Here is a 287,273-nt window from a genome sequence, read left to right on the forward strand (position 1 = left end):
TTTTTATTTAGGGGAAAGAATTTTCTAAATTTACTCATACATTGTAATTGTACTAGTACTAATTAAGTAATAGGAAATTAGCGTAAGATGTCGTAAACACTGTATCAGAAGTTTGACCTGTCCCTCATCTACTGGCCGTCCTAACAGGAACTGCTGATGGCGTATGCCCGACGGATTCGGTAGTGCCTTCGCTTTCACGGACATGTCCGTTTCTTTCGTTACTGCCGGCCGTTTCATCATTTTTAATGCTTTGCCCTTCCAATCAACCGTCCTAACGCTGCCACGTCATTAGAATTTGGTCATGTTTCACTGTGGATTGACAATCTACGTCTTTGCATGTCATTTTCATAAACTTTTTCCAACCGAATAAACTTCGAATTACGACAAAAAGCAACTTTTTCCAAAGTCAAAAGTTTTGTTGGAAGAAAATAAGTCAAAAGTTTTTAATTTTTTTTATATACTAATGATCTTTTACAAAAGTACTGTGATGGAGGAAGAAATGTGTATATAATGACTTTGCCTACATAAGAATTATATAAAATTTTTATCAAATGAAACTCTAAATGTAATAATTTAAGGATAAATATTTCATTTGATTCATTCTTATTGTGGAATTTTACTATCTTCTAGATTATACCGCTGATAAATTTTAAGTTTCAAGCTTTGATTAAAATAAACAATTGTTATTATATTGAAATTATAGTCATAGCCCATCTAATGGATTGACTTTGAATTAATTTTCATGATTTTGACCTTTCCCAATTGTTGAGAGAGATCAAGTTGGATGAATTATTAAATTTATTTGCAAGCTGCATTTACTATCTTTGTTAATATATTATAGACTGATGAGTTTTAAGTTTTGACTAAGCTTAAGAACTTTTCATCGCCGGCGTGATTGAAACTGTGGACATAGCCCATCTAATGAATTGATTTCGAATTACTTTTCATGATTTTGACCTTTCCCATTGTTGAGAAGTAAAGTTGGTTGAACTAAATTTAATGGCATCTTGCATGAAATCATCTCAACAAATCATTCAAATTTATCGCCCGATCTTTTCTATTAAATTCTTTTCCTTTTTTTTTGTACAATGGTATCATTTGATTTATTGACAGCATATAAGATTTATACATTGATAGTGTATCAAATATATACTCTTAAACAAACAATTTATATTTGATGCACTGTCAATGTATAGATTCTATATACTGTTAGTGAATAAGATGATATTATATAATTAATAAAATGAATTAGATGATGTTACCTCATTATTAGTAATTTTTAAAAAAATATATTAATTTTTATATATTTATTTAAATGATTGATATTTGATCATTAATGAGATGGTAGCATCTGATTTATTGATAGTGTATAAAATCTATACACTGACAATGTATCAAATATATACTCTTAAATAAAAGATTTATATTTGATGTACTATAGTGTATAGATTCTATACACTGTCAATGCATAGGATGATACCATATCATTAATAAAGTGAATCAGATGATATTATCTCATTAATGAGTAAGTTTTTTTAAAAATATTAATTTTTATATATTTATTTTAAGGATTGATATTTGCTAATTAATGATGTGGTATCATCTGATTTATTAATAGTGTATAGAATCTATATATTGACAGTGTATCAAATATATACTCCTAAACAAATTGATGATATAAGCTAACATTTGATATCTTAAAAAAAAAAAGATTTAAATTTTACTAGCAATCAACTTTACTTTTTTTTGGTTTTTGTTTGTGCCAAACTTTTCTATTAAAGGTAAAACCCTAAAATCAGTAAGAAAAAGAAAGAGAGCAATTAAGATAAAGGCTGAAAATGGTCCCCAATGTTTGGGCGCCGACACTTAAGTCAAAGATTGACAAAAGAAAAAAATAAGAAAGAGAATAGAGAACATAGAGAAGTATGAGAATATTAGATAGATCGAATGGTTCCTAGATGTCTTTATTTATAATTGAGGGTGAGGGGTAGGCTGTTCGAGGTCAGTCTTGTGCTTATGGGTGACATTAAAGATCGAGTTGACCAAGACATTGATTATTTGCTCAAAAAGTGACAAGTCAACATCGAGGAGGGCTCACTGGGTAGATTGGTGAAAAGGCTGAGCTGATATGGCATTGTGACTTCAAGTAGGTTTGACATGTTAGGTCAACCCAAAAGTCTAAAATGTCCTTGGCTGTCTATTGGTAGCTTTTAATGGGGGAAGATAACCAAAATGTCCTTTGAACCTAAAAATGCCCATAATATTTTATTTTCCCATCAAGCAGTTTGAGTATCAGACAAATGAACATTGGTTTAGCCAATCTGATATGTGTTTGGCAATGCCTAGCTTAAATTTCTTAAGCATGGGTTTTAATAATTTATCTTGTTGATTTGACCTTAAGTTATCGAGGTAGGTGATTGCGAGTGCTAATGTGAAGGAAGGCCGGATCAAGCAGGTGTGTTATATACGTGCTTGATGTTGTGTATAGCCGTAATTCATTGATATGCTATTATGATGGCTAACGCTAGACTTGTGTAAATTCTTGGTTTGAACATTTTGTTTATCTTTTACATTATAGCATGGTTGATCTAGTCGATATGATTGGTTTTGTTAAGGTGATTGATGTGTCTTTTATATAGATTGATTTGATGTTAGAAAGTAAATCCATATTTAATGAAGAGAGAGAAAAATTGGCTATTAAATGAATTTAAGTTGATAATGTGAAAAATCATCCTTGATTATCATTTTTGCCATGTGTCACAATTTGAAGAGTCCATCTGATCTTTGCTTTGGCTATATAAAAGGCCTTTTTGTGGCTTTTACCTTACTTTATGGCCTTTTTGCTCTCGTGCCACCTAATTTTATTGATCTCATAGCTTTTTTCCAATTTTTTTCTATTGATCTTATATTTTTCAACCTCCTCGATATGCATTTTAACCTTTTCTAATTATGTATTCTAGTTATAGTGTATTTGAAGTTTTAAGGTGGAAATAAGGAGAAGTTAACTCAACCATCAAGGTTTTTTAGATGATGAGATCTCTTTTATCATTGTAGCAAGAGACTCCAACCAAAGAGTAACTTTTAGTTGAACCCGATGTTTGCTGAGGACCAAAGACAACTTGAAAAGAATACTTATACCAGAGGAGAGTGAATGTATCATTACATGGATGAGCTTCTTGTTGTAATAGATTTTTCCCTTGAAAATCTTTCAGCCCCAGCATTAGGGGTCAGTCCGACTTCTCTGGCTGACCTTCTTTCCTCATTTTTTTCCCCTTTTTTAACCTCAAAATTTTGCTTATCCTTTTTTTGATGTCCCTTTAAGTCAAACTTATGGTCCAACCCTAGTCTGCATCATAAGCCTAATGAGTTTGCTATCTTTCATTTTTTTCCCTCTAATATGTGGTTATACCTACTCTTGTTTAGGTGCAGGCCTCTACTGTCTCTTTGGAGAGTAAGTCATCATATGATGAGACTTTCAAAGGTGAGCAGGTTGTAGATAAGTAGGCAAAAAATGTCTAACTAAGCTGAAGAGGAAATGAAAAGAGAAAATGAAGAAGAGGTCCTCTTAAATGGTTGTGTGTATGACCTTATCTTTTTCTATACCTCTTACGACTTAGGGATAACCCCAAAAAATGTGATGCAAAGCTTAAAGGGCTGGGTCAATTTTGAAGAGTACCATAACATGTGTCTAGTGCATAATTCCCTTACTTTAAGGTCAATATTCCTAAAGAGGGGTACAACATAATAACATTGACCACTAATAACTGAGTTACTACTCTTCTGGACATCTATAAGATTTGGATGTATTAGGACTCTATAATGGCTGATGTGAGGTTTTCTTTGTATTTTTTTATTGTTGAACTTTTTTTTTTTTTATGATTTAACTATCATTTAGTTCGTTTCAAATTCTTTTTAGTATATAGTATGATTCATTATTCTTTGTAGAAAACTAGGTTTAGATCCCACAGATCCCTTATTTAGATAATTTTTTGTAGTCAATAAGCATTCACATGATAAGAGTTGGTTTTACATCACAACTCAGCCTTTCAAAAAAAGTTTTACAAACTATCCAAGCTCAATAAAGAATTGAAAATTACTCTTTTTTTTATATTCAAAAAGATAAATAATTGATCGAGTATATTTGAATACGTCTAGATTAGTCCTCTCAAGATTAGCTAGCTCGATGCTAAGGATAAAATAATGGACTTTTTAATGAGGGGGAGTTAGTTATGGATGGTAATGAGTTGACCTCTTATTTTGTTATAAAAGAGGTTAAATATTACAATAAATTCGAGGTAACCTTACACAATGTTTATTTTGTAAGAAATTTTTTTTAACACTTACCTTATTTTTTGTACAGATATCCTTCTAGATGGGAAACTTTGAGTTCACTCACTTTTTATATGCCCCTAAATCCAAAAAGAGAGGTAAAGCTCCCATTCAGCTTCACGCCTCCTTAAAGGGTAAAAATAATCAATTATCCCCCTTCTCAGCCTCCTTTTAGCTTGATCGCACCTTGAAAGAGGTAAAAACAAATAGCTTAGAGAGAAAATGCTTTAAAAAATAAAAGATTAAGGTTTATCCTGCTAGACTAAGCACTTAATTATAGCCAACCTCAGAACAAGTGGCAATAAATACAGAGTTTAACTCCGTAAAAAATGTCTTTAAAAAAGGTGGTCAGAAAGATTACTAAGGTGATCCTTAGTAAAAGATGTCAGTGTTATCTTTGAGCTCGATTCACTCTTATATTCTTTATATTCTTGGTTTTTCTTATTTTTTTAAGTCTGAGCTCGATTGTTATTTTATGTAGCTTCTAAACAACTCTCCTCTACTGTCTCTTAAACCCTAGGATAAGGTTTGCACCTATTGGGCCTTTATGCATTATTATAAGATCGAGTAAGATTTGAATGATTATTCTTGAGAGCTTATCGGTCTTTAAAAGCTTATAACAAAACCAAGGCCTCTTTAACTAAAGTGAAAAAAGATAAAAAAGAGCTTAGTAAGAAAGTGGAAGACTTAGCTACTAGCTAAAAAATATGTCCATGTAGAAGGCCATAGCTGAGTCACTTTAACAGCAAGCTAACCTTAAGCTTAATGAGGCTTTGGCCAAGGTGGCAAGGATAAAGTCAAAGTTGAAAGATAATGAAAAGGCTAGGTAATAGGCGATTGATGATTTCTTAGCATCCACAGAGTTTTCTGACATGTATATTGAATTTACTTGAAGCTAGGTTTTTGGTGCCTTCAACTTGGCAAAGGAAGAGGTTCAATTTCATTTTACTAACTTAAACATCGACTTATCTAATGTCTGCCTTGATAACATCAAGTCGTGGTCAGCCCTTGCTCCAATTGAAGCTAATGAGGATGAAGAAAATATTGAGCTTAAGGTTGACATTAATGCTAATCTTGAGGCTAGGGTTGAAGAGCAAGTAGGGGAAGTTGAGGAAGGAAAATAGGCTTAGGATAGCTTTTCTTGGTTTTTTTTTTTTTCTTTTGATAATTTTTGCTTCATTTTTTGCAATTTTTGTATAAGTCTCAAATTTGCCAAATGTAAACAACATTCTTGAAGAATTGAATGAATGATAGTATTTTGTACACAAGTTTTAGTTCGGGATTTTCTTTCTTTCATTTCCTTTGCTATTTGTCTCTTTAAAATTAACAATTTAAATCAGCCTTAATAGTATTTTTTACTCAATACTTCACATTTAGGATGAAAGTAATAAAATAATTTTTAAATTAACTTAAGAATTTTAATTAACAATTAGCTTAATATGGTATTATAATCGAAGTTCTTTCTTAAGTTATAAATTTGCTTCTCAATATCAGCCTTGTGACATTGTTAGATAATTTCTTAATGAGTATTAGTCAAGCTACTCTTTTTTAACCCAAACTAAGTAGAAGATATCATATTTCATTTTTTTTTCATTTACTCAATTATTCATGATGTAAAATTTTTGCAAGTATGAAGTCGAACATTGACAAGCTTCAGACTTTGTAAATAATTTTAACCACACATAAATTTTGAACATGCTTGGAGCTTTATTTGACTTAGGAATGGAATGATACAAATAATTACAAATGTGTACTCGGCCTTGTAGCTTTCACTGGTAGTATACCTTAACGTTATCCGTATTCCATTTTCTCAAAATGGGATTTTCATTCATATCTTATACCTTGTAGGTTGTCGTAGACAACTTCTTTAACTACGTAAAAGCCCTCCCAGTTTGAAGGTAACTTTCCTTCTTGATCATGAATTTCTAAGGCTTTTACCTTTGTAAGCACTAGGTCATCCTATTTTTTATATTTTCATCGAACCCTCTTGTTGTAGAAATTAGATACTTTTTGTTGATAGGTTGTTATTCTAATCAAGGCTATGTCTTTTTACTCTTCTGTCAAATACATATTACCTTAAAGGGTTTCTTTGTTTCTTTTTTCAGATCCAAACTTGACTAAATACTAGGGAAACCAATCTCTATAGTACTACAACCTTTATTTCAAAAGCTAAGTTAAAAGGGGTTTCTCCTATAGGAACTTTTTAGTTGTCTTAAAGGCCTAAAATACACCAGATAGCTCGTCAATCCACTTTCCCTTAGCTTCATCTAATCTTTTTTTAAGGGCTTTGAGTATTGTCTTATAAACCACCTCGATTTGGCCTTTCAACTGAGGATGTGCAACTAAGATGAATCTTATATTAATGTTAAGATTAAAGCACCATTATTTGAACCTTGGATTGTCAAACTATTTTTTGTTTTCTGTTATTATGGACTGAAGTAGACTAAATCTGTAAACTATATTCTTTCAAACAAACTTTTGACTTAAGTTTTGATTGTGGTAGCTAAAACCTCAGCTTTAAGCCAACTAATTAATTTATCAACTGCTAACGACATAAATTTCTTTTTTCCTGTGGCCAAAGTGAAAGGATCGAAGACGTCCATCACTTACTACATAAAGGCTAAATACTAACTGTGAGAACAAGCTTGATTGATGAGAAATGTTGTACATGTGCCAATCTCTAGCATTTATTATATTTCTTTAACAAATCAATTACATCTTTTTTAATGGTCAACTAATAGTTATCTTTTTTTGAGTACCTTGTAAACTAATGGTCGAGGTCTGAGGTGATTACCTTCTAATCCTTCATGAATTTCTTTTAAAACATAGTTTACTTTCTTTTCATCTATATATTCGAGGTAAGGCAAACTAAAAAACCTTTTGTATAATATGCCATTGGTCCATGTGTACCGCGAAGCTTTTCTTACTAAGGCTTTAGCTCGAACCTTATAACTTGATAGTTCACTTATTGTTAAGTAGGCTCTGATTGGTGTCATCCATGATTCTTCTCTTTGATTTGGCTGACATGTTTTTCATCAATGTTTTTTTTCTACTAGTTCTTCTAAAAGAACATGAGCTAAGCTATTGGTCATTATCCCTGATGCCAATTTAGACAATGAATCAACCAAGGTATTTTTTTACATCGGTATTTTTTTTATCTCAACTTTTGAGAAAACAACCAACTATGCCAATGTTTTATCCAAGTATTGCTTTATTCATTCTTCCCAGACTTTGAACTCTCTATTTATTTGGTCGATGACTAGTTGAGAGTTGCTATACACTATGATATTTTTTACATTCAGCTCAATAGTTAGTCTTAGGTCGATGATTAGTGCCTCATATTCGATCTCATTATTCAAGACTTTGAATTCAAACTTTAAACGTATTGAAACTATAGATTTTTTGGGCTGATCAAAATTAGGCCAACTTCATTTTTCTTATTAGTAGCCAACATATCCACAAAGAGTTCCCCATTTCTTCTTATCTTATTTCCTTGGCCTCTTTGACCTGTTCATTAATTTAGGTTGAAGTGTATTCAACGACAAAGTCTGCCAAAATCTATGATTTTAAAGCTTACTTGAAAAGTATATTCAGGTCATACTCACTAAGTTTTACTGTCTACTTGATCAACTTGCCTGACAATTTTAGTTTTTACAGTATTTGCCTAAATGGTTAGTTGGTAAAGACATTGTTTGTATGAACTTGAAACTATGGCATGAGCTTTCTGGCCTATGTCATAATGATATAAGCTAACTTTTCTATCCTAGAGTAATTCATGTCAGACCCTGTAAGAACTTTACTTACAAAATATATGAGCATTAATCTTTTTTCTTCTTCTCTGACCAATGCGAAGCTAATATCTTGGTCGATTGTAGCTAGATACAAGTATAGTATCTCATTAGGTCTTGACTTAGATAAAATATGTGGAAAGAACAAAAATTATTTAAACTCTTTGAAAGTTTTTTAAAATTGATGTGTCCATCTAACATCTGAAATATTCATTAGGATTTTAAAAATAAAAGGCATTGATCTATCGATCTGGACATAAATCTGTTCAGAGAAGCAATTTTGTCTTTTAATATCCATAACTGAGGTTGATGCTTTCATGTCAAGAAAAACTTGAACTTTTTCAACGTTTGCCTTTATCCCCTATTTATTGATAATATAGTCGAGAAATTTTCTTAACGTGACTCCAAAAACACATTTACTTGGACTAAGCCTTATATTATATTTTATGAGAGTACTAAAAGTCTTCTTTAAATCTTTCAAGTGTTCAGCCAAGCTCTTACTTTTCACAATCATGTCATTTATATATACTTTTACATTTCGATTAATCTGATCATTGATGACTTTGTTGACTAATCTTTTAAAGGTCGCCCTAACATTTTTTAGTCTGAAGGGTATTATCTTATAGTAATATAGTCTTTTCTTACTGATGAAGGTTATTTTTTCTTCATCTTCTTTCAATATTTTTATTTGATTATAGGTAGAATATGCATCCATGAAACTGAACAGGCTGTGTTCGCCACTGTCGTCCACTAATCGATCTATACTGGATAAAAAAACTATATTTTAATTAAGCTTTATTGAGGTTGGTAAAGTTTACATACATTTTTTATTTTTCACTTTGCCTTTTTACCATTACAATGTTGGCAATCCAGTCAGGGTAATATGCTTCCCTAATGAAACCTACCTTTAGCAGTTTCCTGACATGTTTCTCTATTACTTTTTACCTCTTGAAGGCCAAGGTTTTCTTCTTTTACCAAATTGGTTTCATCTTCAAATCTGCGTAATGGATAGACCATCACTTTATGATATATCCTCGATATGTTAAATAGAGTCCATGTAAATAGCTCGATATTATTTTTTAAAAGCTGGATTAATTACTTTTTATGATCAAACTTTACCCCAATTTGTATGCATTTTTCAGGGTTATTCTTTCAAAATGGACAAAAATAAGGTCTTCTGTCGATTTTGATCAGTTATCATTAGCCTTAGATCTTTGATCGATTATCTCTTTTTGCTCTATTACATTGGGACTATTTCATATGAAAAAGATAAATCCCAACATGGCAATTAGTTGATTTGTTAATGGGATTACAAATTCTAGAAAAGTAGAATTGAACAAAATATAACTATAATATTTTTTTAACTAACTTAAAAGCTCGATTATGTTAGCATATATGTATGCTAGTTGTTTAGCTCGACTTTTATAGATTTCATAAAAAAATTATCAAAATTTGTAACATGTACAAGTGTGGAGCTTAAGAGCTTAGGAGTGAAGCTTAAGAGCTCACTTTTATTTTTGTTTTTGGTTTCATGTTATTCTTACCAAGATTGTCTTGTTTTGTTTTTTCAACTTCACTGACCTTCACCCCTATTACTTCAGTTTTCTCTTATTCCTCAACTTTGGCCAAATTATTAATTTACTTTCTAGTCCTACCATTCATAGTTGTCACAAAATATTATCATGCTGACCTTTTTAACCTTATTTGGTGTAAAAAAATTGATCTTTAGATAAAAAGCTGAGCTAATCATTCTCATAACAGATTGACTAGATTAGCCTAGTATTATGTTGTATATTAAGGGGACATCCACCATCATAAATTCAATGACTAAGATGATGGTTCTCAGTTCTATGCCCAGTGAGATTGATAGTTTGATAGTTTTTTTTACAAGCATTTGTTCATTTTCAAAACCAATCAGTATGGTGGTGAATGGTTTTAATGTTTTCTCATTGATGCCCATATTCAGCATAGTAGTATAATATAGAACATTAGTTGAGCTCCCGCTATTAAATATAATTCTTCTTTCCATATAGTTATCCACAAAAATAGTGATTACGATAGTATCATCATGTGAGAATTGAATTCTTTTCATATATTTTGACATAAAGAAGATTGGTTCATTTTTTTTAACTCTTTTCTTTCTTAGCCAAAGATCTTATGGCCATAACCATTCCTTGGTCAAGCCTTCTCTTAGCTCAAGTGGAGGTTCCTGTAGTTATTACATTAATAATGTATGCAATGGGCCTGTTGTTTATAGGTCAACCTTCATTTTCCTGTTCATTTATTTGATTTGTATCTCCTCAGTTCTCTTTTTTTCTACTTTTTTGGTTCCAACATGTCCTTTCTTTTTTATTTTTTTTTCTAAAATCTAGTCCACCTTAGCCCTACATAGTTTAGTCCATGAACCTATCTAACTGACCTCTTCTGATCAAGTTTTTTATTTCATTTTTTAAGTTATTGTAATCTTTTGTATTATAATTGATGTCTCTATAAAAAGTACATCTCTTTGTATAATCTTTTCAAATATTCTGCCTTAGTGGCTTTGGCCATCTGAGCTCAGGGTTCCTTTTAATATGTATCAAAATCCTCTCTCTTGAGGTATTCAGTGTAGTATAGTCTTTTTGTTTGCTCGAGCTTCTGGCCTTAAGGTGCCTTTATCGTCTCCCTCTTGAGGAAAGATTGTAAAAAAAATTTTTTTTAACCAAAAAACAGAGATAAACCCCTCATACCTCGACCATGAAAAAAGGGGATGAGCCTTTCTCAACCTAGCTATTTTTTATTGTAGTTTCGATATTGATATATTTTTTCACAATAGGCTGTGTGGTGCTCTTACCATCTCTTTCTTAGGGAAGGATCATAGATTTTTTTTTTTGTGGCTAAAGAAAGGAGATGAGTCTCTCTCACCTTGATTATTTTTTATTATAGCTTCGGCGTTGGTATAATTTTCATAACAAGTAGCACATTGGCCAATGTTTTTGGTAGTTTTAGAGAAAGGGTGAGCTTTAAGTGATATTCCCTATTATTGAGTCCAGTGGTTAGGACAGCAACTATAATAGTTTGCTCTAAATCTTTCACTTATGGGGCTTTAGGATTAAAACCCATGACGTAGTCTTTCAAAAACTCGTTTCTACCTTAGTAGATAGACATTAAGCTCAGTATAATTTTCTTCGTTCTTCTACTACTGACAAAACTAGACAGGAATGAATCGCTAAACTCTTTGAACATTGTAATGGACCTCGACTTCAAACTACAATATTAGGACTGAGCAACCCTTTTGAATGTTGTATCCGTTAAAAGAGGTTATCTCATATTTAATAAATTTTTAATATCATGTAGTCTTATATTTAAGTTAGATATTTCTACTTAATACCAATTAATTTTAAGTTGAATGTTGAACATGGTATCAGAGCCAGGATTTTTTTTTCATTGCTTAACATGGTATTAGAGTCAAGATTTTCTTTCTATTATTATTTCCTAATTTGTCACGTGAAAGGCTTCTTTCATATTCGTCTACACGTGATAAGCGCTTGTTAAAGTGGGTTATCCTATATCTAATAAATTTTTAATTTTTTGTAGTCTTATATTTAGGTTGGGTCCCTTCACTTACTGTTAATTGATTTTAAGTTGGATCATTGACATGGTCACCTCCACATGATATGGGCCTATTAAAGTGGGTTATCCAATATCTAATAAATTTTTAATATCCTATAATCTTATATTTAAGTTGAGCCCATCCACTTACTGTCAATTGATTTTAAGTTGAATGCTTAACAATGGCTAGACCTTTGTACATCAAAACTTTATTTGTATCTTACATCATCATGTTAGTTCAGTAAAACTCTAAATGATTAAAAGGGTTAATTGTACTATCATATGTTTCTAAGATCAGCATCTTAAACCTTTTTAGGGGCATGGTCCGATCAATCTCCTCAGTAAAAAGGTAATATCTCTAAGAATTTCAGCTTATTCTAAAAAATAATGGCCATTCCTTTTAACTATTTTTCATAGCCCGTATCCAAGCTTTGAGGTCCTTGTTCGGCTAAGGTTCTAGGGTAATTTGTTTGGATTTTGAGGTGGTGACTTGTGTAAAAGTGTTGTTGTGGTAATGATTGACTAGGGTGATATGCTGCTTATCTTCTTTTAAAGCCGACGAGGCTTCAATGTCTTCGTAGCTTTGTAATTTTTCTATGTTAAGGTCTTTTGGGGTATTTAGATTAGGTGCTTTAGATGTTTATGAATGGGTTTGGCTTTGGACCATTTCCTTTAAAGATAGTAATTATTGATTGAAAGTAAGGAATTGCTCCATTATAGGGCTTACTAGTGCAAGTCAATCTGTAGACTGACTGTTTTGGGTTTCGATCCCAGTTACAGTGACTGGTTCCTCAGCCACTCTCTTTCTTGGCAACATGATATTTTAGCTCGATGAAAGAAAGAAATTCTCCTACTTGGCACGCTAAATATTTGTGTTGAACTCTTCTGCTATGGGTAAAACCCTGCAATCAATAAAAAAGAAAAATAATACGATTGAAACAAAGGTTAAGAGTGGTTTCAACATTTGTGTTTCAACACTCAAGTTAAAGATTAGCAAAATAGGAAAATAGGAATGAGAATAAAAAGGTAGAGAAGCATAAAAGCATTCGATAGATTGAATGGTACTTGAATATCCTTATTTATAGTTGAAGGATCAGGGGTTTTGGGCAACCTAAGCTGCTCGAGGTCAGTCCTGTGGTCAAAGATGACTTGGAAGACCAAACTGATCAAGACACTAATTGTTCGCTTAGAAGGTGACAAGTCAACATTGAGGGTGGCCTTTTTAGCATATCGGTGAAGTAACCAAGCTGATGTGGCACTGTGATCTCAAGTCAGTATGAGATGTTAGGTCTGCACAAAGTCTAAAACACCCTAACTATCTATTGGCATCTTTTAATGAAGAAATATAACCAAAATACCCTTTAATCTTAAAAATGCCCCTAACAATTTTAAATGTATCATCATCACTTGGACTATAATTTATTGTAATAGACGACCATCAAGTGAATTTTTAAATCATTTTATTGTTTTGCTAGAAAATCAATGTTGTGGAATTTACATTTTATTATTTCATCTTATGCGATATAATTTTGTTTCCTTATATTCTTTTGAGTATATGTGAATACTTCTATTGAGTTTGGGTTACAAGACTGGAGATAATTTTTTTTTTTCTAACAAGTTAAGTTCAAGTTTTGTAACATTCTACTTAGGAAATTGCGAGTCTTATAAAACTTTTGAATATTTTATATATAATAGTTATTTATATATTTTAAGGTTTTATTTTAATTTTTTTAATTTTTAATCTACTCTTTTTTTGGCCAATAAATTTTAATTCATTTTCAATTCCCTAACTCTTACGTACTTAACTCACCTGAGGAAGATATTACGCAACTAAATCCTTTCAAATCTATATCCTCTGAAAATTTAATCAATATATATGCTATATAAGTTAATACTTATTTGGAAAGTTTTATTTGAATTTTTTAGTTTTAAAATAATATAATAGTTATTATATTATATTATTATATATAATAATATAAATAATAGTTATTTATACATTTTGAAGTTTTATTTGATTTTTTAAAATTTCAAATTCACTCTTAATCTTTTAAATTTTATCTATTTAATTTATTTAAGGAAGATATTATACGTCTAAATCTTCTCAGACTCGTAATCTCTAAAAATTTAATTGAATCAGACTTAAATAATTCATTTATTTTTTTAAACTGAATTTAAATATAAAAAAAATAAAATTAATTTTAACTTAAGTCTCAAGATTTTTAATTGAGCCTAGCTCGAATTTATATTATATTAATTAGTTTTGGCCGATTACCCTATCTTATTGATGATTCCCATACTTAGATATGCTTTTATCGTTTTCGCTTACATGTAATCACTAAGAACAAATTTTCAGCGCTTTTGCAAATTCGATGTTAATTTTACTTGTTGTCCAGATTAGTGTAGTCAAATTTCATTTATCGTCGCAGTTGCAAATAACCTACAAATGAATCCGGCGTCCAAACTTCATTATCATTTGGTTAATTATAAATCAGTAATTACTGCCAAGTGACAAACCGAGGACGTATCCCATTTTAATGTCATTCAATCAACCAATCACATCCAAGATTTTGACTAAAAATCATTTTCGCCCAAAAGTGGAGCCCTTCCACTGATGTGATCCAAGCATGAATAAACATTCTTGACGCAATGAAAGCGAAATCATGCACATATGGTGGCGGAATCTTTCGGGGAGGTGAGTAAGTGGAGCCGGCCTGGAAATGACGTGGATTCCATTGTAATAATATAAAATATAAAAAATTAATTTACAAAATTAATCTCTTAGCAAGGAGGGGGAGTTTATATACATGTATATAGACATTTGAGGCAGTCTTATAAATATTGATTATTAAAATTAAAATTTTAATATTTTATGAATAAATAATACAATTGTTGATAAAAAAAAATTTATTAATCAAGATTAGATTTAATTTATGGGAAAAACTACGATAGTAAAATTTTAATGTATTAAGCCGATATAAAAGAATATTTCTTGGAATTATTGGGAAAATATATTAGACTAAAAAAACTTTAAATAACCATAATTATATTACCAAAATATAATAAAAAATTAATTAAAGAAACTAGTGAAATGATATTGTGGTCCTTTTTTTTTTTTTTTTCCTGGTATACTTTTTTGGGTTAGCTGATTTGTAAGTGCCAGAAATATGTGAATTATAATGTTTAGTGTAAGGTTAAAGCCTTGTCCAAAGCCTTTTCTTGCAACTGAGCTTTCAGTTTGATGATTTCTACGCAAATCATTGGTCACCTCCTTGTCTTTCTGCCGTTCCACTGATAAAAGTTTGAGATTTTGCTGTTATGTGCCTATGTTTTGACATTTCTTTCTATTTTCCCAATGCTTTTTCAGCTTTTCTCCTCTTATCTCTGAAAAAAAAAACATATTCATGTTCATCCGTCACTTCCTTTCTACTACTAGCATAATTTAGTCACGTGGATTTCACATATAAATATATTTTTTAATAATATCACATGCAAATTTCAAAAAGAAAACGATAGAATAATAATTTAATGTGAGTTTCAAAAATCTTGAAACTTAATTCAATTAATTTAAATAATTATCGTTAAAAAATAACATTCAGACATTCAATAAGTTTGAGTTCAAATATTAATATATGTATTTTTTTTTTAATTTTCAGATTATAACTTTTTTTATATATAAAAAAATTTTTCAATTTTGCAAGTATGCATGGTAAAATTTCTCACTACTATTTGATGATCAATATTATGTGTTTACATTCTATATAAATTCAAAGGATTTTCAATAGAAAAGAAAAGAAAAAAACTTGTAGTTCCAAAATGTTGACTTCTAGTGCTGCAAATGAGGGTGCAGAATCATAAAAACATGCATGTGGCTGGTCCGTAGAAGTTACTAAACAATTAACTAAATGATCAGCTAGCCATCCATTTTATACAATCATCAATTAAGTTAATGACGCTGTTTACCTTCATACTTCAAAATTTTTCATTAATCATAAATCATAAACCCCTTTGAAACTTGTCATTGGTGATTTACCAACTAATGTTCTTGTTTGCTATTGCCAACCAAAAAAAAAAAAAAAATACAGAGCAAAAACAGAGCTTTTCTACCTTTTATAATTGATCTAGATAAAAGCCCCAAGCTTTGATGTTACAATCCACCCTTGTTTTCCTGGTATGGCCATTCATGATGTAACTAAAGTAGGTGATTACTGCACCTAAGTGGAAGACATGGGAAAAAGACATTCTAATATTTGTAGGAGAGATTGTTTGACAATAATCATAAAATTGGAGGGCATCTAGGCAAAAAAGTTCATAAGAGTACAGCTAGACAGTGATTAAGACCCTGGGTAGAGGGTGTATAAAACCAAACCAACCTTGGGATCAGCTGTCCATCCTAGTCGATAAGCCCTTGATTAAAACTTTAATTACTCAATTAACTTCCTACCTTTAGTGTCTCTTGTTCCAGCTCTTTTCCTCACTCAAACCCCTTTTTTAAACCAAACATCAGACACCCTTCACACAAACCTGACACCCCCAAAGTCCTTAATCTTGTAGCTAGCCATGGCCATGGCGATAGACAACGCATTCGAGGTCGACTTTTCTAGCTACAGCTCCATCACAACCACTACCACCACCACTACAGACGATGACCCTGCCTGTACCTGGAACGACTGGGGTTCCCCTGTTGTTGATTGGGACTCGTTATCAAGCGAGCGTGATGAGTTCCAAGACCTCATTGAGTCCATGATGGATGATGGAACAGAGTTAGAGCTAGCTCGAGTAGGCCATGAAACGAGTAACTCTGTCTCAACTGATACGATGGTTGCCCACCAAGAAACGAACGGTGAGGATTTCAAGGGATTGCGGTTGGTTCACCTGTTGATGGCCGCCGCCGAGGCATTAACAGGGGCTAACAAGAGCCGAGAACTGGCTCGGGTGATATTGGTTCGGCTCAAGGAGTTGGTGTCCCCCAATGATGGAACCAACATGGAAAGGTTGGCGGCATATTTTACCGAAGCCTTACAGGGTTTACTGGAAGGCTCCGGGGGTGGCCATGGGAAGCATTTGATAACCAGTGGGCCTCAGCATCACCGTAATGAGCACCATCAAACGGACATGCTTGCAGCTTTTCAGCTGTTGCAAGACATGTCTCCTTATGTTAAATTTGGTCATTTTACGGCCAATCAAGCAATCCTGGAAGCTGTGACTCATGACAGGAGGATCCACATAGTGGACTTTGACATTATGGAGGGGATCCAATGGGCGTCTTTGATGCAAGCCTTGGCGTCTAGGAAGGACGGACCACCAACCCCACATCTTAGAATCACGGCTTTATCAAGAGGCGGCAGTGGCCGGTCATCAATTGGGACCATTCAAGAGACTGGTCGACGATTAGTCGCTTTTGCAGCCTCCATTGGGCAGCCCTTTTCTTTCCATCAGTGTAGGCTGGACTCTGATGAAACGTTTAGACCGTCAGCTGTGAAGTTAGTTAGAGGAGAGGCCTTAGTGATCAATTGTATGTTGCAATTGCCTCACTTTAGCTATCGAGCACCTGATTCAGTCGCTTCACTTTTATCTGGCGCCAAGACCCTGAACCCAAGATTGGTAACCCTGGTGGAAGAAGAAATCGGACCCATTGGAGATGGGGGCTTCGTGGGGCGGTTCATGGACTCATTGCACCATTACTCTGCCGTGTACGACTCTCTAGAAGCCGGATTTCCTATGCAGAGCCGGGCTCGGGCCTTGGTTGAAAGAGTATTTCTAGGGCCTCAAATAGCCGGATCATTGGCCAGGATATACCGAACCCAGGGAGAGGAAGAGAGTTGTCCTTGGTCAAAATGGTTAGCTGCAGTGGGATTCAAGCCTGTTAACATCAGCTTTGCTAATCATTGTCAAGCAAAGCTTCTGCTGGGCTTATTCAATGATGGTTACAGAGTCGAGGAGTTGGCCAATAACAGGCTTATCTTAGGTTGGAAATCCAGGCGTTTGCTTTCAGCTTCTCTTTGGACTTCTCCGGACACAGAGTTGTAAAAAGTAAAAAGTTAAAAAATCAGTCTTTTCTTTCACTGCACATTGTTTATCATCCCCTGGCATCCATACGTGGCTAATTTTTGAACCTTTTCAAGAAAATCTTAGACCAAACTGCTCGATACACCTAGTTAGTCAAATCCCAAATTTGTTGATTTGGTTTTACGCTAATTCGGCTGTCTGTAAGAACTTGAGTTTGTTTATTATCTTCCTTGTTGTGTGCGTTACATTTGATTTGAAAATAATTGGGACCGCCGTACGTATCATTGTTGGCTATCTCTTCCTCGTTTGAGGTTTTCTTTTTCATTTTCTGTCGGTGTCATTAATTTTTTTTCTTTTCTTCTTCAAATTTTTATTTTCACTGGCTGTTGCTTTCACTTCCTTTTTGCTCCACAGCGACAGCCTAACGACTTCAAAAAAATAAAATAAAATCTGCTCTGGTGTAAAAAAAAAAAAAAATTAATCTCTTTCAACTCTTCTCCTGCAGGTACTACTCACAGGACATATAGAGATCTCCATCAAATTCCCGGCTTTACTTTTTATAGGATTAGAAATGCCAAATGCGATTGTAGACCATTAGGCTGAAATTGCACAATCTGTTGGATGTTGCATTTCAAAAAATAAAAAATAAAAAAGGGGTACCCAAGCAACTTGGTCATGGATGATCAGACTTGTACACATGATCTTGATCTTGTCTCACTCCCCATAGTTTCAACACAACAATACTACTATAATTTGAACCATTAGAGATTATCAAGATTGTTTAATATTGTCTTCATCTAAGTATGAGAAATGCAATGGCATTGATCTGAAAAATCAAACAATCGGTGGTTGATTGTCTCAACACAACCTCAAACCATTGGACAATTAGTGGATATAGAATGAAACATTTTAGTTGGAACTTGGAACTGGATCAAACATGAAGATCAGAGAGATCTTATAATTTTTGGAGGTTGTTGGCATCGCCCTCTCTCAACATGCGTAAGCCAGCCTTTTGATTTAAAGGAGTATCAGAGTCGTTCAAGAAGATTCCTCAGGATGTGCCTTTCACAGCCAACTTAATCTTTGGATCTTTGTTATACTTAAAGACACAAGACACGAATTATTCCTTTGTCAAATTTGAAGACAGATTTTTGGAACGAGAGCTATATCTGTTGACAGACTATTGGAAAGAGAGCTAAATTTGTTCCAACCTTATACCATTCTATTTATTTAACACACTGCAAAATCTCATGCATCACCAGAAAAAGATCCTTCTTGGGAAAAATGATTTTTTTTAAAAATCAATCTGAGTTCGATCTTATGGCAAATACTTTTGAAATTAAAATTTTAAACACAGCAAATCAATGCAAGAAAATGCATCCGTTAGATCAATTAAGGAAAAAAATTAAGCCTAACAACACTGTTTTATATAAATTGTACACATATCTTCACGTATAATTAATCTTGCCTCATGCATTGTCAGTCCACCATCAGCATTTTTGAAAAAAATACTATTATATATAACCTTAAATTAAGAAATATTACGCTATTGTTTATTATTATTATTTAGATTATTTTATGTTTTCAGTTTGATCATGAATTAAGCAAAGTTTGCACTGCTAATTATTAACAAAGCTTTACAATTAATGACTTGTACATATATGATGATGCAATTGCGACAAGTTGATGCTTTTAAAAATGGAGAGACAGTCAAGACCTTCGGCCCAAGCATGATGTAATTGAAGGCAGCAGTTTCCCTATCAGGTAATTGAAGGCATAGCTTTAATTTTATTAGGTATATCTAATTTTTAATCATGTTTGGGAGCTATATATATTTTAGGGGATCATATTCAAACAGAAATTAAATTTACATATACATATCTCCCCTTACACACACACACAAATAGCAACGTGCATAAGCTTTCATAAATTGACATGATAATTTTTATTGAAAAGATATTTTATATATGGACCTTGAAATTTTTAAAGTCGAAATTGAATTTCAAGAGGACTACTTATAGCAAATATTGTCAAAGTTTTTATATTGTTGTATCAATTTGCCATTATTTTTTAAAACTGATTTCAGTAATTAAAAAAATCATCATTCACATGATTTATTGATAAAATATTAAACTTTTAATTTGAATTATTAGTATTTTTTAATTAAAATAAAAAGACTAAAATATAAAGATAAAGATGCCACAATTTAAAATGAGAGGGATGACAAAGAGACCTGGCAAGTGGCAAAGGAACCACAAAGATTAATTCTTTTTTTAAAGATATGTTTAGGAATATTCACGAGTCACACTCTAGCAGTCATTCTCTTGTAAAAATGATAATAATAATAATATATCCATTAGCATAAACAGTTGCTTCCATGAAAATATGAACAACATAAAAATTGTCCTTTGAACCTTAAGTGTTTCAAAACTTATGATTATAAAAATTAATAAAAAAAAAATACTAAATGTTGAATGGGAGTTGTTGGATTATATTTAAACTTTATTTTGCTATTTGACCAAATATAACACGAGAAAAGAGTTGTCATGTATGGGCCAAGGCCCACAATTTCTTTTCAGTACTTAAGGCCCGAATTTTTCATTTTTGAGACTTCTAGATATGGGCCAAGTAGACTTTCAGTCCGGGTTTCAAGTCGTAGAGGTGTAATGTGTTTCTTTGGGTCTTCATTAGCATCAATCCTCATAGCCCGATTATGGTTGGTGATGAAATCAAAGTGATATTATCTCGTTAATTATCATTTAAAAAAATTTTAGATTTCACAAATAAAATTAATAAAGTAATTTATATGCTTAGAATATATTAATAAAAACTAAATAAAAAATATATCATTCTTTTAATTCCGTTACAAAACTAAAAACTTTATTGTTAATATATAAAAACAACTCAAACTCAAATTGCATGTCGCTATAATTGAGAAATAAATAAACCTTAGTAGGGGATGAATTACTTATTTAATTTTATTTGTGAAATTTAAAAATTTTATTATAGTATATAAGTTACTTTCATAAAAATATATATATGTGAAGATCTTTCCATCAATTGTTGACTTCTCAATATAAAAGATAAAGTTTAAGGCTTAAATCTCCTTGAATTTCTATGTATGTGCCAAAACACTGAAGAAGTAAGGTCTATGATTCGGTGTATCAATAACCCCAATAGATAGTCTAAGATTTAGGTTTAGTCAGGAAAATGTAACGGAGATATATATATATATATATATATTTGTAAGATCTTTATTCACATTTTTCACAAGCTGAAAGCTTGTAATGAATATAAAAGCTGTATGTAATCCAAGAAATGTTTGATTTTAACACGAATCCTTATGAAATGCCAAGATTTTAGCTTCTAAGATTTGAAGTTTTCTATTTTGGAATTAATAGTACAGTAACCTCACTTCCCTGCAGCTCATTGCAGCATTTATCGCGTAACATATTAATGATAATTAAAGTAAAAATAACATTATAATAAAAGGAGTCCATATATGTTCTCACATTAAACAGTTAAGTTGAAAGTTCAAAAGATATATTTAGAATTTTGTCAGCTTATTAACATGCACAATCTATATTAGTTGTTAACTAAATATTTAAAATACAAAAAAAGATGTGAAGCATTTGACCGTACCTCTTGCCAGGGTTGAAATATCCGTTATACTAAGTTTTGTATTTGCACCTAAGCAATTAAAAGGAGAAATAGTTATTCAATTGCTTAAACATATGACAAGAAAAATGTTTTAATATTTCAATCCTTCAGAGTCCAATGATAGAGCTTTGAGAAACTTTATTGCCCTTCTGTAAAGTTCCTGCTGGTTATAAATTATTAAAAGAATGGGCTACTATATAACTCATGCAAAAGTGCATCACTCTCATACTTATTTCAACCCAAATTTTAATCCTAAACAACCCATGATTAACTATATGACCTTTCTCTATTGCACCTGTTTTATGGCCATCTTCTTGCTAAGATGCAAGACAATATTTCTACATGCAAACTCACAACATTCAAATACCCAAAAGGTAGGTGACTGAAAAGAGATAATCTTTCAGTATATAAGGCCTATTACATTTGCATGTTTTCCTCTTTTACCATTAAGACCTATCTAATCAGAATCCATTCTAAATTTTACTTCTTTTCTCGTTGGATTACACAGAATGCATAGACCCAATCCCTCATGCTACCTCTTTCCTCCTCCTTTTAACAATTTTCCTTTAGAAAAGTCAAAACAAAAGGTTCATTTGACTGGTGTATAAGTGTATACGTATTTGAACCAGGATTTAATAAGCTGTATAAGTGCATACACATGTTTAATTTTCAAACATAGGGCGTGGGCGTTTATTCTGTTAACAACTTTAACAATACTTTCATAATTACAAACCTTAGGCGGGCAAAGGGGCAGAAAAATCTACAACCACAAAATTAAGGCCGACAATATAAATTATAGGTTCAAATGATTTGCAGCTAATTGAAAAGAATGCTTCTAGCTCAAGGACAGAACTCCTAGTCTTAAAATACTAAAAAAAGAGTAAAGAGATATTTAACTTTTATCAGCAAATATTATCATCCCATAGTCAACCTTTGAACGGATATCTCGGCCCACACATTAAGCAACTTGCCTCGGTTTAACAAAGTCACATGGTTAAGAAATGGTTGTCACACTTCATAACAGCATGGTCAAGAAAATGCAAGTTTCCTTCAGTACAAAAATGGATGTAGAATCATACCAAGGCATTAAAAGCAAGAAAATCTCCTTCTTTTATCTGGAACGTGTCTCGTAAGCACTCCAACCTTGCCAGCAATTTTCTGAAAGGAAACCCAAGTTTATTGACATGTAGGCATAGAAAAATAACTTATAACTTCATTACTGTAAAAACATCGTACCTATAGATCACCAGTGCCTATAAGTGCAAAAGGTAAGATTAGCTAAGCTGCTATAGGTGTATTTGTTCCTGTGACTCCACAACATTTGAAGCAGGAACTAATCCCCTTTGTTCTAATCCAAAGCGATTATGTATTTGAACCTAAATTTGAACGAATCAAACAAAAATCCCTTAATTGATCGATCAAACAAATAATTTGAAGCAGGAACTAATCAATCTGATCTAATAACTAACATTTCAAGTTGTATCTGATGAACAACCCACTACAATTTTTGTTTGATTAGATCCCCCAGTTGTTCGATCTAAAAACAATCAAGCTAATTGTTCGATCAACAAATAATCCCTTCAAAAGAACAACAAAAAAAATCAGAAAACTACCAAAGCAAACTTTTTTTTTTCTTCCGTAAATATCAGGAACTAAAAACACTTGAAAAGTTAAGACTAACCTTTTTTGGTTTGGTCTTAAATAGAAACCATTGCCGTTACTATTTGTCCATTGGCGACTTTTTTTCTTTGTTCTCCCTCTCTCAACCTCTCCCTTTCACGCTGCCTTTCCAATTGGTCCTTCAGCACCCATTGCAGATTCCGTCTACGTCGATCGGTAGTTCCTTCCCTCATACGTCGCCTCCCCCTCTTTCTTATCCTTCCCCATTCCTCTTCTCTTTCTTTTTTTTTTTTTAAGCTTTTGCTTTAGTTTTGATTTTTTTTTTCAAGAAGTAATAAGACTCCAAAAGCTTCTATGTCTAGAAGCTCTAATTCACGTCGAAAACATTTATATTTTTTTAATTTAACAGCTGAAAAAGTTAAATCTAAAAGCCCAAAAATGTCAAAGGAAAGAACCAATAAATGAATGACACGTGGAGAAAAGACAAACTAATGAACGGTCTTCGGCTTGAGACACTTTTAATGTGTACTTATAGATTTTTTTTTTCATTGACTTGAGTAAAATGGCACGTCTTGCTTCCATTTAAAAAAAAATATCAGTCAATTATCATGTAAGTAAATTTGAAAATCTTGATGAACAGTATCAATTAAAGACAACTTTCATTTTTGGTTATAGATGTTTTTAAATTTGTAAGAAAAAAAAAATTAAGATATCTCAATTTGTAGGACTCATAATTACGTGGTTGAAATGTTTAATATACTTTTTACACCCATAATCAAAATTTATTATATAATGATTACACGTATAATCATTGCACCTATAATAATTACACATAATCAAAATTTATTGAATAATGAAATAATAATTATTCTTAAATTTTTACGTGATGTTTGAATAAATATTAATAAAAAATTAAATATATATGTAATTTTTATTTAAAGAATTAAAATTAATAAAAAAATAAAAAAAATTCTAATAATTATTATTTGGATAGAAAGTAAAAAAAAATGATTTATTATAATAATTTTTTTAATTATAACATTTCATTACTTGTAATTTTAGAGCATTCTTAGATCATAATATGTTTGTTATATTATCTGACTTCATAATTATTACTATATCAATGATTTTTAATCAAGTAAAATAGAAAGATATTTTACAAGTATACATTAATAAATTTTGAGTTAATCTAACTTCTCATAAACTTAAAAAATATATCTATTTATATTCAACCATTCATCAAAATCAAATCACTAAAAAATTATAAAAAATTTTATATTAAAAGATATATATGAAACTTACTTAAAAAAAAGAGATGATTTTGAAAAAATTATAAAATGATTGTAATCTGTTTAAGTTTTTTTTATTAAGTTTTTTGTATTAATAAAAAGATAGACATGATAATCTTTTTATAAAAAAAATTCAATTTTTATTTCCTTAGGTTTTTTTTCAAATTGAGATATTAAAAATATTAAATTTATAAAAAAAATCAAAGGATATTTAGTTTTCACTTTTTTTTTCTTTAAATTAAATATTTATTCAAATAAGAGAACTGAGTTTTGTTTTTTTATTTTTCTTTACTTTATTTTTTTTTTATTCATTTTCTCTCAATTCAAATATATTGTTAATCTAGTGATTAATTACGTTTGAGAAGACATCAAAAGCTTGATTTCAAACTAAATTTTTTTTTATTTATATTAAGATTTTATCCTCCTAATATAACAAAAAAATAATAATTGAAAATCAATAAATGTGGATCACGTGGTAGAGAATTTATTTTTCTTTTGAGTACCTTGAAAGATTACAAAAAATGTATTTTTTTTTATAAATTTATTAGATTTCAAATAAATAAACCTAATTAAATCAATATGAAAAAAATTATGTGGACGAAGCTTAAAAATTTTAATTGATATTCGTTTTAGGGGAATAAAGCCACGAGGAACGCGCAGGGAATCACACGATTAGTGTTCCACCGTCAAACACACCAAATTTGATCTTTGATCTGACGGTCAAAACTTATTCAAAGTGGCATGAACCACACCAACCCTAGATTTTCTTACTTTTCTCTTCGCATATTCAATTCTTTCGCAAAATTCATTCAAGCTCTTTCATCTGACTCCGAACTTCCTAAAGGAAAAAGGGTCAATTATTCCTGATGCAGGTTCAATGTACCTGGACACAGTTCGAAATGCTTAGACCTCTTTGCTTCAAATCCCCAGCAACACTCTTTACTTCCTCAAAGCATTTTCGAAAGGGTATTGATTCTTCTTTCTTCTGGACTAATAGGAGAATCAAAAAGTACTCATCTTTCATGGCCACCGTTTCCACCCAGAAAGACCATGTTTCTACCCAGGACGGGACTCACCAAATCACCCAGCAGCCCTTGCAGGTAAGCAATAAAGACCATTTTTTTTTTTTGGTGATTGCATTTTTTTTTCTTTCGTGATTCGGTCATTTGGGTAATGCCCTTTTTATCACAAGGTTGCATTGTGTTTTCTGATGGGTTTGGTTTGGCTTTATAAAGGGGTTAGCTTTTTTCAGTTCTTTTATAATTCATTTCACTCTGATCTTAATTTCGACCCAAGTTTGTTCCTTTACGAGCTTTTTCTATTTATTGGGCATTTTCTTATTTGAATTTATATATTGTTTTGTATGTAGAGAATATCGAAATCTCTTGTTTTTAACCTTCTAAATTTCTAGAACTGAGGAGATTATGAGATTTTCTATGACTTCCAGGAAATAATGAGTAATAGTGTAAAAAATTGAAGCACCATCATGTTGTTCTTCCGATCTCACATGGAAATGGTAGTAAAAAATCGGTGTCATGATAAATTTCTGAAACTAGTAGAAAATGAGATTGTTGTTGCCATGCCTTTTTTATTTTGACACCTGTTCTTAATTTGATCAATATGCAGCTGTCTTATCCTGGCTTGAGTCTATCATCATTTTGATTTGGAGATTCAAGAATTTATTGAGCGTTTGTGTGATGTTATGCACATGGCTACTTATGTTTCTCTAAATATTGATCTGCTCAAGCAACATTATATTCTTTGGTTAAACAGTTTGTAGCATAAAGTAATGGTCCTCTCCTTGAATACCAGATTTAGTTTAAGACTTGAGCATCATTTCCTTGCCATGTTGAAAAACCAAGTCATATCTGGCTTTTTATATACTGTCAGGTTGCAAAGCGATTGGAGAAGTTCAAAACTACAATTTTTACTGAGATGAGTACACTTGCTATCAAGCATGGAGCAATAAACCTTGGCCAAGGCTTCCCCAATTTTGATGGTCCAGATTTTGTAAAAGAAGCAGCAATTCAAGCCATTAAAGATGGGAAAAACCAATATGCCCGAGGATATGGAGTTCCAGACTTTAACAATGCCATAGCTGCTCGTTTCAAGAAGGATACTGGACTTGTGATTGATCCTGAGAAGGAAGTTACAGTTACCTCTGGGTGCACTGAAGCCATTGCTGCAACAATGTTAGGCTTAATTAATCCAGGTGATGAGGTGGTCCTCTTTGCTCCATTTTATGATTCTTATGAAGCGACACTATCTATGGCTGGTGCCAAGATAAAATGCATCACATTGCGGCCTCCTGAATTTGTTGTTCCCATTGACGAGCTTAAGTCCATTATCTCAAAGAATACTCGTGCCATTCTTATAAACACTCCACATAATCCCACTGGGAAGATGTTTACGCGCGAGGAACTTAATAGCATTGCATCGCTGTGCATTGAAAATGATGTATTGGTTTTTACTGATGAAGTTTATGATAAATTGGCTTTTGAAATGGATCACATTTCAATGGCATCCCTTCCTGGAATGTATGAGCGAACAGTAACTATGAATTCCTTGGGGAAGACATTCTCCCTAACAGGGTGGAAAATTGGGTGGGCAATTGCTCCACCAAACTTGACTTGGGGAGTGCGGCAAGCGCACTCATTCCTTACTTTTGCTACTTCCACTCCAATGCAGTGGGCTGCTACAGTGGCTCTCAGAGCCCCAGATTCCTACTATGTTGAGCTAAAGAGAGATTATTTGGCAAAGAAGGCAATTTTAATAGAGGGGTTGAAGGATGTTGGTTTTAAGGTATTCCCATCAAGTGGAACATACTTTGTTGTGGTAGATCACACCCCTTTTGGTCTTGAGAATGACATTGCTTTTTGTGAGTATCTGATCAAGGAAGTTGGAGTTGTGGCAATTCCTACTAGTGTATTTTACTTGAACCCAGAAGATGGAAAGAAATTGGTGAGATTTACCTTCTGCAAGGATGAAGAAACTTTGAGATCTGCAGTTGAAAGAATGAAGGAGAAGCTGAAGAAAAAGTGATTAAAAGGAATGGAACTCGGTTTTGGTTTATTTTTTGGCCAAGGTATGTCACCGGATTTGGATTAGTTACACATTGAGGGAAGTTGTTATCCTTCAAAGCAATCTAGATATAGGTTGAATATTCAAAGCAAACCTGTCACTTTTATTTGAATAATAGAATCCCCTGAGGTGTTAACTGAGTGAACTATGAGAAATGCATGACAAACGATGAATGAGTAAGCACTAGGTTGTGCTTAACTACTTTTAAAGTTATAATGAATCGAAATGCTGCTGATACCTTCAATAACAGTTGTATCTCATCTTTATTCAAGTATTTTTCCTTAATGTCCAAACATATGTCAAGAACTAAACACTTATTTGGCTAAGCATAATAAAAATAAATATATAAAAGAAATCTATTGAAGCTCAAGAAAATCAAACCCAGCAAAAAGGTAAAATTCTCCTTCCTAATCATTGGTTTGTAGATCAGGGGGTTCCACTTTCGATGCAACCCCATCCAATAAGCCGCCATTGCTTGTTGATTCGTCTGCTGAGTGCAGCCTTATCCACTGTGCTTGTGCAAACTGGACAGCTCAACTGCAATGTGGCCAAACTGTTGCCTATGGCAACGACTCTGTGCCCAGTTGACATGGATCCAATGTACAATCTTAACATCTCTCCTTTCACCAACCTGGACACCCTTTTGTTGCTCCTGAATGCTCACAAGCCTACACAAGAGGGAGAACTTCACAACTAGTCTCCTCCGCATACATCAGGCATCGATCCAAGCACTCATGACCCCCCAAATTATCACCTCGAGCCAGGGTTGGATCCGTGGTAGTGCCTACCCCATTGACACCTCCTGGCACAGCAAACTCCAGCTTGTTTAGCTCAGCATACGATGAAACCACCCTCGAAATTATCGACCTGCATCTTAAGTCGCCATTATCATCTTAACTTAAGATCCCAGGGCGGATCTCAATTATTTGATTCACCTTCAGAACACCCTTAAGCATGCTTCCTTCTGCAACAACCGGCTTTTAGTTCATAAATACCTGCTCCTAACTTGTTGACATCAAAACAGTGCACTATACTCATCTTCGGCTCTGAGACCAAATCCCTTAGGATTTTATTCACAATATACTCACAAACCACATCTATATTGCAGTTGAGCTGTGCAGAAATGGGGACAATTGGTGCATCCTCAGCTCTAGTTCCCTTAATAAACTGTCAAATTGCATTGTATTGCTCCACAGCCTTATCTTTCTTAAAGGAGTACAGATGTTAATGGATCGGGCCTAATTCAGTTGACATTTTGACAACTCAAGTCTCAAATTTGGTTTATCCATTCATTTATTTTAAAATATATTTTAAAATTAAAATTAAACAAAAAATTTATTAATAAAAAATTCCTGAGTTAAGCCTTGATTAAGATCCAACTCAATCCGGCAGGCTCACCAGCCTGGCGAGTTGACCTGGACATATTTGTAGAGTCACGTTAGTTCTAAACTAATATTTGTAGAGCTTGATTTTTTTTAAAATATTGTCTCTATTTTTGAAAGCAAGAAATTAAAAAAAATGGATATAAAAATAAAATTGAAAGTTCAAACTAACGCATTTAAAAAAATTTAAATATTTTTAACATTCATAAATACTAGTAACAAAATGCATAATTTTATAAGATAATTAAATGGAATGTGTTATGGTAAAACTTTTATTTATTACTTTCTGATTTTAATTATATATTTTTTTTCAAATAAAGCATCACTTTTTAATCTGCATCTAGGAATCCTTAATTTATCTAGGCCTAGGAATTCCTGATTCCTATACGATGTATCACATCACAACAAAACCTATATAACCCCCCCCCCTCCCCACCTCTCTTTGCATCCATTATAGACTTCAACAGAAAAAGAAAAAGAAAAAAATCCTAAGAAATTCTACAATGGCTAAAGATGATCAGCCGCTTGAGGTTCTAAACATGCTAGACTTGGCAAAAACCCAACTATACCACTTCACAGCGGTGATAATTTCCGGTATGGGATTTTTCAGCGATGCTCACGATCTTTTCTGCATATCTCAGGTCACCAAGCTCATTGGCCGTATTTATTACCACGTTGACGGCTCACCAAAGCCTGGAACATTACCGCCTAACGTAGCCGCTGCTGTTAATGGGGTTGCCCTTTGCGGAACCCTGGCTGGACAACTGTTCTTCCGGTGGCTAGGTGATAAGTTAGGAAGGAAACGAGTTTATGGCATTAACCTTTGGCTCATCATGATTTGTTCCATTGCCTCAGGCCTTTCTTTTGGTAGTTCTCCAAAGGCTGTGATGGGAACTCTGTGCTTTTTCAGGTTTTGGCTTGGTTTGGGTATTGGAGGGGACTATCTACAATAATGGCTGAGTACTCCAATAAGAAAACTCGTGGGGCTTTTATTGCTGCAGTGTTTGCAATGCAAGGATTCGGGATTCTTGCTGGGGGAGCCGTGGCTATAGTTACTGCATCAATCTTCCGAGCAATTTATAAAGCTCCGGCTTACTCAGTAGATCCGTTTGGTTCAACTGTGCCCCATGCTGACCATGTATGGAGGATTATTCTCATGTTTGGTGCTTGGCCAGCTGCTTTATAATGGCTGAGTACTCCAATAAGAAAACTCGTGGGGCTTTTATTGCTGCAGTGTTTGCAATGCAAGGATTCCGAATTCTTGCTGGGGGAGCCGTGGCTATAGTTACTGCATCAATCTTCCGAGCAATTTATAAAGCTCCGGCTTACTCAGTAGATCCGTTTGGTTCAACTGTGCCCCATGCTGACCATGTATGGAAGATTATTCTCATGTTTGGTGCTTGGCCAGCTGCTTTGACATATTATTGGCGGACGAAGATGCCAGAGACACCTCGTTACACTGCTTTAGTTGCCAAAGATGAAAAGAAAGCTCTTGGAGACATGTCAAAGGTTCTGAACATAGAAATACAGGCAGAGAAGGACATAGCTGAGAAAAGGGTTATTCAAAAACGAAACTTTTTCGGTTTATTTTCGAAAGAATTTCTTAGCCAACATGGATTGCACTTGTTGGTGACAGCAATTACTTTGGTTTTGTTAGATATTGCTTGTTATAGCTAGAATCTGTTTCAAAAGGATATCTTTAGTGCTGTAGGTTGGCTTCCAGCAGCTCAAACCATGAGTGCACTGGACGAGCTATTCAAGATTGCTAGAGCTCAAACACTGATAGCACTTTGCGGCACAGTTCCTGGAAATTAGTTCACAGTGCTCCTTATTGATTACATTGGACGTTTCACAATTCAATTGATTGGGTTTCTCTTCATGACTGTCTTCATGTTTGCACTGGCCATTCCTTATCATCACTGGACTCTGAAAGAAAACAACATTGGTTTTGTTGTAATGTACGGACTGACATTCTTTTTAGCCAATTTTGGGCCTAATACTACCACTTTTGTAGTGCCAGTGGAGATCTTTCCAGCCAGGTTCCGATCCACTTGCCATGGTATTTCTGCTGCTGCAGGGAAGGCTGGTGCCACAATTGGAGCTTTTGGCTTCTTGTATGCATCACAGAATCAGGATAAATCTAAGGTTGATCCAGGCTATCCGGCTGGAATTGGAAGGAGAAATTCTCTCTTAGTGTTAGGTGTGATTAATGTTCTTGGATTATTCTTAACATTCTTAGTGCCAGAGCCAAAGGGAAGATCATTAGAGGAGATTTCAGGGGAGAATGAAGAAGGTAATAAAGAACAATCCTTGGCTGGAGCTCAATCTAGGATTTAGTTTCTTTCATCTTTCTGCTTTTATTTTCATTTTTTAAGCTAAGCAATTGCTACTGTAAAGGGTTGCAAGATAATCATTTTCTTTCGTGGCTTCATTATACTTATTTAAAAGATTCTTTTCCAATATCCATTTCCAATTTTAGACAGCTTCTATTTAATTTGTTTCTAAAATTGCCGTTAGGATGTGCTTGTGACCAAATTGACGGATACAAAGCATTGAATTTCAGGTGCTTTTTAAATCACTGTTCATAATATTCTTCAGGTTTTCTGGCTAAAAATTGTGAGTTTTGCGTTGAGAAATTACAGCATAAAATCCAACAGTCTAGTACAAAGTACAAACATCGAGTTTATGGCATTAATAAGAGTAGGAAATAGTAAGAGCATGAGATTGGGACATCACTTAGCAGATAATAATGAAACTAATGTCATGATTCAATATCTAGAAGGTCTTAGCTAATTTTGCTGCCACCAATTCTTTTGGTAGTTGTAATTGTTCCAAGAGCCTAGAATTGAGTTCAATACTTCAACCTTCATCGGTAATGGAGGATTTCTGAGAAGAGGGAGGCGGACAGATTATTGTATAACCGAGTCATCGGATCAATAATATTTTTGGGTTTGGTTTTTCTAGTCACAAACAATCAGTAATCAACATCCTCTCAGTAAAGCTCACCAGCAAATGAAGCAATCTGTTGATTTAGAGCTGAAACTGGACAGGACCTCTTGATCTTGATAACCATATTGGCTCACCATAGTATTACTATAATCAGCATGCTGAAACTGATTTTACTGCTCCTGAGCTGACTCATTCTTTTCTGCTAGAAATGAATAATGAGCAATGACAAGTTGCACTATAGAACTCAACAACAAACATGGTATTGGCTATACCAAGCCAGAACACAGATACTCCATTTGGCATTGAAAGCTGCGGGCTGCAACAAATATGGTTGACTATTCGTTGGAGAAAATTAAATTGAAGGCAGGTACATATTTAAAGCCGTCTAGTCACTGTCCGCACGTGTTCAGAATGAAGTATGGGCATGCTGGTAGCATGTATCATCATCAATACAGTATTACAGAGCAAGTAACCAAACATTATTTATGTTGCCTGTCTTGTTTTTACAGATATCTGAAAAAATGGGGGAAGTAAGCATGTGAAAACTAAAAATGGGTCCAACTTGTTATTTGAGACAGAGCATGTTGAAGGAGTTGAGTGATACACTGACTTCCAAACTTCCTGTGAATGTGATAATTTTTTATTAAAAAAAAGAAACAAGCACGATTTGTTATTAGAATGCTGAATTATTAATTTTAGTGACCAAGGTTCAAATTCTAATTATCTTTAACATTAAAAGAAAAAACAAGATGTGATCTGATTGGATTACCTTACTAATCTATGGTAAATAACACATTTACCGAATCAAACGGCATATTTTTCCATAATATCTAAGTTAAAGGCAAGCTTTTGCGTTAATAGGGCAAAGCTTTCATAAAAAATCAAATAAAATTGCCAAGAGTAAGTGCTTGGTTAGCTATGTGAAAATTACAGCAACTGGCAATTTGGTAGTAATCACTAAAATTTGCTCTTATTTTCCTTTCTGGATTGCATTGATCTTTCTAATGGAATTGGAACATTGATTTTGCTATTCCAATTGGTCACTTGTTTTCATACCTTATCACCAAAACAGTATGCTTCAGGATCTAATTCTGAAATTTCTTTTCTTTTGGAATAAGCAAATTTTAGATATAGGTATTGACTTTGATAATCTTGGACATATTATTACTAATGTTTTAATAAATAAATTTTCCATCTTTTTTTTATATAAAAATTTCATAAAATAAAAAATTTTAAAAATATTATAAGAATTAGGGAATCGATCTACGAAAATTCGTCTCATGAAAAGAATAAAGGTTAATATTTGATACACTGTTAATGTGATATCTAGTTCGTGAAATATTAAATTTCAAGAGAAAAAATGATTTTCGGAAGTGTGAATTCCTAGCAATGAATGATTCTTCTTGACATAGGAATATTTAGATTCTTATGTTTGATTCGAAAGAAACTCAAATTACTTAATAAAGTATTTTTAGTATAATGTCATTCATTACATAATAAGATAATGTTTTTGACCAAAATAATATAAAGTCAAATATAATCAAAGACTATATTTTTGTTATTAAAAAAATAAAAAATAAAATATATCAAAGACTATGTTATTCTTATATAAAATGCATTCTTTATATCAAATACTACATTTAAATGACCCTAAACTCAATGTATACATATAAATGAAATAATTTCATTTAACTAAATAATATTGTTTTGTTAAAGACAACATTTCTTATATTATAGACGTAATCTTTGACTTGAAAATATATAAATGTAATGTTTAATCAAAAATTACGATTATAAATTAACAAAGATAATCTTTGATATAAAGACAATATTTTTCTCTTTGAAAAAACGTCATCTTTAAACCGAGAAAAAAATCACAAAAATTACGTTTATAATCCTAAAAATATAATCTTTGATTTGAAAATATACAAATATAATGTTTAATCAAAAATTATGTTTAGAAACATACAAACGTAATCTTTGATCAAAAGATGATGTTTTTTTTTAAAGAAACAACGCCTTTGAAATGAAAAAAAATTTTTTTCAAAGATTACGTTTATAATCCTAGAAATACAATCTATGCTTTATTTATAAATTTCATAGAATCATTGGAAACCTAAAATTGATTTTAAAAGCAACAAAAAATAAAACCTTAAACCCCAAAATCATACATAGGCTGAAGATTCTTGCCACGTTCATAGCAGTCGTTGCCGCCATCATTGCCGTCGTCTTTACTGCCATCTTTCCCGTCGCCATCATTTGAGATAACTAATGCATCTCCTTTAATTATGTCTTTTTTATGGCTTTTTTTTTTCTTTCATACTTGTTATTGATTTTAACATTAATTGTACTTAATTAAAAGAAATTAGAAACTTGAATATATAATTAAATTAAATAAATTAAAATTCTAATGAGAATAGTAAAAGATCCAAAACCTATTTAGAGTAAGCTTAGGTTAACAACTCCTCTATTTAAAAAAGTTTGGCCACCACTTTCCTTTCAATCTCATATGTTAGGAAAAACATAAAAAACTAAAAAGGCAATCAATATTGCTCCTAACATAGTAATTGGCAAGTTGTTGAAAATACATGTCGAAAGGTAAATATATACATTTAATAGATCGAATCTAAAATATATCCAACAAAAAACAAAAATCAACAATAAAACATTTTGTGGATCAAAGACAAAAAGTAATATCAAAAATATATATAATAGATCAACAATTTTTCATTTAAAATCTAAACGCGATTTAAAAAAATAAAATAAAAAAACATTTGAATCAAACAAATAATATAAAACAGATCATACAAAATAAAGAGTGGATTAACCGTTTACCAATAGAGAGAAAATAAAATCATGAGGTTGAAGTTATTGTTGGGTAAAATAAAAAAAGAAAGCTTTAACTAAAGTTCTGTGATATTGTTTGAAAAGAAAAAAATGATCTTTATTATTTAAAAAAATAGTTTTTGTTATTTAACAAAAATGATATTTTTTATATAAAAAATGCAATTTTTGTATTCTTAAATACTACATTTCTAACATAAAAAAGGTGATCTTAGTTATTTAAAAAAGTATTTTATTGTTATTTAATAAAAATGACGTGTCATATATTAGAAATATAGTTTTTGTATTCTTAAAAATTATGTTTATGACAAAAGAAATGTGATTTTTGTTATTTAAAGAAGTTTTTTGTTATTTATTAAAAACTACATTTTTTTTATGTTAAAAGTGTGATCTTTGTATTCTTAAATATTATGTTTATAACATAAAAAACATTATCTTTATTATTTAAAAAAGTGTTTTTTGTAGTTTATTAAAAATTAAGTTTCTTATGTCAGAATGGTCTTGTATTTTTAAAGATTACTTTTTTGACATAAGAAACATGGTCTTTGTTATTTAAAAAAGTATTTTGTTATTTAATAAAAACTATGTTTTTTTATTTTAAAGATGGTTTTTGTTTTCTTCAAAGATTACGTTTCTAAATAAAAAACATAATTAAAAGTTTCTAAAATATATTGATTTTCAAAGGTAAAATAGAACAAAAAATTTTATTATTGAGGTCAAATGTTGGACAAAAATAATTTTTCTTTTTGAAGGTAAATTTCTGATTTTGAATCATTTAAATACTGTTGAGAATATAAAATTATCATCATAAATTAAATACACGTGGACCGAATCTTAGAAATCACATTTTCGAGAGAAAATGTCAAAATTATTTGAACCAAATATTTTTTAATATATAAATTTTATATACTATCAATAAATTAAATAATATTTTTTTTATTTATTAATAAAATAATATTATTTAATTTATTAATAATATATAAAATCTATAATACATCAAATACAAAATCTATATTATCCAAATAAAGCAAAAAAATAAAATAATTCAATATATTTCAAACCTTTTCGAGTTGTACGCTTTAGTGGCGATTATTTCCTTACAATTTTGACAGTGAACCCAATATGAAATTTATGGATCAGTTGCAATTCAAACTCAGAGTCCAAAATATTTTATTTAAAAGATTTACTATGAATTTTGGGATGAGTCAAAAGGCAAAAGTACATATTTGATGATAAAAAATAAAAAAAAAGAACTTGCAGCCGTTTCCGGCCTATGAAAAGTACAGATATTGACAAAAACGGTTGCACACATTACTTATATAATTTCTTTATTTTTTTTATAATATATTACTTATATATATAGGGAAGAACGTTAGATCGACTTGGTCTTGAAAATTTAAAAATCAAACTAATGTCATTTTAAATTTCAAAAAATTTAAAGTGATTAATTAATATAATGGAATTAAAGTGATTTAGTAAATTGACTGTCTAATGGCTATATGCTGATATTTCCTTTTTTATGCATTAAGTCTAAGTAATTTAGCATTCAATTATTTGAGTATTTAATTGAATAATTAATACATATTTTTTCAAAGAGCATAATTCAATTTAAAAAAAATATATTATAATTAATTTAAATCTCCATCTACTACTATCTCCTGAGACAAATTCAACATTCTACAAAAACAAAATTCAATATCAAACCAAAAATTTGCCCTAAAAAAAAAAATTAATGTCACGAATTATTTATAAATTATAGTAAAATATTTAATGTGATATTTAAATTTTAAAAATAATTAATTTGATATATAAATTATAAATTTATTAACTAATGTTATACTTAAAGATTATCCATGAATCACGATTCTGTTTGTTTTACGAAAAATGATTTATGAAAAATGATTTTCGTATTTTCATATGTTTGTTTGACTGAAAATTGGATGGTTAATAAAAAATGATTTACTGATCAATGAAAAATAAAATTATTTTTTTGAAAATTATATTATGGATTTCAAAAAGGAAAAATATTTTTCCAAAAAAAAATATCTATGAGTATAACAATTTAGTGATATTTTTGAGTATAATTTTACTTATAAATAATATTATATCACAATATATTAATAAATAATATAATAATAAATATTAGTAATTTAATTAATAAACATTATAATAATATATGAATAAATAATATATTATTAATAAATAATATACTATTAATATAACATATTAATAATATTATTTAAAAAAACTGATTTTTAACACAATTGAACAATATAAAATATTTTTCATTAACTCATCCAAATAACATAAAATTTCTTTCAATTCAAAAAAAATAAATATTTTTCAAAAATCATTTTTTGAAAGTCATTTTTTGCGAAACAAATGAAGTCATGTGTTGTCATTTAAAGCAAATGATATTAATGATAAGTATCATGTTAATTAATAAATTTATAATTTAAATTTCACATTAAAATTTGTAAAATTTAAATACTAAATTAAATATTTCACAAAAAAAAGTAAAATAACATGTGTGGTCCATAGAGCTTTAAGCCAAAATTTATTTTGGTTTTTAATATTTGAAAAGTTCTAATTAGATTTTTAATTGTCTAAAATTATTATATTTTAGTTATTTAGTTTACAAAATTGTCTAAATTAACGATAAATATCAACTAACACCATATGGATAATATCAACTGACATCTCACGTAATAAAAAAAAGACTAAAATAAAGTTTTGTTCAAAGTTTAACGACCAATGATGTTATTATCTTGAAATTTTTTATAATTTAGATATATTTTATAAAATATTAAATTTAAAATAATATTTTTATAAATTTATTGTAATATAACTTATTAATTAAATATTTTTAAAAAGTAGATATTAAAAAATTAAAATTAAATGAAAAATTTTTAAATCCTTTGTAGAAAAATTCCATATCATTTTAAAAATGAAAAATTATTTTCTATTAAAAATGTAATTTTACACAAAATCTTAATATCAAATTATTTTGTACTAACAAATTTATTTTTTATTAAAAATAATAAATATCCTTTTATTTTTTCTTTTTCAAATATATTTTATAAAAAGTGAGGGATCAACTTACACAAATGTAAAACTAAAATAATTTTATATTTTTTAATCATTGGTTTTAATAGAACTAATGGACAAGAGGGATAAGTGAAAAATAAAAATTTAATCTCGTCTTTTGGATCTATTAAAATTAAGAGTGAAAAAATATGTAAAATTTTTTGTTATAAGTTGATCTCTTCTCTTTATAAAATATTTTTTATAAAGAAGAAAAAAGGAAAGATAAAAGAAAAATAAAATAGTTGAAGAACAAAATTTTTATTTTTAAGTTTCAAATATTTTTATATTTCAAATATATTTTATAAAATACTAAAATTTAAAATAAATTTTATTTTTTATTATGATATGATTTTTCAGTAAAATTATATTTTTAATAGAAATAGATTTTTTAAAAAATAAATTAAGTTAAAAATTTTAAAATTTTTTTTATATATTTTAAAAACTTAAGTAAAATTTTCTATATTAGGTATAAAATATTAAATAAAAATCTATATGGTTTTAAAAAATTAAACAAAAATTTTCATATCATTTTAAAAAATAAATTTATTAATCCATTCAAAAATCTAATTTCTATCAAAATATCTATTTTGAATCTCATTTCTACTAAACAATTTATATTTAGAGAAAAAAAATTATTTTAGTAACCCGATTTCTTTTTCTTACTGGATCGGCAACAGTAATGGTCATTCAAGTTATCTATTTTTTTTTATAAATATGAATTTTTAATAAATAATATATTCAAAATATAATTTTTAAATAGAAAATTTATTAATAGATTAATAAATCAATTCTTTAAAATGATAATGAAATTTTTATTTAACATTTTAAAATGATATGAATTTTTTTATTAAAATGTTTTAATCGATATAGAAATTTTTACTTAATTTTTTAAAATGATATGAAATTTTTTCAAAAGAATTTAAAAATTTTAACTTAATTTTATATTTTTAAAATTCTATTTTTATTAAAACAAAAAATATTTAACTAATAAATTATATTACAATAAAAATATATAAAAATATTATTTAAAACTTAATATTTATAAAATATATTTAAAATATAAAAAAATTCAAGACAATAACATCATTAGTATCTAAAATTTGTGTGAAATTTTATTTTGTTCACTCTACCTAGCGGGTAGTTGATCCCATAATTATGAAATATAAAATTTAATTTATTATTATTTATTTTATTTGTTACATGAGATGTTAATTGATATTATTTATATAATGTCAGTTGAAATTTGTTATCAATTTAGATAATAAAATACATGAAAAAAAATTAAAATATGATAATTTTAAATAATTAAAAATTCAATTAAAAATTTTTTAAAAAGTAAAATTCAAAATAAAATTTAACTTAAAATTTAAAAATCAAGTGTGCTGTTAACTTTTCACTAAAATTGAAAAGTTATTCGCGGGATTAAAAAAACCTTTTGATCAATCTTTCTTTTTGCCAATTGAATAATTACTCCGAATAAAATTCCCATATCCTATCATCCCTACCCTCCAAGTGACACGCCATCAAATCTCAACCGTTGAAAACGTGAATCATCCATTATTAATCAGTTAACGGTGATGAGACTATGGAGTTGTATAATTTTTGGAGGATGTGATACAGGTAAGCTTTTCTCAATTTGAAATGTAAAATTTTTATAAAAAGTGATGATGGCACGTGCCGGCCTGCCTACCACAGTAAAGCAAAAAGAAGACCGAATCTAGATCCGACGACCATATCCTTCCGTCAAGACCGGGACCTCTCTAATCCAATCCAACGGCTATTAACCCACCAATCATCTCAACCATCGAATCTCCATCCAACGGCTTAAGTTGAGCCAACCCTTCCCTATTACAACATAAATGCATATCAAGGGTTCCGGTCCAAATCTCCAGATTCACTATTTCTAGCAAACCGAACAAAAGGGGAGAAAAAAGAAACCCGAAAAAATTTTGAATAGAAAACCTCTCTGTTTCTTGGATAGTGCTAACGTGCGCGGTTTTAGAAAAGGCGCTGGTTTAACGTGCGCCGTCTGAGATGTTGCCGGCCGCATCAAGAACGACGGTTGTGATAAGAATCTCACGGTACAGGAAAGGTCAGTGGTGGTGAAAGTTAGTTAATTCAGACGGTTGCCGTATTTTTGGGGTGGGACCCAACCGGAAATAGAAGTTAAAAAAGAAAAAAGAAACAAGAAAAGAAATGGAGGGCCAAAAGAGCCAGGCGAAGCTAACACGAACACAGTCGTCGTTGCTTCGTTCATCACCGACCGTCCGATCGTCCATTCACAGTATGTCTTCCATTACCGAAGGTGCTTTTATCAAAGACCAAGAAGAAAAAGACGACTACCAACATCGAGAATCGTTACTAAAAGACGAGAAGAAAAAGAAGCCGCCACCAAAGATGTCATGTTCGATGTCACCGAGGAATATTTCGATCCGGTTCAAACCGGTTTTCGCCATGGTCTCAATCTCTTTCTTCACTTTTTTCTCTTTCATCTTCTTCTTTTGCTATTATCTTAAAAGAGAGGGAATTCCCACATCGGAAAACCTCTTATTAGCCTTAATCTTCGTTGCTATAACCCTCTTTTTCGCTTCGAAACACAAAGCTTTAATCAACCAAGGCATTGTTTGTTTCAAAGAAAGACTCCACCTTTCAAAACCCAATTCGAAGCCTGTCCAATGGTTCATTGGAGAAACCCAATGTAACAAAAACAACAACAACAAAGAAAAAGAAAGGCTTCATCTGGTTGTAAGAGAAGGGGTGGAGTTTTATAGCAATGGTGACTTCTATGAAGGTGAATTTCATAAGGGAAAATGTAATGGGAGTGGGGTTTATAACTATTTTGTGAATGGGAGATATGAAGGGGATTGGGTTGAAGGGAGATATGATGGGTGTGGGGTGGAGAGTTGGAGTAGAGGGAGTAGATATAGAGGGCAGTATAGACAGGGCTTAAGGCACGGATTTGGGGTTTATAGGTTTTATACAGGGGATTCTTATGCTGGTGAATGGTGTAATGGGCAAAGTCATGGTGTTGGTGTTCAGACTTGTGCTGATGGGAGTTGCTATGTTGGGGAATTCAAATCTGGGGTTAAACATGGGCTTGGCTACTACCATTTCAGGTATGAAAATAAACTCTTTGGTTTTTCCCACTTTTGGGACGATGAAGTTTGAGTGAAAAGGTGGGCTTTTTAATTTAGCTTTTGTGGATTGAATTTCTGTAATTCATGTTACAGTTTTCTTTTAAACTTTTACCACAAAATAGTCATGATTGGTTTTTAAAGAAAATGGTATTGTTGTCTTATGGGATTTTTATTCAGACCTTTGCTCTGTTTCCATAGGTGTATTGAGTTTTTGTTGAGCTTATGGAATTTTTATGTTATTTCTCTGTTTGTATTTTGGATTTCTTGATGCCAGAATAACCAGAAAATACTAATTATGAAAAAGCAATCCGTGGCTTTTATTTTGTTATCTTCAAATTTTGGATGAAGGGAGATTTACTATGGGGATTGTTGAGCTTCTGCTCTAATATTTTGCAGTTTTTTTTCGTTAAATAGAATTTTGCCTTTTCTACTTTAAGAAATATGATGAGTTTAGTATATCCGGCTCAATTATGTTGCATTTTACTTTTTGAGTTGCTTTCCAAAATTCAATTGTTTTTTTTATTCAATAAGAAAGAAGAATTGATTTGCATTTAAGTCTTCGCCCAGAAATGTTGTTGATGCTGACGTGTTGATTGGTTGTGGATCCTGACTTTGGATTCCTTTTATGAATGTTTAATATAGCATTTGCCTTTGTAATGAATTTGTTTCTTTACTAGGGTTAGTTTAGTTTGATTTTTCTGGTTTTAGGTAAACCATTTCTATTCTATTGAAGAGACCTAGTCATGATCTTTATAAATTTGATATTGGTGTTGTAGAAACGGAGATAAATATGCTGGTGAGTATTTTGGAGACAAAATGCATGGATTTGGCGTTTATCACTTTGCTAATGGTCACTGTTATGAGGGATCTTGGCATGAAGGTCGAAAGCAAGGGTATGGCATGTATACTTTCCGGAGTGGTGAAACGAGATGTGGTGAGTGGGATTCCGGCACCCTTAAAACCCCTCTACCCCAACTAACTGATGCAGTCCTTAGAGCAGTTCAGGTATTTTACTTGATGTTGATGGCTTCTTTAATGTGTTTACCTTGTTTGTTAATTGGCCAAATACTGGTGTTATGTTCATTAATTTTTTATGATATTTTTTGGGTCTGCAGGCTGCTAGAAAAACAGCAGCAAATGCTATTAGCCTTTGCCGGGTGGATGAACAAGTGAACAACGCAGTTCTTGCTGCAAATAGGGCGGCAACTGCTGCTAGGGTAGCCGCAATCAGAGCTGTTCAGAACCGGATGGATGGCAAATTTTGTGATACAGATGTCTGAGAGATTAGCTTTGCTTCAAAATGTAAAATTTTTTAACTAATTTTATCTATTTGGAGAGGTCACCCTGGTGAGCAAAAGCTCATTGGAGGTTGAGAGATTGTGTTTGAGGTTTCATTGATCACAAATGTAACTTGTACATAGCTCTTTTATATCAATGGAAGACGTGTTTTCAGCAGGTTTATATCTTTTTCCTTGACATATCCATCCTTTTCTATATAAGCTTTTTTGTGGGTCTGATTGAACTTGCTTCATTAATCTGTTTTCCCCTGCAATTACAAGGTCATTGGTTTGATCCCATCCTGTCTCTCGTATTATTGTAATGATCAATAACAACAAGCCATCAACAATTTGAATGTCTTTTTCTGCTAATTTTGAATATCATCTCTCCGTTCCATTAGTTGATCCAAATCCATCTTGGATATCCTTTAAGTTATCCCTGGAAATTGATTCCTTTTCAATCCAGAGATAGCGACAAAGGGATTTGATGTCATACCTTTTATAGTTTATGTTTATAAATGCCAGATATTCAGGCATTTGCTATAACCCTGTTTGTAGAATGAACATAAGTGCCATGTCATGGGATGTCAAAGGAGATGGGGAAGATCTGGGCGCCATAACGCTTTGGCAAAGGCTATGAACACATTTCCAAAACTTGCTTCCAAAACAATAATATCAAACACAAACAGGGGTAAACTCTAAATTCTTAAACAAAATTAGGCCTCCCTGTTCTGTTCCCAAAATGACAAATCTTGAGTCCTTATACTAATGACTAAAACTGTATTGATCAAACAATATGACACTCTACCCTCGATGCTGATATATTTCATTAAACTAATGATAAGAATCCATGTGACTTCACCCTCCAACTAGTATAATGTTGGGATAGACATTATTCTATCTCATTCATACCAGCACATGGAAGTGGTGTGGTGGGGTTCTTGTTTTAGTGAAAATAAAATAAAAACTGCAACTTTTCATGCATGCTGGCTGGATCCACAAACCACAATCTCTGTTCTATTAAAATTTGAAAGCGTACAAAAGAAATAACTCGTTCTTTTTTTTATTCGAATTTTCAAATCCATTGCAGATTCTTTTTCTTGCTTCTCTCAAACTTTGGTTGTTACCTAGATAAATTCAACCCTCCTTTCTCTAGCTGAAACTTCCAACTACTCCACATGCATTTTCACAAAGTAAAAAAGGGTTACACCCCAAAAAGTATAAAAGTTTTTTTGGGGTTATGTGGTGAGATGGTTTCTGCTTTGTTTTGACCTTTTCAAGATTATCTCAGCCACTAGACTGATCAAAGCCTTTCTCTCCAGCATGCTACTGAGTCTGAGCTTCTCTAACGGGTAATAATATTTCATTTTGCGGTCAAGAGAAAGAGAGAGAAGGAGATAGGATTACAATAAGATATTCTTGTTTGTGTATATATGTCGTGTAGCATGTCCTTACCATAATAAAATTCCATTTCAGAAATAATTGTTGATTGATTTTTTCTTCTAATAATAGCAGGTTTTCTTCATTTTGTTGTCTTTGGAGGGTACAATTTCTGACCATTGTTTTATTCTCCCATATCAAACTTTGATCTGGTCAAATTTCTTGGAGCTGATCCGCAGTTAATGTTTTTGTTACAAGCTAAGCTGCAGCCTGCAATGTAGGGCATTCTTCCCCTTATACGATCACTTTGCAAAGTACTTTAAAGATATTCCTACTATTGAGAAAATTGATATTTCTTCATGGGAAAAAATTTTTAATTGTACTTTTTCTTTTTTTTAGCATGTTTGACAGAATGCTGTCCCTGTTCTGTTTCTGCTCTTACTAATGTAAGGCCCTTGGCTTTTGAGGTAATGGAAAAGACCCTTCAAATAAGAATTGATGTTGGCCAAACAAAATGAAAGTTGAAGCTCCCCGCAGCAAGCAATTTTTTTTTAAACTTAAATCCAATATAAATTCCCTGATCCTGAAATGAAGAAGTCTACCCTTAGCTTGAACTTTTAACAAAAAAAATGAAAGTTGAAGCTCAATGAAAAAAGTCCAACTCCTTGTCTAGATTTACAATCAAAAAGAAAAACAGTGACCAAATTGTGTGACAATGGAAGATAATTTGCCATGTCCAACTTGCCAGTACACCAAAATCCAAAGATGCTTTCAGATTTTTCACTCAAAAGTAGGACTGGAATATTATTTAGCTTGACATGTGTCTGTATTTTAGAGGCTACAAAATGAACGGGGAACCCCCAAAACAAATATCTAATTATAGCAGCAAAGCTTCCTGCAAGTAGCATTGTGACACAACATGATAACCATATAGGAAAATACAAAAGAACACCAAACCTACTTTACTTTTGTGTCTCTAACATGAAATTGTATGGGCCATTTGGCATTTCTATTTATAAAACTTCAAAACACAGAAAAAAAAAGTCAATGGTAGAATAACCAAATTCTGCTTCTCTATCTTCTTTTGCTTGCAATTTAATCAATCATGATTAATAAGAATTGAACCTTTACAAGCCAGCTGGTAATATGTGTTCCTGAATTAGCTAAGCTAGGTACCAGAATACAGAATCTAGAACTACCCCATGAATTATAACGTCAAGTTTACTCTTTATGAGAACAGTGATATAGTAGTAGGTTTTATTTTCCTGGAAAAACTTGCCTTTTTCTAGAAAAAAATTGGGTACTAACCTCTCTAGCAAGAGGCGAATTCACCTTGGCATCCATGGATATCCTAAAATATTGGAAACTAAAAAAAAAATTAAAAAATCTTTTTGGATATTTATAAATTTTCCTGTAATATCTTTTTAATCAACAAAATTGTTAAATATGTTAACAATTTTTATATATATTATAATTGAATACTCTGAAAAAAAAATCCTGAATATGGCAATAACTCTAGTCAGAAATGCCTTTTGGTAGCAATTAATTGAATCCAGTACAGGGAAAGTACTGATTTCTTTTGATTTCAGTGATTTAATGCAAGCAAAGTTGGCAAAAGTCCGAATGAAACTATGAAAAAAGTAAGAAAAAACAGAAATGATGTCTTGATCAAGCTAAAACCTAATATGGAAGCTAAGCACTTGAAAGAGTTACTGCTTCATTGAAGTGCTTTTGTAGATATTCTTCTCTAAAAGTTCAAAAGAAGAGCAAATATAGAGAGTAGAGAAGAAAACAATTGGTTATATTTCAAGCAAATTCTAGCTAAAAGCCTTTGCAAAAGATGGGGCCTATGATTTTTTTTTTTTCTTTCAACTGATACATGCAGTAATCTTTTACAAGGCCTCTAACTTGACATTACCTGTTATAGTTATACAATCATCTTTGATCCAACAGCTTATGTTCCCTTTGTTTTAAGGAGGATTTTTAGCCCTGAATAATTAGCCACGCATTAGCCACGCCAAACCTTCGTGTAAGTGCCATTTTCTAAAGTTGCTTTAAAGCAAAAAAAAAATAAAAATCCTATAGAGTTTATATTTATACACTGTTAGTAAATCAGATAATGTCATTTTATTAATGAATAAATATTAATTTTTAAAATACATATATAAAATTTAATATTTTTTAAAAAATTTATTAATTAATAAGATAATATCATCTAATTCATTTTATTAATAAAATAATATCATTCAATTCACTAATAGTATATAAAATTCATATATTATACACTGATATAAATGATGTACCAAATATAAATTCATATAATATATATATAATCTGACCAAGTTTTTGAAATATGCAGGCGGTTCCATAGAGGCACCTTAATTTGACTTTGTTTCATGTCCAACCCTTTTTTTTTTTTTTTTTTCTGGCAATGTGGTTGGGCATTTAAATGATACAATTGAAAAAAGAAAAGAGTTCTTTGAATCCTTAGAAAGTCCAATTTTGATAGTGAAATTCTTTAAGCAGTGATGTTGACAAAGCTATCTTCTGCCTCTCTTTCTTTGGGCTAAGCCAGTAATTACAGAACCTGTGAATTGGTTTAGTCACCAAATCCAGTCTTTTTTATTGACTTTTTTAAAGACAAAAATTGGCACTAAATAACGTGAAGTTTGTTGATGAGGTGATCGGTCAGAAATGACTCTCCCTGCAGCTATTTTCCTCCAGCTTATATCTTATTCAAGTGTAAGAAATTGCTTATGGTTTACAACTTTACATCAGAAAGTATCTTCCCTTTCATTTTCATAGCAGTGCTAATGCAAAAATTTACATAATATAAAATAATAGTAATTTTTTTTTTTTTACTTAAGATATCTTCAAATTTTATTTGAATTTAATTTTTTTCAAAGGATTTTAAAAAATACCTTTTTTTTACATAATTTGATGCATTTAAAATTTAACTTTCAAAATGCTCCCTACTGAACTTTACTTTTTTTAGTAAAAAAATTCGAAATTAGATAAATTATTCAATCTTTCAAATCATGATAAAATATATTGTAATTGACAGCTTAAGATAAATGATTATAAATTGTGCATTCGATATAACTTTAATAAACAGCTACCGACAACATTTGAACTTTAATTTTTTTTATTTAAAAAGATAAATTTTAATCAATTAAATTAATCATTTGTTGATTACCAAACTTTAATTAAAAAAAAAAATCTGTCCTTAGCTTATCAATCAGACTAACTTTGTGACTAATATTTGACTTTGTTGCATATAGGTAAAACTCTCACAAGCATTATATAACTATTTCGAGTTAGAAGGAACCTAGAATATTATTGATGGTGAGTATTCGAAATAAATAAAATTGATTTATTAAAAAACAATTATAAGTTAAATTCTGAGCGAGAATGATTTTTTGTTATCAATTATTGTTTGATATGATCTTTTCTCATTTCTATACATAAACTTAAAAAATCTATTATTAAATTATATTAATAGATTTATTTACAGATCAACCTATTTATTTAATTGATTGGGCAAACTCGACTCAAATTAAGTTTTGGATAAAAACTTTTGAGCTCGAGTTCAATTTAAAATATTAAATTTTTATTAAAAATATTTCTTAATTTAATTTTAATTTTAATATAAATATTAAATTATTAAAATTGATGACTTTTTGAACCCAATGAGCCCTTGGCAACACCTCTTAAGAAAGTTGATTGAGCCGTTTGATCCAATCCTATATTCATGAATAATTTTATATGTTAGTATTTAATTAATTAAAGCTTTTTTTAAGATGCTACAGAAAATTTGAAGTTGGCGTTAAAGTCATTTTGGACCAACCTACTATTTTCACCTTCATAAGATTTGCATTAATTGTGTAGGTGTGGCCTTCGTTTGTACCATCGGATATTTTTATTCTTTAATTTCTCTTTCAATAAATTTTCTTTGGCTTCTTGATTTCTTGAGGGCCACGAGCCAAAAAAGTCATTTCGGATTATTTAGAACAACCGTATGATTGTTTTAAATATCAAACCCTAGACTTTCAATTTTTTTTATTGCGTCTGTGATGACTGATGATGACTCAAACAATATTTATGCTTGTATTTAAATGGTTGGAAGAAAAGAATTATTATCATAGAGTTTTATTATTAGAGAGTTTAATGATAAAATAACAGCAAGGTGACGACGTGGTAAAAATATTTTTCACCCACTATGCAAATGGAACATTAAACAAATAATAATTTAAGAAATTAAAGCGAGAGTAAAGTAAACATGGTTGAAATAACAACCTAAAAAAAATTAAAAATAAAAAAATGTAGTGATTAAACCTAATTTAGTCCTTTAGAAATTTATTGTTTACTAAAAGAACAATTGAAATAGTAATAAAAAAAAAAAATCATTGTGAAAATTCAAGGAGGGGTGAATTGTATTCTTGCTTAAAGGGTTCGGGAACCTCCCTCAATGAATAAAATGAGCTACTTAACATTAATTCTTTGGACCCACCTGCATGCTTACCATTATTACTCCCACCTTTGTTTATGAACTGTGAAATCAGCTTCATCATCTCTAATTTTTTTTTTCCCCTTCTCTCTCTCTCTTGCTCTCTTTGTGTTGGATCACATGGAAGTTGGATCTTCTTTTCATCTAATTTATTTTTAAGCTTTTTAAACTATATATACAATGCCAACTACATGTATAAATTACAGTTATGAAAGGATTTATAAGGCATATATTTTGCAAGCCTGGAAGGGAGTGAACAATGGTCATGGCAATATCTTTCCTTTATAAGAAATAAAATGAATTATTTCTTGGAATCATAAATACTTTGAACACACTCACGAGGATTAATTAATCCAGTTGCTAATGGAAGAAATTTTTTTAATTTGGATGTGATTTTTGTGAAAAATATTTTTAAATCACCTCTCAGTGTCCAGTTTGACATTGACAGAATTGGTGCTTCTCCTGGTAATGAGAATTGAGTGACATTTTATGCATTCAATATGATTTGTATGTTATGTAATTCTGTCAAATAAGATAGCCTCCTGTTGGCTAGTTCATCATTACAATTGATGCAGATTCTCTTCGTTATGACTAATGAACGCCTGACTTTGATATAATTTTTGTGAAAGAATTCACTTGTGCAAAGATCAAACAGATTTTATGCTCGGCTAACTTTAGAAAATCTCAAATTCTGAGAATAATTCGACTTTATCATGCATCCATTTACGTAAATCAAAGGCTTAGAGTCCATAGACACTTCATTTGCAACACTGAAATCCTTTTAATTTTTCCAGCAGTTGAATCAGGGTCGAACCATTTCAGTATTCTTTAGCCTTAACGTGACATGTCCACAGTTCAGGCACTGGCTCGGCCTGACTCGGGCCAGGTGGGCTTGGCCCGATTTAAGTTGGGTCTTGAACAAAGTTTTTTAATATGGTCGTTGCTGTAAATATTAAATTATCATTAAAAACATTTTTATTTAATTTTAATTCAAACATATATATTTGAAAATATTAAAATTTTTATTATTATTATTTTTTGTTTTTTAACTCTTGGCTCGACGGACCTGGACAAGATCTTTAAAAAGGTTAACAAAAAAAAAAATTAATATTTTTGTGTTTCTATTAAATGTCTTGATGAAGATTTTAAAAAATTACAAGTCATTTAGAAAAAAATTGAGAACTGGATTTCTCCGGATTTTTGTTTTTGGCTTGGAATATGTTTCTGGTAAGGAAAATGGTACAAGGGAGTAACACCATCACAGACAAATTCAGAGAGGCTTGGCTTGATAGCAGAGTACCGAAATAGAACCCTTCTGTATATGCTATGTTCTTGAATATTGTCTACAATGGTGAAAGCCAACCTTTTCATCAGGATAAAATTAAAATACACATGGCACTTGTGGATCGTATCACTACGTTCTATTATTATATGCAGCCATTCAAAAACTTTTGAACACCCTAACTGTTTCTATAGGTTTGTCCAAAGGAATGGGAAAAAGACAAGAAAATGTGTTGAAAAATAAAGGAAATATATAACTGCTATCACGTGCTACTTACAGCAAGGTTCTTTAGATCTTCTCTAAGACATTTTCTTTTTAATATTGTTGGCTGCTTCAGCTCCAAACTGTCCACCATGTTGCTTGATGGAATCCTCTGAAATCTAAATTCATTTTATTAGTCTAAGGAAAAAAAAAATCAAGCTTGACATTGACCAAAAGTATAACATTTAGCTTACTTCTGAAAGCAGCAAGGCAGATGCTCTATCCAGAAGCTCTTCCACAAATTTCCCAGCATCTGCAGAAGGAATTGATGGCCGCACTCCATTGACTGATTTCTCCTTAACATTTTGCACATTATCAGATGGCTTAACAGCTTTTGCTACATAAAGAGTTGACAAAATTGAATCCTTCATCACTCAATGATCAACGGCAGAGCTGGACACTCAACTTTCATGCAAATATTATAGTTCTTCTCAATCTCCCGTAATAATTTTTTTTTCATTTCCTAGATGAAAATGACAACCAGTTTTAGCCCTAACAAGAAACAGATCCTAATGGGAGATTGGCTTCACTACTTTTCTACAACTTACATTAAATCACCACCGTGATCAAAAGAAAATAAAAATTTTCTCACCTTAAGCAACTTTCAACAAAGTCCATTCTTTTGCTTGATGCAGATTTGTCATATTTATCATAATCTTAAAGTTTATGCAAGCAGGTCCTATATCTCCCTTACTAGGTTTCAGGGCATTGTAAGTTGACAGCTATTAAATTTTGGATCTTTGTGCCCAAGTTGCCCTATGCGTACCAACACATTCCGGTGGTTATTCCTTTTGCCTACCAAACTGCTAGTCTATAAGAACAAAAGGTAGGCTAATCCATTTAACCTAAAAGTGGCATCAGTCTTGAGATCAAATAGAAATAAGGAAACATTGAACAAGATTTCAAGCATGTCAAATTCTGAACATAATGGTAACTAATTCAATGAAACGAAGCAACAGATAAACTGACTTTTACTTTTCCTAAAAGGTTACAATACGAACAAAATTGAAGAATTTGTAACTTGGGCAAGAAAGTGAGAATCTTACAGTAGAGAATCATATGGCAAATGACAATTTGTTTAGATAAATTACCTGTAACTGCTGCAGAATTACTACCCACATTAACATGATTTCCAGTAGAATCTTGTGAAGAAGCTGCTTTTCAGGAAGATCTGGTGGAACTATGGAACCCAATGGAACAAAAGCAGCTAGATCGGGGGGCTGATCTTTCCCCAGAGTAGGGTTAGCCTACCAATAATAAACTGATATTTAGCTAATTTGGCCAATCATTACAGGTGAAACGAGACACATTAGGAAAAATTAAAATCACCTCCAGATAAACGTAAGATGGATCTCTCCCAATTGATATAAGAAACTTGTCAAGACCGTGGGCATTAAGAGCTGGGAATAAATCAATTAGGAGTTAGGCCCAAACAGGCACCAGAACAAAAAAATTTAGAAACCAAGGTATATAGAGTGATATTGACTAAGTTTCCTCATTGATTTCCAGTTATGTAAAGCCACAGCCTAGTAAATCAGTCCCCTTTTTCTACCACAGGGGTTCAAGGCCTCGATAACTAAATTGCATACACCATGACAGTTATAGCATCCACACTTGTAACAAATTCACTGACATAAATGGACAAAAAAGGAAGCATGAAGAATATAATTGATAGTTCAGCTATTAAAAGTAATCTGCTCAAATAATTAGAGTAAATTCAGTAGAACACTAAACAAGCAGGTAAAGACTCTTATACTAAATACATACACTTACTCATAATACAATCTCGGAAAATTTTGCTACAAACAAGTTTAAACTAATATATACACGTACCTGAAGTATCTCACTCAATGCCTCTTCTGGAGCCATTCTCAGACCACCATTTCCTAAACCAAGCCTCCAAGATAAAACTGCACAGCTTTGAAGCCACACAAAACTCTCATTAACATCTGAAAATTACTTCAAATTTCAAATATTGACACTAAGATGTGAGAATACTAAACTATTTCCATGCATTATATGAAAAGATTAGGAAAACTCAAGTGTGGCAGAGGGTAAGTACCTTTCAAATCTACTTTTATATCTGCAAGAGCAGAGACAATATAGTACCTTTGTTTTTTGTCCTGCATGAATAACCATTTGCAATCACTCAGAAAATCAGAAAACAATGCCAAGATTCATTCAGCACAGATGTCCCAGTAACAGTACAGAATCTTATATTATATCTTCAAGAACAAATTTTGCTCAGTGCACCTCTATTCCAAACATATTTTGCCTGAATGAGAAGAAAAATCTAGTTTTAAAATCCACGAAATACACGTGTATCTGTGCAAAAGGGATTCATGAGTTAAGTTTAGCTCTCTTCTTTTACCACAGCTTCAACCATCAAAACAACAGGATGTTCATAGTGGGAAAATTCTATTTGAAGCTCCTGGAAGATCCCAATGTACATATCAGTCACTAAAGAAAAGGGTACAAAAGAAGCATAGCAACCATAACTTAAAGCAAGGCTATGACTATGATTATGTACTTCATTGATGCTATCAGTCTCATTTTCTTTCAGTAGGTCATAGAATCGATATAAATTCATTAAATTCAACCATAATCAGATACAAACAGAGAAATAGTGCGGAACCAAAACCATAGATTATAATTCACAATATTTTCATCCATTCACGGTGCAAATATCTATAAAAGTTCATAATTTTAACACCAAAAAGAACATATTTTAGCAACCTAATCTGGGGTTCAACCCTCTACTAGCACTATTCTTAGCATGAAAAAATCGAACTTAAAGCAAAAGAATGAAAACCCAAACCAATATTGAAGTGTAAATAATGAATCATTGCCTAAAAATTAAATGGGTATTGAAAAGTAGATAACAAAATACTACATAAAAATCAAAACTAAAAATTTTCCAAAATTAAATAAAAAAAGAAAAACCTTCAAACGAGCAAGGAGCTGTTCCTTCGAATAATCCATTGTATTGGTCAGTTTCTGTGCCAAAGCTGAATTGAAGGATAAAATCAAACAAATACAAATGGGCAATGGCTTTTTTACATGCAATGTGTAATGCGGTGAGTTTGATTGGGCTTCAACTCATCTAAGTGAAACTCAGGTAATATTGGGCTTAAATGGGCTAACTTGGTCTTTGGTGATTAATTGGGTCCATAAAAAGTAGAATAAGCTATTGATTAGGAGTAGCCATTGCTTGGTGCTCTGAAATCTGAATCACATTTTTCCTTCCTAGTCGGGGCTGCTCCTAAAGTCACATGATGTGTTGTGAATTTCCAACACAGAAAATTGTCCTGTAGGAATTTTCATGTGCTTAACTTCAACAGCAACTTCATCCCCTCAGTAGGGCCAAAAATCCATGAAGTGTAGACCCCAACATCCCATATTCAATGGGGTCCCTTCTCAATAAACAAAGAGAGACGAAAGTGAGCAGCATCGCCCATAGAAGATCAAAACTATGAACCTGAAGGGGACCAAATACAATGTAGAAGAAAGAATTGTGAATGGGACCCTATGCCTTCCATTCCACAAGAAGACAGCACATGTGCAATCTTGGCTTCAGACACTTGATCAGGTTCAAATATTTGGCCAAAAGTAATTATTCCATGACTGACCTATCCATCTTTTTTGTTTAGGAATTAGATTTAACATATCATTTGATTGCATCTTATCACAAATTAAGAACCAAGAAAGCAGTTTTTATTTTCAAATTTGGGAGTCATCAGACAGGAAATTACAGTGTAAAAGGCAATGTTCTATAGGAAAATCGAGGACTTCGTGTTTTTCAGCTTCTAGCATCTGCTCATTTGGGCAATGGATGGTGGACAAAGAGGCTATCATCATGCTTGAAAATTGTCAATTGCTAATAAACTTACCATTTCTATATATACGAGATTAAGTGCTTTTGGACAACCAGAAGTTTGTGACCATTTACAGATTCTGTGTTTTTCCTGTCTGCTGACTGATGAAAGATTGCCAGTTTTCTTCATGCAAAACCTAGATACTTGAAAAAGCTGCATGTCACATATCAACATCTAAATCTACTGTAAATTTAGATATTTTGGTCCATTAATGGAAATCACTATGGTTCTTTATGGCAGATAGTGTAAACTGTGAATTTTTTAATAAGAACAGCAACTACATATGGTTTCAAGTTTCAACAATCTCTACAATTTGTTCCCAGTGACACGGACATTTTTGACAATAAACAAAATAAACCGGGGGCTTCCCCATACTTTCCAAAGGCCTGTTAAAATAAATGGCATAGGAATACTGATGAAAACCCTAACATTTAACAATAAACATAGAAAAGATTAATTTTTTTCTTTTTTTTTGCCACTTATTTGTTCCATTACAAAGGTAAGTTGATCATTGATAATATTGAATATGACACACTTAATTTTTATAATTGATACATAAATTGAATATGTAGAAACCCCCACTTGAGATGCCAAAAAAATATTTTCATCTCCATGTGGATTTCTTCTCCTAACTCAAAATAAGCTAAAATATGAATTTGGTCACTGTCAGTAACATCTTTAAGCAACAATTGAAGATCATCTATGAATAGGATTGGACAAAAAGAATGGTGCAATAGGCCTTGACTTTGCTTTTGTTTTGAATTTGTTTTTGCCTTAGCAAAAACTCCATAGACGAATATCACCTTCCTCATAAAAATCATCAATCATTATCGGTGGATCAAATGGGGCTACATTGAACATCTGATCGAAATACTTGGGAGATTGCAGGCTGTCAAAGGAGTACCATGATTCCATCATAGAAATAGGCTCGTCGTTAGCCACAAGAGATTGTACCAGTGACACATTATCATCAACTTGATAAGAGGGTGAGGAGGACATTGATGGGGAAGAGACTGATGATGATGAGGATGTGGAGGGAGGAGGTGGAGATATTGGTGGGGTGGTGGCATTGTCAACAAAGCTATTTGCAGCTGCTGCAGCCACTCTTTGTATTGACTTAGGAGACATAATGGTATCAGGAATGTAATGTGAGGATGTAAGTGGGAAGTTGAGATTTGCTGAGGAACCTTTGAGGCATAAAAGTGCAGCATCATAGGCTCTAGCAGCTGCTTCTGCCGTAGAATAAGACCCTAACCAAATTCTTGTTTTCTGATTTGGAGCCCTAATCTCTGACACCCAAGAGCCCCAGCTCCTCATTCTTACACCCTTGTATTTCTTCTTTTCGCAGGATGATGATGATGTTGGAGATGTTGATGATGATATCTTTCGCTTTGATTGCACTGATTGGATCTTGTGCTCGGTCTTCACCATTGGCAAGGGGCTATCAAGAAAGATCAAACAGTACAATGAAAAGCAGTCTTCAGTTATCAATCAACACTTTGATGACAAAATTGCAGGCAGAGGACTCAATCAATGCTTTTACCGGGCCTGTCTGTACGTGTTGAAGGATTAATGCTTTGACGAGCAAAGGATCAATGCTTTTGGTTTCTTGTTCTTCTAAAAGTGATAAAAGGAATAAGGTAAAGAGCTGAATGTAGGAAGAAAGAAGGTTGTTTGCTACCTATAGACGAGAGAACTTGAGTTTTTAAAGTTGGAAGATCCCTTGGTCAATCAGTATGTTTCCACATATGAACATGAAAATGGCTGACAGATATTTCAGCTTTATATAAATGGAAAATTAAACATTACTTTCCTGCTCCATGGTAAAACCCCAGTTCCCTATGGCTGGTACAATAAATATTTTCTACCAAACATGTGGAGGAAATGTCATTTTGCAAAACATCTCACTCAACCTAGTTGTTGATTAGAGGTGGGAAGATCAAAGGAAGCATGCAGAAATAGTTTACGCATTAACAAATTACAGCTAGAAAGCATTTTTGAATAATTCAATATGACTTCATCAATGTAGACAAGTTATTTTCTTAGACTTCCTGCAGAAAGAATTAACAGCCAGTGGGAGATCGACATTATAACATGCCATGATTTGAAAGGTGTTAGAAGTGAATGATTCAACATAATATTAGTCTGATTTTTTTTTTTCATCTTCAAAGAGGTCTACAATTAATTGCTAAATCCCTGGCTATAGCTGCTGTAACTTTTAATGGAAATGGAAGTTGAATTGGATCTTATTGCACTCAGGAACCCAACAAATGCCCTAATCAAAGACTAGCAAAGAGATCTTAATAAATATTTAAGTTAAATGGCTGTTTCCTTGACTTAACTAGAAAGTCACCCCCCACCCAAGTTGACACCCAGCAAATACACCATAAAAAAAGCTGGACCAAGGGCAAACCAGAAAACTTTTCTACCTGGGTTTTTAGTAATCATGATTTACTGTTCATGTCATAACTATTTATGGCTAATCATATTTTGTAAAAGTTGATTTTTTAGAGCAAAAAACCTTTGTTTATATTGATATAGTAATGTGAGATTAGAGAGAAAGGAAGAGAGAGTAACATAGGATTCTTCAGAGGCAACTTCCAAGGATCTGCATGCTTATTTTAATGAGCTTTTTGGGGTGGGCTGTGAATGTGATGCATAAAATTTCAAATGAAAAACAATAAACAATGGTTATTAAGTGTTAACACAACACTCAAGAGACACGCAGTCCAAGTAACTAGGCCATTGCCAATACAGAAAAACAAAACAAAAAAGAAGAGAAAAAAAACAGCTGTTGCTGCTCTGTCTCGCAGCTCTAAAACCGCGTCTTTTGGCCCTCTTGCAAAACTGCAAAACCCTCACTCTGACTAATAAATTAAAAAAGCCTTAAGAGACATACATCTCTCAACCGTTTCATGGCATTTTAGTTTGCTGCTTACGCCTGCATGACTTGGCTTTCTTCCCAAGTTTCTCACTCCTGCTACTCACTGAACTTTTTTTTTTTTTGGAGAAATTCTAGGGGATTCTCTTATGGTACGGCAAAACCAAAACAACTACTAATGGCTACCATGGTGCACATGCATTGAAGTTTGAAACAAGGCCTTTCTGGGATACAAATTACCCTTTCTAAAGTTGGGGCCATGGACCAAAAATACGCATATAGTTTAATAGTTTCACACTTGGGGAAGGATGGGATGAGCCAAATTTTTGTGTAGCATATATTGATTTGCTGCGGAGTTTGTTTTTGTCAACTTTTCAGCACATTGTTTGTTGCCATTGTCAGGCAAATGGGCAAATGATGCCTGGCAACGTGCAAAGATTTTACAAGAGAGTATACAAAGTTCCGATTAAAGGGTCGCAAAAAGCATGCCTTTCGACAGAAGATAAGAATACTGTTTGTATTTCGTAATGATAATGGCAAATAATATGGAAATGAATAAGCATTCTGTTCAACAGTAACACTCCATATGGTCATGACTACTAGTTTCTAATCTGCATATGCATTAAATTTCATAAAGAAAAGGGGCATGGCAGACAGACAAGAAGGGAGAGAGATTAGTATTTAATACACAGAAATGCTCTTTCCAACGATGTAATTCGAGTGAAAAAGAATAGTGTCGTCAATCCGTACCAATCCTGCTTCTTTGCAGTCTCCACCCTCCTTCCTTCACACAATAATAAAGTCATGAAATCAATTAAGAAGGCATCTCTTTCTTAAAATTAGAAAGTATTGTCCTAAATTAATTGAAAATTATTATGCTATATGTATTCAATCAGGTGCTGCTCTTGGCACTCGATTCGCGATGAGTAACATGCATTTTAAGAATAATTTCCCTTCACATGTTCAGGCCATCCTTTGTTCATTTCTTTATTGAAATTTGTCAGAAATTTAGGAATGAAACAGGGGCTTAGTTTCTTGGAAATGAGAAGGAAATTTCATTTTCTATATTAACCTTAGCAGCTAAGCCGGATGCATTGCATTTTGCAGCAGCAGCAGTAACAACAACAAGAAGACTGTGGTTCAATTCTAGCCTATGGCCTAAAGACAGCATCCAAGTTGAAACTGGAAAATTTTTGTTTACTGATATTAATGTTTTGGGCAGTGTTGTACCAAATGAGCTGTTTCAATTCTGAAAATACTTGAAACTGGATCGTTGAATTTTTGGATACTTGAAACTGCACATGTAAACATAAATATCTTAGAAAAGAGATGTTCCATATCTTTGGTATGGTATCTCATTTTCTGTTGATAGATAGGATTTTCAATCTTTTTTTTTTTTATGATTTATGGTTTTCTTTGTGCAATCTTTCAAATCAAATTCCCTCTCATTGCAGTTCCAATTGTTTTCATGTGCCAATCACATCCACTTCCAGTATTTTTGTAATGTAAATGGCAGCAGAAGAAGGGCAAAAAAAAAAAAAACAATTTTGTCTAGGGCAATTCAGCAGTGCAAGAAACTCTTCTGCATCAGATATAGAAAGGCAGATCTGCAAATTTGTCTTAAAGCTTTAAGTTCTCTATCTTATGGACTCACATTCAGGTCCCTACCTGATGTAATTAAACAGCAATGCCTTAAGTGATGATTCATGCTTCTCCTCCTCTCAAGTCTCATCAAATATTCTATCTACGAGCAAAATTATCTTTACAAAATCTATTCTCTCTTTGATTGCTGAACTGGCATTCACATTACCGTACCCCATAACCTTTCCGTACGGGTGTGCAGCGGAAAGTGACAATGAAATAATGAAATCTTCTGCGTTAAAAAGGACTTGATCCTCAGACAACTGGAAGTAGGACCAAGATATTTTTGTCGTAAGGGGAATTCAGAGTTCGACCAAAGTCACTTTCTATGAATATTGAAATGGGAGTGAACTCGGCATTTAGCTTATCTGATTCATGCAACTATTCTTAAGAGATGATTTTAATAAGTTCAACACTTCGAAACTGTTTCTTTATCCTCAAACTATGGCTTCTTTTAAAAAAAAAAGGAGGGGGGAGGGGAGTGATGAGGTTAAGGGTGAGGATAGGCAAGGTGCTAAGATGGTTTTCAAAGGTTGAAGTATATTGGATGATAGAGAGGCAAGATCCATGTGGCTTAAGGCCTTGGAAAGTATCGAATTCTAATCCTCCCCCTCTCTCTATTTTTTATAAGAGGATGGAGAAACTTCCTAGAAAAAAAAGGTTTCATTATCAAATCTACAACAACCACCATATCCAGAGTAATGGCTCACGTAATGGTTATTCTAGATAAATTGTTTTTTGGGGTTGCGTCATTAATAAACAATGGCAGGGAGTTGTTGACATGAAAGCTGGAGAAAACCCCCTTCATGGGATTGTAGATATTTTTGTTTAAGAGGCATTTGAAAACATGCAGTTCAACGACTTCTTTCTAATTTGTTTCATAGATATGGGCAAATTATAGAGGAAAAATGGAAAATGTTACTAGACTCAATACAGCTGCATCCCATTGATAGAGCAAGTTCTTGAATTGCCCCCGTTTTTACACGGAACTCTGTTTCATTGGTTATTAACTATTATTTTAATAAATAAATTGATCAAACCTTTTACTGAACTACAATCTAGCTTGTAAGATATCAGCTTGATGATGATTATCGCTTTAGCTGTCTCATTAGTAAGGTGAAGTATAGTTTTAGCTGGAGCACACTGATCCAGTAGCTCTGACTAGCGTTGATATTTGTAGTTTTACAGCTTGAAGTATAATGATTAGTTCATGTTACAGCTTGAAATTGCTGCATATAGAATGAGAAAAGACGTTTTTTATTTGTTTGTTTGTTTTAGTATAATGATTATTCTTTGCAATTGCTGCATTTAGTTGTTATTCAAGAAAATTTTGTGCTATATATAATTATTAGATGTTGAAGATAATCCTGAATTTATACTATTAATCATTTCTAAGAATTGGTGACAGAAGGCTAGTCACCTTATAAACTGCTTACTAGGATTTGGCAAATTCAGAGTTCGAAATTCGATCTACACTCGTTAGAGGGGCCAAAACTATACTCCTACAAAAAACCAGCTTCAAGATGACTCGAACTCAAAATGATCCAATTACAAAGACTCGCAGCCATTGACACTAGCACTCTAGTTCGGTGCAAGGAAATGATTTATCTACTTGCTCTGTTTTACTAATGATGAATATGACCTTTGATTTTGTGGGCGTGCAATCCTGCAATTTATCATCTTTGCAGTCAAAACTGAATGCTGTGAAATGCAATTTTCTTGAATTAAGATTTAACTACTGTCCTAGAGTATGCTTCAACCTGGCCTAACTGTGTGATAACGGTTCGTTTTGTTCTGTGGATTTTACAACTTGCTTTATATTGGTAAGATTCTAGCAAGCAAGTCCATATTATGGAAATGAAACCACGAGTTTATGCAAAGTACACAGCAACAAGCAAAATGAGATATTGTTACTTGCAAAAGTAATATGTTAAAAAAATGCAAAATAGCAGCAAGTAGAAGATGATTGATCATACCATGACACACTGCAACCATGTTGAATTCTTGCAAATGGTAACTGTATACTGTTAATCAACCGTTGAAGGCATCTAATGAGACTCTGCCTTAAAGGAACTCAGAGAACTTATTGCTACTTAATAGTAAGAAATATGATGATCAGTTGGCAATTTGTCAAACATCATTATGGTCATGCAACAGGATGGGAGTGTCAATAACTTGCTTGAAAACAGGCCACCATGGATTGGAATCATTTGTCAGTGTCAGTAGAGAGCGGCCCATGTAAATCTCTTATCAGCCCTTTCACAATTAGCTGCCAAATCAGAAAGGTATCTAACATCTCAGATTAATTAGCTTCAGAATGATTGGCAGTATAAACTTGATAACTTTTAATAGTAACTGCCATCACTTATCATCTCTGTATCCATAACTTATTTTGTACCTTAGCCTTCCTCCAGTTATGCCTACCATTCGTTCCCAATGACAGGTAAACCCCCGGAACGACTGCCACTTACCTAACAGTAAAATGCCTATTCCTCATGATAAAACAAGGACCAGCCTACTTACCGTTGAGTGATAGTTTCCCCCAGCTAGACTAGGTAAAAAGTTGTCAATTAAAATTGATGAAAGCAATAACTTCATGAAGGTTTAACACTTAACGCCTCCCAGTTAGACTGGGTTAAAAATGGAAGTTTCTTATATAAAACGATAGCATGGCAACCTAAATAAAAATGACCACCTATCGAACACGAAATTGGATTAAATGCAAACCATTTTAAGCATCAATGCAAATGACATGGGATTATCAATTATAACCAATCAAGAGTATTTGCCGAGAATGAAAATGACAGATAGACGATCTTACTTATTAACACTTTTCTTCTGCCCATTAACACTTTTTCTCCATGCTGGTGATGGTGTGTATGTCGCTAGTTGACTACAGAAAAAGCATTTGAAGTAGCAGCAAAGAATACCATTGATCACATGGTATGGAATATAAGAATAAAGGCTTTCATACTGTTAATATTGTTGGATTTACATGCCAATCCAAAATTAGTTAGGATTCAGTGCCACATTTCTACTGCTGTTAACGAAGATAAACATTGCTATCACTTTTCAAAATCTCCAGTCCTTCTAAATTACCAAAATCACAGAATCCCCTAACAAGTTCATTCTAACAACCAGGCCACAAATATATTTTTGTACAAGCTTTCATTAACAGGTAGGAATCATTAACAAATAGATTGATCACTCTGCATTTCGTTAAAACCTGGGTTCTATTAATTCTATTACAGAAAGATGGCAGTTGCCGGATTCAGCGGAAAACTTCACTTAATCAGACTTCTTGAAAAAATGTAAAACCACAATCATTCTGTAAATCTCGTAATGCTTCCTTCAATTATTTGCAAATTACAATAAAAGATGATCATGTAACACCATAACTTCATTTGGGCATATCATGAAAGCAAAATAACCATCAATTGCAAAAGAAATCATGTAATAGTCTACCGTACGTCAACAGATGCGCATAGAATTGATTCCAATACAAACAATCAACTTTCTCAATTGCTTAAAAACAACACTATAGCTGCAAACCATCAATAATAAATTGATACAACCGTGAATATGAACTAAAAATTACCCTTTACCTCATATGTCAAATTCCTTCTAGCCAGTGCCTATTTTCAGCAATTCTTTTCTTAATAAGATCCGGATCAACCATGGGTGGCAACCTAAGGTCAAATCCTATCACAAACCCCTACACACAAAAAAATCTCCCCATCATCAACACCTTTGAAAAATTCCACATTAGCAATAACTGAATGCAAAACACAGATGTGAGAAACTAGCTCACACTTGGGGAGGTTGTGAGAGTCAAAGTGGCAAGGGAGTTTTACTTGTTTACAACAACAATGGGAAAGTTAGCAGTAAATTACATGTTCTTCCAACATAAAATCTCCTTCACAGTTTTTGTCCCTTGTTTTTTCTCTACAAATCTTTAGTACATAATTCTGTTCTGATGTAAGAAAATTGTTGGGAATAGTTTTAGATTATAGCAGCAATTGTTATTGTTGATTGCATTTATACATAAAATAAATGATGGATAGATCTCGATGACAAAGTTTTTTTTTTCCTAATGAGATTTTTTTTGGAAAATATAAGACTTTTTTTTTTTTAAGTATAAAGAATATTTTAGAGAGAGGAGAAGATAAACTAGGAGGATTTATACGGGATACATATTGTCACGGGTCGAGATTTAAGCTCGAAATCCGCGCGGCTTCGAGATCCGGGTATTCACTCATTTGGTGTCTCAGATCAGCCTACTTGCCACGGTTCACATCTTTGTGAGGTATTGTCCATTCTGACCCCCTTGGCCTCACGATTTTGTCTTACAAAAGACGCCTTTGATTGTGAATCTCCAACTTGATTTTTTATATTCTTTAACCTTAAGGAAGATGAGGAAGAAGAACTCTATTTCCTTTTTATTTCACGATAGCTAGGTTTTCTTTCATCTAATACTTCAACCCTTTTTTCTTTTATTAAATAATGTCTTAATAAACTGATGGATTTTAGTATTAATTTAGCCCAATTATTACTTGGGCTGAAGTATTACATTCTCCTCTCCTTATAAGAAGTTTCGTTCTCGAAACTTGATTTACATTCACATCCATTCCTCTAGTTTTGCAATCATATCTCTTACCGTATGATTGTTTCATAGAACTTTGAAAAAAGTAATCATCTTGCCTCAAAACTTGTTCTTTCTAATCAACCATTCGAAAAAAAATATTTCAATATGTTAAAACTCATAGCATCTTAAATTTCTAAATACTCATATCCAATCACATAGCTTTTACTAAGATATTCTCTTAACATAGATTCATCATATACACTAAACATTAGAGGTGACAATATTCTTTATTTTAAACTTTTTTTTTTCACTTTTCCAAGAACTTCAAATGTATTTACAATGCAAACTTAACCTTTCTTATTTTATAATCCTTGTAATGAGTACAAATGATTGACCACTTGAAGCAATAGATCATATCTCCAAATTCTGGTATAATTCTTGTGCTTACTTTAAACCATTACTTAATCAACCAAAATTTATCAGCCATTTGTTTCATAAATTCAAGAAATAAAAGTTTTTCTTTTTTGTCCTTATGCTAATAAGTCTAAAACTTAGATCTGCTTCCATACAAAACCTCAAAATAATGAATCATTGAATGTTTATCTTATGACTATCGTTATAAAATATTTCTCTTCAAGTCATGACATAAGCATTTTTTAAAAGAATGTCAATCAATAATAAAGCCTCAAAAATGAAGGGAACATAAAATATTCTTATCCAAAATCCATTAGTCCTTATTTATTAAAGATTCATCACTTTCTCAACTAATAATAGCACAACAATTTAGAACTTAAAATTAAATCAGGCTTTCACTGCGCACTCTGATATTTCTTTCCAATAAAATTCAAACAAATTAACTTTCATAACATTGTTTTGTAACAAGAAAAGCATGTGTCCACAAAATTCCTTGTAATATGCTTCACACTACGTGTTCATAACCATAACAACCTTGAATAACAATATCAACAAATCATTTTGTCACCAAAAAGATATCACATAGTACTTTAAATTTTCTTTTTTTTTTCCATCGACAACATAAAATTTTCTATCAATTAACCACTAGAATACATATGACATGAATGCAATAGATCATATCCATTAATTTATACCATATAAATTCAAACATAAATCTTTGGTTACCTAAGTTGTCTCCAATTTTGAATATTGTTCTTTCTAATATACCAGTTATCATATAACAATTGATTCTTCATAATCCCCACAAACATCATAATGTCTCAAATTCTCTTTTTACCAAATATATTGCTATCATCTTCACATCAAAGTTAAAAACTATGCATCATAATCCATAAAAAAAAATTTTTTTTATAAAGTTTGAGCCAATAAGAACTTCAAACACTTGAATTCACACCAAAAGTATAATTATGAATAATAGCCAAATGCATCACATTATTTCAGAAGTTTTATCAAACTTCTCTAAAATTGAATAGATGCTTAGCATCACCAAGTACACAAAATCATCACTTATAAGATTTCAACCAATCTTTTACTCTTGTAAAATTCAAACAATCATTTGCACTTGTAAGATTTCAAACAATCATTCTTAACCAAAACATATATATATTTTTCTGTTAATAGATTACTCCTTTAAAACCAACTTCTTTACTAAATCATTTGGATAACCATAATTTTAATTTCTTGCTAAGTATACAACCTTATACCAAAATAGGCCATGTTCTCCATAAATATAAAATTCGAAGGAATCCAATAGTATACTTCAATTAAAAACTATAACCACAAATTAATCATTTTAGCCATTAAAAATATTAGTACACCTCAAATAGGAATTTAATGATCAAACTTTAAATTAACTATACAAACATCTAACTCACATGATCAAACCTTAAATACTTTCTTAATAAAAATGTAGAACCAAATCAAGTGAACATCCTTCTTTACGTATATTAAACTATTTACCACAATTATCACATTTTGGACTAAATCCATCAAGACAAATTCTCAAACATTATAATCTATAAATAATTGCATCAAAATTTCAACATATCAATTCATTCCAACTCCAATATTCTATACTTTTAATTCCAACAATGTACGCCAATATTTCAATTTCAATCCATGATCAAGGATTCACTTAACACTTATCAAATAATTTTAAAATCTCTTTAAGTCAAAAGTCTTTTCTCAAACCCATAGGATCTCCAATGACCAAATTGTTCTTTTAAATAATCCTTTAACTTATAAAATATATCTCATTATAAGTGGTGTCAAAATCTCTTCAACTTATAAAATCGCACTATATCAAAGTAATTACACTTTCTCTTAACTATAAGATCCAAAAGTAATATATAAATATCAACAAAATAACTACACCAAGAATCCATTGAATCATTGATTCCTCAAAATTTATTGAAATTTTAACTACTCCAAAATTCATCGAATCATTTACTTGTACTCACCACTATAGTCTATGGATCAAAGTTATGTCTTTAAAAAATTATCATATTATCCAGAGGTCATCATCTAATTCTTAAAAATCTTCACATAATATATAGATTGTAACCATACTCATAGAATATCTTTTTCAATCCAAGGATCATAAACTATATTCTTTGAAAATCACCGTTAATCTACTTATCATAAATTAACTTCTTAAAAAAATCTCCAAAGATTATAATCATAGTTCTTAGAAAATCTTTAAAATCATATTATAAGCTCTTTAACATCTCACATAGTTTAAGGATTATAACCTAAACTCTTAGAAAATCTCTAAGGAACATAACTTAAGCTTTTAAAGAAAATCTCAACACAATTTACAAATCATAATCTACCTCTTAAAATTTTTCAAAGATCGTAACTTAAGCTTTGATACCACTTTTGTCATGCCCCCAGATTAAGACGTAACACAGCCATATTACCTTGAAGTAAAATCTTAAAGCAATACGAAGCCTAATCCATAACCATTGAACAACTCTCAAATATAAAAGGTTTTCTTTAAGTATGATAGCTAGATAACAAGTTTCCAAAGGTTCAAAGTCGAGTATTACAATTAAAATAAACAATACTTCATAAAATCCCATATTTCTAAATAGTTCTTCAATGCTTGATTCTTCTAACTTTTCTCAAGCTAATCATACTTATCATTCATAACATCAGTATACGTAAAGAAGGATGTTCACTTGATTTGGTTCTACATTTTTATTAAGAAAGTATTTAAGGTTTGATCATGCGAGTTGGATGTTTGTATAGTTAATTTAAAGTTTGTTCATTAAATTCCTATTTGAGGTGTACTGATATTTTTAATGGCTAAAGTGATTAATTTATGGTTATAGTTTTTAATTGAAGTATACTATTGGATTTCTTCGAATTTTATATTTATGGAGAACATGGCCTATTGTGGTATAAGGTTGTGTACTTAGCAAGAAATTAAAATTGTGGTTATCCAAATGATTTAGTAAAGGAGTTGATTTTAAAGGAGTAATCGATTTATAGAAAAAAATATATATGTTTTGGTTAAGAATGATTGTTTGAAATCTTACAAGTGCAAATAATTGTTTGAATTTTACAAGGGTAAAAGATTGGTTGAAATCTTATAAGTAATGATTTTGTGTAGTTGGTGATGCTGAGCATCTATTCAATTTCGGAGAAGTTTGATAGAACTTTTGAAATAATGTGATGCATTTGGCTATTGTTCATAATTATACTTTTGGTGTGAATTCAAGTGTTTGGAGTTCTTATTGGTTCAAACTTTATAAAAGAATTTTTTTTTTATGGATTATGATGCATAGTTTTTAACTTTGACGTGAAGATGATAGCAATATATTTGGTAAAAAGAGAATTTGAGACATTATGATATTTGTGGGGATTATGAAGAATCAATTGTTATAAGATAATTGGTATATTAGAAAGAACAATATTCGAAATTGGAGACAACTTAGGTAACCAAAGATTTATGTTTGAATTTATATGGTATAAATTTATGGATATAATCTATTGCATTCATGTCATATGTATTATAGTGGTTAATTGATAGCAAATTTTATGTTTTCGATGGAAAAGAAAAGAAAATTTAAAGTACTATGTGATATCTTTTTGGTGACAAAATGATTTGTTGATATTGTTATTCAAGGTTGTTATGTTTATGAACACATAGTGTGAAGCATATTACAAGGAATTTTGTGGACACATGCTTTTCTTGTTACAAAACAATGTTATGAAAGTTAATTTGTTTAAATTTTATTGGAAAAAAATATCAGAGTGCACAGTGGAAGCTTGATTTAATTTTAAGTTCTAAATTGTTGTGCTATTATTAGTTGAGAAAGTGATGAATCTTTAATAAATAAAGACTAATGGATTTTAGATAAGAATATTTTATGTTCCCTTCATTTTTGAGGCTTTATTATTGATTGACATTCTTTTAAAAAATGCTTATGTCATGACTTTAAGAGAAATATTTTATAACGATAGTCATAAGATAAACATTCAATGATTTATTATTTTGAGGTTTTGTATGGAAGCAAATCTAAGTTTTAGACTTATTGGCATAAGGAAAAAGAAGAAAAACTTTTATTTCTTGAATTTATGAAACAAATGGTTGATAAATTTTGGTTGATTAAGTAATGGTTTAAAGTAAACACAAGAATTATACCAGAATTTGAAGATATGATCTATTGCTTCAAGCGATCAATCATTTGTACTCATTATGGGGATTATAGAGTAAGAAAAGTTAAGTTTACATTGTAAAGACATTTGAAGTTCTTGAAAAAGTGAAAAAAAAAGTTTAAAATAAAGAATATTGTCACCTCTAATGTTTAGTATATATGATGAATCTATGTTAAGAGAATATCTTAGTAAAAGCTATGTGATTGGATATGAGTATTTAGAAATTTAAGATGATATGAGTTTTAACATATTGAAATATTTTTTTTCTAATGGTTGATTAGAAAGAACAAGTTTTGAGGCAAGATGATTACTTTTTTTTCAAAGTTCAATGAAACAATCATACGGTAAGAGATATGATTACAAAACTAGAGGAATGAGATGTGGATGTAAATCAAGTTTCGAGGATGAAACTTCTTATAAGGAGGAGATAATGTAATACTTCAACCCAAATAATAATTGGGGTAGACTAATACTAAAGCCCATCAGTTTTTTAAGACATTACTTATTAAAAGAAAAATAGCTGAAGTATTAGATGAAAGAAAACCTAATTATCGTGAAATAAAAAGGAAATAAAGTTATTCTTCCTCATCTTTCTTAGGGTTAAAGAATATGAAAAATCAAGTTGAAGATTCACAACAGAGGCTACAATCAAGTTAATCCCTTAAAGGTGAGTACATGCCCTTTTTTTATTTAAAAAGAAATATCAAGTTGATTAGTATTATTTGGAGTTGAAGTTTTGAGAGCAAAACCAAGAAAAATCATGAAATCTTTCATTAATCTTCATGATCTATTTGGGTAAATTACTGGGCTTTGTTTATTTCATATTCTTAAGATTTATTGATGATTATTGAATGGAGTTTGAAGGTTGAAAGTAAGGATTTTAGTTTTTAAAGATTGAAGGAGAAATTTTATTTTTGGATGAGATGTTGTGATCTGTAATAATGAATTAAAATAGAATTTTGTATTAATGGATAGATTATTGCTGTGATTATTATATATAATTGGAAAGTATGTTGAATCTAGTTTCTAACAAAATAAACGAAAGTCAAATCTGAGTTTTCTATAAAGAGTTTTCTAATTTTAACTTAAGGATATACAGGCTGTAAGACAACAGCATCAGGGTTGAATTACGAAATTCTTCTTAATTTGTATACAAGGATTTACATATTAAGCCATATATGTTTGGAAAGCTTATTGAGTCTACTTTCCAATGAAACAAGCGGAATTGAATTTGGAGTTTCCTGTGAATAAATATATAATTTTTATTAGAAGGTATATAGGTTGTTTGGTGGCAATATATGATGTGGATTTCAAAAATTGTTATAATTAATCTACAAGGAATTACGAGGTGTGCCATATATGGTTAGAAAGCTTATCAAGTCTAGTTTCTAACACATCAGAGAGATCATAATTCTGATTTGGATATGTTGAGATATGACTGTTTTAATGAAAAGAGGTCAAGCTGCCAGTGTTAATTAGTTAAGTTAACCCTTTGTGTAACTTAGTTGATTTTTGTATAAATGGTCTCAAAAAGGGTTGATTAAATTCTGATTTGTTGAAATGATCTTGGATAGGTCATTAATTATTTTGGGAGAAAAACTAAGTGGTGGAATCGAATGGAGGTAAGTAGAATCTCACACACTTTGCTTGTTTTCAAATCTATGTATATATATGTTTCTAAATGAATGAATGTTTTGTTTTTTTATTTTCGATATATGAAAATGGGATCAAACATTTGATTATTTTGTGTTTTCGCTATGTGAATGATGGATCATGCTTATGAATGAAATGATAAAATAATTTATATTTAAAGAATGATTTTATGATGGCTACATTTTTATATCCCTGAGAAGTGGGATCATCGACACCAGAACTAGTTCTACGACCCTGGCTGACGGGTAATAGTAGTTAGCAAAGACATGATCATACGACCCTAGCTAATGGGTAATAGTAGTTAGCGTAAACCCTGGCTAACGGGTTATAATAGTTAGCAATAATCATGAGAATGAAATTATCGATACGATCAATGTCACAGGTTATAACAGTGAGCGTAGCTAACGATAAATGAATGATAATGATGATTTATGATGATTTTAATGATTGATCCATGATTTGGTTTGATTATGATATTTGAATGATAGCATATTTTACAATAATTTATAAAGTGACATATTTTGACATTGATTTATGAATTTATGAAATATTTGACAAAATGATGATCTTGAAATATTTTGATATTATGATTTGATGAATGTTTTGAATGATTTATATGATGTGTAAGAAAACGATACTTGATCTAGTAAGGTATGTGAGCCTATACTTACTGAGCTGTGGTTTGCTCATTCTCTTTTTACTTTTTTTTATAGATGACTAAGTGATAAGTTTGGTTAGTCTTGTGTGAAGCTAAAAGATAAAATGAATAAGATTACTTAATTGTCGGAGAATATGTTGACCAATGAGATCTTAAGAGATAGTTTTGTATTTTATATGATTTGTATTTGGATATATAAAGATGTATTATCAGTTGGATTAAAGATATAGATTTTATTTGGTAGATTATTTTATTGAAGAATTTTAGAATGTTTAAGAAAGAAGGCTTCGTATTACTTTGAGATTTTTTTCAAGGTAATACGACCGTATTACATCTTGATATCGAGACGTGACAAATGGGTCGAGACTTAAGCTCCGAACCCGCGCGGCTTTAGGACTCGAGCATTCACCCTTTCGACGTCCCAGATCAGTCTGACTGCTATGATTCACACCCTTGTGAGGTATTGTCTAGCCCAATTATTATTTAAGTTAGGGTATTACACATACATTCAAAATACTAAAAAAACACACTATCACATGAGGGCTAACAAATATGAAAAATGCTTATTTTTGAAATTATGTTAAACTTTAAATGAACATTCAATCTAAAATTAATGACATAATTATTGTATTATGTGTTTAAGATGTTTTTAATTTAATTTAATTCAATTTAATTAATATGAAACTTTCATTTTATCAAATATACTTTTCAATTTCATTTTTATCAAATTTTAATATTAAAATAATGAATATAATCACGATTCAATAAGTTAGAATCACTTTTTTTTATTAATTTTTAATTTTTGCAAGAGAATTGAAAAAAAAAAATTTTTTTTTACATAAATCTTATTCTCAAAATTGTTTTTTCCCATGATGAATCGAGATTTTCTATTATTTTTTATCAGAATTGTATTTTTGAAGTGTTCAAGTAGATGAAATGGTCGTTAAACCAAGTATTTGCCCTATCGAGAAAGCTCCATTTAGCCTTCGATATGGCTACCATTTTGTAAAGTCTAAGAAAATTTTAATCTTATTACTCATTTCATGACCATATTATAAACAAAAATAAATAAATAAAATAGATTAAAATTTTATCCTCTATTAAAATTTTTATTATAGTTTTACTAATTATTATAATCTATTTTTAAGAGATCTAGCTCCTCTCTTTTTTTAATATTAAATAAAAAATTATGTTAATAATCAAATTAAAAAACACATAAACATAAAAAAATTATTAAAATTTTTCATTTTTCGTAATAAAAAAAATCATAAATCTTATTCGTCTGACCATCAATAAAACTTTATATTTAATATTAAAAAAAAGAGTGAAATCCCTTTTTAAAATAATCATAAATCTTATTCATCTTACAAAAAAAAAAAACAATGAATCAAAGGCGAAATTGCTAAAGTTTAAGAAAAAGAAAACGCAGCGCGTGGGCGTGGACTTCAACATTGCACTTCTATTCCCACTGGGATTCCTCAGCTTGAACATGATTGGATGATCACGAAATCTCTTGCGCCAACCAAAGACTTTTCTCCATTAACTCAAAACACCAAAACCCCACTCTCAGTTCGTACTGCGTAGCTTCCACCGCTCGACAACTACAAGTAACTAGCTACCAAACCAACCCAACAACTGTAATAATAAAGTAAAAAATAAAAACCCAGAGAAAAGAAAAGAAGAGAAACGAAGCGAAAGGAGACTTTTTTTTTTTTGGGTTTTTGGGCACTCTACCAATGAGCAAAGGCATGTCTTTTTTCAGTTGTGATCGTGCGGCGTTATTGTTGCCAATAATCTTGGTGCTATGTTTAACGAGTAGGAGTAATATTTTGCCGGTAGCTGAAGCTATATGGTTAACGATTCCAAGTTCAGGAACCAAGTGTGTTTCCGAGGAGATCCAAAACAACGTTGTCGTTTTAGCTGAGTACTATGTCATCGATGAAAACAACCCTGATCACATCCCCACCATCTCTGCCCGGGTAATTCTTTTCCTTTCCTTTTCCTTTTCCTTTTCCTTTTCCCTTTTTAACCTTTTTATTACTAATAACTAGGCAAAAATCTCCATCTGTTTTTTTTTTTTTTTAAAAAACTTGGGTTGTGAACTTTTGATGCTTTTATTTGAGATATTTGTTAGTAAAGGCTTTTTTTAGTTTGAGTTTGTCTAGAATCTAGATTGCACCCTTCTGCAAGTGTCAACGATGTTTAGAACCTGAATTTAGGGGGTAAGGCGCGATAGCCAAGAGAAAACCTTGCTTAATCTTCTTTTTTTCTATGGATGGCAATTTTTCTGGCCAAGAATTGGAATTTAACATCTGATACTTGAGGAGGGTTTCATGGACTTTTGTAAATATGGTTGAAATTAAAAAAACAAGAAAGGAAAAGAAATTAAGTTTGTTATTTAGAATTATGTTTAAAGTGCATCGTAGAGATGTCTTGTGTGATTTGAGATAATGAAGTAGTTGAGCTGCTTATTGTTTGGTCAAAGCGGATTATGACTGCTAAGTAATTAGGATGCTTAAGATCATTTATAGAATTTTATTAGGGATGCGAACTTTTTCCTGGGTTGTGAAGGAGGGATAGTGATTTTGGTTTTATTTTTTCTATTTTTCATCTTGATTAGGACCTTTTAAATATTTACATTTCCTTTTTAGTCTGTTGAAGTTTCATATGAATATTGACAGAATAGGTTCTTTTCTTCTGTTCAAAGGATAGATATTTTATTATCATTTATGCTGCATTGAAGTCATAGCTCATGTACACACAGGCACACAAACTTTGCATTCCGATAAAGAATTCCCTAATGAGAACAAACAACCTCAAGGGAAGTGTTAGGTCACCAATCATCTGAAATTTTACCTCTGATGCAAGATTTTATACTTTTAAACTTCATTGTCACTTCTCTTTCTCCCTTCACCCCTCTTTTCCATCTGTTATTGTTCTTAATCTGCTGAAAAAAATACGATTTCTGCTTTATGGAAAATTCTTGAGGGGAAGAAATGGAAATTTTTTGTGGTATAGCTTTCTGTGAAGAATCCCTTAGAGGAATGGAAAAATACAGCTAATTGGTATAACATTGAGGTTACTCACTTGTGCATTTTATACTTCTTTGTGTTAGACAATTATTTTTAGCTCATCCTAATCCAAACTAGTTGAGATCAACTAGATGAAAATTTCTTCCTACTGTCATCCCTGTATGTTGAAATTATTGAGTTTGGAATGAACTACAAGCAGTATGATATCTTTCAATAAGTTTTAAGGACTTTTCAAGAAAAGTGGCTTGTTATTGTTTTGTTGCTTACTTGTCCCTCTTGTTGGCTTGAAAATAGTCAAGTAGTATAGTTGTTTTAAGTCTGTGGGACTGTTAAATATCTGACCCTGATATTTAATGGCTTCATTGAAGTGTAATAATTACTAGTGTGATAAAATAGCAGCTGTGTCAGATGTTTGGTCTCGCTCCATAGAAGTTTTTTTGAATTTGCTATGAGAAAGAATGTATGGCAAAGAATGAATGGGATGATCTGGAGAATATTACTCAACATGGTAGAGAAAGATTAAAGAATGAAGGTTCTTTGTTTTATAAGTTGTGTTTTTGAAATAAGGTTGTGGAAGAACATATATAGTGGTGGAGAGTAGAAATTGTTCCCGATGCACAGAAGCCTTGATCACATAGGTAGAGAAACATGGCGCAGTTCTCCTGGTTAACCTTTTTCTTAATGGTTTTGGGAAAAATAAGAAGACAACTATGCTTTGCCTTGAGATCAGTGATTTTATATCTTTGGCCATTTATCATGAAAACTCACTCCATCCATCAGTAGTTTTAAACTATAAAAGGTGATGCACATATGAAATATGCAATTTGTACTCAACTTACAGGCGTTATGTCTCATCCTTTAGGTAACATCTCCTTTTGGGAACAATCTTCACCATAATGAGAATGCAACTAATGGTCAGTTTGCATTTACAACTGGTGAGTCAGGTAACTATCTAGCTTGTTTCTGGAAGGATGGCAGTCATCAGCAAGAAGCTGAACTAACATTGGGGCTTGACTGGAAAATTGGAATTGCTGCCAAGGATTGGGAATCGGTTGCAAAGAAGGAGAAGATAGAGGTAAGATCCTTGATGCATCCTCTCTCCTGAAGTTTCAAATCTGACTTGGTTTCCATACCCATCAAATTTCTTATGCATTATTGTATTGCTTTTTATAGGGTGTTGAACTTGTTCTCAGGAGACTTCAAGGAACAGTGGAAGCCATCCATGGTAACCTAAACTATCTCAAGGACAGGTACACATCTCTTCTTAGGTAGATCTTGGAAAGAGGTTTTCCACCACGAAATACTTGAGATTTCATGACCATATTCCTTGAGTTCTTCTTATATTTTAGTTCCCATCTTCAATGTCCTTCAACTTGCCTGCTTTTATTGGAAAATGTTAAAAATAAAAAGTAAAAGGAAGCAGAACATGAGTTTACCATCAAAATGACTAACAAAGTAAGTAGAAAATTTGACTCAAGTCTTAAGATCTTGAAGTATTCAATGATTTTAGTAAAGAAATCATTGCTTCTGCAGTGATAGAAGCAAAAACAAGTAGAGGTGTTCTTTGACTTAGCTGCTAAGATGATTCATTTGGGAAAATAAATGAGGTGTCTGTTTTCCTTGAACTTTGTCCTTTCCTATTCTTGTTCAGGGTCTTAAGATGCATGTTTCTGAACATTAGCAATTACCTTTGAGAACGAATTTTGATTATATTTAGAGGAGTGGAATTCTATGTATACTCTTTACAGTAGTTGATTGAAAAATCCGGTTTGATTGTAACTAGAACTTGTAATGACGTTTGTCCTTCTTTCCTGGATATCTACAGGGAAGCAGAGATGAGGGAAGTCAGTGAAAGAACAAATGCAAGAGTGGCATGGTTCAGCATCATGTCCCTTGGTGTCTGCATAACGGTTTCAGTTGTGCAGCTATGGTACTTGAAGCGCTACTTCCTAAAGAAGAAGCTCATCTAGATTATAAACTTGAGTGATTTTGTCACACAATGTTGTCAAAGTTTCATGAACAAGAAAAACACTAAATTTCTGTTGTACCATAGAGAATTTCTTTCATTTCTTGCTGATTTGGGAATGAAGACGGGTGGTGTAGAGGAAGATCTTTTTATCCACAAAATTTGAATGCAATAGTGAGAAAAAAATTGGAAGAGAAAGTGAATTTGATGGTTCTGGGGGCTGGGAGCATAAATGCATAACCGTGCATCCATGTTTAAAACAGTGATTGCCACCACTGATATAGCTCTATCTCCCCGCTCGGATACAGTTATACAGAGTATTGCCAATTCTTGTTCAACACCCATATGAAAGATTTATAATAAGACTCCTCTAAAATCATCATTTAACCCGAAAATGGAAAGCAATAATAATGGTTTCAGGCTTTCAAGTTTCAACCAGAAGAAAATTACCGCTCAAATTAAAAGAAAAGAAAATCGTAACGGTATTAAAACCTACGGGCCCAAAGGCAAAAAGCCGAAAACAGAAGCTATAAAACCCCCCTGTTGTCACTGCTGGCTGGTGTGCTTTGCAAAATGCTATCCAAAGGAATTGGAGCAATTGCAGCAAGATCTTTGTCCATGGCTCACACTCCCAGGCATAAACCCAGATGGGTTTTCACTCCTCTTTTATTTTCTTCTTCAGCATCCAAAGGAAGAAAGCTGGTTCTCTACTCAAAGCCTGGTTGCTGTTTATGCGATGCCCTCAAAGAAAAACTCCACGCCGCCTTCTCACTGTCCGGCCCAGACTCCCTCCACGACGTCGTTTTACAGGTAAATCCCCACCTCACATTCTCAATCTCTACTTATATAAAGATTGAAACTCGGAAAATTTTGATTGTTGGGTTCTTCTGGTAGCTGAGGGATATTACCAGCAATCCTGAGTGGGAGAAGGCATACCAATATAAGATACCCGTTTTAGCCAAAGTACTGGCTGATGGCACTGAGGTTAGCTTTTTCCTTTCTTTTTTTTTTTTTTTGGTTTTGTCTGTTTTAAAACCTATATTAGTGCCTGGAAACTTCTATTATTGATATTTTCGTGATGAATGTTAGAATCCTAGTTTAAGAATTCAAAATGATTTATTTCTTAATAGAACATTGCAAAGTTGATTCTTTTTTGTTGTGAATTGTGTTAAAGCAAACTCATTTGGGATGAGGGTCACTGAAAGTGAGATATGAAATTTGGGATTAGGGAGACAGTGAACTTACGAGTACTTGCAGATGCAAGCTGCTGTGACAATAGGAAGATGTGGTCTGGATTTATTTTTAATGAGGTTGTTTAAACAACTGGGGAATACTATAGTGACGCCTTAGTAGAAGCTAGATGCATATCCCCAAATACTTTATTTAGAAGTAAACCATTATAAGCATAGGTTCTTAAAAGGAAAGCTCATTGTAAAACTGCTGATTTATTGTAAACTACTTGAGTGAAGTAGCTAGGGAAGCTTTGTCCTTGATGAATATTTGGATGAGGCTTTCAAATCTTTGACCAATAAAAACACAACTATGTGAAATTTTATTCTAGCTTTTGCTTTTTGGTGGACTTTTCTCATTATTGTTGTTTTCATGGTAGCTTGATTTCGATTCTGAACTTGCACTGAAGTTGGCAATCTTGTTGTTCAGAGATGTGCTCTTCAGTTGTAGTAATATGGAGCAGTAGTAGTTATTTCATTCTTAATAGTTGAGCTGCAAAGGCTCAAATTCTTTATTATAAGAGTAGCAGCTTAACTGTCACAATTTTCAACAATGTCCATGAGATTTTGCCATGCATACTATACTAGGGTTTCAAAGAGCGTATGTGTAGCGGCATTGCGACTGCTATTTTGCGGTTTCGGTAGCCTCCGCCACCGTTACATACCCGAAATTGGGTTGTGAACGGAATTCACAATCACAACGACTGCGTTCCGTTCACAACCCAATTTGAAAGACAAAGATAGCGTGGATGGAACTTGGAAGAGGTTAGAAGATAGATGAAGAATGGGATATGCTTGTCGATATTTAGAGAAAGAGTTGGGGAAAATTTTGGACGTGGGTTTCTACATTGCCTTTCTAGTTATCAAAGTTTAGGGGAAATTTTGGGGGAGAGGGGTGCTGCACTGAGGGGGACGCACAGGTTGAGTGGGGTGGGGTGGGGTGGGTGCGTGGGTTTTTATTTATTTGATTTTATAATTAATTTTATTAAAACATAAGTTTAAAAATTTGTAATTTTTGAAACTATATATATATATATATATAGATTTTAGATGAAAATTTTTAATAAATTTTTTTGTATAAGTTAGATAAAAAATAATTATAATTAAATATTATAATTTGATTTTGTTATTTATTAATTTATGATTTTGTATTTGAAATTTAATAAGTTTTTTGTTATTTTGGTATTTATATTGTTGTAAATTCTTTTGTTATTAGATTAATTCTTATTAATTTATAACTATAGTTGATGAAATTTGAAATTATTATATTTTTAAGTTTATAATTTCATTAAATATGGATGTTTGGTATTTAACATATTATGTTTAGTTAATATTTTGATTTGTCTAGAATTAATTTTGAATATAAACTTGGCTCAAGTAAAAATTTTGTTGCTAAATCAAATATAAATGTTTTATTATAATCTAAATAAAATTATGAATTAATTTTTTTAGAAAATAAAAAACATAGATGTCATAAACTGTTTTAAAAAAAAACATTAAACAAGAATTTTTATAATTATAATTATTATATTTTATAACAAATTGTGCAAAATAAAAAAAAATTCACAACCGCGATGACCGCGATAACCGTAATGATCTCTGTTATATCCGAAAATGCGATAAACACGACGCGACAAAAAACGTGACCGCGACCGCTATTTAAATCCCTGAGTATACATAAGATCTATGCTAGGAAAATTACTGCCTGCAATAGTACAAGGTATAAGTAGGTTTTTGCCTAATAAGCTCTGTAACTTTGTGAATAATCTACAACATTTATGGTAAAAGTTATGATAAAATAATATGCTGATTCTTTATTTCAAGACATGCAACTGATTGTCAAACTTAATGGATTAATAACTGTAGGACTCCACCATTTTCTTAGCACCACAAAGTCTCATTAAGTTATACATGATGTACCAGATAGAATATCCTCTATCGGTAAGAGTTCCTGTTGAACAACTGTTGCACCCCTGCGAACTATAAGGTTCTAAAACTGTTGCAAGGGTTGTCTTTATGTCATCTGGAATACTATTTCATCATCTATCACTGTATTCCCGTTGATAATTAGCTAATTAAGGTGATTGTGTCTTAAAAATAGCTCACCCACAAAGTTTGCTATTCTTGCTTGTGTGTGGTATCTCCTTGCAACACTGACTCAAGTCTCCTTGATCTATATGCCATCAGAATTTAAATGGATTTAGCTAACAACAGCCAAAGGAAGTGTTTTAGCACCAGTGGTTGCATCCTATATTATTGCAATATCGCCATAAACATGCATAAACTCAGTTCTAACTGTATTTGTCTACGTCTGTGTATATTTATTAGCATTATCCTGTGTCACATGGAAATGAAGTGCCTTAAGTTGAATACCATGGTTTGTGTGGTAACATATCCTTACAGAGACACCTTTGGCAAAGAATGTGATCTCATCTTGTAGATGTCATTAGCTTAGTAGAACTTTGGTTTCTGTTATTCTGAGATCTTTTTCTTACATGCAGCTTGTGAAACTATGAACCAAAAAGCTACAAAAGAAAATAATAGTGCAAGCGGCTAAAGCAAGAGTGTAAAAAAAAGGTCTCTTGAAATGGCTCTTTCTTTAGATCCCTGTATTACCTAAATTCAGCTACATGGCCTAGTTCTTTCGAGAGATATCTTGCATTCATCTAGAATCTAGATCCTTATGACGGTTTAAATGTTTAAATTAAAAGCTGGTAGCTTAATCAAAATGACTTTTGCTTATGATCTAGATTATGTCCAAGGTGACAGAAATCTTTTTGATAAGCTTGTTGTTGATTATGCAATAGAAAGATTCCGTAAGTCTCTATATATAAAATGGATTTTTAACATAATGAAAAGGTATATATGGCAGAATTGAAATATTGAATATGACCCCAATTAAAATGATGAAAAAGGATATGTATTTTATATACAGAACAATGATCATTGGATATATGCATCTATTATCTTTATTAAAAAACGTTTCTAGATTTCAATCATAGCTACAATTATAGGTAAACTCTATAACATAAATTGTTCTGCGGCTATGGGTGTTTGATTTTTCATTTTATTTGGATATATCATCCAATCAAATCGGTTGAATAATTGTTCATATTAAAATGATTCGGAATTCATGAGTAGGTCAATGATGCTTGAACATATACTTGTTTTGAGAGCCTACTATTTTCTTTTGGTATTTATGGATTGATCAAACTCGAAAGATGGTTAGGTTATGGAATTAGCCATTAATTCTCATGTTTCAAATTTCATTGCATAAAACGCTTATGCTGCTCCAATAGCATTATAGAAGTGTGATGCAATAAAGTTTAAGGATGAAAAATATATTTAGATAACTATGTACAAATGCTTCTTAAATACAATCTTCATTTTCATACATAATTCAGTCATTTTTGCTATATATTTCAGTGAATAAAGTTAAGTTAGTTGATTGAACCTAATTGGATTACAGCTGTAAATTGAAATTGGGTAGGAGTTTGGTGGCAAAGGTATAACTTATTTACACAATGATTAAGTGATATTGCATCTTTGGACCTAAACCCTAAACCCTAAAACTTTGTATTTTGTAAAACGGATCTTGTTCTATCATCAATAAGAGGTTTCTCTATAATGTATATGAATTAAAGTCTGAGGAAGGGGACATGTAATTGACCTGGAAGTAATGGAGGAGGATTTCATCACATAGTTTAAGCTCCTGGAATATTGGGCTTTGGGCTTTTCTGTTTGCTTCTAGTTAAGGACCACCAAATTTGGAATTTTCTATTGGTCCAGGTCATTTCAAGGTAAGCTGATCGTTTAGTCATAAAGGATGAGCATCAATTAGGCTTTGTTCAGTTAGTGGAATGCATTAGTTTACATTCACAGGATGAAATGAACAACCACTTGTTCTTAAAACAGTGTCTCTAAGAGGTGAGATTGTATAATTGCTAGGGTGGAGTCTGTAGAACTAGAAAATTAAGGTTTAGGTAGACTTACTAGTTCATCTTAGGTAGAGAGCAATCTCTATCATTAGTACAAAAAATTACAAGACACAAACTATTATTACTTTAGTATTTTCTTAAAAATCTATTGTAGTCTGAAAACTTGCAAAGAACTTCTTTGTAAGTGTTAGGTTCATGTTTGAAATTCAATTTATATTGTTTACCATTATTTAGTGCTCTAGCCTGTTTTTAGGGTTTTTTGTTGAATGTTTGAAGGAATAAGCTTATATAACGACTCACTCCTCAGTGAAAACTTGCTGGTAATCCCCAAGGACTGTTCTTAAAAGTATTTAAAACTAATCTGATTTCTACACTCTTCATAGAATACTTTAACAGAAATGATATTAACGTAGACTGTCTGGATACTCCAACCAGGGAATTTTTGTTTTTGATTGACATAGAATTTGGATGAGGTTGTTAATAGTGATAAATTTTAAACCTGATTTGTTCATTCCCTCTTCTATGTGGTGGATTTGTTCCACTACTACTGGTTTTTATGGTGAGCAAGACCCTTGGTTGGCATTCTGGTGTTTTTCCCCCCAAATCTAATCTATATTAATTTAGTAAAATAATGGAGTAACTCCTCTTCACACACAGATGGCACGGATTCATAGAGATGCAGATTTCCTTTTGCATTAACAAAGCATCACGACTTTCAATCATGTTCATCCTGTGCACATACATGTGCTAAAAGTTCATGGAGATGCAGGTTCCTTTTTGCATCACAACTTTTCAATGCTTATAATCTTTTTCATCTGGTATCCTGCCCTTTTCATGGCTTTAGTTCAGTCAAAAGTTTCTGATTATGTTGTTACCTTTGAGTAGATGGCAGAATCATGTTGACCATCAAATTATAATGCTACTTTATCTGAAATTAATTAGGATACAAATGTAGTATAACAATTGAGATTCCCAAAATCTTTGTTATAGACAGATACATTGAGATATATCAACAATATTTGAAGATACTTTGAGTAAGATAATATAAAAATATTACTACAAATATATATTTTGTTGACAAATACAGGTATAATAAGGATATTCAAACTAGATCATCGTTCTCTAGCTACCCTTGCACTATTCTTTACAAATCTGGGATTAAAATGTTCAATTTATATGGATCAAGGCTGAAGAAGACATCTCACACCAATATCAACCTTTTGTTTCAGGAAATACTGCCTAGATTTTCTCCCCGACTTGGGGTGGAGCTTGTCCAAAAGAAGATAGCAGCTGCTTTTAGACAGTAAGAGGTATCTGTAGTTTTTTCTTATATGATGGATACTGAAGTTCATGTAGAACTAAAGGGGAAAAGGTTTTTGATATACATCAAGTTTGACTAGGTTAGAAAAAAAATCAGTCTTCATCACTGACAATGATTTGCTATGATAAACAAAAATTTCTTTTCATTTTCTTTCATATTATTAATTCCATGCAAACAAAAGCAGGCCACTTTAAGGTCTGGAAAGTAATAAAAATGAAAAATCGCATCAATCATGGTTCTTTAATGTCATATTTGTTCCATTTTTACAACTTTTGACTAATCCATTGTTTCAAAGGCATCAAGCAGTCCGTGCACTCGGACTGCTTTGTTTGCTATTAAACTCCTGCCTTCCTGTGGTTGATGATCGAGTTTGTCATCATTTCATCTTTTCCACATGCGGATGTTAACAAGGTCTAGTGGGTAGCAATAGTGGCAATTTGCATGCACCAAAGGGAAAAGAAAATGAAAAGGATTGTACAATAGATGAAGAGATCAAGCCTTTACTGATCTTCTTTTCCTTTAATGTAAAATGATGCAGAGTTGTTGCACCAATTGCTTGATTTGTCTTCTTTTTCCTTTTCTTATACCTTTATTTCTGTGTTATCGTGTGGCTGAAAGAAAGTTGGTTAAAATGAGTTGAATGCTACTTCAAAGTAGGTTGCCATTCTTGCTAGTGACTGGATTAATAACCTAGTTGACTGATTCCATTGCTTGACTAGGCATCCTTTGAATCAATAGGACCTTCCAAGTTGAAAGGTTCTATTATGGCTAAAGGATAAAAAACACGAATTATAATTCAATAATCTTTTAAACTCTTAATATTTTATTACGCTTAATCAAGTCTTTAATCTTTTATTTTGATTCAATTGAACTCTTAATGGATGAAATTTAGTCATGACAAAATTTAATCAATAAATCCCCGAGTTACAATCAATTTAATCTTTAAAGGGATCTTAGAGAGAGAGAAACAAAGAAATAAAGAAGAAAAAAGAAAATGAAAAAGACAAAGAGAAAAGTTTATTCTATTTAATTTAATTTTTACATATATTAATTCTTATGTGACAAACTTTCATTTATTTTATTGATATCATATAAAATTTTATCTTAATTGATAAAAAAAGTAATGATATTAGCTTTTTCGTCCAAATAAAAATTTAATTAGATGCAAATAAATGTTGAAGTGGTCTATTAATTATAATACAAAAATAAAAGTTTGAATGATTTTTTTAATTAGAGTTCAGGGTTTTTTTTTATACCCTTCAGCCTAATTGCAATGCTGTGTCCCTATAACAAGATTCTATGAAACTTGACTATCTATGAAACTTGACTATGTAATTGGGGCTCAAAGCTTCTTCACAGATGGCATGGCTTCATAAACTGGAAGGTCATCATGGTCAAGTAACTCTTAATTGAGGGTTGATCGTCTTTGCAAAGTTGAATGATCTTCATCTTCAAATTCTCATCATGACTTGCAAAGTCTTTCCTTATCATTACATCACTATTATCTTCTACAGGCGGGCGTAGCCCAGTTTACACGTGGGAATCTACCATTCTCAAGGGTACTCAAGGGGATCGGTTGTCATTACTAAACATAAGCAGTCTGTATTTAAATCGAGGTATTTTAATTGGTGTTCAATACTCAAGCGCTTTCTTGATATAAACATACAATAAGTGATTTGATTTTTATAGAATTATGCCTTCCATTATAGTAGCTTATTTCAGTAAATCTTGCTAGAATAGCTTTTCTTTCGTGGATCAATAATCTGTTAATAATTTCATAAGCTTTTTTATGTAGATGATCCACTATTGTGACGACTGTAAAGCATATTATTTATTGATTGTTAGGTTTAAGTAATTAACCTGTCGTGCGTTCATTCTCTTAGTATCTTCTCTCTCTCATTGCCAAGGGAAAGCAGCTCATACTTGGACACCCAGCCATGATCTCTCACTTCAATCATTCTAAGAAAGCCAATAGAACATCACACTCAACTGATAAAGTTTTTCCCACTTTGGATCGCCTTCTGATTTCTACTAACATGACAGAATTCTCTGCTTTAGATCAATTTCTATGTTCTATAAGCAATTTTGCAATTTTACAAGTCCATGGATCATCCCATCCCACCACTATGTTTTATTAACAACTAAATTATGTGTGGATTTCAATTTTGCATACAATCATTAGGACAAATTTTAAGTATAAAAATTGTAAATATAATTCATATCATACCTTTTGCACTCTGCATTCTGTGATCAGCATATCATCAAGGTAATTTATATGCCCTATTTGTTTAAGATTTCTTTTGATTTTTTTTTTTTTTTTGAATGATTCATTTGATTTAAGTATAAGAAAACATAAGAATTTAATACTTGCATGAAAACAATTCTTTTGCTATCATATTCATACCATATCTCCATAGAACTAACGTAAGCAACCAAGACCAATCATTTTCCTAGGTGTTGATATGTTCATCCCTTTAAATCATGCACTCCAAACTTTGTCGTCCAAGCAACTTTTTCATATTCCTTTTTTCCTTTTGGATGCAACATAAGCCTCGTGAATATCTGTGAATTTCATATCTGGCCTTATCCGATTTCAGTAGTTTGGGAAGATCTGATTTGCCATCTTCTTTTTGAAAACTGAGGAACAATTTCACTTTGTTATTTATTACTGCAATTGCAAAGGAATTGATGGTTTGTGATTTGCTGGTGTAGTGTTCCAGGTGCACCTTTTGATTTTACAATTGTATTCTGATGGATGGGAGCCTAGAAAATAGATAGCATTGCTTTTGGCTTGTTCAACCACAACTCCACAAGTTTGAAATGACATTTTTCCAACCCTTTTCAGAGTGCTTTTCTTATGAATGATCTGTATTGCCAAACATTTCCAATTGGGTGTGGATATGCATGTTTATCTGTTTCTTCTTGCCAAAAAGTTGCTGGAACAATTATAGGCTAGCTGAAATATTGGATTCCATTGGTTTATCGGAAGAATCCCACTAATTATCTCATAAAATCCTTTAGGATCCTGGAAGCTGAAAGCCACCATTCTCAAATTGTACATTGTCCTTGGACTCCTACTCAACTTGTGATAGTATCAAGAGGCCATTATTATTTCTTTCTGCAAAACCAGCTTTTGGAGCGGACAATACAACGCTTAAATGTCTAAAGACTTTTTTTTTTCTTATTCGATATGAAAATGAAGCACTTTATATTCTTTTAGAATGTTTGACGTGACATTAGGGAACATGATGTCAATTACTGAAAGAAAACGATGTTTCAAGAAATGATGAGACAAAACATTAGTGAAAGGAAGCAAGAAAACAAGAAAATCTCATGCAATAAACAGATTGTATCTTATGCGACACGTTCGAAAGACTGATAAAGCATTAAAGCAAAGGAAAGCATTCTTGATTTTTTTTTTCCTGAATAACATGTTACTTTTTCAAGTGTGCAAGTTAGGTCTCCCAAACTCAATTAGTTAATCATGGACTTGAGCTGATTTTTCCTTAAATTCCTTGCTGCCTTGACATCTTAAAAACAGATTAATTAAACAACATTGGACAATAATTGGCTACTCTATTTTGAACCAGATTGCTTCAAAGGCAGAATATTTTTGCCATGATTACATCAAATTGTCATCACTGAGTTTGTCCTCTATGTATATATTACCAACAATCTACATAATGAATTTGAACCATAGCTCAGTTGTTTTATGCAACAAACTTTAAGATTTAATATCTAGCAAATTTGAATTCAAATTTCAGCATTTATAATTTTTTTTTATCCCTTCATACATACGATCTCGCTTGTAAAAAAAAAAAAACTGCAGAACGAACAAGATTGGTTTAGACTTTTAGACTTAAGACCAGCCTAGACATGACAGAGAGCTTCAAAAGACAAGCTTTATACTTAGGAGAATAAAAGCCAAAAAGGGCTGTCAAACCCTGCATTTTCCTTTCTTTTCGATCTCTTTTCTTTTACAACTCTTTTAGTCTTTATTGAAAATGCCGCAATATATCAACTTGAAATCAAGGGAAAAAAAGGACAAAAACCCTACAACTAAGAGGAACTTTCTACAACAATTTGATTGATTGCCTCTGCCATCTTATTTGTACTTACAAAATCAAGTCCTTTGGTTTTGTTTCAATCCTGACTGAATATCAGATCCAATAACAAATTAAACAAAAGCTTTTAACGGAGTTGATGGCTAAAGCATACAAGTTTTTAATCATTTTTCTTATAGGAACAATTTCTTCTTCCTGATCTGGCCAATTACGTCGCAGAGTTTATTATTGAGATATTGATGTGATTCAGTGGTTGAAGCAAAGAGCAAATTATTGAGGCAAATGATTTTCTTTCATGTCCACATCATGCATGCTGAATGAGAAGCAACAATAAATGGAATTATTCAAAGCTAGCTATTGTTTCTTTTTTTCTTTTTGGCTACAATTAACCATTAGAAAATTAAAAAGAATATGAAATTGCTTTGGCCAAAAAAATTGTTGAGATACTTTTAGAATTGTATTTTACTCATAGCATTATCAGGATAGGTTTTTTTTTTCTTTCTTTTTCTTCGTGGAAAAAAAATAATGAAAGAAGCTTCTGTGAAATGATAATGATTTCAAAGTCAGCTTCCGACCTAATAAAATTTGTGAAACAAAAATTTGTTGCTTTATATAAGCTTAGTCCTATTCATGGATTGGCTTTAGGTGAAAAGTGTCTAATAGGATTACAACCACCCTGAATTCCACTAAGGAAAACAAGCCTATAAGCACTTACCTTCTATGGCCTGATCTCATCAACCACTTTTATCAAAATTATATTCGCCATGCATAGTTTATTATAACTTTGAAAAGGAAGAATGGGAGATTTAATTTATGTTTTATGATTGTTTCTTTTGGTTTGCTTGCAACATTGTAATCATGGAAGTTTTCCTGTTATGAAAGCTGGAGTCAGTGCTTAATATAATAAGTTTTTTAATACAAAAGAGGCTGCAACCTGTGATAAAGATTGTAAGTAGTAGAATTTGAACCCTAACTTATTGGATGCTACCTTTTAAGAGTATCGTATGAACCAACTAAGCTAAGTTCCGGTTTCATCAGATTCGGATTGCCTTGTTCACAGGATGGATTCAGGGTGAGGGCAGTGGGGGCAACTGCCCCTACTAGAATCTTGAAAATTAAATATTACCGGGTCATGTATCAGATAATCAAGAACTATATGTTATTGTCAGAGTAAAAAACAAATTTACAGTTTTGCTGATAGAAAAGCATAGAACATATCAAAATCCTAATAAAAGTTTACCTCAACTAGCATTTAGAGTCTTTATATCAATTTAGCAAAACATGGAGTTCCTCTCATCATAATCAGAAAATGATAACTTTGATTCAAATCATAGTCAAAGCGTTTCCATTACCATACATTCAAGTTGTTGCATATGGTGAATTGCTGCGATTTTCTCTTGTATTTTCTTCAGTAGTAGTGATATTATAAATTTTCATGAAACAGATAAGTGCCGAAATATTAGAGACTCGGCAGAAATTCAAACCTGGCTCAGTTGTATTATAGCTATAGAATCAGCAACAATGAAAAGGATTATACTATTTCCAAGGAAGATAAATAATTATTTTTTTCTTCTTTTCCTAGTTTCAACACTTTGAATAAACAGGTTAATGGCAAAAGCAAGCATTAGTGTCCAAAAGATAAGTGGCTCAGGGTCCCTGGAGAATCTGAGTTGATTAAGTCATTTACATGGGTTATATATATGAGAGCAATTTGATCACTTCTTAGTAAAAAATTCAGATAAAGATTCTTTTTTTGAGTTAGAGCAAGATGAGAGAATTAAGTACGAATTTCATTAAGGCAAAGCCTTATTTCCTTTTGGTATGCTTGCAATTTGGTTCAGCTGGGATGTACATAATCAGCATGGTAACTCTCAACCATGGCATGAACAGTCATGTGCTCATTGTATATTGTAATACTATTGCTGCATTTGTTCTAGCACCTCTTGGTGCTTGAGAGGTCTTTCTTACTCGACAAGATAAAGCCTCACATGTACACTCATTTTTTTACAGTTCTGATGCATGCACCATAAGATAGCAGTTGTCAATTACTTGTTGAATGAATATAGGAATAGGACTAATCTCCATATGCCTTTTCTCCTCTTTCTTGTTTCTTGTTGAATGAATAGCAGTTGTCAATTAAATGCATATTTTTAACCGAAAAAATCAAGAGAAATTATACCTTCACTTGATCTAACAGTAATGGAAAATTCCAATCATAAAACAATTTCCCTGCTTGAGTTAAACCAAATCTAAAAACTGGGTTTACTTCTGTTTTTGCTTAATATAATATAAAAATCATCCAGTTTTGAAGTTCACTTTGATAATCACTATGGCATCAAGTTTTGTGAGGGAGATGACTTTGATGTCTGAAAATTTTCGTTGACAGGCCAATCCTTGATCAAGGTTTGATCACTTACTTGGGAATGAAATTCACATCAGCATCATTTACATCTGCAATTATGAATGCTGTTCCCTCTGTCACTTTTGTGACTACAGTCATTTTTCGGTAAGATTATACTTATTATTCAATTTAATGACTAATTTCATAGTGCTTGTTTTACTTCACCTTTGGCTGATGATTTGATCACTTAAGATGAAGGCACATTTCAATAAAACTTGTCTTGGAGATTAATTATGTTGTGTCATACTGTATATGTATGGTAAGTTTTGAAGTCACCATCAATCAATATCAGAAGAAGCCATTGAGCCTGCACTAGAAAGAACCTAATTGTAGAAATTGCCTTTGATAGAAAAAAGTCGAAACTGACAACCTGCAATAATTTTGAAGTCTCTTCTAATTATTGTCTGTTAAAAAATTGCTAATTTCTAACTATTGGAATGGACTCAGAATATGTGACAGAATTTTGATTTAAGATCTGATATATATAAACTTCTTATAACAGAAGTTCCCATGCATTCTTAATCAGTTGATTGAAGTTGTGAAGCGAAAGGATCCTTTGATCTAATATGGTCAAGGAAAATAAGCCACTATGGAAGCAGCGGCGACTCGTTTGATAAGCGCTGGACACTGTTAATCCTTGTAGCTTGTGTTGCTTGGTCCTGTTTCTATGTAAGTTCTGTCTCACATGGCAATCTCTAATGGGTGGAACTGTAGTTTTTTACAGTCAAATAGCAGATCCTTTTAAACTCTCATGCTTGGAAATGCACAATCCAAAAACATATTAAACCTTCATGTAATTAATCAACTTTTCTTTTTACAATTGCCATAGTATTAGTTTGATAATTGCCCTAGTTGTAGAGTACCATCCTAGTGAATGGGTAGTGGGCTGGAACTCTATTGTACTCAGTAAATGCCAAACATTCCCTTGGTAAGTACCAAATCTAAGATAGTTATCATCAAAATGGAAAAGCAGATTAGGCTATGTTTTCATGTCTATAATTCTGTGCTATCAAGTCTCAAGTACAGGTGTCGAACAAATTTGAATTGTTTGATATATATGTTCCTAAAGGACAAGTGCCTTTAGCTTCAAGTATTTCACTGGTTTGGCCAGTCTTATATAACATCTGTCTAATCAAATTACCAGCCTAGTTAACTTGCAAAACTAACTTTCTAACATATTTCTTTGTTTTACGTACTATGTGTAAGGTCTGGTCATGAAAGCAATAGGCCCTGTATTTGTCACTGCCCTTCAACCCTCTTGTATGCATGATAACCGTAGCTGCACTTGGTTCTGCCATATTTTCCGCGAACAAGTTCACCTTGGAAGGTAAATTGATCCATCTTTCCAGCATCATACAAAATCATTTCATGTTTACGTACAGGACACTAAATATTCAATTTAAAAAAATAATGGAAATCATTAGTCCCCATTCAAAAGCAATTTCAGCAAGTACTTTTGGTGATGAGCATATATGATCAACCTTTAATCAAATATATTGGAATTAAAAGAAAATAAGGTGAATTGTATAATGAGGCCAGCCTGGTCCATTAGCATACCTAATCTCCAATTACTAAAGGTACTTTAATAATCGTCCATTATTTAAAGAAAGAAAATTAGTGATTAATATTAATAATTCAGCAATTAGCTAAGAGCTTCTTTCTTCTTGTCCAACAGACGAAAACGAAAATGGAGCTTAAGAAAAACAAACATTTCTAGGAGTTCTTATCGTGCATCTTGCTTTGGATTTTTTTTTCCTTTTATATGAATAAATTTATAAAGGCAGCCATGGCAAATTAGCCATCAATTAAGCACTGGGAATAAGCTTTAAACAAGTAACATAATAAAGAACGAAAAGGTAAAAAGGTACAACTTTTAAGTATTTGTTCTTTTCAATTTCTATTCTTTCATTAACTTATTTTTCATTCTTTCATTTTGCTATGCATTATCATAGGAGGAATTATTATTGCAATCGGCCTCTGTTCTGTGGTATGGGTTAAAAGCAAGGATGGCACACCACAATCTACCCCTTCAAAGGTTGATCATGTCCAATAGCTACCAACTTCTGAAAAAGAGAATTGTACTGATGGCACTAAGCTTGTAATTGCCACAATTAACAGTTCTCAGGCAAAAGATGTTCCTAAAAGCATGACCTTAAAAAAGTAGCAGGGAAACTTGCCTTTCTAAGTCTCTGCATAATGCCTTTCCATCAGGCTCTTCTCTGCAACTCGTTAGCGAAAAAACATTGAGGAAATTACACCCAGGCATGGATCATGTGAGTACAAAAATATAGTGGCTTGATCAATGTCATTATTAATGTTAATAGACTAATCAACAAAGTGCTGTTGTCTGTATAGATATAGAGAGAAGTAGAAATGCAGAAGATTAACTTTTGCCGCAACACTTATAGCTATCTAGGACAAATTTCTCTCTTTGTTTGCCACTATCACAACATTGCCATATTAGAGTGCGTCAGTGAGATTGTGCACTACAAATATATGATTGAGGATCTGGGGCTTCCTGGTTATAATATATCAATATTTCTGTTAGTCAAGAAGCATTTTTATTGTGTTTGTTGGATTCTTAGCTCAATTTTTTTCCAAACTGCTGATGCATGCATTTGCCTGTGGATATGACTTATAATAAAATTGGAATTGCCTTCCAAATTATGACCATATTTTCTTTGTCCATGTCAATTTTTTGAGAAATATTCAATATGATTGGTATACGTCAAAATTAACTTTTTTATGTGGAATTAAGTTCCATTCTGTATTTTTTTATGAACCCTACTCCGGCATATGTCCTATTGTCAATCTAACAAGACAAATTATTCTATTAATGAGCCAGACACCTACAAAGATCGATTTACTATTAGACAAAAAAGTCACAATATAATTACATCAACGAAAGTAAAATCAAATAATTAATCAATTATACAAGAGATAATAATTTAACGTAGTTTGACCCAATCGACCGACATCTACAATATGAGAAATAAAATCTACTAGTTGTAGAGAATTACAAACATACAATCAAATCAAACATTCAAAATCAATATTCATAGACCCTCTCAATCTCTTTTCCTATAGAGTATTATCAACCCAAACAAACACATACCTATATGCATATTCTCAACACAAACAAATACATACCCATATGTACTCATATATCATGCTTATGTGAACCATCTCAATCTTCTCTAGTCCACTCACAAACATTCAAACATACACACCCATAAAATATAAATCTCTAGTACTTCTATGGGGTGTATCCCATAAAACCTTATAATTTTCTTATATCTTTTTCTCATACCTAATCTTAAAAAAAATTCACATATTTATAAGCATACAAACTTACCTATTAAGAATTATTTTCCTCTTAGAATTTTTCTCTTGTAAGTCTTCTTATCCATCAAGTAATATCTAACCAATTTTAAATAAATCTATCACTATTCCTAACAATCTCCACATTAACTTAAATTTCATCAAATTATCAATTTTCATGCTAGACATACTAGGCTCTACTTGCAATGGAAGTCTCATAATAATTTTCTCTTGTGTGCCTTCAAGCTTCACACAAATCGATCCTTAAAACATGAACTCGAACTTTTCCTTTGAATCGAGCTCCTTTAGACTTACTTTTTTTCATATCTTGAACCTTTAACTCTAATACCACTGTTAGGCAATAAGCCTCTAATCTATCAAGTCGGTGGAAGCAAATCAAACTCTTCTCTTGAATTGAGTTCCTCTAAGCTTGTCTTTTTTATTTTGACCATACAGCTCTGATACCATTTATTAGACAAAAAAATCATGATCCAATCATACTAACGGAAGCCAAATCAAATGATCAATTAATTACATAAGAGATAACAATTTAATAAGGTTCGACCCAAAATACCTACATCCATGAATAAGAAATAAAATGCACTAGTTATAGAGAATTATAAATATACAATCAAATCAAATACTCATAATCAATACTTATAAAATCTTTCAGTCTCTTCTAATCTTATGAAATATTCTTAATCCAAATAAACACATACTTATATACATCCTTTTAATATAAACAAACACATACCTATATGCACTCATGTATCATATCTATGTGAACCCTCTTAATCTCTTTTAGTCAATTCACAAACATTCAAACTTACACATCCATAAGATGTAAATCTCCAATACTCATATAAGATGTTTATCTCATAAAATCTTACAACTCTCTTACTTTTTTTTTCTAATACCTAACCTTATAAAAATTTCAGCTATTTATAAACATATAAACTTGCCTATCAAAAATTTTATTTTTCTTGAAATTCTTCTCTTACAAATTTTCTTATCTATCAATCAATATCTAAATAATTTTAAATAAATATGTTATGGAAGTTGAGTCAGTATTTCCAACACTCTTAATTATGAATTTAGACATTGCTTTTGATTTTCTTTGGATATATACTGTAAAGCTAAACCTTGTCCATTAAGTGCAATTCATGATGAAAAAAGGGACCTTGATGACAATGAAAGCAATTTATGAGCCCTAGCATGAAATTCAAATGTAAGACGAATATATTCGTATGGTTGGTAGCAAGGTAGATATAACTATGAATTTAGACATTGCTTTTGATTTTCTTTGGATATATACTGTAAAAGCTAAACCTTGTCCATTAAGTGCAATTCATGATGAAAAAAAGGACCCTAATGATAATGAAAGCAATTTCTGAGCCCTAGCATGAGATTCGAATGTAAGATGGATATATTCGTATGCTTGGTAGCAAAGCAGATAAAAAATTTATATTTGCATTCAAAGTAAATGAAGTTAAAGTAAATGTTTGAAATATTGACTCAAATATATAATAAATTTATTTGAGATTAGTTAAATATTATTTGATGGACAAAAAAACTTATAAGAGAATAATTTTAAGAAAAAAATATTTTTGATAAGCAAATTTATAAGTTTATAAATAGGTGAAATTTTTATAAGGTTAGATATTAAAAAAAAATGTAAGAGAATTCTAGAGTTTTATAGGATAGATATCTCATAAGACTATTGGAGATTTACGTCTTATGTGGATATACGTTTAAATATTTGTGAGTGAATTAAAAGAGATTACGATGGTCCACATAGATATGATATATAGATGTATATAGGTATGTGTTTGTTTGGTTTAAGAATATTCTATAGAACTGGAAGAAATTGAAAAGATCTATGAGTATTAATTGTTGAGTGAGGTTGATTTAATATATGTTTATAAGTTTTTATAACTAATAGATTTTTTTCTCATCCTTAAACATAAGTTTGTTGAGTCAAATAACATTAAATTATTATTTTTTATGTAATTAATTAATTATTTAATTTTACTTTCGTTAATATGATTTAAATAGAAGCTTTTAACTTAACAAAAAGAACCTACGATGAAAGCTCGAATAAATCTACACTTTTCAATCTTCTATTGATCAGTTGTATTGGATTGAGTAGCATCAAACGTCGATTTGATGTAGGTGCAGAAATATGCTATGCGTTTCACACTGTTTTCTGTTCCTGATTGGGTCGGATCGGTACGAATAATTAAACTAACATTGAAGGGAAATCAAAACAAAATCTTGACAAAACCTTTTTATGCATGTGAATATTAATAGTTGGTTCAATGGTACATGATTGACAAAAGTCCTCAATTTGGCCTAGTGGCCTCGGCTTGGAACATTATCACTGACAAATCCAACATAAACGTATCTCTCTTAATAATTGCGATGAATTGGAACTGGGAAAATTATCAGGTAAAGAAAACAAAACCCGAAAATTGCATGGCTAGTCATTTTCTGTGATTGATCATGATCATCCAGGATAAGCAAAGGGAAACTCCATTGCTAACTTTCCCTTTTTTTTTTTAATAAAAAAATTGGCACAATTGGTGAAAAGAGTTTAATTTTGAAAGGCTGGCCGTGTATTTGAAGTTGGTAGGGATCGATTTCTATCCTCAGGACTGAAAAAAAAAATTAAAGATAGAAAAGGGACAATACAAAGGGAAAATAAAAAACTTAGGGAGTTATTGCTTATTGCATTCATAGTCACTTTTATGATGAGTATCCACACAATGAAGGGTTTAATTTCATTTTTTTATTTTCTAATGTTTTTCTTTAGAGATGATTATTAACCACAACTCTCTATGAAATAGAGTATATACAACTAATCTCTTCGTACAGAAATTAAAAGAAAAAAAATTCCTTGCCAACCCTTCTAGACCTGTGGCATATCTTTCGAATGTTTCCCATCTATCATGTGGAATTCCACCAACCAACCTGATTTTTCATGTTGGAATCCAAACACGAAAGCACCAACTTTGCACTGTCTCCCCCATGTGTTTTTTTACTCACCATTAAAAACTATTATTGTATATAATGTTCTAATATTGTATATACTACCCTATTGATAAAACGACAGATTTTATCAATTTTCATATATAACCTTGCCACTTCATTGATTTATTTGTAACAATATTTGATATTTCTCTTTCAATCCCACTCACATTTGAACAATGGTTTTTGTCCATAAGATACTTAGTGATATGAGGATTAGATCTCACATGGATTCAAAATACCTATGCACGTTTTTTTTTGGAAGGAGACTGCTGTTCGGTAACAAGAAAAAAGACTGCAAGTGATGAAATTTGAATTCAAACATGTTTGATGTCAATTTTTAACTAATTATTATTGGTTAATTATCTTGTTCTATTTTGTATCCAATTCTTTTGGTTTTCCCATTTGGCTGAAAAAACCAGAAGGAACTTTGAGTAAAGGAGAATTTCGTCTTTTTAATCATTGGAATTTACGGACAAGACATAATAAGATTTTAGGCAATTTGTGAAAGATGCAACAAGTGTTTGCAGCAAATTTCTGCTACATAAAACGCAATGAATTTATTGGCAGTGAAATGAAGAGGTAGGCAGCAGGAGAAACGTATCAGAATAAATAAATGTTTTTCAATATCATTGAGAAGATAAAGAAATCTGCGTGGTTTCCACTTCACAGATAGAAATAAAGTAGATGCCTAGTCTAAGTGATTAATAATCAGCAAGCAATTAAAACCAATTAGCATCTTAAACTCTATTATTCTAATGTTAGAAAGAATTTCAGGTTTCAAGCTTCAACATTCAAGTTTCAGAAATGCTCAAATAAAGTTTCTTCCAAAGCAGACTAAAGCATATGTAAAGCCTGTATGATCAGAAAAATTTTTCTTTGTCAACGTCATTTGCACCGATTAGATTGCTTTTACTTTGAGTTGTGAGTGAAGGTCATAGTCGTGAAGTTTTTAGATAAAATTAGAGAGTTGAGTGTGTGTTGTGAAATTCAAAAACTATAAATTTCGAAAGTCAAAATAGGGAGAGCAAATCACAGTGAAATCAGCGAATAAATCAGAGAGAACTTTTAAGCAAACAATGATTTTAGAAATAGTGGCCACGATTCATGGCACCCAAAACTCTAACACCAAAGCCACTTAACTTTTGAATATATCATCCGCACTTAACCTAAACAACCAAATCTCCACTTCCCACAAAAACAATTAAAAGAAATGGATGAGAATAAAGGCAAAGCATCATATTCACAGAGAGCCACAGAAACACACTTCTGTTTCTTTTCTTTTATTTTTTGTTTTCCTCTGATTATATCAGCAAAGTGAGGATTCTATAGTTGCTTTGGAATAGGGTTGATTTTATTGCATAATGGATAAGGGGATCTAAATTGGAGTGAGATTAAGTGCCTTGGACTTATAGACCTCTTCCATTTATTGGAAAAATAATGCACTTGCTTTATTTTGTTTAATCGATAAAAAAGGGTTCTTGAATTCTGTCCAATATTTTTTTTCCACGATTCGAACTCAAACAATAAAAAAAAAAAAAAAAAAACTGTTTTTGCTATTGAGCCAACCATCCCTTAGATTGCTTTATTTTCTGTCGTAGCATTTTCTTGTCTATAAGAAGGACATTTCTCATTCCGAAGTTCGCAGGCTAAGACAAGCACTCGAGAGAAAAGAGAGGGAAATAGAGAGAAACATGGGAGACCAAACGCCATGTGCAGCTTTGTCTATTGCGTTGAACAAAGTGAAACCATACCTGGCAATGGTGTCCCTGCAGTTTGGATATGCAGGGATGTACATAATCTCCTTAGTTTCTATGAAGCATGGCATGAGTAATTTTATCCTTTCTACGTACCGCCATGTTGTCGCCACCCTTGTCATTGCACCCTTTGCCTTTGTTCTTGAAAGGTTTATTCTTCTTCTTCTCTCCCTCTCTTACAAACACATTCATACATAATTATATATGCTTATTCAACCGCGTAATTCTTGAACCCCTAACCTTTTTTCATTCCATTCTTTTATGCAGGAAAATAAGGCCGAAGATGACCCTCCCCATCTTCCTCAGGATTGTGGCTCTTGGTTTCTTGGAGTAATGCTCTAAACTCCCTTCTTTTTTCATCTTTAAGCAAATAAATGTATCTCCATGTTGTATCCAATGTGCTTCTACATATACATAGATATAAGTGCGCCGTTGCTTGATGGCAACAACGGTAGCCTCTAGTCGATTCGGGAGAGTTTGGCTTGCGTTCTTTCTTGTAACATGATCTACAACTTGTGCCTGCAAGAATTGGATTCTCTGTTTCTTTTTCCACGTCAGCCAATCCATTCTCTTCTTTCTCACCAGTCGCCATGGTTGCAAGGCTGTAGCTAAGAGTTCTGTTCTTGCACCTGATGAAACTTACTGAATCTTCAATCCAAAAAGTTTATATTTCCATCCGTAGATGAAAGATGATGTTAGCAATTTAAATGACAAATTTGAGTTTTCTTCTTTTAGCATATCCCTGAGTCCATGCATGTTTCTTGTTCTTGATATATTTATAAATACAATCAAGAAATGAAATGTCAACTGCTAAACAAGAATGTAAAGCGTCCAATTAACGTTGTTGATTGGATGTGCAGGCCAGTGCTTGATCAGAACTTGTACAATCTGGGAATGAAGTACACAACTGCAACATATGCATCTGCTTTCGTCAACATGCTTCCTGCTGTTACCTTCATATTGGCAATGATTTTCAGGTGAAAAAATTCAAACCAGTTCATCATTTATTGATATTGTCGTGCAAAATCACACAACAGTGAAAAAGATGTGTCAATAAGATCCTACTATTTTTGTGGAAGGCTTAAGCCTCTGGGACCCCTAATTGAAAATATGCCACATCACACCACATCAAATAGCTCAAAAAATTCAATCATATTCATTCTTTTTTTTCATTTAAATTTTTAATGATTAAAAAACAACTTGCTTCAAGAAAAAATATATACCCACAATAAAGTGGTCCTCTGATTACAGATAATCGAATCTTGGGATCTTTTTATTTTTTTCAACATTACTGGAATTTTGGGAATTTATCATTGTTTAATAAGATATTTATGCCAATCAGGTTAGAGAAGGTCAATGTGAAGAAAATCCGCAGTGTAGCAAAGATCATTGGAACTGCAATCACGGTCGTGGGAGCAATGGTCATGACTTTGTACAAAGGTCCTATTATTGACTTCATCAAGTCAGGAGGAGCTACTCACCATGGAACTACTGCTGAATCTGCGGATAAACACTGGGTTACTGGCACCATAATGCTTCTCGGAAGTATCTTTGGCTGGTCAAGTTTCTTTATTTTGCAAGTGAGTCGAAATATTTTTTTTTCTGTTGAATGAAAAAAAACTAAACTACTTAATTATTTATGAGCTAATATTGGTTATGGTTTCTGGTTCAGTCCTTTACATTGAAGAAGTACCCGGCAGAGCTCTCTCTTACAGCTTTGATATGTTTAATGGGAATGTTGGAAGGTGCAGGAGTGTCCCTTGTCATGGTCCGTGACCTAAGTGCCTGGAAAGTAGGCTGGGACTCAAGGCTTCTTGCTGCAACTTACTCTGTAAGTTCCCCAATAAAACCAAATACAATGAATACAGAAACCCAAAAAAAAAAAAAAGTTACCAACTTTTTATTTGTGATTGATTAGGGAGTAGTGTGCTCCGGAATCGCATATTATGTTCAAGGAGTAGTGATCAGGGAACGAGGACCGGTCTTCGTAACATCTTTCAGCCCCCTATGCATGATCATCACTGCTTTACTAGGGGCCATTGTTTTAGCTGAAAAAATCCACCTTGGAAGGTATGTGGCAGCATCTCAAATTTTCCTGCAACAATTTGCGCTTTGATCTTCAATAAATATTTTGACATCAAAAGCATATTCTATTAATCATGGAATGATAACAAATTTTACTAAGACATGAATATATGGTGCACTATCAAGTATTGGAGACAATTACGTTTGCAGATAATGACAGAATGCATTGTCAAGTAGTTTTCTTTGCTTTATTAACCATTAAACGATTTGTAGTCTTATTCATTAGTGGATTCTGCAATGGTTTTCCTTATTCTGATTGCTCAGTTGCTTCTCTTTTCTTTTCTTTGGTTGATCTCAGCATACTTGGAGCCATTATCATAGTCACAGGCCTTTACACTGTGGTGTGGGGTAAAAGCAAAGATGGGAAAAACTCAGAGACTGATGAGAAAAGCAATGCTCTGCAGGAATTGCCAATCACAAACAATGCTAGACCAATGAATGTTGATGATGGCATGGATGGACCTGCCAAAATTGTTAATATTCCAGCTTCAAAGAGCTCCTTCAGCACTCGAGGAACATAAAGCATTTCCTTTAAAATTTTCATAAACTTCTAGCAGAGTTGTTCTTCCCAAAGCAATAAAAAGATACCATGTAACCACTAACCAATGCCTCCCCCTCTCTCGAAGTTGCTCTGCATCTAAGTTATTTGTAGCTTATCATGTTTTGATTGTACTCTGAGGCTTTAATTTGGTGAAGTAAAAACGATGAATCGTTGCGGTCGGCCTATATTCTTGTCCAAATATTTCATTTCAATACCTTTTTCTTTGGCTTAAATTCATCAAATGCTTTAACAAGAAGACATCTACTGCAAAAATCATATTAGGAATCAAAACAGCTAACCTTGATCCAGGAACTGTACTAGTATCTCAAATATTCCAGGGTCGTCATTTTTTTTTTTTTGTGTGGCCAGTATCATTTGTTTAAGTTCATTAGAATATTTTATTTCACATATCCTGATAGCTACATATCTATAGCTTGATTGAAATGGCTTAGGGAAGAATCACATTCTTCCTGTAACTTGGCCATGTGAAGAATATAAATGGCTAAAAAAATTACTTCAACCACATTCTTTGATTTTTCTTTGTTTAAACATGGAACAATTCATTATTCGCAATGAAGCATGAGCCACAAAGAAGAAAGAATTCTTATGTACTAAATTGAATCCATACTGCATAGATATTGTGACATATTCTCAGTCGTTGATCTTCACACATGATTGTCATATCGTATATAAGTCCATGAACTATTACAAGACACAATTTTGGAAGTTCTACTGAAATTTTTTTATTCGGATATGATTGGTCAATTAGGTGAATTTATTCTTTCAATGAAAATCTAAGCTTGACTATGACTCCCTAAAAAAATAGGTATAGCTATGCATTACAAAATTAAATACAGTATAAAAATTATAACATCCTCACACACCCATTCAAAGAAATGTATCAATTTATCTTAAATTATTTTAAAATGTATCAATTTATCTTAAATTATTTTAAAAATTTTAGTATAAATGGTTTTGTATTTTGTTAAGTTTTGGTATTTAAATATTGAATATAACTTTTAAGTTGTCTCTAATATGATAAGTGTGATTAATCAATTAAGTGAATTCATTCCTTCAATGGAAATCTAAGCTTGACTATGACTTTCTAAAAAAATAGGTTTCACTCTACATTTCAGAATTAAGTACAGTATAGGAAAAGTTATAAAATCCTTACACGCCCATTTAAAGGAAATTACCAATTTATCTTAAATTATTCAAAAAATTTTAGTATAAATGGTCTTTTATTTTGTTAAGTTTTGGTATTTAAATATTGAAAATAATTTTTAAGTTGTTTTTAATATGATAGAATTCGTAAAAATATTTTCTTATCTAAAAAATATTCAAAAATATTATTTGCTTTCTTAAAAGGACTCTATCGTGATAAAAAATTTTAAATCAATTATTTTATTAAGTATTAATTTATTGAAAATATATCTAAATTTTCTATCATTTTGATCAAATTTAAAAATATTTTCTCACCTAAAAATTTATTAAAAATTTAACATTTTTAATTTTTAGACTAAAAATAAATGCTAGTTATTTTTATTTAAATTTTATCTAAACTCTTTCAACCTTTAGGTTGAATTTATAAAATTCCTAGGAAATTAACCATTTGTGATTTTCCTAAAGTTTCATCATTAAATAATTGACATATAGTTTTAAAAAAATATATGAGTTATATTCTTTGATTTGATTTGAAAATGAATGTAATTATTTTTGTTTAAATTTTATCTAAATTATTCTATCATTTGGACTAAATTTAAAGAAATTTCTCACTTAAAAATTTATTAGAGAATTGATCATTTGTGATTTGTAAGAATATTAACATTGGATAATTACTATTCGTTCCCACAATTTTATAAAATTTGTTATTTTCATTTTTATTTTGAAAATATATATCAATTATATCGTTAAATTTTATTTAAAATTTTCCTCAATTTGAATCAAATTTGAAAAAAAAAAAAACTCTCACCTAAAAATCTTTTAGAAAATTATCCATTTGTAATTTTTAAAAATTTCATGTTTAAATAATTACCATTTATTTTTCAAGATTTTGTTAAAGTTTTATTTTACCTTCAATTTATTTCTATTTATTTTTATTAATCAAATTAATAATTTTACCTAATCCTAAAAATTTCTACCTAAGTAAAATTTGATAAAAATAATATAAAATAAATCAATTAAAACATAATAAATAAAAATAAACAAAAAGAGGCATAACCTGCTCTATAGGTCGAAGTGATTCTTAAGAAATTGAGAATTGTCATTGGAATTTAAAGGTATCATTGGAATTCTCATTAAGACATTCAAAGTTCATTGAAAAATGTTCTCACAATCTAGAAAAAAAATTTTAGAGTTTGAGAATCATCAATAAAAAATTGTTGAAAACTGAAAAAATAAGTCTAACACTTAAACTTGAATTACCTAAAACTTTTTTACTCTCAAATTCTTCTACGAATGATTGTGTGTTGGTTGTATAAACTTGCAAGATATTTATAGAAGCCTAATTCCAACTTGATAAAGACTCTAATTTAATTAAAAAAAATTATTCTAAAAGTTATTTTCAAAATAATTTTAGAATTTCATTTAGATCCTTACCATTAGTTTTTTTCCAAAATCAAACTCTTTAGATTTTATCAACCCTTTATGTATTTAACAAAAAAAAATTGATCTAGTTACTAAATCCTTAATTGAATAAATTCTTATTCTTCAAGAATTTAACCTAACTCACATCCCTTTTTCAACCCTTTTCATTTAAGAAAAAATAAAACAAAGTAAAATAATTAACAAATAAATCACTAAATAAAAATTAATAATGAAGATAAATAACTTATAAAGATAAATAAAAATAAATAATAAAAAACTTAAAATAATAAAATTTTTTTGAGTTTTTAACTAGACCCAAATTGAATCCAAATAATATAAAAAACCAAGTAATTTTGAAAATTTAAATCCAGAAAACTTTATCATCATAGGTAATGTAACTTTTTTCTCTTCAATATCTAATTTTGAGAGACAGACGATTTAAAGATAGTTATCCAAATATTTCTTCCCAAATTTGTTGGAAGTTGAAATACTTTGTTAGATGTATTTTGATATTAAAATAGTTTTGTTTTGGCCCACGTGCTCATGATCGCGTGGGCATGCCGGAGTCGTTATCGAACATGACTAGAAATCATGTGGGCTCAGTCGGGGCAGGGTCCAATCCCGCTGCTCACAACCCCCTTTGGTTTCTTTTTGTCTTTAATTATTACACTGATAGTGAGAAGGTGGCCCAACTAGTTGCTATAAATGAGCCTGAGTGGTTTCATAGTAAATTTGTTGTAACCCAATAGGTTGCCTAAGCTCAAATGAGTGGGATTCTAAAATCAGATTTTTAGCCATTTTTCACTCCAAGTCCAACAAAAAGAAAGTGCAGAGGATTTTTAACTCAATTTCCTGGAATCCTTGATTAAAAATTACAATATCAAAAACAAGATTCAATACTTTTATACATCTGAATCCTATCCTATATTTTATTATTTAAATATTGAAAACTCATCTATTGCATTGGGAAGTTAAAAAATATTAATTTAAATATATAAATTACTAATTTTTGTACTAAAATTCCATATTTAGTAATATTTGCCATGAAAATGATGTTCCAATCATAATATTTAACTTTCAGACCAACTTAACCAATTTCATGTGAGAAACTACTTTATATAGAATTTTGTCCAAAAATTAAAGCAAAAAATTTGTCTAAAACATCATTGATAGAGTTTTTAAACTTTAGTATCAAAATTAGAGGATATCAAATAATTTATTAGAATATTTTAAAAAAAAAATACACGTGATGGATGCTTAACAAACTGTTGGACATTAACAAGTTTGTGATCATTATTTCTTTCTTCCTTTTATTTCTTAAATAGTCTGCAGTATTTAGAAGTGAGGGAGATGCAGTATGACAAGAAAGCTTATCTTGATTTCTTCACTGTGAATTTTGAATGGTGATACATTTGTTAGTATAATGTAGCTTTTTTATTCATGTATTTCTACTGAAATTTGTTTTAGGATCAAGAGCTACAACTCCAGCCGTTTCTGGTTTAACCGTGTAAGTGCTGTTTTATCAATGATATTTTTTTTTTTCTTGTGTTATTATTGAAGATAACCAGATCTACATTGACACCAAAATTTTCAGGTACATAGGATCTGCGGACTAGAAGATTAATGAGAACTATTTGGGGCCTGCTTCTCTTGAAGAGATTGCCAAGTGTGTTACTTCTATCACTGTTCTGGTTTGACATAATGCTGTTTAGTCCTTATTTGGTGTTTGCTGATGCTGTCGAGTCTTTATTTGGTGGTTGCTGATGTGCTAATCTCAATACTTCAACTGTTGGACATCTCCGCCCCCTTCCCCTTCCAAAAGAAAGGACTTAGCTAAACTCTGAAAGCTGTTTTAGAGCATGTGATCATATATTAAAAGCTAAGACACAATACCCTATAGGCTCATTGTTAACTAGAAATGGCGTTTTTCTATATTATCAAGTTCTATCATTGCTGAAATTTGTGGCTAAATCTTTTTTTAAAGAGAAAATTCCTCCCCCTAAAACCAGTTTTTTGCTGTGGTTTATCATTGATAATTTGTTCGATCATCTTTGTTGCTCCTCGTCTGATCTTAGTCTGAATCTCTAGATATATTGGTGTCAATTCTAGCGTTACAAGCAGTTCTGATTCACTGTTTCCTCCTTTTTTTACCGTCATGTTTGGGCAAATTATTCATGCTGAAGGCCCCTCAGGACCAAACAGAGAATACCTTTTCCAACTAGAAAAGGCTCTTCTTCAAAATGGTGAGGTTCTTTTCAATAGCCCCTAAATTTGTTCTGTACTAGTTATTCCAATTAGTTGTTTCACTTCTTTGCCTAAAAGGATTTCCAACCAACACTACACTAATAATTTTTTTCTGGGTTTAGGATGTAAAGATAAACATGTAATGGATCTTGCAAATGAAGTGAGGTGAATTCTATCAGAAGGGGAGCTAATTGCATCATGATGCAAAAATGGGAAAAGGGGAAAGAAATTAAATTGAGAAACTCATGGCAGCATTATTTTTGGTACTTGAATTGAAGTTGTCGGGATCTAAACCCTCATCAGAACTAACAGTCCACGCGGTAGTTGGCCCTCAGGGCAGCATTATAGATGTGGCATCAGCACCATTTCATGGAATCACATGTTCTCCTAAATGTTTGCTTGGGATTGGGATGCATAAACGTAGATTTCTTATAGTGTGGGATACAGTCATCCCAATTGTACAACAATAAATTCCTCTCCACAGGCAAGCAGTGTCTTGAAAAGGATCTTTGCGTATTAAACTCGATTGTTCTTGATGACGAAATCAAAAGCTCTTGATTATTTAAAGCTTTTTTAACATTTCATGGGTGTCTCACTATAATGGGGGGGTTTGTTTTTGAAGCTTATAAAGTTATTATCTACTCCTGGTGCATCCCACTATGATCAGCGACTTCTCGATCATGCTTAGAGTGGTAATTGGTGAGTCATTCCCAATAGTGGGAAGTTGTCGCTGCATTAAAAAGAAGAGAAGAAAAAACAACAATCATGTGCTTGTAACAGTGTTAAACAGCAAACTGCAAGTCAACATTGTGAAACTTCTCACTCATCGGTACACTAAATTTAATTATGATCCCTTGTTGAAATGTTCTATCATTAGCATGTTCAACTTGTTGACGTTTTCCTCCACTTTGAAACAACTTGTCCATACTTTTTTTGTTTATATTTGCAACGACGGACCAAAACCAGATGGAGCATCCAACAATGAATAATCTCTTTCCATTACAGGGAAAGAAAACCATTAGTAGGATTAAGTTGGAAATAGCAAATCGTATAGGAATTCATCAAGATGCATGGCAGTAGTATGATCTTCGTTTTCTGAGTGGTTTTGGAAAGGTGTCGTCTCATACTTGATCTTCACTTGGGGCTTAATTTTGTTTTCTGTTCTGCGTGCAAAGCCCTATATTGCCATGGGATTAGGAATTCTTGTTAATGAAATTTATTGTTATAAAAAAAAGGAAAAAACTATTGAAAAGTTGAAACTCAGTAATTAAATTAACAAATCTGCGGAATGAATTATTGGCAATGCTCTGGCCAAAAAAAAAATTATAGGCAATGCATCAAACTGTTATGGCTGACACCCTTTTTGCCCCTTTTATCTTCTTCTGGATGTTCCTTGTCACTTAATCTTGCCTCCCAATTCCCTATCCAACAAAGAAAGCTAACCATATACCATCACAATGAGATTTCGTATGAACTATTTCGTATTGTATAGTTAAATCCAATGAATTATAGGCAATGATTTAATTCCTTCATCATTTTTGTTTGATAGGTCTAAGAGAACCAATAGCTAAGTAGAAGAGGAGACTGTAATTTCTGGAGGTCATCAATCTCCTCATCAGGATCATCACCACTCACTGTCATCATCATTGGCTTTGTCATCAGATATCTCATATATCACCATCATCCTACTTGTATTATATAAGCTTTTAGGAAAAGCAAAAGAATTGATTGCATGGCTTCTCAGTGAACTTGATGTTATACTATAAATACATCAAGTTCTTTTTAAACCTGTTCCTTAATTTTCTTTCCTCACTTCAATGGACTAAGGTGGCGTTTGGTATAAGGGAAGTAAGGCACATACATTCCCTGCAATTTAATTGGCTACAATCATTTTACAGCCTTTAGTTAACAATATTATTGCTGATGTAAGATTGTAATGGTAATCATTTAATTTGCCACTACAACCTGCAATCACATTACAACTAAAAACTTATGCAAAGTTACTTTGCTGTTACTTGGTAAAGTCATTTTTTTCATATCCAAAATACACTACTAACTCAGGTAATTGAAAAGAAACCTTCACTTCTTCTCTCCCAACTAAAGCCGAAACCTAAGTACTCCATTGGCCGCCTCCACTCCCCATTGAAGTCCCATAGTTGGCATCGCCTCCATTCCATTTCACTGCATCTAAGCCAGTTATGTAAGAATCTTTAATTTTTTTCTATTCTGTTATGTGATGTTAGTGTCACCAATTTGAAGATTTTTGCCCCTTTTAACTCAGATCATTGAAGAATCTTCACTGATATATATTTTGCAGTAGCTTGAAGATTTGGGTTTGCAACATTTGCTATTCTGGAGGGGTGGGAAGGGAATCTTAGACAGAAAATAGTGCTTTATTGCATTTGATAAGATCGGCTGCGTTATTCATTCTATGGCTTTGTAAGAAAATAATGTGCACAACTGAAATAAAACAATGTTTTGTCTACCAATAGGTTAAGCATCCAAAATTAAGAATCATTTACTTATAAATATTATAATATAATTATTTTATATAAATAATTTAGTTGGATATATAAGGATAATTTTGGAAAATTTATACTATATTGCCAGTAAAGTACTAGTTTACCAAATATATTACATTCCCCCGTATTTTAATCAACACTTTATCATAAATATCAAACATTGCAATGTTATCTCCACGGTATTTTAATTCCCTACGATTATTTTTTCTACATTTTCATTTCCTATAATTTAATTAATGATAAAAGTACCATACGCCATCTAATTTCTAACTTATTCTTACAACTTAAATTTTATTAGGATAAAAACCTGAAAATTCAATGAATAAACAAATAATTGGCTGTAAATTGATAATCTTGTTAGTGTATATGTGGGCACTTATGTGCGCTGGTGTGAATATATTAAAATCACTTATCAACTTTGCCTACCTAAACATCAATATAAGATCTCAAAGGTTGAATGCGGAATCATCTTACGAATTCCAAAAGAATAAAAAATGATGCTGTCCACCCATTTTGTTAAAAATGGCAGCTGACATAATGATCCCAAGCATGTATTATTCACAATTACTTGTCAAATATAGTTCTAAAAAATATAATAATCAGTCAAAAAAAACTGTGAGATCACCTATATAAGGTTGTGAAGAAAAGATATGTTTAAATGGGAAAACAGGCACAAAAGTTTCCTTGTTATAGACATATTTGGTTTTCTAGCAAGGGGACAGGTTTTTTGCCTATCATGACCTTGTTTGCTCAAAGAAAATTCATGTATGATGTCACAACTTCCATGGAAGACATTGATAATAAATAAGGTTTCTTTCAATCCCATCTAAAAGTTTCAAGGTGAGATCAAATGATTTTCAGTTTTCAGGGCAATTAAATTCATGGTCCTACTTATTAAGAATAGTTAATTCAATTTCATAAAAAATTTATTTGAAATTGATTAGATATTACTTGATGGATAAGAAGACTTGCAGGAGAAGAATTTTAAAAGGAAAGAAATTTTTAATAGACAAATTTGTATGCTTATCAATAGATTGAATCTCTACAGTATTAGATATAAGAAAAAAAATATAAGAAAGTTATAAGATTTTATAAGATAAATACCCCATAGCACTAAAAGGACATTGAAATGATCATTATAGGTGTGTATGTTTGGGTAGTCTAGAGGAGAATGAGAGGTCAACATAGATATGGTGCATGGGTGGATATGAAATGTGTTTATTTGGATTGAAAATACTTCATATGACTAGAGGAGATCAAGATGGTCATATTGATTGTGAGAGATTGATTTGTTGATATATTTGTAATTTTCTATAATTAATGGATCTTTTTTCTCATTCATGGACATATGTCAGTTAGATTGAATTACATTAAATTATTGTTTTTTGCATAGTTAATTAATTGTTTGATTTCAGTTTCGCTAGCATGAATTTTCAATTGGATTAGGTTTTTATGCCTAACAAATGGTATTAGAGCATAGGTTTAAAGACGTGAAAAGAAACAAGTCTAAAGAAGCTCGATTCAAGAGAAAAGTTCAAGTTCGTGTTTTGAAATATTGGTTAGCATGAAACATGAAGACATAAGAGAAAATTATTACGAGATTTCTATTACAAATGAAACTAAATATGTCTAGCATGAAAATTGATGATTGATAAAATTTGAGTTATAATGGAGATTATTGAAAATAATGACTCAAATCCTAGAAAAGATTTGTTTAAGATTGGTTAGATTTTTTTTTTATGGATAAAAAGACATATAAAAGAAGAATTATAAGAGAAAATGGATCCTTAATTCACAAGTTTTTATATTTATAAATAGGTAAAGTCTCTAAAGGTTAGGTATAAAAAAAAGATGTAAGAAAATTGTAAGGTTTTATGGGATAGACATCCTATAGGATTAAAAGAGATTGAGATAGTTTTTATAGGTGTGTATGTTTGGATGGACTAGAAGAGAATAAAAGGTCTACATAGATATGGTGCATAAGTGCATATAAGTATATGTTTATTTGGGTTGAGAATACTCATAGACTAGAAGAGATTGAGAGAGTTTTTAGGTATTAATTGTGAGAGATTGATTTATTGATATATTTTTAATTCTCTACAACTGGTAAATCTTTTTTCTCATTCGTGGACATAGGTTGGTTAGATTGAATCACGTTAAATTGTTGTCTCTTATATGATTAATTAATTATTTAATTTTACTTCCGTTAACGTGAATGTTTAATTGGATTGGGCTTTTGTACCTAGCAAGTACTATCAGAGCTATCTTGATCTTAATATTACTTTTCTATAACTAGTAGCATCAAACATCATAATTCTTTCAGCCTAATTGGACCTTGGTTATATATATTGGATCATAGTTAATTTTACAATGTTTTGAGTCTACATATAGAAAAAAATGGATATAAATCTAATTTAATGATATAACTTATCAAGGGCAAACAATGTGATAAATATTTTAATAGGATGAGAGAAATGAAAGGCAAAGCAAGAAAGTGGAAAGGGTATAGCATGAAAAATAGTTGTAATCGATCAGAGGGGAACAACCAATTGCTTTCAAAGATAAAACAATGGAAAAGGAAGTTGGTAACTTTTTTTGTCGATAATATTAATCCTAAAGGTGGGGAAGCAAAACTATGGGACAAGATCATACAACATGAGAAAATCCTAGATTTCTACAATCCTTTTAAGAGGAAATTGTCTAGGCATAGTAAATTTGGCTTTTTTTCATTTCAAAGATCTATGTGAGGTTCTTTCTGTCATAAGGGCTTTTAATGGATTAATTTAGAATGGATGGAGATTAAAGGTGAGTCTATCCAAGTACGATAAAGGTTATAATGAAATTTTTATAATAAAACAAATGAAACAAAAACCTTCTTTAGTCCATCTATCTTGCATATAAAGTTTAAGAACAAGACCAACCTATGTAGAAGTGGCAAAAAGGTATGTTCCAACACAACATGTAACATTACAATAAGGCAGTATTAGTGCAACAAACCCAAAAGGGATAGCACAACTAGCTCTAGCACTATAACCAAATTGTTATGGAAGAGTAAGATTTAAAGACAAATTGGTTGAAGAAGTATGCAATGGCAGAGGTCAAAAACCTATAAGCAACCATATACTTCAACAACACATTTTTAGTGATTAAGTTATACACTTTTTTGTAACAATGATGGAAGGAAGTATGGTTCTACTACAATTTGAATCCAAATAAGATATGTTCGTCATGTTAGAAGATGGTAAAATGTGGTTTGAAGAATGGTTCTTTTAGGCCAAACCTTAGAGCCAAGATTCAACCAGTTGTAGACACCCAATTTGGTCCAGGCCCGGATCAATTGGGCCTGGCCCAAATAGGTAAGTATATGTTTTTTTATTTTTATTTTATTTTCGTTTTTATTTTCATTTTCATTTTTATTTTTATTTTTATTTTATTTTATTTTATTTTATTTTTTATTTTTATTATTTTATATATATTTTTTTCTTTTATTTTTATTTTAGTTATTTACTTATTTATTAATATGTATATATCTTTATTATTATTTTTTGTAATATATTTTTGGATTTATCTTATTTTATTTTTTATTATTTTTTAAATTATCTGTTAATTTTATCTTTTTTTTTCCCGATTATCTAATTAGTATTATTATTTTTTGTTTTCTTTTTTTGATGGCTGTGATTGAAAGTTGAAGAATCCCATTATGAATGAGAATTCAATCAGAAGAGTCCAAATTGGATTCAAAGATTGAATTCCCGTCCAAGGAAGAATTGAGATTGATCAAGAACTCCTGATCAATCTCTATAAAAGGGACCTCTGGAACATAATGAAGAACACAGAAAACAGTAAGCAAAAGCTACTGATTGAGAGAATAGGGTCATATAGAGAGCTAAGAAAAGGTTTAGGAGTGTTCTGAGAGTGAGAAAAAATTTTTTGAAGCTTTTTGGCGATTTTTTTTTTGAAAATTTCTGGAAATTTCAGATTCCGGTGAATTTTTCGACGAAGTTTAAATTTTTCGACGAAAATTTCGGCCAAACTTGAAGTTTCTAGTGACTTGCCCAGTTTCCGACGAAGAATCCCAGAAACAGGTGATCTTCCAGCCAACTTCTGCCAATTTTCGACGAAAAAACTCAGATTTCGGTGACAAAACCCAAAATCCGATGAATATTCAACCGGAGTTTTTCGGCTTTTTAGAGAGAAAGAAAAGAAAAAAAAGAAGAGAGAGAGAGAAGAGGAGCTTTCTGTCGAAAAACAGAGGGAAGTACATTTTATACCCTCTCAAAACGACATCGTTTTGGCCTTAAGTGACCCAGAAGATCCGCGCGTTTTGCCGTGATCCGACCCGACCCAAGCATCGACCCGTTTCCTGACCCATGCGTGCCTGTCCCCCTTTAAGCCGAGCCGAGCTCCAAGCCGCCCCCCTGAGCCGTTTTTCTTCTTTGAGTCGAGCCGAGCCGAGCCAATAGCCGAGCAGCTCCAGGTTTTTTTTTTCTTTTTTTTTTTTAAATTTATTTATTTATTTATTAGATTAGATTTATTTAATCTTTTTTTTATTTTTATCTTTTTTTTATTTTTGTTTTACTTTTCTTTATTTTTTTTATTTTCATTTTTATTCTGTTCTATTTTCTTTAAATAAAAAAAATAAAAAAAATATATATTTTTGGGGAAAAGTTGAAAGTATCAATTTTTCTTAAAAATAAATTTCAAAAAAAAAGTTTTTGAGAAAAAGTTGAAAGTATCAATTTTCCTTGAAAATCAAAATTTCCAAAAAATATTTTTAGGGAAAAGTTGAAAATATCAATTTTCCTTGAAAATCAAAATTTCCAAAAAAAATATTTTTAGGGAAAAGTTGAAAGTATGAATTTTCCTTAAAAATAAATTTAAAAAAAAAAAGGTTTTTGAGGAAAAGTTGAAAGTATCAATTTTCCTTGAAAATCAAAATTTTCAAAAAATATTTTTAGGAAAAAGTTGAAAATATCAATTTTCCTTGAAAATTAAAATTTTCAAAAAAAAATATTTTTAGGGAAAAGTTAAAAGTATCAATTTTCCTTAAAAATAAATTAAAAAAAAAAGGGTTTTTGAGGAAAAGTTAAAGTATCAATTTTCCTTGAAAATCAAAGTTTCAAAAAAATATTTTTGAGGAAAAGTTGAAAGTATCAATTTTCCTTAAAAATAATTTTTCAAAAAAATATTTTTTGGGAAAAGTTGAAAGTATCAATTTTCCTTAAAAATAAATTTTCAAAAAAAGTATTTTTAGGGAAAAGTTGAAAGTATCAATTTTTCCTACACAAGAACAATCATTCTTTCCTTCCTTTCTATTTTGATTTTGATTTTGATTTTTCTTTAACTAATCCGACGATGGAGCCTCTGCAAGTGAAGCAGTAGTTTTTCTTACATACTCTTGAGGTGAGGAAATTTTTTCAATTTTCTGCTAAAAGTATTAGAGTCAATTGAGAATAATTTCCAACAATTAATTACTTGGTAAAATTTTAAGGCTTTTTGGATAACACAAATTTCAGCTGGTACCATCTTTTAGTGGGCGTTGTGAGGGTGCTATAACCTTCCTCACATGTAACCGAACTTTCAAACTCTGTTCTGGTTTGTAGACCTGAACCTATTCTTTTAGGGACCTTTAAACTTAGGTATTCCCTGAAAGGATAGATTCTTTAGGTGGCCAATCGCACCTAGATAAAAAAGATTGGTAGCGACTCCCTGAAAGTCAATGTCTAGCAATAGATCCTCGGATCTAGACGTTATGACAGCTTGGCGACTCCACTGGGGATTTTGAGAGTCAGGCCAGCAAATAATTTATGTTATCCAAAAGCCTAATAAAATTAAACCTTTTTGTATATATGTGTTATTATTCATTCATGTTTATTTACCTTGTTAATTATGTCATTCATGTGCATGTGAATAACATGAGCTCTATACCCGAGCTTCATCCCTCTAGGAGGGAGTAAAGTACCTATTGCTTTCGTGAGGTCTAATGCCTCCGTAGTGGCTAGCGAAATACTCCCACTCAAATTAAACCTTTTTCGCTTGTAACCTGTAATAGGTGAAGATTAGAGTGCCTTACTAGTCTATGATGGACAAGGATGTAAGGAGCAATTTGAGGACCTTTAGACTCTGACCTTAAAATCGCATGTAGTGAACCTTAAGAGTGCCTACACCTAAGATAGAGTCCTTTCTACCCAATGATAGATATACCCTAAAATTAGGACACAAAAAGGGTGTTTGTCTAATCATTTTGACTGTTTAACTTTGTGTATTATTTTTATCATATGTAACATTATGCATCAGCATCACTTTCATTTCATCCATCAAACTAACTATGTTGTTTTTCTGATTGTATGCATCTGTATTACTTTCATGATCATGTTTTAACACAATCATTTGCATTTATTTCATACTAGATTTCATTTAGAAAAATATACATTTCATTTGTGTATCAAAGCATCATACATAAGGCACAGCATAACATTTCTAATCATAAATATGGTACTCAAGGTCCCAGGATAGCTCCATCTAGCGAAAACCCTACTCAACCATACAACACAAGATCCAGAACAAGGCAAATGGAAGAGAAAAGTTCTCATAGATTTGAAAAGCTAGAAAAAGCTCAAGAGAAGATTGAAAGTGAACTAAGCAAGATTTTGGAGGCTCTTAATAACATGAATAAAGGAAAAAGGGTTGAAGGAAGTACAAGCCAGCAAGAAGTGACTGACCTTTTGTACCCTCTAGGTTTTGACCCACCTCAAGCCCAGTCTGCCCAAGAGGTCCCACCATAATATTTCGCATATCCAACATATCCTGAAATGCCATCAGCTTTCAACCCAGGGCAGTATAATAGCTATATAAATCATGTCTTCACTGAAAAGATAGTAGAACCAATTCCTAATCTAGATGATTTAAAAGAGAAGGAGAAGGAAAAGATAAGGGTGGAAGCTGAGGAAAGTTCCAAGATTAGCATGCTAGAGCAAAGACTAAGGGCTGTGGAAGGATTTAGCTTTTATGGGTCAGTTGATGCTGCTGGGCTCTGCCTAGTTCCTGATGTGGTTATCCCTCATAAGTTAAAAGTACTGAAATTTGAAAAATATGACGGTACAAAGTGCCTCAAAACTCACATCACAATGTATTGTCAAAAAATGGTAGCTCATGCTCATGATGAAAAACTCTTGATGCATGTCTTCCAGGATAGCCTTACTGGTTCTGCTGCCAGGTGGTATGTTCAGTTGGATAGGACTCACATTCGCTCTTTGAGCGATATGGCACATGACTTCATCGGTCAGTATCGACATATTATTGATTTGGCCCCTAATCGTTTGTCTTTATAGAATCTAGAAAAAAAGGCAAATGAGTCTTTTAAAGAATACGCCCAGAAATGAAGAGATATAGCTTCATAGGTACAACTTCCACTGACCGAGAAAGAAACTACAGTGCTGTTTGTTAGCACTTTAAAACCTCCATGACTCAACCAGTTGTAGACACCCACTTCGGTCCAGGCCCGGATTAATTGGGCCTGGCCCAAATAGGTAAGTATATGTTTTTTTATTTTTATTTTATTTTTATTTTTATTTTTATTTTTATTTTTATTTTATTTTTTATTTTATTTTTTATATTTTTTATTATTTTTTTTTTATATTTTTTTTTCTTTTATTTTTATTTTAGCTATTTACTTATTTATTAATATGTATATATCTTTTTTATTATTTTTTTTGTAATATATTTTTGGGTTTATCTTATTTTATTTTTTATTATTTTTTAAAATTATCTGTTAATTTTATCTGTTTGTTTTCTCGATTATCTGATTAGTATTATTATTTTTTGTTTTCTTTTTTTGATGGCTGTGATTGAAAGTTGAAGAATCTCATTGTGAATGAGAATTCAATCAGAAGAGTCCAGATTGGATTCAAAGATTAAATTTTCGTCCAAGGAGGAATTGGGATTGATCAGGAACTCCTGATCAATCCCTATAAAAGGGACCTCTGGAACAGAATGAAAAACACAGAAAACAGTAAGCAAAAGCTACTGATTGAGAGAATAGGGCCGTATAGAGAGTTAAGAAAAAGTTTAGGAGTGTTTTGGAAGTGAGAAGAAATTTTTTGAAGCTTTTTGGCGATTTTTTTCTGGGAATTTCTGGAAATTCCAGATTTCGATGAATTTTTCGACGAAGTTTGAATTTTTCGACGAAAATTCCGGCCAAACTTGAAGTTTCCGGCGACCTGCCCAGTTTTCGACGAAGAATCTCAGAAACCGATGATCTTCCGGCCAACTTCCGACGAAAAAACTCAGATTTCGGTGACAAAATCTAAAATCCGGTGAATATTCAATCGGAGTTCTTCGGCCTTTTAAAGAGAAGAAAGAGAAAAAAAAAGAAGAGAGAGAGAGAAGAGGAGCTTTCTGTCGAAAAATAAAGGGAAGTGCCTTTTATACCCTCTCAAAACGACGTCGTTTTGGCCTTAAGTGACCCAGAGGATCCGCACGTTTTACCGTGACCTGACCCGACCCGAGCGTCGACCCGCTTCCTGACCCGCGCGTGCCTGCCCCCTTCCAAGCCGAGCCGATAGCCGAGCCGTTCCAGGTTTTTTTCTTTTTTTTTTCAAAATTTCTTTATTTATTTGTTTTATTTATTTTTTTTATTAAATTAGATTTATTTAATCTTTTTTTATCTTTACCTTATTTTTATTTTTTTTTATTTTTACTTTTATTCTGTTCTATTTTCTTTAAATAAAAAAAAATAAAAAAAAAATATTTTTGGGGAAAAGTTGAAAGTATCAATTTTTCTTAAAAATAAATTTCAAAAAAAAGGTTTTTGAGGAAAAGTTGAAAGTATCAATTTTCCTTGAAAATCAAAATTTCCAAAAAATATTTTTAGGAAAAAGTTGAAAATATCAATTTTCCTTAAAAATCAAAATTTCCAAAAAAAATATTTTTAGGGAAAAGTTGAAAGTATCAATTTTCCTTGAAAATCAAAGTTTCAAAAAAATATTTTTGAGGAAAATTGATTGGAAATCAAAGTTTCAAAAAAAATATTTTTGAGGAAAAGTTGAAAGTATCAATTTTCCTTAAAAATAAATTTTCAAAAAAATATTTTTTGGGAAAAGTTGAAAGTATCAATTTTCCTTAAAAATAAATTTTCAAAAAAAGTATTTTTGAGAAAAAGTTGAAAGTATCAATTTTCCCTACACAAGAACAATCATTCTTTCCTTCCTTTCTATTTTGATTTTGATTTTGATTTTTCTTTAACTAATCCGACGATGGAGCTTCTGCAAGTGAAGTAGTAGTTTTTTTTGCATACTCTTGAGGTGAGGGAATTTTTTCAATTTTTTGCTAAAAGTATTAGAGTCAATTGAGAATAATTTTCAATAATTAATTACTTGGTAAAATTTTAAGGCTTTTTGGATAACACAAATTTCAGCTAGTACCATCTTTTGATGGGCGTTGTGAGGGTGCTATAACCTTCCTCACACGTAACCGAACTCCCGAACCCTGTTCTGGTTTGTAGACCTGAACCTATTCTTTTAGGGACCCTTAAACTTAGGTGTTCCCTAAAAGGACAGATTCTTTAGGTGGCCAATCGCACCTAGATAAAAAAGATTGGTGGTGACTCCCTGAAAGTCAATGTCTAGCGATAGATCTCCGGATCTAGACGTTATGACACCAGTTATGACAAATTTATCTTGCTTATGTTAGAAAACATCCATCTTCATATATAGCTCTTCACTAGGTAATCTAATCTTATTTACTATCTTCATGAGCCTGTCATTGTGCTTTTTTAAATTTTCAAACTTTTTCATCATTAAGACTTCAAACTCTCTTCTAAAATTCAACATTTGCATTTGTCTTGTCTTATCACTACCTTGGAATTCTTCCTTAAGCATATCCCAAGCTTGTTTTACAGTATTGCAAGTCATAATTTTGATGAATATGTCATCAGAAACTAAAGACTCAATGCAACTTTTAGTCTTGTACCTTTTTATTTTTTCTTCACTATAATTTTTCATTTGAGTTACTATTGGATTTGCAGAAAGGTGTGGTGGTTCTTTCTCATCTTTCACCATTTCCCACAAATCAAAAGCACTCAAATAGGACTTCATTTTGACAGCTCATATCTGATAGTTCTTACAAAAAAATAAAAGGTAGAGGTAAGGAGCAGCTACTTGAGGCCATTTAAGGTTGACAAAAGTTGGTTGGTAAGTGTTTGATGGTTTTTCACTCAATTTCAATACCTTACAAGTCCTATAAGACCTTATAAAAACTCTTATACCAATTAAAGGATACAGAACAGAGGAAGAACAAAGGAAAATTGAATAAACAAATTTGGTATTGAAGTAAATTACCTCACACAGATTATGAGCTTCATTTTATTAATTTATAGGCTTTAAAAATATAAAAATTTATTTAACTACCACAAAAGTTATTTGCCTAACAGTATGGATCACTAGACACAAATCCATCATGCTATCTAAACTGATAAAATGACATAACAAGTTGCACAAATTGTAGTAGAAATGTCATACCTAATTGCTTTAACCACTAATAATATCACAAAGGCAAGGTAATCCTGTTATTTTCCAAACACAGGAATTCAAGATTCAAACTTTGTGAAACTGTTGGCTATCTTTGAAGTTCTATCCATTATTGTTGAGGCAAACAATGACACCTTCCTAAGAATTATTGTCAAAAGTGACTCATTGGTTGTTACTTCTTGATTAAACACGATATCTAAAAGCTCATGGAAGTACAACAACATCATGATCAAGCTACATAATCTTTATGCTCATATAAAGATAATTTCATTTATGTATGTATTTAGAGAAGTTAATTATTTTATTGACTCCCTTGCTAAACCTGAAGTCCATAGAAAATCGAATTTTGTAGCATAACTTTAGCCATGTATGCTCATTTATTAATAAAAAGTCTTTAATTTTCAAAAAAAAAAAAAAAAACTGATCAAGGGCATTTTAGCAATATGTCTTGCTAGTATTTATTTTCTTTTGTGATATTTGAGATTATTAAATATTAAATCTTAACCATTAAAATTAAAAATTCCATATTTTATGAACATACCACAATAAAAAAAAATGGTGTTTTTCCATCTTGTTTCACTTGAGAGTTGGGAATAAGAAAGTGACCAAGTAAATAAGACCCAACTTCAATATTGCCTAATGCTAGAACCCTGAAACCTTTTTTTTTTTTAATGATTAGTAGGGTTTAGAGGCAATCATTCTTTATAAAGTAGATAACATATGCATGCAGTTCCCTCATTAGGCAGCTGCGTAGCAGTGCATGCTGATTGCGATCAGGTCGTTTTGGACTCAAATTGCCCTATACTTTCTTTTCTTTTTGTAATTATCTATTCTATATAGGGCGACTTACCTATAAAAAGAATAATCCCTCAAATATTTTTTTCGTCCATTTCATGCGCTACTTTAATTAATTAGCTTACATCTAGCTTGGTCTTATTGTAATTAGTTGGTGAAATGTTTATTTACATACTTTCATGTTTTATTCAATGCCAAAAATATAAAGTTGGATAATTGTGAAGCCCCCTTTATCATAAATGAAATTAACATCAATATCATATGTAAAATTAGCAGTCAAATTTTAGAAAATCTGATATATTTAATTCAATTTATTTATGTAATTATTTTTAAAACAATAATATTTAATTAATTAAATCTCAGCATTTACAATATTTTTTTATTCACATATGCTAAGACCTTTTTAATGTAAAAGAATAATTAACATCCAGCCAATAGCATTATAAAAACAACATGAATGTTGAACAATTTTAAGACTTTAAAACATCTCGTGTAAGAAGAGACAAATCAATTACATGCTCCACCAAACAAGCAACATGCGAAAACGTCAAGTTATTATACACAAGGGTATACACAATTTCACTTAAAAATTTTTAATTTTGGGAGATCATATCAACACATGGAATATTTGTTTAATTTCATTCTAGTCTTGTTAGAATTAAAATTTGAGGGCCGCCAGCGTAGGTAGTGTTTTATTATATCTTAGTTAGGAAGTGATATCAAAAGACAATATCTTAGGATTTCGGGTTAATTAGGTTAAGGTTTCAATCAAAGACATAAAAAAAAAGGGGACGCAAATAAAATAAAATTTTAATTGTTGCAGAAGGTTCCATCCACTACACGTGTCATTGGGCATTGGGGTGTCAATTTGTATGATGTGTGGGCATGAAAAATAAATAAGGGGGTAAGGTAGGAATCCACCTCGCCATTCCACCAACTTTGTTTCTCGTTGGAATCCAATCACTAAACCACCATCTTTCATTCCCCCCATATGTTTTTACACTCATCTTTAACAATTTATTTTATTGGTTTATTTCGTCAAATACCTGAATTTTAGGACAAAATCTCTTAACTCATTTCACATTCAACATAGGTGGCAAACGTATTGATTCTTACCAAGCTCATCAATTCGGATCATTTCAAGCTCATATCTCTTTTTAATCAAGTTTTTTTGATAAATCAGGAAAAATTGCACGTAACTTAGTTTTTTTTTTTTTTTTTTTTTGTTATATTGAGGGTGAAGGTAGCGATTGTTTTGATTCAAACTCAAGCCTAACTATATATCACAACTCCTCCTTTAGTCACTATGTTAATAGGCTGTTGGCAATGTAAAATTAACTAGTTTTAATAATTCTCATTGAATATACTTGGATATAGTGCATACGATATTAAATGTTAAATTATTTAAAAAAAAACTTTTATTATCTCCTTTTATAAAATAAAATCATGTGAATCAGCATTGCTTTTCTCATCTTTGTAGAAAATAAATTAAGAATTAGTTTCATATCAAAAGCAAATTAATCCCTTTTTTAAAAAAAAGGAAAAAAAATCAAATCTAATTATTGCATTGCTGCAAGTGTATGATGGTCTTCTGATTTTTCTGGTTGAATATCGACTTTATCTTAAGGTTCAATGGTCTACTTGACTGAAATTTACAAAGTTTAATTTGATTATTAATATATAATAGTGAAATCTAAAAGGCTTGCCATCTTTGAAATGATTTTCTCATTATGGCTAATCCTCCTTGGACCCAAGAAATATAGACATACAATATATTACAATTTATTATAAGATTTTTTTTTTTTTTACATTCAACCAAATCTTATCAATTCTTTATTCTATTTTGTGTTTGGAAATACATTGTAATGAAAAGGATTAGTACATCAAATACCTTATCACAACCAAGCATTACTTTGGATAAAAGGAAGAAATGAAACGATCAAACCCTTTCATTTTTTTTCCCTTTTTTTAAGAAATATTAATGGTGGCCACTCTTCTTTGCACCCACTATTAACAAACACCACAAAACTTTGGATACACATTTCAGCAGCACTTAAACTTATCATCATTTGACACCAATGGCTCCAATCACCCACTCACCTTCAAAAAACAAATATATAAACTCATCTCATCTTTCTTTCTTGGGTTTTGTTTTGTTTTTTTTAATCTTTTTGGCTTTTTTTATTTATAACAGTATATTCCATCACCCAAGCTAGGATTCTAGATGTATAGCTAGGTAAGCAGAGGATGCTTTTTTTCAAGAGAATCCGGAATTTGAGTAAGCCGCGTACGGAAAATTTGGGCGTACGAATTATAAAATTGGTGTCTTTTCTTTATTTTGGATAGGATAGTTTTCTTCCGGAGGCTGCGGAGATTTTTTATATTTGAAATTATTAAAATTAAAATTTAAATTATTAAAATTAAAAGTTGAGTCTTATATAAATAATTTTTTGTCAAATAGGATAACTTTCATTTCTATCTTTTTATCCAAAAAATTTAGAAAAAAAAAAACCCATTAAACAATCAATAAACATCATATAGAAGCAAAATTATAGGTTCAAATATTAAATCATTTTTGTGTAATGAAAATATAGATGGGTGCAAAATAAAAAAAAATTAGATGGGTGAAATATTATGAAATATAGAAATCATTATCCATTTGGTAGAGAGCAACCCAATAAACACAATTAAAGGCCTCTAACTAGCAAATGCTTTGGCAAAAATTTTGTTTATGCGCTTTCCATGTTGCCACAATTTTACCATCCATCCCTAATTACTGTCTAACAGTTTCTCAAATAGAGCTTTTCCTTGTGGTTTAATTTGAATCCTAGAATATTTTTTTCTTTTTTACAACATTGTTATGATATAAAGAAAATTTGAACTTGCCAATGAGGTATTGGTACTAAAAGAAGGTTTTAGAATTATGAGATTTTAAGTTCAAATTTTATTGTGTGTTGGTTTATTTTTATTTTACGTTGAATTTATCTAGTTATATTATTATTGGTTTGTTTGTTTTTTATTCATGATTTTTATACATGGATGTAGTATTTGATTATAATTATAATTTATATTTGTTATTTAATTTTAAAAAACCCTTTAAACTTTAAATTATTCAAAATAGGAGTTCATTTTTTTTATAATAAGTAAAAATATATTTTTTCAAATGTTATTTGGACCTGATTAGGATTTTATAGTCTTCACTCCTAAAAAAGAAAAAACATACGAATTGGAAATTGAAATGTTCATTTTGGAGATGATGTATAATTACTGCTATTACCTTAATCACCAGAAAAAAAAAATTGGATTAGAGCAGCAAATTTGTCTTGTCTCTCTCTCTCTCTCTCCCCCGTTCCGTCAACTCAGGGACTTGAGACAGCATTAAATGCCTATAAGAAGCCTCGTCTGATTTCAGTGCCAGCATCAAGATTCAGCAATTGATAGAAGGGAGAGAAATAACCAGGACAGAGAGAGCAGGGCAGGGACTGAGACATGGGAGACAAAATGCAAAACCCAATCACGTTCTCTCCTGCGCTTAACAAGGCAAAGCCATACTTGGCAATGGTGTCCCTCCAATTTGGATTTGCAGGAATGTACGTTATCACCATGGTTTGTTTGCAGAATGGAATGAACCATTACATTCTTGCTGTTTATCGTCATTTGGTTGCTACGCTTGTTATTGCACCCTTCGCTCTAGTCCTTGAAAGGTCTGACCTCTCTTTGATCTTCAGGCAAACTCTGCCTGGTTTACTGTCTAGTTCTTTTCTTATAATTAAATTGAAACCTGTTGTTGCTTACTTCAATTCTTCCTTTTCTTTATACAGGAAAATTAGGCCCAAGCTGACTCTCCCCATTTTCCTGAGAATCCTGGTGCTTGGTTTCCTAGAGTAATGCTCCAAACATTTTTCCCGGGGTTTATGCATTTTTGTGCAGAATTGCACTTCATTGCACGTGGGAATACGTTGCATGCAAATAAATGCACTATTTCTTTCCTAGAAACCTGAAGAAAAGTGTCCGAAAAACCCTTTTAACACCCTGGCCTTTTTGAGATCATTTTCCTGATTCAATCGACTCATTCATATCCATATAATCTAATCTTCTCATTCATAATATTCAGTTCATTCAAAAGATAAAATACCCTCAACAACACGTAAATATTTGCACGGTCAAATATGGTTTTTTTTATATGGAGTTAAAAAATTACACTGTACGAAATTACGTGGGTTAATTATTATATAAATTTTATGGTCAAGGTAAGATAACTAATTATTTTAAGATAAATATACTGAAAATCATAAATATCCATATTTTGCTTGTGATTATATATTGTACCGGTCGGTATCCATATTCATGCTAAATGATAAATAAATCTAATTATATCATTGTTGGTTGTGTTGATGATGAACAGGCCAGTGATAGACCAAAATCTGTACTATCTGGGGATGAAATACACGACAGCAACGCTTGCATCTGCCACTGTCAATGTGATGCCTGCCATTACCTTCGTAATGGCAATGATTTTCAGGTACTACATATAATTACTTCATATCCACAAACGCAATAATAAGCGTGAAAATTAGGTAGGTGAGAAAAAGAAAGTTGCGAGGGCAAGAGGCAGCAACATTAGACCAAACCGATAACACCCTAGTTGGAAGTTGTCATCATCATCATCATCATCATCATTATATATCCTTCTTCCTGTTCTTTTCTGATCTCTTTCTGTCTAATTTATTTGGGGTTTATGCAATCTTTATCATATGCATCTTATGGAATATCCATGATAAACTTCTTTGCACTTTACTAATTCACAAGCTATTGCTACACCAAGTTAATTAATTGCAATGATATTTATCTAATTCTAGCACTCAAGTTTTTTGTAAATTGAAATTACAATCAAACTTATTGACCATAAAAATATAAAATAGAACCTTACACCAGATATAGCAATCTTCTTTTATTTTTTCTTGAATAATTTGATTTTTTTTCTTTGGAAGAGATGTATGATTATAAACTAGATCAAATTTATGCCACACTAATATAGCATTAATGTTTTTGTTTCTTTGCATATACAAAAATACCTAGATGTTAAATCAAAGATGACATGAGCAGAGATAGATCCAAATGGGGTAGTAGGGTGTCCATGGACATCCTAAAGATTGGAAAATAATAAAATTTAAAGAAAATTTTTTTCCCAGACACCCTTCTCATTAATAAAATTGATAAATCCGTTGATAGTTTTTATATATATCATAAATGGATACCCTGAAAAAAAATTCAGGATCCGCCATTGAATCAGAGACAGAGTAGAAAAGAGTATTGATTTGATTAAACTCAAATAATCCTTGGAAATTACTATCATTGCAATAACACAAGTATTAACTTTGTCAATTAGGTTGGAGAGAGTAAACTTGAAGGAGATGCGTAGTATAGCTAAGATAATTGGAACAGTAATCATGGTCCCTGGAGCGGTCATCATGACTCTGTACAAAGGTCCTGCAATCAATTTTATAAAGTTGCAAGGAGGAAGCCACCACAGTGCCACCAATGAAGCTGAGGCTAAGCATTGGGTTGCTGGGACACTGATGCTGCTAGCCAGATGCTGGGGCTGGTCAGGTTTTTATATTTTGCAAGTGAGTATATACATATGCATTAAACATTGATTTCTTCAATATCATAGAATATGCTGAGATCTAATGATCTTCCTGTGGTAACTTGGATTGTGAAAATTTTGGTTTCAGTCATTTACATTGAAGATGTACCCAGCAGAGCTCTCACTTACAGCTTTGATATGCTTTATTGGGACCATAGGAGGTGCAGCAGTGTCGTTTGTGATGGAAAGAGACATGAACGCCTGGAAAATTGGCTGGGACTCAAGCCTGCTAGCTGCTGTATATTCTGTAAGTACCGGAAAAGGGCTAAAACAATGGATTCAAAAGAAAAAAGTTAAAGATCAGCAACAGCATGAATATATAGTTCTTGACATTCTAAAATTTGTGATTAATCAGGGAGTGGTTTGTTCTGGAATCGCCTATTATGCACAAGGAGTTGTGATCAGAGAACAAGGCCCAGTTTTTGTCACAGCCTTCAATCCCCTTTGCATGATCATCACTGCAGCTCTAGGATCAATTATTTTAGCAGAGAAAGTTCACCTTGGAAGGTATTATTACAAGATTACACCTTCAATAATCCTTTGCATAACTTGCATTTGGTAATATCATAATGCTAATAATAGCAAAATTCCTTTCTTCCTTTTTGGGGGAGATTTCAGCATAATAGGAACAGTTATCATAATTGTTGGACTTTACACTGTCCTGTGGGGCAAAAGCAAAGATCCTCAAAAGTCAGCAGCAGAGAAAGGAAAAGCCCTGGAACTGCCAATCACAGACGGTGCTAAATCAATCAACTTGGAAGATAACATCGAGGAACCTGCTAGAATTTTGAAGATCCTAGCGGAGAGTCCATTAACTCGAGAAACATGACAGAATATTGCAAATTTTGGGAGTTTTTTAAAGCTCTAAGTGGCATATATCTTATATTAATTCGGCCTTATTAATCTCTCCCTCCATCGGAAAGTCTTTTTCTTAAAGAATAAACCAATCAACAGGCTTCAACCAGTCAATATTAAAGCTTTTAATTTGAATGGTTCTTCACTGTATTATACTTATTTGGACTGAAGCGACTCAGTTTTTGCTATCAATATAGTTTTGCAAGCTATTGTACCTCTGCGTATCTGTTACTCATAAACCTACGTTTATAGAGTTCTTCTGCTTCGTGTGAAAGCACAAAGTTCAAAATCTAGCAAGATTTCAAGAAACAGGTTCAAACTTCAATTAAAAATTATACAACCCATCGAAGCTTAACCCCCCCCCCAAATAATGAAATCTTTAAGTCTAAACCAAAGAGAATGCTGGTGCATTACAGTGGGTTTCTAAACAAAATTTATCAGAATTGAGATTATAGCTTACAAGAGGTGCAATGTTTACCATGTTTTACAAGGGAGGTGAGTAATGAATCGCAGATACTTAAATTTAGTTCTCAGATTTGCTAAATATCATCTTTTAATAGTGATTAAATCGATCAATTGAGCAAAACTTTTAAGTACTTTCGAAGTGCAAGAACATGACTTGAAACTCTTTATTTGAAGTTTAAATAAGAGACTTTATAGAAACTCCCTTGAGAATATGCTACTTATTGATCATTTCAGAAATGCTAGCTCAGTTCTTGCCTACCTATATTTGATCCCTTATTTAATTTTATAGGATATCAAACATTAACAGACTATGATTCAATCGAAGCAAATTCCATGGTAGAAAGGCAAAACATGCTATGCTATCTGGCTGAGCAGTTCATCCTCTATAGTCTAGAAATCAAAAGGTAAGTGACTACTTTGTTGCCTTTTGCTATTTTACATCCCTCCATTATTTGGAAGTGACAAAAAAACCAGCATAATATGGGATTTAAATACACGATTTCTACAAATTTTTACAACGTGACAATCGAATAGATTTGATTCATGAGCGAACTGAGGAGTCAGATCGTCATGGCCACTTTTCTTTTTTTTTTTTTTCCTGATTCAGTTATCAAGTTCGACTGTTTGAGTTTTTGTTTTGGTAACCCAACATGCTACTTATCGAAGTTCCAACTTCAAAGGCCTTTCATTTAAATTTGTAAGGTGAAATAAGAAGGCCTTGAATTCATTTTCTGCATGTTGACCTGGTAATGTGCTACTTCATTCGTAAACTTAATTCTAACAGTTATTCAGTGACCTTTAAAATCGATTAATTTATTTAATTATTCTTAAAAAATACATTCAAAAAATATAAAATTCAAATTTTAACGCAATCACTTGCAATCACTTCTAACCTTACCCTATCAAAGAATTACGACCTCATTTATTATGGAGGCCTTGAATTCGGTTATTACCTGTTATCTGGTAACATTAATGCTACTTATCCAACTTCTAACATGAAAGACCTGTGGTTCCAACTTGGTAAGGTTATTAAGATGACCTTAAATTCATTTATTGCCAAGAATTCTTGTAATTTGAGACTCTGCTGAATAACATTCCAATTTAAAACCAAATGCAATTATGGCATTAGCATAGAAAATTGTATGGTTTAAAATAAAATTAAAATTACCCTTTCAAGAAAAATAACCTAAGTCGCTGCATTAGTCAAGAATCTAAGACATCCTAATCAACAAAGATAAAAGCTAATTTCTCTATCAACTGATCCGTTCTACCAAGGACTATCCATTCTCACATCACACCAAGTATAAAACTAGAAAATTTGAGATACATAATACAGCATCATAAGCTAACAGTCAATGTGCCAGCCATCGCCATGCAAGTTTAACTCATGCAGGATATTCAATCACTATCGTCATCATCTTCTGCAAACACATGCACATGTCATATAAGAGAACTGACACAATAGCTTTGAACAGGCAACCTACTAAGTATTAAAATAATAATGTTTGCAGCAAATTCTGGTTTACTTTCAGATATTTGGATAAGTCAGAACTGAAAAATGCTACGACATTACAAACGGTTCCATTTTGCATTCCATGGCTTTTCTATGATCACCTATATGACATTAATACCTTAATTCACTTTAAAATTGGTTCTTGATATTACGTGTGTTTGTATGGTATTACAGTTTGCCCCATTTCTGAAAAGTGTCACAAGCAATTTCCATTCCCAGTTGTGAAATCATAGATTCACAAAGTACTTACTATATAAACTGCCGGAGTTACAAATTTCCTATCACTAGCTACTTACGTTTCCTCGTATGTACCAAAATAAATTTGCTATAACAAAGGAACAATAATGCATTAGTTGGCTAAGACTGATAAATCTATTTATTGTTAGAAACCATAAGAATTATTGACATGCTCCTGTCTGTAGGGACAAAGAATCTGCTAAGATCACAGAGTACATGCACCATACACTACAAGAAAATGAAAGCTTAATGGCAGTTTTATAAAGACGTTTTACTTACAAACGCCGCTAGTTTTCATATTTTTATAAAACTTAAGACGTTTATTATCAAAATATCACTAAATATTCAAATAGATGCACTTTTACTTATAAACGTCACTCAAGACAAAAATGAGCAGCGTTTATCGACTAAAACGTCTTGAATAATCCTTTCTAAAATATTAGAGTGATTACTAAAGGTATTTTTGACAAAAAAATGCCTTCAATAATCTCATTAAAAAAATTGATAGGAGATTACTAAAGGTGTTTTTTACAAGAAACACTTTTAATAATTTCACTAAAAAATTGTATAGGATTATTAAAGGTATTTTTTGTTAAAAATGCCTTCAATAAATATTCTATCAAAATTTAAGAATCATACGGTTGTTAACCATAAAGTCATAGGTTCGATCATTTCTTTTAGCTTTTTTTGGGTTTTTTAAGGGATTATTTGTAAGAGATTATTCTAAGCATTTTTTTGGGCAAAAACGTCTTCGCCAATCCATTTAAAAAATTTTGGAGAGATTATATTAAAAGTGTTTTTGATAGAAAAATACATTCAATAATCTATAGAAAAATGCATTCAATAATCTATAAAAAAAATTTGAAATGGACTCTTAAAGGCGTTTTTGGCTGAAAACGCTTTTAATAATCTAATTAATAAATTTTTATAAGAGATTATTAAAGGCAGTTTTGATCAAAAATACCTTCAACAATCCATACAAAAAAGTTAAAACAGATTTTTGAAGGCATTTTTAGCCCAAAACGTCTTTAATAATCCACATAATAAGTTTTTATTAAGGATTATTGAAGGCGATTTTAGTAAAAAATGCCTTTAATAATATTTTGTTAAGGATTATTCAAGGTGTTTTCTTACTAAAAATGACTTTAATAATCCCAACAAAAAAACTTTGGTTTAATTATATATTTGAAGTCAGTCGTAAGTTTATGCCAAAAAAATATTTAGTTTATATATGTGATACGACGAATTATATTTTGAAATTTACATTATAAATGTTGTTGTATTTCAATAAATTGACCACACATTCAAATTTAAAACTGATAACGTTGCCATATTAATATACTTTTCTCAATAAACGATAATACATACTCATACCACTATTTACGGACTTCATCAAGTTCCTTTAGTGTGAAGTTTTCTTTACCCTCCCATTAAAAAAAATCAAAAGTAAATGTTAATAAATGATAACATAATTTAGCTTTTTATTTTTTTGAAGATATAATGACTTTATTAAATTTATACAACCTTGAATAGTATGATCATAAAATCATATAAAATTATTTTTCTCATAAAACGAAAGACATAATATCAATATTCAGTATATTCGGGTCGATGAGGTACCTGAAAATTAAATTTAGTGAGTTTAAAAAAATTTATCTACACAAACTTAGCATAAAAGAATAAATTTCACATTTATCAGTAATGACACCTATTTTTTCTTTGACTTCTTATCAAATACAAATATTACCCTAAATTAAAAAGAAAAAAATTAATTAATGCATAAATAAAATTACTTATGAAAAAATATAAGATATATAATATAATAACATGTAATTTTTTTTATAAAAGTTTGAATTTCAAGGTTAGGCATCGTCGTTGGTTGAGCTGAATTAAGTAATTATGGCGTTAAAGATTTAATATCAATCACAATAAGCTGTCAATGACGACTACAAAATAATAACAATGATATACTCTTATTAGGCATTATATCAAATTCGAGTAAGGTTAGAATAATTATTTGTATAAATATAATTTACTGCACATTATATGGGAGCAAAGAATAATCAGTCGATTTTTTCATGTATTTAATCACATGATTAACATGAAAAGTAACTGCGACACTCTACTTATTAATGAAGTTGGGATCAACTAATCTAAATTTATGAATCATTGTCTCGCCTTAACCTCTTTATATAAGAAGTTACACAATGACAATCAACAATACTAGTTAGTAATACATCGTAATATAAATTAATACATATTAAGTTTACATATTTGTATTTATAAGCTAATCTCATATAAGTAATAATATCAACAGCTGATATTTCATCCAGTTTACAAAACTCTTTAACCTTATTCACACCAATATAAGAAAATTATAGTTTATCAAATAACCCTTCCTCAGACTCAATGATTATGCAGCTTTCTCAGTGTCAATCCCTTCTAGTTCTTTCGCTCTTTCTTTTCTCTTCCTTACTTCCTTGATTTATGAGAATTTAAAATACTCAAACAGATTATTAGTATTGAATAAAAGATTACGTAAGAGGAGAGGAGTTTAACGATGATGGTGGCAATAAAACCCATGCATTCAGCTTCGAGTATGGTGTGCATGGAAGTCTCTGCAATCCCATGTGAATTTTATATGTTTGCCTACCTAATATTAGAACAGCAATCATCTTCCAGATACATGATGGGAGCCCATTATTCAAATTTCATCTGAAGAAAATATCAAGCCTTCCGAGTACAGAAAGAAACTTTCAAGTTTCAACCCAGAGAAACAAATAGCAAAACTAAATTCCCCATGAAAGATAGTATAAAGGGAAATGGACATGCTTTAACTTATTTTTACATAGGTATCAGTTCTCTGTTAACAGACAGTTTTACTATCATCCCCTTGGATGGTGAAGGCATCCATAAGATGACAAAATTAGTTAATAAAAAATTTCCCCTTTCCCAAAAGTTTATCTGAGCATTAAAGAGCTTATTAATGACAATAAAACTTAATCCTACATTTCTCACTAACAAATATCTTTCCCAAACAAGGTCAACACCGTAAACCAATAGTAACCATCAACAGTTGTACACCGGGTTCTGAAGCATTTGTGGACAATCCTTCTCTAGAAAGAATCTCCTCTAGTTCCTTTATTAATTGGGCTTCACGTTTATTCTCAGGTACCCGATTGACTCTCTTGTAGATCAAGGGAGGAACACTGTAAGTAAAATAAGTAACAAGAGTACACTAATGGTCAACCTTGGCAGGGATCAAGATTCAGAAAAGGGTCAGTCAAAGTGAAACCTCATCCCACATGACTTGATAACTAACTTCAGATTTTCCACACATTTCCCATACACTGGAGCGGAAATTTCTCTTCTCTGCATGTTAATAATTTGATTAAAAGACGGTTAATTCAAATCAAATCAAATCAAAAAATGCTTAACTTATATGAACATAGATTTAGGACAGAAAATGAAAAATAAGAAGTAAGACCTTCACAGCCTTTGCAGCAGAAGATAGAAAGCGGCCATCATCAGAGACACTCCCACTGTCTTCGTCATCGCTATTATCATCTGTGATTGATTCTGTGTTCTTGCTTCTCTTCTTGCTAGGCATCTCTGCCTCCTCTTTAGGTATTTTCCCTTTTTTATGCCTTTCAGAGCTCTTGATCTTCCCTTTCAGAGTGATCTTCTTTTTGGGTTTCACTTTTTCTTCCTCTTCTTCTCCTTCATCTTCATCTTTATCTTCCTCCTTTTCATCACTTTCGCTTCTTGATGAAGCAGAATTCACTTTCTTGCTGGCCATTTTAGAAGTTTTGCTATGAGAATTTTTCTTGAGATTTTTTTTCTTAACCTCACTTGCAGGTGCAGAAACTTCACGAGACTTTGACAGCTAATAATTAACAGAGAAAATCACAAGAAAGCTATGATGCACATGATAGTTTAAGAAGTTGACTTGATTTCTCAGGAATAAATTATGCCCACCTCATGTAACTGTTCTGTTATAAACCTCTTGTACGGATCGAGTGCATATTTATCAAGTTTAAGATCTTCCTCCAAAAGCCGATGAAGTCCAGCCATTGTGACTTTACTGAAACATCAAACATCCAATGATTCAATGTTACACCTCAGTATACCATGGCACTGAAAAAGGATAGCATACAAAGCAACAAGCTGCAACATCACGGAAAAGCAATTATAGTTTGACTAGCAGCAACCAATCAAACAATTTAGTAACTTACTCAGAATTAGCTTCAATATACAAAGCCCTTTTTCTGATAGCCTTCTTTATTGCATTCTCAAAAACTTTTTTATTTTCTTTTTTCTCAGTTTTAGCGTTTTCGGTTTTCGTAGTTTTATTTCCGGTCAGGCCTAAAACTGGAGAGTCTTCCAATTTGTCCTCATCTTCAGAGCAAGCCTCCTTTCCATCTTTCTTAGGTTGTTGTCCTTTGAGTGATTCTGTTCCTTCAGTGGTTGTACTTACTTTTTTCTCCAGAGTTTCACCAGAACTCTTGGAGCCTTCATCATCGTTGCCACCATCTAAACACTGTAAATAAAGAATGAATTAAATGTACTGATCAAATAAAAGTGAAATGAGAAAAAGAAATAACACATTGCCAGTGTTCACATTCCAACACATCCATTCCTTATATATATAACGTTATTAACATCCAATGTTCCAGCAGCAACAAGATTTGCAATTTTCATCATAATGAAATAAAATATAGCTCTATCGCCAGTTCATCAATTTTTTTTCTATAACACACCTGGTCCTGTAAGCCCAGAAAATCTTTATAATGGAAGATATCATTATTTCAGAAAACAGGTGATTAAAACTGCAGCTTATTCTATCAACAATGGAGTAAAGAATAGTACAGACAACAAATGGCTATTAAATTTCATTTTTTGTTTTATACATAGTAAAACTTTTTTTTACCATATGAAGATAAATTATAAAAAAATTATGCCAGATACAGTCAAAGACTATCATTGCAAATACATGCTTATTTTCCAGGGAAAGAAAGAAAAAGAAAATACTAGGGCTACTTCGTGATTTTTTTTTGCTACTTGTTTTTTGCTTGTTGTCTCTGGTTTTCCAAAAGTTGTTATAAGGGAAAGGCAAATATGCAAAGCAAAATCATGATCGATTGAAAATAAACAAATGACTAAAATGTAAAATCAATTCTAACATAAAGCAAAATCATGCATTTTGTATCTAATTACACATTTTACATTTCCATCCAGTAGCAAATAGCAAACAAACAAATAAAGCATACTTAATCCAAAATAAGAAAATGAATGAAAGGCATTAAGAATTAACCTAAAACACACCTTTTCCAAAAACAGTATTGGCATAACCATCTTTCGTTTCTTTTGTTGAAAGCCCAATCATCTTTTTCAGTTTCTTGGGATTCTTTTCTATCATCCTCATATGTAAAGTTGATTTTCATTGTAAATGCAGGTCAGTATTTGGTCAGGCTCAATCCGAGGCCGCTTCAGCATCTGACAAAAAGAGGAAGACTCCAGAAACATAAATTTAAGCAGGGAGGATACAAAAGTTTCATCATCTACTGAATTTTTGTGGGTCTTTTTTGCTTAGCAAATTTTGTTTCATTCTGGACATTGCACTGTTTGCCTGGTTTATATTTTCCGCCACTTATTACATGAATCTTGGTTTCTTGCAAAAGCATCTGCTTGTGAAGACATTAATATGCAGAATTTATATGACATAAATAAATAATTAAAATGTGAAGGATTGACCTACCATTTAAAGTTGTTGAGAAAAGTTCTTTTGATTTCCTTTCTATTTATCAGTGATTCGAGCGACACGGCAAAGGAGGCATAACCACGTTTTTCCAAAAACAGTATTGGCAGCGTGATATCACTAATTCATTTTTCTTTTTCTTTTTTTTAACTTCGTTAATTCATTTATCTATGCTTGTAGGAGTAATGGTTAAATTATGAAATCAGCCTGCAAAAAACAAAAAATACAATAATTTGAATAAATTTAAACTTTTTATTTTTTTTAAGATATAAAATTGGAAAGTAGATTACGGCTATGGTGGCTTGAAAACCCGTGGTGTTTTGTCTATTAAATCACATTTTCATATTAGGCCATTGTACGCTACACTTTTTATTTATTTATAATTTTAATATTATATAAATTAAATAAATAATTTATATATTAAATTTATAAATCATTTACATATTACATAGACTAAATTTTTATGAAAAATCATAATCTTTTTATATGTAGACTACGATTTTATAAAAAGAAAAAAAAAATCATCCTTTTGTATATATAAATTACAATTTTTATGAAAAATCGTGGTCTATATACATGAAAAAAAAAAAAAACTAAGATTTTTTATAAAAAAAAATTAATATATTTAACATTTAAATTATTTATTTGTTTAATATGTAAGTCATTTATTTATGTAACATGGAATTTATTTTATTTAACATATAAATTGTTATATAATTATTCATTTAATAGGTAAAAATAACTTTATCTTGTTATATAAAAATTTAATTTATTTTTTAAAATAAAATAAAAAAACAAAAATCATATTTCTTTTGTAATTTTAAGATATAATAAAAAAATATAATTAAGTGAAAGCAAATGAAAAAAAAAAAAAAATTTCCGAAAGAAGGTTTCCATATTATACCTTATTTTTTCACCATAAAAAATGTAAGATAATTAACACAGGAAAAAGTTCACCAATCAAAATAAAGAATCAAATTAGTAGAAATAAAATTATGAAAAAGAATCTTAAATTTTGCTAAACAAACAAACGCCCTCTAAAAATTAAATGGAGTTGCAAAAAGATTAGCATTTCCCAAAATTTAACAGGTTGTCACAAGAATATTTGTAAAATAAAGTTGGAAAAAGGCCCCCATGAAAGCTGTAATGACTAGTATTTTTTCTTCTTTCTTAGTTCCTAAAACTGCAGATTTAACAAGAGTAAATGTTTGTATAAATAATAAAGCATCCTTGCCGCTGATTTTAGCTTCAACTGCTTGGTGGAGGAAAAGTAGAAATAACAAGAGGAAAGAAGGCATGCCCTTGTATGTAGTCAAATCTTATCTCAAACCTGTCCAACTCTTCTGAATTCATGGTAGGAGGAGGTGAATTTCTGGTCACCCAATGTATTGCCCCCTCCTTTGCCGTGTGCTCGAATCACTGATAAATAGAAAGAAAATCAAAAGAACTTTTCTCAAAAACTTTAAATGGTAGCTCAATCCTTCACATTTAATTATTTATTTATGTCATATAAGTTCTGCATGTTAATGTTTTCACAAGCAGATGCTTTTGCAAGAAACCAAGATTCATGTGGACAATAAAAAACAGGCAAACAGTGCAATGTCCAGAATGAAACAAAATTTGCTAAGCAAACAAGACTCACCAAAATTCAATAGATGATGAAACTTTTGTATCCTCCTTACTTAAATTTATGTTTCTGGAGTCTTTCTCTTTTTGTCAGATGCTGAAGCCGCCTCGGATTGAGCCTGACCAAATACTGACCTGCATTTACAATGAAAATCAACTTTACATATGAGGATGATAGAAAAGAATCCCAAGAAACTGAAAAAGATGTCTGGGCTTTCCGGACAACGACTACTTTTATCAAGAAAAGCTTGAGAACTTACTGAATTTTTTAATTGTTCAATGTATGAGACTATGAATCATTGGGAGCAGAATATAAATAATGGAAAACTTGCAGCTAGAAATGTAATATATGCTTACCCACAGGTCGAACATTTCTTGTGATGCTTGCAGAAAATTGACAAACATACAGAACATATGTAGCCCATGTCAATGGTATTTTTATGGCAAAAACATCTGCAAATTTCAGAATTCAATCAAATGCATTTCATAATTTAAAGTTAAAGCAATAAGAGCATGAATTGACATGGAAGGAATACAGAGGGATATAAGACCTTATACAGTTATGCTAACTCAAACATATAGTTTGGCCTATACTTTAAAAACAGAAAAAAAAAATCTAGTAATCCCTCTGTTATAGTAATAACAAAGAAAATGTTAAAAAAGAATATTTACAGTGTTGCAGCTAGAGTTGGTGCCATGCCTTAACTTTTCCAAACAGTCTGGGCATGATATCAGCTCATTTTCTTAGTTAATATTTGACTAACATAATCCGTTATCAATGGGAAAATTTCATGTTTAAGATGTATCAGAGGAAATTTGTAAGGATGGTTTTGCAATTTACTCAATCAACGATAAGTAAAACTTACGAGGCACGAAAATCTACACCAACGGGCTTTGGAAGATGTAAGAAACTGCGAGAATGCAGATCAGCAGCAAAAATAGTCTGCACAGAAGGTCAACGACATATTAGTACAATAATGTGCCCACATTTTCATCAACCAAAACATTTACAAAGAAAAAAACACTTTTAGCACTAGGCAAGACTGCAATATACTGTTCTCATAAACAAATACAGAATAAAACATATTTTTCAAGAAATCATGTTATGTTCATCAGTCTGTACAGAGAGGGTAACAATTAGTGGCAGCAAGCAAGTTTTTAAATCATAAATACAAATTGATGTCAAGTTGGGAAAACAACATACCATGAGATATTGAAATAGCCCATCCAAATTTTGAGGCTTATGGTGTACACCACCAGTTATGTAAGAAGCCTAAAACTCCCGTGCATCAAAGAGTATCAGTAGAACTGAGAGAGGAAGACCAATGTCTGTTTGCAGCATAAGGTCATTCAGAATGTATTACTAAAAGTGCAATACCTGCTGCAGGAAGGCAGAATTCTGAGCACCCATATAACAAGAATCTATAGGAACCTGCAGGAGGAAGCCAGTTAATGACATGAATACATTTGAAGCAAGATAAACTACACATCCTTATAATAAATAAATAAATATGTTGTATATTGTGTGTGTTTGTTGCGTATATTTATATTTATATTTATAGGGAGAGAGAGAAATAAACATGACAGTCACAAACTTAAAGAAATTAACGTCAAATTTCACCTACAAACAAAATGTAAATTATCCTACTTTAAAACAAGATAGGAGTGGTGGAAAGACAATATAATATTTCCACTAGAAGCTTAAGACCAATTAACCAACCACAAGCCGTCATTGTGATACCCATAACAAGCATCCCTAATCAATTCAAACAGCTGCTATAAAAGGTAAAAAGAATAGGACATAAGAAGTCAAGGAAAATTAACTTCCAAACTAATTATCTAAAGTTATTCAAGTCATTATAAACAAAAACACAGAGGACTATGTTGAATTTACTCTGATAATGAACGGGCAAAATAAAATTGGACAAAAATATATTGAAATAATGAGAAAGAAATAATAGATGCCACATCAAGTACCACAGAGCGTTGGGCAGAGAATATTGCATTCATGATTGCAACATATCTGAAAAGAAGAAAATATTTGTTTGAGTCTAAAGGCTAGGGGAAGAAAGTGTAAATAACAGAAAATATATATAAAAAAAAAAGAACATACTGTTCAGGTCCATCTGGTGATCCCTGCAAGCATAAGATCTGCATACATATGTTAGTAAACTACTACAAAGCATAATAACAAACACTAAACAAGAAAATACATTAAAAAAAAAACCACCAAAGTCAGTTACAAAATTTGCACATTTTTCGTGTTTTTTCTAGCATATATCCACAGAAACTCTCCATTTTCTTCTTGATTTGAATATGGCTATTCCCTTACTGTTTGAAATCAAACCACTCTAATATTTTGATGAATATGCAAGGAAATTACATTGTCAAGCATAAATTTACAGCATCTACAGCTATATATCCTTCTATGCTTAAACAAATATCTCTTTATCATTGCTGAAATCGATAGATTATCATAGGCTCAATAACTGAGAAAATTAACATTCCACTTCCTCCTATGTTGAATAGTTTGGCTTGCAGTTCATCTAGCAACTGCAGTAAATATTACCAGCAATATTTTAACTGCATTATCCTTGCAGATGACATGGTCCCGGTTACCATAGTACAAGCATGACTTTTGATCTCATCAGAAGTAAATATAAAAAATGATGATGCACTAACATGAGGAACTGAAAATGAGTATGCTACATACATTCAACTAATAATCAAGAAAGAAAATGCCCTCCTCATGCTAGCATTAGACACATTGTTCTAAAGATGGCACTTTGATTATAAGAAGATAGAGGAATTTCCACCAGCAATGGTACTTAACAAATAACATATGCAATTGATATGAACATATTCAAGCAATGTACAATTACTGAACGCACAAAAGGAAAACAGAAAAAAAAAAGTGTGCATCTATAATTATTATTTTATTAGAAGTGTAGCACCAGACAAATAATAATAGCATTCAGTTTCATTTATCACATGAAAGAAATTTACGATGAGTGGTGACTGCATAATTGATGGATAAAATTTGAGATGCAAATTATCAAACTTGGCAGATAAATCAAATTGCAACCAGGTATTCAGAGACTCACTCTGGGATGTGGATGGAGGCCTCCTGAACGAAAGACTCTCTGTATATCTATTAAAATCTAATTAAATCAAACAAATTGTAAAGGACATATTCAGAGTCCATTGTAATGTAAACTTTGCCTCTATTTTCTATGCACCTTCTATGCAACTGGCTGAATAATAAGTGCGCACATGACATCACTTGTTATGAAACAACCAAAGCACTAGAACACCAGAAAGGATACAACAAAGAGCCATTGACAATGAACCTGACAAGAGAGAACACTTAATTCTTCCCTCAGGTTCCTCCTTGCTTAACTGCTCGTCTTTAAAAGAAAATTCCTCTAACTTTTGCAACAAGCTGGAGCACATAACAGGCATTCTCCCATTCTCTAAACTCCGTTTCAAATCCAGAGACGAATCAAAGATATAGTCACAAGAATTATATCCAGTAGCAATAACCACAACTTGGTTTAGTTGATTAAGGGTCAATATTGAATTCAAAAATGAAAGAACCTATACAAACACCAACATACGAATTAATAAAATGCAAAAGTCAATTAATTTTGATCTTGGTTTGCTTTTTTTTAGGATTTTGGATACGGAAAAGAGAGATTACATGGGAAAGAAACTGAAGGAAAGAGAGAGAAGAGGAGCTCCAGAAAAATGGGTTAGTGTCTAGCAAAACCACCACAAGGCTAACATCATCTGCAACACAAATAACAATAAATAGTAATAAAATTTTCATAACAAAAAACAAGCAGGAAATCAGTAAAAATTATGTGAATGGAGAGCAAAGTTAAAGAAAGGGGAACCTGCATAGAGCTTGGAAGGAGCTGATGCCATGGAGGAGGCAGCTTCTCCTACTTCATGTATTTATTTATCACTATCTCAAAATTGGGTTTTCTCTAATAATTACCAGATTTGGTTATTTAATTTCAGTGAATCTGATTCCTGGGAAAATGGGAATCACAGCGCACTGGAATCTCGAATGAAATTGTTCCTCTTCTTCTACCTGCTGATTGGCTGATTGCTGAGCTGAGTAGGCGAGTACACTGCAAGGTTTTGCATAAAATGGGCCGGAGAGCAGAGTCCCAAGTTCTTAAGCGATGGATTTCACATGGGTATATTGGGCCCATTTGGTTTTTGGTAATTCTTGGTTTATATATATATATATATAAAATATATCGAGAGGAATCAAGGTACACAAAAAAAAATTACATTTTTTTATATTTTTAATTATTAATTTTAATATATCCAAAGATGAGAAAGACAAATAAAAAAATAATTTAATCTTGTCCTTCAATCGATTAAAATCAATAAATTCAAGGTGAGATTAAATATTTTTTCTTTTTTTTTCACTTGTCTCTTTTATCCCTTAAATCAATATTATATATATATATATATATAATTGTATTTCTTAAAAAAAAAAAGATGGTTAGAATACATGAACACAGCTGTGTATGCATGGTCCAATATTCTTTACTATAAGCAGAGGCAGAAGTTAACGGTAACTGAAAGCTTTTCAATTTTCTCTTTCAACAGAAAATCTGAGTATCTGTATGAGCTGCTAGTAATATTTACCGTGGAGCAAACAACTCCTTGAAACAGTACGTAAAAGTTCCGGAAACCCAACACGGGCAGCTTTACCATGTATCCAGTTTGAAACAGAACTTAGCAAAACCAAAAATGTTGGAAAACATTAACATCACTGATACAAGTCATAAAAGCATGCCAATATGAACTGGTTGGACGCAACCTCCGCTGGCAAGCTGACAAGGGTTGTAAGCATGCATTGTCAAGAGATATTCCAAACCCGAAACGCCCTGGTTCCAAATATTATTTCCATTTCAACCCTAAGCACAATGATCCTACGAGGTATTTGGAATCTAATGTCAGTTTGTTTTTACATTTGAGGATTTAAAGGTCAACCCTGTGTCTTCATAACTCTTGAAACCATATTTGATTCTGTATTAAACATCCTCCAGTAAACCAGTGGTACACTTTTTTTTATGCTATATCCTGTAATTTTTCTTTCGAATGGCTGCCAGATCAGACATGAGATGTTCAAACTAGCAATTAAAATGTTGTTCGCTGCTCATAAGTAGGTGCAACACAACCAACACATGTCAACAGACTAGCTTGCCCAAAACATCCCAGTATTAACAAGTTTCTAACATTAAAAAGGGCCTCAAAACCAAAGTAGCAGATATGTAAGACAGATTCGAATAATATTGCTGTAATGAAAACAGACAGTCAACTCATACATACTATTGCAACATTCTGCAAACACAATATTCATTTTGCATGCCTCAAAGACAACCCCGACAAACAAATTTATATCCACCCCACCATTCAAAATCAACAATTATCCCCTTTTATAATATCCATAAAGAAAACACAAATTCAAGGAAAATCGAGAAACAAGGCAATAAAAATATTATTAGTCCTACAAAGACATTGCAGTCATCCAAGAAATTTCATAAAGGTCAGATTTAATGAACAGAAAGGCAACTGCCAATGAATTGCTCTAAATGATCCGCAATCAAGTAAATTAACTAACTAGTGCAATCTGAAAGCCCACCACAATAATGTAATGCAGTCATGAATAAAGTTACATACAACAGCCAAGTGGGACAGGTCAAAAACTAAGCAACCTTACAAAACAAAACCCCAGTAGATCGGACAAGCAAAATTACAATGATAAGGGTGAGATTAATTTGATAAGCAAGTATACTATAAGTGCAGTAGGAAGAACAGCCACCGAATTCACCAATGTGGATGCATCAGATAAACTTCCAATAGGGGCACCTACTGGGGGAAGTCCAGGAAGTGACCCAGATGGAACTGTAGAAATTTTGGGCACTGTTGTTGTGGTACCATCTGACTGGGGTGCCGGTGCTGGGGCAAAAACTGAATCCCGTGTTACATAAGTAGGTGGGGCTACAAGGGGAGGAAATTTCTGTGGTCCTGCATTATTTTTTGAAATGCAATGCAAATTTAAATCAGTCAAGAAGAAGCCTTCTATGACCATCTGGAAATATTTGTGAATTCTAAAATGTAAATCACCCATGTTCAACTCCTTAACATTTGAAGTCATGTCTTGTCACAGAAACTGAAACTTCCATTTCTTTTAAAGAAGAAGCACCAGAATTATCAACAATTACGCATCAGTAAAGGTAACAAACGAATTCAGTATGTCAATAAATAAATAAATATTATTCTATTTGTAGATGCAACAACAAAAAAAAATCAGGTAAACAAAACCAGATAAGAACTATCTCATTCCACTCATTTAATTAGCAACTACCAAGTTCAATCATTTTCCTCTGTCTCGATGAGAAAAGGAATAAACACATTCACATTGCATTGGATTAGGGAAGTTCAAACCTCCCTAAAATTAAACAATTTCTCATCTTCATGCATTTTGGAATGACAACCTATGAGAACACTGTTTTATAAACTCTCACCTGGACATCGAGGTTGAAGAGATGATGACAACCTGCAGAATAAAGACAAGGGCAGAAAGGGTTCAGTCATTGAACAAAACTCAAACACAGAGATTAATTTTCAATAACCATCAATAAATGTCAGTAAAAGATGTAACATACGAAGTGATAATGGTGCCATTGACATAACCACCATAAGCACAAGAAGTAACATTGCATCCAGCACTACTTTGCAGCACTGTAACATTCCCTAGCATGAGATTGCTGCTTTTACATTGCATGCTTGAACAAGAAACAGCCAAAGAAGCAGGCATGCAGTACAAACTGTACATACAATCAGTAAAAGTGATTAACTCCAGACTGTTAGATTTAGGGGAATGAATTCAATGTGGTCAAACTATAATTGAAACTAATAAACCAATAAGCTAAGAAACAGCTCAATTACTTGCTACTCCCCGGCCCACAGCTGCACTGAACACAGTGGCTAGCAGTAATAGCATAGCTCCCATTGGGCACAATCAATCCATGATCTGAGGCATATTTATGAAAATCTGAAGCACAAGCTGCGAGAACCAAAAGAAAACAACACTTAACCTCCATTGCCCTTAGGAAACGGGCACAAACAAAGCAAAAGCATAAAAACACATAACTCAATTCCCTAAGATGATTAGAGAAATACATAATTATTTCATTAGCTCGAACTCATCAACGCAAAAAAAAAAAAAATCTATTACAAGGATAAAAATTCAACTAACACTAGAAAAAGTTAGAGCAACACCATTGCTGCAATCATAAAAAGTTCAATCCTACTACATAAGCAAGACAAAAACTCAATTTTACACCTGAAACATACAAGATGCTGGCACTGGCTTAATGGCTTTAGATTATTAAAGTATTACAAATTTCAATTTTTAATGTCAACCGCACATTCTACTAAAATAAGGAAATGAAAAACCTACCTGATAAAGGAACAGCCAGAATATCACCAGCCTTGATAGAAGTACTTCCCATAGCATTAACATTCATCAAATCTGTGATAGTAGTCGAATAACTCGCAGCAATTCCAGCTAAAGTATCCACTGGCTTCACCACATACGATAGATAAATGGCCGGCAGTCCATTATCAGTCCCATTAAAACAAGTACACGGCAAAGGAACCACAAGATTCTCGCCCACATCAAGAACAGAAGGATCAGCAATCGAGTTGGCCTCCCTAATCTGATCAGCTGACACCAAACCAGCATAAACCGAATCAGCAATTGAGGAAAGAGTGTCCTGAGGGCGGGTATTGTAGTGAGTGGAAACGGATTTTCGAATCCCATCAACACAGGAACAGAGGATGGGGATCTTAAGGGAGAGTTGGGAAGGAAGGATGTGGTTTTCGACGTCCGGGTAAGAGACATCGATGGCGTTGGCCGTGAGGATCGAAATGGGGTCAACCTGAAAGAGGGTTGCAACCTCGGCGACTTTCAGGTCGGTGTAGAGAGTGTATCCCAGCAAGGCATTGCAGGAATCAGAGTTCGAACATGGCTCGATTGTTGATTTAGACGTTACCAAAGCTACATTGGTGAAAACCATGAAGCAAAGGGCTTTGTAGAAGGAGAAAAAAGTGGGTTTTCTGTTTGGCATTGTTAGGTTCCCGACTTTTCTGCTTGTTCCTCTTCAGTTGGAAGCAGGATAGAAACAGTGTAGTGGAAGAATGTAAAGAAAAGAGCTTTTCTTTGCTACTCAAAACTGGGTTCTTTTCTTTAGCAAGGGTTTTTGGGTTTTGGAGAAAAGGGACTAAAAAACCCAGATTTGAAACCAATAAAATATGGGTTTTTTTCTTCTTTGCTTATTCTGGTTGAATCTAATAATCAAATGTGGTGTATTTGAAGTTCTAGGATTTGTTCAACTGGCTTTTTTCCTCCACTGTCAACCAAAAATGTACTATTTACTTTTGAAAAAGAAAGAGTTACTAGTTACTACAATGTAGAAACTTTGACACAGGAAATATGGCTACTTTTTCGAGCCGGGAAAGGCTCTCTCTTTTAGGTTTTGGGCTTCTTCTTTACTGTAAAATGGTCGAAACTCCAGAGCGGATAAGAAGAAGAAGAAAGAGGGACAGGCTTGAAGGGAGATGGAGCAGAGGAAGGGGACAAATGTGCTGCATAGAGTGAACAGAGACAAGTCAGATTCTCGATCTTAGAGTCTGCAAACTTTATTACTTTTTTCCATTAAGACTAATTTATCCCTGCCCTTTTTGTATTTCTCAAAAGAAAGAAAAAGTTACGTTGAAGGGGTGTGTTTTGGACTGCATTCGATTGAGGGGTGTTTTGGTGAATTCAGTTATGCTCCTTTCGTGATTCCGGAGCGCCTTCCCCACTTACAACTCGATCGGGGTACCCTTTTCAGGCGTGGACGAAGGGTAAAGAATTTCTGGTTTTTTCTTTTCTTGAATGATTTGGTTTCGGACGTAGCATACTAGACATTCTTCGTTCCCCAACTCACCGCGGTTCATGTTGGCGCGTGTTCCTGCAATTCCAAGATAGGCAAGGTTATAAACGAATAAAGCTTTTCATGAATCATTCTTAAATATTTTAGATTTTTATTTATTTATATTTATTTATTAAATAAATAAAATATAAATAAAAATTTATTTGATTTATTTATATCCATAAATAAATTAATTTAAGATTAGTTTAAATTTTATTTATTTATTGTTTATTTATAATAATATTTCATTTTATATTTATATAAATTTATTTAATTATAATTTATTTATTATTTATTAACATATTTATTTATATATTTATGAATACGTTTAATATTCATAAATAAATTTATTTAATTTAATTAAATAAAATATAAATATTTTATTATTTAAATAAATCAAACGAATAGAACAATTTTTTACTAAACATAAATCAAACCCAAATATTTTTAAAATTAAATAAACAAATTACGTATATACATTCCATTGGTCTATAATTATAACAGGTCCGTGGTCCTGGTCCTCCATCGTCCATGGTCTTAACCAAATTTTGTTGTTTGAAGCTATAAACCTTAGCCCTCTCTCTCTCTCTCTCTCAAATATAAAATCAAACGTCAAAATTAGGTTTGGTAATTAGTGTGCTACTTCAGGAAAATCGTAGCTACTGCAACAACTATTGAACTACTTTCGCTCTTCAAAATTCTCACCAGCATACATTCTACCATACTAAGCTGTCCTTTTTAATGAAGAAATAAAATTAAGCTTATTCACAAGCTAATGAAATGAATCATACTCTAAGCTTTGCCCATCCTACCATACTTCCATACTTTATCTTTCCATTTTTTTTATATAAAGAAAATTGCAATCTAAAAGTAAAAATATATATAAGTGATAATAATTTTTAAAAATAATTACATAAATGGATTGAATTAAATTATAAATTTTTTTCTAATATTTTTTAAGATAAATGAATGTGATTTTATTCATATAAAAAAGGTATAAAGAATTTAACTTATACAAACATGACATTTAAAAAATAAAATAAGTCAATTAACCATTGATTCATCAATATTCCAATTATTGCAAAAAAACCGATTAACAGACTTACCTACTCGACGTTGAATTGTATAAAGTCCGCAACAAACAACATTCTTGATAAAATTACAAGATGGTTGTAATACTACGCGCCTTCTCATATTTTATTTCATATGTTATTCGCGTTTCTTGTTGGTTAAACAAATACTATTTTTGACACTTTATTTGCCTAAAAGTATAAATCAACATTAAAAAAAAAAACTAAAAGTATAAATTAGAAGAAGAAACAAACATAGTTTTCGATGAACATTCGTGAACATATTTAGTTTTTATTGATTTATATTCGTTTATTAAGTTTAACAAATAATTTTGAACATAACTTATATATTTATTTATTAAACGAATCAAATATAATTAATTATTTGTTCGTTTATTTATGTTCACGAGCAAACTCATTTATGGTTCATTTAAAACTTATTTGTTTATTATTTGTTTATAATAACACTAATAAAATTATATTTTTATCATTTATCTTAATCATATTTTGAGATTCATTTATATTTGTTTAAATTCATTTATGTTCATTTAAGGTTTTTTTGTTTAAATTTATTTAGTTATAATTTATTTATTATTCATGAATGTATTAATTTATATATATTCGTAAACATGTTTATTTAAATTTTAAAATGAGTTTATTTAACTTAATTAAACGAATATGAACCAAATGTAAACAATTTATTATTTAAATAAATGAATACAAATAAATTAAATAATTTTTTAATGAATACGAATACCTTTAAAAATAAACGAAAAAACAAGAATGTATTCATTCATATTCGATTCATTTATAATCTTAATATAAATCAAGTTGTGCGTGGAATCAAATATAATAGAATCCTTCAATTCAAGTCATTTTCTTGCCGCTGTAGGCAATGTAAATAATTGTTTTACTATTAAAAAAACAAACTACAATAAAATCTATCATTTTAATTACTCAAACCAACCAAAATACCCTTTATTTTATCTCTTAACAACCTCAGTAGAACAATTGCTCGGTTATAAGGTGTTACCTCTTATAAATTTATAAAATAAATTTATAAAATATACTTATAAATTTTAAGAATTTGATATAATTATGAAAAGATGTTGAGTAATTGAAATGTTTAAATATAACAACAATATAATAAATTTTTATCCTAAATACATTTGTTTATCATAAAAACACACGTTGAGGAGTTTTAAGTTTGAATTTGAAAATCAAATTTTTAGACTAAAAGTAATGTTTTTACTGTTATTTAATATTGAGATTTGGTCAAAATTAATTTTTAAATGTAAAAACTACTTTTAACAATTACGTTAAACTAAATCCTTCGTTTGAATTTCATTATATCTTCCATGCAATGTTATTAAATTTATCGTACTTTCAATTGAATCCAAATATCAACTCTAATAAATTTAAATCAGCATAAATTTTTTATTAATTTTTTTTAATTATAGTTAGAGTAATATTTTTTAATTGCAACTACAATAATTTTTATTATTATTTTTAATCTCATCGTAATTAATCTTACGCTAATCCAAATGGAGCTTAAGGTTAAAATTGAAAATTTACTTAATATTGTAAGCAAATTTAATTTTTGGTTAAATAAAATATCGCATTTTAAACAAATCAAAACACAAAATGTTGGGTTGTTAATTAACTTATTCTAATTAATATTTATCTCACATGTATATACTACGTTGAGTATTGTTTTGATTATAGTTATAATGTTTATTATTTTTACACGTGATCTTATAATATTTTCGTTCACTTTTTGATAAAATAATTAGCATTAATATTTAAATAAAAACCAATAAATTTATTTACCTTTGAAAGAAAATATTAAAGTTGCAACCAAGCAAAGGCTACAAACTTTAGTGATTGTATCACCTATAGGCATAAAAAATTATTAAGAGTTAATGATATGAATAGAATAATTTTTAAATTACAATAAAATATTTATGTGATATTTAAATTTAAAATATGTTAATTATTGTGATAATTGAAGGATAATTTATTTGTCATATATAATTATTTGAATTTACATACATTAAAAATTAGTATCACATTAATTAATATATTCATAATTAAGATATCATATTATAAATTTTTAAATTCATATATCATATTAAATATTTTATTATAATTTAAGAATAATTCATAATATTAACTCAAATATGTCACTTACAATTAATGCAATTAATCAATTATAATTCATTATTATAAGAGGTATATAAAAAATTTATGTAAAATTTATATTTTTAAGTAGCTGATTTTACATAAATTTTTTTTATAATTAACTAATTGTAGTATTATAATAAAGGATATTATGGGTTATATGTATTATAAATCAAGTGATAATAATAAATTTTTAGTTTAGTGGTAATAGAATAGACTTTAAAATTAAAGATTTGAACTTCATCGTAATCCCAAAAACTAAAAAGTAGATACTTAAAAAATTTTAAAATTAGAAAATTAAATTAAAAAAACTTTAGTTAATTAATTAAGTATTTAATTCCAGGTAAAATTAGATTTCAGTAATATTAACCACACGGTCTCTTGTAAATAAGGATGCGTTTTATTTATTTATTTCTTTTTACCCGCAAGGCGCGGGAAGAGAGTCCGTGTTTCCTTCCAACTCTCTCTCTCTTACTCCTTAGATAACGTCCGAAAATCCGAAAGCAGAAAAAAGGCTCAAGTCTTAAATCACTCAAAAACCCCAAATCCCTAAATAAGGATCGGATAAACCTTACTTACGTGGACAAACCAGCTGAGAAGAAAGTGCCGGAAGTGGTGATGGTCAATGGCGCCGACAAGTGGGAACGGAGGATCGTGCGGCGGAGATTGGTCCAGTCAACCCTGTTCCCGCACAAATCTCCAGAGATTGAACCAAAGGTTGACCAGAAGGCTAAGACGGGTGAGGATGACAATAACGACGGCGAAGATGAAGAGTTCTGCGGTAGTCAAGGCGAGAAGAAGGGGAGAAAACGGAAAGGGAAATCAGTTCCTCAGAATCGAGCTTCTAAAAAGGTTTAATTGAGTTAAATTTTAGTTAATTTAACCGATTAAATAAAATGGAGAAGTTGTTTGATAGTTTTTGTTTTTAAAATTTCGATGTGATTTTCAATGAGCAGGCGAAGGAGAAATCGCCAATGAAAACTACACCGAAGAAGAATGGGATGAATAATTTGATAGAGAGTGAAGATGCATCACCGCCACCAATCCCTAATTTGAGATTGGAGGCAAAGTTGACAGCTGATGTTAGTGATTATGCTTTCTACTTTTTTTGGGAAGTTTTAGTATGGTTTTTGTTTACCATTGTACTAACTCTGGGAAGCTTGCATTAGCAGTTTGTTGGCTATTTCTTTTTTCTTTTTTACGGGTTGATGTTGATGGAGAACGTTGTGTTAGATGTTGAAGAGCAGATATCATGTTCCAATGCTGAAAGATTTAGTGGTAATGCAGTAATATAAAAATAGTTCCAACAAATTAAAAGAAAAAAGTCCATGGTAGAATATTAGTTTGTGTTTAGGGTTTTTTTAGAAACACTGGGATGCGTAAAAATCAGGATTCGGGAAAGAATATAATCGAACATAGTTACTGGTGGTTGGTGATTCTAATTTACTGAAAGGAAGATGCTAGGGTAACAATAGGTGATGAAGGTCATATGCTGTTCGGTTGGAGGTAGTTGATGATGTGGCATAGCTTGTGATGAAGCTCTTGGAGCTTAAATAATGCCCAGCATGATGTCATTGGGCAGGATGTGCCTAATTATGAGACTAGGCCGGATGATAGGCAACCTTCACTATTACAGCCTAGTGAAGATCTTATTTCTCTCCCAATTTCCTGGACCACAATTAATGTGGAGAGACTGCTAGGGTTTTCCTTGCAACACAGGAAGCTGCTATTTTCCTTTTTATTTTTTTCAGAAACTCATCTGCCCCATTCCCCCATCCAAAAAGGTTAGCATCAGCTTGTACTACTAGCAACAGTATCTAAGTTCAAGATGTGTTAATTTAACTAACAGCATTTAATATGATATTTGACATTTAAATTGTAACTGAAAGTGTCTTTTTATTCTTGACCAGGAAAATTCACGAATGTTTGCCGGAAGGCAAATTCATCCATTTTTCACATCATTGAAAGCGGGAAAAAAGAGCCAGGAGACTGCTGAATTAGGGGAAAATGGTTGCTTGTTTGACAGAAGTAACAAAGGCATTAATATTGGTCCTATTCATGTATTTGAAAGAACTCAGGTATGGCATTATTGACTCAACCATGTCCAAATGTATTATATTTTCTGGTTTTGAATTTGAACTTCTATAAATGTTCTTTCTTATCTGGAATGACACTCAAACTTTCTCATGCAGAATGATGTAGTTCTTGATTGGCAAGGTTGGACTTTTTTTGAGAAAACCTCCATTGATACGGATTGCAATCTTGAAGGCCTATTCACATCCGTTTTTGAAAGTTGTGTCGGGGCATTATGTCTTGGCAACTTTCCTGGTGTTTCACATTTCTCTGATGCATCATTTGTTCAAAACAAGTTGTCAGATCAATGCATTATTCAAGATAATGGCTTACTTGGGACATCAATGGCAGTACCTGCTCTGCTAGTAGATGAGCAATTGAAAAGTTATCAGCAGTTAAAGGGCTCAGAAGGGGTATGTGTTGTAATTTTATCTTATAACCTTTCTTTTCTTTAAATTTATTTTCAAGGGAGTTCCTGTTACCGTTATTTTTTGTTCTAGTTCTGTAACTCTTTTTTTTCCCCTGAACAATGGGAATCCTAGACAACCAACCCCCACAAACATTTAAGTTTGGCAATTACTTCAAGTGGAATCTAACAGATACCTCCTTTCTCATGCTTTTAAAGATGTCCCACTTGCCTGTGAGCCAAAGGCTTGTCAGCTTTTTACGTAACTTTGAATGTTCTTTGATTTATTTGTCACCATAATAATTTTTTTTTTTTGGCCAGGATGGTCAAGTAGCTTAAGTTGCTGTCCTTTCTGTGCAGGCTGATAATGTGGAAAGTTCAGAGTTTGAACAACAGAGTAGACTACTTAAAGAAAGGTTGGAGTTTTGTGAATTAAAACTTTTGTGCCCTGCTTTTAAACTTCCTTTTCAGATATGTTAATTTAGGATTATCTTAATATGTCTGTTGTTACAAATACTTTATGTGTGCATTAAAAGAATCTCGTTTGCTACTGTAGTTTCTGAAATTATTCAATTTGAAGTATGCAGAATAGATTTATGTTAGAAATAGGATTTGCACCTTAATAATGTTGATACTTGCTAATCAAATGGAACTAGTCCAGTTAGTACCCACTAACTTGTTAAAGCCTTGCTTTTATGGTTAAGGTCAATGGTGCCATACTAATAATAATTTAGTTTATTTATGCAAAAAAAATTGCTGCTTGCTATAATGGATTCTGCCTTTGCATATGTAAGTCTGTCATTCTGCTAAGCAAGATCCTTTTCATTATATCAGTGGTTGCGGATTTGTGCCATGTTATCATGGCTGCAGTATCCAGCTTGATAATAGCTTATGGACTGATAAATACCAGCCAAAAAATGCCAGAGAGGTGAGATGTTATTAGCTTGTCTGTTCTGAACTGCTATTGATACTAAAGGGGAGATGGGTAGAGGGATGTAATATTATATTTCATATTTTTATTTTTTTTCCTTTAATGTGCTTTTCAGGTGTGTGGCAATGCTGAATCGGTGAAGTTTATGAGTGAATGGTTGCATCTCTGGCGTGAGAGAAGTTTTCAAGCAATCAAAGTCTTCAATAACAATGGTAAAAGCAACATGCAGGAAGATGATGATGATTTTTGCGAAAGTGATTTTGATTCAGAAAACACAGATGGAGGGGATAGCCTGAAGAATGTTCTCTTAGTTACTGGACCAATTGGGGTATACATAAAAGTTTTGGCTAAAGTTTAACACATGTTTGCGCGCTTTGGAGTTAACTTTTGTGCTGTACGTTTTTGTTATTCACATAATGAACTGTCATGGTTGGCTTTGAATGAATTATTATCTCTTTATCAAGTGTTAATACATGTTACAGTTGATATTTCCTTTAATATTGGCTGAATTCTTTGTTCTATGTGCTGCTAGCCCTTGATGGTATGTTTCTTGGCTACAAGGTTTACTGGTGTCTCTTGGGTTGATTTAAGATTTTTCTTTTCCAGAAAATGGAACTAGGTACTTGACATTAAGTTGATTCACTCACAACATTAAATGTAGTTACACCTGCAAAGGTTTGAGTCTTGAGATTGTATAAAGTTGATGTACTCACAACATCAAATGTAGTTACACCTGCAAAGGTTTCAGTCTTGAGATTGTATAAGGTTTAAGAGAACTCTCTTGCTTATATTAAATTGGAACTCTGTTCCAATTCTTTCTCTTAAATGGTTGCTTTGTTGGAGAGCATTCTGTATTTTGTTTCAAGTTATGTTTGGTACATATGCTTTTGTTTTTTATTGGTAGTTAAAGGTATTTTTACTCATGTTGCAGAGTGGGAAGTCTGCAGCTATCCATGCTTGTGCAAAGGAACAAGGATTTAAAGTTCTGGAGGTTGCTACTAAACTTTTAGATTCTTGTTGAAATGTTTTACAATTTATTTGTCCAGCATTAGTTGTGGCCATATCCAAATGGTATTTATCCTGGCATGAAAATGCATATAATCACTAGGGCTTTTTGGCATAATATTTGAAGTCTGCCTGTGAATTAAATGGACTCTCAGTTTGTTATGAAGTTAAGGCTCTATGTTGATTCTTTAGTTTGCAAGTTTAAATGCTCTTAGTTATTAACATGTCTTGCAACTGAGACAAAGATTCGTCTCTCCTTTTTTTCTAAATCATTGGAAACTTGGATGAGTCTGACTTTGGACTTATTCATACCTTGGATGTTCTGGAAGATTTCAACTAAAAGTGATAAAGTTACATGATTATAAAACAGTCTACTTGTCCTATATCTTTAAATTCATGCTGCAATTAAATCTATTGTGCTTTTGATACTGATTTGTTCCAAGGCTTGTATTTATGCCAGTTCTTTAAAATATAATTACATAGGACTGAACAATGAAATTTTCTAGCTATAAGTTGAAAAGTGTGAAGGGTTTCTTCTGGTTTTTTCTTTCCTTGTATCATTTTTTTTGTTAAAAGGTCAATTCATATTTCAAAAGTCCTAAATGTTTTAGCATGCTTTCCCCTTTGTTAAAAGACTCATTAATTTACTTCTACTACTTATTACACTCCAAAAAATAGAACTAAGATACAACCACTGTCCTTGCATACAACCACTGCCCTTGCAATACCATATAGCTTAGTTATATTCCTCTGTGATTACAAGGCATCCTTTTATGCAGTCAATATAGTTAATATTATTTCAATAAAACTTTAGTGTCTGTAATTTAATGCTAAAAGAATAATCCATTGAGTGAAAGTGAATTCCTCTATTCTATTATTTTGTTAGTCCAATGCATCAGACTATCGAAATGGAGCTGTTGTGAAGCAAAAATTTGGAGAGGCGTTAAAATCACACTGCCTTACGGGGTTCGTGTCTTATAGCTTCAGCATCATTCTTACACCTTATTTTTATGATCATTCTATTGCCAATTGAATCATCTAGCAGAATTCAAGCTTTACTAATGTAATTATCTGTCCTTAATTGTAAAGTATACTTGTTGCAGGTCGCTAGAAAATCCTGTAGATTCACTTAGCAAGCATGTGATGAAATTTGCAGGACCTTTATCTAATAGTGAAGCAGTGCAACAATTTGATAATGAGGTGATAGAGGTGATACCAATATCCGATGAGGAAGATCCATTTTGTGCCCATGGAGCCTCTGGAAAACGTGTCTGTAATGATAGTGAGACTGGCATTGGTCAAGCTAAAGCTAAAGCTTTGATTCTCTTCGAGGATGTAGATATCAGTTTTCCTGAAGATCGTGGTTTTGCTGCTGCTGTAAAGCAAATTGCTGAAAAAGCAAAAGGGCCTGTGATACTGACTAGTAATAGTAAGATGGCTTTATGGTTGAAACAGTTATCTTTTTTTTCTTGATACTTTATAGCTTGATGTATTTCCTTGTAACTCCATGTTGTGCTGGTAATTCTCAGGTAACAATCTTGTTCTGCCGGACAACTTGGACAGGCTAGAGTTATGTTTCACAATGCCATCACAAGAAGAGCTGCTTCACTATATTTATATGGTATAAGCTTCAGTGCCTTCTTTTTGAACTCTTTCAAATTACAAAAATCCTTTCCTTTTCATGTTTATCTTATATTTTTTTGCTACAGGTCTGTGCAGCAGAGAAAGCCACCATTCAACCACATTTGCTAGAGCAATTAATTAAATGTTGTAAAGGTGATATCCGGAAAACCATCATGCATCTCCAGTTTTGGTGCCAGAGCAAACAATATCAAAAAGGTTAATAGCGCAACACAGCCATACATGTTTTTTAAATTTTTGCTAAGCACAGCCATACATGTTTGCATGGTACATTTATTCTTGTTTCTGAAATTTACATGTTAGTACAATGCTTTTAGAAGAGACCATGAAAAATGTTAGAGAAACAAAATGAAGGAGCTTTAATATTCAATATGTTTCTCAAGATTGTTTAATCTGCCAAGATTTTTGCAAATCTTAATAAATCACCATGTAAGAAAATATAAGGAATGAGCTCCAAAGTAAAATTCACTTGACATGTATGTGCTTATGCAAAAAGCCAAATATCATTTGAAGTAAATATTAACCATCTAAAAATTATATTCACTTTGATTTGGGTAATCTCAGTAGGTCCCTGATACATGAGCAAATAAAAACCCTAAGTAACAGATTTTTTGGTTTATGATGATGTACACTAGATGTAATTCAAGTGTTGATGTCAATATTTTTAATAGATAAATTCACTAGAAAACTTCTCATCAGACTTTGTGGTTATGGACTTATGGCTTAGTGTTACTTCCTCAAGTGGACTGGTTTGATCTAGTGTGGATATCTGTTCTTGGATATTTTCACGCATTTTTCTAGTGATAAGACAGATGTCATGTTCTTTGCACGAAAGGGCAAAAGGGGATAGATTGGTTCCCATAGCCTCGCGCTGCCCCTTGTTAGGAACATCTTAAGATTGGTTCCCATACCATATTTAACCTTAAGTTTTCCCGAAACGCAGTGGGCAGCATGCAACTTTTTTTGAGTGAACATTACCATGTTGCTCTGAATTTTATTTGCAGATTCACTTTGTTATAGATGACTGCATTTATAAATAATAAGTGTGCATTGTAGTTATAGATATTCCAGTTGTGTATATGAGAAAACCTCATGGAAGAAAAAGAGCGGCATTACATTCAAGGTTTTGATATGTCATACTTTTTGTAAAAGGATTTCTGTTATCATTTTGTTTTATTTTTTGGAAATTATTATGTGACTTCTAGTGCTTTTGGGAACCAATTGGATTATATTTTTTTATAGCCAGTCCAATTTCAAATGCTTCTTGTGCTTGAGAAAATCACAACAGATCTTTTTCAAGGATGTGATTCCCAGGTTTAGTATTTGTTTTTGAAGTCATTGCTTGTTTAGTGTCTTTTGCAAAGAAAGATTTTTTGTATTATATATTTGCACTTTGTTTTAACACCCATTGGCAATCCAGATAGGAAACTGCAGAAGCCTTATGGCTTGCTGCTGTTTGATATAGAGGCGGGTCATTTAGTACTAACAACTATAATACCTTGCGATTTCCCATCTCAGTTATCAGAATTAGTTGAGAAGGAAATTTGCTAAGACATTGTCCTTGATGGAGGAAAATTCAACTTTAACGGAGGAGATGGAGGAAGAACTTGAAAATAACAAAGTGCCAAATGGATTGGAGATCATAATAATGAGATAGACAGTATAGAGGCAAAGAAGGGAGTAATGTTAAGCAGTAATATCTCCATTCACGCTTGCAATGAATTCATAAACCCTTCTTATGCTGCACATGACTTTTACAATTCTTTAGGCACCCCAGTTTCTTTATCTTGGAGAACTCATTGGAGGAAACTTGATGTTGTAATGTCTTCTGATTCCACAGATGAGGACTTTAATAAACAACCTTCTGTAGTTTCAGACAAGAATGTCAACCGTGAATTATTCATCGAAAAAGATTGCAGACTACTATCTCATTGTTCAAATTGCATAAGGCCATTAATAGATGAGCTACTTTGTTCTGAAGTGGAGAAACATAAGGACAGGGGCTTCCAAGGCTTGGAAACAGAAAATAATTTACAAGTGGAAACTTGCAATTCTGTGGATGTGTCGTATGTTCCTGAGACTGAAATTGGTGATGGAATGGAGCTGTCTTCTACAGCTGTGTCTAATGTAAATGTTGCTGAAACAATGGAAGTTTCAGTGAGTTGCAAGTTCACAGAGGACCTTTTGCCAGTTGAATCAAATGACCCTGGTAAATTTATACATAAATTAGTTAAAACTTCAGAGATGTTAGGCGGCACATGCAGTATTACTGCAGAAGCATCTCCTGAAGAGGTGGTGGAGCATTCTCAAAATGAGTATGATGAGGTTGTATCAAGTGGGCATCCAGTGATGGATGAATGCGGCTGCATGAATTTCAACAAAAGATCCTTTTCCTTGGGGAAATTTAATAACCAGGGGGTGACTGATTTAGTACAAGAATCATGGAAAAAACTTCGTGACAGTCATGCTGATATAAAACATTATGCTGAGTTAGAGCCAATAGATGCTCTTAAAATTTTAAAACTTACTTCTAGAATGAGTGATCTAATTTCACAAGCTGACCAATTGCTTTCCAAGTGCCAGATGCAAGTAAGTGATGAATAGTATTGTGTTTTTATTCAGAGACCCTTTCTTATTGAGTTTATGCCTGTTATCTTTGATACTAATTAGCTACTTTGCAGGATTCTTTGGAGCTGTTAATGCTCCCTTCTGAGAATTCAGATGCATTTAGCTGGTGTGATGAACAGCTGCAGATGGCTAACACAGTTTCACAACATGGATTTTGCTTGTATGCTAAAGAAATTGATACTATAGGATCAAACATGGGTTTTGAGCTTAGGGTGGATTTGAGCCAGGAGATGCTGGCTTCCTCAACTAGTACAATGGTACTCGGTAGATTGTTTGGACATGATGCTAGAGCAAGCAGGAATTCAGTTGATGGAAAGGTTTTGGACATGAGCCCATCAAACCATGAGCTAGCCGTGAAAAGGTGCGGAATGGTCATTTCCCTTGAAGCCACACTTGGATGTATTACTTGCATATGAGTTGAGCATTTTGACATTGGCAGATCACAGATCAAATTTCATGTTTACTATTTATCATTTACAATTTCTGTTTTGGTTGCCTAGGATGGAATGAAGAATTACCTTGGATAAGTAGAACCTTTATAGATGTATGATTTAGGCAGTTATCTAATGTGCTTTGTCTGAAACAGATTTTGGTTCACTCATCTTGTTAAAAAAGCATGTTTCAAAATTTCATTATTGGTGTTGTCTTTATACTTACCTAAATTAGTTTTGGCGTTTGCAATACAGGGATGTAAAATCATGTCTTTTCAACATCATTAGGTCTATAGTCCCTTCAAGATTATACTTGGCACTGAACAGTGCTGCATTCCATGAATATATTTCTACGTTGGGGTGTATTTCAAGATCGGAAGCTTCCCGCTTATCAGCAGGCATGGGCTTCACAAAGAGACGGAGGTACACAAACTTTTATTTCAAATTACATACTTGCAAATGTTAGTACTTCATTGTTCATGATCAGCACATCCCTTGCAGTAGTCCTGTTTAATTACAAGTTGTTTTTGTACAGGACACGAGGTGCCCGGCATTACTTGAGTACTGGTAGACTAATGTATCACCTGAAGATATTTCATTTTTGTGTCAATTTAACTTTAATGGAAAGTTATCATCCAACAGCTGATGCTAGCTTCAGAAAATCATGATTGAGTAAAACTAACAAAATAGATATGGTAAGCTTGTAACTTGGTGTAAGGTCCTTCGCTTCAAACAGCTGCTATGGATATTTAAATGGATGAGGGAATGTTGAAAACTCGGCTGCTGAGAGAAAGAAATTGTTATTCAGCAGATGATGAATGGTAGTATTTATTTGAAAACAGCGGTCATTTTTTGCCCACCTTTAAGTCTTGCTAACATGCCTGAATTATGTGAAAGGTGGTAGAGTTGATATCTTAATCTAGGATGTGATTCCATCCATTCTCATTGTAACGCATATAGTCAATAACTATTCTTTAGTGATATAGTGATAATAATAAGCAACATTGAGTCATTATTTAAATGAGATATATAATAATGCAGTTTTTTGTTCGTTTAGCTATCTTAAAATAGAAAAATCTCATGTTCTGCATATATTGTCTGTCATGAAACTCTTTGAATCAAATTCCTTGTTATAGGTTTGTTGATACTTCTCATTGCAATGTGTAAGGGTTATAATTTACTATCGTAGGTGGTCATTTGGGGGTAATTTATATGTTTATAAATTCGTTTTATTTGATGGGAACTTTTGATGTTTGGATATGTATACCTTTAGAATGACACAAGGATGTTAAAAGTGAATGAGAGCCCAACAATTGGACCCTAAAAGTCATAAAATACCTAATTCACCTATTATAAATTTAAAATTCTAGTTTGATCCCATAGGATAGGTGTAAATTAGAAGAAGTCATGTATATAACTTTCATTTATAGGATAGAGGATAGAAATTAGAAACTAGTTCTTGGGGTACTATACAAAAACATTATTTCCATTTAGGTCATTCTTCTGCTTGCATGGGATGATTATTTCGTAGTATTTTATTATTTATTATTTTTTATATTTCCACCCTTTTTCCAGGGAGTAAATCTCTTTGCTTACTGATTAGTGATTATTTCATTCACTGTGGGGCTTTGGTCCTCCTTTTGAAATTTTGGTGAGTGTTGTCCTGCTAATTGCCCTTGCCCTGGATTTTAAAGCAGGTGCCAATATTTCTCGGAAGTAGCTGGCTAGACATCTTGATTTCAGGTTTACAATGCGGTGTCTTTCTCCTAGACTCATTGCCTCCATGTATAAATTCTCATTGTGTTATACCTGCCATTTAGGTCTAGCTCAATGCTGAAAGGATAAGTTGAAGTCTGTGTTTTCTCTGTCTATTGCATTCTTCTCATTTATAAAATTTGGTCCTTTGAGCTAAACCATTAATAAGGAAGATAATTGATAAATAAGAGGCATGCTTCATTTGGATGCACGATGGGTGGGAGGGATTTAAGGTAAAGTGTCATTTAGGCACTCGAGTGTGGTGAAAACCTTCTCTCAACGTGCATCCATAAGGAGCCTTAAATGATAGGATATTACATTATGACCTAATTATATATGTATATGCATAGGTTAAAAGCTAAGAGTAGGTAGCAAGTTTTTCAAGATCAGAGATCCCACCAATTTCCCAATTGAAATGTTAACTCGGGGCTACTTCATTTCAGTTATCCTTAGTTTCGGTAGCTCCAAAGGCTTAGTTAGGATACCAAGTCGGATGGACCATAGCCATGATATCGACTATAGCACTAACCCCTCATATACTATATGGAAAATTTGTCCACAACCTCTGCTTCTCTCAGCTTGATCCTGATTGAAAGGACACATCGATTTGTCCACCTAGAATAGATTTAGACAATTTTTAGCCTTTTGGGAATGAGAGAGTACTACAGGGTCATAGGAAATTGGTGGAAAAGGATGGGCAGTTGGAATAAACATTCTTTTCAAGTTTGACTTTTTCCAACGTTTAGATATGTACATGTCGGATGTTAAATGCCAACAAAACGGTCAAAAGTAATTCTTAAATGAGTTAGTTTTAGTGTTTTAAGTTTTACTATGGAAAAATTTATTGATGGAATTGTTGTTCTCATAGTAAAAATATATGCTTTGTGAACCAAGTGGAGTTGTGGTGGAAATGCCTGTTTTTATGAGGTAAAAAATTCAGCACATAAAAAAAAAATGATATGGTCGAAACTCGAAGCCATAGTTTCTCTTTCTTTTTTTTCTTTTTTTTTTTTTTTGTTTTTAAAGAAAAAACATAGCACCGGGTATGAAGGGATTATGCTACGTTGTATGTTTAGTTCCTCCACATCACAATTCACGAGAATGCAAAAGACAAAAAGACTACGGTTGGAATACTAATTCGTCTCTATTCTCCCAATTGCTAGAAGACTTCTTCCCTCTTTTTTCTCAATTCCAACACAGAAGAAGAAGGGCATAACCCTTAAACGCCTTAATTGCCTCAGCGTTGTACAAATTCCCATGCAAACAGTACGTAAATAAAACAAATATAAAAATATAATTAATATGGCCGATATCGTTTACATTTTTAAACACTCGTTGCTCACTTTTCACACGCTATTTTTTGAATTGTCGTATCCAAAAATCACATTTGACTTTTCATTTTATTTTAAAATTAAAAAATATTTATTTTAAATTTTAATTTCTACTATATTCGAAAAATAAAAAAACTTATTAAAATTATAATATTTGATAAATATATTATATATATTGTATTTGAAAAAGAAAAAACAAAAAAATATTTTAAAATAAAAGCTTTTAATTTTTATTTTAAATTATAATATTTAATCAAATATATTAATTTTTTAAAAAATATTTCCGATTTTTTTTCTATTTTTTCTCTCTTATTCTTCCTCTTCCTTCCTTTCTGGCTTGCGACTATCGACGACAGTTGGAGCCAGATTGATCCCTGTTGTCATTGATTCGGCAAGGGAATGGAGTAATGCTTCAAAAAAAAAAAAAAAATGAAGCCGATCTCCTTTCTTCCTCCTCGGATTGATGGCTTCCTGCGTCAATCTGACTCCAACCTCCGTCTTGACATCAGCTGGGATTGATCCTTTGTTGTGACAGGCAGTTCAAAGGAAAACGATAGAAAAAAAAAAGGAAAAGTACAAGAAAATAAATATCCAAATAATTAGAATTTTGGACACATCAACTTACACATGTCTGCTACGTGGCTAACATGTGTCGCCAACAAACATGTAACAATAAAGTTAACAAAAACATTAATAAAAAATTATTTTATTAGAAAATTAAAAATATAAGAATCAATAAATATTTTTTAAAAATATAATAATCAAAATAATATTTTATTTAAAATATACGTATTTTAATATTTCATTAATGAATAAATTTTTTAAAAATATTAATTTTTACATATTTATTTCAAAATTTAATATTAATTTATTAATAAAATATTATTATCTAATTTAATGATAATATATGAATATATGATATTTATACGTTGACTATAACATTAAATATAAACTCATTTATTATTCATTATTCAATTCTTCTTAACAAAACAAGGTGTGCCATAAGTCTATACTTCACAAAATTTAACTATTGAAGAATAACATTAATAAAAAATCACGAATAACATCAAATTCAAAACCACCTACATGAAGAGAAATTAGCGTATTGAAAGCAACCAACTCATTGTTACTTTGCATCTTTGCTTTTTATATTTGGGGGTTTGGAAACTCTTTGTTGGCTAAATTAATGAATTTTACTTATAATTTTATTTTATATTTGATTTATTTTTAATATATAGATGCTATATATTATTAATATACTAAAAATTATCATATCATTAATTAATAAGTTTAAAATTTTAAAAAATTAAAAAATAAATATTTTTAAAATTTAAATATTTAATTATATTAAAACAAATTAATAAAATAACAATTTATGATACACTAATAATATATATTATAAATTAATACATCAAATATAAATTTAAAAAATTTTATGAACGTAGGCCTTCATTAAGTTTTGGTATATGATAAATGAAGGAAAATAAATTATTATAGACGAATAATAAGAACAAAAAAAATTGAATACTTGTGTTGGCCTCTCATTCTCAATCTGAAGAGTCTGACATGACATTTCGATCAGACCCTAAATCTCATGCTTCTTTCTTAATATACAAAACAACAAACAAAAATCCCAAAAAACATGCCGCTTCTTTCTTCGATGGCGACTTTCCCTTTGGTCCATCGTGGGAAGAGCCATGCAATATTTTTTTTTATTTGTCAAAACAAAAGACTCACTTGACAAACATAAATGGCGATGTTGCAACTTACAAGTTGAAAGTGGTGCAGTCCAACTTTACCCCCAAGGAGAAAAATGGACCATGCAACTTGGAAACCACCTTCCGTCATGGATATGGAAATTTCATTAAAATTTTATGTATGTACCTTTATAGAAGTATATATACACTTGTTGCTATTTCATTTACTGCTTTATCAGAAACAAAATTAAAAGAAAATATTGTACCGGAAAAGAATCTGAAATAATTTATGGAAATTTGTAAGGAATTGGCATTTGGCAGTACGGAAAAGTAAAAGACGAATCTGTGTCTTTCATTATGAAGATCCTGACCATTTTACAATTATTTATACTAAGGTCGACCTAGTGTTAAAAAAAGCCTCAAAATAGCCAGTGATTCCCATGACTTTAACCTATAACAAAGATAAATTATCATGGTTTTGCATCATCACAGCTGCCTCCCCACACCACCACCTTAGCTCCTCCATTCTGGCATCCATCACTCTTTTTTGTCTTTTTCTTTCTTTCTTCCTTTTCCCATTTTTTTCCTTTTTAGTTTTCAGTTCATTTTTGGACCCTGTTGGCTGAGTTTCGGTCTTCTCTCAATATTAAAGCCCTAAAACTTCCCAGAAACCTCCCAAACCAAGGCCTCAACTTCACCCTCCATTTCTTTTTCTCTAACCCTCTGGATTAGCACTTAGTACTGGCCTGCTATTTGTATTCAAGAGTCTTTCTCTTCATTTATAGTTGGTGTACTCTGTTTATGCCAGCCAAATTTAGGTAAGTGAAGTGACAGAAAAATGATTAGTTCAGGTTCATTTTTGAGGCAGCTAAGTGGAAAAGAAGGTTGGAAATCCACATCCTGGAGATGGGGAGGGAACAATAAGCATAACAACGTTGGTGGGAATGGTTGTGGTGGGTTTGAGACAAGCTTAACACAGATGCAAGGGCTTGAGATGAATGGCAATGGGGTTGACAATGGGTTGGTTTTAAGGAAGAAAGTGATGGTTGTTGTGGACCAAAGCTCACATTCTAAGCATGCTATGATGTGGGCACTTACTCATGTGACTAACAAGGCTGATTTGCTCACTTTACTTCATGTTATTTCTCCTAGCCGGAAGAGTTCTGAGTCATCTTCTTCTTCTTCTACTAATCTTGCTAGCTTTCTTGGGTCACTTTGCAAGGCTTGTGAACCTGAGGTAATGTAGACTATTCTGAAGTTTGTTAGTATTAGTATTTGTCAAGTTTCTGTCTTCTGGAAAAAAAAATGAAATCTTGTCCTTTGAGTACCTTTTTGGTGAGAGGCAATTTTCAAGTTATTATTGGTCTTTACTACTTTTTTTTTTCAACAAAATTACTGTTACTTCCATGTTTTGCTTCATTTCTATTCTTTACAGATAAGGGAGTTATTTTTTTAGAAGAATTCAAAGCATAATAGTTTGGTTGGAGGGAAGGGGCGATGGATTTTTCAGATGCTTTTGTTTTTCTTTTGTTTCCTTTTTTTATGCCTTAGGTTTTCCCTGGGTTGTGTGAGAGATGCCATTGCTGTAAATCATGTTCTTTAATCTATTCTTTTCTCTTCTTAATCTTTCACAAAATATTGACAAGCTTTATCTTTGCTGGTGTTTTTACCTGCTTTGCATGGGGACCAATATTCAGGTAGAAGTGGAAGCACTGGTTATCCAAGGGCCCAAGCTGGCGACAGTGTTGGACCAAGTGAAGAAGCTAGAGGTTTCAGTGTTGGTACTGGGTCTGAAAAGGCCCCCTCCATTCTTAAACTGGTGGTTCCTACTAAATTTTCCATCATTCATTCAAATCTTCATCTCACCCCTTTCTGATATTTCTAACCGTTTGATGCTTGGTTTGCAGTCTCTGCGGGACCAGCAGCTCTGAGGAGTTTGTGGAGCAATGCATCAATAATGCGGATTGCTCAACCATAGGGGTCAGGAAGCAGAGCAAAGGCGTCAATGGCTACCTTATCAGCACTAGATGGCAAAAGAACTTTTGGCTTTTGGCTTAATTCTAGTTATATTATTAACTCAATATATGATTCCTGGTTAAACATGCCTGATAGCATATGCAAAGATAAATCGCTGTAACAATGTATGCTACAGATCAAGTTCGTCTTCAGCTAATGTATAACTACTACTAACTAGAATTTCGTTTGTACTCATCATCATTCATATATAATGTACAACTCCAGCCTCTTTCTCTCAGACTAGACAACCAAAATTTGTCTTGCACTATCTAATTTGAGGGTCATTGCTCTTCCAAGACTAGTTGTTTCTTTTCTTTTGCAATGACCATCAATTGAAGCCGTTGGTTTCATGTAATTAATATTTGGGGCACTCTAATAAATAAAGAGATGTAATAACATTGATAATTTTCTGTTTCTGAGAGAAGAAAATATGCAAAATCTAATGCATAGCAAACTCCATTAGACCTTATCATCTAACTTATCATTATTTACAAGAGGGAGTAGTTCCACCCTGTTCCTAGGCGTCCGGGGTGTTCGAGGAGTTCCAGGAAGCTGTTGAGAAAGCATGTGTCGGACATATCCATAAAATGTACATCCCACAAGTGTAATACCACAGCCAACAGCGTTTAGACCTGAAATGGGGTTTCGGAATATCAGCCATGAAATCAACACAGCAACTGCTACCTGTATAAGAAAAACATAAGAATAATGAATAATGTATTAAAAATGATAAACAGGAAATTTTGTTAAGCGTTTAAGCACTGCAAGTCTGCAACTATATACTAAAAAACTTCCAAGATTCCGCTGCGGATATGAAAAATGCAAGCAACATTCAGATGATGAATTTTGCATGAAGTTTGTTATAGGACAAATAATTATATCTATGGTAAAATTAAAAAAAAAAAAACATTTAGCCCTTGTAGACCACAATTAACGAAAGCAACAATGAGAGTAATGAACAGTATAACTGAGTCAGAACATGAGAAGGATCATTTTCTCTTATACAAATCTCACCTTAAGGTTTCCAGCAACATTAAAAGTGACAGCAGTAGTTGAGTGAATCACGTAAAAAATGGAGAAGTTAAGACAGAAAGCCAGCACTCCAGAACTCAAAATAATGATAAGGGCTTCCCAGGGAGAGGGGTGGGTCTGAAACCAATCCATAACCCCATTACCTTCAAGTAACAGTGCTGGGACTCCCAAGATCATGGTTGCAAAAGGTGCCATATAGTAGACAGTGTTTATGCTACAAGAGTAATCACCAAAAATAAAGTGAACAAAGATCAGAAAACTTGTGAATTAATACATTGGACCAAATATTCTCTGAAAGTATAGAACCGAGCAGCACATAATAATTCTTAAAGATACAAATAAATAAAAAATAACCAACTAAGCTTTGCTCATTGAGCATCATTTGCTCAAGAGAAAAGAACAAGCAATCTAAAGGTCTATACTTCGACATCAGCCAAGGATGTGATGAATTTGTAGAATGTTACAACAGGCAATAACCAAAGCCAGCCAGGGGAAAAAATGGAAGGAATTCATCTTCAGCCTTTATTCTCAAAAAGGAAGGAGGCCTTGTATCTCCTGTTGAAACTTGGCTCTGTTTAATAACTAGAACTAGTCTTTGATGCAGAATGTCTACATAATTAGATGATTTTAAGTTGCTGGAACTCATATGTTCAATACTTAGTTTAAATAACAGTTAGCGGAGTTTTACCAGAGAGTTATAAAGTAGTGGCACTAATTGTTCTTCACCTAAACATTTCCTTGTTAATAGTTCAATCTAGGGAGACAGAGGATTGTGCCAACCAGAAGTCCGCCAGTCTAAAGAAACCTTTCCCAAAAGTAAAAAATCTAGGCTATTGGAGGTTGTGATGACAAGTAATGCCAGTCATTCTATTTGTTGGCCAAAACAGTACAATTACATAAGAAAATAGGCATGCTTGTGCAAAATGCAGAGGATCAGATGATTGGTGAGTAAAGTAAAATTTTATGCTGGCTGCAGAAATTGACACACAACACTCAGTTATTGCATAATTTACTAAATTTTTGTATCTGTCATAAGCTTATTTAATATTGAACACATGCTTGAGCTTTAACCCAGTTGTCTTATATTTTAACCTTTCCCAAAACATCAAAGATGGCCAAAAGAAAAAAACAAATCAAAAGAATAACATCGGTACCTGTCAAACTTGTATCCATGCAGCAGAGATTCTGCAAGGATAGTCTTTGTAGAAGTAGCTAAACATCCAAATAAGGCAGCACAAAATCCTAACACATTAAAACTAAGTTCTGTAATAGATGTTAGCAGAATTCCTCCGACAATAGGAACCAAAGAGGCCCAAATTCGCCAGTCAAAGTACTTTCTCCAAACTAGCCACTGCAAAACAACTGTCAAAATGTACAGAGATCACAAATGATGATGATATGCAGTCAAGAGGTGTATCAGGATAAGGTGCACAAAAATGATGATTAGGCTTATAATTTCTAAATCTCACCTGTGGTTGCCGGTGTGAACGACTTTATGGTCTGCATAAAAGAAACTGGGATATAGCGTAAGCTGACATTTCCCAACACTATGTTGATACAGAATACAAAAGACATGGGAAATATCCTTTTCCAACGATCTTCAGGATCAACCACTATTAGAGGTTTAAGCTTTAGCACTTTGATTACCAGATATGCTCCAATTGATGAGCATATAAAGTGAACGCATGATACTGAGAGAGGGAATTTGAAATCCAATTTCTGGGGAAAAAAGAAACAATGTCCTGTCCTCAGACATTTGACTAAAAGTGTCGAAATCAACGAATTCCAATATAAGATGCCAATATCCCAATCTAACAATTGTATGATCACTGAATGTTATACTTTATTATGTCCTCTAGAGAAAAGTAAATGAAAAATATGGAAAGAAAACATTTAGAGAGAAATAATTCACATCAGGCTGTTTGTTAAAGAGCAACCAAAAGGATTAGGCTCCTAGCTACGACAATATCAAAGTTACAGAAATATTTTGATAGTTAGCATTAAATCAGGTTAGAAGGTCTTTTTAAGCACCCAAAACTTTAGAACAGACGTGAATCGTCTGGAATGAACTGCAAGAGCAGTGCAAAATCATTAGCATGTTTCTCAAGATTCCATTAAACCATCCAAAATTTTGGCATATTCTTTAAGCAGGAAAATGTACTTCTCAAGCCACAAATTGAAGGTTCATGTTTAATCCTACCACATACTAGACAGCCATCCCTACCTTTTCCCTCCTCTCATCAACATGTACCACATAAACAAAATAAACATCATAATTCCAATATATGAGGAGTCATAATTAAGATAAATTTATATTCCTAGATCCGTTACTTATGTACCTTGAAAAAACTGAAAATTGCAGCCACATTCCTCTGACACAAACAAAACTGACAGCCTAGCCATGGATCCTGTGTCTTTATTCTAAGATGCATAATTTAAGTCCATAATCAGGCTGTTACTCTAGATTACCAAACCAAATCAAGTAATAAAAAAATAATAGAGGAAAAGAACCTAGAATGTTGAGATTACATAATTTAACAGCTAAATTATACCAGTTAAACCTGGCAGCCTCTTTAAATTTAAAGCTTTCATAATATGTATTGTTTAATAAATTATTAAGCTTAAGAATAGCCCATATGAGAACTCCAATTTTCATTTTTTAATTTTCAAAAAGAAAATTTCAGTCTAGCAAGCATTAACAAGAATCAATCAATAAACTCCAGCAAAATTTTCACTGATACTTGAAGCGGAAAACAGAAGGCATCAACAATTAAAATTTTATACAAAAGCGGAACAGAATTCTGTAATAATCAAATAATTCGATAAAAAGATAAGAAAATTAAGTTAAAACCAAGTGTCAAAATCAATAAATAAAAACAAACCTGAAAGATCCATTTGTTAATGATAATCACAGTAACATTAAAACCCCACCATTGGAGAATTGCAAGAAGAGATCTGAAAACGCCCCACTGCCACAATCTCCCCTCCTCCATTTATCTCCCCCCTCTCTCTCCCTCTCTCAACAAAAACCCCCCACAATTCCCCAAAAACCCAGATCACCAAATTCAAAACCCAGAACCAAAAAAATAAAAAATAAAAACCCACTTCAATTTTTTTTTTTTTTAGAATATTGGAGAGGTTGCTAATTTATATAACTAGAGAGAGAGAGAGAGAGAGAGAGAGAGAGAGAGAGAGAGAGAGAGAGAGATGATGCAACAGTGGAGGCAGGCCTTCTTCCATGTGATTATCTCTCTCGCTCTAATATGGAAGTGTTGAATTTTAAACGTCTCTTTTATCGCAAGGAAATTATATGTTTATGTTTTTGGTTTTTTTTTTTTTTGAAGTGAGATCTCCTTCATAAGAAATTTCCTAGGGTGATCGAAGTCATTCAACGAATATACTTTCTTTTCAGATTTGACGTTGACTATAACCTCTAATCATCGGATTCTGCCTAATCCTAGGACTGGTCTCACTTTGAAGAAACCTCGTATGTGAAACCATTTTTTTTGGGTTCTAGTTTTAGGAGTTTGCAATAAAGCGGGAGATAATTACAGGGGAATAAGAATTAATTAAAGTTTTTTCTTTAATGTGCATTGAAATTTCTGGATATAACTGTCCAGTGTTTAGAAAAAAAAAGTTAAAAAACAAGCCATCAATTGACTTTTCCCTCTTAACCTAATGGTTAAGAAGTCACTAGAAAATCATATAGGTGTTGATTTTATCCCTGCCATCCCTCCCTTGTAATGATACTAACCCTTCTTTATATAAAAAAAAAAAAAATCATCAAAGATATTTTTCACTTCAGAAATTGGAAGGGAACAATTAACCAAAGTCATCAATTTTCCATTTAGAAATTGAAAGGGAAAATTGAAAATTACATTGTTCACCTGTGCAATGAGAATTACTCTTACAAATTGAATTCAATATTAAAAATATTGTTTTCTTTTAATGAAGTGATTTAGTACAAAAAATAATTTATATTCATAATTAAATATTACATTTCATATAAAAATAATGAATAAGGTAAAAATACACAAACCAAAATTAAATTCAATATAATTTATATCAAATTCATATACGATAAATTTTGAATTTAAAATTTCAAAATTTTTTAAATCATTAATCAAACACAATTTCATTCCTTGGATGGTTGATATTGTGAAAAAAAAAATTGAAAATAATGCAATTCCATTGTCAAAACCTTTTTTTTATAAGATTCCAACATATAACGAAAATTGAGAAAGAAAAATTGACAAAAGTGGTGAGAATCGAATCCGATTTTATTAAAAATCATTTTTAAGGAAAGTGGGTGAACTATTTAAATTACATTTCAAGTTCGACTTCATTGTCAAAACTTAACCAAAGAAACTAATAACTTTTATTATTTGGCCATGTTTAACAAATTTCAAACGGAACTAAAAGGTTAATGAACAAAATTTTTTTCCATTAATGTTTCAACAGGCAAAAAGCACATGGTTTTGTTGGATTAATTGCCACCAAATAGGGTTTCATTGAAGAAGTAGAGACATGCATTGAGCTGGCCAGCAACGTTTTGTACCTTTTTATGTGCCCAATAAGATAGGCTTAGAAAACGTTTGATCATGGCAATTACAAAGCAACATGTGAGTGATCAGAGTTGGAGAAGTTATTCAACCTTGGCCTTCTTGGGGCAAATCGGAGCACATGCATGGATAAACTGTTTGTAACACCATTGGCAAAACAGAAGTACATATCCTTGTAATAGAAGTTTTCCTGCTCGGGTTTCTTACACATTGCATAAACAATTTTTTTTTGTCTCTTTCCATTACATAAACGCAAATTAATAGGTTACCACAATGCCTCAAGGATAGGCATGGATGTTCAAAATTATCTCTTTCACCATATAGCGTCAAGACATTATGATGTAAGACTCAAATCTAATACTATTTAAATAGAAATGAATGATCTTATCAATTAAGCCATTTTTTTGGCCGTTGAATATATTAAAATTTTAGTAAAATCAGAAATCTACATACTTGGAAAATGGTCAAGTCACAGATGAAAAAAGAATAATCAATCTAAACCAAAAAATAATTTAGTAATTGAGAGGATTCTTTTTTATTTAACCTAGTCACCAAGTTTAACGAGACTTTCCATACAAATCTCAGGGCAAAGGGGTTTAAAATTCTGCAACTGAGGGAGGTTGAAGTCCTTGAACCCCTTACCATTTATGTCATAACATAAAAGGGACATGCCTTCCTTTTCCAATAGAATTCCGTCCTCGTTTTTGGAATAAGCAAGAAGAAGGGGGTATAAATAAGCACCCGAAGATAAACATCCTTGCAAACAATACAGCATAGTCCAAGACTCTTTCACCCCATAATCCTTCATTATCCATACATTAACAGCATTGTCTAAACAAGTTGCAATCGCACAAAGACATTCTTGTAAAGCTCCCAAGTCCACGTTATACGTTTTGCGTTCCATATTGTCGAGCAGCTCTATTTGATGATATTTCTCAGTTGTAACATCGAAGGCAATGACGCTGCTGGGAGATTCCCATGTTCTTTCTTTGATTCCAAGCCAATGTAAAGCCCCACAAACAAACGTACCGACCTTTCTCGAAAAGTGCTGAAGAAAGTAGTGGTTAGGGATTTCTTCACCCCTTCTCCATGTATTTGCTTTAAGGCTGTAAACTTTTACTTCTTCAACTAGGAGCGGAGGGCTTCTTGACAAGTCAATGTCTTGAACAATCCTTACTAGCTTGTAGTCGTCATTGATGGAGTCGTACCCGAACCCGTAGAAGGTCACTTGCTCAACTTCGCCCCATGTCGGTGGTAGTTTCACCAGCTCATTGGGTAAAACTTTGTAATCCCCCGTCGAGATGTTCCACAACACGACTGTCCCATATATTTGATCGTAAGTGGTTAAGCAGAGTAACCCGTTGCATGAACCCACAACTTGAGTATAATCATAATCATAATCATAATCATCATCAGGTACTGCACCAGGTCGACGCTTCAACGGGTGATCGAGTTCTCTGGGATTGTCGAGATTGACGGAATCAAAGCCTACGGAGAGGAGTTTACCGGATATTCTTTCTTTAAGAATGATGTTGAGATTATTCCTGTTGGTTTCCATTGATTGTCTGAGATGGAGTTTGATGAAATAGGGATCATTGATTAGGGAACACCATTCTTTTGACACGCTCTTGAAACGGAGAAGAGCCTTGACGGGAAGCTGACTCAATATACCGCACCCTACATCCATCGGAATAATTCTATGGTTTGACATCCTCGATGATAATTTTTTAAGTCGATGACTCAATTGGATACAAATAAGATTAATTTATATAGTACAATGTTTTAAAATATTACATATCCTACAATGAGTAGGAGATCAAGTTTGATTTGGGCTTAGAAAATAGCTGTATCAATTTAGGATAGTAAGAATAAGAAAAGTAAAAGCACGCGCATCCGAAGGCGGATTCTCTCCACTTAAACCGGGGCATCCCTTTCCCGTTTATTCAATTCCTCCTCTCTTCCATCTTTCCAAGCGTTTTCTTTGGCACCAAACAAAGATGTCCTCGTCAAATCTCTCTTTGTAAGTTTATTCTTTTTTTCCTGGACGAGTCTACATTGCAACTCATCTCTGGAATTAGCACCAAACTCGGACAACTCGCTCGCCCAAACAAAGATGTCCTTGTCAAAATCTCTCCGTGTAAGTTTATTCTCTTCTTCTAAACGAGTCTACATTGCAACTCATCTCTGGAATCGGTACCAAACTCGGCCATCTCGCTTGCCCTAACAAAGAAGTCGTCAAATCTATCCGTGGAAGTTTCTTCTTCTTCTCTGGACTTGCCCTAACAAAGATGCCCTTATCAAATCTCTCCGTGTAAGCATAAATTTCTTCTCTCTCTTTTTTGGAAAAAGAAAAGTGAATCTTCTCAAACAAATTTCTAGGACTGTCGAATACCAGTGTTTCACAGCGAATAATTTTGATACTAGTATTCTTTATGGTTACTGTTGTACATCATTCAGGTTTACGAACTCTTTCATTTCAGAACATATTTAGACTCATTCTTAGTATGTTCATGCTAATAACACAATCGCATTCTTCTCAAGAAGGGTTAAAATATATATTGGAGACTGTTGCTTGATGTAAATGTTGTGTGATAACGCTGGATATTGACTACAATTATTTGATTCTTGAAATGTTTAGTATTTTTTTCTGAGTTGTGAGGTCAAGTTCCTTATCTCTAACTGGAGTTGAGAAAGTGTTACAGTTTTTAATCTACAAGGGTTTTATGTGTCGTTGAATGGAAACTTACTTTGACTGGAGTTGAGATAATGTTACAGTTTTTAGTCATAATCATTTAATTCAAGATAAACATGCATGATAAAAAATTAACTCTCATTGTTCTTGCCTCTCAAGTTAAACTTATAACTTTTTCAAGTACTACTCACTATTCAGATCTTAGTAACTTATTTCTGACCTGCGAGCCTCCATTAAATTTATTGTAGCTTTGAATTTTACGTCTTTTTCTTCTTCTTGTTGGATGGCAGTGAAATGTTTCACCGGTGAACTTCCATTACTTTAAATGCAAATCATTGTGTTATGTGGAGCGTTTATTGCCTCAACTGTGTGTCTGGATTTTCGTTCCATGATCACTATATATATACTGACCATAGTTTTCTTCAAACCCCCTCTGCTTATTGCTTCATTACTACTATTGTTTTCATTTACTACTTTGTATATTCTATGATAGTGAGTAGTAACAACATTATTTTTCTTTCTTCTATGAGATCACCATCAACAGAGTTTAATCAAAGATGTTTTGTCTATAATGACTCATATTCTAAACGAGGAAGTGTCTCACCAGCTAATGGATGTCATTTTGCAAAATCCTATACAGGAGAGTAAGGTGAGTGCTGGCAAACATTGTTTTCTTTTCCGAAGTTCTTTTGCCAAAAACGGATTTGCGCATTGTTGGAGGAGACAAAATGAGCTAGTGCTGATTTAATTTTTTAATAATATATATGATTCATGCATTCGATATTTTCCCGGATGCATTTGTTGGCATGAGAATGCATGACAAAATGAGAGCGACTCGTTTGAGATAATTTGGATATGTGAAATATAGTGCACCGATTAAAAGAAATGAGTTTTTAAATTTGAGAGAAACTAAAATTTTTATAAATAAATCATAAAAAATATGATGCAAGTAATAATAAATTATATAAAAGTTAAGAAAATAGATGAAAATATTATTTTTAATAAAAATAAGTGACGTAAAAAAATTTAAATTACGACTTTTTATACAATTGATCTCAGAGTTATCAAATATAAAACTTAATTTATTTTTATTTACACTCTTTATCTTTCACCAAATATAAAACATAAAAAATGTTTGGCTCTTGCTTATGCTTGCCGTCTCTTCTTGCATCTCCCACCGAGTTGGGATTTATTTTCATTTGAGATTTGGATGATGCAAGGAATTCTTAAGATTGAGATATTGTTTGTAAAATGACATTACTTTGTCTTTGTGTCTTGAAATGCTACATAAGATTTATTTATAATTGGTGGTGCATTTTGATATTCATCCTTCTTATATATTCAGAATGTTATGCATTTTCAATATTAAGTTATTGTTTATATAGTTTATTTGCTTCATAATTCAAATATCTTTTTGTTCAGTTTAGATTAGATAACCAACTAACTTATATCTACATGCTTTTTTTTAACCCTTTTAAGATTTTAGAGGCGTTCGGTTTGTGAAATCTTAAATTATGAGAAAAATTTATTTTAAAAGATCATGAATTCCTACAAAATGTGAATTTTTTATTATGAGAATGATAAACTTTTTTATTTAATTCGAAAGAATTTCGAATGACATAATAACAATTTTTTATTATAATACCTTTTATTACATATAAATTACATATGACCAATATTTTAATTGTTTATTATATTATTAAAATTAATCATATGATAACCATTAAATAGCTAAAATAAATAAGTTTTTTATTTTTATAATATTAAAAACAATCTGGTTCATTTTTACAAAAATTATTTTTTTTAAAGTAAAAATGTGATCTTTAATTTTAAAAAAAATTAAACGTACAAAAACTATGTTTTTAAAAATAAAAATGTAATTTTTAATTAAAAATTAAATATAATATGTTTTTTAGAGTAAAAGCACAATTTTTAATTAAAAAAATTATACATGTACATTTATATATCTAGAAATATAATTTTTATTAAAAACGACGTTTTCATTGAAAATAACGTAATTTTTTTAATAAAACAATTATACAAATATTGCGATTGTTAAAATATAAACACAGTCATTTGCACAACTCACAAACAGTGTACAAACGCTTCGTTTATTAAACAAATACCAAGTTGATTGGAAAGAACGTAGTCTTTGCCCTACTTGCCACTAAAACAATGATGACATAGGCATTCACATAGGCACAAATAATTGCTATAGGCAAAGACAATGATGATATGGGCACTGATTTCATTGCTTTCCTGGAAAACAAGCCTCTTTTTGTCTTTGTCATTTTTTAAATATTATTTTTTTGTCAAAAATATAGTTTATAATATTAAATTTTATGTTTTTGATTAAAAAATATAATTAAAATATTTAATTAAATATAAATTTATTATGTTATTTTTGTTTATTATCAATTACATTTTAAAACCAAAAAAATGTAATTTTTGATAATTTTTAATAAATTATTAACTATGTTTTCAAATTAAAAAATAATCTTTATTAGTAAATATTATGTTTTTATGTATTATAAATATTATTTTATAACATTATATTAATTATTACATTTTTAATATAAAAAATATCGCTGATATGATAATATTTATTTTATTTTTTATTATTTTAATTTATCTATTATATTTCATATGAAGAACGTAGTAAATTTTTAAATATAAAATATAAAATATAAAATTATTGCTATTTGTTACATTTTGTTTTTTTTTTTAATTTATTTTTATTATATGTAATATTTTATATTTCAATCATGTGTAAGGTATCCAATTATGTGATTAAAATTATACTTTTACCAAATTGTGTGGTTATGAATACCCATTTTTGTGTCAAAATGGAACTCCATTTATCATGTAATTATGTTAATTTGCAAGGCTAAAATAGATCAAAAAAATTTATTATTGAGATCAAATATTAAACAAAATTAACTTTTTTTTTAAATCTTAAAAATTTATAAAAAATAAATTTATAATTTTTGAATTGATAGTTTAAGATAAGTAACTATAGGTTGTATATTCGAGATTACTCTAATAAATAATCATTAACAAGACTTGAACTCAAAATTTTTTCATTGAAAAAAAAAATTTAATTGATTAAACTAATCACTTATTAATAATTTTTTATATAAAAATATATATAACGTGTATATTTATTTAACTCTATTTATAATATCATTAGTAAAATCTTATACTCAAAACTTATTGGATCACGTTAATTTTATTCGATATAAAAAACTTGATAAAAATTATAAATAGAGAAATTTAAAATTTAAATCCATAAAATATTATTTTATTTTAAAATTATCAAATAATGTTTTTAAAAAATAAAATAAAAATAAAAATTAATATGAGAGATAACATTTAATAATGTTTTAATTTTGTCAAAATCTTCTGTCCATGCACTCAGTCTGTCTCAGTTCAGACTGAGAAAATTAGATATTATCTTTTTGTCAGAGAGCCATAAATGTTACATGTCTTCCTCTGAACCCAGGTGACTACTATAAATACTATAATGCGTCATGTGGGTTTTTTGTCTTTTCCAAGCTCTTACTGTAATAAATAATGGTTAACCCGAGGCCGTGTGGGTGCTTTGGAGTGGCTCATTAATAAATATTATAAATTTATTTTTATTTTTATAAGTATTTAATAGATATAAATAATTTTTATATTATTAATTTTTTAAATTTTTTTAAAATTTTAGTTTTAATTTTTTACATTTGAATAATTTTTTATAAATATGTATTTTTTAAATACAAATATATTAGTTTTAACAAATTTAAAAAAAATTTTATATTATTAAATAAAAATTAATTTATTAATATATATATAATTTAATTAAATATTTTAAAATCAAAGTTATCCTTATTTTTATGTTTAAAATTTAAAATTTATCTTATTTTCATTAAAATAAAAAATAATTTATCTTTAAATTTAGATAAAATTAATATTTTAATTCTAAGTGACCGTAGGAAACAACAATTTAAGACACAAGGGACAAAATACGGGATCAATCAGCAGGATTTTATCAGGAAAAAGTAACCATTCAAACTCACTTAATTTAATCTGAAAAAGATTTGAATTTGAATTAACAAACATAAAATAATTTAAATTCAAATAATTTGAAATTTAGTTTGAAATTATTTGAATTTAAATTAATTTAATTTTAAAAATTAATAATTTGGTTAAAACCTTAAATAACTTAAATCTAAAATAATTAAAATTTAAAAGTCAAACTCATCAGTCTTTGTATTTTTTTATTTTTAAAAATTTAATTTTTCTAGTATTATTTAAAAGAATTTGATCATTATAATATTTTTTAAAAAATTTTTAGTTCAATCATTAATAATGTAAAAAGATTAAATTTATAAAAAAAATAATATTATAAAAATTAAAATTTTTAAAAATAATATTATAAAGATTAAAATTTTTTAAATAATACTATAAAAACTAAATTTATAAAAATAAAAAATATCAAAAACCTATGACATATTTTAACCAAACTTAAAATTTTTCAAATGTAAAAAATTTTGATTTCGCATAGTTCCAAAATGATTGGATCTAAATTCTTCGAAAGCCCAATAGCCGCACTTTTTTAGCTTTTTTTTTTTTTTTTTTTTATAAGAGAGTGAATATAAAAGAAATAATAATACTTTTTATTCTTAAAATATTTGGATTGTATTGTTTTTTACGAAATTAATAAAAAAATTGATTTTAATGTATTTTATTTTTACCTTCATTTCATATTTTGGATAAATAAATAAATCCCTTAATTATCCAAAGATGAAAGAGTTGTATTAATATATATATATATATTATATTATATTATATTATGAAAGAGTTGAACTTATGTTAAAGCCAAACCATTAACATTTTTATTTTAACATTTTTTGTGTTTTTGTTATGAATTGGTAGCTTATCAATATGGTATTTTGAAATATTTATTTTAAAAAAATCGAATTAAGAATATTTATCTAAAAAAATACATAAAAGAATACAAAATTTTGGGTATAAGAGTTTCAATTATAGTTTTAATATTTTTAAAATTTTAGGAATTATTAAATGAAATAAGTGGTAAATTTTACTAAATATAATAATTTGTTTCATTTTTTATAAAATTTTTAAAAATTACAAACTAACACCCCTTACATCATCTAAACCTTCATTAACTATGAACTTATAAAATAAATTTTTCATTTTCAATTGAAACCAATGGATATTTAGTTGGGTCATAATCAACTATATTATTTAAGCCGATTTGTTTTATAATATAATATTTGAGAATTTTTATAATTTCGTTTCCAATTAATGTATAGTCTTCTAGTATGATAGTATCAAAATTAATCAATCATCATTAGCAACTTATTGTAAAACCTTACAAATCAATATAATCTTATAAATAATTTTTTAAAATAAATGAAATTTATTAAACCTATATTAATTAATATATTGCAAAAGAAAATAAAATTTTAACAACATCACATTCAATATATATATATAAATATATATAAAAATATCAAAGATTTACTTTTAAATTATAAATTAAAAAAGAAAAAACATATATTAAAATATATAGTTGATAAAATTGCTATTCTAAAAATAAAACTTAACAATTGCTCAAAACAAAAATAGTAAAATCTTAATAAACTTACAAAATAATAGCAAACAAGAGTACAAAATAATTTGTTTATAAGACAATAGAGATAAAGTTGTAATAAAACAAAATTGGAGAATATTTAAATTCGATTTGCATAATATTTTTTTTGAAAAATATTTATATTTATATTATAAAAAAATTATCATAAATGTATTAAAAATTTACTATTATTAATCATCTAATATAATAAGTAATAAAGGAATGGCATTAATGCAATTTCCCCTTCAAAATTATAAAATTTGAATTCTTACCTAATTTGCTATTTAAAAAAAAAAAAGCAAAATCTTTTATAATTTAATTATATCATTATTGTCAACTCATTAAATGACTCATTTTTATTTCTTAATTTACTACATTAAATTTAATTTAATTTCTCATAAGAAATGAAAAAATATGAAAAAATATTCATAAATAATTAATATTTTATTTAGTTTCTTTTTTTATCTGTATTATTGATCAAATTAATTGTAATTTATTCATATAAGTTTTAAATATTAAATATTTAAAATGTAATAAATACAATTAATTTATTCTAACTAATTTTTTAAGTAATAAAAATGTTACTATAAAAAAAATTAAAATATTTTAAATAAATAAAATATATTTATTAAAGAACATTGTGATCTTTAAACTTATTTATATGTTAAAAATATAAGTTATTCACGATAAATTATTTATTTATTTATCAAAGATTTTAATTTTTATATATTTATATAAAATTACATAGGCATATTAGTAAGTTTTTTTGGCAAAAAATTTCTAATCACAAAAAGAATTTGAAACAAACCTAAAAAAAAAAAAAAATCACTTTCATACGATTATTATTTGGTCCCCTGCCAATCCACCATGTAAATTCTGCTGCAATTATAATTGGGGGTAAGCAATTGAAGATTGATTGAAAAGAAAGTAATGAACTATGCATGGCAGATGGCCCACAGCCATATGCACCCCATCCACCACCTTGCGTTTCAACCTTATTAAGTTCTAAGTTTTAAACACAGTGATCTGAACTTCAGATGGCGTCTGCTTAGTCCCAAACTGACGCTGTTCATTTCAGAGTAAACTACTTCTGAAAGTGAACCTCTTTCTTTCTCGATCTTTCCGCGCAAATTTAACCACCCTTTTAGTAAACGTCTTGTTTTGATCTCTTACTGAAAAATAGCTGAAAGCCCCTTTTTGTTGAAACCCCCATTGTTTTGGTCTTCTTGTGATGCTGATCACTTGAAGTGGGTCCCTTTGCTTTCCCCAATATTTGAGCTTCAGCTTCGAGGTATTTGGAATCACACGCCTGTTTACCCGAACGGGTTTTTTTTTTTTTTTTTCGTTTGGCCTTTCTTTTAATGTCACCCTTTTGTTTTGATTTTTCGTTTTTTGGCCATTGTTGAAAATGTGGGTTCTTTGATTTAATGGACTGCCTTAAAATTTCCCTTTTCTTTATATCATTTGAAATTTTGTTTGTGATTTGATTACATACCGTTTGAATTGATTTTTTGACTCTGGAATTTATGCAATGTTTGTTTACTCTTTTCTATCTCTTTTTAATTAGCATGAGGCCTTTTCTTGTTCCTTTTGATGATTGGTCCCTTGAATGCAGAAAAAGGGTAAAAAGTTTTGTGGAAACATATAAAATAGTTCAGCACCCAGGAAACTTCCTTTTGATGGAAGTCAGCAGCCAGAATATCGACTAGTAAATAGTATAATACTAGAGTTATGAATATATAAAAAAATTAGTATTCTGCTTGCTTGGTTAAAAGTTGAAACAATATCGAGTTATGAAGGTGATAATCATAATAGAAATTTCGATTTCGTTCTGTGTCCATATCTGTTTCCTCGTAAGCAGTTTATTTGGGAAAAAATCTATCATGTTACAAGAAAGTGATCTCTCTGTCTCTCTCGCTATGCAGATGCATATGCACTTGTCATGCTTGGCTTGGCTGGTAGCTGCCTTAGATTTATTTTTGTTATGGGGAAGAAAACTTTCATGTGGTTTTGGCTGTTTTTTTTTTACCCTGCTACTTTCTATTTGGTTTATTGCAATCTTGCAAATATTCTACTTTCCTAAGCTATTCAGAAAAAAAAAAAAAAAAAGAAAAAGGAAAAGGACTTTAAAGTTTTCTTGTATTTATTTTTGGTTAATGATCATGATTGTTGAATGTGATTCTGTTTTCAGGAGAACTGAAAGAGGTAGATTCTGATGGGGGCACGAAATCCTATAAATATGAGTGGTTATATTGTTGGTGCGCTTGTCCCTATACTTTTTACTCTTCTCCTTCGCAATTCCAACAAGGTGAAGAAGCGAGGGGTGCCTGTTGATGTTGGCGGGGAGCCTGGGTATGCAATCAGAAACAGTCGGTTTCCATCCCTTGTTGAAACAGCATGGGAAGGTATATCTACTCTCGCAGAACTTTTTGAGCAGGCATGCAAGCAACATTACGATAAACGCTTGCTTGGAACTAGGAAATTGATTTCAAGGGAGGTTGAAGTAACTGAAGATGGAAGATCCTTTGAAAAGCTTCATTTGGGAGAATATGAATGGTTGACATATGGAAAAGCCTTTGAAGCTGTGTGCAATTTTGCTTCTGGATTAGTTCATCTTGGTCATAAAAAAGAAGAACGTGTGGCAATCTTTGCTGATACAAGAGAAGAATGGTTCATTGCACTGCAGGTCTTACTTATATCTCCTGAAATTTTCTTTTAATTTTCAAGCCTGTTAGTTTTAACTTTTAAGTTTTAATTGAGGTGTAACTCATGCCATTCCTTTGCCTTCCACAAATTAGATAATATAAATGATATATGTACTTTTTTCAGGCTTGCTTTAGGCGCAATGTTACTGTGGTAACAATATATGCATCTTTAGGGGAGGAGGCTTTATGTTACTCATTAAATGAGGTTCTCTCTCTCTCTCTCTCTCTCTCTCTCTCTCTCTCTCTCTCTGTATGCACATGTTTGTATTTTCATAATTTTTCTGTCTTCCTTAGCTACCAGTTCTAGTACAACAAAAATTATATTTTTAGTTTGCCTATAGTAACAAAATCAATATTATTATCTGCAAAATAGTTAACTTTTGCTTGCACTAATATTTTTTATCAGCCCTTAAGAAGCTACATCTGTTCTTGATTTGCTTGCCTAATTGGTGAATTGTGTTTTCTTATTTCTTAGATGTTTAAATAAATTGTTTAGGGTCTGCAAGTAGTTGATTATCCTTTCAATAATATTTGCTAAGTTTCTTTTTATTCATGACAAAAATATCATATGGTTGAGCTTGTTAGAATTGATATTTATAGTTAAGGTGCTATGTTGGTAATACACTCTTCACAAGGTTAGTGAGGTAACCATATATCACAACAGTATTCCCTGTTTCTTATAACGAGCAACCGAGTAGAAAAAGAGGTGATTCACTCTGTTAATTGGCTAGTGAATATTTGTATGGTTTTCCACATTTGTTACTCATATTTATTTATTTATATAATCTTTGCTCTGCCAGACTGAAGTTACAACAGTGATTTGTGGGAACAAAGAACTAAAAAAACTTGTCAACATTAGTGGGCGACTTGACACTGTCAAACGTGTGATCTGTATGGATGATGAAATTCCAACTAGTGCCAGTGATAGATGGACAATCACTTCTTTTGTTAATGTTGAGACAGTCGGCCATGAAAATCCTGTTGATGCTGATTTACCTCTTTCAGCTGATGTTGCAGTTATAATGTATACTAGTGGAAGTACTGGATTGCCTAAGGTTAGAAGTGTCTATTTTGGGTTCTGGTTCTTCTGTTCTCTTATAGATTTTGTACGTAAAATATGCTTATGGTTAGTGAATTGGTATTTAACCTGATGTTATCTTTGAGGTATGCAAAATGGTTACGATTAGGCTTCCTTATTGTTTAGCCTCTTCAAATATATCAAATTTGCACAGGGTGTGATGATGACACATGGCAATGTACTGGCTACTGTTTCTGCAATCATGACAATTGTTCCTGGACTTGGAAGCAAGGATGTTTATCTTGCATATCTACCCCTTGCTCATATTCTTGAATTAGCGGCTGAGGTATGTATATTGTCTTGGATGGCATTACAAAGATTAATGGGAACTTGGTTTTGATCTCTGATTATATTTCAAATTTGTTTACCTGAAGTGTGTTTAAACATTTTTAACTTTCTTTTTCCAATTGTAGAATTTAATTCCTGCTGTTGGAGGTGTCATAGGATATGGAACCCCTTTGACTCTCACCGATTCATCTAGCAAGATAAAAGTGGGAACAAAGGGGGATGCCACTGCGTTGAGTCCAACCGTAATGGCAGCTGTCCCAGCAATTCTTGATCGTGTTCGAGATGGAGTACGAAAGAAGGTTAGAAAATTTCACTTCTTTAAAAGTATGACTTCTTCTTTATATTTATATATATTGTTAACATAAGCTCATTTCAATCATTATTGAATCTTAAACTTTAGGTAGATGCAAAGGGTGGACTATCCAAGAAATTGTTTGACTTGGCTTATTCCCGTAGATTATCTGCAATAAATGGTAGTTGGTTTGGTGCCTGGGGTCTGGAAAAGTTTCTATGGGGCTTTCTTGTCTTTAAAAAGGTCCGAGCAATTCTAGGTGGTCGCATTCGATTTTTGCTGTCTGGTGGTGCTCCTTTATCGGCAGATACCCAGAGATTTATAAACATCTGCCTTGGGTTAGTATGTTTCAAGAAATTTTAGTTGATCTTTATATAAAATATATTTATGGATCCACTGGTGCTGCTCTTGCATACTCAAACACACAAGCTCACAGTCAACACACATGCTCATTTCTGTAGTTCTCTAACAATTGCTGTTCTAAATTTAATTAAGGTGTTGTTTGATGAAATGAAAATTTTATGTGCAGGTTTATAAAATATACTATATGATTTTATAGCGATTTCACATGCAATAAGAGTTAGAACGAAGACTGGCATGATTTTAACTAAAATATTGGGGTAATTTAGTCAAATGATATAAAAAAAGGAAATCTTAAATAACATTGACCGAATGCAATAAAATTAGTTGCAGCTCAGTGCATTTAGTTCAACTGTAATTCTACCTAAAGTAATCAGATGAAGAACGGTGCTTTATTGCTAAATTCACATGACACATTTGTTGAAGTTGGCAATTATTAGAAACAAGCTGCTCTAACTATAGGAGATAACGTCATGTTATGTTCTCAAACAATTTGGATCAATTCTGATAGCTTTGAAGAACTTCAATATTGTACTGGATATGTCCTTGATAATTTTAAATGTCATTAATTAGATTTTTTTAAAATGAAAGCTTCTTTAGAAACCAAGTCATCAAAATGATGTGAATGAATTAAAGAAATAGGTAGGCATGAATATTCTTTGGATGGAAGGTCTATTTTATTTTATTATTTTATTTTTTTATCATAGATGGTAAGCTCAAATAGATATATAAGTAGCTTATACGGTATAACAATAGCTAAAAATGCTTGTGATGACAAATAGGTTCTTGGTGTGTGATCACCATGGAGATACTATCATCACCAGGGAAACTGACAATTTTCTTTCTTGCACAGTTTTATTTAATTTTGTAAGTATCATACTCATTGGATTTCTTTTTTCAGTGCTCCAATTGGTCAAGCGTATGGTCTAACTGAGACTTGTGCTGGTGCCACCTTCTCTGAGGTTGATGATACATCTGTTGGTCGTGTTGGTTCCCCACTTCCTTGCTCCTTTGTTAAGGTAAGAGAGGATATGATTATTTTTTCTAGTTTGAGTGGGATGACTTTTGACCAGCTCATGTGCTTTGCCCTAATATTCTAAGGGACTCTGTTTACTGCATTTGCTTTTCGTCACTATTCGGTGGTTAAATTTTATGCCTTTTCATTTGAAATCAACTAAATGGGTTATTAATTTGCTTTAAATATACAAATCCATGATAATCTGAAAAATCCATTCATACTGGTTGAAACTAGAAGCATTGAGAATGGACTTCCATGGTACTTGTAGTTGATGTTATTGGCAGTGGTAAGCAATATGTCCCTAATTATAATTTCCATGTGAAGGTTATTGCCCTGCATCACTTTTCTTTTGGTATCATACAAACCCAGTGGTAAATCTGTTGCCTAAAAGCCCTGCCTATCTGAGGAGCTTTGTTTCATGTGAATACTTGGCATCTATGGGTGTGTTTGCGCATGTCTTTCACTGAACCTATGTGTGACCAAAGCTTCATTTTCTCCTTGCTCTCCACTCTCTATAAGATTATGTTGTGGGATTATTGCTCTGCACATCTCATACTGATGTGATTACTTATTCCACTTGGTATAAACATTTCTGATTCCAATCATATTGCATTACATTTTGTTTATTTCAGTTAATAGATTGGCCTGAAGGTGGATATTTAACTAGTGATTCACCAATGCCTCGTGGAGAAATAGTGATTGGTGGTCCGAGTGTAACACTTGGATACTTCAAAAATGAAGGAAAAACAAAAGAAGTGTACAAGGCAGGCTTTCGGACTTTCAATTTCCACATTCCTTTTCTTTCTCTTTATTTTTAAGATTACCTACAATAGATCCTCTTTTTCTTTCTCCTTTCTATCTTAATAAACTAACTATTTTAATCTTTTGGTATGGAAAAAGGTTGATGAGAGAGGAATGAGGTGGTTCTATACAGGTGACATAGGACAGTTTCACGCTGATGGTTGCCTTGAGATAATTGACCGTAAAAAGGACATAGTCAAACTTCAGCATGGGGAGTACGTCTCTTTAGGAAAGGTATGGTTATGAATGGATGTTTCTAGCAAAACAAAGATGTTTTTCCGATGTTTTACGGTAACAAATATTTCACCTGCAGGTTGAGGCTGCTCTCAGCATCAGTCCCTATGTTGACAATATTATGTTGCATGCTGATCCATTCCGTAGTTATTGTGTGGCTCTTGTGGTGGCTTCTCAGCATGCAGTGGAAGATTGGGCTTCAAAGCAAGGAATTGCTTTTACTGATTTTGCAGACTTGTGTGAGAAAGAAGAAACTGTCAGAGAAGTACATTCGTCTCTTGTTCAGGTATATCTCTACTTCTAGAATAAAATTCCAGTGATTTAGAATTTACCCTGATGTTAGGAAATCAAATTTATCCAAAAAATTATATAAAAAGATTTAAGCTTTGAGGAGGGTGTCTGGATATGCATGTACTTTTGCAGCAAACTGTAACATTTTGTACTCTTTGCTTTTTACATATTGCAACAAATTCTTTAAACTTAGGGAACTATCAGGTGGTGACATTTACTTTTTCCATCTGTTTACGATCACTCATATATGATAATACATTCGATGCTAAAATTTTATCTACCTGATGTACTTTGCCTATCTTGTTATAGAATGGTATTTTAAGGATTCCTTTTCAAGTGCTGCTTTAGCTTTGATGTAGTTTGTATAAAAAACTTATGAATTTGCATGTACTTTCATGTATAAAACAGAGATATTGTATTCCCATCTCTTTGAACATACCCTCTGGGTGTCTTTGATGGAGAAAGTAGTGAAGAGTTGTGCTGCCACAAGAATCAAGGCTGCTAATAATCTGATTTTACATTTTCACTGATTCTTGTCTCCATCACCTTCCTTTCCACTACTGCTTTTATTTGCAGATTGCCAAGAAGTCACGTTTGGAGAAGTTTGAGATTCCAGCAAAAATCAAATTGCTTTCTACACCATGGACTCCAGAATCTGGCCTTGTCACTGCAGCTCTCAAGATCAAGAGAGAAGCCATTAGAAAAGCTTTGTCCGAAGACCTGGGTAAGTTATATACATGATAGTTTTAAGAAGACTAATTGCTTTCAATAATGACCGTGCATATCTTGAAGAATGGAAGACTAGTGTAAGATGATGATACGATCAATCCTAGATTTATACACTCCTTTTGTACTCGTATTTTCTTTCTTTTAATTCTATCATTGCAAATCATGTTTTATTCTAAAGAAAGTAAAGAAAAACGCTGGTTTTTCTGGTCATCTAAATTATGAAGTTCTAGTTGATGATAACTGAAATTGTAACCATACCACGTAATAATGAAGAATAGATTTTGCTTAGTTTAGGAGGAAAGGGAAACAGAAAAATGAAGAGGAAAGGGTCTGGTTTGCGCATGCTGCCTATTGGGGAGCCTGGAAAATGCGCTGTACAATGATTAACTCATTTCATCTGCTTGATTTACTAACCAATGGCATAATGGATACCAAAGTGGGTTTTGGTTGAAGAGGTCAAGACAGTATTCTAAGAACGATTAAAAAAAAAAAAAGAGAGAGATTTGGAGTTTCAAGGAAGATGACATCTTAATTTCCGGTCCAAGTATCTCATTATGAGCCAATGCCCAAAGGTTTGTGCTACTTATTTTTGAACCATAATGTCTCTCTCAAATGAAAAATATTCTTGCATCCATAATTCATTTTAGAAATTTCAATATGAATTTCGAGAATTAAAAAAATGAGACTTATAAAATGGAAAACAATTATTTATATTTTTTTTGTTGAGGGGAATTTTTTATTGTGTCCAATACAATTTTTTCTCAAATTGATTCAAACAGATTTATTTATGTTGATTGTAATAAATTTATAAAAAAAATTATTTTTTCATAATTTTTTAATGAATTCGAATTAAATTTTAAAAAAAAAAAGTACACTTTTTTATCACTTAAACTAATCATAAGTTAATTACTTTTATTTATGTAACTCAAACAAACTAGATTTTTAGTTTGCTAGAAAGAGAGAGAAAAAAAAAAGAAAAAGTGGAAGAAAAAAAGAGTATTGTGGAGTTGGTGCAAAGTATGGAGAAGACTACATTAAAGTGGGGTGGAAGGAGACCCACGATCCCATAGCTAAAATTAGGCCCATGATAATGATGATGTGAAACTTGACTCTGAGCCAACCAAAAGTGGAAACAGCTCCTTCTTCTCCCCATGTGACTATGACTTTGATTGTTTCCCTCCACTTTTTTAAGCCTTTTAGGATGTGTTCTATGGACGCTTCAAACTCAACGCACTTTCTATTTTAATTCCCTTCTCACACGTACATATGCACGAGCACAAACGATATGTCAATGAGGGAATGCTTGCACTAGTGACAAAATTATGTAGATCACAGGATTTAAATGAAAAGAGAAAAAAAAAAAAAAAAGCATAGAATGAGACTTGATTTAAATTGTCAATTAAAAGTTACCTATAGTGCTGATTAGAATTGTTACAATGAAGTTGGTATAATTCACCCACCTTGCTTAACAGTGGATAACTTGTATAATAGTTTGAAAAAAAATATTGTAAGAACCTAAATTGCAAAGGGTTTTAACATATATATACATATATATATATATATATAACATGTTATAAAGGCTTAAATATAAAAAATTTTAAATTAAAATTAAATAATTTTTATTTTCATCAAATTGATCCTTTAAATATATATTTTTATTCAATTGAATTTACGATTAAACGAAAAAAAGTGTTGATAAGCGATTAATTTTCGTTTAATAAAAGTTTAATTAAATGAAAATAAATATTTGAGAAGTTAATTGATTACAATAAAATAATAAAAACTTGAATGATTAATAATTTTATTTTAAAGGTTTTTCTTATACTTAAATCATCTTATAAATCAAATATTATAAAGCAATTTGACTACTTTTGAAAACATAAAATTAATAGGAGACCTCAATAAAAGTTGACAATCCCATTAAATGCATGGGATTTTGTTAAATAGTACTATAAAACAGGTGCTTTTCCCACTCTCAGATGTCTTGGGCTACATCAATTCCCTACATCTTGTTCCTTTACATGGCCTCAAAATCAATTGGGAATCTCAATATTTGACTTAATTCGCAATCACAATCCAAGCACCAAACCAATTTTTGTGGAGACTTGGATTTTGCATTATCATGAGATGCTAAATTTATTCATTACATTCACTCCCAATTTCTAAAACTAGCAACCCAACTACTAAATCAGGCAAATTACGGAAATCTCAACAACAAATTGGGAAAATAAAAATAGAAACTGTTGTCTAGTTCTTAGTGCAAGTGAAGATTCTTTTATCAAAGTTGATTCAAGTGACAAATTAAAATGTATTTTTTCTTTGTCATACAACTTTAAATTCATTAAAAATTTATAAGAAAATAATTTATCGTAAAGTAAATAAATCTATTTGAATATGTTCGAAAAGATATATTGATCAAAACCCAAAAATCCCTTAACCATAAACCAAAAAAATTATTGTTTTATATATACAATCAATAATTTTTAAAATTTTATAAGTTGATAAAAAGTTATCATAGATTTTTTTGGTTACATTAATTTATTGAGTTTTTAAAATCTATACCAATACAAAACTTCACTCATGATGTATTAGATAACTTTTCAATAATATAAAACTCTTTATTTTCTCTCTTCCCTTTCTCAGTTGTTTCAAAATTTTTTTTGTCTTTTGCCTGGCAGAAGAATGGGTCTAATTGAACATATATTGAAACCAAAACATTCACGTCAAAGCAAATAAATTGGGTGGTTAAAAAAAATCCCTTCAAAGTAGTTCAATGTAGATAGCTGTACAAAAACCCATTGTCCAAACTGATGTGTTGGTAGGGTCAATCTCACGACGATCTTTACAATATAAGCAATCAGCACCAATTCTACTCCTTTTTAATCCTCTCTTTGCTCTTTCTCTTCTTTATGGTACAAAGTTCTAACACCATATGATCATGAATGGGTGTAGGGAAGACACTTCATGCTGCTATTTCCATCCTAAAGAAGTAGTTGTTGGGATTTGCCCTTTGTGCTTAAATGAGAGGCTTCTTATCTTAGCTTCGAAGCGAGGCCAACGCTCTTCATCATCCAGCAGAGGTAGCCTTGGAATTCTTCAAGGTGTTTCTCACAAGAAACCTCCCATCAACCTCCCCAAGATCTTTGCTTTAGGCTCACTTCTCAATCGTCTTGAGTTCAAGCATTGGAAATCTGAAAATTCTGATGATCATGATATTTCAACCAGTCAAGATGGTAATACCCTTTTAATTTCTAATTTCTCTCTCCTGCTTTTTTTTACCTGTTCAGGATTGTTCATGCAAAAACAGTTTTTTTTTTTTTTTTTGTGTTCTTGAATTTCCATCAACAGTAGGAAAAAAAATTAAAATCAAAACATAACATGAAAAAGATATGCATCACATGCATGCATGTGTGTCTTTATGTGTAAAATTATTGTTTGTGTAATGACATAAGTGTGGTCAAAGTATGAGAAAACTGGAAATCAAGAATCTTTGCATGTTTTCTTCTGTTTCCTCTGATTTTTTTTTTCTTTTATAATGTTATAGTAAGGTAATTCTCCTGCATAACTGGTAGCACTTACTCAACATGAAAGTGTGTGTTTGTATGTGTTTTTTTTTTTTTTTTTTAACATGGGAATATCATGAAAAAGTATTATATCAACTGAAAGATATGTTTGGCAAGAATGACTTTGAAAATACTATGATTTTTTGAAGGCATTTTCAAATCCATCCAACTCTAATTGGATAATTTATGTATATTGGCTTTTGTTTCTGACCTGTATCTGGAAAATTTACAGAACTTGATAGGTGATGCAAACAGAAAAATTCAGAACTTTACTATAACATTCCAGATGTAACCAAAACAACATTACCATTTATTTGTTGGATCATGCAATAATTCAACTTCCTAGTAGTAATGGAAACAATAAAGACAAGAAAGATCATATAAATTTTCATCAAATCTGAATCCACTGAGGGACCTTTTTCATGTCCATGTCCTCAGCAAATAAAATTTTGGTAAAGATGGCTTTCCTTTTACATTTTTTTTTTTTGAGGCTATATTTTGTAAATTTCTTTAGTTTTGCGCCCACTATTGATGTAGCTAACTAGTTTCAAATTTGTGGATGTACTAGAATACATATACTTTACTGTATAGAAATAAAATTTGTTACTTTTTCCTTAGCTTTTATTTGATTTTCTCTTTCATTTTCTTCAAGTAATTTTATTTGTAGTAAATTTGCTTGGAATTCTACTTTGGCAGATTCCTTTATCTCAATCAAGTTTGAAGAGAATGGTGTTGCTTCATGGGAAAAGAATACAGTTTCTAAGGTCTCATTTGAGCATTGCAGCATTTCCTGGAAACCCACCTTGACCAAGGAGACCATCAAGGAGCAAAAAGAGGCCAATAAGAGTGTGATAGAGCATGCAAAACCACGCGCCTCGCTTAGGTGGCGAAAGCGGATTGGCCACTTGTTCCAGCTCATCAGGTGGAAGAAGTCCTGAAGGCCAATGCGTGCCACATGGGCAGCAACGTTGAGGGAGTCAAGGTGATGGGGAACGGCTGGATAAGGACTCTGACAAAGAGAACCAAAGAATAAAGAGTTTTTTGTATAGAAAGGGACATTAAAGCTTTTCCTCCATACCAATTTGTGTGATAGAGTCAAAATATACTTTATCACCCAAAAGTGCTTTGGCTTAAAGTTCGTTGGTTTCTTCTTGTATTCTGTTCTTATTTCTGATAAACCAAAACAAGCTGTAAAAGGATTGTTATAATGTGCCTCTGATTTCATACTGATCTTTAAACTGCTAGAGCAATATTCCCCATGTCACGTGCACAAAGTGAACATTGGGGCATAATTGTACCAGGACCCAAGGGCAACATGCCCTCAAAATTATAGTGCTACAACTTGTCTTATTGTTGTCTTGGTGGGAGAGAATCTTGTTCCTTCTTCTAATCTCTAACCAATAAAGTTATATTCTCGAGAATCATCAAATCCTCTGGTGTCCATAACGTGTTTCATAGACTTGAAAAGTTTCATCATTGCTCTTGGAGATTACCGCCCTACGTGCTAGTCATTGAGCTGGTGCAAAGTACCCGACAGGGCCTTTGTTTTGTTCAGTAAGATCCTTCACTAGGGCAGTTTGTCCCATGTTCTAACTCTCTAGCAAAGGGACCATTGCACTTAGGACCACAATGGATGTTGAGAAAAGCCTGAAATGGAGTACTGGACGAAAATGGCAAGATGTAAATATTCACCCCACCTCCGTCTACACATTAGCAGAAGAAGAAGATAAAGAATCATGGCTACATTTACTTTTAAAGGAATATGTGTAGTTCTAGTACATATTCATTCATCAATTGTTAGAAGAAAGCATTTGTCAACTTCATTTGGAAATGATTGAAATTAACTGTTTGTTCCTCCATCTTTTGCCATTGTCAAGGGGGATTGGTGGAGGCATTTTTCAAGCTGAATAACTTTCAAGGCAAAGAGATTTGAAAGTACAAATTGGGCATGTTGACAAACATAGAAGAATTCTTTTTAGCACTCCGCGTAAAATTCCCCTTAGCTGACAGAAGACTTTGAAAACAAGAATTTTCTAATCCTAAAACAAAATTAGAGCAGAAATTTTTTCTCCACCGGGCAACTTTGATTACTAGATTTCAATTTTAAACAATTTTCTGCCATTTGTACCAAAAAATAGTAGCTACATAAGCAATATTGAATTAGCAAATCGGATGTTACTTCAAATTATTTCTTAAAATCACTTTAAAAAAATAACATTTAACAGATTTAAAATTCAACTCCAAACACTTTTAATGCTTTCCTTATCCAATCTCTGGTCTCTTGTGAAAAAAAAATATATTGAATTAGCAGTTTCCATTTTTTTTTCCTTTGGGTTGAGGGCTGAGTGCTAAGGGTGTTGAGGCATTGTGGGGAAGCGGTTGAAAGTTGGTGAGCGAGAGGACCCCCTCAAATCTTTTCATCCACCGAACCCCAAACACAGAACTTGGTCAGAACAATAAAGGGCAGCAACTTTGGTTTCTTTGGTTCTCTAAGATAAAGGGAGGCTTGGCTTGGCCCTGGCCTCCTTTTGCAAGCTGTCAAAGTCAAACAAACTTTAAGAGGCACATTGTTTTGTCACTCCTCGTAAACAAAGACCGAAATTTCTATCCAACGTAACCAAAGTATTCATAAATTATATAGAATTCAAGACTTTAGATCCCTCGGGTAGGCCTCATCCCAACCTTTCTTTCCCATCTTTTTCTTCAACACCCCTTTTTTGCAATTCAAACTGCAATGCACCGGTCCACATTGCAACATCTTTTTCATGACTTTTTCAAAATCATACAGTGGAAAAGTAGAAGAAAAGAAGGAAAATGGTTCTAGAAAATCTCCGTTCTCATTCAGTTATCAAAATTTTATTTGCACCTCGAGAAGCAGATAACCTTTGTTCCTAGGCATATTCAATATATTGTAGCCTGGGCATGAATCAATCCCTTGATGGCTGGGTGATGGAAACGAGTTCTTGTTCAGTGAGCTTTGGCCGCTCCACCTCATGCTTGAGTTTTCACTAATTTTGTATGTACGTAGAGGTGAGATAATGAAAGGAGCCAAAAAGCAGTGAAAATGTCCTTTCACAGTTCCTTTCCGTTGGCCATGTGGCTGAGCAAAGAGACAGAAATCGGACATATAACAAAGTAGACAAGACTACATGATTGTTTGCCTCAACTCTTCCCTCCCAACTTATCCATTTAAACTGTGCCACCGTGACACTGTCTGTGGAGGCCACGTCTCACCCTGTCCTTTTTTTTCTTTTCTTTTTATCTGCTTACAGTTCTTTAACGGAAGAATTTGTTTGTAATGTAAGTCGTAATTTAAGAATAAAAATATTATAAATGTTAAAAATTAAAAATTTATTAAAAATAATTAAATAAATTAATTAGATTAAATCCAAATTTAAATTCTAAGATTAGATTTTGATTGATAATAAAGGGCACATTTTCCTTGTACAATGGCTATTGTTGTGAATATACGTGAAATTCAAAATTTTTATTACATGAAATATTCTGAATTATGCATGTCTGATTGAGGTTTGATATAAAATATTCTGTCTAATTTCACAATCAAGAACAAATTTTCTTATTATAGGTGTAGGACCCCTTCATCATGGTAGGGTTTGAAATTAAGGCAGCCAACAATTTACATCAACAAAATTTTAATTGTCTTCAAACCAAAAGTATATGCTACAAAGGCTAGATTAAAGGCTATAATCTACATGATTTGAAGTTCTAACGTCAGATTTAATCAATCTTAGTTCAAAAAATTAATGCTTCCTTAAAAAAAAAATAATAATGCTTAAGTACATTTGATTGGACCACACATTTCTACAGGTGGCGTGCACCTATTATCATAAGATTAGGCATATCATTTTCGTAATTCTTACCCTATCATTTGAGGCTTTTCATGAAGAAAAAAGTACTGGGTCTAGAGGCCCAAACTTGATTTTTGGACCGGCTGGACCAGATTAATTACCTAATAAAATTCTACTTTAAGTGACAAATTTGGCAGATGACGGCAGGTATGATTTAGAGAAATCTCTTATTGTTGCATACTTTGAACCGTTTTCATCGTAACAATATTAAGTTTTCCTGGAGCAATGTAACCAGCCAGACCAACTGTAACCACTTACGGAACTTTTGCAGGTTTGATTCATCTTCGTGACCTAAGAAAACTTGAAAGTTGAAACTGAAATCAAACTAAGGCTCAGTTTCTTTTGTTAAAATTTATTTTCAAAAAATGTTTTTTGAAAAATGTTATATTTTTTAAAAAATAGAGATTTTTTGTTATTTGAATAATTTAATAAAAAATATTTTTTCTTATTTGATTATTTTTTGAAAAATATGTTTTTAAAATAATATTAATATAACTATTAAAATGTTAAAAATTATTTATTATTAAAGTATACTGAAATTATTTATTGTTAAAATTATTAATATACAAGAATAATTATGTTTTAATAATAATATTTAATATTAAAATATTATATTAATATAAAATACTTAAAATAAAACCATTTGTTATTCTTTATATTAATATTTTAAAATATTGATATTTTATATTGAAAGTATCTACTATTAAATCATAATAGAAATATTTTTTATTTATATTTATTTTTAAAGTAGTAATATAAATACCTTAATAAATAAAAATATAAAATTATATATTTTAAACTAAAAAATAATAAGAAATTATTAAAAATATTCATATTAAGAAAATAATACTATTATATTATTTAACATTAATTATTAAAATAATAAAATATTATTATATATTATTAAAATAATAATATAATACTTTTTATTATTGAAATATTAAAAATATTTACGTTTAATAATATATAAAATAAAATATTTAAAATTAATATCAAAAGACTTTTAATGTTATTATTTTAATTTTTAATTAAAATTAAATAAAATATTTTATTAGTATAATAATATTTTAAGTATAATCAAATCTCTTAAAATATTATTTTCATAATCTTACTTGAGTAAAATTATAAAAATATTTAAATTTAAAATATAAAAAAGACATTTAATATTAATATTTTAATTTTTTAAGTAAAATTAAATAAAATATTATTTATTAATATAATAATATTTTAAGTCGGATCAAATTAAATTTAAGCTTAAAGAAATCATATACAATGTCATTTAGATAAAATTAAACTCATACACATTGATAAGTAATTCTATTCATACACAGTTTTTTTCGAAAATTATCTTTTTCTTTTCAAAAGGGTAAGACAATTTTAAGAAAAATGACCTTATTTTTCATTGATCAATAAGTCATTTTTCGTTTACCAATCAATTTTCTCTCAAATAAACACATGAAAATATAGAAATTATTTTTTGAAAGTTATTTTCGGTGAAATAAATGGAACCTTAGAAAAGATATTATTATGAAGGTTGATGTAATTTTTGTTTGGTCAAAGGTCTAGATGATGATTTATATGAGAAAGAGAAAGCAAAACCAAATACGAAATTGGAGAAGTAGTTCAACCTAAACACAGAACTCAAGCAAAGTTAGTTTGCTTAATTAAGAAAGGAACAGCAATAATTCCAATAATCTTCAATAGCCAAAAAAAAAAAAAAAACTTGATTAATTCAACTCAAAAGACATTACCTGAACGTTTACATTCAGATTTGGTAGTGACATTACTTTGCTCAACCCATCAACTCCTTTCAAAACTCCACACTACTTTCCTTTTAGATACTTTTATGTACATTGAGTTACCATGAAATATTGGGATGACATTTAACAAAACAACAAAGAAAACATAGAATGAAAGGACTCAAAACAGCTATAGACAATAATAATCCCACAAGAAAACGCTCATCATTGATAATGCAATTGCAAGACAGTAAATGATGAAGACATCACTCTAGTAAATCACACAAAAAGTGTTGTAGCAGATAAAGGCTGTAAGGCACGGATTCTAATATCATATTTTCTATGGCTAGAAACTTCATTACCAGAGGATGAATTGGACCCATCTAATACAAGAGGGTAGCCTGAAGTTTTATCATCATAAGCATTTCCAATGTGATTGCCACACTTGCGGCAGAGAAGTTTGGTTTTATGGCGGAACAAACCCCACGAGTGTTTTGAAAGGTTGGGAATGCATTGGAACTCATCAACTTGCGTAAATCTGCTCTCATCTATATTGAAGAATGATATAATCCCTCGCTTTATAGATTTTCCATATTTGGAGCCAATTGTTGCGGTGTTTCGACTGGTGGAACTTAGGTTTAGCTCATACCCACACGAACCACAGCTGCAAGAAAGAATCGTTTCCAACATTTTATCTTCAGAAATATAATGTTAAGACAAAAAATCCAAGTACAATAGGACACATATATGCCATAGCTTGCTTATGTTGTTTTATAGAGTTATTGACTATCTATTACTGAAAACAAGGAGGCTAGAATATCAACAAACAAGTGTTTTCTTTTCAACATATTACAACATTGGAGGCTTACTGAGGAAGGCATCATAGTTTGTATTATTGGAAGCATCAAAGAAACTTTCCTTTAACTGACTCTTTTTCTGTAGTTATTGCAATTTCATAAAGAACTTTATAAGTAACAATTCTTGACTACATAAAAATGGTAGTACTAGAACTTTAATTCCCACTGTCAAATACTCAAATGAGAGAATTTGTAGCTTTTAATTTCAAATGCCAAAGTAATAGGACACTGTGAAAGTCTTTCAGTCCTAAAAGGACCCTGAATAGACAACCAACTAAAAGTAAATAAAAAACAACAATTGCATCTGAGTTCATCACCTGCCTTTAATAATCTAGGTCAAATAGAGCATATGAAATATATAAATTTAAGTACTTGCATTAACTGCCAAAGGTAAGGAAATCAAATTACAACTCAGCAACCCATAAAATTGAATCTTCATATGTTTCATTACTACATCTACCAACTATCAAGCAAGCCATGGTATGTGAAAATTTTGAAGTTACCATAAACGCAAAATAACATAGATAATCATTTCTCGGACATCCTAATATACCTATAACATAAACAAATTCTATGGTAAATATCATCAGCCGGTAACAAGCACAATACTATCCACATAAAAGAAAAACACAGAGAAGTTAGCTCATTCCTAACCCTAAACTCCCAAGTTCATAAATTTTAACGTTAATCAAGTAGGCTACTAGTGCAGCGACATTAGCATTGACCATAGCACCGGTTAAGCAACTGATTTTGCACAGAAATCATAGTGACGAAGCCAATCTCGCTAAGATAAATAAGCATTATAATGGTTAAACAAGGTTTTTTTTTTTCATGATCTTTGAAGATTTTTATTCCACCATTTTCGCACGAAGCGGTCCCAACAATCCATTTAATTCTCATGAAGATTTTCTTCTGATCAAAAGTTCATTTAAAATTCAGCCTTGTACTCCAATTAAAAGTTGATAACGAACTCTTTATTAATCTAAATCTGTCCCCTGCTTTACAATCAATGGAGACAACGGTATTTAAAATAATTAGATACAGTCAACTTCCTTCATAAATCAACAAAAAACAACAAACCCAGAATCAATTATTTCATAGCAAACAAAACCCAGAAATTAAAATCCAAAATTTTAAACATCCAATTCAACAAAAGAACCAATCAAAATTCACGCAAAAATAAAAAGAAAGAACAAACCTGTAAGTTACATGTCTTTGAGAAGCAGAAGAAAAAGAGTGATGGAGATTTTCATTGAGTTGTTGAACATCCTTAACAGGAACTGATTTCTCCATTATTGTTCCTTCTTCTCACAGAATCAACAGCTCTGATTATGACTGTGACGCTGCTAAAAAGAACCAACTTCTAATTGAGGGGTTAACTGCTGAATTGTTGGCTGAGAAACGTGTCCGCCTGAATCATGGTTGACGTTAACAGCTCGATTTTCAGGGGCTGTGTTAGAGAATGGAAAAAAAAATTGATCCAAAAACAGCAGCAATTTCTAGATACTAAAGAGGCGAAGGCAAGGCTCCTATGGGTTTTTGATTTTCTGTCCTTTTCTTAGTGATGACATGGTTTATAACGGAAACAAGAAACTTTAATCAGGTTAAGCATAATGATAATAATAGTATAATAATCAATTGTTAGGAAGTTGATTTGTCAAGTTGGCAGCTGGACTTTATCTTTAAATTACACGTGTCGATTTTTAGTTGTTAATTTGTCTTAATCGTGGATGTATCTATGTATTAGGCCATGAAGCACATGGTTTGACCTTATAAAAGTAATTAGCCTTTTTTTTTGTTTAATTGAACTAATATCTAAATTGAGACTGGTCTTGTTGAAAACGTTCCAAATGATCGACCTCTTACCATTTTTGCTAGAGCCAAACTCCCTGTCACAAATGCAAACACACGGCTACGCCGACAAAACACTGCCTTCATGTTACAAAGGCATGGTCGGCTATAATTGAAACAATTTTTTGTTTTTTAATATCCCTCCAGCACAAGCTAAAAGCCTTCAAAAGGAAAGGTAGTTAGTGGCAAATTCCAGGAATTTCAATACCCTTTTTTCTCAGGATTCTCATTCCCAACAGATAATTGCTTTTTGACCTGTTTTAGATTCTGTCAGATGTGATCAAGTGGAATCAGGAATCGATTCCTTTAATTATTCTTCAATGTCTTTGGAAATGTCTTTGTAATCCTTTTCATTACTTTCCACAATGTGCATCTCTGCCATTTTTGGAAATGTGTTTTTGTTTAAAGCAATGTAGTTGCAGCCCAATTCATTGATGCGAACGAACAAACATGAGAGAAAGGGACAGAAAAAGTAGTGTCATGCCTTTTACAGGTTGCTTATGAAATCTGTAAGAACAAATAGGCATCTAGTCTTCATCTTCATCCGTGACAAATTTACCAGTCCCAGGATTTATAGCAGCAAAGAAGAAGGCAACGTTGAACAAAACAAGGGGTTCACTATCACTATTGGGGATTCCTCTCTCAATGTTTAGTAGTGCTAGAGATTCCTTCCCTGTAATAATTTCTCCTATCAATGAGAAAGCAATACCCACAGCTGAGCCGATCTTCCAGCAAACAGCTCACTTACCTTTGTGAATCCAAAACAATGGACCTGACAACAAAGCGCAAGAATACAAGCCATGGAATGTCACGTATTGAAACGTTGAACTTGGTTCCAATTGTTAGACTGTAAAACAAGGTCCAGCAACTTTGTTGAATACACATTTTAAAATGCCAGCCTCCTTTGAGACCCAATGTGGCCCTGAGGACTTAGCCGGGAGGGATAACTGCCCTGCAGGAGGGCTGTCAACAAAGCTACCTCGGTCATTCAAAGGTCCTATGCTCCAAGGTGGGTGAAAAGAATGAAGAAGAGAAGAAGGGGTTCAGCTTCATAAATGGGAATCCCAGTCTCCAGGTTCAACTGTGCTAGAATTCCTTTCCCTGTTGTTGCTTCACCTAACAGGGATGCATGCAAGAATGCACCAAATGTCTATTCAACCCACCACGGTTGTCAGAGATGTGAGCCACAGGGTTGCCCACACCTGCTCAGTGTTGCTGTTCCGTTTCCGCTTCGTGAAAAGATACAACATGCGACAAAGGCGTCTAGAATAATATACTGACTACTTTTGATTTGACCCGTTTTACAACATGCAATTTACCTGGCTTTTTTTTCAAGATTTCTTGGCACTGGACACATGGCATGTACTTGTCTTCAGTCTCCTGTCCTTCTGGGTCTGGGCGGTGGTTTGAAACCACTATATCACTGCTCCACTAGCCCAGTAGCTTTCCTGAGTTAAAACTCTGAAGCATGTCATCTCAGCCCAAAAGCAAGTATAGGTCATTAGGATTTAGGCCTGTCAATCTGAATTTTGTGCCATGGGAAAGAGAAGAAAGAGTTGGAACTTGAAAATCGAAATCGTTCACTTCTTTTTTTTCCCTCATTGAAGACAAGTTAATAATAATGCAGATTAGCGGAAGCTAGCTTCTATCTCAAGGGAAGGTAGTTGAAGAAGAAGAAAGTTTCCTTTCTCCAATTACACACTTCATTCGTGCTCCTTTGGGGGTCTGAAATTGGTTAAAGATATATTTAAGAAGATTAAGAAGTCTAGATATAAAAACGAATTTTTTGATGATGATGAAAGCCTTTAATTGAACTCTTAGATGAACCCTAAATAGACAATTAGAACAAAGGTCAAAACATGTAAAAGCAAGCCAGTAGCAGAAAGCAAGTTCTGGCATGATCAGTGTCGAACTTCTAAATTATTAAAAAGGATATCTAGGACCACTAATTTCTCCACCTGCACCTCATCAAGGGTTTTTCTATTTTATTTTTTGGTAAATAAAATTCAAGGGTAAATAATTTATCCAATTGATCCTAGGTCAAAATAAAATAAATTGTGCATTCGAGATTAAATTTAACAAAAAATCATCGATAAAATTTAAATTCAAAATTTGTTATGTAAATAAATGAACTTTATGATATAATTAATTGAATTAACCTCTTCTCAATCCAATCAAGGCTTTTAAATACAAACTCCTCAACCTTCTTTCTTGGAACATGGATGACAAGTGATGACCCAACATACTTTAGAGTTTCGACTTTGTGAGATGAATAATTGCTTGCTCCTCTCCCACAAAACCTATGATAATGATGTGATGCCCCATCGCTGCATAGGATTATTAGTTTGTGTGGGCAACTGGGCATATGTTGGTTCAATGACATGCTCTATTATTAGCTCAAGCCATCTTTACTAACTTAGCACTCATTTGTGCACGCCACCCTAAAAGGCCAAAGAGAATCAAAATACAGTATATGAGAATTTGTGGTCATTTGCACACCCATAAACTAGGCCATTCACCCTTTTCTGAGTTTCTCTTTCTGAAGCAACACTGCTGAGTGATAGTGAGTAATTTTTGAACTTTCAACCAAAAAAAAAAAAATGTTTCAAATTCAAACACTATATCTTTTTCTTATATTCAAAGACTTACATCTGATCTTAAGATTTGAATTCATAATCTCCAAATTAAAATTAATATCAAGTTTTTAATTTTCAAATTTTCTTTTGAAAATTTCAAATTCAAGTGTGTACATGTATAGATTTGACGTACAAAACTGTAAATAAACTTAGGAGTCATGCATGGCCCATGCAAGTTGCAAAGGAAGCCTAGGAGTTGAAATTTGGACATGTAAATCATGATTTATTTTTATATGTTTTAAATGATAGATTTTTTTAAAAAAAATTTTTTAATTCTCTTTTAAATTTTTTAAACTTATATTTATATGATTGAAGAGAATAGATATTACATGTATAAATTTTTTCAAATTCGTAATCTCAATAATATGTCAATTGATCCAAATAATATCCGACTTAAATGATAGATAATGTTCATGCTTGAAGTCAAAAAATTCATAATTGTGACACCTTATCCAACCTTGACTTTTCATGCATTTTCATGCATTTTATGCACATATGTAAAAAACAACAATTATGATATTCATATAATTAACATTCAACCATCACTGCAACCGTAATTGCTTTCCACATTATATATTCCAGCAACAAAAAAGGGGCATTCATAATTAATTAGTTACTTTTATTAAAAAAAACTTTTTCATACCCTATCATATTATTTGAAAGAAATTATTGCAATTGGATCAACTCCTCCCGAAATTTCCTTTTCATGCAAATATGCTTCTGGCCTTAACCAAAGTGTCCTCCACATGCATTCCAAATGCTAACATTGACTAAACACCAACCCTTGCTCACATTATGTTTAAGGATGATAACTGATCGAGTTGGGATGAATTTTTATTCGTTTCAAAATTGATTCGATTTTATATGTTTAATATTTGAATTTGATCCGATTCGATATTAAAATATTATTTTTATATTTGAACCAAACTTGATTAGCATATGTTTAAATTTATAATTAATTCAATTTGAAGTTAATAAAATATTATTTATTATTATTTTAAATATAAAATATTAATTTTAAAATATAAATATAAAATTAAATAAATATAAAATATATAAAATATATAAAAATATAAAATTAAATAAATAATAAAAATATATAAATATAAAGACGAGTCAAGATAAGTTTACATAAAACTCAACTTCGAATTTTTTCAAAAAATATCAATTCAATCTAAAATTTAATTTTAAAAAAATAAAAAATTAATTTTATAAAATCAGATTAAATTAAAATCTGATAGATACAAGTTAAATTTCGAGCCCCATCTATTTTAACAACTCATAAGAGGTTTTCAATTTTATTTTTTTTAATTGTAGAAATCCTTCGGCAATGAAAGATATTGATATTTACTAGCTGAGTTTGGTCATGGCCAACTAAAAGAAAAAGAAAAAGCCCTCAGTAAGACAGATAAAGCAACAGTTAAAAAAAGCCAAGGCTGAGAGAGACAATCCTGCCCCATTTTGATGTACGGTAAAAATATATTGTGATAAATTAAAAATAATGATAAAAATTATTATAATACAATTAAAATAAATTACATAATTATATTTAAAATTTTTTAATAAAAAATTTATATTAAATAAATATAAAAAATTAATATTTAAATTTAATTAATAATATGATAAATTTAATAATATCGTAATAATCATCAATTTATATTAAATAAATTTAAAAAATTAATATTTAAATTTAATTAATAATATGTTGAGTTTAATGATACTGCAATAATCATCAGTATGATTAAAATAATTTTTAATAAAAAATTACATTAAATAAATCTTAAAATTAATATTTACATTTAATTAATAATACGATGACATCAATTATCGTGCAATAGGTAAAAGAGAGAAGTACACAAATTTCAGAAGTCAGAGGCAGGAAAAAAAAAACTCTTTACCTGCAACTGTGATTTTCCAGAAACCTACACAAATTTAACAGTGAAAATTGGTTAAAGCCCTCCATGTTTCTACTCTGCTTCAGTAATCCACTTCCCTTGGCGGGAATAATGGCCGGCTCCATTTAAAAAACTAAATTAAAAGAAAAGACAAATGAATAAAGTAATTTGAATTTTTTAGAACAGGAAAAGCTGAAAAGTTGGGTTTTTGAGTTTGAGGCTTCCAACTCTTTCAACTCTTCACAGCTTCACTTTAACAAAACACATGCTGTCATCTCTTTTTTGTATTTTCTTAAATACATTTGAATAAAAAGGAAAATACAAGGAAAAAAGGGCAAAGAAAATGCCAAAAAATTGAAGTACACATTATATGAAAACTTGCTATAATAGTGGTATTTTTAGCTAATTATCTACTGACATTCCACAGATTTTCTTGCAGAGTTTGTTTTAATGTTTCTTTTTTCCCCTTAAAACTAAGATTTTTAAATCTGAACCGAACTTTGGTTTTCCATTTCTTTCCTGCTGGTTCCCCATCTGGTTTAAGCATTTTTCTTTGCTTGTTATTTGATATGGGTCAGCTCAACTGCTCTGATTCCTTCAAGTCCTTCCTTTTTTTTATTTTTTCTTTTATTTAATACCTTCAATTGGTTGTATATCTGGCTTTTATTTACTTCTTATTGAAATTTAATGAAGAGGCTTTTGAGCTCTTTAGCTTTGATGGGTACCTCAGGTTTAGCATCCTTTTTGTTGGGTTTTCTATTTCTGGGTATTTCTTTTCAGTTACTGTTTCATTGATTATATTTTATCTTTCTTGGTAGTGGAGTTTCATGAAAGATTTGAAAAATGAAATGGAAAATTCTAATTTTGTGATTCAAGTGATGGCCTTTTGGTGACATTTGAAATACTATTTATAGTAATTAAAGCTGCCATATTCTTCTATTCTTCAGCCAAGTATTTTGAGAAAAATTTTCCTTTCCTTTTGTAAAAAAAGTTAAAAAACTTTTTTGGGTCTTTAAAAGTGTTTTCTGTTGTTGTTGTTGTTGTTGTTGGGGCTGGATAGTTAGAGGGTTGGATTTGCAGCAAAGCTGAGAAAAGAATAAGCCAAGTAATTTTTTTAATGTTGTAGATTGTTGAAAGTTTTGGTTCTTAAATAGATTTTGTCCTAGGTTGTCCTACTTTTCATGCTGACATATTGAACAAAAGTTTGCTTTTTTTTATTTTTTTATTTTTGGGGGGTGCAGATGAGCAGTCTCTGATGAGCTGATTGGTGTTGGACTTTTGGAGTTTCCTATGGAAAAAAAGAAATGGTTGTGGAGTAGGAAGTCTTCGGAGAGGAGTCCTGGTGAAACTGAGAGTTACGGATCGATATCTTGCCATTCTGAGAGATATTCGGATGATCGGGTAGGTTGATAATCTCCTCCTTAATTAAGACCAGTTTTAAGTATTGACTTTCAGAAAGCTTGAATGTTTCTTTTTTGCTGTGTGTGGAATTGAATGTTGTTGATTACAATTTTTTATTCTCATGGCTTAATTACTAGATTCTGATGCCATGCTCCCATTAAAGTGAGTTCTGGAGATTTTCTGCTTGTATCATTCATATAGTACTTCTCATCTCCAGTTATTTTTTTTCCATTGCCAGAATCCCTTGGTAAAAGTTTTGACTTCTGCTGTTTATCTCAAGCAAGTAGGTGTAATGTATTCCATGTTTCTGTTCTGGGAAAGAGTCTGAGCTGCGTTGCCCTTCATGGTCATTCATGGCTGCTTTACTAACAAAGATTAATTGTTGTATTCTTATATAGAGTCTGAGCTGCGTTGCTTTTCATGGTCATTCATGGCTGCTTTACTAACAAAGACTAATTGTTGTATTCTTAGAAAAGTATATAACTGGATTTCTTCACCTAAGATTGAGTTAAACTGTGCTTGAGTTTTCTATTAAGCTGATAATTTCTAATTATTTGATCCATAATCCAGTTGGTTTTTCCCATTTAAGATTGATTTTCATCTTTCTAGTTGTTGAAGCAGGAATCTTTCAAGGCATCACCTAATAATAACACACAATCACCTGAAGTGTCGACAAAAGCTTCAACTAATTCTGAAGATGTTAATGACAGCATTAGGAGCTTGACAAAAAAACTATCAGCTGCTCTAGTTAATGTTAGTGCCAAAGAGGAATTGGTGAAGAAACATGCCAAAGTTTCTGAAGAAGCTATTTCAGGTATTACTTACATGTTAGGGAACACATTCTAAATGTTTGATTCTTTTTACACATTCATCTTTGTTTTCTTAGTTATAGTCAACTTACTATGTTCTTGTTAATTGAACTTTAGGTTGGGGAAAGGCTGAAAATGAAGTAGCGATATTAAAGCAAAAACTTGAGGCTGCAGTTCAGCAAAGCTCAGCACTTGAAGGTCAGGTGAGCCATCTTGATGGAGCTCTCAAGGAATGTGTTAGGCAGCTAAGACAAGCAAGAGAGGAGCAGGAGCTGAAGATCAATGAAGCTGTGGCAAAGACTACCCAGGATTGGGAAACTGCCAAATTTGAACCTGAAAGGCAGTTGCTTGAGCTCCAAGATAAAGCTGAAGCTGCTAAGTCTGAGCCCCTTCCTGACTTCAGTCCTGACCTTTGGCATAAGATTGAAGCTTTGGAGAAGGAAAATTCAGCCCTCAAGCTTGAGCTCTCATCTCAGTTGGAAAAGTTGGAAATCAGAACAATTGAAAGAGACTTAAGCACCCAAGCAGCTGAAACGGCTAGCAAACAACACTTAGACAGCATAAAGAAGGTAGCAAAGCTTGAGGCAGAGTGCCAAAGACTCAAAGCCATAGCGTGTAAATCATCCTTCCTTAATAACTATAAATCCCCAGCTGCCTCCTCAATTTATGTTGAATCCCTCACTGATGGTCAATCAGACAATGGAGAATGGCTTCATGGGAAGGAGATTGATGCTTACAAGATGAGCGGCTTGCAAGCAAACAAAGAAGAACCTAGCTGTTCTGATTCATGTGCATCAGCCTTAATTGCTGAACTTGATCAATTCAAAAACGAAAAGGTCATTAATAGAAATCTCCTTCGTTCTTCTATTGAGATTGATCTCATGGGTGATTTTCTGGAGATGGAGCGACTCGCTGCATTGCCTGAAACCAAGAGTGAAAATCTATGTCTTGAATCAAAAGCTACTGTCAAACAATCTAGTGATGGTGATAGCTCGTTGAAGGCTGAGCTTGAAGCCATGATTCATCGAACAGCGGAACTTGAAGAGAAGTTGGAGAAGATAGAAGTTGAGAAGGCTGAACTAGAAATTGCTCGTTCCCAAAGTCAAGAAAGACTCAAAGCATCAGAACTACAGTTGAGGGACACTGATATAAAATTGGAGGAGTTGCAAAGGGAGCTCTGCATGGCAAATGAAGCAAAGCAACATCTTGAATCTCAACTCAGTAGCATGGAAACAGATGCAGAGACAATGTCTGCAAAGATTGACTCATTAGAAGCAGAAAGGGACTTGTCAGAACAAGCCTCAGTTAATGCAAATGAATCAAAGCAACTTCTTGAGTCTCAACTCATTAGTATCGAAGCAGAGGCTCGGATAATGTCTGCAAAGATTGATTCATTAGAAACAGAAGTTGAGAAGGAAAGGGCAGTGTCAGTACAAATTACAATCAAGTGTCAAGAAGTGGAAGAAGAGCTGTCAAGAAAGAGAAAGGAAGCTGAGCTACAGCAAACTGCAAGCTCAAACGATGAATTGAAGATAAAACCGGTATTCTTCAGTCTTAATGAATTACACTATCTTAATGCATCTATATTTTCCCATTAATTATTGATTTACTAGAGAGTTTTAAAATTATGGTATATCCCATCCTTCTAATATCCATGAGATCCTACAGCAGGAGGATTTGACTGTAGCTGCAGGAAAACTTGCCGAGTGTCAAAAAACCATAGCATCTTTAGGACAGCAACTGAAATCTCTTGCAGCACTTGAAGACTTCTTAATTGACACCACGAGCATACCAGAGTTCTCTAGAGGATCGTTGATTCCGAAAGCTGGTGGAGAGGCTTGGAAATTACATTCTAATGAAATATATTCACCCAATAGAGATCCCGAGTCTCCAAGAATTAGTGCTCACCATTCTAGTCCTTCAGTAAATAAGAACGATGGAAACACACCCCCATCTTCATCCTCATCTTCATCAATTGTGTCATCAAATCATGTCAGTACAGAGGAGAACCGAAATGGATTTGCAAAAATTTTCACTCCAAGTAAGAACAGGATACAACTAGGAATTTCAGATAATTAGATTAGTAGTAAAACACAGAATTGTTTGTCATTTGAAAGACAGTGATTAAATGCTGTTTAATCACCATTACTTAATTCACTTTTAGGTTGTCTCATTTATAATTGGAATGGTTGTCTGGACTCTGGATACAAAAGTTTCAGATTGAAATTTCAAATTTCAAATGCTTGGGGTTTTGATTTCTGTATCTTTTTACGAAAAAATATGCAGCATGTGTTTGGCCTTTTCCATTACTCTTTCCTGTAACTTGACAGTTGTATTTCCAGTTCCCTGTTAGATTTTGGCCATGTTAGCGTTAAAAGAACCAAATTAGTCCTGTAGGAAAAAGGAGAAACAGTAATTTCTTCAAGCTATTCAGTTGTGATTGATCATTTATTCCATTTTTTTTTTTGGTACAAAGAGGCTGTGGCCTAAAGATTCGAAAATAGTTAAAGATATTAAGATTTAAATTTCAAATACATTAAATGGCAGTTTTTAAAATAGACTGCATAAATCAATTAAAATAAGCTTCAAATTTGATCCATAAGAGTTAAGAGTATCAAACTTTCAATCAAGAAGTCAACTTTGGTTGGTTTCCAAGCAAAACGAATATTGTTAGTTTTGCCGGAATATTTGTTTATGAAGGCTTGTAAATGAAGCTGATGTCTGACATCAGGTTGCAGCTAATTTGATGTGGATTCTGTCATCTTTGGATTCTATATTCTCAAAGCAGGATTATGTAATTTTTTATGTTCATTGTTCTTAGAATAAGTGATCATAGATCCATTAGAAAAACCAAAAGAATTAAGTAATTAAAGAGTGCATGTTTCTTTAATCTTTCTTATCAATTAAAGTGTAAATACTCTTATCATTTTTAGGTGACATCGGATGACGTAGTTCAACAACCGATGGGAGCATTCTTGAATACAACCTGGGAATCCTGAAGCAAATAAACTGAATAAAGGAAAGAAGAGCACCTGATACTACAAAGAATTCCATCTTTATTATACGATAATGTGTATGCCCGGTTCCATGGTGTAGTGGTTAGCACTCTGGACTTTGAATCCAGCGACCTGGGTTCGACTCCCGGTGGGACCTTGAATTCTTCATGCTGGCTTTTATGGTATTTCATACCTCATTTCCTCTAATTTCCCTCGTAGGATTCCCTGAAACAACCTTCCTACGAAGCACTTCTAAATTTTGATACAGTGATGCTCTGTTTTAAAAAGACTGAAAAAAGGAAATGACCCAAGACTTTTGCTCTTTTGTTCCCTCTCTTTCCTTCCAGATCCTGGTTTTCAAATCCTGTTTCGATACCCTAGTTCACAGGGAGATATTCAAGATTTATATTGAGTGGGGCAACTAATATAGATAATATTAAATATAAAAATATAAATTAACTCAAATGTATATTAAATTATTTTGTTTATACACAAAAATAATACATTATAATTATTTTTTATAAATTTTTTAGTTCGAAAATGAACTTTTTAAATATTATCTTTTTCATTGGGATGATAATTTAAACTATTTTTTTATAATTTTAGATTTGATTAAAATTATCTAAATCTGATTAAACATAAATTTATTTTGTAAAATATTGTGTGTCATTATTATTAATTTTGGATGGTTACTTCAAATTTGACTTTTTTTTTTAGAAGATATTTATTCACAATTAATTAAATTAGATAATTTAGTTTAGATAATTTTTTAAAAAATAAGAAGATAATGCTATAATTTATATTAGATATTGAAATGTAATTATGCAAACAAAATCAATATGTATATTTTATTATGTAATTTGAATTGTAATTAACTAATATAATTTTAAATATAAAAATTAATTTTGTAAAAATTAAATTATTTCATTGATCAACTTAAGAAAGCAAAACATTAAATTATTTCATTGATCAACTTAAGAAAGCAAAACATTTTTCAATCTTAATCCACTTATAATATAAATATAAATATAAATTAATAATAAATTAAGCCTTAAATCAAATTATTTTACCAACATAAAAAAATTTAAATAGTAAATAAATATTAAATAGATTAGATAGAAGATTACTTTTTTTTTTTTTTGTTTTCTAAATGAAATGATATCCTTGAATACAAAATTATTTATAAATGTTTATTTTATTTATATTTATACATGTAACCCTATTATTTTTATCAAATAAACTATTTATATTGCAATTATAGTTCTTTTCCTTCAAATATTTATAAAAATGTCATATATATTTATTTTTTTCATTTTTAGTAGAAGTAAATTGTAAAATAATTAAATTTTTTAAGAATATTTGTAATAATTTTTACGAGATATTAGGATTTCAATGGGACAGTTGCCCCCACTGTCCCGTTGTAGATCCGTCCCTGCTAGTTCATCATATTTTGAGATTTCTTCAAGGTTCAATCAAAGTGTTGAAGCTAGGAACATCAAAGAAATCTACAAGTGCTTCAATCAAACATTTATAATCAAAGCAAATGAAGCCGATTCAGATCTTTTCTCTCATGTAAGAAAAAAACAAAAGAAAAACTCATTTTTACTATGAAAAGAGAAATAGATGGAAGAGGGGAGAGAGGAAAAATCTTTTTGGAGTAAAAAACAAGGCAAAAATCACAAACAGATGGCGAGATCGAGAAAGATATCTAGAGCATCCGAGCTGGCAAGAAGCAGAGATACTGAAGCCCCACAAGAACAAAGATCCCTCTCAGACAGTCAAAGCATGTGGAAACCCAACTGCCACAGGTACGACACTGGCCTCACATTATCCACGTGGCATACAATGGGAGCCTTCCCTAAATCGCGCGCAACACCAACCTCTTTTCCAACAAAATCTCATTGGCTTTTGCTTAGAGTTCTCTCTCTCTCTCTCTGTCTCTTTCTTCTTCTTCGCTTCTTCCTTTGCCCCAAACGGATACCGAACATTTTTCTTTTTTGAAACTTCATGACCGCCATTGCTACTGCGGGTGCTTTGTCTTTGCCAACCTCTTTATGCAGATCATGCAAGATTAGTTCTAAAAAGGTGCTGTTTTTCTGCTTTTTTTATGGGATTAGTTTATCTGGGTACTTGTTGAATTTTGAAGAAAATTTAGTTTTTACAGTGTTTGACTTGTCTTTTTTTTTTTTTTTGTGGCTGTGAAGCCAGAAAGTTTGGTTTTTGATTTATTTTTTAGCTAAAAGCATCGGGTCAATTCTAAATTTTATTAAAGTTGCATGATCCTTAAGTATATTGCAGTTTTTAGTGGTTTAATAGTTTGGGTTGCTACAAAATCTAAAGTCAGTTGATCTGTGACTATATTTCGAGATTGGTGCAGTTTCAGGGCGTTAGAGGAGGCTTTGGGGTGCTTGCTGTGTTTGGGGAAGAAAGTAGCTTGGGGAGATAAGAAGAGCCCGTGGGGCACGCTCTTTGATGTAGAGGACCCAAGGTCTAGAGTCCCAGAATGTAAAGGGAAGTTCGTAGATGTATATCAGGCCTTGGAAGTGGCTAGATATGATATTCAGTACTCTGATTGGCGGGCTCGGCAAGATTTGCTCACAATCATGCTTCTTCATGAAAAGGTCTTCTTCAATCTCAACTTCATAGTCTTCTTACTAACAACTCAGAACTTGTGCTATGCTTATTGGACTTATACTATTTACTATTTGACCCATGTTTTGAATTTTTTTCTTTGAGTTATTTTTGACAAGAAAATCTGCGTATTGTGAACTGTGAAGTGTTTACTATTTACCTAATAATTTATTTTTTCAATTTAATCTTTTGGGAAGCTTTTGTTGCTTTATTATGGTAGTTCTTACTTTGTTAGATATGGTTGTAGGTATTGGAAGTTTTGAATCCTCTAGCTCGTGAATACAAGTCTATTGGTACCATGAAAAAGGAGCTTGCAGAATTGCAAGGAGAACTAGCACAAGCTCATAAGCAGATTAGCAGAAAATTAGCAAGTTAATAAACTGGAAGGTAGATAAAAATTTCTAATGGTTTCTATTAGGACACTATGCATAAACGAGAATTACAAAAAAAAAAAAAAAAAGATTCTGGGCCATCCCATGGACTGATTAGTTTTTTATTTTTCAACAAAATAATCAGAGTCAGACTTGACTTGAGTTAATTGCCATAAGTATCATCTATAGTAAAAAAAAAATGAAGAAGAATAACTGGAGTTTCCAACTCTACTGTCATAGCCATTTTGATTCTGATGATCCATGAGAAATAACAGGTACATATATCTGAAGCAAGGGTTGTTGCTACTTTGGATAAACTAGCTTACATGGAGGAATTGGTTAATGATAAGCTACTAAAAGATAGAACCACGACAGAATCCAACCTAGCATCCCCTTCTTCTAGTGCGTCAACACAATCTTTGGATATTGTGAAGAGGAAGTTGCCCCGGAAAAGCTTGAATGTGTCAGGTCCTGTTCAACCATATCATCCCCACTTGAAGAATTTCTGGTATCCTGTTGCTTTCTCCACTGATCTGAAGGATGACACTATGGTAAGCTATAGTTCAGAACTATAGTATTGCTTATCATGTCATAAACTGATATCATCTCAATACTGATCAGTTTATGACATGAATCATGTCACAACATATTGACAAATATCCTCATTCTGCATCAGGTTGATAGGCACCAGTGCTTCCTTCTTTTATTTTGGTTTCTTATGGCAATTTGCTTAGCTATCACCACTATGAGATTGTGTTCTTTGATGTGGTTACATGTCAGTTTTGTAGTTTTCATTGCCCAATAGTTAAGAGATGCTCTCTTACTAATGTCTTGTTAGTTCTCATTACAGATTCCAATCATTGCTTTGACGAATCATGGGTTCTTTTTTGTGGAAAAAATGGGAATCCAGGATGTGTCCAGAACACCTGTGCGCATAGAGCATGTGCTTTTCACCTTGGTTCAGTGAATGATGGTCGTATCCAATGTCCCTACTGCGGTTAGTAAGAGTTTAGGAAGTTTACTAGCACTCATCATATTTTTCTGAAAAGGGGAGACATATATCAATGACTGGTTTACATGCTATATATGCTTGGACTGGCATCCGGTCCTTATTGTGTTTATCCAAAAGTTGTATAAAATTTTCTAATTCTTGAAACATTTTTTGATAAATCAGGGTGGGAATACACAACAAATGGAAAATGTGAAAAAATGCCATCTACGTGATTACTTAATGTGAAGATAAGGTCATTGACATGTCTTGAGCAAGAGAGAATGATCTGGATTTGGGCTGTTGATAACCCACCGACGGCAACTCTTCCTTCCTTAAAACCTCCTTCTGGAATTGAAATTCATGCTGAGGTATGTTATAGATGTTTTTAAAGGCTATTGTGATTGCAAGAATCATGTGAACTTTGCTCAAGTGACTCAATGAAAAAGCTGGACAACTTTACAACTGAAGTAAAAGTCCCCACTATCTCACCTCATTTCTTTTTTTTGGTATGCTGATAAATAACAGATTGTAATGGAACTTTCGGTAGAACATGGGCTACTTTTGGATAACCTTCTGGATTTCACTCATGCTCCTTTTATTCACACTTCCACATTTGCCAAGGGATGGACTGTTCCCAGGTTTGTTTCTGCAATTAGATTAGCAAATTTGTTTTATTACTTTAGTATTTTGGTGTTGAGGCAGAATAGCTTCATATTTTGCAGTTTAACTGTTTCAGTGTAACAGACAAACAAATGAAAGTTTGTACTTCTAGTTATCTTATTTAAATGGTTGGAAAAGTTAGAATCATATGCAAGGCTTAGGAAACAACAAAACATCTGAAATGATCAGAAGTGTTGTCATTTTGCTCTGTCTTCACTCCATAATTAGGAATTGTATTTGATCATTTCTTCTTTGCATGTACACTAAAACAAAACCTACATTGCTTTCTGGTGCAATGAAAGACTGGGTGTTGTAACTTTCTATCAATGACTCCTCAAAATATCTTGCTAGTTAGTAGTATAGATGGATCAGATGCTAGCAATGCCGTGTGTATCTATTTTGAATATATAATCTTACTTGCTTTGTTTATCTGAACATCTCAGTCTCGTGAAGTTTTTGGCACTGGCATCCGGTCTCCAAGGATACTGGGACCCTTATCCCATTGATATGGAATTTTGACCACCTTGTATGGTGGTATCGACCATTGGGATATCAAAGCCTGGGAAACTGGAAGAAGAGAGTACCAAGGAATGCACAACACACCTCCACCAGCTTCATGTATGCTTACCTTCATCAAGAAAGAAGACAAGACTATTATATAGAATGTCGCTAGATTTTGCTCCCGTATTGAAGCACATTCCTTTAATGCATTACTTATGGAGGCAATTCGCAGAACAGGCAAAAAAAATATCTTATTTTTCCATTCTTTGGGTAGTGGATTACTGGTTTTAGGGATAGTTAAATTCGCACTAATTACTTGCTGAAAACCTACTTGAAATCCTCCTTGGTTGAATGTCTGAATGACTTGCTGAAAAGATTTGGTAGTTTTTGATAGCTATTGTGATGGTGCTTGTGACTAACCCTCTGAAAGCAGGAAGTTCAAAAGTCCTGTGAGGTACGCAACATGTCATCTTTGATCTCTGCTTTTTCTCAACTGTTTTTCATTTTCTATTGATCTGTATTATGGTTTTTCAAGACCTAACTATTGAAACGAGCACCATATCACCTACAATCAAACCATGCTGGTGCCGAGAAGTGTTATATTAGCAGAGTCTTTCCTCTGTATCATTGATGTCTGAATAACAGACATGTCTAATATAATGTATATCAATCTTATGCCTTTCACTAATATTTATGGTCCTACTTTTTATGCTTAATTAATACAGGTCTTGAATGAGGATCTGCGAATTGTGATTGGCCAGCAAGAACATATGGTTAATGGGGCAAATGTCTGGAATTATCCAGTAGCCTACGACAAGGTAGGAGTGAGGTACAGATTATGGAGAGATGCTGTTGAAAAAGGAGCTAAACAATTACCCTTCAGCAACCCAATGTAAATTTTAACTCTAGCAACCGATTTAACACTCCTCACACTCTCTCGACAGACTCTTGCACTTTCAAACGGGCTTAGTAAATGATCTACCACAAGCCCATTGAGGACCACCAAGGAGGTTCAGCTGAAACTTTGCATTGATCTGAGACAGATACGAGTTGGTCTCCACGCACAAGCCCTTGTAAAATACAGAACTGTACACTGCTTTTGTAGATTTTGTGTACGGTCAAATCCCCATTTTTTTTCTCTTATTTGATAATCCCGGAGAAATGATCAGAAAAATTGATTTTGTTGGCCTTAGAAGCCAACTTTAGTCTCTTGTCCTGCAAAGATCTTTGTACTATAATAACTGATGGTTAATGAAAATTCCAAGGATTTGTATTTGACTTTTTTGAACTCATCACCATCTTACACCCCAAGGCTTAGTGTGCAGATCACTTTTTCATGAAGCAGTTGTTAGACAGATGTTTTTGATTTGGACCACTCTATCCCTTTTATATTACCATAAGCTAGCAGCTGAAAACACTGATGAAGATAATGTGATCTTTCTAGCAAAATCCTTAACAGATTCCAGTTCCAGAGGATTTTATTTTTACCATTTATTAGATTCAAACTGTCAAAGGCTCAAAGCATGATCAATTCATTTGCTTTCCTTTTGAAATTGCCACTTCCAACAGGTATTGATAGAAACTAGAAAAGATTCCTCTTTCTTTTATATCTTTTTCTTAAACTAGAAAAGAAGCCACTTCAAAGTTAGAATTGTTTCTTTTTGGTGTTCTGCTTCAAACAAACCTTCTGAACTAATCAGGAAGAAAAAGAAAAGGGAGATCAATCTCCATGAACAAAATCCTTAATGGAGCTAAGTAGAAAGTTTCTGGTCCCCTTTGAAGTGAATCATGTATGAAATCAAGGCCATAGAATGCAGCAACCTTGCAATTCATATCAAACAGCAAGGGACTCGAGGTGCCAAATTTGGGAAACATTTAAGATACAAAATATTAGAAAGCAAAAGTTGAGGTAAATTGTATACAATCCTATTTAAAGATGTTAAGAAATAAAGAACTGGGAGTAACATTAGCAGAACTGCAGAAAAATTGAGAATTGGGAAAATGTCGCCTGCAAGAAATATCAGTAATTGTTGTATTACTGTATCAGATGGAAAAACCAACATGAATAGTCTACTTGTCTAATATTATGATCAGCAGATGGCCATTCACAAGTAGCATAGAATGAACAAGACGAACCTATTGCATATCTTTCCGATTCCATGATCCAATTCCATCAGCCTATGATCATCACATATAGCAATCTAAAGATATAACCAAATCATTGATCATCACATCCCATATGACCAATCAAATAAGAAATCACCTTAAGCCATTGCTTCCTGGAGTTTCAAATGTAAACAGATATCTTATTGATTTAACAGAAAATCAAAACCTTTAATTCATTGAAATAATGCAATAGATTTGGGACAAATTATATAGAAGAAAATCATCAATCAACAGAATTTATACCCATTCCTGCAATGATTTCTCTAATTTCTATGATACAATAAGGATTGAAACCAAAAACAAGTAATTTATATTAACCAGTAATTTGCCATATCAATTTAGTAGGCTATCAGCATGTAAAACTCATGTTCTGAACATCATATATACTTACAATCCAGATCTCACAATGCGCAAAAATTGTTAGGCTTAAAGCAACATCTCAACACAATAGCTATGGAAAATAGACAGCTCAATTCTTGTCGAGAATCATCACACTGAAATTTATCTAAATCAATCCACGCACCAAACGAAAAATATAAATCAACAATTATTGCATGGAAAAATAAAGAACAGTGCAAAATCCTCATGTCCAAAAGAAAAAAATCCGAATCATATTCACTATTTGAAATAGGCAATTACAAGAGTTCAATATCTCAACCTTTTACTCATAGCAGGCAAAAAATTACATTCTCTTTCAAGTCCATTCAACAATATACTAAAAAGGAAAATTACATTCTCTTTCAAGTACATTCAACAATATACTAAAAAGAAGTTAATTTGGAAGAGATCAAAATCCAATCAAGTTGGCATCTGGTACCGGCACAAAGGGCATAAGTGACTCGTCTCCAACCACTTAACAATACAACCATCATGATAAACATGCTCACAAGGCATCAAGGCAACTTCGTCACCGTCCAAGAACTCATCCATACAGATACTACATTCTTTATTTGAACTCAGACCCTCGAGTAATCTCCGCTTCTTGAAGGGCAGATGACCACCATTATCCCATTTAATCCTTTTCAAAGCTTGAATAGATGACCTAGTAGCAGGCTTGAAATTCAAAGTGCTCAATGAGTCATCAATTGCCTGAGCAACTTCATCATCAGTATTGACCTCAACGAGTATTTTCACAATCAACTTTATTACCTTACGTCCAAGGTTAACAGGCTCATTGTCAATCTCCCGTGCAAAAAACAAGATATCAGGTACAATGACAGTTTGAAGAAATTGATCGGTAGGATCAATCGTGTTGGCAAACATGTCAAGTAGGATGTTTGGACCAAAATCTTCAGATAAAAATATGTGACGAGGACATGCGAAGGATGGATTAAAAGTTTCTAGGGTTGTTTCCGGATTAAGAGACGAAACATAACGATACTCTAATACTATGTAGAAAACATCATGCTCGACCTCAGAAAACAGTTGTTCTAAACCATCAGCGTTTTCTTGCCTAATGTTGGCGAAGTAAACGGAAGCCATGGCAATTGTCTTGGAATTCCGTTTTTCTTTTTCTGTATTTTTATTGTGTTTTCAGAATTAGATTATTGTTGTAGGTAAAAACAAGTCTTTTGTAGTTACATTAGTTCGAGGCTCATATGGAATCCGATGGCGGTTTGGAGTCTGGAAATCAGCAACTGTTTATATGCTTGCTTTGATCGCACCAAAGATGAAAGACCAACTTGATGTCTAAGTCTTCTGTTTATTTTCCCTTTTTTTTTTTTTTTTTTTTTTTTTTTTTTTTCTTTTCCTTCTTTTGTATTCTTGGGTCACTACCTTGTATTTACCAATTTATCATCGTTAGGAATTAAAGGTTCAGCTCTGCACCAATTAGCCTCATAGTCATGACAGAATCTTGGAATTTGCTACGTATTGCAGTTTCTCAACGATTTGTAAACAAACATGATTCTCTAATAAACTCAACAATTATTAATCAGATATGCCATAGTTATTCTTCTTATTAACCTTATGATTTACTTCATTAATTAAATATATATTATACAAAAAATAAATATGTAACACTTCAATTTTTATTAAAAATGTTTTGAAAATTGGCTATGATATATATCTAAAGACTTGAATTTATACTTTGAGACATTTTTGTGAATATAATTGTTAGATATTCGGATTAAAATAAATGATAGCTAATAAAATAAATGTGAGTCTTCATAAATTATGATTGTTTTTAAATTCAATTTTTATGAAAATATGTATCCAACTTACCGAGATATTATATTTTTTGACTCAAATATTTTACGATTTTATCTCATAAAATATATATCATTAAATATGAATTTCAATCTACTTATATATCATAGTAAATTTTTAAAACATTTTGATGCAAGATATTTAAAATATCTCGATATAAAATTAAGATGTTCTAATTTTATAACTCAAGCAATTCGATACTTACCGTTAAGTTATAAACAAATCAAACTATTTAATATTTTTTAACACAAAAATTCAGTAAATCCTTCTTGTAGACACCCTATTTAGTCTGGATCCAAGCCCATTGGGCCTGGTCCAATAGGATTTGGGTCGAAGTCCATTGAACCCCGTTTAGGATCCAATTAGCTAGCCCCAATGGGTTTTTATTTTTATTTTCATTATTTAATATATATATATATATAATTTTTTTTATCTATTAATATTTTTATTATTTATCTACTTTTATTTTTTTTTATTATTATTTATCTATTTCTTTTATTTATCTAATTACTTTTTTTTGTTATCTATTAATATATTTATCTTTTTATTTTGATTAATTTTCGGTTAAGATTAGGATAAAAAATTGGAATGAATTTGGTTGTGATCTAAGAATTGACAGAGTTTGGATTAGATTCAAAGATTGAATTCAAATTCCAAAAAGAGTTGGGATTGATCAAAAACTCTTCTGATCAATCCTTATAAATAGGTGCTGGAAGAATAGAAGAAGACACAGAAAAAAATATAGACACAGAGAAGATTTAAAAGCTGAAAAAGGGTTTTGGTGCATGAGAACAACCTTAGGAATCGGTGTGGAATTTTTGGAGAATTTTTTACGATTTTTTTTTGGAAAATTCTGAAAAATTTTCATATTCTAGTTCAATTTTCAGGCAAAGGTTAAATTTTTCGATAACTTTTCTAGCCAAGTTTGAACTTTCCGATCAGCTGCCCAGTTTTAGGCAAGGATTTTCAGAAATCGACCAATTTTTCGTTGAACTTCCGGTAAAAAACTCAGATTTTAGCAAAAATTTTCAGAGTCCGGTGAGATTCAACCGGAGTTCTTCGGGTTTTAGAGAGAAGAGAGAGAATAGGAAGGGAAGAGAGAGAAAAGAAAGGCTCGATTTGCTGAAAAAAATGAAGGAATTAGCCTTTTTATACTCGCTGAAAACGACGTCGTTTTGGCATTACTGTGCCCATAAGATCAGCGTGTTTTGAAATCGGGTGACCCGACCCGAGCGTCAACCCATGTTCAACCCGAGTGTGAGCCGTTTCTCGAGCCGAGCCGAGTCAAACTGAGTCGCGTCTTCGAGCTGTCCTTTCTTCTTCGAGCCGAGTCGAGCTGTTTCCAAGTTTTTTTTTCATTTTTTATTATTTATTTATTTTTTATTATTATTATTTATTGATTAGATTAGAATTGTTTAATACCTTTTATTTTATTTTATTTCTTTATTTTTATTTCCATTTTTATTATTTTTATTTTCTTTAAATAAAATGTAAAAAAAAATATTTTTAAGGAAAAGTTAAAAGTATCAATTTTTCTTGAAAATAAGCTTTCAAAAAAAATATTTTTAAGAAAAAGTTGAAAGTATCAATTTTCTTTGAAAATAAGCTTTCTAAAAAAAATATTTTTGGGAAAAAGTTGAAAGTATCAATTTTCCTTAAAAATAAGTTTTCAAAAAAAAGTTTTTGAGGAAAAGTTGAAAGTATCAATTTTCTTTGAAAATAAGCTTTCTAAAAAAAATATTTTTGGAGAAAAGTTGAAAGTATCAATTTTCCTTAAAAATAAGTTTTCAAAAAAGAGTTTTTGAGGAAAAGTTGAAAGTATCAATTTTCCTTGAAAATAAACTTTCTAAAAAAATATTTTTGGGAAAAAAATTGAAAGTATCAATTTTTCTTAAAAATAAGTTTTCAAAAATATTTTTGAAGAAAAGTTGAAAGTATCAATTTTCTTTGAAAATAAGCTTTCAAAAAAAATATCTTTGAGGAAAAGTTGAAAGTATAAATTTTCTTTGAAAATAAGTTTTTCTAAATAATATTTTTGAAGAAAAGTTGAAAATATCAATTTTTCTTGAAAATAAGCTTTCAAAAAAAATATATTTGAGGAAAAGTTGAAAGTATCAATTTTCCTCGAAATTAAGGTTTCTAAAAAATATTTTGAGAAAAAGTTGAAAGTATCAATTTTTCCTGTACAAAAACAATCATTTTTTTCCTTTTTTATTTTCTTGAATTTTCTTTAATGTTAAATAATCCGACGATGGAGTCTCTGCAAGTGAAACAATAGTTTTCTTGCATACTCTTGAGGTGAGAGAATTTTTTCAATTTTTTGCTAAAAGTATTAGAGTCAATTGAAAATAATTTTCAATAATTAATTACTTGATAAATTTTTAAGGCTTATTGGATAACACAAAATTAAGTTGGTACCATCTTTTGATGGGCATTGTGAGGGTGCTATAACCTTCCTCACACGTAATCGAACTCCCGAACCCTGTTCTAGTTAGTAGACCCAAACTTATTTTTTTAGGGACCCTTAAACTTAGGTGTTCCCTGTAATGATAGATTCTTTAGGTGGCCAATCGCACCTAGATAAAAAAAAGATTGGTGGCGACTCCTTAAGTCAATGTCTAGTGATAGATCCCTGGATCTAGACATTATGACAGCTTGGCGACTCCATTGGAGACCTCTAAGAGTCAGGCCAACAAATAAATTTGTGTTATCCAAAAGCCTAATAAAATTGAACCTTTTGTATAGATTTTTTAGTCATTCATGTTTATTTACTTTATTAATTATGTCATTTATATGCATATGCATAACATTAGCTCTATACTCGAGCTCTGTCCTTTTAGGAGGGAGTAAAGTACCTATTGCTTTTCATGAGGTTTGATGCCTCCGTAGTGGCTAGCGAATACTCCCATTCAAATTGAACCTTTTTCGCTTGTAGCCTGTAATGGGTGAGGATTAAGGTGCCTTACTAGTCTGTGATGGACAATGATGTAAGGAGTAATTTGAAAACCTTTAGATTTTAACCTTGAACCACATATAGTGAACCTTAGAAGTGCCTAAACCTAGGATAAAGCTCTTTCTACCCAATGATAGATATATCCTAAAACTAGGACACAAAAAGAGTGTTTATTTAATCATTTTGATTATCTGACTTTGTGCATCATTTTCATTATAATTTGTAACATTATGTATCGACATCACTTTTAATTCATTTGTGAAACTAACCATGTTGTTTGTCTGATTTTGTGCGTATGTATTATTTTCATGATCATGTTTTAACATTATCATTTACATCCATTTCATATTAGATTTCATTAATGAAAATGTACATTTCATTCGTCCATCAACGTATCATACATTAAGCATAGCATAGCATTTCTAATCATAATTGTGGTGCTAAAAGTTCAAGAATAGCTTCATCTAGCAAGAACCTTGTCCATCGATATAACACAATAGCCAGAGCCAGACAAATGGAGCAGAAAAACTCTCATAGATTTGAAAAGCTAAAAAAAGCACAGAAAAAGATGAGAATGAGTTAAGTAAAATTTTGGGTGCTATCAATAAATTAAATAAGGGGAAATGAGTAGAAGAGAACACAAACCAACAAGGTCCTGTATCGCAAGAAGTGACTGACCCCCTATATCCATTTGATTTTGGTCCACCTCAAGCTCAGTCTACATAAAAGGTTCTACCATAACACTTCACATATCCTATATATCCTGGAATGCCATCAGCTTCTAATCCAGGGCATTACCATAGCTATGTGAATCCCATCTTTACTGAAAAGGTAGTTGAACCGATTCAAATCCATGATTTGGATGAACTGAAAGAAAAAGACAAAGAAAAGATAAAAGTGGAAGCTCATGAAAACTGTAAAATTAGTATGCTAGAACAAATGCTATGGGCTGTGAAAGGAATTGGTTTCTATGGTTCAGTTGATGCTGTTGGACTTTGCTTAGTCCCTGATGTGGTCATTCCTCATAAGTTTAAAGTACCAAAATTTAAAAAATATGATGATACAAAATATCCAAAAACTCATATTACCATGTATTGTCGAAATATAACAGCCCATGCTCATGACGAAAAGCTACTAATGCATGTTTTCTAAGATAGTCTTACTAGTTCTGCTATTAGGTGGTATATCCAGTTAGACAGAACATGCATCCATTCCTAGAGTGACATGGCCCATGATTTTATCAATCAATATCGATATATTATGGATTTGTCCTCTGATCGTTTGTCTTTACAAAACCTGGAGAAAAAGGCCAATGAGACTTTTAAAGAGTATACCCAGAGGTGGAGGGATATTGCTTCTCAAGTATAGCCTCCTCTGACTGAGAAAGAAACTACAGTGTTGTTTGTCAGCATTTTAAAATTTCCCTATTATGAAAAGATGATAGGGAATGCAACAAAGAATTTTGTCGACATGGTGATCTCTGGAGAAATTATTGAAAGTACCATAAAAATGGCAAGTTGAAAGGAGGAGAAACCAAAAAGGCATCAGAAAAGAAAAAAACTAAAGCACAAGCTGTGAGCTTTGATAGACAACAATTTAGGGGTTATCAACCATATCCACCCTAAGGTTACTCTCTGTACTATCTTGCTGTGAATAATGCCTCATCCTACCCATACCAGCTAGTTTCACAACCACCTTATTCATCCATATACCGATCAATTTTTAGCCCTCAAGATCTTACATATAACCTTAACATTCAAGCTCCTGCAAGAGCCTAAATTTACCCTAGTAACCTAGCAAGTGGTTCACGAAAGCAACAGATTACTCGAGAAAAACTTGTATTTGATCCAATCCCCATGACTTATACGAAGTTATATCGAGAACTCTATAATAGCCATTTGATTGCCCCCAGCCATGTGGAGCCACTTAAGTCACTCTATCTTAAGTGGTATGATCCTACAGCCCACTGCGACTACCACTATGAAATTGCTAGCCATTCTACTGAAAATTACACTATTTTAAAGCATAAGGTGCAACGGTTGATCAATGATGAAATGGTAAGTTTTGATCAAAGAAAAGCAACAACACCTAATGTTAGTGGCAATCCACTACCATATCACAATGTTAATGCTTTTAGTGAAAGTCAAGAACACATTGGTCAAAAAGGGTTCGGAGAGTCACAATGAATTGAGGGGCAAGATATCAATAAAGATTCTTCACCTGATCGCATAAGGAGACAATTTTGGAGAATGGAGATAAGGCTGGTTGAAAGATTTTTTTTTGTCATTTTAAGATTTCTTTTAGAGTAATGTTAGGTTTCTTTTAGGCAGTAGGATTTCATTTGTTATCATTTCAATAAAAGATAATTTAATGCATTTCATTACATTTTTTTTTTCTTTTCACTCAACCATTGTTTCGTGCTTTGTCGCATTTCATAACTTTTCACTCCCATTCTTAAATTTCAGATGATGAATATTTAAGACAATGATAACAATAATTCTGGAATTTAATTTTGAGAAGTCATCCACATTAATATGAGGAGATGATTTGAGCAAAAAAATAAGCTGTTACCAGAGGTGAAATAGATATGTCTTAAAGATGTGCAATCTTTTATACAGGTTCATGAGCTCTGTTCAATAGATGATGTTCAAGAAAGGTATTCACAATTGAGATAAAAAATGGCCATCTTTCTTTACCATTCGAAAAACCATTTATTGTTACCCCTTTGAGCCTATTATGATTTTTTTTTCTGAAGAACCACAATCAAAGATCACCCTCTACATTGGAGGGTAATTTTTAAAAAAGAATATATCACAAAAGGTCTCAAAGATAGAAAAAAAAAGAAAAGCAAAAGAAAAAAAATGCCACACATGATTTGAGGTAAAGTAATGAGAATTCTTTGTGTGAAAAAAGAAAAAATAGTGAAATGATGTAGGGGTAAAATGTCAAGTTGCATCAAATGATCCTCTGATTTTAAACCTTTTTAATACTTGTTTTGAGCCTATTATATCCATTTCTTTTAAGACCCCTCACCTTGACCTACATTACAACCTTGAAAAGTCCATTTGGATCAAGTGTGAATGTTCAAATTGAATGATCATATATTGGGTAAAGACATGCTCATGATGAAACAATGGAATCATGCTACATTGCTCTAAAACTGAATGTGTGAAAGATATCAACAATGGATGAAAAATGAGAAAAAAGAAAAAAGATGATGAAAAAAAGAGAGAAAAAATAGAGGAAAAAAATGAGAAAATGAAAAAAAAAAGATTCAAATTGAAAACCTGAAAGGATGATTTTGGTAGAAAAAGATCCAGGTCAAATGGTTCACATAGATGAAAGATCAAAGATATCTGAAGATCCTTCAAAGACGGGGCAAAGTTCGCCAAGCTCAAAATGACTTCAACAGTAAATGGAATGAGTTTTTGAAAAAAAATCCTAGATTAATGTTGAGAATTGTCTGAATCTTCATCGTTTGGACATACCATTCATCCCAATGACATGTATCCAATTTCCATTTGTTTTGTACCAAAATAGATCTTCATTGATTATCTTTACTATAATTCACCTCGTGTTCTCTTATTATTACATTCCTAGAATAAATCAAGAAAATATATGAGTGCATTATAATTATCAAGAATTGAAATGATAATGAATGAATGACAATATGCATAAAAAAGTATTGCATTCTTTTAAAGAGAAATCTAAGATGATGGTGGTAACAAAATGAAGAAATGGTAGAAACCTAAAATAGATGATTTGAAAGGATATATGATGTGACCAAATGGAGAATATGATGATGGATTGGACAATAAAATGAAGATGGGGTAAATCTTGAAAAGTGGTATAACCAAATGATGAGTATAAGGATGAATTAGTCGATATGACTTGCAAGTTATGATTGAATAATGAAAATAATCAGTGGACAAAGTTTGTTTTAGAATGGTTAATGCTGAGACACCTATGAGTAATGACCCAGTGATGGTGGATGAAACTTGTTCTAAAATTTGTTAGTGCTGAGAAGTCCATGAATGGTGGTCAAGTGATGATCGATTGATGAAACTTATTCCAAAGTATTGAGAAACTGAACAAGGAAGATATGCGAAATGGTGGAGTTTTGAGAGCCATATTACTATAATTATTTAAAATTTTATGACATAGACGTCTGCATTACATGCATCATGCAGGCATCATTGCTTGAATAATACATACACATAATTTGATGAATTAAACTTTATTTGGACATGCATGGCACTATGAGAATATAGGTTACCGCATTTACATCATTAAGAAGGTATTTGCAACTTTGGTCATAACATTCATTCATGCAAATTTTTGAGTCACTTGAAAAAAATTATGAATATTTTGATGAGAATTTTTGAGAACTCAAATGAGAATCTTCGATTTTCAAAATGAGAATCTTTGAGGAGTGAAACCCTAAAGTTCATCGAATGTGAATCTTCAAACTAGAATGAAAAGTTTTAAACTTTTGGATGTGAATCTCTAAAATACAAAGCTTCAACTTTTTGGATATGAATCTCTAAATTTTTTAAATGAGAACCTTTGAACTTAGATGTGAAACTCTAAGTTTTATTGCTGAGCCTTTGAACTCAAATGAGAAGCTTTGAATTTTTGGATGTGAATCTCAAGCTTGCTAAATGCGAACCTTTAAAAAGCCTTGAACTTTTAGATGTGAGCCTCCAAAATTCCAATGAGGATCTTTGATGCGAGTCTTGCAAGTTGCAAATGCAAATCTTTAGATCTTGCAAATTTGAACGAAACTGAAATTTTGAGAATCAAATTTCAGTAAATTCTTACGAAGTTGAAAAGTTCTTGCGAATCTGAACCTATGAATGTTGAACTCAAATTGTGAATCTTTGAGTTCCCATTACAAAATTTTTTCAATCACGATCTATAACTCCTTTGGACATGTTGTCAAGGAACAATTTACTTTTCAAAGTTGTGGTGCCTTTGTTTAGAGGAGTAATTTGTTTTTCAAAGTTGTGGTGCCTCTATTTAGATGAGCAATTTACTTTCCAAAAGTTGAGGTGCCTTTATTTAGAGGAGCAATTTACTTTTCAAAGTTGTGGTGCCTCTATTTAGAGGAACAATTTACTTTCCAAAAGTTAAGCCTCTGATTAGGAGAGCCATTTACTTTTCAAAAGTCGTTGAGCCTTTGATTAGAGGAGCTACTTACTTTCCAAAAGTTGTTGAGCCTCTGATTAGAGGAGCTTTAGTTATTTTCAAAGTTGTTAAGCCTCTGATTAAAGAAGCCATTTACTTTTCAAAGTCGTTGAGCCTCTGATTAGAGGAGCCATTTATTTTTTCAAAGTCGTTGAGCCTCTGATTAGATGAGCTTGTTTATTTTTCAAAAGTCTTTGAACCTCTGATTAAAGGAGCTTTGTTTATGTTTCTCAAAGTCGTTAAGCCTCTGCTTAGAGGAGCTTGGATCAAAATTTTAACAAAAAAAAAATAAAAAAATAAAACAAAAAAATAAAAACAAAAAAAATGTCTAGTTGAGTCTTGAATGTGTGTCTACGTCTTTGCACAATTCCTGCTTCATAGAAAATGTGCAAAAAGGGACAACTGTAGACACCCTATTTAGTCTGAACCCAAGCCCATTGAGCTTGGTCTAATAGGATTTGAGTCTAAACCCATTGGACCCGGTTTAGGATCCAATTAGCTAGCCCCAATGGGTTTTTCTTTTTATTTTCATTATATTTTTTATTTTTTTATCTATTAATATTTTTATATTTATCTGTTTTTATTTTTTTATTATTATTTATCTATTTCTTTTATTTATCTAATTATTTTTTTGTTATCTATTAATATATTTATTTTTTTATTTTGATTAATTTTTGGTTAATATTAGGATAAAAAATTAGAATGAATTTGGCTGTGATTTGAGAATTGGCAGAGTTGAGATTGGATTCAAAGATTGAATTCAAATTTCAGAAAGAGTTAGGATTAATCAGAAACTCTTTTGATCAATCCCTATAAATAGGTGCTGAAAGAACAGAAGAAGATACACAGAAAAAAAGACAGACACAGAGAGGATTTAAAAGCTGAAAAAGGGTTTTGGTGCGTGAAAACAGCCCTAGGAATCGGTGGGAAATTTTTGGAAAATTTTTTATGATTTTTTTTCTGGAAATTTCTAGAAAATTTTTAGATTTCGGTTGAATTTTTTGGTGAAGGTTAAATTTTTCGGTGACTTTTTCGGCCAAGTTTAAACTTTTCGGCCAACTACCTAGTTTTCGGTAAGGATTTTCAGAAATCGACCAACTTTTCGACGAACTTTCGATGAAAAACCCAAATTTCGATGAAAATTTTCAAAATCCGGTGAGATTCAACCAGAGTTCTTTGGGTTTTAGAGAGAGGGGAGAGAAGAGGAAGGGAAGAGAGAGAGAGGGAAGGCTCGGTCTGCTAAAAAAAATAAAAGAATTAGCCTTTTATACTTACTGAAAATGACGTCGTTTTAGCGTTACTGTACTCATAAGATCCGCACGTTTTGAAATCGGACGACTCGACCCGAGCGTCGATCTGCTTTCGACCCGCGTTCAACCTGAGTGTAAGCCGTTTTTCGAGTCGAGTTGAGCCAAGCCGAGCCACGTCCTGGAGCCGTCTTTTCTTCTTCGAGTCGAGTCGAGCCGAACCGTTCAAGCCGAGCCATTCCCAGGTTTTTTATTTATTTATTATTATTATTATTATTTATTGATTAGATTAGATTTGTTTAATACTTTTTATTTTATTTTATTTTATTTCTTTATTTTTATTTCCATTTTTATTTTATTTTATTTTATTTTCTTTAAATAAAATTAAAAAATATATATTTTTATGAAAAAGTTGAAAGGATCAATTTTCCTTGAAAATAAGCTTTCAAAAAAAATATTTTTGAAGAAAAGTTAAAATTATCAATTTTCTTTGAAAATAAGCTTTTTTAAAAAAATATTTTTGGGAAAAAATTGAAAGTATCAATTTTCCTTAAAAATAAGTTTTCAAAAAAGGGTTTTTGAGAAAAAGTTGAAAGTATCAATTTTCTTCAAAAATAAGCTTTCTAAAAAAAATATTTTTGGAGAAAAGTTGAAAGTATCAATTTTTTTTAAAAATAAGTTTTCAAAAATATTTTTGAGGAAAAGTTGAAAGTATCAATTTTCCTCGAAGTTAAGGTTTTTAAAAAATATTTTGAGGAAAAGTTGAAAGTATTAATTTTTCTTGAAAATAAGTTTTTTTAAAAAATATTTTTGAGAAAAAGTTGAAAGTATCAATTTTGCTTAAAAATAAGCTTTAAAAAAAATATCTTTGAGGAAAAGTTGAAAGTATAAATTTTTCTCGAAATTAAGGTTTTTAAAAAATATTTTGGAAAAAAGTTGAAAATATCAATTTTTCCTGTACAAAAACAATCATTTTTTTCCTTTTTTATTTTCTTGAATTTTTTTTAATATTAAATAATCCGACGATGGAGTCTCTGCAAGTGAAACAATAGTTTTCTTACATACTTTTGAGGTGAGGGAATTTTCTCAATTTTTTGTTAAAAGTATTAGAGTCAATTGAGAATAATTTTCAATAATTAATTACTTGGTAAATTTTTAAGGTTTCTTGGATAACACAAAATTAAGCTGGTATCATCTTTTGATTGGTGTTGTGAGGGTGCTATAACCTTCCTCATACGTAACCGAACTCTCAAACCCTGTTTTAGTTAATAGACCCGAACTTATTTTTTTAGTTACCCTTAAACTTAAGTGTTCCCTGTAATGATAAATTCTTTAGGTGATCAATCACACCTAGATAAAAAAAATTTGATGACAACTCTTTAAGTTAATACTTAATGATAGATCTTTGGATCTAGACGTTATAATACTTCTCTCTGCTAGTACTTTCCACTAGTACTTTCCACTATTACTTAAAAGTTGATGCAATTTTAATGCCTTCAGTTCCCGTCTGAAATTTTTATTTCAAAACAAATGTTGAAAGAAACTTGAAAGGTTTTTATTTTTTTTAATAGAAGAGTAAAAGATACGACTTAGAGTTGTAAGGCTTTACGCTTTGTTACTTCTAACGAGTCTTCTTACATTAAGTTAATAACTCTAAATGGTGGGTCACCTAAAACATAATAATTATTAGTTCGACTAAAAGCCTAATTAATCATGTAATGAGCACGAAAGTTTCTCTCTAAATATATGTTGGATTTTGCAATTTCAATCTTTTCTAATAAATTATTAACACTGACGAATAATATAATAAAGGAGGTCTTGCACACTAATAGTAATGCTTATAACTTTCGTCGTCGCCAATGATGAATTTGATTCAGATTCAATAATCAATATTCAAAAACTTCTATTCCGTACTAACATCAGTTTCATCTGAATAGCATGTAACGCAACCTTGAGAATCAAATCATATCCAATTTTCTAAAAAATCCAAACATCTAAAAATCATTAAAATCTCTCCCACTACCACCTATAACTAATTCACCTCAATGAGATAAAGCAACACCACCCACTTTGATAAAAGCATATAGAGGGGGGATCTAAGTAATAAGCGAACATTTGAGTATCATCCCATTTTGAAAAAAAAAGATTTACTAAATCAACATCTAAGTATAAAAACACAACTCCAATAAACAAAAAAAAAAAAAAAAATCATATGAGAAACCCCATTTACAAACTTCTAAAAAATCAAAACTCTATAAATTGGAAAATAGTTTGTATCAAAACCACAAGACAAAATGGTAGAAGCTAAACTCAGTCTCAACATGCTAGTCATAAAAAGGGCAAACACCAGCAGATGATGAATCAATGTTCGTAGGTGGAAAAGACAACTCTTGATGTAAGCAAAAAGCTTGCAGCTGTTACAATGCATGAGACTGAGAGGCTCTTTTCCTGGTCATCTTCAAACAGAAATCAACAAAACCTTAAACATTTTCTTGTCCTCGGCAAGATCAGCATAAGCCCAAGCATGTTGTTGATGCTCAAATTCTGCTTCTTCATCATCAGAAATAAAACTTTTGCACAAATCAGGGAAATGATATTAGAGGAATCAATCCCCGTGAGCAAACCCCTTAATAAAGCTAATATAGTTTTTTGGTCCCTTTTGATGCAAATCGTGTTTGAAATTAAAGCTAATATGAACTTTTCAGCAACATTGAAATTTTAGCATATCAAAGAGTAAAAGGAACTCTAGTTGCCAAAATTGTGGTAACATTTAATACCAAAATTGTGCTATCAACATGTAAAACTCGTATTTTGATCATATGCACGTACTTCCAATTATCTCTCAATGAACAAAAATTGTTAGATTTCAGGCAACAAATTGACACAATAGCTACGGAAAACAAACAGCTCAATTCTAGTCAATAATAATCATAATAAATTTTATCTAAATCAATCCATGCATCAAATGAAAAATATAAATCACAAATATTGCATGCAATAAAGGACAAATATAGAACATTAAATATTTGTGAAAAATTCTTCCGTCTAAAGGGAAAAATTATGGGACAAAATCCGAATCAAATTCATTATTCCAAATAGGCAAGTTCAATATCTCAACCTTTTGGCCAAAGCAGGCAAAAAATTACATTCTCTCTCAGGTACATTCAACAATATACTAAAGAAGTTATTCTACGCCTGAAGGATATTAAAATCAAATCAAGTTGGCATCTGGTACCGGCACAATGGGCACAAGTGACTCGTCTCCAGCCACCTAATGATGCAACCATCATGATAAACATGTCCACAAGGCATCGAGGCAACTTCGTCACCGTCCAAGAACTCATCCGTACAGATACTACATTCTTCCTTTGAACTCAAACCCTCGATTAATCTCCTCTTCTTGAAGGGCAAATGACTATCATCACCCCATTTAATCCTTTTCAAAGCTTGAATAGATGACCTACTAGCAGGCTTAAAATTCAATGTACTCAATGAGTCATCAATTGCCTGAGCAACCCCATCATCAGTATTCACCTCAACAATTACTTCCACAATCAACTTTATTACTTTACGTCCAAGGTTAACAGGCTCATTGTCAATCTCCCGTGCAATAAACAAGATATCAGGAACAATAACAGTTTGAAGGAATTGATCGGTAGGATCAATCGTGGAGGCAAACATGTAAAGTAGGGTGTTTGGACCAAACTCTTCAGATAAAAATATGTCACGACGACATGTGAAAGATGAATTAAAAGTTTCTAAGATTGTTTCAGGATCGAGTGATGAAACGTAACAATACTCAAATACTACGTAGAAAACATCATGTTCGACCTCAGAAAGTTGGTCTAAACCATTATCGTTTTCTTGCCTAATGTTGGCGAAGTAAACGGAAGCCATGGGAATGTTTTGGAGGTCCATTTTTCTTTCTGGATTTTTATTGTATTTTCGGAATTAGATTTTGTTTGTAGGTAAAAACAAGTCTTTTATAGGTACATTAGTTCCAGGCTTATAAGGAATCCGATGGCGGTTTGGAGTCGGAAATCAGGTAATTTTATATGCTTGCTTTGATTGCACCAAAGACAAAAAATCAACTTGATGTCCAATACTCTTGTTTTTTTTCCTTTCGTTTTTTATTTCATCTTTTATATTTTTTCCTTGCATTTACCAATTTACGGTTTACATAATTTTGTAATATTTTATTATTTTTCAATATCGAAAGCAAAAATAAAAAATTGTCATTTTTTCCCTTGAATACCTTGAATGAATGAATCAGGTTGAAAATAGGGTTTCAATGCAAACATAAAAATAAAGAAAGCAGGAAGCTATAGATTGTTTTTATATCATATTTTACGCATCTAGAAGCGATTACCAGTGACACAAAAACTATTCTACTAGACATTTTATTTACACATTTTTCACCACTCTTTTTCAGGTGAAGTGTGCTTAGTCTCACATGAAAATGAGGGGCAAACAAAGAATGAAAAACTGCGATTTACACTGAAAGACTGATAGCGAAACTCCGAATACATATTCATTATTTCAAGTAACTGACCCCAGTGATATCAAGTTTGCTACAACTACAAAACTCTCTTTAGAAAAACTTAGATCAAATTGCGTTTCTAGAAATAAATAATTGATTTGAGCTCCTAAAGATATGTGATATAATGTCTCTCCGCTGCTTTAATCTCCAAGTGCGTCCAAAAAGTTGAATGATGACAACTTGTGAAACAAACTGAAGCATAAAAACTCATAAAACTTTCACTCAGAATTGCCACTCAAATATGTACAAGAAACCCGGAGTAGGAAGCCACTCAGATTCTTGTCATCTTTTTTTTTGGCGTGTTGCTTCTTGTCATCTGACTTGTAACTTTTTGCTTTGTGCTCCATGCAATCCCAAATAGAGATCTGAAACCTGCGATCTGAACTGAGGAAGCTTGAAACTGTAATGACATTTTCATTTGGATTTCGCCGACGAACATGTACAAGAAACTCAACAAAAGAGTGGCCACTTGCATTCTTGTCTTCTACCATGCATGAGAGGAACGGCATTCCTGAAAATGTAACAGCTAAATCATAAGAATGTCATAATATATATTTTTTGTTAATAAAAATAATAATACAGCAATCACTCTGAGTCACTGACAATAAGAAACCTGCAAGCATAGAAACAATAGCACAGAAGCTATTTGCTTCATTGTCACAAAAACAAGGCAAACATTTTTGGACACCCACGAAACACCTACTCTCCCTCTCCAATTACAGAATGAGAGAACTTTAAATGGTGCACGTTGAAAGAATTTTTGTAGTGAGCGTGAGTTATGAAAAGGAGAGTGGACATCGAAAACAAAAGGAAAAAGGACTATATAAGAGAAATCAATGGCAATTTTGGTTAATATTCCACACAGGTTATTTATCAAGCAATATCATAGTTTGCATGCGGGGAAGAGTTCTATGTACTGACCAGATGGATCCCCTTTCTTGCACAATTTCAAGCAGCAAAAGAATATAAAGATAAAATGCATTAAACAGTGAAATCTTCTTCAAGTTTCCATAAAAGAGATGGAAAAAAGCTTTCTTTTAGGGAAAAAAAAGTACAGCTAAGAAAGAACCATTAATCATACCGAAGGTAGGAACATCTTTGGAACCAAATAACATTTACTCCATTGAACTTCGTCGATAATGAATTGTCATATTGCTGCTTCACAAACTTAACATGCAGAAATGTAGAAAAAAGGGCACAAGCGTCACTACAAGGTAGGTGAAAGGTTCATGACACAGGATAAAGCTAAAAAACATATTATGAAAATTGACACCCCAAATACCCATCCTTTTCCATGGTTTGTTTTTCATTTTTCTTTTCCCACCTTTACTCTTTGACACGTTACAGGAGATAACCCTAACCCAATAATCCTAACACTTGAATCCGAGGCCACTTATTTGAGTGTCATACTATTCAGTCATCAAGAACAAGACCTTTCAAGACTCTTCTCATCCAATCCGAAACCCACATACTCCATAAATCACCAAGGGAAATTCACACTATTAAAAGGAAGGAAGAGGAAACTGAGCATGCAAACAAAATCCCATCATACAAGGAGTTTTAAGTGCTATTTTGAACTAAAACATAGATGTGGTCAATTTAATATAATTGGGCATTTGATTTGAGTATTTAAATAGTGAATTCATTTTTTAAATAAATAGCATAACAAAAATTCCTCAGTTTGCTCATCTTGCAGCAGATACCAAACCTTACTAGTCTCAACGCTTTACGTGTGATTATGTTCACAACTCACAAGTTGTTTCTTATTTATTAACCAGTTAATGAGAATTTTAGTAGACATATACATTCCAAAAGGAATTAAAACAAAATACCTGAGTGCAGACCTCCTCCACAGAGGTAAAGCCAAAAAAGTTGTTGCAAGATACTTGAATCCACTGAGATCCCAAAACATATTAAAGTATCCTAACCATTCTCAAGAAGATAGATTCCATCATCCTTGACATGTTCACTAGCAAGTTGGATTATAGAAGGAAGACCAGACTCATCCCCTTCCTGTCCGATGAGCAGAAAATTGTCTGTTAGCATGGTTGAAACACTCTGGACTGTAAGCCAACAAGAAAATTTTACCTTTGAATTAAGGTTGTGGATGTCAAACATCCTGGGTTAAACCAGTGGGACTGCCAAAGGAGTAGAAGGGAGGAAGCATAATTGAACCGGTAGGAATGATCATCTATTCTGCCATCATTTCTCAACCCTGTGCTCTTCATTAATGCTGTAAAAAGAAGACAATTATCAACCGAACGAAAATATCTCAAATTTTTCTGAAGAAGATGACCAAATTTCTGCCACGGTATTTGCCAAAATGGAAGATATGAAGTTTGAAGATGGAGTTTAACCCAAAATAATAATAATGAAAGAGTACGGGATACAGAATAATCTAGAACTAGGAATCAGGTAGATAATTAGAACAATGAAACATATATACTGAAGCTTAAGAGCCTCAGGAAGAATAAGCTGCCTAGATGATGATACTGTAGCGCAAAATTTACGATAAGAAAGCAGAATGTTGATGCAAAGATTTGTCACTTTCTCCCTCACTTGCACGAGTGGGCTAGTAGGAATTTCAATGGCAGCTTCATTCAATGTAAATTAGTAAAAAGCAAAACGTGGTCCAGATTCTTGCACATCAAATTAATGATTCCAGGAAGAGAATTTCAAGAAAATTCTGCAAATAAAATAACCAATTAACTCATTCATATGGAAAGGATCAATTCATAATTTGAAAAACAAAGGAGAAGAGCTTCTATGAAATGACAGCTTGAAGCAGATAAAACATGGCATGAGAGGGAAAAGAACGATTAACATAACCAATTAATATGCACAATCAATTCACCAAATAGGGCAAAGAAAGTAAAAAAAGATGTACAATGCAGACTCAAATACCTTGCTTTAAGAAACAAGTGAATTGAGTATCCAAGTTGTTAGGAAAATGGGGTCCAGTCCCATGTAAGTAGTTTTGGACCAAGTAAAAGCCATGGGCCTTGATCTTTTATTTTACACAGAGCCCTAGCTACTTAATAAAAAAAAGAGGTGGGGTTGTTTTAGGTGTGTGTCGAAAACCAAGCAGAGAAAGAAGAAAAGCCAGGAAAAGCAGAGAGAGAAAAAAGAGAAGGGAGAGTTGGTTGAACGGAAGTCAATCCGTGGTCCGATTGAGTTGGAACCTTGTCAGGAGGTTTATGATTCAGAGTTCTACATTCTGAATGGTGAAGATCGGGTTTGAAGCTATCTAAGAACAAATCCAGGGTGTATTTGTTGAGTCACTTATTTGGTGAGATTTCTCCAATTGTTTCTCTAGTTGTTGATTAGCTCTAGTTTTAGCTAGAGAAGAACTTTGTATAACTATTATTTGATAGTGAAGATTTTTCTGGTGGCCCGTGATTTTTTTCCTCTACACTGAAGGATTTTTCACGTAAATCTTGGTGTGCTTTATTTTTCCTACGTATTTGATTATTGATTGCTGTCTATTGTTTCTATATTGTTGTGATTATTACTTCAGGCGCAACAAGTGGTATCAGAGCGAGGGTTATTTTGAGATATCGATACAGAAGCAACCCAGGATAGAAGTAAATTCTATTTGAGATCATGAAGGGTGATACAGGTTTTATGATAAAATTGACAGCATCGAATTATTCAATTTGAAAGCCTATGATGGAGGATCATCTATACTGCAAAGATTTATATGAGCCAATATTGGGAGATTCGGCTAAACCAACGGATATGAAAGATGAAAGCTGAAAGAAGCTAGGTAGAAAAACGCTGGCTACAATCAGAAAATGAGTTGATATCAGCGTGTTTCATTATGTAGCGCAGGAATCAGATGCTCACATTGTTTGAGAAAAATTGGCAGCATTGTATGAGAGAAAAACATGTATGAATAAAGTTATGCTTGTTAAAAAGATTACAACTTTACAGTACAGGGATGGACGATCTGTTACAGAGCACTTGAATGATTTTCAAGATATATTTAATCGAATGACTACTATGGAGCTTAAGATGGATGATGAAATGAAGGCGTTATTTCTTTTGGGTTCATTGTCAGACAGCTGGAATACTCTAGTTGTGACTGTTCTTAATTCAACTCCTGATTATAAGGTGACATTGGAGATGGTAAAGGACAGTATGCTTAATGAAGAAGCGAGGCTAAAATATGTAGACCTTGGAAATCAAGCTCTAGTCACAGAGAATAGGGGTAGAAACATCGACAGAGGTCAGGACTTAAAAAGCCATGGTAAGTCTAAACATAGATCCAAATCTAGAGGTAAAGTGAAGTGTTTCCATTGTGGTAAGATGGATCATATAAAACGAAACTGTAAAATCTTAAAGCAAGAGCGAAAAGATGAGAAAGACAAAAGTTCAGATGATGGCAATGTTGCAGCAGTGAATTCAGATAGTGATTCAGTTACTTTGATTTGTACACATGGTGATTGTAATCATGTTAGTGATCCCGACATTGAGTGGATAGTTGACACAGGAACAGCATATCATTGTGTTCCTAAGAGAGAGTTGTTTACAACTTACAAAGCAGAAGACTTTGGTTGTACCAAAATGGAAAACAAGAGTGTGTCGCAGATTGTTGGGATTGGTGATATTGTTGTACAAACTAGTACAGGCTGCATGTTGACTTTGATGGATGTCAGACACATTTCAGATATGAGAATGAACTTGCTTGCTATTAATGTCCTTGATATGGAGGGATATGAAAGTCGACAAAAGAATGGACAGTGAAAGCTTCTCAAAAGATCTATGATAGTTGCAAGGGAAAAACTATGCTGCACAATGTATAAGACATGGATGCAATTGAACGGTAACCAGGTAAATACCGTTGAAAATAATGCTTCAGCAAACTTGTGGCACAGGAGACTGGCACACATGAGTGAAAAGGGGTTACAGGTTTTGGCAAGACACTCTCTCATTCCCTTGACCAAAGGTATGTCTCTCGATTCATGTGATTATTGTTTGTTTGGTAAGCATTATAGAGTTTCTTTTCGTAAAAGTTCTCAGAGAAAAGAAAATAGATTAGAATTAATTTATTCTGACGTATGTGATCCCATTGAGGTTGAGTCATTAGGTGGTAGCAGATATTTTGTTACTTTTATTGATGATACTTCACGTAAGACTTGGGTGTATATGTTGAAATACAAAAGTCAGGTACTACAGTATTTTCAAAAATTTCATGCCATGGTTGAAAGGATGACAGGGTTACCCTTGAAGTGTATTCGAACTGATAATGGTGGGGAATACACATCTAAAGGCTTTGAAGAGTATTGCTCAAAGCATGGGATCAGGCATGAGAGGACAGAACCTGAAACACCGCAGCATAATGGTATAGCTGAAAGAATGAATCGCACCATTGTAGAAAAAGTCATATGTATGTTGAGGATGGCAAAATTACCAAAGCCATTTTGGGGTGAAACAGTTAATACAGCTTGTTATTTACTTAATAGGTCACCATCAGTTCCTTTGGGCTTTGACATTCCAGAAAGAGTGTGGACAGAAAAAGATACTTCATACTCTCACTTGAAAGTTTTTGGGTGTAAAGTATTCATGCATGTGCCAAAAGAGCAGAGGTTAAAGCTTGACAGTAAAGCTACACAGTGTGTGTTTGTAGGATATGGTGATGAAGAATTTAGTTACAGGGTATGGGATCCAGTAAAGAGAAAGACAGTCAGAAGCAGAGATGTGGTCTTTCATGAAAAAGAAACCATAACAGACCTTGAGAAAAATGAGAAGACTACACGAGTTACTGTTGAGTGTGATGTTTTAACACCGACAGGGATTTCACAGGAAAGAGCCACAGATGGTGAAAATGAGCCAGAAACAGAACTTGAGGATATGAATGAGCCAGCTATAGTTGGTGATGAGCCAGATGCTATTAGTTTTGAGTAGGGGGAGCAATCCTCTCTACCTGAGAGTGTTGAGCAGGGGGAGCTACCTTCGACATCAAGTAATGTAGAGTCTCAGCCTAGGAGATCTACTAGAGAGCGTAGGCCATCTATCAGGTATCCAAGTTCAGATTTTATTTTAGTTACCATTGAAGGAGAGCCAGAAAGCTTTCAAGATGTGCAGGCTACTCCGGATAGAGAGCACTGGTTAAAAGTAATGAAAGAAGAGATAGAGTCATTATGAAAGAATGGTACTTGTGATCTTGTTAAACTTCTAAGGGAAAAGCTTGAGCTTTGCAGTAACTTGGCCGGAATGAGTTCCCTGGCCAAGGTAAGTTCCAAATGAAACTGTTATGGTGATGAATCTCCTCCTAATGGGGCTAGAGGGGGAGATTGTTAGGAAAATGGGGTCCAGTCCCATGTAAATGATTTTGGACCAAGTAAAGGCCATGGGCCTTGATCTTTTATTTTACACAGAGCCCTAGCTACTTAATAAAAAAAAGAGGTGGGGTTGTTTTAGGTGTGTGTCGAAAACCAAGCAGAGAAAAAAGAAAAGCCAGGAAAAGCAGAGAAAGAAAAAAAGAAGGGAGAGTTGGTTGAATAGAAGTCAATCCGTGGTCCGATTGAGTTGGAACCTTGTCAAGAGGTTTATGATTCAGAGTTCTACATTCTGAACGGTGAAGATCGAGTTTGAAGCTCTCTAGGAACAAATCCATGGTGTATTTGTTGAGTCACTTATTTGGTGAGATTTCTCCAATTTTTTCTCTAGTTGTTGATTAGCTCTAGTTTTAGCTAAAGAAGAACTTTGTATAACTATTATTTGATAGTGAAGATTTTTCTGATAGCCCGTGGTTTTTTCCCTCTACACTGGAGGGTTTTTCACGTAAATCTTGGTGTGCTTTATTTTTCCTACGTATTTGATTATTGATTGCTGTCTATTGCTTCTGTATTGTTGTGATTATTGCTTCAGGCGCAACACAAGTCAATAGAGCGAATCAAATTACTTAGCATATTTGTGCATGGCAAGGATAAGTTTGTGTCTCAAATTCTTCTTTGCCCCTAAACAGTGGTATAGAGAAGTGCACACTGGAAAGAGAAAGCCAGAATATTACCCAAGCATCAGAACTCTCAAATTCTTGATGCTAACAAATAATGTACGAAGCATGACATTAAAAATTCAGACACCGTTAGGTTAGTACCTGAAAAGCACATTCAGAACCATCGTGTAATTTATCATCATGCTTTAAGGTTACCAATATGCATTTGTCACAGTCAATCTGCATAGCAGAGAGGATTGTTCATGATTGAAACAAATTGATACTAGATAAAACACTCAAAAGCTGCTTGGGCAAATCTTAACCATGCAAATAAACCCTCCAAGCAGTAATACGTGTAAAGTTTCTTTGAAGAAAAAATTTATATATATAAGAAGCAAAGTTACCAAATTCATGAGTTACAAAATTATGGCTGACAAACGCACTACATCGGTGGCAGGAGACAAATGCTGAATAAAATATCACATTATGGAATCTGTTATATACTAAACAAAAAAGCTAGATCAAATTGTTTTAAGATAAGCATAGCTGTACCAGTATGTTGCTCCGAGGCCTAATTTTTTCTTCACGTAACCATGTTACACACATAGAACAACTCAAAGTCGAAATCAATTATGAAGATAATAACTCTTCAAACAGAATGATTTTACTAAGGGAAATTTGAACAAACCCCTGTCAGCCACATACCATGCCTGAAAATATCTCAGGTCCAAGAATATACCAACTAAGCAAACCAACCATCCAGAAGCAGTTATACATCTCCTTCAATAAGTCCTCATTCATCTCCATAGCTCATTTATAGTGCAATTATAAGATTGACTTAAATCACAACTATGAGAAAATACAAAATATTTTCGCTAAAAATTAAAGACTGATTGATTGGATTTCAAACACCTTAGCGAATGTAATCGATGAAAGACATAATGAGAAACATAAGCCAGGGTATTTTTCGAAAAGAGCACAAACCCTAGGTAGGTCAATGTCGGTTGGAATGCGTTTGCAAAAGTTTTCGGAGTAATCTTGAACTTGAATACCCTACAAGTATTTAAAGGGATGAAAAAGATTGAAATAGGGTTAATTACCATCATAATGTAATGAAGTCAATTATCAATATTTCACTAATGAAACGGAGCAAAACATCAGAAAACATTACCTGGCTGCATCTCACACGCATGACAGCCTCAAAACCTTGGGGCCTAGTGATGTTCCATCTAAGATCATTGTAGAGCTTTGCAGAATCAGAGACCGCAGAGAAGGGGTAATAATAGTACACCTGGAATTTAGAGAAAATATGTGTTGAAACGGGAGTCTTCCACTCAAGAAAAAACTCTGTAGTCCTGGTACTGAAACCTCATGCACAGAAGTTCAACAAGTACAGATTGGATGGTGAATAAAAACTACATCAATATAGAGTCAGGCGCTCAAGTTTCACCAAACAGGCATCAGGCTTGAGTTATTTTGTTAAGTTAGCACTCTGCTGAGGACAGAGAGCAACTAGGTGGAGGATGGCAAAAGCAAGTTCACCAACGATGACAACGGAGTAATGCAGTTTATCACAAAAAATAGAGAAATAGGAAAAGGTCACTTGTTATCTAACTAAGAAAGGATGTTGTTGGTCATCCATAATTTTTTTTACTATTTCCTGTAAACTTGAGATGCACCTCAGCCATAGTTTAGCAAAATTGAACCTTGGAAACTGAAGTATGTGATGGAACTGAGCAGGCCCCACATATAAATTATTTGGATGTGGTTGCGGAGATTCCAGAAGTTAGGAGTCCGAAAGAAAAGTATAGAAAGGTCAGAAAATCAAGCCAGTTTTGAGTCAAGTAACAAACTTGCATTATAACCTTATCTAAAGTACAAATTTCGTGTTTATATGTAAGATGAAAAAAAAATAAAAAAATAATTATTTTATATTATATTTAATTTAATTTTTTTTTAAAAATATAAGATTATAAAAATAATTATAATTTAATCTTTTTAAAAATAAAAAGAATTATTTTTAATGTATAAAATTGAATTAATATTATTTATTAAATTCTTAAAAATTATATCAATAATTTAAATTATATAAATTTTTAAAAAATAATTTTGATCAATAAATAAATTATTTTATTTTAATACTTGTATGTATCAAATATAAAATAAAATAATATTTTTAATTTAATTTATAATATCATTATATCTTATCTTTTTATGATATTGTGTATCAAGTTCTCAACAGCCACCGATGAAGAAAGAAATATTGAAGTGCTCCGCAATAGAAAATTTTAAAGCAGCCAGCCAGCATGCAAGGTTTGAAACCTAACGTACTTTGCATACTTAAAAACGTGTTTTCAAACATGCAGTCTCCCTTAAAACTAATTTATGATGAAGCGAATTTGAGCATAGTTACACACTTTGGCTCACAATAGGCAGTTCGGTGAATGGACAACTTGTAATAGAACATGTCCCCCCCCCCCCCCCCCCCCCCCCCCCATTTAACATATTTTACAGCAAATTTGTCTCAACATTTTTTATTAAAAACTATATGATAATTTTAAATCACAAGAATTACTGTCAAAGGTTTGAATCTTGACGAGTGGGGTTTACATAAAAATTTCCAATACTTATTAACAGTGCAGGAGGAACTTCAATTTCAAACAGAGAGAATAACAAACAACTTGTACTTCACCATTTCAATTCGAGTTAAGCATGGGTGTTAGAAGATAACAATTTGAATTAAATTATCAGGCAGTGAAACAGGAAAGCCAAGGTAAATATTAGTTAATACCTGCCCTCCAGTTGTTCTTGGGATGACAAAGATGGAAGCAATGTCTAAATAAGTCTGAGTAGTGACAAATACATCAACACAGACCTGCCACGTTTTGCAAGATAAAAGCATGCTCAAAAAAATCAGTCATAGCCAGAGATTTATGTTATCAGTATGAATTTCAACAAGCATTGATCTGGTGAATTGTTTATCACATTATGATGATATCAAGAAGAAAAGAAATTGCTTCAAGTTTACCTGATACTCAGCTAACTCAATTACCATTGTCTTGAGAATTTTGTCCGCTGGTTGCAGTAATTTATGAGCCTCCTGATCAACAGAATGAAAAGATTTTAAAACAGAAGCACAATGCCTTCCATTGAATGAAAAAAAGTTCCTGCTTCGATTACAAAATTTCTGAATTTCATTTTACAAACGAATGTATCACAGTAGGTTCAATATGGAAAGCAGAAAAATAAGATAATCATAATTGACATGTTGATAAATAGAAGATAAATTCATTTTGTGAGTAGTTACGATGAAATTTTTTTTTTTTTTTTTTTGTTCTTTCTCTCAGAAGGGAACTGATGCACCCACTGTCAAGTGAAGTCATAACTCCACTACAAAGATGATTATACGAGATAACGGTACTCAAGTATAATCCACAACCACTCCCAAAAAGGGCCTAATTTTTGAAAGCCTACCAACTATATAGCAAAATACAGAAATTAAAAGCCAAGTCAGTAGCCTTGCAGCAATATCACTTTTTGGTTAGGAAAACAGGAAAATGAACGAAGCATGATGTTCAAAAGAAGGTTGTCAATATCTTCATCTAGAAGAACACAGAAGCATTTCTACTAATAAATCACAAAACAGATTAATTAGGGTTACAATAAAATGATTAATCAAATTTCATGTAGTAACTATCCCAATCTTTCGAATACATGAAAGAATCAATTTGTAAATGCCAAACAGATAAAGCAGGTTTTAGAGATTATATGTAGCAGTCATAACTCCGATGTCAGACAACAAACAGGAGGTTCCACATTTTCAGCCCAAAGTATGAAGGGATAACCACATCTTTATCTAAAAGAACGACTATTCTATGCGAAATAAATAAAACTTGCTGCACTATCATTCAAGTAAAAACATACATAGAGACGAAACTATTAAAAAAATATGCAAACCTTTCACCAGCAGAAAAAAAATTCTGGTATATTCAACATTATACCAAAAGAAGTTATTCGACTCCTGGAACAGATATTACATTCCTTCTTTGAATTCAAACCCTCTGAGTAATCTCTGAAGATGACCTCCATCAGTCCATTTAATTTTTTCAAAGCTTGAATAGATGGTGAACTTCTGTTAGTGTGTTAGTGGTTGAAGCATGTTAGTCTGTTAGTGGTTGAAGCAACTAAGTATGGCATTTCTGCTGGAACTTTCTGAAAGCATATTAGTCTAGGTAAAATGATGGGTCTGTGCATGGTGACCCATGCTGTTAGGCCAACTACTTTTGTATTTTTGAAGCCTATAAATTAATGAAATGAAGCTCATGATCAAATGAGCCAATTTACTTCAAGTAACAGATTAGTTTCCCTTGTTTTCTGCTCTAAATCTTTCAATTGGTATCAGAGCATTCTTTAAGTTCTTAGAGGATCTGTGAGTCCCAAAAATTGAGTGAAAAGCCATCAAACACTTTCTAGCCAGCCTTTGTCAACCTTAAATGGCCTCAAGCAATTGCTCCTTACCTCCACCTCCTATTTTTTCTGGTGAAAACTACCGGATATGGGCTATCAAAATGAAGACTTATTTGAGTGCTTTTGATTTGTGGGAAGTGGTGGAAAATGAGAAGGAACCACCACAACTTCCTGCAAATCCAACAGTAACTCAAATGAAAAATTATAGTGAAGAAAAGGCAAAGAGGTACAAGGCTTAAAGCTGTATTGAGTCTTCAGTTTCTGATGACATATTCATTAGAATCATGACTTGTGAAACTGCAAAACAAGCTTGGGATGTGCTCAAGGAAGAGTTTCAAGGCAGTGACAAGACAAGACAAATGCAAGTATTGAATCTTAGAAGAGAGTTTGAAGTCTTAAAGATGAAAGAGTCTGAAAATTTAAAAGAGTACAATGACAGACTCATGAAGATAGTAAACAAGATTAGATTACTTGGTGAGGAGCTGTCAGACAAAAGAATTATAGAGAAGGTTCTTGTCAGCTTACCAGAGAGGTTTGAGTCAAAAATCTCATCCCTTGAAGACTTTAAGGACCTAACCAAGATAACTCTAGCAGAATTGTTCAATGCTCTACAAGCTCAAGAGCAAAGAAGGGCTATCAGACAAGAGGATTCAACAGAAGGTGCTTTTACAGCCAAGGAGAAAGGCAAGATGCAAACAGAAAGCAAAGGCAGAAAACAAGGAGATCAAAGAAACCAAGGTTCTAGAAATAGTGAAAAGAAAGGAAAATTTCCACCATGCTCTCACTGTAAAAAGACTACTCACTTGGAGAAATATTGTTGGTACAGACCTAACATACAATGTAGGTACTGTAAGCAGCTTGGTCACATGGAGAAAGTATGTAAAAACAAAAAACAGCAGCAGCCAGATCAACAAGCCAGAGTTGTTGACAATCAACAACAGCTAAAAGAGCAAGTTTTTGTTGCAACTTGCTATGGAACCAGAACCTCCTCCAGTGCATGGCTCATTGACAGTGGCTGCACACACCATATGGCATCTGATATCAACATATTCAAAGAACTAGACAAGACTTGCACCTCTAAAGTCAGAATAGGTAATGGTGATTTCATAGAAGTCAAAAGAAAAGGAGTAGTGGCAGTTGAGACACCAACAGGTACCAAACTCATTTCAGATGTGTTATTTGTGCCCAAAATAGATCAAAACCTGTTGAGTGTAGGACAATTGCTAGAAAATAACTACTCTTTAGTCTTCAAAGATAAGGCATGCATAATTCATGATCCCACTGGCTATGAACTCTTTACTGTTAATATGAAAGGAAAATATTTTTCCTTGAATTGGCATGAAGCAAACTCCTCTGCATATGTTACTTCACATGATGAATCTTCTTTATGGCATAAAAAGATGGGACATTTCAACTACAATGCATTGAATTTCATGCATAAAATGATCTTGTATTAAACATGCCTACTGTTGAAGTCAGTGCTGGAGTGTGTGAAGTTTGTCAACTAGGAAAACAAAGTAAGTTGCCATTTGCAATTAACAAAGCATGGAGGGCAACTGAAAAATTACAACTTGTTCATACTGATGTTTGTGGTCTTATGAGAACCTTGTCCTTGAATGGCAGTAGATATTTCATTGCTTTTATAAATGATTTTACTAGAATGTGTTGGATTTACTTCATGAAACAAAAGTCTGAAGTTGCAAATGTATTTTGGAAGTTCAAGGCTTGGATTGAGAATCAAAGTAGCTGCAAAATCAAGATCATAAGGTCAGACAATGGTACTGAATACACATCTGACAGATTTAATGAGTTTTGTGAAGTTGCAGGAATTGAACACCAACTGACAGCAACTTACACTCCACAACAAAAGGGAGTCAGTGAAAAGAAGAATAGAACAATCATGGAGATGGCAAGATGCATGCTGTTTGAGAAGAATCTTTCAAAAAAATTCTGGGCAGAGGCAGTCAATACCTCTGTCTACTTGCTCAACAGGCTGCCCACAAAAGCTTTGAAGGGAAACACTCCTTTTGAAGCCTGGAATGGAAGCAAACCATCAGTGCACCACCTCAGAATTTTTGGCAGCATCTGTTATGTGTTCGTTCTTGATATCAAAAGGGACAAGCTTGATCAAAAAGCAGAAATATGTATTTTTCTGGGTTATAGCAACATCACCAAAGGCTATAGGACTTACAATCCACTTACAGGCAAGATGATTATAAGTAGGAATGTGAGATTTAATGAGCAAGCTGCCTGGAATTGGGAAAAATCAAAGGGAGAATCAGTCAAGCAAATTGCTGTCGACATGATAAGCTTCCAAGATCAAGAAGATTATATGTTTGAAAATGAAATCATTGATCATGAACCAGTGAGAGGAATCAGACCACTCACAGATATTTATCAAAGATCAAATGTTGCCATTCTTGAACCTGCAACCTTTGAAGAAGCTGTCAAATTTTCAGAATAGAGAAATGCCATGAATGAGGAGATTCAAATGATTGAGAAAAATCAAACATGGATGCTGGTTGACAGACCAACTAACAAAAACATCATTGGTGTCAAATGGATTTTCAGAACAAAGTTGAATGCTGATGGTTCCATCAACAAAATTAAAGCTAGATTGGTAGCTAAAGGCTACTCCCAACAGCTTGGTGTTGATTTTTCAGAGACATTTGCTCCAGTTGCAAGGTTGGACACTATAAGGCTGCTATTAGCCTTAGCAACTCAGCAAAGTTGGAAAATATACCAACTTGATGTCAAATCTGTCTTCTTGAATGGTTATCTTGAGGAGGAGATCTACATTGAACAACCTGATGGTTTTGTTGCCAAGAGACATGAAGGCAAAGTCTATCTACTCAAGAAGGCTTTGTATGGATTAAAACAAGCTCCCAGAGTGTGGAATTTCAGAATTGATGATCATTTACTAAAGTTAGGATTCAAGAAAAGCCTCAGTGAAGCAACATTGTACATTAAAGTTTTTAACAGTAATGATCTGTTGATTGTTTCTTTGTATGTTGATGATCTTCTGGTGACAAGTAGCAAATCAGCTCTTGTGAAAGATTTTAAGCTCCAAATGCAGGAAATTTTTGAGATGACAGACATGAGAGAAATGTCTTATTTTCTTGGAATGGAGATTCATCAAGACCAGCAAGAAATCTTCATTTGTCAAAGAAAATATGCAAATGAAATCCTGAATAAGTTTGGGATGAAAAATTGCAAACCAGTCAACACTCTTTTGGCTCAAAATGAGAAACTTGTTAAGGAAGATGGAGCTAACAAAGCTGATGGCTCTATTTATAGAAGCTTGGTTGGTTGCTTATTGTATTTGACAGCAACAAGGCCAGACATCATGTATGCTGCAAATTTACTCTCTAGGTTCATGCAAAATCCTAGTGAGTTGCATTTTAAGGCTGCAAAAAGAGTGTTAAGATATGTCAAAGGAACCAATGAACTTGGAATTTGGTTCAAGAAGAATGACAGTTCAAGATTGGTAGGATTCACAGACAGTGACTGGGCTGGCTCTCATGAAGACATGAAAAGCACTTCAGGCTATGTGTTTTTCATTGGATTAAATGTGTTCAGCTGGAATTCAAAGAAACAAGGAACAGTGGCTCAATCAACAGCAGAAGCAGAGTATATAGCTGCTGCAGCTGCTGTTAATCAAGCAATTTGACTAAGAAAAATTCTGTTGGATTTGAGTCAAAAGCAAGATGATCCAACAGAAATTTTTTGTGATAATCAGTCAGCAGTTGCAATGGTCAAGAACCCTGTGTTTCATGGCATTTCTGCTGAAACTTTCTGGCAGCAGATTAGTCTAGGTAAAATGATGGGTCTGTGCATGGTGACCTATGCTGTTAGGCCAACTACTTTTGTATTTTTGAAACCTATAAATTAATGAAATGAAGCTCATGATCAAATGAGCCAATTTACTTCAAGTAACAGATTAGTTTCTCTTGTTTTCTGCTCTAAATCCTTCAACTTCTTTTCAAAGCTTGAATAGATGATCTACTGGCAGGATTGAAATTCAATCAATGTGCTTAATGAGTCATCAATTGCCTGAACAGCCTCATCATCAGTATTCACTTCAACAACTACTTCCACAATCAACTTTATTACTTTACGTACAAGGTTAACAGACACTTTATCAATCTCTCCGACAAGATATCAGGAACCATAACAGTTTGAAAGAATCGATCGGTAGTATCAACCATGGTGGCAAACATGTCAAGTACGATGTTTGGACCAAACTCTTCAGATAAAAACATGTTACGAGGACATGTGAAGGATTGATTAAAAGTTTCTAAGGTTGTTTCAGGAGATAAAACATAAGGAAACTCTAATTCTATGTAGAAAATATCATTCAGTCCGCAGACTAATGTTGTTCTAAATGATTATCGTCTTTGACAAGCCATGGCAATGTTTTGGAATTCTTTTTTCTGGGTTTTTGTTGAGTTTTTAGAATTGGAGTTTGTTTGTAAGTAAAAACAAGTCTTTTACAGGTGAATTACTTCGAGGCTTATAAGGAATTCCATGATTGTTTAGAGTCAGAAATCACCTACCTTTATATTCTTACCATAGGTGAAAAACCAACTTGATGTCAAAGTCTCCTGTTTATTTTCCCTTTTTTTTTTTTTTTTTTGTATTTTGGGGTCACTTCCTTGTATTTACCAATTTACCATCATTTGTAATTAGAGTTTTAGCTCTTCACCAATTAGCATCATAGTCATGGCAAGGTGTGGGAATTTGCTACGTATTGCAGTTTCTCAGCGATTTGTAAACAAACATAATTCTCTAACAAACTCAACAATTATTAATCAGAGATGCCATAATTATTCTTGTTATTGATCTTATGATTTACTTCATTACTTATATATTATAATAGATTTTTAAAATATCATGATGTGAAATTTTCAAAATATCTTGATATTGAATTGAGATATCATAATTTTTACAACTTACGCAATTCGATACTTTTCATTAAGTTATAAGTAAATGGAACTATTTAATAATTTTTAATAAAAAATTTAAGTAAATCCTTCTCTTTTTTTTTTCAAACTTTGTTATTTAACAAAATAAATTGCTCTTTCCTGTATATCAATTTCAAATAATCTTAATTATTTTAAATATTTTTATTTAGATCAAATTTAAATACATATATTTATACGTGTGTATTACTTCATTTACAAATTTAGATCAATTTAAAATTTTCTTTTGCATAATGAAAGCTGTGACATGGACACTTTAAATTATAAATTGTTAAATTTAAATTCAAATTTTATTGAATATCACATCTTAAAATGATTATATAATCAAATAGACTAAACATAAATTTTACTTTAAACTTTTGAGTTGAGGCAAACATGAAAAATGTGCTACATAACTTTTTTAAATTTGACAACTCCTTTTTTTTTTTTTGGTTATATTAAGAGGGCAACATCTTAATACAAGTAAAGAGAAAGAGAATGTTTGATTCGAAATCAGACTCTTGATGTTTCCTCAAGCACCTTTAACCACTAAACTAAAGGCTTGTAGATAAACAACTCTATCCAATCATTTGTTCCATAAGCTAGCTAGCACAATATATATTCAAAAAACAACCAAAATCCTAAAGCAACTCTACTTGTACTTTCCATTGTTACTTAAAAGTTGATGCTATTTTAATGCCTTCTATCTGAAATTGTCACTTTAAAACAAATGTTGAAAGAAGTCTTAAGGCTTTAGGCCTTGTTACTTTTAACAAGTCTTCTTACATTAAGTTAATAACTTCAAATGATGGGTCGGCTAAAACATAATAATTATTAATTCGACTAAAAACCTAATTAATCATGTAATCAACACAAAAGTATATTTCTCTAAATATATGTTGCATTCTGCAATTTCAATCTCTTTTAATAAATTATTAACACTGATAAATAATACAATAAAGAGGATCTTGTATATGAATAATTTTTATAATTTTTTTGATCGTTAATGAAAATTTTGATTTAGATTCAATAATCAATTTTCAAAAACCACTATCCCCTACTAACATCAGTTTCAGCTAAATTGCATGTAGTTTAATCTTGAAAATCAAATCATATCCAATTTTCTAAAAAATCCAAACATCTAACAACCATTAAAATTTCTTACAATACCACTTATAACTAGTTCACCTCGATTAAATAAAGCAACACCATCCACATTAATTTTAATAAAAGCATATCGAAGTGGGATCCAGGCAATAAGTGAACATTTGAGTATGATCCCATTTTGAAAAAGAAAAGATTTGCTGAATCATTGTTTGAGTAACAAAACACAATTCAAACAAAAAAAAACAAAAAGTTCATATATATCGAAGAAACCCCATTTACAAACCCTTGACAATTCAAAACTCCATAAACTGAAAAATAATTTGTATCAGAACCACAAAACAAGTTGGCAGAAGCTAAACTCAGTCTCAACATATCAGTCATAAAAAGGGTAAACAGCAGTAGATGATGGATCAATCTTGGTAGGTGAAAAGGACAAATCCTGATGTAAGCAAAAAGCTTAGCAGCTGTTATAATGCATGAGACTGAGAGGCTCTTTTTCATACCATTTCCAAATAGAAATAAACAAAATCTTCAACATTCTTTTATACTCGACAAGATCAGCATGATCATGTTAGAATTATCTGTTTTTGACTATCAGGCTCTGCATTTTTATCATAAAAAATAAAACTTCTGCACAAATAAGAGAAATAATATTAGAGGAATCAATCTTCATGAACAAACCCCTTAATGAAGCTAATATAGTTTTTCGATCCCCTTTGATGCAAATCTTGTTTGAAACTAAAGCTAATATGAACTTTTCAGCAACTTTGAAATTTAAGCACATCAAAGAGCAAAAGCAACTCTAGCTGCCAAAATTTTGCTATCAGCATGTAAAACTCCTATTCTGATCATATGTATGTACTTCCAGTTGGATCTCCCAATGAGCAAAAATTGTTAGACTTCAGGCAACAAATCAACACAATAGCTACAAAAAACAGACAGCTTAATTCTAGTCAATAATAATCATAATAAAATTTATCTAAATCAATCCATGCATCAAACGAAAGAATATAAATTACAAATATTACATGCGATAATGGAAAAGTATAGAACATTAAATATTTGTGAAAATTTCTCCTGTCTAAAGGGAAAAATCATTGGACAAAGTCCGAATCAAATTCATTATTGGAAATAAGCAATTACAAGAGTTCAATATCTCAACCTTTTGGCCAAGCAGGCAAAAAATTACATTCTCTCTCAGGTACATTCAACAATATACTAAAGAAGTTATTCCATGCCTGAAAGATATTAAAATCAAATCAAGTTGGCATCTGGTACCGGCACAATGGGCACACGTGACTTGTCTCCAACCACTTAACAATGCAACCATCATGATAAACATGTCCACAAGGCATCAAGGCAACTTCGTCACCGTCCAAGAACTCATCCATACAGATACTACATTCTTCCTTTGAACTCAAACCCTCGAGTAATCTCCTCCTCTCGAAGGGCAAATGCCTATCATCACCCCATTTAATCCTTTTCAAAGCTTGAACAGATGACCTACTAGCAGGCTTAAAATTCAATGTACTCAATGAGTCATCAATTGCCTGAGCAACCCCATCATCAGTATACACCTCAAAAATTACTTCCACAATCAACTTTATTACTTTACGTCCAAGGTTAACAGGCTCATTGTCAATCTTCCGTGCAATAAACAAGATATCAGGAACAATAACAGTTTGAAGGAATTGATCGGTAGGGTCAATCATGGTGGCAAATATGTGAAGTAGGATGTTCGGACCAAACTCTTCAGATAAAAATATGTCACGAGGACATGAGAAAGATGAATTAAAAGTTTCTAAGATTGCTTCAGGATCGAGTGATGAAACGTAACAAAACTCAAATACTACGTAGAAAACATCATGTTCGACCTCAGAAAAAAGTTGTTCTGAACCATTATCGTATTCTTGCCTAATGTTGGCGAAGTAAACGGAAGCCATGGGAATGTTTCGGAATTCTTTTTTTCTTTCTGGATTTTTATTGTATTTTCAGAATTAGATTTTTTTTTTTGGTAAAAACAAGTCTTTTATAGGTACATTAGTTCCAGGCTCATAAGTAATCCGATGCCGGTTTGGAGTCGGAATCAGGGACTTTTTTATGCTTGCTTTGATTGCACGAAAGATGGAAAACCAACTTGATGTCCAACTCTCTTGTTTGTTTTCCTTTCGTTTTGTATTTCATCTTTTATATTTTCCCTTGTAGTTACCGATTTACGGTTTACATAATTTTGTAATTTTTTTTTATTTTTCAATATCGAAAGCAAAAATAAAACATTGTCGTTTTTTTTTCCTTGAATACCTTGAATGAATGAGATCAGGTTGAAAATGGGGTTTGAATGCAAACATAAAAATAAAGAAAGCAGGAAGCTATAGATTGTTTATCTATCATATTTTACGCATCTAGAAGCCATTACCAGTGACACAAAAACTATCCTATTAGACATTCTATTTGTGCGTTTTTCACCAGTCTTTTTCAGGTGAAGTTTGTTTAGTCTTACATAAAAATGAGGGGCAAACAAAGAATGGAAAACAGTGATTCACACTGAAAGAGCGATAACGCGACTCCCAACATATATTCATTATATCGAGTAACTGACCCCTGCAATATCTAGTTTGCTACAACTACAAACCTCTCTTTAGCAAAACTTAGCTCAAATTGCGTTTCTAGAAATAAATAATTGATTTGAGCTCCTAAAGATATGTGATATAATGTCTCTCCCCTGCTTTAATCTCCAATTGTGTCCAAAAAGTTGGATGATCACAACTTCGGAAACAAACTGAAGCTTAAAAACTCAAAACTTTCTCTCAGAATTGCCACTCAAATATGTACAAGAAACTCGGAGTAGGAAGCCACTCAGATATTTGTCATTTGACTTGTAACTTTTTGCTTTGTGCTCCATGCAATACCAAATAGAAATCTGAAACCTGAGAGCTGAACTGAGGTAGCTTGAAACTATCATGACATTTTCATTTGGATTTGCCGATGAATATGTACAAGAAACTCAACATAAGAGGGGCCACTTGGATTCTTGTCTTCTACCATGCACGAGAGGAACAGCATTCCTGAAAATGTAACAGCTAAATCATGAAAATGTCATAATATAGTTTTTTTTTTTAATAAAATAATAATACAGCAATCACTCAAGTCTCTGACAATAAGAAACCTCCAAGCATAGAAGCAATAGTACAGAAGCTATTTGCTTCATTTTCACAAAAACAAGGCAAACATTTTTGGACACCCACAGAACACCTACTTTCCCTCCCCAATTACAGAATGAGAAAACTTTAAATGATGCACGTTGAAAGAATTTTTGCAGTAGGCATGAGTTATGCAAAGGAAAGTGGACAACGAAAAGAAAAGAAGAAAGGACTATATAAGAGAAATCAACGGCAATTTTGGTTAATATTCCACACAGGTTATTTATCAAGCAGTATCATAGTTTGCATGCGGGGGAGAGTTCTATGTACTAACCAGATGAATCCCCCTTCTTGCACAATTTCAACCTGCAAAAGAATATAAAGATAAAAAGCATTAAACAATGAAATCTTCTTCAATTTTCTACAAAAGAGATGGAATAAAGCTTTCTTTTAGGAAAAAAAGTAAATTTAAGAAGAACAATTAATCATACCGAAGGTAGGAACATCTTTGGCGCCGAATAACATTTACTACATCATTGAACTTCTTCGATAATGAATTGTCATATTGCTGCATCACAAACTTAACATGCAGAAACATTGAAAAAAGGGCACTAGTGTCATTACAAGGTAGGTGAAAGGGTCAAGACACATGATAAAGCTAAAAAACATATTATGAAAATTGACACCACAAATGCCCATCCTTTTCCATGGTTTATTTTTCTTTTTTCTTTTCCCACCTTTACTATTTGACACGTTGCAGGAGATAACCCCAACCCAATAATCCTGACACTTGAATCTGAGGCCACTTATTTAAGTGTCATACTATGCAGTCATCAAGAACAAGACCTTTCAAGACTCTTCTCATCCAATCCGAAAATCACATACTCCATAAATCACCAAGGGAAATTCACACTATTAAAAGGAAGGAAAAGGAAACTGAGCATGCAGATAAAATCCCATCATACAAGGAGTTTTAAGTGCTATTTTGAACTAAAACATGAATGTGGTCAATTTAATATATAATTGGCCATTTGATTTAAGTATTTAAATAGTGTATTCATTTTTTAAGTAAATAGCATAAGAAAATATCCTAAGTTTGCTCATCTTGCAGCAGATACAAAACCTTACTAGTCTCAATGCTTTACGTGTGATTATGTTAACAACTCACAAGTTGTTTCTTATATATTAACCAATTAATGAGAACTTTAGTAGACATATACCCTCCAAAAGGAATTTAAAAAAACAACCTGAGTGCAGACCTCATCCACAGAGGTAAAGCCAAAAAGTTGTTGCAAGATACTTGAATCCACTGAGCTCCCAAAATATATTAAAGCATCCTCACCATTCTCAAGAAGATAGATTCCATCATCCTTGACATGTTCACTAGCAAGTGGGATTATAGAAGGAAGACCAGACTCATCCACTTCCTGTCCAACAAGCAGAAAATTGTCTGTTAGCATGGTTGAAACACTCTCGACTGTAAGCCAACAAGAAAATTTTACCTTTGAATTAAGGTTGTGGATGGCAAACATCCTGGGATAAACCAGTGGGACTGCCAAAGAAGTAGAAAGGGAGGAAATATAATTGAACCAGAAGGAACGATCATCTATTCTGCCATCATTTCTCAACCCCGTGCTCTTGATTAATGCTGTAAAAAGAAGACAATTATCAACCTATGAAAAATATTTCAATTTTTTCTAAAGAAGATGACCAAATTTCTGCCAAGGTATTTGCTAAAATGGAAGATATGAAGTTTGAATATGGAGGTTAACTCAAAATAATAATAATGAAAGATGGGATACGGAATAATCTAAAACTAGGAACCAGGTAGATAATTAGCAAAAAGAAACATATATACCGAGGATGTATAGAGGAAGAAGCTTAAGAGCCTCAGGAAGAATAAGCTGTCCAGATGATGATACTGTGGCGCAAAATTTACGATAAGAAAGCAGAATGTTGATGCAAAGATTTGTCACTTTCTCCCTCACTTGCACGAGTGGGCTAGCAGGAATTTCAATGGCAGCTGCAGTCAATGTAAATTAGTAAAAAGCAATACATGGTCCAGATTCTTGCACATCAAATTAATGATTCTGGGAAGAAAATTCCAAGAAAATTCTGCAAATAAAATAACCAATTAACACCTCATTCATATGGAAAGGATCAATTCATAATTTGAAAAACAAAGGCAAAGAGAAGCATCTTGAAATGATAGTTTGAAGCAGATAAAACATGGCATGAGAGGGAAAAGAACGATTAACAGAACCAATTAATTTGCACAAGCAATTCACCAATAGGGAAAAGAAAGTAAAGAAAGATGTACAGTGCAGACTCAAATACCTTGCTTTAAGAAACATGAGAATTGAGTATCCAAGTCAGCAGAGCGAAACAAATTACTTAGCATATTTGTGCAAGGCAAGGATAAGTTTGCGACTCGAATTCTTCTTTGGCCATAAACAGTGGTATAGAGAAGGGCACACTGGAAAGAGAAAGCCAGAATATTACTGAAGCATCAGAACTCTCAAATTCTTGTTGCTAACAAATAATGTATGAAGCATGACATTAAAAATTCAGACACCGTTAGGTTAGTACCTGAAAAGCACATTCAGAACCATCTTGTAATTTATCATCATGCTTTAAGGTTACTAGTATGCATTTGTCACAGTCAATCTGCATAGCAGAGAGGATTGGTCATGATTGAAACAAATTGATATAGATAAAACACTCAAAATTTGCTCAGGTAAAACTTAACCATGCAAATAAACCCTCCTAACAGTTTTACATGTAAAGTTTCTTTGAAGAAAAAATTTATATAAATAAGAAGCAAAGTTACCAAATTCATGAGTTACAAAATTGTGGCTGACAAGAGCACAAAAATACATCGTTGGCAGGGTCAATGCTGAATAAAATATCTCATTATGGAATTGGTTATATGATACTAAATATTAAAAGTAGACCAATTTTTTTTTTATAAAAGAATTGCTATACCAGCATCTTGCTCTGAGGCTTAATTTTCTCTATAAGTAACCATGTTACACAACACCTCAAAGTTGAAATCAATTATGAAGACATAACTCTTCAAACAGAATGATTGTACTCAGGGAAATTTGAACAAACCCCTGTCAGCCACATACCTATGCCTGAAAATGTCTCAGGTACAAGAATATACCACCTAAGCAAACCAACCATCTAGAAGCAGTTATACGTCTCATTCAATTAGTCATCATTCATCTTCATAGCTCATTTATAGTGCAATTATAAGATTGACTTAAATCACAACTAAAATATAAAATATTTTCGCTAAAAATTAAAGATTCATTGATTGAATTTCAAACACCTGGGAGAATGTAACCAATATTTTAGTAATAAATTTTTCAACAGATCAATTCACAAAATAAAACAATATTCACCAGGCTAAGAGCATTATATCCCAATAGTTTGATGTAGCATACTTCCTAACTCTCTCTTCCTTTTTTCTAACAATATTCAGCAGGCTAGGAGCATTATATCCCAGTAGCTTGATCTAGCATATTTCCTAACTCTTTCTTCCTTTTTATTTTCATGTCTTTTTTATTTAACTTAGGATTAGCTAATCATTGAACTTGAGTTCAATGCTAAACATTGAGTAGTAAATAATCACCATTGTGAAGCTTATCCTTTCCTAAGGTTAACCAAACAGTGCCAGCAGCTATGGTTCAAACTTTTCAATCATGCTTTAAGTGATAAAATAATCAAAATAATTTGCTTAAAGACATAATGAGATATAAGGCAGAGTATTCTTCAAAAAGAGCACAAACCCCAGGTAGGTCAATGTCGGTTGGAATGCGTTTGCAAAAGTTTCCAGAGTAATCTTGAACTTGAATACCCTACAAGTATTTAAGTGGAGGAAAAAGATTGAAATAGGGTTAATTACCATCATAACATAATGAAGTCAATTATCAATATTTCACTAATGAAACAAAGCAAAACATCAGAAAACATTACCTGGCTGCATCTCACACGCATAACAGCCTCAAAACCTTGGGGCCTAGTGATGTTCCATCTAAGGTCATTGTAAAGCTTTGCAGAATCAGATACTGCAGAGAAGGGGTAATAATAGTACACCTGGAATTTAGAGAAAATATGTGTTGAAACGAGAGTCTTCCGCTCAAGAAAAAACTCTGTAGTCCTGGTACTGAAGACCTCATACACAGAAGTTCAACAAATACAGATTTGATGGTGAATAAAAACTACATCAATATAGTCAGGCGCTCAAGTTTCACCAAACAGGCATCAGGCTAAAGTACTAAGAGGTCCCAATAGGCAACAACATATAAAGAATTATTGAAGTGCTACGCCGTAGAAAATTTTAAAGCAGCCAGCCAACATGCAAGGTTTGAAACCTAGTATACTTTGCAAACTTAAAAACGTGTTTTCAAATATACAGACTCCCTTAAAACTAATTTATGATGAAGTGAATTTGAGCATAGCTACACACTTTGGCTCATAATGGGCACTTTGGTGAATGGACAACTTGTAATAGAACATGACTCCCCCGTTTAACATTATTATGCAGTTTCATATTTTAAAGCAAATGAAGTCTCAACATTTTTTATTAAAAACTTTTATAATTTTAAATCCCAAGAATTTTTCTCAAAGGTTTGAATCTTGACAAGTAGGGTGTCCATAAAAATTTTCAATACTTGTAAAAGTGCAGGAGGAACTTCAATTTGAAGTAGAGTATAAGAATCAACGTGTACTTCACCATTTCATTTCAAGTTAAGTATGGGTGTTAGAAGATAACAATTTGTATTGAATTATCAGGCAGTGAAACAGGAAAGCAAAGGTAAATATTAGTTAATACCTGGCCTCCAGTTGTTCTTGGGATGACACAGATGGAAGCAATGTCTACATAAGTCTGGGTAGTGACAAATACATCAACACAGACCTGCCACGTGTTGCAAGATGAAAAGATGATAAAAAAAATCAGTCATAGCCACATATTTATATAACCAGTATGAATTTCAACAAAGAATTGATCTGGTGAATTGTTTATCACATTATGAGAAATTACTTGAAATTTACCTGATACTCAGCAAACTCAATTGCCATTGTCTTGAGAATTTTGTCCGCTGGTTGCAGTAATTTATGAGCCTCCTGATCAACAGAATGAAAAGATTTTAAAACAGAAGCACAATGCCTTCCATTGAATAAAAAAAATTCCTGCTTCGATTAAATTTCATTTTACAAACAAATGCATCACAGTAGGTTCAATATGAAAAGCAGAAAAAAAGGATAATCATAATTGAAATGTTGATAAATAGAAGGTAAATTCATTTTTTGAATAGTTATGATGAAAGTTTTTTTCTTTTATTGTTCTTTTTCTAAGAAAGGAACTGATGCACCCACTGTCAAGTGAAGTCATAACCCCACTACAAAGATGATTATATGAGATAACGGTACTCAAGTATAATCCATAACCACTCCCAAAATGGGCCTCATTTTTGAAAGCCCACCAACTATATAGAAAAATACAGAAATTAAAAGCCAAGTCAGTAGCCTTACAGCAATATCACTTTTTGGTTAGGAAAACAGGAAAATGAACCAAGCATGATATTCAAAAGAAGAATATCAATATCTTCATCTAGAAGAACAGAGAAGAAGCATTTCTACTAATAAATCAGAAAACAGATTTGTTAGGGTTACAATAAAATGATAAATCAAATTTCATGTAACAACTATCCCAATCTTTTGAATACATGAAAGAATCAATTTGTAAATGCCAAACAGATAAAGCAGGTTTTAGAGATTATATGTAACAGTCATAACTCAGATGTCAGACAGCAAACAGGAGGTTCTACATTTTCATCTCTAAGTATGAAGGGATAACCACATCTCCATCTAAAAGAACACTATTCTATGCAAAATAAATAAATAAATAATTGCTGCACTATAATTCAAGTAAAAACAGACAGAGAGGAAACTATTAAAAAAATGCAAACCTTTTCACCAGTAGAGATGTTAGTTCTCCCTTCAGCCTCCCTAGAAGAAAAGGCACCAATGCCAACTGATGGCAAGACTGTCAAAAGAAATTATTTGTTCATTAGAGACTGTAGAAAATGGCATAGTAACTTCTATGGCATAAGTATGATACACAATTCAAAACATGCAAATGTTGTATAGGTATATGAGCTTGCCTGACTGAAATACTAAAAGCTTCCCCCCAGTACTTTTCATGGCCAAGAATGCAGCCTGAAATAATAACAGAATAGTGAGATATCAACATCTACACTTCAAATATACAGGAATTGCTATACATCCTAAAATTATCACCAGGCATTATTAACTTTCCATATAACCATAAAAGTCTTATTTTGATCAGTCAAAAACCTTTGCCCATCAAGTGTGAACCAGCATCCAAAAACCTCAAACCAAACTAAAACCTAAAGTTTGGCCCAAAAAAAAAATCTAAAACCTAAAGTTAACAATCATAATTTGTTTAAGAAGAAGAGGTTAAGTTTCTTGCCTTTCAAACCTTGAACTAAACCCCCTTTGTTAGATTTTCAAAACTATAAACCAATGTATTTGCTTAACTAGGAAATAGATTAAGCTAGGAACAAAACCCTTTGGTTCTAGCTGCTATAGAGTAGCAGATGTCATTTAACTTGCTATATATGATTTGGAAAGCATATACATATCCCATTGCCACCTGGGCTAGCTCAGGTGGTAGGATCAGTGGGGATGGGGTTTCGGTAGCCTGTATGGATCATAGTCTGAGCCCTGGTGATCCTTTCTGATATCAGAAAAAGATCCCATTAATGATTGAAATCTGCAAAGCACAAGAATTGCTTTGTTAATTCATGATATAACCTAGTATGGCTTACCTTGATTGCAGCACCAAAACATGACTCAGCAGTTTTACTACTCTGAAACATTGTCGGGATATTTTCAAGCAATAGCTCCAAATGCTGGTGGCACTGAATCCTCGAAACAAAATACAACCCAAGTCACCAGAAAGTATTTGGGAAATCTCAAATATGACATCATAGCATCAACCACTGTCAAATTAACAATTTGCAAATTTCAAGAAATATAAGAAAAAAAAATTCCATAAATTAAGAACTAACCTCAGAAAGCTGAACAATAACATCTGTTTGAAGAGGGGTATAGACATCTTGTATGTCAGGAACAACAAGCATCAACGGCTGCAAATTTCAAGAGGTTCTTAAGTAGATTACATCAGAGAAAAAGATCATATAAAATAAGGTTCAAAGAGCTTTTAGTAATCAATAAAATATGGAAACTGACAAGTAAGCATTCCTGTGTATACTCCTAACAAAATCTCAATTTCCAGAGACAGAATGCTAATGGAGGAAGAGGGAGATGGCCTCCTCAAGAAACTACAAAGGTTGAACAAAACCGTCTCACAGCCCCCTACCCTGCCCCAAGAAATGTGGATAAAACAGCATGTTTCTTTCTATGCCCCCCCCCCCCCCCCGGCACACGGCAGAAGGGGATTTGGGATGATAACTTGATAAGTGACAAGCAATGTTACCGGGTACAGACTATTACTGTCATGATCTTTGATATCAAAATGAGAAACACGATTTCAACAATTTAACCATCTTTCTTTTATACATATATATAGGCATTTCTGCCAACCTGTGTAACCAAATTCAAGCTTCCAGCATACAGCCCAGTCCAGAATGTGTTTAATTTACCATAATGTCATCAATGCCACTACTAGCAAAATGAAATTCTTGAAACCTGTTAAAAACGTTAGAATATTCTATACATCATAATTGCCAAACCGACCTCTCTTTCTCAAATATAAAGCATCCCATGTGATGAAACCAAGCAAAAAATCTTCTACCCAGCATAATAGTAGCCAGAAAGAAGGGAATGTTGGATCAAGTGGAGGGAACACTTGCAACTAATACAGACCTGTTGTAGAGCCCGTTTTAAGTTATAAAAATGGATTGTTGAGTCAAACGTTGCTATTCCTACCAGAGTTCGAGGACCTTCCTGCAATAAGCAATTAACACATCAACCAATTGAATTGCCATTGCCTTGAATGAGTGTTAAGTAAAAAATCACGGAACAGAATGGAAAAAAGAAAGATGCAAGCCAATGTATCAGCCGCCAACTCAACTACCAGAGACAGACATCCAACTACTGAGGATAAAAGAGAAGTAGAAGACCTGCATTATCTTTTAAAGGATAATTCATTTCAAAGGATAATTAGCCATGCTTGACATGCAACCGTTACAACTTTTTTTGGCTAAAATCATACAATTCGTTGAGATACTACCACACTCAATGGAAATACTCTAGCAGATTTCCAAAACCAAGTTTAACAATTTTCTCAAGAAACAAGGGAAACTAATCACGTTTGTTCTATCACAACCAAAACAAAACACATTGAAAGCCCAAGTAATGATTTTCTTGATTATTTTTTCACCTAAAGTCATTGGAAAAAAAGATAATCATTTGAAATACAGGAACTAATACTGACATAAATCAATAATCCATATTACCTTCTCAACTAAAACATACACACCTATAATAAAGCTTAAAACGTTCAACTGCGAACACCCAAACAAACTCAAAGGTCCATGTGGAGCCATTGACACTTCATAACCTCTATTTTGTTACTGCAACAAGAATGTACATTTCAATTTTTTTCTTTAATGTACAGATTTATTTTCAAGAGAACAAAGAAATGCAATACACACAATATTGCACCAACAAACTGACTCAAAGGTTCATGTGGAGCCATTGCCACTTAACAACCTTTATTTTGTTACTATCAACTTTTTCTTTAATGCAAAAACAACTTGCTTTCAAGAGAACAAAAAAATGCAATACACATTAAACACACAATATTGCATCAACAACAGCAACTCTAGAACCTCCTATCAGAACTAAGAAAAACTAAAAATTGGACCAGATGGAGATGCACATTTCTTGCAACTAAGGAACAATACACCTTAGTTTTTATTTTTGTAGTTGTAACCAAGAACTTGGCATTGATATGCAATTATGCGTATGAAAATGCTTACATCATATAAAGCTTATGATACATCACTCAAGCAACAATAACACAAAAATGACTGACACTTATTGTGTGTTTAATAAGGGAAACAACAGTACAGTAACCCATCTCTTTAGAATTAAACAGGCAACAGTTTCTGCACATAAATTGGATAAAATAATTTAAAATCTTTTGCAATTAACTACTAAAGAAAAATAATAGATCAAACACAAAGTATGATCTTCTCAGCATAATTTCTGCATTTTCCGATACAATGCAGGGAGAACTATAAGGGGAAAAAGAATTAAACAACCAGATTAACAAATCAGAACAAGAAAGAATCAAACACCATCTACTCTAGAACTTGTTATGAAACTCACAGGAAGATCAGAAATAACTTGATTAATAGCACTGCAAGCTGCAGCAGTGGCACCTGTCTGTATGGAATTCACGGATACATCAATTAGGAAAAAGTACACAGCTGGCATTGGATCACGGACCTGGAAATGAGAATTTTGGAGCAAAAGAATGAATTATCCTCCAACCTGATTAAAAAAACAACAAGAGAAACACCATTGATGAAAGAAAAAAGAAACCAACTTGAAAAAATCATAGGTAAACCCCCGGCCACAATAATTTCACATGATTAAATAATACCAAAATTTGGCATGAGTTTTTAACTGTTTAAATCCTTCCTTTTTCGTTAATCCTTGTCTTTTTTCGGCTCATCTTAATCTTTAGGATATTACCCCTGAAATGTAGGATCAGTCAAAGTTGTTGAGGAAAGATCCAGTGTCTCAACTCCTTTGCAAGAGTATGGCACTCGATCAGGTAGACGAGAGGCAAAAGATAAATCTACCTGCTGGGAACTAGTTTGAACTTGAGTTAAGTACCTTTAATCAAATGTTTACTAATCACTTCTACATGATCCAAAGATGTCAACATTCACCTTACAATTCCTACTTAACAACAACACACTAAACCTTATATCCCATACTTTGGGGTTGGCTGCATGAAAAACCAAATAAGACAATCAAGCTAGGTTGTAGTTTGAATCTTCTTGCACCACTCATTTCCATCAACAACCACCTTTTCATCTAATTCCTTATCCATCATATTGTTTTTTGTTACTTGCATCCATATCTTTTGTGGTCTACCTCTAGATGTTTTTATCTCTCCTAGATCTAGAGACTCAATTCTCCTAACCTGTGCAAAGCTAGGCCTACGTTTCACATGTCCAAACCATTGCAAACAGTCCTCTCTCATCTTCTCTTCAATTCGGACTACCCCCAATTTTTCTCAAATCTCTTCATTTCTAATTTGTCTCTTCTAGTCTTACCACACATCTGTCTAAGCATCCTCATCTCTATTACATTCATTTTCTTCTTATGTTGTTTCCTAACAGCCCAACACTCAGTTCCATATGGTAATACAGGCCGTACAGTTGTTTTATACAACTTCACTTTTAACTTTAAAGGCATGTTGCGATCATACAACACACTCGACACACTTTGCCAACTCGCAATCCTGGTTGAATCCTATGCTTGACATCTACTTCTATTTAAGTATCAGTCTAAATAATTGATCTCAAATATCGAAACTGGCTACTCTTTGGTACTCCCTCACCATCCAACTTAATCACACTAGTACCCACTTCCTTGTGACTACTAAACTTGCATTCCATATATTTAAGTTTTAGATCTACCCAATTTAAAAGAGAAAGAGATATAGCCACAGTTAAATAAAGTAGAAATTTACAAGTTAATCAATTTAAAATTTACAAATTTATAATTCGAACAAACCATGTACTCTTTTGAAGCAACAAATTCAACTGTTCCTCTACACAGCTCAGGTCTATCATCAGCATCTCTACGCCTGCCATCAGGGCCTAGGTTGCAATGGTAATCATGAGGAGTATCGTCGGTAAACCCTGAGAGAAAATAGCAAAATCAGTGACATTGCCACCTTACTACATTACAGTGACACAATCAGAGAGCAGAAATAGACAAGATCAATGTCTGGGGTCATGGTTTTTATCCAGTATCTAAGTGACATTTTATGTTTGGAAAGAGGAATGTTAAATTGATAAAAGCAAAACAAGTTAAGAATATAAGCATATAAGAGACTACTAAGGAACCCTATAGCTAACAACTAAGATACTTGGAGATTATTTACATTTCAGTCCTAAATGGCAGTTCAAATAGTTTCCAAAAAAGAGCTCTCAAATAATAACTAGGACCGATCCACTGTTTTGCTCCCAAAGTGTAAGCACAGCTAATCAATGAAGTTTTGACAGCAATGAAACACAAAAGCAACAGAAAATGCTATGAATATAAGCACATTAAAAGCCACAAGATACTACCAAATGTATGAGATGAACACACAAAGATAATTGATACTGACCACATAAATTGCAGATAAACTTCCTTCCCTGATCAATGAACTTCACAAAAGGATTTATGTAACCTTTGCAACGAGAACATCGAACAGGACCACTTTCCCCAAAATCTACAACCTATAGTATGAAATATTCACAATATGATGAGTAGATGCAATTTTCAAAATCCATTGAGGTCCTGACAGATTGAATAGCAAGCTATAAGAACAAGTTGATCAGGCATTACTTGAATAGGATCCTCCAACGGATGAGGAAGGGCCATAGGTTGGACCAACAAAGCCAACTGCATTGCTGAGGTTGTCAAAAGGTCGGCTGTGCATGGGATCTGTTATATGGAAAGAAAAATAAACAAGTATAGAAAACATCACAATTGAGTACTGGTTGTGAAATTGCAGTGCAAACGTCATTAAAGTATACGCAATTACAAAGTACCAAAAAAGGCCAAAATTAATTTATATAGTTTGCAATAACCTGATTGATTGTGCATCTCATATAACGTGGACTACAATTCCCACTGTCTCTGACAATGTAATCGCTTGTAGCAGGCTTCAAAGAATATAAGTGATCAGGAGAAGAAACAAAAATCAAAATGCAGGTACACGACAAAGCTGTCACTGCAATATGCATACATGCAATGACAACATTGTAAAAGAATAGGAGAAGCCAACCAAAAGAATAATGAGCCTAACTTGAATGAAGATCAAAAGGAATAGCCAAATTAGCAAATTCCTGAGTGAAATAAGTAATTTTCTTTCCATTTTTCTGAAATGATCAGAGATTATACCGGAGGAGGATTTGCCGAGTTGCCTAGGCGAGTTTCATACACGATTGGTGAGGAACTTGGAATGGGCCTTGGAATTTGATTAGGATCAATCTTTGATGGCCCTGATAGAGGCGCTCCAGGTTGGCCCATGGCAGGTGAAATGGTAGTCATAGCTTGATTCGGTAGTTGGTGTGACACTCCAAACATTCTTGAAGGTTGTGCTTGTGTAGAGCCAGGAATAAGAGGAGGTTGGGATCCCTAAAGCAATTCAAAACATTCAGAATCCAAATCATTAATCGAAGTGAACAAAATGCAAACTCCCTTAAACCAAACCACGCTATCCTGTACATAGAATTTTCAGCACCTAATACACAATGCTTTAAAATGGTTTTGAGTTCTAACACAACTTAACAAACTAGACTCAGGCTTTAAAATATCCATTAAGACCAAAATGTCATATGCCAATTGATCAAATTCAACCTAATTAAAGTTTATAACCAACTTCTAATTGATTTTGTTTGTGCGCAAATGTGATCAGGATAGACAGGAAATCAGGAAACAGAATTACTAATTTCTGCACTGCTCTAAAGCTTTCAGCAACTGACCACTGGATTTAATATTCTATTTATGCATGTCGACACTCAAGCTACTCCAATATTTTTTAAGCTTCAATCACAAAACCATCATTTTCTTATAAAATTGAACAGTTGAAATGTTGAAAATAATAAAACAACAGAACGTATTCAATCAACCTGAAACTTGGCACGCATGGTTGACATTGATAGAATAATTAATCGAATAGTTGACTTAGTGAAATATGAATTGTACAGAAAAGACACAGTTGGGCAGAAAAATCATCAAATCTTACACCATTGATACATGCACAGGTACACACTAGAAGGATCTGTGAATTTTGTTTCAAGCTAACATAATAAAGGGTTAAATGGGTATCAGCTGATGCCAGACAAAGTTATAACCCAGCAATAGGGGCAACCATGTGAGGGTAGTGCCATAAAAGTGATTGCATTTGGGGGACTGGATAGGCCAAAATCAATGGTAGAAACATGGAAGCCATATTACATGGCGAAAGCTCCTAAAAAACCTAATTGACAAGAACGAAAGATACTTATCTTTAGAAAGCACAATAAAATAGGTGTTTTTATCTTTCAAATGTAAAGCACCAAACAAAAAATGATCATAAACCCATATGACCAATAAAAAGATTGATATCTTCAGAAAAGTAGAGATGGCAATGTTACCTATGGCTCCAAGAAAACATTTAATTATACGACATATTATTTTTGCATTAACAAGCCAAACATGCCATCTTTTTACTTTCCATTCAACAAATCATACAAAGCCCTAGGGGTTTGACATCCTTAACTTTAACATTAGAAAGAAAAACTTCATACAACATAGCAACAAACTGTAAACCAATTTTCAAGGCATAAATGATTTAATTATAAAAAAGAAAAGCACATCCTCAATTTCATTTTTTCCATTATATACTAAAATCTTTCTTCATTTCTCAATTCCATTAGGTTTTCTTCGAATTAACAATGACTGCAATAGAAGGGAAGAGTAAAAAGGAGGAGGGAACCCTATCTCTATTTGAAACAATTTAATGGAGGGGGAGCAATTTGAAGGGATGTGTACCCTCCAAACCCTATTTTTATTAAACCCTTCGACTTGGGAGGATCAGGAGGGGAAGAATTCCTTGATAAAAGTTATCATAGTAACAAAAATTAACATTTTTTTTAACTTATAAATGGCTTAATTTTACAAAATAGAATAATTTTCCTTTTCTGCCCTTTAATCAAACAAAATTTGTAACATAGGCTTCTTTCCTTTCCCTCTTTCTTTCTAAGCAATCCACACAAGAAAATTATTCCTTTTGCATCCTTCTTCCCCTCTCCATTTCCTCTCCTGTCTTCCCCCTCTAGATCCCAAACACTGTATTATTACATTTTGATATTTGCATGCCAATTTAAACACATTGTAACTGTTTTCAAACATTAGATTTTTTTATGTTCAACTTACAATTTGGGGGGAAGGACAGAACCAAGTTCCTTGAGCTAGAAGATATTTGGACCAAACATCCAGGTCATTAGATGCAATTTAAGGTAAACACTAAAGTATAGAACTTAGATTTCTAAAATGTCATTTACAGTTACTTAATAATGCTGAAAAATCCATATCAACATAAAACAGTTGCACATAAAAAATATCAGTTACTAAGAAAACGAAGACAATCAAAGACTTTCTATGCCTAATGCAGGTTGACAAATTCCAATTGATTATAGTTCTTTAATGGAAGAATCTTGAAAGCATAATATTGTCAAGATTTTAGTGCTAACCTGCAGGGGTTGCATCGGCCATGTCTGTGGTCCAAAAGGAGAACCTGGAGGTGGAAGTCTCACTTGAGGCACAGCTGAAAATGGTGATGCTGAAGGCATTGGTGGAGCTGGTGGGGAACTTACAGCTGTACTTCCCAAAACAGAACGCATGGTTGCAGCTTGAGCAGGAGCCCTAGCTGACATCATAGTTGGTGGAGGTCCAACAGGAGGTTGTGAAATACTTGCAGCATGAGGAAAGTGAGGTGCACCAGGCAAACCTCCTGAACCAATCGCTGGTGATCCATTACTCAAAGGACCAGCAGGTGCACTTGATGGGGGCACAGCTGGACCACCAATCAAAGGTGAAGATGACATAAAAGGACTCGGGCGAGCACCTAATGGTGGTGGTGCAACTGCGACACTAGGTACACCTGAAGATGGGAAAGCACTAGAAGGTAGAGCTGCACCACCTGTGGAAGATGACAATGAAGCAGGAGGAGGTCTAGACCCAAAAGGAGACAGGTGACTAAGAGGCGGACCAAGGGGTCTCCCTGGGGGAACATTTGCAGGTAACGTAGATTGTGGTGGTCCAGTAGGAGGCACTGCAGGTCTTCCCACCAAACCAGGAGGGGCGCCCGGCCGTGACATTGGCGGGGATGCAACGGGGAATCCAGCAGAAACTGTGGATTGAGGGAGGGGTGGTTGTTGACCAAAAGGGAAAGGCCTAGGTCCAGAATTGGGCATTGAAAGTGGCCGATTTAGGTTCAAATTCTGCATGTTATCGGCTACCGAATTGGGATTGGTTTGATAATTCGGATTAAAGCTAGGTGGTGGTGGTTGCTGTGCATTGGCGCCGGGTCTAGGTGCCCATGGAGGCACAGGAGCTGCCATAACTTAATCAAAACAAACCCAATCCCCTCTTTCAATATCCTTTTAGTCTCTATACTTTACAAAAACGCGATCAAATTCTACAAAAACCCCAAAAAAATCAATAATAATTCTTTTAAAACTTCTACAGTAATAATGATCGCGAATTAACAATAAAATAAAAAAAGATCAAATGAACTAAAATTTAGAAGATAGAAGTAAATTGAGTACCTGAGATCGGAAAGAAAAAAGAAACGTCGGATCTGTTGAATATAAGGAGATAACTAAGTTTAGATCTGAAGGTTCGTGATTATGGAGTAGGGTTTTAGAAAAATAGATCGGAGAACTTAGGGTCTTTAGGGAATTAACTGACCGATCGGAGATTGCGGATTTGGGAAAGGATCGGAGAAGGAAAGAGAGAGCGGGGCGGGTACTGTAACGTTAGAGAAAAGGAATCAAAATTGTAAATCTGAAAACCTTAAAAAATGAAAATTTATTTTTATTAATTAAGGAAAGTATTTGTTTGTTCGGAGATTGTTTAAAAGAAACGGCACTAGGTGTAAATCTGATCATTTATTTATGTGAAATACATATAAAATAGTTGTAAAATAAATATAAAAATATACATGTATGTATAAAAGTAATATTTATCGTATTAAATATGAAATATATTATTTTAATTTTTATTAAAATTTTAAATTATCATTTTTATTTCTTTCATATAATTTGTTTATTGGTATTTCAAATTATCATGCTCGATTGTCTTCATTCTATCTTTGATAGAGGTACAATCATTGGATTTACTATTTTTTATTATTTTGTTTTTATTTTCTTTTTAATTAACAATTGTGATGATAAATATAGAAATTATATTAAAATTAGTAAAGATTAGATGTATTTATGTATTCATCACAAACAATTTTTGCATACATTGTACTTTATAGGTAAGATCATGGATATAAATTTCAATTTTTCATTTAAATATTTAATTTTTTATTTTAATAAAGATCTAATAAATTCATTAATTTGTGCGTAATTTCTTTTATCTTAAAAATTCTGTTCAAATAAATTCTAATAAGGCAAATTTTTTGTACAAATGATGGCTAAAGGCTGGGTGCTTATGGCCATTTCCGTATTTGCGTCAATGGGACATGAAAATAAACCTGTTAAACAAGAAAAAGAACTACTTAGACAGCATGGAGGATCGGGATCCATAAGAAGTTTGTGGGATCCATAAATGAAAGGATTTGTTAATCAAATAGGTATGTCACCAAGCTATTACTTATCTTCCTAAAATCGACTTGTTAGTTATGCAATGCTCACGTTTATATGCCCAAAACATTTTGTTTTATTCGAAGTAAGATTGATAAATCTTATTTATTTCTTGAGACGTTTGATGTTATGCATGTACATAACTGAATGTTTCAATTTCCAGGTCACTATCTAGGCCAATTTTAATGCGGTTGTATTCATCAATAATCTAAAAAAAAAGATAATCATAAGAAACTACTTAATTATCATTTATAGAAAACGAAGACAACTCAAATATGAAGTAATCATACATTTTTAAACTGCATAAAAAAAGTTCAGAAAAGATACTTTTAACAACCCAAGCTTACATTCCTCAAGTACAAGTGAAGTTTTTACCGCAGTTACTATACGAAGCTACACACACCTCAAGCCATTGATTCCTGGCATCTAAAAATACATTAGCAGGCCTATATGCATATTACAAGAGGAAAAAAAAGACAAAACAAAATATGGATTTCATCGAGTAAATATACAACAAACTATACAGTGAGGAGTCCCATGTATCTGCTTAGCAGCAAATGAAAGGTATAAATACCAAGGAAAATCATACCAGTATTGATTTCATCTCAACATCATATATCTTGCCAAAATCGAACAAGTACATCATGCACCCTTTCTTCAGCTTGTTCAATTGGTAAAGCCAAGCTTTCTGCAACCTCTCGAGGACATTCTGTGAGTTAGTCTTCTAAGAGGCTTTCCTCACAGGCATCTTTAGATCTGTAATGTCATATTTATTTGTTTGTCACTCCGGTAATGCCGGTCGATGCGTCCAAAAATCCTATTGCTTTATCGTTCCATACAAGTAACTTAGAAGGGCCATGCAGGATTCCAGTGACATGTCCTCTATAAGGATTGTGGATGATGCCTTTTCCATAAGGTTGTGATGTAACATGCTATAGAAAACGGGTGAACTTGCAGATAGAACTGCCTTGTGAGCTCTTAGAGTACCATCAGCAGTCTTGATAGTAACATCTGAATGAATACCCTCATCAAGCATGCGAGCTAGGCAGCGCAGGGTGCTTTGACTTGACACAGATTGCATTGCTCCATCAATAGGCCATATGGAAATCAGGAAATGGATTCACCACCCTGGGTATAAAGAAACAAGGAATCTGTTGACGTATAATAAGGGCTCACTTCAGAGAGATTGGCATATAACAAAAGAGTGAGAGAGTGGGGGAAAGAAGGAAACAAGTATAAGAAGATTCGTCAAGAACCCTATTCTTTTAATTTTCTGACTAGGTACCTTCTCTTTGGAGATGTGATGTGGCTCTTCAAATATATACTAACAAGCCTTACCAAAAAGGGGAAAAAGTGGGAGAGTAAGAAGTATAAGACATTTATTGACATTGCCATTATACCACATTAAAATGATAACCCAAAGTCGCTCACATTTATAGGGCAGATCCTCAGGTTCAGACTCAACATCAATAATGAAGCGCCCATGGAATATAGAATCAACAGGCCAAACAAAGTCATCACATGTTCGCAGCGGTCTATCATAAACTGCAGTACCAAGCAAACAAATAAGTGTATGGGGCATTTTCTTAGAACTGCTTAACAAACTAAATAGTAAATACGCATAAAAGCGTGTTGAGAAAGTAATTCAAGGTCCATTGTTCTTTTACAGATGAGAAAGCAAGTTGAGAAAGCCATCGAAAAGTTCAAGAGATCAAAGGCACTAATACAACATTACCTCTGACAATGTAAACAATCATGATTACTCCATTTCGAAGTAAGTTAACATGATTTCCTCTTTCTTGACAAAATACGAGCACAACTATATGTATATCAGCGTACGGACTCAATGTGAAAAGTTTCTTTCCTGTCACATCAAATAATAATGGATAGATCCAAAATTTCCTTTCTCCATTCTTGCATTAGCATGACACAAACAAAGCCAGCACCAACTTTCACTTATCAAGTGCTGCTTCCTTTTTCCCCATTTTCTCATTCAAAAAATAAAATAAAAACTCTTTCAAATAAAAGGAAAGTGAATTATTCCTATCTTCTCATTCCTACTTTTTATTTCATTTAAAATTATCATAACTCTTTTTTAAAATATTATGGTGTTAAATTATATCAATTTTTATGATTATTTTTTTTATATTAACACTTATTTTTTGATTTAAAATTATTTTTTATTTATAATAATAATTTTTTATATTACCAATTTAATTATTTATGTTATAATAATATGTTTTTACACTGATTCTTATTTTTTATTACGTTTAGAATTATTACAACTTTTTTCTTAAATTGTTATAACATTTCTAATACACTTTATGTCAAAAGATACAAATTTTACGATTATTCTCATATTTTTTTGTAAACATTTATTTTTATTGAATTATTTTTATATATAATAATATTTTATGTTGTCAACATAATTATTTACGTTAAAATAATTTTTTTTACGTTTATTATTATATTTTATTACTTTTAGAATTATTACAATTATTCTTTAGGGTGTTACGATAGTTCTAACATATTTTACACAAAATGATACTAATTTTATGACTATTCTCACATTTTTATGTTATGATACTTTTAATATATTTTACGTTAAATTATATTAATTTTATGATTATTATCATATTTTTATATTAACAATTATTTTTAGATTTAGAATTATTTTTTATTTATAATAATAATTTTTTATATTATTAATTTAATTATTTATGTTACAATAAAATCTGTTAAGCTTGTTATTACATTTCATTATATTTAGAATTATCATAACTTTTCTTAAGTATTACAACACTTCAAACATATTATATCTCAAATTATATTAATTTTATGATTATTTTTATCTTTTTACTTTAACACTTATTTTTTGATTTAAAATTATTTTTATTTATAATATTAATTTTTTTATGTTACTAATTTATTACATTTCAATAATATTTTTTTTATATTTGTACGTTTAAAATTATTACAATTTTTTTGTTAAGGTGTAACAATGCTTCTAATCATTTTACTTAAAATAATACCGATGTTACGATTATTCTCAATAGTTTATGTTAACTCTTATTTTTTGTTTAAAATTATTTTTTATTTATAATAATAATTTTTTTACATTATTAACTTAATTATTGATGTTATAATAATATTTTTTTATACTTGTTATTATTTTTCATTACGTTTAGGTTTATCATAACTTTTTCTTAAAGGTGTTACGATACTTCTAATCATTTAACATTAAATGATATCAATTTTACGATTACTCTCACTTTTTTTATATTAACACTTATTTTTTGATTTAAAAATATTATTTATTTGTAATAATAATTGTTTTATGTTGCTAAAAATATTATTTATATTATAATAATATTTTTTATACTTGTTCCTATTTTTTATTACGTTTAGAATTATCATAAAATTTTGTTAAAATTTTATGACACTTTTAATCTAATATATGTCAAATGACACCAAATATATAACTATTTTTATCGTTTTACGTTACAACATTATAATATATTTAACACCAAATAATTTTAAAATTTCAATTATTTTTATCATTTTATGTTAACACATATTTTTCGTTTAGAATTATTTTTTATTTATAATAATAATAATTTTTGCATGTTGTCAACTTATATTTATATTACAATAAAATCTTGTACGTTTATTCTTATATTTTATTATGTTTAAAATTATTAAAAGTTTTTTTAAGGTATTACGATACTCCTAATATATTTTACATCAAATGATACTATTTTACGATTATTCTTATATTTTTATATTAACACTTATTTTTTATTGAATTATTTTTTATTTATACACTAATTTTTTTATGTTACAAATTTATTATGTTTCAATAATATCTTTTTATGTTTATAATTACTTTTTATTACATTTAAAATTATTATAACTTTTTTTAACGTGTAACGATACTTATAATTATTTTACGTTAATAATATTAATTTTATGATTATTTTTACCATTTTACATTAACTTTTAACTTTTTATTTAAAATTATTTTTTATTGATAATAATAATAATTCTTTTATATTATTAGTTTAATTATTTATATTCTAATAATATCTTTTTAAGCTTGATGTTATCTTTAATTATGTTTAGAAATATTATAATTTTTTTTTTAAAAGCATTATGACACATCTAATTGTTTTACATCAAATGACATTAATTTTATGATTACTTTCACTGATTTTTTTTAATATTAATACTTATTTTTTGTTTAGAATTATTAATTATTTGAAATAATAATTTATATTAATTCTTTATATCTTAGTGTTACTTCAATGACCTGTCAAAAAATTTAAGCAGTTCCCCCACTCCTTCTAATTAGAGCATTGGATAAAAGATCGAACGACCACAGGGACAACGAATCAAAAAATAGCTAGAGAAAGAGAGAGATGGCGACAAGCAGTGCAGCGGCAAGCTCGCCAGAGGCACAAAAGATAGTGTGGAACGAGACCCAAAGGAGGTTCGAGATGGAGGACAGGAAAGCCTACATAGAGTACGTGTTAAGACAAGATGGCAAAGTGATGGATATCATCCACACTTTTGTCCCATCTTCGAAGCGAGGCATGGGCTTGGCTTCTCATCTCTGTATTGCTGCCTTCAATCATGCCAAGTCCCACTCTTTGTCCATTATCCCCTCTTGCTCTTATGTCTCCGTTAGTCCTCTCTCTCTTTCTCTCTCATTTCTAACATTGTTTTATTTTGGTTTTGGTTGATTTTTGAATTGGTTTCTGGGTTTCTGTACCTTTGTTCTGTTTATCAAAATCTGATGAATTATTGTTTAAGGCTTGCGAAAGATTTTAGCCTGGAGCTTTTGTACGATTTAGGAACCCATAAATTTTGCTGAACCTTTTTTTTTTTTTAATACGAGGCAGGCTATAGCCTAGGCTAAGGCCTAAGACAAGGGGAATAGGCTGCAAGTAGTAAGATTCAAACATTAAACCTGTTGGATATTAAGAATTAATTGAGCTAAATTCGGGTTTTCATAGCCTAAATTTTGTTAGTAGTGCTGCTACTGTATTTATCCAGAACTAGGCTTGGTGAATGGTAACCCCCTCGACTATTAAAGGAATAGTGGTTTTAGAAGGAAAATTTTCCATCTTTAATATGAGGAATCTGGTTTCCTTTTCTTGTTTTATACCGAGTGATACAAAACATTCACCCTTCCCAGTACTCTTTTATTTTACACCTCCACATTTATATTATCCAGTTTTGACTATAGGCTTTAAACATCATTATCTAGCTACCTCTTGCTTGTTAACCTTAACCTATTCTTTTTCCACGTCCCTATCGATGATCAGCTTTTGTCATAGCATTTATATACCTACGTTTGTCTTCGGATCGAATGAGATAGTTATTTGAAGTTGGAATTTGGGCGAGCAGGTTTTGTATAACAAGAACTTCTCTCCCTTCTTGCTGGATCATGAGTTCATGACCCTCTTCATACTTAAAACAATATGATGTATGAAATGGTCCTTTCTTTCTTAGATCAAGTGACTAAATTGTTTATATGAATGAATTGTGATGATTGTATCCGTGATTTGACTACAGAATCAAGATAGGTTTACTTCGACAAATGGTATGGTTCATGACGGTAAGTTTAGAAAACATCAGCTGTAGTTCTGGAGTTAAACTAGGAGTGAAATCCCAGATAGTGCTACGTCAGAAAGGCAGATCCTAAAGTCTTATATTTTCTTTCTCCTTCTAGACCATACCCTACATATGATATATGCATTTAGAATTATGAGCTCCTCAGTGTCTGAAAAAAATATTGTTCAAGCTTCTGTCAATGTTTTTTGTGCTTATTTAGCTAGCTGATGCAGTTCCTTAATTCCATCGGCAATAATTGGTTTTGGAGATTTGAAAATTGAAACTAGTCTTCTTGAAGAGTTCCTATTGACAGATAGTAATTATAGGTATCATTTTTTGTAAGTTGTTAAATGAGATCATCTTCCTGCTGTAAAGAGCATCTGTTTGTATGTAGGGATATGAATATTCCTTTCATCATAAGGAAATGTGAGAAAAGAAAGAGTGTGAAATTCGCATTGTCTGATTCCTGGGGTAATTATGCCTTTGGATAACCCTGACATCTTCATGCTGATTCTTTACTAAATTGCACTGCATTAGTTTGCGACCATTATACTGGGGAAAAATTCATTTGAATTGTTTGAATTCTCATACTTCTGGTGCTTAGCTTGCCTTTAGAAGTTTTTACTACAGAATTTAGTTCATATGTTTGTTTCTCGTTTTTAGGACACTTTTCTTCCAAGAAACCCGTCTTGGAAGAATCTATTGCACTCAGAGGACCTCAAATCTAATATCTAAATAGCTTCAGCTGTTAGTTATCGTGGTGGTGGATATCGATGGCATCTCATCTACTATCGGTGCAGATACTCTACTTTAAGCCTAATAATAATTTGTTGTACTTCTTTGCAGATGATATTGTAAGACAATTTTTATCTTTGAAATAGCTTTTGCGTATGATATATACCAGACAATTTGGGTAACTCTAGTAATCTTCCCAGCCCCCTTCTTCCAAACATTTTGCTGGTTTTCAGTATTAAACAGGTTTTCAACATTGTATATCTGAAATTTTCTTATAGCTAATAACTTCTGTTCCGATTACAATCATAACTTTTGTGTATAGATTAAGGTTTCAAATAGCAGTTGTATAACGGAATAGTGGCCGCAAAATTGTAATAGTGCTACCGTCTGTCACCGCCTGCCACCGCTATTAGGAAAAATGTGGCTGAAAAATTGAATCACTCTAAAAACGGTGTGTAATGGCCACTAAATAATAGTGTAACGAAAAATAGCAGCAATAATGGATCGTTATTATCGCTATTTCCGTTTTCTTAATTACTGGTTCAAATTAAATGAAAAAAAACTTCAATCAACAATAATTCTAATTCAATCTACAAGTTACTCAAATTTAAATCAGTTTTAAGTCTTAAATTAACAATCAAAATTAAAGAAGATAAGAAAAAGTTAAATTATCTCTTTTTTTTTGCAAAATTTTTAAAATATTATTGATTTTTGTGATAATATGAGAGAGATGACATTAAGATACTCAGTAGGCAATGATATTAATGATGGTACGCGAGAGAGTGAGACATATGCAGGGAGAAAAAAGAGAGAGAAGAGGAAAATACGAAAAAGAGATGGACGAAGATTTCTGGCTTGTCTTTCTGGTTATCAAAGTTTGGGAGAAATTTTGGGGAGAGGGGTGTCTGAGGGGGAAGCGTGGGGTGGGTGGGTGGGTTTTTATTTATTTAATTTTATTAAAACATAAGTTTAAAAATTTGTAATTTTTGAAATTATATATATATAGATTTTAGATGAAAATTTTTAATAAATTTTTTTGTATAAGTTAAAAAAAATAATTAAAATTAAATATTATAATTTGATTTTATTATTTATTAATTTATGATTTTATATTTGAAATTTAACAATTTTTTTGTTATTTGGTATTTATATTGTTGTCAATTTTTTTGTTATTAGATTAATTTTTGTTAATTTATAACTATAATTGAGGGAATTTAAAATTATTTTATTTTTAAGTTTATAATTTTATTAAATATGGATACTTGGTATTTAATGTATTATATTTAGTTAATATTTTGATTTGTCTATAATTAATTTTGAATATGAATTTGGCTCAAGAAAAAATTTTATTGCTAAATTAAATATAAATGTTTTATTATAATTTAAATAAAATTATGAATTTAAAAAATAAAAAACATAGATGTCATAAATTGTTTTAAAAAAATTAAATAAAAATTTTTATAATTATAATTATAATTATTATATTTTATAACAAATTGTACAAAATTAAAAAAAATTCACAATCGTGATGATTGCAATAATCACAATAATCTCCGTTATGTCCGAAAACACGATAAACGTGACACGATTGAAAACATAATCGCGATCGTTATTTAAATCTCTGGTATAGATCATAAATCACGGCCATCACAGCACTTCGGAACAACCTAATAATAATTTGTTGAACTTCTTTGCAGATGATATTGTAAGACAATTTTTATCTTTGTAATAGCTTTTGCATATGATATAGATACCAGACAAGTCGGGTAACTCTAGTAATCTCCCCAGCCCCCTTCTTCCAAACATTTTGCTGGTTTCTTGCATTAAACAGGTTTTCAACATTGTATATCTGAATTTATCTTCTAGCTAATAACTTCTGTTCCGATTACAATCATAACTTTTGTGTATGGACCATAAATCACGCCAATCACAGCACTCCGGAACAACGTCTCCGACTATTTGCAAACACTACGAATCACATTACGATAAATTATGGCATAACATGAATAAATACCAGAAACGATCAAAAAGGGGCATGCTGATCCCTGCATTATCAATCTATGATCCATGGCATGAATTCAAAACAAATTATAATCCCATGATCATAGATACATAGATGTATTTATTATGAAATTACGGATTGCAATCAAAGGCAACCGCTTAGTATGATCCCTGGCATGAAATCAAACGGATTATAATTGATGTATTTGTTTTGCAGATTCTGAGTAACGTTTTTGAAATAGTCTGTTGGTCCACGAAGTGCACCTTAGCTAGGAAAATCCACCTTCAAGAAGGAAGGAATATTGTCAATCATTATACAAATAAACACCGCCATGACTCTTAATGTTCTTGGAGGGATAGAAGAAATTATTCCGTTCAGAATGAACCATATATATTTTAAAGATTACCGTGATCATTAGAGTCAAATACATTTAGCAATAGAACAACACATTGTGAAAAACCAGAGTTTGAAGTTTTGAACAGGACATCAACAATTGTCTCCTTTGGGGAACTCCATGACCCAGCTGTTATAAGCACAACAGATGACCTCACAGCCAGAGAAACCGGTCCTTAAAGCCAAGGCTTCATATTCTTTTCGGGTTCTCTCTTTGCCCCCAGGGTTTTGAGCTAACATAAATAGATCTTGCTCGTAGACAATGTTGGTAGGAACACTGCTATCAGGAACCTCAGGGAGGATTGATTCCACAATGATTACTTTGCCACCATTAGGGAGAGCTTCCCAACAGTTCTTGAGAAGCTTCAAGCAATGCTCATCACTCCAATCATGGAGTATCCACTGCAAGTTTCATCAACAAACCAGCTTGGCAACACCCAACAACAAATCTTTTGAAGAAGAACTGATGATAGGCATTCAGTTGGACTTGTAGATTTCCTCAAGTTATATTCATGGGGAGTTCAGAAAATAGAACAAATACATGGAAACAAATCTGCCCTGGAATGTAATTAAGCCCATTTCTCTAGACTTAGCTAGCCAGTTAGCTTCGCTATTTCAACTTTCTAAATTTATCAATCATGATTGGAATTACAACTAAAATAGCTAAGTAAATTAAATAAAATGCTCCATTTACTACGCTATGTGAAATAAAGGCTTACCTTCATGAAAATGGCATCGCCTTTTGGAACACTTTCAAACATATCTCCTCCAACATGCTCTACACCTACAAAAATAAGCTTTGCAGAAAGCAATAAGACATGAATTCGTTTACTTATAACTGTCAACGAAAGAAATATTAAGAAATAAATTAAACTAGTGTAAATTGCATCTATTGGACAACAATGGCTAGTTTTGTTTCAAAAGGTATTATTTCAGTTGTAAATGGTTGTCAATGGCACCTATCAAGTTCCAAAAGATGTGAACTCAATGAATAGACAAACTGATTAGACAAATCAACACAATTGACAAGTTATAACTCTTGATTAAGTTCTCGATAAATGAGAAGTAAGAATCATTCCAACAGTTAATGAAAAAAATCTATTCACTCTAGAAATTTTCCTCACTTTATATGAAATAGACTAAGTCTCTTATACATATTCACAACAGAAAATAAAGTACAAGAAAGATGATTTTGCTGCACATTAGGAAGTGTTTAGTGGTTTGATTTCATTAATGCAAAGTGAAGTAAAACAAGGGCTTCATTGTATCCTATGACTATTTGATTCACCCCATAGCACACCATAAATGGTGTGGGCAAAATAAGTCTAGAGGAAAGTGACATTTGCAGCTCACCTTGAAGCCATATTCTCTCATGTCATGACTTCACATTTTACACCCATCAATACAACAGATTATATATGATTAGATGAATTGGAAAGAAAATGGCATTGTTCTATAGTTTTACTGTAGTTCCAATTGCTTAGTGTTGGGCATGTGCAGAGAAAACAGAACTATTGAAAATTATGTGCGAGCTACGGCAATGCTTTAAATTAGTCAGTCAAGAGATATGTAGGGGCATCAGATTCAGATCAGATTGGATTACCAAATATCCAATCATTTTATAGAGATTTCTCGGAAATCAATTCATCAGAGTAAAAGGAAGCGATATAGGACCTGGATAAGTTGGTGCATCAGCCAAAACATGAGGCAGATCAAAATTGATGGCCTTGATATGAGGATACTTAGAAGTAACAATACTTAGAGCAACTCCAATTCCACCAGCCACATCAACCAACACTTCCACCCCATCAAACCCTTTGTAAACATCAAGAACCTTCTTCATGATCAAAGTAGTGTGATTTGACATTGCCTGGTTAAACACCCTGTTGAACCTTTGATCAGTTCCTGGATACTCAAATGCTGTCATTCCATATACCCTTTCAAAAGGAACCCCGCCTTCTAGTATAACATCATTTAAATGGTACCTGAAATCAAACAAAATAAACTTCGATATATACAAATAACTAAAATTTTGTTTAGAGAAAAATAGGTAAGTTTTAATGGCAAAAGTACCAGCTTTGCATGAAGACTTTATCCTGATGCAACAAAAGCAGGGGAGCAACCGACCCTCCATCTTGATTCTTAACGAGGAACTTACAAAGGGGGCCTGCACTGTACAGTCTTTCAACTTCTCCACTTTCATTTGTTCTTACAGAGCATTTAAGAATGGAATAGCTAGCCAACAGGCGTAGCATTCGATCTAGTAGCACTGGTGCATCAGGATTCTTGGTGGGAAGGCCACTCGCGATCTTGCGAGGTGATAGAAACGTGCCGTCACCAGCGGCTGAGATTGTGTCAATGATGTTTAACTCCAGGGCTGATTTTAACACCATGGGTAAAATCACGGCGTTGCTTAGCCGGATGGCGAGCTTACCAATTTCTTGGTCTTGATCTTCTTGGGACATGTTTCTCTTTGCCTGTTTTCTGAGTTGAATTTGCCAGAAAGTACTCTTCTCGTCCGATCTACCCAGTAATCCAGATTGGCTCTAAACTTAAACATTTATTTAATTTTATTAATGTACGGTCCTAATGACTGGCTCTTTTAATAAATTTTTTTAAATTATAAAAATTATATATTTTTGTTTTTTTTTTTTTTGTCCATGGGGTTTGATTGTATCAATTTTTTTTTGTTTTTTTCTTTCCTGTGTAATTTTTTTAATTTAAAAAATAAGTTTAATAAATATTTTTAAAACTATAAAAATATATTTTTAAATATTTTTATAAACGAGATCCACTTAATTTTTTTTGTTTTACATTTTTAACTTTTTCTTTGTAAAATATTTTTTAAGTTATAAAATTATATTATTTTAAACATCTTGTTTTTATTTTCTTTTTTACCTTTTTTTTAATTTTTTTCAATATCTAATAAAAATTTTCTTTAATTTTTTAGAATAATAAAATATTTTTTAAATATTTTTAAAATATGGAATTCACTTAAAGCAAACTTTTTTTTTTCTTTTTCTACATTTTAAAAATTTTTCTTTTTTAAAAAATATTTAACAAATATCTTTTTTAAATTATAAAAATATATATTTTAAAAAATTTATTTTTTATTTGTGGGACCACATATAACAAAATTTATTTGATCTTTTAAACCATTTTAATTTTTTTATTTTTAAAAAATATTTAATTATATTTTTTAAATTATAAAAATATATTTTTAAAAATTTTGTTTTTTATGTATGGGCTCACTTATATCAATTTTTTTGCTTTTCCTATTTTACCCTTATAAAAATTATTTAATCAAAATATTTTTAGATTTTATTTTTTAATCCACTTAATAATGGTGGTATGTCAAGTGTTTTTCCTTTTTAATTTTTAGATATGTAATAAATAATTTTTTATATTTTAGTTTTTAGTCCCACGTAATATTAAGAGTATGCCGTTTGATAAGTTGTTGACTTATCAACAGATGTGTTGATGCTACTTCCAGATTTGATTTTTTTTATATAACTCAACTGTTTTTTTTTTTTTTTGGGTTTTCAGTTTTCTTTGTCTTTTTTTTAATAAGATGATTTTTAAACAAAAAGCAAATGACTGCGTACACATGACTCATTTTCTTTTTTATTTTTTTTATTATTAAAATTTTTAATTAATTTAAATTATTATTTAATATTTTAATTTAAAAATTAATATTTTAAATTCAATTGACATAATACTCTTATAAACTCTCTTCTTTTTTTTTTCTCATTTTTTATGGTTTTTTATTAAATTAATTTTGCTATAAAAATTAGGACAATATAAATGTTTGCATAGTATTCAATTATCTTTTTTTCTCTTTCACCTTTTTTATACTTTTAATTAAATAAATTTTGTAATGAATGTGTCGATTAATAAAGATACCAAAACAATATGTATTAATGGATTCCAATTTATCATAATTTGAAGAAGATGATTTTTTTTTTTAATTGGGATTGAATTAGAATGATTTGAGTTTTTTTATGATATATGGAATTGAGACGAAAGCATGTTTAAGTTATTTTGTCCTAATTCATTTTAGGGTATATATAAAAATATATGATTTTATTATTAATTTAATTATATATATATACATGTATTATATTAATAAAATTATTATTTAATACTTTAATTGAATAAATTAATATTTTAAACTCAATAAGGATATTCATAAGCACATTTTAGGAACTCTTTTGTTTCATTTTTTATTTTTTATTTTTTTCAATTTTCCTTTTTTTTACTTTTTACAATTTATTTTGTTTGAGATTTTTATTTTTAAATTAAATATATTTTGTGATAATAAGAGGTCAATTTAGGTATTCTCATGTCATCCCTACATAGATTTTTTTTTATTTTTTATTTTTTAATTAGATATGTTTTAAAAAATAAATAATGAATGGAGATGACAAAACAAAAAATTAATCCATAATGTTTTTGTTTGATAAACAAATCAATATTCGATAGGTTTTGATTAATCTTGATTCAATATGCATGGTTTTGTAAAAATCATTATCGAATCAAATTAAGTCTATTTTGTAGTAAACAACGAGAACAAGTCAAAATTGAATTTAAGATGATTTACTCAAAGCCATTCCATGGTATTTATACAAGTATATATTTTATTTTCTATTTAATTTTATATAATTTTTGTAAGAAAATAATGTTAATTGAGGTATGCACATAGCATCCCCATTTGTTTATTTTTTTTTATTTTTTAATATTTTTAATTAAATTAATTTTACAACAAATACGTCAATTGATAAATATAACTAAACAATCAATATCAGATAAGTTTTTATCCTTCTTAATTTGATATGGGCATTTTTATAAAAAATTAATATTAAATTAATTTGAGATAAAAGACCGATTTATCACTTTCATTTAGTTTTCTTTTGTACATTTTACCTTTTTGCAATTTTTTTTTAATGTTAGGTCAATGTTTCTAAAAAAAAAAACCCGAGGAATTTAAATGGCAAAAAAAATTTTGACCATGGCAACGCATGAACACTTACCTAATAAAATTAAATATTACAAAATACAAAGTATTAACATAAACAAGTTTATAAATAATGTCTTCAAAATTAAATACTATAGTGCATACTTCTATTAACCTATGATTAAAAATTAATTAACAAGAAAGTTAATAGTATATAACAAATTAGATTATATACTAAAATAAAAATAAAAATAAATTTTGATCCAATAGTTTTATATTTTTATATATTTTTTAAATTTATATTTGGCTCAAATATCAATCTTATTGTCATTACGTTTAGATTGAAAAACCTACCTATTAGACATAACAATCATAGAGTTGCCACTAATTTTTTTATCAGATATGATTGGCCACCTATATGAACCATCCATTTTAAGATTATCTTAAGTATAATCTAAGGATCCTTAAAAAGAATAGGTTCTGGTCTACATCATTAAAACTAAAGTTCTGGAGTCAGTTATATGTAGAGAATGTATTAGTACCCGTTACACCAAAAATTGGTACCACATTAATTATCTGTTATCTTACCTAAGCCTTAATTAAAAATAGTTTTTATTATGCAAATCAAAATAATTACATGGTGATACACAAAATTTTATCAAAATATCAAACAATCATACAATAAATATTAAAAAAATCATACTATGCAATAATTATCATGTAAAAATCATCATGCAAATATATAATAAATCATACAAAATATCACGTAATAATATTATACTTAGATCATGCTAAAATATTCATGTAAGAGTTTCATGCAAATATATTAATTATCATGCAATAATAATAATCATATAAATATATAATATCATGCAAATCAAATATAATCATACAATATAATAGTAATTAAATATAATCATGCAATTATGCACATAATCAATATAGAAACATGCAATCGAATATCATTCAAATATAATATTAATCATACAATATCACATCATGCAATAATAATAAAAAATAAATAAATAATCATGCAAATAAATGTATTAATAATCATACAATCATACAAATAAATTAATAATCATACAAATAGACATGTAATCAAATATATAGTTGCGCAATTAACAATATAAAACATACAATTAAATCTCTAATCATGCAATTAACAATTAAAACATGCAAATAAATATATAATCATGCAATTAATAATTTACATCATACAATTAAATATATTATCTATGTAATTAAAAATATAATCATGCAGTCAACAATATAAAACAGACAATTAAATATATAATCATGCAAAAAATATAATTAAATGTATAATCATGCAAATAATACTATATAAATCATGCAAAAAAAAGCAATTAAATATATAATCATGCAAATAAATATATTAATAATCATACAAATATACTAATAAATCACACAAATAAATATATTAATCAAATATATTATGCAAATAAATTATCTTGCAAATATATTGTTAGTCAAGCAAATTCATGCAAAAATAAATACCATGTAATAAATATAAAAATAAAAGTAAGCAATTAAATATTATAAAAGTTATGCAAAAATTAAAAAAAAAATGAAAGCAAACATTACCTCAATAAGTCCCAACAATTTTTCACCTTTCAAAAACTGATGCTTCCTACTGTAAATCTTAACATTTCTTCCAAAAACTACAATTGGATCTTCTTGCAAATTTTTTTGCTTGATTTATTCTTCCTTGTTGATTCAAAACTTTGACCAATTTTCTCTTTTTTCAATGACTTCGGTTTGATTATAAAGTGAATTGTTGTTAGGCCCCCTTCTTTTGATCTTAAATTCAAGGTCCTTATATAGGGATTGAATCTTTTTCAATTTGAAAGAAATTGATTTAACTAAATCTAACATTCACTCTAAATTTTATTCTCTATGTAATTTTCTTTTTTTTTCAATAGATTGAGCCCCAAGTATTTCCAAATTATTCAACCATTAAAGTTAAAATTTAAGATAGAATTAAAGAGTTGAATTGAATCTAAGATTTTTCATGCGAAATCCCATTTTTTATTTTTACCCTTTTTTATTTTTTTTACCAATTGACTTTGACTCTTTTGACTAAAAAAACAAAAATTAAACTAAAAAAATAAAATACAAATAAAATTTAAGGTTTAATCTTTAGGCCCAAAATTCACTTTTCCAATTAAGGCCCAATTGCATAATCAAAATTAAAATTCGAAACCTAATAAATTTCAAAAAATTTCCAAACAAAATAGGGTATCTACAGTTGCCTCTCTTTGTGCATTTTCTATGAAACAGAAATTGTACAAAGACAAAAAAATCTATTTTGTTTGATTCAAGAAAAATCGAAAAAGAAAATTGCAAAAGCTCTTTCTCAAATGTTTGAAACTTGTTTTTGAAAAATGCTACCCCATAATTGAGACTTTGAAACTTTTGAAAAATAAAATGCTTCCCCACAACTAGGGGTTTGGAATTTTGGAAAAATAAAATGCTCCCCCATAATTGAGGCTTAAAACTTTAAATAACATGCTCCCCACAACTTAGGCTTTGAAACTTTGAAAAATAAAATGCTCTCTCACAACTAAGACTTTGAAACTTTGCTTCCCATAACTAATGCATTGAAACTTTTGAAAAATAAAATACTCTACTGAGGCTTTGAAACTTTTAAAAGAAATAAAATGAGATATTCATATATTAAAAAAAGCTCTTCCCTAATAGAGGTATTAAAACTTAAAAAAATCTTACCTTAAATTAGGTTTTTGCATCTCATCTGAATCATCATTAATTACTTTCAATGTTTTTTCTCAAAATTATTTTCTCATCTAGTTTTTCCTTATTACTTTCCAAACATATGCAATGAATGCATGCAATAAATGAAAAGATTCTCCATAATTTTGAAATTCAATTGTAAGATTCAAACTTTAATTTTTCTTCCTTTCAAACATGTATAATGCATGGCATGAATATGGTGAATACAATGTATGCATACAAGGAATGTATGAGCCAAAGATTTTTCAAAATTTCATCATAATTTCACAACTTAAACTTTGATCTTTCTTTTCCAAACATGAAATGCATGAGAGCAATAAATGCTATATATGTAACTTGTAATTAATGCAATGAATACAACGCATGAATGCAAAATTCCTATACAACGCATGAATGCAAAATTCCTACTTAATTTCAAACTTTAAACTTTTTTTTCTTTTTTAAATATGCATGATGAATGCCATGAATAAATGCAATATTGTTAGTATGATGCATGCATGTAATGCATGTGGTGAATGCAATGTATGTTATGCAATTCATTTATCTTTTCAATTGTTGTAAATTAGAGGGTTCTTAAAACTCTTGATTTATCTTCTCATTCGTTTTAACTCTTCAACACTTGTGGTTTTCAACATGAGCTATCATGCCTTACCAAGTAATCTTATTCATTTTATCATCATAGTACAAAGTTTTCTTATCAACATGGCTTATCATGCATAATGGACATCATGCACTATTAAATGGTCTTATCCATTTCATCATTCAAATTCAAATAGGGATATCAAAGATTTTATTTTGAATTACTAGGGATTAACATTCTTTCAAGTTTTTTTATTACTACTTTTTGCCCTCTTCTAAAGCAATATAGAGATCTTTCATGAATTTTCATTTACGTACCATTATTACAATATTACAATGAACACAATGCAATCATGTATTTCTTTAATCAAAATGGAAAGAATAAGGCAATATGAAAGGTTAAAAGAGATAATTATTGAAAGAAATAGATTTGGTAAACAAAAAACAATAATCAATCAATAATTGAATAGGTATCAAAATATCCAAGGAAAAAATGATAGTAGTTAATTAATAACTAAAAAGGTAGTAAAATATCCAAATAATGAATGTTTCAACAATCATGAGCAAATAATCCAAAATTTTTCTCTCAACGCCTTTCCATCAACGTTTTTGATCATGATGTGGTTTATCAAACAAACTTTGCCCCTATATGGTGAAACATTCATGATACTATTCTATCTTTACATCTAAGCCACCTTTTAAGGTTTTCAACTTAGATGCCCCTTTTTGACTCAAATTGCTCTTTTTTGGGTTTTCCCATTGAGTTTTCTTTTTTTTTTTTTCCCTTGTACATCTTTTTCTCATCTTTTTTCTTTTCATTTCCTTTCCCCTTAATCAACTAGTAATATCTCAATCAAAATCTCAAACAATCCCATCACAAGTCTACCTTAATTTATTTCATGATTCTTTAATTTGATTATTTTTATTTGATCAAAATAGACTTTTTAAGGGATGTAACGTAGGTTAAGATAAGGGGTTATGAAAGAAATGGATAAAATAGGCCCAAAATATATATTCGAAAGGTTGTGAACCAAGGATATTTTCTTTTCATGCAGAACACTTTGACATTTTACCTTATCAATTTCCTTTTTCTTCTTACTTTTCTTTTTTTATCATACTTTTTTTTTGGTCTTTCATTATTTTTCAAAAAGATCTAAGCACAAAAGGGCTTTGCCTTTGAAATCATTAAGGACCTTCATTTCCCTTTTTTAAGAACAAACTTTTTCATCTTTGCCTCATAGTGTAGGGGTAATCCTTGGTTAGGGTTTCTTTCAAAAAAAATTTTAATATGCTCAAATGGGATAGTAAATTGATAAATTTACTTCTTTTGTGAAAGGTAGAAGAAATATGGTAATTTCTCATATCAAACATGAATACTCTTAATGAAGAATATTTATTGACTAAGAGTAAACTTATGAATAAATCATTACAAAAAAATCATATACTGTATCTTTTTCATCTTTCAATGATCAAAACTCCTTTATCATTTCGTGAAATTTGTTCTCTTTCACTTCAGTAATCCCAGTAGATTGAGGGTCTCAATTTATCAATTACGTCAACATGAGTAATGCTTTCAAAATTAAATTTTGAATTACTATCATGATTGTTTGAATATTTATTATTTAGAAATCCAAAAAATGGGTGTAATGGAAATATGTGGGCAAATGTTTGTGCAAAAAGATAAAAGAATTGAAAGAGAAAATGTAATGATAATGCATTATGCAAATCATTTTATTGAAATAATAATGAGTAAATTAGCCTATACATAAAAAATACCCTCAATGCTCGGGCTTAAGCAGTTAGGGTTTGACTTACTACATTACTTTTTCAGAGGTTCAAAGACAGCAAATAACTTTATCATCTTTCAATTTTTCACATCATTGTCTAGTAGGGTAAGATACATAAATTGCTTCATTTCTTGATCTTTTGCAGCTTTATCATCCACCATCATAATAGAGAACTCAAAAAAGATCTTTCTCATATTCTATGCCATATCTCCATTAGTAGTTTGAGAGGACTCAAGATACATGCATCTTTTAGAATGAAAGGTATTATAAAGGTAAAGAATGACTAACTCTTCATCTTCGGGTTTACATCATTTAAGATCAGCTATTCTTTTATCTTTTTTTGCATTTGCTATTTTCATCTTGTTTGTCCTTGTTGGCTTATATCCCATACCGCTTTTATTCTTGTTATCTAATATCAATGGAGGACATTTTATCCCTTGTAAATTCTTTTTCAATCTTTTCTCAGGACGTCAACCTTTTTTAATTACTTGTTTGATCATCATGCTAGTGCTTGCAGACAGTTGAAGGGTATAAAATTTAGATATTTCCCTTACATATATTGCATTGATTATTTCAAAAGATCTAAATAAGCACTTTGATGCTTCATCAACAACTTCTACATATGGAATGGATGTGGATTGTGTTACAAGCAAATTTTTTCTCCAAAAATACAAACCAAATATCCATCAACAATGAATTTGACTTTTTGGTGCAAAAAGAAAGGAATAGCACCATCATGTGAATCCATAATCTTTCTAATAGACAGCTATAACCCGGAGAGATGTCCATCTCATGAAATTTGATCTTAAATGTACAAAGATCAATCAATAATAGTATCTCAATGTTTCTCAACACTTTTCTTCGTGAACCATCAAAAGCCCTTACTACAATGTGGCTAGCTTTCATATAGGATGTGTCGATTGGGAGCTTGGCCAAAGTACTAGCTGACATGACATTTATCAAAGAGCCATTATCAATCAGGATCTTAGTAATGGTATAACTCTTACATTTTGTAGTGATGTAAAAAGCCTTTGTGCTTTTTCATCCTTCAAGGGGTATTTTATCATCATTAAAGCTTATGTAATTAGATACCACTAAATTTTCAACAATGTTGCAAACTTTTTTCATGGATATATTGTGAGAGACATAAGCTTGGTTTAGCACTTTTAACAAAGTATTTTCATGAGATTTTGAGGAAAGAAGTAATGAAAGAATCAAGATCTTTGTAGACATCTTGTTTAATTGTTCCACCATGCTATATTCACTGTGCTTAATTAATTTCAAAAATTTGCATGCCTCTTTCTTAGTGACTGGTTTTTGGTACCTCCTATCAAGAATTTCAATAGGGTTATTTTAGTTACCCTTTTTTCTTTCTTTAGTTTTCTCTTTTCTAGCTTTATCCACTATTTCGGGTGAATAACATCGTCCACTTCTAATCATGCCCCTTACTTTAGTTATATTTGTAGAGTTAGTTATAGTTTGATTATCATCCAATCCTTGAGCTACCACCTCATAATTGTATTTCCATCACATTGCTTTGTTACTTTGATATGAAAAATGATTTGGGACCTTGATTGTCAAAATTGATTTTGGAGTAGGTTACTCTTGGTTCTGAATCGACTTACAATAGATTGTAAGAGGTTTGACCCAAGCCTTATAAGGTCATTTTTCTTCTACTACATTCAGCATGTCTTTTTTAACTTTCTTATAAAACTTGATTTAAGAGGCATCCATCATCTTTTGTAGCTTTTGACGAAAAATATCACAATGCTAGATATAATGCCCCAAAGCCCTTTTATGATATTTGCAAGACTGGTTCAAATTTATTTTGTCACAATAATCTTTATGATCTAAGGGTACTGGATGAATATTGTCTACCTTAACCAAAGCTTCAAAAACTTATTTCAATGGAGTTTTGACATCATCAACACTCCTCTTAATATGGAAAGTTTTACCACCATTTATAGCATTAGTTGTTCCAACATGAGTTGGTAAGGGATTTCTACTGATGTTTGGTTCCCTAAAGGCATTGAATTTTAATAGAGCCTGGTTAATGAGATGTTGCACCTTGTATTTCAAAGCAGGGCAATTTTTAATTAGATGATCTATATTTCTAACATAATGTCACATCTACCAGTATCATATACCATTTAAGGTAGGGAGGCTTTAATAGTGCCGCATGGTAAGGTATTATAAAGTGACCTTTTACTAACTTAGGGAATAGTTCAGTATAGGTCATAGAGATAGGATCAATCTGGGTCCTTTCTTAGGTAGCTCGAGGTGCCTTTGAATAACTGGATTACACATTTTGTTGAACGATAGGAAAATAGGTAAGGCTACACATAAGGGTTATGGGTTGGACACTAGGTTGATAAATAGGTGATGCTGGGTGGTAAAGATAGGTGTTTGGTGAAATGTTATGGATGGAATGGTAAGGGTCTTGGTATATGGGGTACAGAGGATATCGAGGGTACCCTTTGAATTATGACCCTTCATGAAATACAACCTAAGCATCAGTCTCCTTTTTGGGTGTAACTCTTTTCATTACACTAGACGTTTCACCCCCTTCTAGCTTTCCATTCTTAATAGTATTTTTAATGATTTTCCTAGAGATTATCATATCAGTAAAATTCTTAGTGGCATTTATCGTAATGGTTTTGGAGATTGCTAGATGAATTTGAAAAACAAAAGATGGAGTTGTAACCAATCTTTTTTAGCTAGGTGTGATTGATCACATATTAAAACTTATCTTCTTAATAAAATTTTAAAATTAATTAAAATTTATTAAAAGGATAATTTTGGGTCTACGAAAACAATTTGGTTTGAGAGTTGGTTATGCATGAGGAATGATTAGCACCCCCATGATGCCCATTTAAAATGGTACCAATTAATTATGTGTTATCTTTTAATATTGACTAAAATGATCTTAATTTTGATATTTAAAGATTTAATTCCTTAATTTTCTTTAAAACATATTTTTAATTTTTTAGTAAGCTTGAATAAAAAAGAACCTTATATTGAAAAATTCCTAAAATTTTTTTAATACTCTAACAATATTAAATGGAACCATCTCACCTAGGAAATTTTTAAAAGTCATTACTTAAAATTCTCAAAAATTCTATCTTCGGTGGATCATATTTATTTTCATAAAATATGATACCTATAATTTTAAAAACAAATAGTATTTTCTAAAAACTCATTTTTATGTCATTTATAGAAGAATAAAAAATCTTTATTGAAAATTAATCTAAATGCTCCAATACATTAGTGGCATTTTAGATAGATTTTCTTACCTAAAAATTTATAAAGAATTAGTATTCAGATTTTTTTAGGATCTCATCATCGGAGAT

General features: G+C 31.8%; 25 protein-coding genes, 2 long non-coding RNA genes, 1 other non-coding gene and 8 pseudogenes across 49 annotated transcripts; 19 read left to right on the forward strand and 17 right to left on the reverse strand.

Moving 5' to 3' along the window:
* Positions 1 to 15,440: 15,440 nt before the first annotated feature.
* LOC111301664 (protein NODULATION SIGNALING PATHWAY 2-like) lies at positions 15,441 to 19,467 on the forward strand. Its single transcript, XM_022897501.2, has one exon. The coding sequence runs from the start codon at positions 16,266 to 16,268 to the stop codon at positions 17,733 to 17,735; it is 1,470 nt and encodes a 489-aa protein (XP_022753236.2). The 5' UTR covers positions 15,441 to 16,265; the 3' UTR covers positions 17,736 to 19,467.
* Positions 19,468 to 21,174: 1,707 nt separating this feature from the next.
* LOC111301675 (uncharacterized) lies at positions 21,175 to 23,352 on the reverse strand. Its single transcript, XR_016340897.1, has 5 exons — positions 23,056 to 23,352; positions 22,844 to 22,952; positions 22,611 to 22,750; positions 22,454 to 22,532; positions 21,175 to 21,404 (listed from the first exon to the last, which is right to left on the reverse strand). It is a non-coding gene; the product is annotated as an uncharacterized LOC111301675 (long non-coding RNA).
* A 1,599-nt stretch (positions 23,353 to 24,951) lies between these two features.
* On the forward strand, positions 24,952 to 27,611 carry LOC111298124 (uncharacterized). Its single transcript, XM_022892813.2, has 2 exons — positions 24,952 to 25,383; positions 26,174 to 27,611. Exons 1-2 carry the CDS (start codon positions 25,150 to 25,152, stop codon positions 27,323 to 27,325), a joined length of 1,386 nt encoding a protein of 461 aa, XP_022748548.1. The 5' UTR covers positions 24,952 to 25,149; the 3' UTR covers positions 27,326 to 27,611.
* A 1,638-nt stretch (positions 27,612 to 29,249) lies between these two features.
* On the forward strand, positions 29,250 to 29,990 carry LOC111301683 (putative inorganic phosphate transporter 1-7; annotated as a pseudogene).
* LOC149519583 (putative inorganic phosphate transporter 1-8) lies at positions 29,932 to 30,561 on the forward strand. Its single transcript, XM_089757776.1, has 2 exons — positions 29,932 to 30,303; positions 30,424 to 30,561. Exons 1-2 carry the CDS (start codon positions 29,932 to 29,934, stop codon positions 30,559 to 30,561), a joined length of 510 nt encoding a protein of 169 aa, XP_089613902.1.
* On the forward strand, positions 30,557 to 32,269 carry LOC149519584 (inorganic phosphate transporter 1-4 pseudogene; annotated as a pseudogene).
* Positions 32,270 to 39,516: 7,247 nt separating this feature from the next.
* LOC111298133 (uncharacterized) lies at positions 39,517 to 42,224 on the forward strand. The gene is made up of 3 exons (XM_022892825.2): positions 39,517 to 40,742; positions 41,540 to 41,768; positions 41,879 to 42,224. Exons 1-3 carry the CDS (start codon positions 39,823 to 39,825, stop codon positions 42,041 to 42,043), a joined length of 1,314 nt encoding a protein of 437 aa, XP_022748560.1. The 5' UTR covers positions 39,517 to 39,822; the 3' UTR covers positions 42,044 to 42,224.
* A 7,102-nt stretch (positions 42,225 to 49,326) lies between these two features.
* On the reverse strand, positions 49,327 to 52,519 carry LOC111301687 (uncharacterized; annotated as a pseudogene). The gene is made up of 11 exons (XR_016335905.1): positions 52,414 to 52,519; positions 51,842 to 51,901; positions 51,724 to 51,745; positions 51,533 to 51,593; positions 51,278 to 51,388; positions 51,062 to 51,164; positions 50,933 to 50,996; positions 50,800 to 50,870; positions 50,562 to 50,717; positions 49,665 to 49,807; positions 49,327 to 49,589 (listed from the first exon to the last, which is right to left on the reverse strand). The product of XR_016335905.1 is annotated as an uncharacterized LOC111301687 (transcript).
* Positions 52,520 to 52,632: 113 nt separating this feature from the next.
* Positions 52,633 to 55,670, reverse strand: LOC111301706 (ethylene-responsive transcription factor ERF012-like). The gene has a single exon (XM_022897583.2). The coding sequence runs from the start codon at positions 54,774 to 54,776 to the stop codon at positions 54,120 to 54,122; it is 657 nt and encodes a 218-aa protein (XP_022753318.2). The 5' UTR covers positions 54,777 to 55,670; the 3' UTR covers positions 52,633 to 54,119.
* A 15,362-nt stretch (positions 55,671 to 71,032) lies between these two features.
* Positions 71,033 to 74,602, forward strand: LOC111298139 (transmembrane emp24 domain-containing protein p24delta5-like). Its single transcript, XM_022892838.2, has 4 exons — positions 71,033 to 71,380; positions 73,296 to 73,508; positions 73,607 to 73,683; positions 74,259 to 74,602. Exons 1-4 carry the CDS (start codon positions 71,138 to 71,140, stop codon positions 74,401 to 74,403), a joined length of 678 nt encoding a protein of 225 aa, XP_022748573.2. The 5' UTR covers positions 71,033 to 71,137; the 3' UTR covers positions 74,404 to 74,602.
* A 140-nt stretch (positions 74,603 to 74,742) lies between these two features.
* LOC111298145 (glutaredoxin-like protein YDR286C) lies at positions 74,743 to 84,230 on the forward strand. 10 transcript variants are annotated; one of them, XR_016340901.1, is made up of 6 exons: positions 74,743 to 75,209; positions 75,294 to 75,383; positions 80,224 to 80,335; positions 80,796 to 80,876; positions 82,402 to 82,503; positions 83,600 to 84,230. XR_016340901.1 is itself a non-coding variant. In XM_089758333.1 (4 exons), the coding sequence occupies exons 1-3, from the start codon at positions 74,973 to 74,975 to the stop codon at positions 80,871 to 80,873; spliced, it is 405 nt and encodes a 134-aa protein (XP_089614459.1). In that variant the 5' UTR covers positions 74,743 to 74,972; the 3' UTR covers positions 80,874 to 80,876; positions 82,236 to 82,769. The 10 variants fall into 10 exon arrangements, 5 of the variants coding, with proteins under 5 accessions (XP_089614459.1, XP_022748585.1, XP_022748595.1 ...); XR_016340900.1 differs by lacking the exon at positions 80,224 to 80,335 and having other exon boundaries at positions 82,247 to 82,503; XR_002691168.2 differs by lacking the exon at positions 80,224 to 80,335 and having other exon boundaries at positions 82,247 to 82,503; positions 83,909 to 84,230.
* A 2,212-nt stretch (positions 84,231 to 86,442) lies between these two features.
* LOC149519585 (uncharacterized) lies at positions 86,443 to 89,899 on the forward strand. The gene is made up of 5 exons (XR_016338527.1): positions 86,443 to 86,815; positions 87,338 to 87,457; positions 87,855 to 88,021; positions 88,559 to 88,679; positions 89,305 to 89,899. It is a non-coding gene; the product is annotated as an uncharacterized LOC149519585 (long non-coding RNA).
* A 5,429-nt stretch (positions 89,900 to 95,328) lies between these two features.
* On the forward strand, positions 95,329 to 98,268 carry LOC111301711 (WAT1-related protein At4g08300-like). Its single transcript, XM_022897596.2, has 7 exons — positions 95,329 to 95,606; positions 95,725 to 95,787; positions 96,318 to 96,434; positions 96,800 to 97,037; positions 97,130 to 97,288; positions 97,376 to 97,527; positions 97,841 to 98,268. Exons 1-7 carry the CDS (start codon positions 95,395 to 95,397, stop codon positions 98,061 to 98,063), a joined length of 1,164 nt encoding a protein of 387 aa, XP_022753331.1. The 5' UTR covers positions 95,329 to 95,394; the 3' UTR covers positions 98,064 to 98,268.
* Positions 98,269 to 120,160: 21,892 nt separating this feature from the next.
* On the forward strand, positions 120,161 to 123,500 carry LOC111301717 (WAT1-related protein At1g21890-like). The gene is made up of 7 exons (XM_022897614.2): positions 120,161 to 120,460; positions 120,578 to 120,640; positions 121,162 to 121,278; positions 122,146 to 122,383; positions 122,492 to 122,650; positions 122,759 to 122,910; positions 123,022 to 123,500. The coding sequence occupies exons 1-7, from the start codon at positions 120,246 to 120,248 to the stop codon at positions 123,230 to 123,232; spliced, it is 1,155 nt and encodes a 384-aa protein (XP_022753349.2). The 5' UTR covers positions 120,161 to 120,245; the 3' UTR covers positions 123,233 to 123,500.
* A 4,806-nt stretch (positions 123,501 to 128,306) lies between these two features.
* On the reverse strand, positions 128,307 to 129,432 carry LOC111299862 (uncharacterized). The gene is made up of 2 exons (XM_089757924.1): positions 128,961 to 129,432; positions 128,307 to 128,845 (listed from the first exon to the last, which is right to left on the reverse strand). The coding sequence occupies exons 1-2, from the start codon at positions 129,270 to 129,272 to the stop codon at positions 128,753 to 128,755; spliced, it is 405 nt and encodes a 134-aa protein (XP_089614050.1). The 5' UTR covers positions 129,273 to 129,432; the 3' UTR covers positions 128,307 to 128,752.
* Positions 129,431 to 130,898, reverse strand: LOC149519586 (uncharacterized). The gene is made up of 6 exons (XM_089757778.1): positions 130,799 to 130,898; positions 130,535 to 130,632; positions 130,442 to 130,450; positions 130,234 to 130,355; positions 129,709 to 130,017; positions 129,431 to 129,557 (listed from the first exon to the last, which is right to left on the reverse strand). The coding sequence occupies exons 1-6, from the start codon at positions 130,896 to 130,898 to the stop codon at positions 129,431 to 129,433; spliced, it is 765 nt and encodes a 254-aa protein (XP_089613904.1).
* A 1,285-nt stretch (positions 130,899 to 132,183) lies between these two features.
* LOC111298169 (general transcription and DNA repair factor IIH subunit TFB4-like) lies at positions 132,184 to 137,014 on the reverse strand. Of its 2 annotated transcripts, XM_022892897.2 has the most exons (12): positions 136,754 to 137,014; positions 136,558 to 136,646; positions 136,184 to 136,454; positions 135,962 to 136,008; positions 134,971 to 135,008; positions 134,835 to 134,880; positions 134,236 to 134,289; positions 134,062 to 134,130; positions 133,724 to 133,800; positions 133,215 to 133,310; positions 132,874 to 132,992; positions 132,184 to 132,650 (listed from the first exon to the last, which is right to left on the reverse strand). In XM_022892897.2, the coding sequence occupies exons 1-11, from the start codon at positions 136,782 to 136,784 to the stop codon at positions 132,920 to 132,922; spliced, it is 891 nt and encodes a 296-aa protein (XP_022748632.2). In that variant the 5' UTR covers positions 136,785 to 137,014; the 3' UTR covers positions 132,184 to 132,650; positions 132,874 to 132,919. The 2 variants fall into 2 exon arrangements, with proteins under 2 accessions (XP_022748632.2, XP_022748641.2); XM_022892906.2 differs by lacking the exons at positions 134,835 to 134,880; positions 134,971 to 135,008.
* Positions 137,015 to 138,407: 1,393 nt separating this feature from the next.
* On the reverse strand, positions 138,408 to 141,602 carry LOC111301725 (lysM domain-containing GPI-anchored protein 1-like). The gene is made up of 5 exons (XM_022897628.2): positions 140,347 to 141,602; positions 139,833 to 139,950; positions 139,550 to 139,711; positions 139,409 to 139,440; positions 138,408 to 138,908 (listed from the first exon to the last, which is right to left on the reverse strand). Exons 1-5 carry the CDS (start codon positions 141,014 to 141,016, stop codon positions 138,634 to 138,636), a joined length of 1,257 nt encoding a protein of 418 aa, XP_022753363.2. The 5' UTR covers positions 141,017 to 141,602; the 3' UTR covers positions 138,408 to 138,633.
* Positions 141,603 to 145,546: 3,944 nt separating this feature from the next.
* On the forward strand, positions 145,547 to 155,067 carry LOC111298179 (uncharacterized; annotated as a pseudogene). Its single transcript, XR_016340902.1, has 16 exons — positions 145,547 to 145,965; positions 146,070 to 146,195; positions 147,024 to 147,191; positions 147,306 to 147,599; positions 147,953 to 148,008; positions 148,427 to 148,520; positions 148,639 to 148,851; positions 149,455 to 149,514; positions 150,415 to 150,494; positions 150,632 to 150,957; positions 151,058 to 151,149; positions 151,238 to 151,367; positions 153,010 to 153,758; positions 153,851 to 154,158; positions 154,484 to 154,651; positions 154,764 to 155,067. The product of XR_016340902.1 is annotated as an uncharacterized LOC111298179 (transcript).
* Positions 155,068 to 159,222: 4,155 nt separating this feature from the next.
* Positions 159,223 to 161,264, forward strand: LOC111299868 (uncharacterized). Its single transcript, XM_089758336.1, has 3 exons — positions 159,223 to 160,248; positions 160,709 to 160,830; positions 160,919 to 161,264. Exons 1-3 carry the CDS (start codon positions 159,850 to 159,852, stop codon positions 161,067 to 161,069), a joined length of 672 nt encoding a protein of 223 aa, XP_089614462.1. The 5' UTR covers positions 159,223 to 159,849; the 3' UTR covers positions 161,070 to 161,264.
* A 139-nt stretch (positions 161,265 to 161,403) lies between these two features.
* Positions 161,404 to 165,569, reverse strand: LOC111298203 (UDP-galactose transporter 1). The gene is made up of 5 exons (XM_022892962.2): positions 164,942 to 165,569; positions 163,529 to 163,778; positions 163,214 to 163,421; positions 162,042 to 162,273; positions 161,404 to 161,711 (listed from the first exon to the last, which is right to left on the reverse strand). Exons 1-5 carry the CDS (start codon positions 165,050 to 165,052, stop codon positions 161,487 to 161,489), a joined length of 1,026 nt encoding a protein of 341 aa, XP_022748697.1. The 5' UTR covers positions 165,053 to 165,569; the 3' UTR covers positions 161,404 to 161,486.
* A 1,596-nt stretch (positions 165,570 to 167,165) lies between these two features.
* LOC111299875 (F-box protein CPR1-like) lies at positions 167,166 to 168,365 on the reverse strand. The gene has a single exon (XM_022895381.2). The coding sequence runs from the start codon at positions 168,330 to 168,332 to the stop codon at positions 167,166 to 167,168; it is 1,167 nt and encodes a 388-aa protein (XP_022751116.1). The 5' UTR covers positions 168,333 to 168,365.
* A 7,620-nt stretch (positions 168,366 to 175,985) lies between these two features.
* LOC111298208 (long chain acyl-CoA synthetase 9, chloroplastic-like) lies at positions 175,986 to 182,883 on the forward strand. Of its 2 annotated transcripts, none has more exons than XM_022892973.2 (12): positions 175,986 to 176,248; positions 177,149 to 177,643; positions 177,787 to 177,867; positions 178,463 to 178,717; positions 178,895 to 179,026; positions 179,154 to 179,327; positions 179,429 to 179,658; positions 180,582 to 180,699; positions 181,331 to 181,462; positions 181,599 to 181,733; positions 181,813 to 182,019; positions 182,601 to 182,883. In XM_022892973.2, the coding sequence occupies exons 2-12, from the start codon at positions 177,173 to 177,175 to the stop codon at positions 182,763 to 182,765; spliced, it is 2,100 nt and encodes a 699-aa protein (XP_022748708.1). In that variant the 5' UTR covers positions 175,986 to 176,248; positions 177,149 to 177,172; the 3' UTR covers positions 182,766 to 182,883. The 2 variants fall into 2 exon arrangements, with proteins under 2 accessions (XP_022748708.1, XP_022748716.1); XM_022892981.2 differs by lacking the exon at positions 175,986 to 176,248 and adding an exon at positions 176,345 to 176,367.
* Positions 182,884 to 185,580: 2,697 nt separating this feature from the next.
* Positions 185,581 to 187,524, forward strand: LOC111301729 (uncharacterized; annotated as a pseudogene). The gene is made up of 2 exons (XR_016340903.1): positions 185,581 to 185,986; positions 187,013 to 187,524. The product of XR_016340903.1 is annotated as an uncharacterized LOC111301729 (transcript).
* A 4,336-nt stretch (positions 187,525 to 191,860) lies between these two features.
* Positions 191,861 to 194,275, reverse strand: LOC111298227 (uncharacterized protein At4g08330, chloroplastic-like). Its single transcript, XM_022893013.2, has 2 exons — positions 193,980 to 194,275; positions 191,861 to 192,588 (listed from the first exon to the last, which is right to left on the reverse strand). The coding sequence occupies exons 1-2, from the start codon at positions 194,072 to 194,074 to the stop codon at positions 192,204 to 192,206; spliced, it is 480 nt and encodes a 159-aa protein (XP_022748748.1). The 5' UTR covers positions 194,075 to 194,275; the 3' UTR covers positions 191,861 to 192,203.
* Positions 194,276 to 199,485: 5,210 nt separating this feature from the next.
* On the forward strand, positions 199,486 to 203,679 carry LOC111299889 (filament-like plant protein). 2 transcript variants are annotated; one of them, XM_089757926.1, is made up of 5 exons: positions 199,486 to 200,268; positions 200,405 to 200,564; positions 201,186 to 201,378; positions 201,491 to 202,914; positions 203,042 to 203,610. In XM_089757926.1, the coding sequence occupies exons 2-5, from the start codon at positions 200,454 to 200,456 to the stop codon at positions 203,450 to 203,452; spliced, it is 2,139 nt and encodes a 712-aa protein (XP_089614052.1). In that variant the 5' UTR covers positions 199,486 to 200,268; positions 200,405 to 200,453; the 3' UTR covers positions 203,453 to 203,610. The 2 variants fall into 2 exon arrangements, with proteins under 2 accessions (XP_089614052.1, XP_089614051.1); XM_089757925.1 differs by having other exon boundaries at positions 199,487 to 200,268; positions 201,174 to 201,378; positions 203,042 to 203,679.
* Positions 203,680 to 204,454: 775 nt separating this feature from the next.
* TRNAQ-UUG (transfer RNA glutamine (anticodon UUG)) lies at positions 204,455 to 204,526 on the forward strand. The gene has a single exon. It is a non-coding gene; the product is annotated as a tRNA-Gln (tRNA).
* Positions 204,527 to 206,361: 1,835 nt separating this feature from the next.
* LOC111299898 (chlorophyllide a oxygenase, chloroplastic-like) lies at positions 206,362 to 210,561 on the forward strand (annotated as a pseudogene). The gene is made up of 9 exons (XR_016340904.1): positions 206,362 to 206,454; positions 206,747 to 206,990; positions 207,248 to 207,347; positions 207,642 to 207,932; positions 208,222 to 208,368; positions 208,546 to 208,730; positions 208,888 to 209,000; positions 209,466 to 209,760; positions 210,249 to 210,561. The product of XR_016340904.1 is annotated as a chlorophyllide a oxygenase, chloroplastic-like (transcript).
* Positions 210,562 to 212,457: 1,896 nt separating this feature from the next.
* LOC149519587 (E3 ubiquitin-protein ligase RING1-like) lies at positions 212,458 to 213,634 on the reverse strand. The gene has a single exon (XM_089757928.1). It carries the CDS (start codon positions 213,169 to 213,171, stop codon positions 212,488 to 212,490), a length of 684 nt encoding a protein of 227 aa, XP_089614054.1. The 5' UTR covers positions 213,172 to 213,634; the 3' UTR covers positions 212,458 to 212,487.
* Positions 213,635 to 226,472: 12,838 nt separating this feature from the next.
* Positions 226,473 to 227,202, reverse strand: LOC111299903 (E3 ubiquitin-protein ligase RING1-like). The gene has a single exon (XM_022895425.2). The coding sequence runs from the start codon at positions 227,200 to 227,202 to the stop codon at positions 226,501 to 226,503; it is 702 nt and encodes a 233-aa protein (XP_022751160.2). The 3' UTR covers positions 226,473 to 226,500.
* Positions 227,203 to 227,649: 447 nt separating this feature from the next.
* On the reverse strand, positions 227,650 to 237,963 carry LOC111299911 (protein transport protein SEC24 B-like; annotated as a pseudogene). Its single transcript, XR_016335906.1, has 12 exons — positions 237,793 to 237,963; positions 237,556 to 237,639; positions 235,936 to 236,055; positions 235,749 to 235,817; positions 234,927 to 235,004; positions 234,711 to 234,813; positions 230,729 to 230,764; positions 230,263 to 230,418; positions 229,913 to 230,057; positions 229,657 to 229,837; positions 228,906 to 228,991; positions 227,650 to 228,335 (listed from the first exon to the last, which is right to left on the reverse strand). The product of XR_016335906.1 is annotated as a protein transport protein SEC24 B-like (transcript).
* Positions 237,964 to 246,558: 8,595 nt separating this feature from the next.
* Positions 246,559 to 247,242, reverse strand: LOC149519588 (E3 ubiquitin-protein ligase RING1-like). Its single transcript, XM_089757788.1, has one exon. The coding sequence runs from the start codon at positions 247,240 to 247,242 to the stop codon at positions 246,559 to 246,561; it is 684 nt and encodes a 227-aa protein (XP_089613914.1).
* A 582-nt stretch (positions 247,243 to 247,824) lies between these two features.
* Positions 247,825 to 264,293, reverse strand: LOC111298233 (protein transport protein SEC24 C-like). Of its 5 annotated transcripts, none has more exons than XR_016340906.1 (25): positions 264,045 to 264,293; positions 262,968 to 263,914; positions 260,632 to 260,868; positions 260,319 to 260,393; positions 260,074 to 260,172; positions 259,853 to 259,964; positions 259,252 to 259,379; positions 257,830 to 257,949; positions 256,360 to 256,440; positions 255,543 to 255,620; positions 255,300 to 255,392; positions 254,613 to 254,667; positions 254,418 to 254,494; positions 253,501 to 253,572; positions 253,280 to 253,363; positions 252,421 to 252,540; positions 252,234 to 252,302; positions 251,029 to 251,106; positions 250,777 to 250,915; positions 250,298 to 250,554; positions 249,942 to 250,087; positions 249,687 to 249,866; positions 248,931 to 249,019; positions 248,774 to 248,805; positions 247,825 to 248,364 (listed from the first exon to the last, which is right to left on the reverse strand). XR_016340906.1 is itself a non-coding variant. In XM_022893027.2 (25 exons), the coding sequence occupies exons 2-25, from the start codon at positions 263,835 to 263,837 to the stop codon at positions 248,258 to 248,260; spliced, it is 3,306 nt and encodes a 1,101-aa protein (XP_022748762.2). In that variant the 5' UTR covers positions 263,838 to 263,914; positions 264,045 to 264,293; the 3' UTR covers positions 247,825 to 248,257. The 5 variants fall into 5 exon arrangements, 3 of the variants coding, with proteins under 3 accessions (XP_022748762.2, XP_089614463.1, XP_089614464.1); XM_022893027.2 differs by having other exon boundaries at positions 250,298 to 250,462; XM_089758337.1 differs by having other exon boundaries at positions 247,825 to 248,379; positions 250,298 to 250,462.
* A 1,241-nt stretch (positions 264,294 to 265,534) lies between these two features.
* On the reverse strand, positions 265,535 to 266,667 carry LOC111299935 (BTB/POZ domain-containing protein At1g21780 pseudogene; annotated as a pseudogene).
* A 2,749-nt stretch (positions 266,668 to 269,416) lies between these two features.
* Positions 269,417 to 271,618, forward strand: LOC111301737 (acetyltransferase At1g77540-like). Its single transcript, XM_022897653.2, has 2 exons — positions 269,417 to 269,767; positions 271,365 to 271,618. The coding sequence occupies exons 1-2, from the start codon at positions 269,504 to 269,506 to the stop codon at positions 271,434 to 271,436; spliced, it is 336 nt and encodes a 111-aa protein (XP_022753388.1). The 5' UTR covers positions 269,417 to 269,503; the 3' UTR covers positions 271,437 to 271,618.
* A 2,176-nt stretch (positions 271,619 to 273,794) lies between these two features.
* On the reverse strand, positions 273,795 to 276,419 carry LOC111298242 (caffeic acid 3-O-methyltransferase-like). The gene is made up of 4 exons (XM_022893048.2): positions 275,905 to 276,419; positions 275,506 to 275,816; positions 274,551 to 274,615; positions 273,795 to 274,233 (listed from the first exon to the last, which is right to left on the reverse strand). Exons 1-4 carry the CDS (start codon positions 276,294 to 276,296, stop codon positions 273,925 to 273,927), a joined length of 1,077 nt encoding a protein of 358 aa, XP_022748783.2. The 5' UTR covers positions 276,297 to 276,419; the 3' UTR covers positions 273,795 to 273,924.
* Positions 276,420 to 287,273: the final 10,854 nt, after the last annotated feature.

Source organism: Durio zibethinus, chromosome 3, assembly GCF_047325235.1.
Source record: "Durio zibethinus cultivar Kanyao isolate XHJ-2024 chromosome 3, ASM4732523v1, whole genome shotgun sequence".
Classification (NCBI taxonomy): Eukaryota; Viridiplantae; Streptophyta; class Magnoliopsida; order Malvales; family Malvaceae; genus Durio; species Durio zibethinus.

Bases quoted from the DNA above. Each gene is read 5' to 3' on its own strand.
- LOC111301737 (XM_022897653.2), top strand. From the start codon at position 269,504: ATGGCGACAAGCAGTGCAGCGGCAAGCTCGCCAGAGGCACAAAAGATA. The intron at 269,768-271,364 runs GTTAGTCCTCTC...TCTCGTTTTTAG, and splicing joins CCTCTTGCTCTTATGTCTCC to GACACTTTTCTTCCAAGAAA.
- LOC149519586 (XM_089757778.1), bottom strand. From the start codon at position 130,898: ATGAGGATGATAGAAAAGAATCCCAAGAAACTGAAAAAGATGATTGGG. The intron at 130,633-130,798 runs GTGTGTTTTAGG...TTTACATTTTAG, and splicing joins CAATACTGTTTTTGGAAAAG to TCATTTGTTTATTTTCAATC. The intron at 129,558-129,708 runs GTAAGTTACTAA...TTGATGTTTCAG, and splicing joins TATATTGAAGCTAATTCTGA to TAAAGTCACAATGGCTGGAC.
- LOC111298139 (XM_022892838.2), top strand. From the start codon at position 71,138: ATGAGCAAAGGCATGTCTTTTTTCAGTTGTGATCGTGCGGCGTTATTG. The intron at 71,381-73,295 runs GTAATTCTTTTC...CTCATCCTTTAG, and splicing joins TCCCCACCATCTCTGCCCGG to GTAACATCTCCTTTTGGGAA. The intron at 73,684-74,258 runs GTACACATCTCT...GGATATCTACAG, and splicing joins CTAAACTATCTCAAGGACAG to GGAAGCAGAGATGAGGGAAG.
- LOC111299875 (XM_022895381.2), bottom strand. From the start codon at position 168,332: ATGTCAAACCATAGAATTATTCCGATGGATGTAGGGTGCGGTATATTG.
- LOC111301717 (XM_022897614.2), top strand. From the start codon at position 120,246: ATGGGAGACAAAATGCAAAACCCAATCACGTTCTCTCCTGCGCTTAAC. The intron at 122,651-122,758 runs GTAAGTACCGGA...GTGATTAATCAG, and splicing joins TGCTAGCTGCTGTATATTCT to GGAGTGGTTTGTTCTGGAAT. The intron at 122,911-123,021 runs GTATTATTACAA...GGGAGATTTCAG, and splicing joins GAGAAAGTTCACCTTGGAAG to CATAATAGGAACAGTTATCA.
- LOC111298233 (XM_089758337.1), bottom strand. From the start codon at position 263,837: ATGGCAGCTCCTGTGCCTCCATGGGCACCTAGACCCGGCGCCAATGCA. The intron at 249,020-249,686 runs GTTGTTTTTTTA...CTGCATGTTAAG, and splicing joins TGGATGAGGTCTGCACTCAG to TTTGTGATGCAGCAATATGA. The intron at 248,380-248,773 runs GTTAGTACATAG...TTCATGATTTAG, and splicing joins CAAGAAGGGGGATTCATCTG to CTGTTACATTTTCAGGAATG.
- LOC111299862 (XM_089757924.1), bottom strand. From the start codon at position 129,272: ATGGCCAGCAAGAAAGTGAATTCTGCTTCATCAAGAAGCGAAAGTGAT. The intron at 128,846-128,960 runs GTCTTACTTCTT...ATTAACATGCAG, and splicing joins CTGCTGCAAAGGCTGTGAAG to AGAAGAGAAATTTCCGCTCC.
- LOC111298227 (XM_022893013.2), bottom strand. From the start codon at position 194,074: ATGGAGAAATCAGTTCCTGTTAAGGATGTTCAACAACTCAATGAAAAT. The intron at 192,589-193,979 runs GTTTGTTCTTTC...TCTTTCTTGCAG, and splicing joins CAAAGACATGTAACTTACAG to CTGTGGTTCGTGTGGGTATG.
- LOC111298124 (XM_022892813.2), top strand. From the start codon at position 25,150: ATGCAGGTTCAATGTACCTGGACACAGTTCGAAATGCTTAGACCTCTT. The intron at 25,384-26,173 runs GTAAGCAATAAA...ATATACTGTCAG, and splicing joins TCACCCAGCAGCCCTTGCAG to GTTGCAAAGCGATTGGAGAA.
- LOC111298169 (XM_022892897.2), bottom strand. From the start codon at position 136,784: ATGGCATCAGCTCCTTCCAAGCTCTATGCAG. The intron at 134,131-134,235 runs GTATTGCACTTT...CGGGAGTTTTAG, and splicing joins ATTCTGCCTTCCTGCAGCAG to GCTTCTTACATAACTGGTGG. The intron at 133,801-134,061 runs GTATGTTGTTTT...CCTTCTGTGCAG, and splicing joins GGCTATTTCAATATCTCATG to ACTATTTTTGCTGCTGATCT.
- LOC111299868 (XM_089758336.1), top strand. From the start codon at position 159,850: ATGATTAGTTCAGGTTCATTTTTGAGGCAGCTAAGTGGAAAAGAAGGT. The intron at 160,249-160,708 runs GTAATGTAGACT...ACCAATATTCAG, and splicing joins GCAAGGCTTGTGAACCTGAG to GTAGAAGTGGAAGCACTGGT. The intron at 160,831-160,918 runs GTGGTTCCTACT...CTTGGTTTGCAG, and splicing joins CCCCCTCCATTCTTAAACTG to TCTCTGCGGGACCAGCAGCT.
- LOC111301711 (XM_022897596.2), top strand. From the start codon at position 95,395: ATGGGAGACCAAACGCCATGTGCAGCTTTGTCTATTGCGTTGAACAAA. The intron at 96,435-96,799 runs GTGAAAAAATTC...TATGCCAATCAG, and splicing joins ATATTGGCAATGATTTTCAG to GTTAGAGAAGGTCAATGTGA. The intron at 97,289-97,375 runs GTAAGTTCCCCA...GTGATTGATTAG, and splicing joins TTCTTGCTGCAACTTACTCT to GGAGTAGTGTGCTCCGGAAT.
- LOC149519588 (XM_089757788.1), bottom strand. From the start codon at position 247,242: ATGGCTTCCGTTTACTTCGCCAACATTAGGCAAGAATACGATAATGGT.
- LOC111301664 (XM_022897501.2), top strand. From the start codon at position 16,266: ATGGCCATGGCGATAGACAACGCATTCGAGGTCGACTTTTCTAGCTAC.
- LOC149519583 (XM_089757776.1), top strand. From the start codon at position 29,932: ATGGCTGAGTACTCCAATAAGAAAACTCGTGGGGCTTTTATTGCTGCA. The intron at 30,304-30,423 runs GTTATTCAAAAA...TGTTATAGCTAG, and splicing joins AGGACATAGCTGAGAAAAGG to AATCTGTTTCAAAAGGATAT.
- LOC111301725 (XM_022897628.2), bottom strand. From the start codon at position 141,016: ATGCCAAACAGAAAACCCACTTTTTTCTCCTTCTACAAAGCCCTTTGC. The intron at 139,951-140,346 runs GTAGGTTTTTCA...TGGTTCTCGCAG, and splicing joins TCTGGCTGTTCCTTTATCAG to CTTGTGCTTCAGATTTTCAT. The intron at 139,712-139,832 runs GTAATTGAGCTG...TTGTATGTACAG, and splicing joins TGTGGGCCGGGGAGTAGCAA to TTTGTACTGCATGCCTGCTT.
- LOC111298133 (XM_022892825.2), top strand. From the start codon at position 39,823: ATGGAGGGCCAAAAGAGCCAGGCGAAGCTAACACGAACACAGTCGTCG. The intron at 40,743-41,539 runs GTATGAAAATAA...TTGGTGTTGTAG, and splicing joins CTTGGCTACTACCATTTCAG to AAACGGAGATAAATATGCTG. The intron at 41,769-41,878 runs GTATTTTACTTG...TTGGGTCTGCAG, and splicing joins CAGTCCTTAGAGCAGTTCAG to GCTGCTAGAAAAACAGCAGC.
- LOC111299889 (XM_089757925.1), top strand. From the start codon at position 200,454: ATGGAAAAAAAGAAATGGTTGTGGAGTAGGAAGTCTTCGGAGAGGAGT. The intron at 200,565-201,173 runs GTAGGTTGATAA...TCATCTTTCTAG, and splicing joins AGAGATATTCGGATGATCGG to TTGTTGAAGCAGGAATCTTT. The intron at 202,915-203,041 runs GTATTCTTCAGT...GAGATCCTACAG, and splicing joins ATGAATTGAAGATAAAACCG to CAGGAGGATTTGACTGTAGC.
- LOC111301706 (XM_022897583.2), bottom strand. From the start codon at position 54,776: ATGGTGAAGACCGAGCACAAGATCCAATCAGTGCAATCAAAGCGAAAG.
- LOC111298145 (XM_089758333.1), top strand. From the start codon at position 74,973: ATGCTATCCAAAGGAATTGGAGCAATTGCAGCAAGATCTTTGTCCATG. The intron at 75,210-75,293 runs GTAAATCCCCAC...TTCTTCTGGTAG, and splicing joins TCCACGACGTCGTTTTACAG to CTGAGGGATATTACCAGCAA. The intron at 75,384-80,795 runs GTTAGCTTTTTC...CTTTTGTTTCAG, and splicing joins TACTGGCTGATGGCACTGAG to GAAATACTGCCTAGATTTTC.
- LOC111298208 (XM_022892973.2), top strand. From the start codon at position 177,173: ATGGGGGCACGAAATCCTATAAATATGAGTGGTTATATTGTTGGTGCG. The intron at 179,027-179,153 runs GTATGTATATTG...TTCCAATTGTAG, and splicing joins TTCTTGAATTAGCGGCTGAG to AATTTAATTCCTGCTGTTGG. The intron at 179,659-180,581 runs GTTAGTATGTTT...TTCTTTTTTCAG, and splicing joins TTTATAAACATCTGCCTTGG to TGCTCCAATTGGTCAAGCGT.
- LOC111298242 (XM_022893048.2), bottom strand. From the start codon at position 276,296: ATGTCCCAAGAAGATCAAGACCAAGAAATTGGTAAGCTCGCCATCCGG. The intron at 274,616-275,505 runs GTCCTATATCGC...TTATTTTTGTAG, and splicing joins TGATGCACCAACTTATCCAG to GTGTAGAGCATGTTGGAGGA. The intron at 274,234-274,550 runs GTAAGCCTTTAT...TGAAACTTGCAG, and splicing joins GCGATGCCATTTTCATGAAG to TGGATACTCCATGATTGGAG.
- LOC149519587 (XM_089757928.1), bottom strand. From the start codon at position 213,171: ATGGCTTCCGTTTACTTCGCCAACATTAGGCAAGAAAACGCTGATGGT.
- LOC111298203 (XM_022892962.2), bottom strand. From the start codon at position 165,052: ATGGAGGAGGGGAGATTGTGGCAGTGGGGCGTTTTCAGATCTCTTCTT. The intron at 163,422-163,528 runs GTGAGATTTAGA...ACATTTTGACAG, and splicing joins GTTCACACCGGCAACCACAG to TTGTTTTGCAGTGGCTAGTT. The intron at 161,712-162,041 runs GTGAGATTTGTA...TTTCTTATACAG, and splicing joins ATGTTGCTGGAAACCTTAAG to GTAGCAGTTGCTGTGTTGAT.
- LOC111299903 (XM_022895425.2), bottom strand. From the start codon at position 227,202: ATGGACCTCCAAAACATTCCCATGGCTTCCGTTTACTTCGCCAACATT.